Consider the following 288,358-nt stretch of genomic DNA (forward strand, 5'->3'; position numbering starts at 1 on the left):
GCTCCACGTCGCTTCCCAAAATACAGTTCTACTAAAAGTAACGTCACCCCATTCAAAGTGAATGGGCAGAAGCGTTTGGAAGCTGTAACGCACGCCACCGTGTGGACGGGCCGTCACAGTGGCTCTGCGCCAGAAACATCAACAAATAAATAAATAACTAAAAACATTCTGGAATATCACCCCTCCACTCCCATTAACATCCCTCAGCTAGCAGCTGCGCTATCTACAGATTCCGTGTTTGTTGACTATCTCCCGTCGGGGCTCTCCCAAGGCTTCAGGGTAGGGGTCCTCCCATCTCCCACAGTGACTTTCGTAGCAAGAAACTTACAGTCAGCCGCTAAAGAACCCAACATAGTTTCCCAGCTCATCGACAAAGAACTTCTCAAAGGATATATAATCTGTCCTTTTAGCTCCTCCCCCTTCTCAGTGTTCCGTTCAAATCCCATCGGAATAGCCACACGTAAATAAAAGGCTGATTTTCGATCTGTCCGCTCCCTGATCCGGCCCATTCTGCAGCGTCAATAGCATCATCCCTCCAGATCAGTTCTCCCTTCACCATGCCTCAGTGGATAATGCAATAAAGATGATCAAGTTCACAGGGCACGGAGCTCGGCTCTCCAAAGCGGACATTACCGATGCCTTCAAATCATCCCCATTCATCCGTCTCAGTGGAACTTGTTCGGTATTAAGTGGGAGTCCAAACTCTATCTTCGCGTTCGCCTGACCTTCGGGTGCAGAAGCAGCCCCTGCATCTTCAATTCCTTCTCGGAAGCGCTCTATTGGATCCTGCTGAACATCGTCAGAATCCCCTCCGTCCTTCACCTACCGGACGACTTCCTCCCCATAAACCCGCCACAGGACAGCTCAGGGATCTCACTGGCCAAGCTTAAACACTGCTTCAGGAGTGAGGTGTCCCTCTCTCCAAAGAGAAAACGTTAGGTCCCGTCACACGCTTAGAGTTCTTAGGCATCATCCTCGACTCCATAGACATGAAGGCGTCTCTCCCCTCAGACAAATCGCAGCGCATCCAGGACATCACCAAGTCATACTGCGAGCAACAAGTTATCACAAAACAACAGTCGCTCTCCCTTCTCGTACACCTCAACTTCGCCATGCACGTCATCCCCCAGGGGCGCTCGTTCATCTCCCGCCTCCTGGACGCAGCATCAGCGGTCGACAACCTCCATGACTGCGTTTTCTTAGACGAAGGCTGCCGCTCAGACCTTCGGTTCTGGTCCCTCCTGCTCGCCCACTGGAACGGGATTACTTTATTTTACGATGGCCTCGTGCGTTCCTCTGACTCAATGAGGTCTTCACGGATGCCGCCCATCCATGGGTTTTGGGGGGTTTCTTCCAGGGAGAGTGGTTCGCAGGGTCATGGCCCCGTCAATTTCTACCTCAAGCAAATTCTCACTAAATCCAGCCTATCACCCATATCATACCCGGGGAATTCCTTCAGGATAGGTGCAGCCACCTCTGCTGCTAATCAAGGTCTCTCTACCTCATCCCTACAACAACTAGGACGGTGGTCCTCCTCCGCCTTCACAACCTTCATTCGTCCGGACATCAGCGCCGTACGGGCTTCCCAAAGATCTCTCAGACCCTAACTATGGTAGTTATACATATAACTGGTGGTGGCTCAAACACATTCACAAGTATACATGTCTCACTAAGGTTCCCGATATTCAAAACTGCATTCCTGTCCTAATTCCGCGGGCCCCGCCCACCGGGAATAATGTCTCGTCTCACGCTGCAACCACATGTAACGGGCTTCATCTCCGGCACACAGGTATTTCATTCCCAGGCCTTGCTCAAACGTATCAGTGTAAAAATGTATTTCCTGCAGTCCGCGTGGACTCGGGCCACCGTACACTCCGGTGTCAGTTACAAAACAAAGGAAATAAAGAAAGAGTAAAGAAAAAAAAAAAATAATATATATATATATATATATATATATATAGCCTGCGAAGTCAGGCGTGGCGGAAGGCCACCGTACACTTCGGTGTCAGTTGCAAAACAAAGGAAAGAGAAAGAAAAAAATATATATATAGTCTGCGAAGTCAGGCGTGGCGGAAGGCCACCGTACACTTCGGTGTCGTAGCGGAAGGCTACCGTACACTTCGGTGTCGTGGACGTTGGGCTACCGTTACAAAACGAAACCGCTCGCTCCTCGGCGTAGTCAAGCCCTGCTGGCCAGGCATGCGACCCGCAGGTCGTTTTCAGGTAAGACCGGCACTGATTTTGGCAGTCAGAGTCTCAGCATGACCAGTAAGCTCCGGCAGTGATTCCGGCACAGTGTCGCTCATATACGTGTTAATCTATTATCTCTCCTTCCCAGATCACCAGTCACCCCACAAGGTAAGCAACTCAGTTCATCTCAGTATTCATACTTCACTGGTTTTGGGGATTTCATCGGAGCGGTGCTTTCTCTCCTGAATGATTATCCTGCAAACCGGGGCCTAATCGCCAAACACCATTACATTCTCCTGTTGTATTATCATGGCAATCATTTCATTCATATGACGTGTAAACAATAAATATGTAATTCTTACATCACGTCTCTCCGGTTTGAACTGCCATTTTAAAATAAAACAATATCTTTGCCAGTCTTAACAATGCGATAGAGAGCAACAGACAACATGAATAGACATTATTCCCTGTAGTGATATTTACTAGCAGTAAACCATATGAGCTGGTTCATATTGCTAGGCCTCGATCACAAGGGGATACTTTAATGTACTGTGTGTCTGTGTGTGACTTCATCGGCATTGATCTAATTAGGATTCAGGCAGTTAATGTGCAGAGGCCTGATGGTGTGTGATTGCCTGGGTCTAATGCGGCAGACTCTTGGGGAACATCAGCCCTCATGTCTACACACACTTAGAGAAAACAGCAATGGCAGAGAAGTATACAGCATTTCTGTATTTCGTGTCCTTTTTTTCTCCCCGCTCTTTTTGTCTTTCTTTACTCTGTTACTTTTCCAAAAACACTTATACCAAATTCATCTTATTCACACTCAGATACACACACCATCTAATGAAAAATGGCTTAAGTTAGTATTATTGATTTACAAAGCACTTCCTCTGCTTTCAGTTAGCTGTTGGCACTCCCAAGAGAGACAGAAAGGTCGAGATGCAATTTTAATATGCTTAATATATTGTATGGTGCCTTCGAGTATAGTGACACACACACACACACACACACACACACACACACTAATCTGCAGCAGTCCAATGTGTGTATGCATTAATGTTATTTTTAATGTTGTATGCTCTGAGCATGAAGTGATTTGTTTACTCCTTGGTTTCCTTCATGACAGATGAAGACACTTTGATGCCATCTGGTGTGGCATATTCAACATTTCTCATCTTAGCATACAGAGAAAAACTGGTAGGTTATTATGAGCACCATTAGCTACCAATACAGAAAAGAAAGAAAAAACAGCTAAGCTGACAGTTTGAAAAGGACAAAAGCCCCACAGCAGTCAGAACTTTCCACCGAGATAACTGTGGAAAAACAAAGGATTTAAAAGATTAATTTAGTAAATGATGCAGCAAGAAAGTTGAGATCCGTGGGAGGGAACAAAGAGCTTGTGAGCAAAGATTAGAGTCAGGGTCATAACATCCAAATCAAGTATTGAGTGATGATCTGAGCCAACGGAGGCGAAAACAATCTCTGCATTTACGCTAAAAACAAAAATGTTTTGACAGGAAACCAACAATTCCTACATGATATTTTGTGCTCTTCAATATCCGTATGTATTGATAAAAAGACACATTGATAGGAACGTTTCTGCTGTTGTGCCCATCCTTTTACATTCCTTTTTCATACATAAGTGCACACACCTAAAGTACATAAAATGCTGAGAAGATGTTCCTCCTACATTTCCTTGTCTCAAACTATTTAAAGAGGAACTTCATTTGACACACACCTTTTTCCTGCCAAACTTCCATGCTGGCAGTGCCAATGTGTTGCTGTTCTAATTAAGGCAAATTTCCTTTGGGGAATGGACGCTGAGGTCATAACACTGTCTGAGTGACAATAGATGAAAAATTGTACGGATGTCCCCCACAGAAGCACAAACACCTCTGCTTATTAATACAATTCCTGTGATTGCACATGGAGGGGGGTATTGTTTGCGTCTTCATAAGGTTTTTATGAGGTCTCATAATTGTGTGTGTGTCTGGTGTTGATATGAATGTCTGTATGGGTGTGTAAGAAGTTGCTGCTGTTATTAACATCTTTCTCTATTCAAGCAAGATGTAAAACAAACCGTAACAGCTGCATTAGGGAATTAACAACAACATATTTTCATATCACAGCCTCTGTAGACTGCCAGAGGAAACATCAACAAGAACATGTTGATCACAATTAAGAGAGACAGGAAATGGCTCCAAGGACCAGAAAGATACCCCCACTGAAATTGGATTCTTTAGTAAAACACGACAAATTGAAAGCCTCCACAGTGAATTTGTGTACTCTAAGTGAAGTGTAATGTGGCATCTAGCAAGATTTATTTTGGGTAAAACAAATTCCTCTGACCAACCTGAATCATTAAGTGTGTCTGCACCAGCGAAGAGCATCCCAACACTATTAAGTTGCAGTGGATTTTCCCTGTTAACTTAAAGATTAATTACGCTCACTACTTGAGCCTGTTTCCGCTTACTGCAAAAGGAAAAATATGTTCTCGGATAAATAAGGAAAGGGTTGTATTGGTGTTTTCAGAGTAGAATTCTGTGCCCCAACATGTGAATAGACAGAGCAAATGTGAAGCTTTTATACCTGTTTCTACTGTACATTTAGGAGTAAGTAGCAACTCAACGCTCTAATGATTTAGTCTGCAAGTGTCTATTAAACAACCAAAATAATGCACTTATGGTACCGAACAAAAGATAATAATGGATGAGTCAAGCAGCAAATAGAATGGAAGTAAAACAAGAGCAATATAAAAAGTACCTTCATCACATCAGGACACAAACAACACTGTTTCTAACATGATACATATCCACGGTACCTGATGTTTCACAACTTGTTCAGCATGTTTTAGTGTTGGCCTGCTAACAAGCCAGCATGTTGTACTGTGTTGCTTGTTATTGGGAATTAATAAACAAAAGGGCTTCACAACAGTCATGCTTTCCAGAATTGAATAACCGGGCTCTCTTTCTGCCCGTCTGTCTGACTAGCTGTCCTTCCACCAACTCCTCTGGAAATGAATCCTTCTAAGAACCCTTTTGTTTGTGCCACAGTTTATGGTTTGGGATCGTAGTCATTTATAGCACTCCGGCTGTGCGTCACCCAAACCGGGACGCTTTTAAACATAGCTGCTCAGAGAGATTAATCCGGTGGTGAGTAAAAGGAAAATGGATGAGGAGAATAGGCTAGCTAAGTGCCAGATAAGTGAAGTGTCCCTCTAAGGACCCCAGCTGTGAACCTGCCTGCATCCTGACGTGATTTATTTTGTGGAGGGATGATAATATAGTTTTAATATAGGTCAAGAAGACTCTGCGGTACAATTTGACAAATCCTTGCTAAAAACACAGAGATAGTAGCAAGGGAGAGAACCACTGTAAACAAAATTGAATTGAGGAAGTGGTGAGGATCCTTGCTTGACTGCATGTTTTCATGTTGTTCTTTATGTATTGATTTACCTTTGTTTATTACTGCCACCAAGTGTTTCATGTGTGTCCTCGTTGCTAGGTATGATACGTACAAACACTGGAATCCACTCTAAAGGCATCGATCCAGCAAAACTAGCATTCAAACTCTGCAGGTGCATTAAGGAGCCTGCAAATGACAATTGAAAACTTAAAAAAAAGCTCTACAGTAGCTGTCTTTATTACCAACAGAGCGATATTACATTTTTTATTTTTTACGGATGATTTATATTCCTCATTATTCGCCAGCCTGGTTTCCTGGTATTTCGTGTCAAACATATTTTAAATTTTTTTTGTGATATATCTGAGATAACTTTCTAATTGGTCCGTAGTAGTCTGCGCAGGAATTAGGTTGGGGAGGATGGGGCAAACACTGGACTTTCTGAAATGAGACCACTGTTTATGCCCTGTGATAAACAAACAGTCAAAATTGACTTTTCAAAATGTGTGTTCGTAACTTAAAAATTAAGTCACGTATTTTAAGCCAAACCTGAATATTTTTTTGAAACTTAAAGGGGACCTATCATGCAAAATGCACTTTTGTACATATTTTATACATGAATATGTGTCCCCGGTGTGTCAGGGAACTCACCAAGTGTCAGAAAACACAACCCTCTCTATTTTCCTCCATACCCAAATCTCTAAAAACGGGGCTGCAACGGATCTGATACAGACTGATACAGATTTGAAATTGTTCTGACGTCAGAAACGGGGTGCTCCGTCTATATGGGCAACTCTCTACCTATCAGGGGATTGAGAGGTTGCGTGGCATGGTAACAGCATGGTAACATGACACTCGTGCCTCGCCCCCCTCCTTTGCAGGGGGGCGTGGTCAGCTGCAGCTCATTTGCCACAGAATCAGCCCTTGTGAAGACAGGGCTGGAATAGAGCAAATATAGCGAAATGAGGCATGGCTAAAATGCATGATCTGTTTGGTATTTTGAAAAAAAAACTTCACAGACATGTTTTATATAGGTATGGCCCTACAATATATTATTCAAATATAGCATGATAGGTCCACTTTAACTATAATAGTCTTATTGCTTTGTTATTTTATTTACAACGTTTAACACCTGATTTAAACTGACTGTGATCCAGAAGATACACTGAACAAAAATATAAATGCAACACTTTTGTTTTTGCTCCCATTTTTCATGAGATGAACTCAAAGATCTAAAACATTTTCTATATACACAAAATAACCATTTCTCTCAAATATTGTTCACAAATCTGAAAAGATCTGTGATAGTGAGCACTTCTCCTTTGCCGAGATAATCCATCCCACCTCACAGGTGTGGCATATCAAGATGCTGATTAGACAGCATGATTATTGCACAGGTGTGCCTTAGAATGGCCACAATAAAAGGCCACTCTGAAACGTGCATTTTTGCTTTATTGGGGGGGTCTGAAAGCCAGTCAGTATCTGGTGTGACCACCATTTGCCTCACGCAGTGCAACACATCTCCTTCGCATAGAGTTGATCAGGTTGTTTTTTCTGGGATCGCAGACATCTTTTCAAGGCAAATGGAGTTTGCCTGAACAAGTCAGGAGTGAAATTGTTTATCTCTAACATATTCAACTGCCTGCGTCATCAATCTGTTCCCTCTGCCAAGGACAAGCGGCAAGAGGAATCAAAACACGAGAAAGACACAACACATCACGCAGAAAACCCTGAAGAATTATCACTGCACCCGCCTGAGGAATGTTCTGATTATGGGAGACATATGAGACACATGGAGGAGTCTCCACTGCCCCCACCCCCCCTTGTCAACGCCTTTGAGGATACTCCGTTCACCCTTTCACCCTCGCCCACCCTCCTGGAGATCGATGAACACACAAAGGAGATACAGAGGGTTGGCACCGATTCCTTCCTGGAGTTCAAAGACCAAACGAAGGCGATACGCAGGGCTGGCACCATGTCCTTTACCCCCGCTCCTCAACGACGCCCACCAAAATCACCGCGGAGACGCGCACCATCTCCCCCGTCCTCATCACCGCTGCCTACGTCAACCACCTCCCCCCCCTGGCAGCATGTCCTCTACCCCCGCACCATCTAGCCCGTCTCCATCACCGTGCCTACGTCGACCACCTCCCCTCCCTTCGAGGGGGCTTCTGCAGTCTCCGAAGCCTGATAAGGATGTGTGTGTGTACAAAACACAACAAACTCTTACTGATATGTGATGGGTCCAGGCTCCAGGGCGTATGGCACTCTCAACTCTTTCCAGGACATGTCGGGGCCCTGCCTGCCAGTAGCTTTGCCGATATCTGTGTTGATAGGTAATAGATTAAGAGCGGTGAATCATAGAAACAGGAAGCGCTCAAACGTTTGTGTGAGTGTATCTAATTTAGCAGTGATTCCATGTCAGCCACAGCTTGTTACAAAAAACATGACTGATAGTGTGTTTAACAAACTTAAACTAGCTTTATTAAATGTCAGGTCTTTGGCAGGAAAAACATTTTTAATCAATGATTTAATCACTGAGCACAATCTCGATTTTATGTTTTTAACAGAAACTTGGATTGAACAAAATAACAGTGCAGCTGTTCTTATCGAATCAACCCCTCCCAACTTTAGTTTTATGAGTCAGGAAAGAATGCATAAGAAAGGGGGTGGAGTTGCTATTCTGTTCAATGATTCCCTTCAATGCAGGAAGACATCGTATGGAAACTTTGATTCTTTTGAATATGTGGCCCTTCGGCTGAAATGCTCCTCTCGATCTCTGTTCCTAAATATCTATAGACCACCCAAATACTGTGCAAGCTTTTTTGATGACTTTACTGAACTGCTGTCTATAGTGTGTATTGACTTTGACCGTCTAGTCCAGGGGTGGCAAACTCATTTCAGTTAAGGGGCCACATACTGCCCACTTTGATCTAAAGTGGGCCGGACCAGTAAAATCATAGCATAATAACCCACAGGCCCTATAACGACAATATTTCTGTTTAAGTGCAAATAAGTAGGCTACAAGTACATTCGGAAAATGTCCACATGTAATGAGACGCAAAACGTTATGAACAAACTGACATTTATTAAGAAAAAACAAGTGCAATTTCAAGTGCTACACATATGTTCTTTACAACAGATCACAGTTTCCACCTGAACTGACTCACCACAAAATACAAATAAAAACGTGGGAGCTATTAAGTGAGGAGTTTGAGTTACCCCCCTTGCCTTGAAGATATAACATTTCTATATTTTAAAAAGAAGTTGGGCAGTGCCACATCAAATCAAACTATTGTTTGCCTAATGCAGCTGCTGATTGACATTATAATACACAATGTTCTATGACATAATAATATAACATGTTCAAATATTTCAGTAGGTTCTTATTTTCACGTCACTGATTAATTTGCTCCTGAAACTTGACATCTTTTAGCCCTCACAATGGCATCAATATCAGGCTTAAAATCCTGACTAGCAGCCAATTTAATGAGTTCATTCAGGCACTTGTGTGTGAGTCTTGAGCGCAGCTTTGTTTTAGTAATGTTCATTACAGAGAAAACCTGTTCACAAAGGTAGGTGGTCCCAAACATGCTCAAAACTTTTGCTGCCAGGGCTGTCAATTTGGGGTATCCTGGCAAAAGATACCGATAAAATGTGCCCAAGTCCGATGAGGCAAATTTGTCTTTTAAATCCTGATCACATTGTAAGTCGATTATCTCAAGTTGTATGTCGACGGGCAGATCCGCAGCCTTAACTGCAAATGGCGAGCGAAACACTGCAAACTCTGTCTCAAGCTCACCAAAGACCTGAAACCGCCGCTCAAACTCCCGCAGCAATTCCGTAATGTTGTCTTTGTACCGACTCATGTCAGCAGTAACTCCGGTCATATGCACATTTCTTAGATGAGGGAAATGAGCAGGGTCACCACTTGACAGCTGTGTCTCCCCACAAAGCCAGCTCAACTTAAATGCGCGTATGCTGTCATAATATTCTGTGACAACTTTTTTGCGACCTTGCATCGTTATATTCAGATTATTCAAGTGCTCTGAAATATCCACCATAAATGCAAGGTCCTGCAGCCATTCTGGGTTTTTTAATTCATGCACTGGCTTACCCTTTTTCTCCATGAACTGTCCAATTTCCTCGCGTAGATCAGAAAAACGCTTCAGCACGGCACCTCGGCTCAACCACCTTACTTCAGTGTGATATGGTAGGCTACAGGTGATGTCTTTATCACTGAGGAGGCTGTCGAACTGACGGTGATTCAGCCCTCTGGCTCGGATGAAATTAACAGTTTGGACAACCACTTTCATGACGTGATCCATTTTTAACGTCTTGCAACACAATGCCTCCTGGTGCAAAATACAGTGGAATGTCCAAAAACGATCTCCTCCATTTGCTGCTTGTACTTTCTCCCTGAATTTCGTGGCAACACCTGCTTTTTTCCCGATCATTGATGGTGCGCCGTCTGTAGCCAGACTGACAGCACGGGTCCAGTCCACTCCGACCCTGTCCAGTGCTTCAACGAGAGCGCTAAAAATGTCATCCGCTTTAGTGGTGTCTGTCATAGGAACCAACTCAAGGAACTCTTCGGTGACCGTCAAAGTCTCATCTACACCACGAATGAATATGGCCAGTTGAGCAACATCTGTAATGTCAGTGCTCTCATCGATTGCAACTGAAAATGCTACGAATGACTTGACTTTTATTTTTTTCTGGCTATCCAAATCTGCTGAAAGATCGGCAATCCTATCCTTCACTGTATTCCTCGTTAGACTAATGTTGGAAAAAGCCTGTCGCTTCTCAGGACACACGATTTCTGCAGCCTTCAGCATGCATGTTTTCACAAACTCACCCTCAGAGTATGGCTTTGAGGCTGATGCTATTTCGTTAGCAATGAGATAGCTGGCTTTCACGGCTGCGTCACTTATATCTCGGCTCCGGGTAAAAACGGCCTGTTGTTTCTTTAGACCTGATAGCAGGTCATTTATCTTTTCTTTTCTCCGTTGTCCTTGCAAGCAGTCGTATTTCTCTCCATGGTGAGTCTCATAATGGCGGCGAATATTATATTCTTTGGGCACAGCAACTTGCTGCGAACACACCAAGCATACAGGTTTTCCATTTACCTCTGTAAAAAAATAGGATGCGGTCCATTTTTCTTGGAAAACTCGGCACTCCGTGTCCACTTTTCTCTTTTTTGACAGAGACATTTGGGGATGAGAGTGTCAGAGGTTATTGACTGCAATCACTACTCTTACTCATCACTTTTTTTACAGTCTGGCTGCGCTCTCACTGGTACCGGTGCGGTAGTGCGCCCACTAGTGGAAGGATTCAAAATAGCAGTTTTTTTCCCCTCCTCTCATACAGTAGCCTACTTAGCAAAATCCTTCAGCTCCGTGGGCCAAGCTGGAATGCCTCCCGGGCCGGATCCGGCCCGCGGGCCGTATGTTTGCCACCCCTGGTCTAGTCATTGTTGGTGATTTTAACATCCATGTTGACAACCCCCAGGACAGAGGGGCTAAAGAACTGTTTTGTGTTCTTGATAGCTATGGACTGACTCAGCATGTGACGGAGCCCACGCACAATAAGGGGCACACTCTGGACTTAATTATCTCAAAAGGGTCTGAATATCTCTAAGGTTGTGGTGACTGATGTTGCACTCTCTGACCATTCCTGTGTTTTCTTTGAGAGCTCTATTTCTGTTCACAAAAATGTTCAAAAAGAGGTAACCACAAAGCGATATTTAACTGAAAATACTAGGGAAATGTTTACTCAGAATTTCTCTCCACACTTGCCCCTGCCAACATCTCAGTAAATGAGCTAGTAGATCATTTTAATTCAAAAATTAAAAATGTTATAGATGCCATTGCTCCAACTAGGTTAAAGGAAGTGTCTGTCAAGAAAATATCTCCATGGAGAAAGGCCATGACCGTGAAAACAGAAAAAAGAGAATGTCGAAAAGCTGAACGCAGGTGGCGAAAAACAAATCTCCAGGTTCACTTTGAAATCTATAAAGAGAGACTTGGCCTTTATAATTTGGAATTGAAAAACGCACGACAATCGTTCTTCTCTGACATCATTACCAAAAACAAAAACAACGCACGTGCCTTGTTTGCTACCGTCGACAGACTAACTAACCCCCCAGTGTCAGTAGCCTCTGAATTTCTATCCACCAGGGCGTGCAATGATTTTGCCTCCTTTTTCACTGACAAAATTCAGAAAATCAGACAAGCAGTCAGTGCCTCTGCATCAGGAACAGCAAATGTGTTGTCCCTATCTCCACTTAACATCAATTCAGACATCATGACACAATTCCATCAGATTAATGATAAAAACCTAGAGGACATTATTCAACTTCTGAAATCCTCCTCTTGCTGCCTTGATATTATTCCAACAGGATTTTTCAAAGATGTTTTGCCTTGCATGGCCTCAGATCTACTTCATATAGTAAACAAATCTCTTCACTCAGGTATTTTTCCACAGGCCCTGAAAACTGCAGTCATTAAACCGCTCTTAAAAAAGAATAATCTAGATGCTTCAGTAATGAACAATTACAGGCCCATATCAAACCTCCCATTTCTAGGTAAAATCATTGAAAAAGTTGTTTTTCAACAGTTGAGTAATTTCTTGCATTTAAATAACTGTTTTGATGTGTTCCAGTCAGGCTTTCGTCTAAACCACAGCACTGAGACTGCTCTTGTAAAGGTCTTTAATGACATCCACTTAAACACAGACAGTGGCAGAACTTCAGTGTTAGTATTATTAGATCTCAGTGCTGCGTTTGACACTGTTGACCACAGCATATTACTAGACCGACTGGAGAACTGGGTGGGACTTTCGGAAACAGTTCTGAATTGGTTTGAATCCTACTTAAAGGACAGAAACAACTTTGTTTCTATAGGTAAATACACATCTGAGTTGACAAATATGACGTGGGGTTCCTCAAGGCTCCATCTTGGAGCCTCTTCTCTTTAACATCTACATGCTACCACTGGCTCAGATAATGAAGAACAACAAAATAAGTTACCATAGCTATGCAGATGACACACACATTTACGTAACAATTTCACCAGGAGACTATGCTCCAATTCAAACACTGAGTAAGTGCATTGAACAAATCAATGACTGGATGTGTCAGAACTTTCTCCAATTAAACAAAGATAAAACTGAGGTAATGGTTTTTGGAGCCAAGGCAGAACGTATAAAAGTTAGCGCTGAGCTTCAGTGTGCAATGTTCAAAACAACAGATAAAGCCAGAAATCTAGGTGTAGTCATGGACTCTGACCTGAGTTTCAACAGTCACATTAAAACTGTTACTAAATCAGCCTACTATCACCTAAAGAATATATCTAGGATTAAAAGACTAATGTCACAGCAGGATTTGGAAAAACTTGTCCATGCTTTTATCTTCAGTAGACTCGACTACTGCAATGGTGTCTTCACAGGTCTCACTAAAAAATCTATTAGGAAGCTGCAGCTAATTCAGAACGCTGCTGCTCGAGTCCTCACTAACACTAAGAAAGTGGATCACATCACTCCAGTTCTGAAGTCTTTACACTGGCTTCCTGTGTGTCAAAGAATAGATTTCAAAATACTGCTGCTGGTTTATAAAGCACTGAATGGTTTAGGCCCAAAATACATTTCTGACCTCCTGCTAAATTATGAACCATCCAGATCTCTCAGGTCTTCAGGGACTGGTCAGCTTTCTGTCCCCTAGAGTCAGAACTAAACATGGTAAAGCAGCGTTCAGTTATTATGCTCCAAATATCTGGAACAAACTCCCAGAAACCTGCAGGTCCGCTACAACTCTGACTACTTTTAAATCCAGGCTGAAGACTTTTCTTTTTGTCGCTGCTTTTAATTGAACTATTCATATCTTAGACTGCACTGTAACTTTTATCCATGTACTTTTTTCTTTTAATGTTTAATTGACAGCACTGTAACTTTTATCCATGTATTTTTTCTTTTAATGTTTATTTTATTAGCTTTTCTTTTTAATGACTGATTTTAAATGCCATCTTCTTAATCTCTTTCATTTTTTGTAAAGCACTTTGAATTGCCTTGTGTTGAAAAGTGCTATATAAATAAACTTGCCTTGCCTTGTTGATTGTGGCCTGTGGAATGTTGGTCCACTCCTCTTCAATGGCTGTGCAAAGTTGCTGGATATTGGCCGGAACTGGAACACGCTGTCATATACGCCGATCCAGAGCATCCCAAACATGCTCAATGGGTGACATGTCCGGTGAGTATGCTGGCCATGCAAGAACTGGGATGTTTTCAGCCTCCAGGAATTGTGTACAGATCCTTGCAACATGGGGCCGTGCATTATCATGCTGCAACATGAGGTGATGGTCGTGGATGAATGGCACAACAATGGGCTTCAGGATCTCGTCACGGTATCTCTGTGCATTCACAATGCCATTAATAAAATGCACCTGTGTTCGTCGTCCATAACATACGCCTGCCCATACCATAACCCCACCACCACGGGCCACTCGATTCACAACATTGACATCAGAAAACCGCTCACCCACACGACGCCACACACGCTGTCTGCCATCTGCCCTGAACAGTGAAAACCGGGATTCATCCGTGAAGAGAACACCTCTCCAACGTGCCAGACGCTATCGAATGTGAGCATTTGCCCACTCAAGTCAGTTACGACGACGAACCGGAGTCAGGTCGAGACCCCGATGAGGACGACAAGCATGCAGATGAGCTTCCCTGAGACGGTTTCTGACAGTTTGTGCAGAAATTCTTTGGTTATGCAAACCGATTGTTGCAGCAGCTGTCCGAGTGGCTGGTCTCAGACGATCTTGGAGGTGAACATGCTGGATGTGGAGGTCCTGGGCTGGTGTGGTTACACGTGGTCTGCGGTTGTGAGGCCGGTTGGATGTACTGCCAAATTCTCTGAAACGCCTTTGGAGACAGCTTATGGTAGAGAAATGAACATTCAATTCACGGGCAACAGCTCTGGTGGACATTCCTGCTGTCAGCATGCCAATTGCACGCTCCCTCAAAACTTGCGACATCTGTGGCATTGTGCTGTGTGATAAAACTGAACATTTCAGAGTGGCCTTTTATTGTGGCCAGCCTAAGGCACACCTGTGCAATAATCATGCTGTCTAATCAGCATCTTGATATGCCACACCTGTGAGGTGGGATGGATTATCTCGGCAAAGGAGAAGTGCTCACTATCACAGATATTTTCAGATTTGTGAACAATATGAGAGAAATGGTTATTTTGTGTATATAGAAAATGTTTTAGATCTTTGAGTTCATCTCATGAAAAATGGGAGCAAAAACAAAAGTGTTGCATTTATATTTTTGTTCAGTGTAGATTTCCCTCTAAACGTAATTAAAGAAGCTGAATGGGAACATTGTAGGATTTGAACGAGACAAGGTTGCATTGCGAGTCACTTCACACTAACTCCTTGATGTCTGAAATGTGCAGGCACAGCCTTGACATGGTGTTTACAGAGCAACGGAAAACTAAGAGGCTTCCCTTCACTGAGATTTCCTTGTATTGACACTGGGACACCTCGATTCAACATCAAAGCACTTTGCAAAGTGCCCTTCAGCACTGAGTCAGCGTTTGTTCTGTTAGCTATGTTTAAGTAAACAGTGGCGCTTCTGCACATCTTAGGAAATACACTCATCTTATGATGCACACGTTTTGCACGCACACATGCATCAGCATACTGTGTGTGGGTGCATGTGTGCAGAATCTCATTCATGACAAACAAATAAGCAAGCATGCACATATACACAAAGTATAGACTGAACAATGCATATTTTTGGCATACTCAAATAAACCTCAGCATGGCACAACGTTTTACTATCTAAGAAAAGGCTTCGAGGCCATTGTACAAAATACAGTCCGGAGAGCAAATATTTAGTGGAACATTTCACAATTTGTAACAAAATAACCAGTTTGTGAGTCAATGTCAGAGAGGAAAAAAAGTTTTAAAGGTCATTTATTGTCATTAGCCACCATTGGGTTGCACAATAAAAAGCAGTCGTACTCTACTATTCTATACATGCTTTTCCTGTGGTCAGTCCTGTTGTTGGGTGAGCTTGAGCCTTATTTTCCTGTGACAGGACATTGGACATGAGTAGGCTGGGTAGATGAATAGCCTTGTATATATTTGCTGGGTTAACTTATAACCCTCTCTGCTCCTCTCCTTCTGGACCTGCCCTCAATGGCGTTTGGTCCGTTGGTCTCTGTGTGGTCAGAAGATGTTGTGGTGATCGTCTGCTGCCTTAAATCCAATCACTGTGCTCTGTCTCCAATGTTGATGAGTGTATCTCTGTCAAATACCATATGGCTCCAGTAAAAAAATACAACATATCAAACACAGATGTATGGAAGTTTGTGGAAGCTATCGGCTGCTGCATCTCCATTCACTGTTGTCGCCAAAGTCAAAAGAACAATTCAGATCTCCTACCTCTAGACCAGGATGTATCTATGGACACCAAAGCAAAAGTGAAGTATTACACAATTACTACACATACTCATCCCATCAAGTCTCTTATCAGACACACATACATCTCCCTCACTCTTCCCTGACTACCCCTCAATCAATCAACAGTAGGGGTGTAACGGTTCACAGAAGTCACGGTTCGGTTCGTACCTCGGTTTGGAGGTCATGGTTCGGTACGGTTCGGTACAACAAGAAAAAGCAAAAAAAAGTCCCAAATGCATAATTCCAGGTGTGTTGTTATTTATGTTTGAACAATAGTGCAAGTTTCAGTTTAAAAATAAAGAACTCTGACATTTTTGAATAATTAACTGTATTAAACAGTTAAAAATAAACCATACACAGTACACTCAGATGGCCCTATTATCTATAATGGCTGATGTCAAACAAAAAGGTTTCATCAAGCTGTAAAACTAAAAAGAATGTCTTGAAAATATGACATCATAAATAATAACAAAGTGTTTCAAGAGCGCATAGTCGTTGAAAAACATATGCCAAAAGCTTCCGTTATTTATTTTGGTCTCTCGGTCTATTGGCTTCTTAAAAACAGCGGGGATAAACTGTTGAACTGCTGTTGTCTTTTGCCGGTCTCCGGTGATTGGCAAATCTGGGTGATACCTTCTGATATGATTTAGCATGTTTGGCGTGTGTTACCATTAGCATACCGCACCGCTGTAGAACAACGCCGACACACCGTCCTCGTCCGATCCACCACTCGCACACTTAATCGTTATTGTAGTCCACAGGGAACCCGAAATGTTCCCACACAGCTGATTTAACAGAAGCTGGTGGGTTCTAGCTCCTGTGTGTTATCTGAAATCGCCATACTAACTTTTCTTCTTCTTGTATTTTGTTCGTTTTGTTGTTGTGTTTCTTCTTGTTCTTCATTTGTTGTTTAAGGGCGGCTGGCAAACAGCTTTTAGGCGCAATACCGCCCCCTGGATTATATATAGTGTAGTGCAGGGGTGGCCAACCAGTCAGAGGTTAAGAGCCACATTTTTTCTATGTTACTGCAAAGAGCCACATCAAACACACAGGCACTGATACCGCTTGTTTCCGTTTTTTTGTTTTCTGGAGACAAGATTTCAACCACGTCACTGATGCATTTTTGTGGCATTGGGATATATATTTTTTAAATCCTCTGGAGCAGAGAGAGGAGCTGTGGATTATGGTTATTGATTAATGCATCAGTGTTTCTTAGGGTCAAAAACACTAAATTCACAACTTAAAATGAAAGCGTTTAGTTTATTTAATAAAAGAGCACATGTTCAATGTGAAAAGTGACAGTAGTTATAGATTATTTGCAATTTGGTGCTATATATATATTTTTTTTTAAATTATATATATTTTTTAAACACCTTGAATTTCAGGGGGGGGCGCGGGGCTCCGTTGGCGGGGCGCAGCGCCCCTCCAAAACAATGGTAGGGGAAACACTGGATAGTGTTTAATCAACGATAGGTTTCCCCCCCTCAAAGGTGATTGGTTCCCTGCATCGCAGGTATTATTGTGATTGGCTCTTGGGCCACATCAAAATTAGACTTGCTGTCATCCTCTCATACTGACACCTGACACCACACATACACACCGGGAGCCGGGACGAAAGTAACACGGGACGAAAGTAACGGAGCGATTTTATCCGAGCCCAAACAACTTTGACCGGCCAAATTACGTTAATACTTAACAGACCTACTAAATATCAGGTTTAACTGTCAGGAGTAGCTAGTGTTGTCACGATACCAACATTTTGGTTTCGATACCAAGTCAAGAATTGCGATTCCGATTATTTTTCGATACTTTTCTTAAAAAACAGTCTTAAATGTAATTATTGTGCTTTATTTCACACCAGAACCATAACCATAACACAAACTTTTAAACAATGAGAACAATAAATTAAATAAATGACAAGATTTCCTATTAAATACAATTAATACATTTCTCACAGACAGGCCTCGTGGTGTCCGTAGGCTTGCCCTCACTGTCAGAGATATAGCTCAAATACTTCCAAATTTCGCTTCTGGCGTCTTTTTTGTCAACAAGCCGAGGCGCAGCGGCAGTTGCACTCCCACTTGCAACCATGCTTCTCGTTTTCTCACATGCTCTGGCAGCTAGCGCGTGCACGAGAGAGGGGAGGGACTTAGAGCGTGCTTGAGAGGGGCGGGACTGCAGGCACGGCTGCAGTGCAGGGAGTGGAAGCAGAGCGCTGAACACACACGGCTCTTATTAAAACGGCGCTTTCTCACCGGAGTACTTTCCCCCGTCATTCTTAAAGTACCGATACTAATGAAACGGAGGAATCGTAACATTTTTAACGGCAGGGTATCGCGGTACCTTTCAAGTATCGGTACACCGTGCAACACTAGTCAGGAGTCAGTGTCTCTCCCCCAAACTCACACATATACAATTCGATATGAACTGAAGAGCCGCATGAAACTAGGCAAAGAGCCGCATGCGGCTCGAGAGCCGCGGGTTGGCCACCCCTGGTGTAGTGGATACCAGAGGTGGGACCAAGGCTGCTTCTCAGGTCGATTAAATGAAATTCATTGCTTCCCTCACTTGCGTCGTTTCCCTGCGTTTAGTCCCTCCCACCAGGGAAGCATGGAGGGACGCAAGGAAACCACGAGAAGCAGGGAAATGAGTTTTAAGAGCAATGGGACGTCCTTTCCTCCGGAGCGTCACGTGAAGCGACGTCCGTTTGTGATGACGCTGCACAGCTGATCGTCCGACAGCAGCTCTGTCCCCGTTATTTCCACCCCCCCCCCCCCCCCCCCCCCCCCCCCCCCCCATTTACCCAGGGCCTAGTGCTTAGTTTTGGGCATGAAAATTCAGGAAACTCCCCTGAGTACGTTATTAAATATCTGAACTTTGGAGAGGAGTTGGGGGACACACGACACATCAAATAACATATACAGATCAAGACGAAGCTAGTGGAAGTACTCCTAGCGTGTGAAAATGTTTGTGAAAACGTGTGCAAAGTCTCCGAAAACGGAGCAGTGGCTGTGATGCTAGCTTTGCGGCTAGCTGTTAGTTGTTATCAGGGGCGGACTGGCCATCTGTAGAATCTGGAGAACCACAGAACGGCCGGTCGTCAAGCGGCGTTGACGGCCGGCACTTTAAAAAAAAAAAAGGTTTAACGTCATCATTTAAATTGCGCTGACAGCCGACAGAGGGCGACAGCGGCCGCTAATGCAGTTGTGTGGTTTTTATGTCAAATAATCACACACGAAGAAGAAAAAAGACCGGCCACATGAAGAGAAGGGATTAGACGCCACGGCAGACAGGGAGAATGAAAAAACATGGTTAAAAATCAAAGAAAACGAAAAGAAAAAGGTGGGGCCGAGAAGGCAAGAGAAAAAAAGGTGAAGTCACTCGCAGTTGAAGCATATAAATGTCGCAAATTGACAGACCTTTTTGGCAGCAGCGCTGCTACAAGCACTATCAGCAGCAGCAGCTTAGAACAAGTGCAAGATGATGAAGTTCATGATGAGGGCACGAGTTCAGATATACAGCCAGCCCTGCGTTCATGATGAGGGACAGAGTTGAGCTGCTGGAAGAACCAGCTCAACTGGCACATACAAGTGCAGAGCAAGAGCAAGAGGTGAGTGAGAATTATCCCTTGAACTCAGTGGCGTTTTCTCCTGGAGGCCAAGGGATGCCAGGCTTCCCCTGTTTTTTGTATTGAAGTTATAATATTAATAAATACATAAAAACACTTCGTTTAGTTTCGGTAATTATGCTGCCGGCCCGTCTCTCCCCCATTCTCAGAGTATTTTACAAAGAGTGAAACAGCGCCCATCTAGATGTTATGGTGAAACAGTAGATTGCACTCTGTTGTGAGAGGCCAGCCGAAATTGGCTTCCCTTGGTGAAAAAAAATGGAGGGATTGACCAATCAGATGAGGCTCACGTCATGCCTCACAATCCAACCAAATCGCATCAACTTCAGTTCATACTGTAACTGTCATCACTGCCCTTAAAAAGTAGCAAGCAACTGAAGCAAGTGCAATTATGGAGGGTGGAGTATTTCATCAAAAATAATTTTACTAAACTTCCGCTACAGCAGCAACTAAAAAGGAAATCTGATGACAGGCCAATGCCCAAACTGGAGCTGTGTACTGAGATGAAAAAAGGAGCGAATCGGACGTAAAACTTTAAATAATAAACAGCGGATTTCTAACATTTGACATTTCATGTGGCCGGACTGGGTCAGTTTCCAGGGCTGAATTGTAGTCCCAGTCCGCCCCTGGTTGTTATTGTTTGAAGTTGTTGCTATGTAAACAACATGACGGAGAAAAAAATAATATCTTCTACATATAATAACGGACAAAGTAAAGAATGAAGTGTAGGCTATGCCTGTTTGAAGTTGTTGCTAAGGAAACAACATGACGGAGAAAAAGTATAATCTTCTACATATAATAACGGACAAAGTAAAGAATGAAGTGTTAAACAATGTTTAAATGTTCGGAATTTGACCGTGATGGCCCTCTTGAGTTGCCGTAAAATATGACGAATATGACGGATGACGGATGCGACGGAAATACACCCGAACATATCTGGTAGCCCGAACATATCTGGTACTGACACCGGGAAGCCAATGCGGAAGTGCCACACACTGCAGTTCATATATTGGCCGATAGGCGATGTCTGCAGAAAGGAGCAATTTCCATAGACCCCCATGTTAAAATGCCCAATTTTACAGCAGAAAAAAACATGTTTCTACCCCTGGCTCCATACATTTTATTATCGATATAGTTAGATTCCACCTTCATGATTATGGATCTGTGAGTGAATTGTTTTCTAACGCGACCCTTTTATTTATATTAGGTCTTAAAGTTTGTGCATAAATTAGGGCGTGGTCACATTGAGTGACGGCTCTGTCAAGTGCCTGCCGCTGTTAGCTTCTTGTCTCTCTGCTAGCTGCTCCGTGAAGCTACAGGGACTCTGCCTGCTCAGTTTATCCAGGGAACACAACTTGAATTCCGGCCGTGGTTGTTTGTTCTTCATGCTTATATATCGGACTATTGTGACTATTTCACTTACCGCAAAACCGCATTCATACACCGTCTGTTTTAACCGCAGAGGTTAAAACAGACGGTGTATGAATGCGGTTTTGCGGTAAGTGAAATTCTAGTGCTTTATTTATGTGTTAATGATTTTTAATCAGCTACGTAATTAATGGTAAGGCTTGGGTTAGCATGTAAGCTAGTGGTAGCTACATCAGTGCTAACGATTGTAATCGTAGCCTCCAAGTTAAAATCATAGACTGTATATATAAAGGTTACAACGAAATAGACAAGTGTTAAGTGGGATAATACTGTTGAACAAACGGCTTCTGTTTGAGGTTGATAAAATAAGGTTACATCCTTGTAACTTAGAGATATTTTATTATGTAGGTAGAACTGTATGCATCTAAGGTTAATTTAAATTGGCTATGCTCAAGTATGTAGACAAGCTAATGTCGAAGTAGTGTATGTGAAATCAACCTCACAATAAGATGTGTGTATATTACAATTATTAATGTCATATTTCAAGATGATTACTTAGATATTACAATATGGTTGGTTGAGCTGGAGTTCATTATTGAGCTTACACGTTAACGTCACAGTCATCTGAAGAACGAACCCAAACCTTGTTGTTTTTATTAATTGTATTACCAAATGGGTATCAAATAAACAGTAAGCATTGGTAACACAACTTCCAAAGTTACAGTAAAATAAAAAGGCCCCTGACTCGGACAATACACAATCCAACATGTTCAACAGAAGATAATCAGTTATATTGTTTGTACACATGGTACTTTACATATATATATATCTGTTTGTTTAAGGTGTCCAGGTGATGCAGACAGGCTGGACCAGAGAGTGAGAGACAGAACTGGACTCCTCACAGCAGTGAACTTCAGCACAGGTACAAAGACTCTTTTTTCATACTGTACAAAGAATCAAGAAAGATATTGGTTTAAATAAATGAAGTATTGACTTGAATACACTGATATACATTCCATTAAACAATACTAAATACTAGATCACCTACACATCAGTTAAGTTGAGGGTTTTTTCCATGCAAAAAGTTACATTTAGATGATAACAAGCAATATGACTTTGTCAGCTTTCTAATTTAATGTATTGAAAGCAAAGATATTTAACACATAGTGAGAACTGCTACTATTTATCTCTCAATATTGTCTGAAAAAACGTGGTAAAAGTTATTCTTTCAGTGAGACAACAGAGCAAGCTTCTACAGTTGCACTACGTTTTGATAACAGTTCAATATTATTTTGATAATAACATATATTTCAATGTTGATGAACTTCATACTGTTCATTCATAATCTGATTGTCTTTGTAGCTCATTGTTGAAATAAAAAAAAAACATTACAATTACAAAATAATTATATCTACAGCCCCTAAACACACAAACACACCACTTTCATAAATAACACACTTGTTCTGCAATAATATGTTTTATGTTTCCTGTCATTTTTGTTAGGAAAGGACATGCCTGAAAGACAGGACATTTTCTCCTTCTCTGAGGGTCAAGAAGAACATCCAAGAGGAACATTAAAAGCTGATGTTATGAGATTTTAAGACCAGTACAGGACATTCACTAAGAAACTACTTTTATTGTAAAAACAGTCAGCTGATCGAATGCAGCTATTTCCACATCTACACTCCATCAGCTGATTATTTCTATTTGCCTCACTTTATGAGCTTCACAACATGTACCTTGTTTTGCAACGTCACAAATAAATGGGGCCAATCTTCAGTCAGATGTGAATGTGTAATCTAACATTTTCAGTAAGAATAATGGACGAAAGGAGTGCAAATACAAATACAATTTATTGAAATGTGAACCAAAAGTTAATCAAATGTTTTAAATAAAAAGCACATATGGACAGAAGGTGTAAACCTATTAAATGTATTAAACACATTTAGTCAAATAAAGTGACCGACTAGGCCTGTGCAGTTGGTATCAGCTTTGCGCAGCATGGGCTCCTTCATCAGCCCTGGTCCTCCTCGCAGAGGAAAGACCCTCAGTCCTCTCCAAACCAACAGACAGGACGTCCATCACACGGAGGTTTCTCCCTGAAGTCTCTGCAGCTCTCTGGACACCAGACTGTCTCAATCCGTCCACACTGAATATGAGATTGGGAAAATGAAAATAATAAATGCTTTAGACAATAAGAAACATAAAGTTGACTGTTGAGTTGCTCAGTTTTGTTAGATTGTCAATACTATTACTGTATAACTAATATCTCAGGTTAAGAGGCACATTCAAATAAAGATTGGTCTTTAAATACATTTTGTCTTTTGAATTGTTTGTCTAAAGTCAAGGATCTATAACTGGTACTTAGTTTTAATGATAGTCTGGTTATTATGCTGTTTGGAGGAGGCCTCACAGGTAAGAGCGCTAACTAGCTACCATCACATGTACCTTAGCTTGACTTAAATGTATTAAACGTATAGTTAAGTGATATCAAAATATAAATAACTAATGTCATGCAAACATATTAATATTTGCTTGATTCCAGTGTTGAATTTAGCACAATTGCATACAAACGTTAAGGGGTTTTAAGATTCTGAAGTATTATGCTAAAAGCTCAATAACTTAGATTATTATTTATAGTTTTGCTGAATAGTTCATGTCCGCTTACCTTAGAAACGTAAAATGCGACGGCAGCGTGCAGATGGGGAGCATGTTAGCTTAGCTTGGTAGCTTCAGCTAGCTCTGGAACTTTCAGCTCGGTGGCAGCAAGCCCCCAGGAAGTGCGCCGGACTCAGATGAAAATATTCGTGCTGGCCAAACGGCGGTACTACACTTCCGTTTGGTTGACAGGCCCGGAAACACTTTTTCCCATTGACTTACATGGGGAAAGAGTGGTCTGTAACTCGTTGGATAATTTTTTTAAACTAAATAAACTACCCAGTATGAACACTTGTATAGCCCTTATTAAAAACATTTGTTCCTCAAGTTGTAAAAATGTGCTAATAACGTTATTCTGAGAGTTATTTCCCTCTGCATTATGAACGCGCATCTAACCCACGGGACCGCGCCGCCCGGCACATTCATGTTACGTGTCCCGACCAATCAGAGCACACTGCTCACAGGGAGGGTGGGGGCTGGAGCTATGGAGAGGCGAAGTCACGCCCATCTACTTCCGGACCATGGGACCCCGGAAGCGAAAAATTTACATTGAATTCAATGGAGAGAGAACACGTATCTTTTGATCCCGTTTGAATTGTGCCACGAACTACACATATGATGTTTGTCAATCTTAAACAATCATTTCCATGTCAAAAAAGTCACATTTTGTCGTAAAACTGCTGAAATATAAGACTATGAAAAATACGCTACTACAAAGACTACAAATCCCAAATCCCATTCTGGGTCGCGTAAGTGATGTCACAGGCATGCTCGGTGATTTATAATAAGACTCGTAATTAAAGCGAAGAAGAAGAAGATCTCATAACTGATTTATTCCCTCCAATAAATTATAGATCGCTAAAAATAAATTCACTTTTACAAGATGCCTGTGTGCTTTGTACCAGGTTGTAGTCATAAAAGTGATCATACCACTTGCTCCTTCTATCGATTCCCGTCTGATGAAAGGACCAGGAGTCGCTGGATCAGACATATCAGGTAATATCATAGGTAATATACATGTTGTGCATGGAACATAGTCAAGTTAGCTACCTAGCTAGTAGCGACGAGTAGCGAGCACGTTAGTTAGCATTACATTACTTAGCCTTGTCATTTTTAGTAGCCTTACCATGAAGTTATTATTTTATTACATGAAGTAAACCAAAATGTTAAACAGTAACCAAACATGATGGTAAGTATTTCGTGAAACTTTTGAAGAGTAGCCTACTGCGCCCTCCACCGGGTGCTAAGGAAGCAGTTCAGGGAGAGTCGAAGGCAGGCATGGAGCTTTGCATGTCATTCTTCTGGACGTGTTTCATTGTGATGACAATCTGTTTGTTGGAAAGACAGTCGTTGTGTGCTTATTGAGAGAAAATTGTTAGAAGAGATAATTATTCAAAGTGTTGTTACTTTAAAGTGTTGTTACTGACCTTTTTCTCTTTTATTTTCTTTACCTCACCTGTAACTGCTGAGACCCTGAGGAACATGCACACTGACCTGCTCTGGCAACCTGATTTCCACTGTACGTAATAGTATTTGGTTATGATATATTATTTATATACATCAAAGGCACAATGCACCCCCCAGAGACACACATGTATTGAGTGTGATATTTTGCATAGGTCATGTGAAATCATCTTTACATACTAGAAAACTGTAGGAGCGGCAACTTGTTTTGAAATTGAATTTTTAATATCCGATAATAAAGTTGATCTGTTTTCTTTATTCTTCTCTCTTCCCAGCTCCATCACCATTCTCTGTTCCTGCAGGTCCTGCTTGCTAATCAATGCTCATATTTTTTTACACAATTACAAATAAAGTCATTGTATTGTATGACATGAAGTTGTGCTTCATTCGGAGTCAATAATAAATTCATTCTGCCTTCAACTGCGCAATGATTGTGGACTGCACTGACATCCATGTAGCTGCCCCCCAGTAAGATGAACCAAGCAAAGAGGGTCCCCATCATGCCCAAGGACATCCAGCTGGCCTGCCGCATCCGCGGAGAGAGGGCTTAGACTGACCTGAGACCAGCACACCCAAACACAACAGCTCTTTTAAGAGCCACATACATTTTCAAAGAGTTGCAATCCTACGTTATTATAATGATTAAACTGGTTCATGTATCACTTAGTTTACTGAACCGTGATGAATGAAAGTGAAATGAGTGAGGTAGTGGTTTACTGAAGTTACAAAGACATTAATATATGAGTAACAGGTCAGTGTAAACACAAGCTTCTGTCAATTATGGATCATTCAAACTATTTATATAAAAATATGTAATAAAGTTCTAAAACAAGTATTCGGTATATTCCTTGATAGCTTTTGGAGAAGGTTGTTTTTAAGTTTACTAAAATCTATCGTTTCAACTGTTTCACTTTATAAAAAGGGAACAGGTGAGTAAAGCATCATTGAGTTTCTTATTCTGTCAGTAAATTATCCAAATGAATGTTTTTCATTATTTTAGTCAACCCTAAACAAATTGATTGTACCTTTTAATGATGACCTTACATGGTCGGCAAAGTTAAATTAACTTCAGAAAATCAAATCTGTTCTGAGAAAAAACTAATAAATGTTTAAAGATAGGAACTTGCCATCCCACTGAAAAACAGTCCGTAGAGATTTAAAGGCGTAGTTGTAGTTCAGTCCAACGTTTCATTTGGATTCATTTGACAACAGTCAACTATTTTCATAAAGAATATATATATGTTTCAAAGTCAACTTTATTGTCAATCTTACTCAGTTTGAGAGATCAAAAAGACGTTTAAATACAATTATACAATTTACAGATATGTATACAAATATATATATATCCTATATACACCATCATGTATAATGATGGTGTATGATGTAGAAGGAAGTGTGGTAGATAACAAGTAAATATAGAGTTACATACAGATCCATGTTACAGCAAAAGATGGAATAACTAAGAAGCACGCAGTATAATAATAATTACATGCAACAATTAAATAACTGCTCAGCATCTCCACCACAATCCCAATCTGCTGTGTCCTGTTTTCCTCCCCTCTGCATAACACCCCATCACACATACGAAACACAACGCAGAGTCCGAGGGTGTTAAGAGTATGTTTATTGAAATGTCCTCCTCTCTACTGGCCAACACAGGGAGCATATGCTGGGTGTAGAATTGTTCCAGGAGGAGGAGATTTCCATGCCATGCAGGGTCTTTGGGGATGGGGATGATGATCGCCTCCTTCGTGGTCCACACAACAAAGTAGCAGAGACTCCGGTCTGTGATGTGCAGCTGCCCTTGGACCTGGTGCCAGTATGGGTGATTCTCCTTGAGAATATAGGACCCACCCTCCTCACGGAGACAGAAGGATGGTAACTGGACTGCCTCCGTGATGGTCATGTTCCTCTGGCTGTGTGGACACTTCACCTCCAGCAGGGCAGATGGCTGCACAAGTCCATCGGGTGATGCTCCCAGAACACCCGACTCACTCACAAAGAGACCAGACTCGATTCGAACACTGTCACTTGATAGGCCTCCACAAAAGCCTTCACCCCTTCGGCCTCGTTTACAACCCCCAGTTGACAGTTGGCGATGTCTCTGGCCAGTGGGTTGTATGTCTCCTCTCGCTGTTGGTAAAGTTGAGACACCGGCTGGACTACTTTGGAAGTGCCAGGCTTCCTCCACTGGCACTCAACATCTGTGGAGCTGATCTGCCACATGGAAAATATTGCCAATGCTGCAGCGTGGCTGCATTTGTACATCTCCTGTGCACAATCACAGACAGCGCTCTGCATCGCGCCATCGTCTCCCATGCAGATCTGTAAAAATAAAGTAAGTACCATTTGTTAGCATGCTATAATAGATTGAATGAGCAATAATACAAGGATGGTCCGGATCTGGGGGTGGGAGGGTTTATTTTTCCATAGTTTTGTCCTCTTGTCTGTTGTTATTGTTTGTTTTTCTGTATTTTTTGTAATTTGTGTTGTATTGGTTGTGATTGTACATTGTATTTTTCTAAATGTGTATGAATACATTTTTGAAAAACATTTGATCAACAATAAAAAAGGATTTGGTCAGGATCTAGACTCAGTGTGTAGTTTATTAATTAATCAATGCTCTCTACATTAGGAAAACACATACCGGTGTACCAGAGGGAGTCACACACAGCTGTGACTAGATAACCAAAATCCTTGAATCGACACACAGCAAATAAACTCAAATGACAACGAGAAAAAGGAGATCACACATACAGTATAGTCGATATAAAACTGGCCGCTTCAATCTGAAGAGCAACTAAAACAAAACACGGGAGTGTACCTTGTTCTTGTGAACACTAATGTTATCCACACAGAGACCACGAAGTTCTTAAGGAGAAAACTAGTTGCTAAAATAAACACGTTAGTGTACCTTGTTAGCTAATGTTAGCTAGCTGACATTAACGTTACACATTACACTCATATTACTCACCGAAACCTTGTAAAGCCGGTCCCGCATGCTGGCTCTTACAGAACCGACTAACTCCCCTTTCATATAGGTACAGCTCTCAACGTGCCCAGACTTGTAGTGATTTTCACCTCGTAAAATACTTTTATTCTCATTCTGAAAGAATGTGGTGAAATGTGCTAACGTGACGGCCATCTTTATGTTGGTGACGCGTATTGTGCGAGACGAGAGACCTGTAGTTCACGGAGCGGTTTCACACGAAAAAATATGTAACTTCACAGTTTTACGACACATTTTTATTTTTTTGACTTGCAAAATGTTCTTTTAAATTGACAAACATCATATGTGTCATTCGTGGCACAATTCAAACGGGATCAAAAGATAACCTTTCTCTCTCCATTGACTTCAATGTATAATTTTCCGCTTCCGGGGTCCCATGGAGGCTTTCGGAAGGGGAGGGACTTCGCCTCTCAACGAGCCGTTAAAGGCAGAGAGTGAAATTCAATGAATACACGTAGTTTACAGAGATGCTGTTTTATGGAAGCAAACAAGAGACAGAAGTATTTGAATTTTATTAGACACCGAATTTATAGCATTGAAAATAATTACTTTGAAAATCATGTATACGAATGTTTTTGCTCCGAATTTACCTATGTGAAATAAAAATGTAAAAATTCAAGTTAAAAAAATTCGAATGTTCAAATTCAGATCCCAAAAATTAAAGTGAAAAAAATTCGACGTCAAATATTTCGGTGTTTAAAATTCGATGTCAAATATTTCGGTGTATAAAATTCGACGTCAAAAATTGCGATGCAGCCTCATCCGGGCTACTCAGACAGGATAAGCAATCGAGTCAGAATGCAATCAAACCGACTTCTGGCCTATCAGAGCCAAGCGGCAAACCCCGGGACAGTGCGGTGAAGCCCAATGCTGCAAACTGTAGGCGATGGATGCAGATGGGAGCAATTCCCGTAGACCCTATGTTAAAATGTCCAACTTAACATCAGAAAATGAACATGTTTCTAGCCTGGATCCACAAAAACATATTCTGTATATAGTTAGATTCCCCCTTCATGACAACGGGACTGCTGCTCCTAGCTCCTTTGTCTCACTGTTAGCTCCGTGATGCTACAGCGGCTCAGCGCATGAGGAGAACACTACTTGAACTCGGCCGTGTTTGTTGTGTTGGTTCCTGGTGGACTATTCGTCATGCAAATATAGGATTTATCTGCGGTTGAAACAGACCGTCCATGAATGCAGTTTCTTCGGTAAGTCAACCCTGCGTACTTTATGTTATGTTACTGGTGTTTTTATTAAGCTAACGTTAATGAATGTTTAGAGTTGGGTTAGCATTTGAGCAATCGTAGCTCCATCTGTGCTAACGATGCTATGCGTAGCATCCAAGAGTGTAAAACATTAAGTGGGATGCTACTGTATACCAAAAGGCTTCTGTGCGAGGTTGCTAAAATAAGGTCATCCTTGTACGTTAGATAGTTAGTTTGCTAGTTAGGTTACTGTATGCATTGTTAAGGTTCATTTAAATTCGCTATGCTCTACTATAGCATAAAATAGACTAGCTAACGTCAACGTATTGTTGAAGAGAGGCTTAGTGTATATTAAATCAACCTCACAATGAAATGTGTGTATCTTTAAAATATGAACGTCACATTTCAAGATGGTCCAGAAATAACGCTCCCTTAGATATTATAATATGGTTTGTTGAACTGGAGTTAGTTATTGCAGCTAACCGCCTATCCGACCCAAACATTGTTGTTTTTAATATTATTACCAATGCCTCTTTTAATTGTATTATCATCACACTTGAGAAACAGCCTTATCGTGGATGTACAACGGAACATGTAACTTAATGCCTGCATTTAAGGACGATGAATAGCGTAGTCAATGCTTTAGTGACAAGGAAATTATGTTTAAATAGTAGATATGACGTTATCTGTGACTTCAGTGGAAATGAAGCTTATCCATTGCATTTGTTCAATAGGTTTGTGTCTTACCCTCACGTGTGTGATGCATATGAATATGGCATGAAAACAAATTAATTTGACTGACTCATGAAAACCTCATCCAAAGTAACAGTAAAATAAATAGGACCTACACAATAATGCTCAATCAAACTGATACAGTATAAGGACTGTGATATCCAGCAATTTCTTAAGTATAACAATAAGATTATGACCTGTTTTTAAAAGAAGATAAAAAGTAGTTTGCATGTAAAGAAGTCTGTAAGCCACGCATGTAACTTTACATCTGTTTGTTCAAAGTGTCCTCAAGGTGATGCAGACAGGCTGGACCAGAGGAGGAGAGACAGATCTGGACTCCTAACATCAGAGACCTTCAGCACGGATTCCAAGGTGCATATACCTTTTTCATACTTTACAAAGAATGCATAAAGTAATGACTCTAATACACTGATATACATGCCATTAAACATGACTGAATACTAGATCACCTACACATCAGTGATGTTGAGAGCACTTTCTTAGCTAAAGGTTACATTTAACCAAGCAACATCACTTTTTTGTTCAACTTTCACATTTCAATGTATTTAAGGCAAATATTATTGAACATAGTGAGAGCTGCGACCCTTTGTCTTTCAGTGAGACAACCGGACAGAGCAAGCTTCTACAGTTGCACTAAGTTTTGATAACAGTTAAATATTATTTGAATAATACATTTATTTCAATGTTGATGCATTTAGAACGGTTTATTCATAATCTGATTATCTTTGTAGTACACTGTTGGATTTAAAAAACACATTCAAATAAGAAAATCATTATATTTATGAACAAACAAACACACCTCTTTCTTAAATAACACACTTGCTCTGCAATAATATGTTTCTTGATATTTCTGTTAGGAAAGGACACGCCTGAGAGACAGGACTGCTTCACCATTTTCTCTTTCTCTGAGGGTCCAGAAGAACATCCAAGAGGGAAAGGAGAAGCTGATGTGATAAAAGTCAGCTGATCAAATGCATTTGCCTCACTTTATGAGCTTCACAATACTTGTGCCTTGTACCGCCGAGTTTGCAACGTCATAAATAAATGGTGCCAATCTTCAGTCAGATGTGAATGTGTAATTTAACATTTTCAGTAAGAATAACGGACAAAAGGAGTGCAAATACAATTTATTGAAATGTGAACTAAAAGTTATCAAGCATGAACCATCACCATTTAAAAAAAAAATAAAAACAAAATAATATACATAAGTTACACTCAATGTTAATCTGTTAATTGACAGGCCTGTGCAGGTGGTAACAGCTATGTCCAGCATGGGCTAAGTTCTGTAGGTGCAGCTGGTGCAGGTCCTCCTCCCTCAGGCCTGGTCCTCCTCACAGGGAAAGACCCTCAGCCCTCTCTGGCCAAACCAACAGACAGGACGTTCATAAAGCTGAGGTCTCCCCCAAAGTCTCTAATCATCCATTCTGTGAATATGAGAGGGGAACAAATAGTGTAATAGATGCGCTTTGGAGGATAAGAAATATAAAGTTAACTGTTGAGTTGCTCAGTTTTTTAGATTGACAGGGTTTAATAACACAAACAAAAGGAGAGAAATAAAGATTGGTCTTTCAATAAATTGTGTTGATTTTGTCTTTTGAATTGTTTGTCTGAAGTCAAGTAGCTAGAACTGTTACTTATAGTTTTAATGATACAGTCTGGTTATAATGCTTGGAGGAGGCATCACAGGTAAGAGCACCATTTGTTGTGTTCCATCCACAACAAATTGATGTGTATTTATTTATCTACTATTTCTTGAATCATTACTGTCAGTCCAAAACAAGAGATTTTGTTTTGGTAACATTTAAAAAAAACAAAAAAACATTATCTATTTTCCACTACACTATCTTGAATACTTTAGTTTTTACGTAACTACATTTATCTAACAGCTTTAACATTGTAAAGGTGTCACTTCGGACTCTGGGTAATTATGACAGCATGTCCTACTATTTTGAGACTTTGAACAAACCAGACCTTAATCTATTAATGTAGAAAATAGTCAGCACATTAAACCATTATGAAATTAATAATTAGTTAGCTCATTGTTCAAAATGAGCTCCAACTACAACAGTTAAGTCAACTCGTGCATCGGTCATACCAATAAATCAAATGATATCATATAATAGTATAACTTGTGTCTACTTTAAATGCTTTAACAACACTTTCCTAATTATACTAGCATACTTTTACTAAAGTAACATTGACATGTTTAAATGCAGGGCTTTTGTAAGAGTGTATTTCGTATAGTGTAGCATGGTCTACTTGACTTATCTAACCGAAGTGATCGTTACGTTACTTTGCAAACCGTCACCCCCCCCCCCCCCCACACACACACACGGTAACGTGATTCACTTCAATTAATGATAACTACGGAGCTTGCTAACAGCAAGGCACAAGGCTACTTCACTCATTTAGCTAGCTAATGTAAGATACAAATGCTGTCGAGCAAGTAAAATAAAGAGCACAAACTGACTACTTACCCGAGCGGCGAGCCCCGCTGTTCTCCGTCATTTTTCTCCCGGGTTGTTGTGATCACATGACTGACAAAGCCGTGCTCTGATAGGCCAGAAGTCGGTTTGATTGCATTAGGGCTCGATTGCTTATCCTGTCTGAGTAGCCCGGATGATGCTGCATCGCAATTTTGGACATCGAATTTTATACACCAAATTTTTTGACCTCGAATTTTTTTCACTTGAATTTTTGGGATCTGAATTTGAACATTCGAATTGTTTTCACTTGAATTTTTACATTTTTATTTCACATAGGTAAATTCGGAGCAAAAACATTCAGATACATGATTTTCAAAGTAATTATTTTCAATGCTATAAATTCGGTGTCTAATACAATTCAAATACTTCTGTCTCTTGTTTGCTTCCATACTGTTTGAGAAACCAATGTGAGTAGCGTTTATCTTTACCCATGGATGCACAATAAGAACGGATCCATATCGTCTTACTGCCATCCCACGGAGCTGTAATAATGGATATATTGCACATGTTTGCTGTAATTCATTATCATACTACATGGGCTGTATGATTAAATCTTGTACCGTAAATGTTGTATTAAATAAAGTTAATATTACCGACATTATTAACGTCCCTGTAGCTTCGTATTGCACTAAGAAGCTTATTGCACTGTATATAAATATATATATACAGTGCAATAATTATTTCATGCTAAATGAAGCTCTGTTGGATATCACTAGATCCTGTTACAGCGTAATATAAGTACATAACGATTGATGTGTACATTAGCATCATTACTAGCTAGCCGCTAGCTGCTAACTGCCGCCTCGTTCATATCAAATCCATGATAACAACAATCCATTACCATGCTGTCATGAACGCGCGGTGCTGTTACGTGTACGCAAATTGACGTGCTTGATGTGAACGAGCATTTTGGTTAAAGTTGCGCATGCTCTGAGTGCACATACGGGTACTTCTCAGGAATGCTGGGTAATCTGTGACGTTTCACTCTCTCAAAAGTTGGGCCATTTTATCATCATGTGCTAATGAGCAGCTCTCATAGGAATGAATGAGGCCCGCCTCCCACGCTGTATCCAGTTCTTATTATACATCCATGGGTGGCAGCAGGTCCCGCCTCGGCTCCGCCTCTTTACCCTTATTTGGAGCAGGCTGGAGAAGGCGGGAGTTGAACTCTGGCATCACTGTCGAGCCGTTAGTGTCCGACTCCGCCTACTAAGGGCTTCACGGCAACTCTGCAGAATCCTATGGGTGACGTCACGGACCCTACGTCCATTTATATATACAGTCTATGCTCTCATGTCAAGAAGCATGAGATCAGTGCATGCACTGCATCGTCCAATCAGTGAGCGATACACAGTAAGGGGGCGGGGCGAGTATCTGAGGATTTCATCGGAGGATGGTCTGGTGGTTCCTCAATTATCGCTCCTCCATTATCGCTCCTCGATCCTCCGGCAGAAATAAGAGCCATGGGACGGTACTCAAGATGGCGCAGGCAAATCAACTTCCGGTGAGACCGAGGACCGAGGAGCGAGGAAATGAAAATAGTCGACCTGAGAAGCAGCCCTGGTCATTGTTTTGCAAGTCCGAGTCAAGTCTCAAGTCTTTGCGCTCAAGTCCGAGTCAAGTCTCAAGTCTTTGCGCTCAAGTCCAAGTCGAGTCTCAAGTCAGGTTGGGCAAGTTCAAGTCAAGTCCAAGTCCTAAACTTTGACAAAACGAGTCATAAACAAGTCATTATGTGTTTTTCACCAAATGTAATGACATCGATCAACAGAATAATACTTAATAATCAAACTGCTCTTTATTAGTCAATTTTCTCTCTGCTGGTAAAGTAACGTGTGTTTTTATAATTTAAGAGGGATCAGTAAGGTAAGGCTACCGTGACGGTTTGATTCAGAAGAAGTTTAATGTATAAGATCCCTGATGTTGAGGTAACCAGAATGTTTATTTCCACTGTGTACAACATGTTATAAGGGAGCCACAATATATCTTTATGCAAGGGATAATGTGCAGCGAGGCGGTCTCTATAAAGAACACCTGCATCTAGATCCCTCTGCAGGTGGTACTTTAACTATATTTTGATGCTAATACTTTTGTACTTTTACTTGTAACATTTTGAATGCAGGACTTTTTATTGTACAGGGTTCCTGCAGGTTTCGCCAACTCAAATAACACATTTTTAAGACCACTTTGAATATAATTTAAGACCTATTTCACGGCAATAAAGTATGAAGGAAAATGTATATGAAAGAAGAAATACGTCCCATAATCACTTACAAAGTAAATGTATTCATGTTCAACATAAGAACAGTGACTGAACATAACAGCATAACAGTACAGAACTGTGTTAGCGTGTTAGACAAAAAGTGTGTATGTGTGTGTGTCTGTGTGCTTGAGTGTGTGTGTGTGTGTGTGTGTGTGTGTGTGTGTGTGTGTGTGTGTGTGTGTGTGTGTGTGTGTGTGTGTGTGTGTGTGTGTGTGTGTGTGTGTGTGTGTGTGTGTGTGTGTGTGTGTGTGTGTGTGTGTTAGGGCTGTGCAATTAATCATATTTTAATCGCAATTACGATTTTGGCCTGCCACAATTACGAAAACAACATCGGAAAAAACGATTATTTTGCTTTGGTAGGTTGTGACAGTGCACTACAACATATTTGATCTAATTAATTTTTTAGTAATGTATCATTTATTTAATACATTTTTGTATTGGTTTTTCAGTTGAATTATACGTTCAGGGTAATCAACAGTTAAAAAGATACTGTTCAAATTATTATTTGTTTTAAAGTTCAATAAAGTTCAATAAATTAGCTGCGGTATTTAGCGTCTACAGCACCTCCGCTTTTAGGGTTGACCTAGACCCAAACTTCGCCCGGAGGTCCCCCGGTGTTGTTGCGGGAGCTGTTGCACTAGCTAACGCTGCATTAGCTGCTGCTGCACTAGCTAACCCTACATTAGCTAACGCTACATTAGCCAAACAAACGCTAATTTCTTTTGCAAAAGGTGCAGCGGGCTTCAAACACGTTCCCTCCACTGGTTTCAACCAAGCACTAAATTAGATGTTTTCCAACCAAATACGGTTGAACTTACACTTCCCCATATTTATTTGTAAGTAGATTCGAAGATAGGCTACATCATGAGCTGAAGCTTGGTTGCTAGGTTACTAGCTGGGTGTTCTCCAATAAGGAGCCGGGGGAAACAAAGTTAGTGATTACTGGTTCCATGTTGATTTAATTCAATACAAATTGTTGGGGGGAACTGAAAGGCTATTACCGTACTGGTTACTTTGCAGCCCGGACATTTCCCTCAAAACACATTTAGACACTATCGCAACACAGAAGTACCTTTCAAATCCGATAATTTTTAAGACCTTCTGAATCATATTTAAGACCTTTTTAAGGCCTTAAATTCTGATTATCAAATGTAAGACTTTTTAAGACTTGTTAAGACCCCGCGGGAACCCTGATTGTAACTTTTTTTAATTGTCTGAACTTCTCCCACCTCTGTCAATAAATCCTGAGTGGTTACCAAAAAAAACCCCTGCTCTGAAGGTTATTTTCATTTTACAAATCCTGCACTCAGCTTTGCTTTCTCCAATATCATTGAAAAGCAGCCAGATGCTGCTTCTTTTTTCGGTTTTCGCTCATTTCTTGACTTTTTCCGACGCGCTTGCATTTAAATCCGGCTCCCCGTCTCCCCGTCGCTCTGTGCAGCTGGCCTGTACCACTACACATGCTGTGCCCCCACCCTTCTTTCACATAATGGTATGATCCTAGTGTGTCCTCGCATATGATTGGCCGCATGGTGGCCCAGCTAAATAAAGACCCGCCCCTGCCTGCAAGGATTCTCAACAAAAGTAGGAGTGGCTGAAGATTCTGCTTTCCCCGACGGGATTCTGCTCTTCCAACGGCAGCTCGCGATCGGCGTGTTGGAGACCTCTGAATTAAAGTATCAAGTCACCTCAAGTCAGAAGGCTCAAGTCCAAGTCAAGTCCAGAGTCATTGGTGTTCAAGTCCAAGTCGAGTCGCAAGTGTTTTGTGATGTTGTCAAGTCGAGTCTCAAGTCATCAAATTTGTGACTCGAGTCTGACTCGAGTCCAAGTCATGTGACTCGAGTCCACACCTCTGGTGGATACTGCCCTCAATGACAGACTTTTTTCCCACTCGTAAAAAAAAGGCGTATTCGTCGTGTGACTGCGTGTGCCGAACCGTGACGTCCGAACCGTGACGGTACGGGACGAATACGGATACCGTTACACCCCTAATCAACAGCACGCAGGTGATTGGCTCACATCTCTCTCATTCTGATTGTCTTGGTGATTTGCTCTAAGTGGACGTTCAGCCTCTGTAGCATTTATGAACGTGGGCGGATCAGACTTTCTCTGCCTGAAATTAAAGGTCTCTTCAGAGGACGGAAATCAGCTCATGGCCAGATGAAGCTGCAGAATGTGTTACTGTATAGAGAACATATGATTGAAGCAATGCTCATAAGCCTTTTAGTAAGCATTTTAATGCTTTAACATTTTTTGTATATAATCTGCTGCTGAGTTATATCCAGAGGTACATTTACTCAAGTAGTCAAAGCTTAGGTGCAAGACTTTTCATACATAAATAAACATAGTCTCTCCCATATGGTAATTACTCTCACACAGAGGGGAGAAACCAATGTTTGCACTCCAGCTTTATATTCTGAGATACCCACCTTTACCAGCCACAACACTTTCGTCAATCAGATCAGTATCAATACCTTCACTAGTGATAAACCATGCGACCAAATTTCTCTCAATTCCACTTGTATTTCCAACTCATCTCACACAGATGATGCGACTAACTGTGAAGGGAAGTCAGAGCTAAATACTTTTTGAAATCCCCAAAAACATTTTACGATCTGATGTTTTTTATCTTTCTTAACTGCTCTGCTTTTCTTATCGTCTTCGCTTTTTCTTATCACTGGGACTAAGACAGTATCAGTGTGACAATGAGACTTTATAGTATGTATCGACTATAAATCACACCAAATATGCAGCGAGAGTTGTTGCAGTCTTGACTGGAGATTGTAGATGATTGATATCCCTGTAGGGACTGTAAATATTGATGACTAATGTCATAAAGAGTGTGACCTCCTTAGTCAAACAAAGGAAGTTAACTTTGTGTCTCATTTGTGTAGCTGAAAGGCTTACTCTCAAAACAAATACATCAACACCAGCATTTGTATCCTTCTCAGAACTGCAATTAAAGTGCTTTCAAGTCTTAATCTTGCTCTTTAATCCAACATGGTTATTGTGCCTCCAGGAATTGTTTTTAATTTGTCTATTTATTGCTAGTAGCATCCACTACTAAACAATTAGTCAATTTCGATTTTCTGTGGCCTTTAACTGTTATTATATATCCACTATCTGCACTACTGGGACATTTTTATTCCTTGGCCATCATGGTCACAAATCCATGGACAGGAGAAAAATGTCATGGTTTTGGATTTATGTTTTCCACCTTTGTTTTGAAATGTTTTCCTCTTTGTATAATGTCTGGTCCCTCTCCCTGTGTTTTTCCTCCCTGTCATTAGTTTCCCTGGTGTGTCTAATTGTCTGAGTGTGTTCACCTGTTGCCCTTGTGTTTCTCCTCCCCTGCCCAGCTGTGTCTTGTCCTGTGATTACCCTTCTGTGTATTTAGTCTTGTCTTCCCCTGTGCTCCATGTCTGTTCGTCGTCATTTCATGTCCCTGTCACCCATGCTTGTCCGTGTATCCTGCCTGTTCCCGTCATAAGTTTGTTCCTGTCTGTCGTGCTCCCCGGTTTTGTTTCTGGTAATTAGTTTCTTGTTTTTTCCTGCCTTCGGCTTTTGTTAATAAAGCTCGCTTTTTGTTACCTTACCTTTTTTAGTCCTTTTTTAAACTTTTCCACACACCCTGACAAAAAAGAAAGAAAATAAATATCGGGCTTCACATAAAAGCTTCTCAGAAAAGCAAACCTTGAGGGAGACAGGAGTTTGAGGGCTCCTGGGGACATCTATCCTTTATAGAGCAGCAAGAAAGAAAACCCATATTCTATTTGCGTTGAATACTTTTTTGTACTGTTATACAGTTGAGCAACGAGAAGATAGGCCTTCACAATATAATAAAAAGCAATGTTTACATTTCACAAATCCTTGGTGGATTTCGAGTCATCATATGCTTCATGGATTATGATTGACATGAAGTGGACAGTTTTTTTGTTGGATGAAATTAGACATTACATTTAAGTTTTATATATGACAGTGATTCACTTAATTTGTCTATATACAAAGTTTGATTTGTGTTGCTTTAAATATTACACTTGTCTAGGTTTTATCCTCAAGGAGATTCCCCTGTCTCAATCTGAACATGCAACAACACAAACCTCCGGCCTCCAGGTCCCCACGACCCTGGACATCTGTGTCATTGAACCAAGCAATGCCCTTGTTTAACAGTTGCAATGACAAATAACTCCTTATACTGCATGAGTGCCATACAAAGAATAATTGGTTCTGGAAATGAATATGAAGTCTGATGGTGGCATAGATCTTTTTATATGATAATGACCTTGAAATACCCTGATTAAGCCATCATGCTCAAGTACCACATTCTGTGTGCCAATATATTTTAGTTGCTCTCTTTGGATGAATTTCATCTTGTGAGGGCAGCAAGGTGCACTTACGCCTGGAGGCCTGTAACAGAGTTGTTAGCGGCACTGCGCCTCTGTGCCACGGAGAGCTTCCTTGAAGTGCCAGGTGGTTCCCTGGATTTCAATGACTGCTCTGTTTCCACAGCTGCTGCAGCAGTCAAACAGTTGCTGGAGCTGGCCAACAATATCACCTTTCTTGGAGCAGCAGAGGAGAGACAGGACGTGGGTATCCTGTAGCCAACATTCATGCTAGACGGCACTCTGATTCCTGCTTTGCTCAGAGAAAATAAACTCTACAGCTGCCAGAGAATTTCACCATGATTACCCATGTTATTTATTTGGAGCCGTTAAGCCACCATCATGGCCGTATCTACCATTGAGGTCACCGAGGTCCGGACCTCGGTCATTTCGAGCTGTGTATATAACAAAACTTGTGAAATAATTGCACTAAACGAGGTTCTTTGTAGTACTTCCATTTACTGACGATGGGGGCGCTGCATAAGTACGTAGCCTCGATTAAAGCAAACAGAAGAAGACGACATGTATCAACAAACCACCGCAGACCGGACTTGTATCGGAGCAGCGGAGGAGTGATGAGGTATCTAGAGATCTGAGTCCAGCGGGCTGCTTGTGTTTCTGTTCCTCAGGACATCATATGACCAGCAGATCCTGTGTGAACGCTCTACGTTAGTCAGTGGACGTCCGACAACATGCACACTAACTTATATTGCAGATATAGGCTATACTTTGGTTTAAATTGCGTGAATAAACTAGCTAGAGAGCTAAAGTTAATTACATTCATCCAATGTCAGAAGGATTACCTTTTAACAAACGTTGTAATGCTTTTCTTTCATTTCAATTTGAGTAAAACATTGAAGATATAACATTGTATTGTTTTCTTTTTACACTGACTCAGATATAATGAAAAGACTACGTCAGTCGAAGCTCAGCTTTGGTACGGAAGAGACAGGACAGGCAGAGAGAAAGAGAGAGAGAGAAAGTGATGGAAGTCAGGGAGGACTGCAGGTACAGTCGGACAGAAGAATGTAGGCTTAATAACCCCATCTATCTATCTATACATCTATCTATCTATACATCTATAACAATAGTCTTTGGATAAAAGCGTCAGCTAAATGTAATGTAATGTCTTCATTTACAATAGGCATTTTTTTTAAACAACATACATCTATTGCAGTTATGATGTCATAATAACGGACAATTGTAAACACAATTTGATTACATCTTTGTTCTCTTTTGAGAATCAAACAAAACAGATTTAAATTAAAAAAAATAATGCAAACAAACAAGTGAAATGAACTAAACTGCTGAATTGCTTTTAATTCACTGGCAGGAGCGACAAGTGAGGAGGAGCAAAAAGTGAACAATGAGGGAGAGATTGAACAAAGAGAAAGAGTAGAGGACAGAGAGAGTAATGAACAGGAAGAAGACAGAGAGACTAAAGAAGATGGAAGAGAGGGTGCAGGTTATGGAAAGGAGAGAGACATGGAAAATGAATGTTGACAATGTTTTGTGATCATTTTAGCCTCTTCTGCATGTCCAGATCATTAATAGTAACAATCAACTGATTCTTATGATGTATTACACTTTCAAAAATAATTGATGCTGACATTGTCAGCCCACTGACATGGTTTGAAATCAATATATTATCCAATGTGTGACCCCCCACAGGACTTAAAAAGCACCTAACTAGATCATGAAAATCCCAAAAATCTCGGGGGGTATCCCCCGAACCCCCCTAGCATGTTTGGACCTCGGTATTTAGGAAATCCTGGATACGGCCCTGGCCACCATCACATGTTCTCTGTCGGGGCCAATTCTGAATTGGAGATCACATTTTTGGTGATGGCCAAATACATGGTGGTTAACCGCCCAAACCTTATTTCGTCATACATACTAAGAGGAGAGGTGGAGGTGGAGGATGGAAAGGAGCAACACATTTTCCGTATAGAGCTTTCTCATCGAGTCTTTCTACACCTGAACACCACATGCTGTGTGGTTGAGGTTGTGGCAGGATTTCTTCATTATGAGGCAATTAAAGCCCACATCAATATGTCAGAGGAGGATGTGTTTGTCAGAACACATGCAGAGAGGTTGAATTATAAACTCCGCCCCACTACCTGGACCTCCTTAGACTCCTAATGCTGTGAAGAACGACTGTTAGACCTTTTCATGGATCCATTATAAAAAACGAGTTTTATTGGCAGATTATATTGGCTTTATTCTGAGTTTACCCAGCATATGCTTTTATTTCAGTTTTTGCTATAACATTCCCCTTTGTAATCTCTATGGGCTATGAGCTGTAGCACACTTTAACTGTTTGAAGGCACAGGTTTTACTTTCAAAGCAACCTTATTAACAAATAAAAGATGCCTTTTTCTTCTAAAACTACTACTACAGTATAGAGCGAGGGCTTTCAAAGTGTATCACTTTGAAGAAAACGTCTACATATAATGTACGGGACATCTTTTTCTACTATTTGTGGATTTTAATTCAATACGAATATATCCTGAGGATTCATCCAGAATGTACATTGTGTGTACCATTTTGGTATGGTTAATTTTGACTTAATAATGGCTGAGAAAATAAAAACTGTAGCTTGAATGGCCTATCTTAAGATTCTTATTTAACCATGTTAAAATAAGAACATGGTGTATATTTCAATGTTGAATAAGCTACCAAATGGAAGTTGACAGCCACATTTAGTTAATAAACAAAATTAACATCTATTGCTGACTAAAATCTATGTTGAGTCTAAATTACTTTTTATTCAGGTTTTGAAATTAAGGATTCAGGAGCAATAATCCTCCTACAGAAGAAGTGAGCTTCTCAACCAAGGTTAAATAAATGATGTGACATAATTGACAACGAATTTTAAATACACACTCAGTGGAGTACAACATCAAAAGGAAAATAAAACACAACTTAAAGCATTAAGATCTTGTCTGTGTAAGTCCAAAGGGAATGAAAGTCCTCCGGCAAATGAAGAGACAGTGCCAAGCATGTCAAAGACACCGAAAACTTCAGCAGACAGAAAATACACATTGGGAGTATAGACAGCACTCTGAAAACTGCTACTAGAAGCATATGAAGGGAGTCTGGAGTTCAATGTTACTTTTGTGGCATAAGGTCTGCAGAATTCAGATTATTTCCTGTCTCTGTCTGAAAAACCTCCAGGGAGAGCAAGTGAAGAGGATGTAAGGTACTGGCTTTGTCTCTTAGGGAGGGACAACGTTCCAATATTTGAATATTATTTTCATAAAATCTGTCTTAACCCAAATCTTGCAAACAGAGGACAACATTCTGACATGATGTAAATGTTGTCAAGGTGTCGTTTAGACATTTTGTGAAAACAAGCTTAGCTAATTTGAATTGAATGTCTCGTTAACATTTTGTATGCAAATGGTTTCTGAGAATGTTAAACAACAAGAAAGAAAATGGGGTATTTTGTTCCCTTAATAAAGACTGTCAGGCGGCTGTGTACAAGACAGATAGAGTTAAAGCTGGAAGTCGAAAACAAGGAGAACACCAACAGATCTGGAGGCTGACATTTGGTGCGGTTGGACGATAAGATGGAGTAATTGTTTTCCAAACTCTCCGTTATACATGTCGACATGGATACAACGTAACGAGAGTTTTATTGAGAAGGAGTTTTCAAAAAGGTTTGTTTAAACAGTCTAAAACTACATTTGCTTGTGGACAAGAGGCCCAGATTCCACACAGTGACCACAGCCTGGTGACCGCAGATGTTGTCAACAGAAACCTTGAGAAGAGAGTTTAAGGGAGTGAAGGATTTTGTGCAGCAGTACAGAGACACAAGATATAAGCAAGATATCAGAAAGTGCTGTCCTGCTTTCACAGCTAACACTCTCGTCTCCACTAGCAAAGATGTTCACATCCACGATTCCTTTAACTCCTTTGAGATGTGGAAATAACACTGTGCAGAGAGATGTGAAATCTGATGTGTGCCGACAAAGGTTGCAGGAATCGGATGGATGATGTTTACGCAGAGTATCTGAACCTGCACGTCTGACTGTTGTTAGAAATTCCCCTCTGATGTCTCCACACTCTCTGAGATGCCGCATAAAGCCTGCAGGGAAAATATTGAGGATCTGAGTATACTTCTCTGGCTGTTTCTCACACCCACTGTGAGAGGTTGCTTCAAGTGAAGGAAGTTTAACTTATTTTCAGGTAAAGCATGTGTGCACTCGCTGTGGGGTTCAGACTCTCCTGCAGTTTACACAAAACATTGAATAAAATGAATGCTGCTTTTATTATCATTGTGAATAAATTCAATTATGAGTGGAGTGCACAGTTGGTCTGGAGGATTCTAATGATATGATTATAATAATCCTATTATAGAAAACATCTTCTTCAAAACCCTTACAATACAAACATGTCTCTGTGTAATTCATAAAGATGGCAAGTACAGACTACAGGAAGTAAAATAATCATAAAATGATGATGAAGTATGATTACAATGTCTGTGTTGTGATCTTTTTCTCCCCCTTTTCGTGTTAGCTGCTTATGTTAACATTTTACACTTATACATTCAGTGTTGACATTTAATAGGGGCATTTTAAATTCAGTAAATTCAAATGTACAGCAACCAGCTCTCCTGCTTTGTACTAAGGCAGAGGGACTACAGGGAATATTCTGTACAAATAAATGCCCTGAGGCTTTAAAGGTCCCATGTCATGCTTTTCCGGTTATTACCCGTCCCCTTGTGTGTTAGCTTTTTCTTCATGTAAACGGTCTGCAAAGTCACAAACCCTCAAAGTACACTCTGTAGCGAGTAAAACTCTAACACAGAAAATACCTGTCTAAGCTGCCCCAGAACGCCTCATTGGAGATTTATCTTTTTCCATTGTTTTCTTCCTGGGTACAGTGACGTGCCCATACCCAAATGGACCCATTGGTTAATGGACCAATCCGCGGACTTCCTCTCTCTCTCTCTCTCTCTCACTCACACACACACACACACACACACACACACACACACACACACACACACACACCACACACACACCACACACACACACACACACACCACACAACACACACACACACACACACACACACACACACACACACACACACAACACACACACACACACACACACACACACACGCACACAATCTTTACTCAGCTCCGCCGATTTCTCCTCCCTGAGACGGCGATGTAGCCATGTACTGCGGGTGTGTGTGTGTGAGTTCGGGCTGGTTTTGGGCTGGGTTTCGCCGTGTCTCGCTGTCTCACAGACGGCCACTGGGCTCATAGGGAGGGGGGGCAGGAGCTCCAACAAGCCGTTTAGGACAGAGAGTGAATACACATACTATACAGAGATGCTGTATGAGAAACCAATGTGAGTTTGGAAAATGCACAATATAAATCTATTTTAGTAGACCTCAACAATGGAATTATGATCAGTAGAAATGGCCATGTCATGGGACCTTTAATACATAAACTAGCTAAATAAACACTGTTAATTCATTTGAATTTATTAAGGTTTGAATCAACTATCAACTCGGTGCCTGAATCACTAAAGAGGCGGAATCACCTCAAAAGAATGTAAAGTTTGAAAATTATTAGCCAAGGTTAGCATAAACAACACTGTATGAGCCAGCACAGTTTTGTTGCAATTTGCTAATATTGTGCAACTTGTTTTCCCACTCAACATAAACACACTGAGTCTGACTTTAAGTTGTTGAAACAAACAAGTAATTTGTTTTTTCTGTAGAGGGCGGCCATGTTGGCTGCTTGTCAGGATAATTATAAATAAGTTCTAGTCCTTAGAATTGACCGAAGGTAAAATAACTAGGTAACATACTGCATACTGATGCTGACATGAATAATGTCAGCATAAAATAACACCCTATCCACTTTTAAGAGTGCGCTTAAGACCTTCCTTTTTGATAAAGCTTATAGTTATGGCTGATTAGATTCAGCCCTAAGTTTTGCTGATATAGGCTTAGTTTGTCGGGGGACATCTTACTTCTTCCTTCTCTCTGTCTATACCTGTGTACTCTCATGTTCTGATTAACCCAGCTTCCCCAAATTTCTTTCTTTTTGGTGTCTATATACGCCGGGATCCGGAGTCATGGATGATCCTGCGGTCCTGTGTCCTGCATCGCGAGCCCTGGATCTTGAGTCGTGGCTGTGGTCCTGGATCATAGGTCCTGCTGGATATCCTGGTGGATTAATCTTCCTATTATACACACATGCATTTCCAAACATTTGGACTACCTATGTTGTAAATGTATTATCTTTTCAATTTACACACGGCATCTATTGCACGTCTGTCCGTCCTGGGAGAGGGATCCCTCCTCTGTTGCTCTCCCTGAGGTTTCTCCCATTTTTCCCTTTAAACTGTGGGTTTTCTCCGGAAGTTTTTCCTTGTACGATGTGAGGGTCTAAGGACAGAGGGTGTCGTATTGTCATACTGATATTCTGTACAAACTGTGAAGACCACTGAGACAAATGTAACATTTGTGATATTGGGCTATATAAATAAACATTGATTGATTGATTGATTGATAATGCAAAACTTTTCCAAATCATTTATTTGTTCAGTTATACTGGATACTCACAATCATCTTGAGGGTTATCTCCTTGCAACCCATTAAATACATTTTGCATGATCCAGGGTGAAGTTTTTCACCATCTGCTGTTTTTATAGAAAAACGCTTGAGAACAGAAAAGCCTAACAAGATCTTACTGTTGTTTAAGGATCCTGTCAGCGTGGAGAGGGATCGCCTCTCTGGAAAAAACTAACAGTAATAAAATACTTACTCTAAATACGAGTTTTAACAGTACAAAAATAGAACTCAGAAAACGAGAAACCATAAACAACAGATTGGATTTCAGCCAAGCACAGGGCTCCAATTATCCCTTTAGTGTTCTTACAGTCAGACAAGTTTTTACTCCAGTATATACCTAAATGCCTTGGAGACTATATTGCGGTACGGTAAGTAAATACATATACATGGCTATCATTCATTCTGGCTTACTGTGTCCCCAAAGGCCGTTTGTTGCCTCCAAGCAATCTCATCATATCCATCTGTACTGTCAAGTAGGGATGTATAGCGTAGCTATTTGTGTCCCATCCTGTCAACAAAATCTTCAACGACCATCACACCTCTCCTGAGGTTTACATAACCACGCTTTTATACTAAGTTGAACTTTCAGTATGTAGTAGATGGATATGTACATGGCAAAACAAGGCTACTACAAGTTTGTGTATGTGTTTCCAGTCTGATTTTTCTGTCCACGTTGCCTTGGGCTGATCAAAGCTCCTTTCTGCTATGGAGGAGTCCCCGGGGTCAACGTATGCATAATAACATAAACACACAAACACACAGTCACACACCCTCTGACTCATAACAATCTCCTCTATAATTAAAACCCACGTCCATTTTTTTTCAGCAGCACAAACATGCTGCAGCATTTCATAAACCATAAATAACTACACAAAATAGGTCATAAAATGATATATTATACGCAAGGCAAGGCAATCTATTTGTATAGCACAATTCATACAGTGATGCAATTCAAAGTGCTTTACAGGATCAAACAGAGAAAACACAATACATTGAGAAGAAATACAAAACACACAAAATAATTAAAAGAAAGAAAACCATGTTTAACAGTTGGAAAATTAGAACATTTACATTTTAAAAGCCATGTTAAAAAGAAATGTTTTTAGACCTGATTTAAATGATTCTAAAGTGCTAGCCATTCTCAGATGTTCTGGGAGTTTGTTCCATGCATTAGGAGCATAGATGCATAAGGCTGCTTTCCCACGCTTTGATCTCACAAATGGAACAGTGAGCTGGCCTGCGCCTGAAGACCTAAGGGGTCTGCTGGGTTCGTACCGCTGAAGGAGGTCTTTGATATATTTGGGTCCTAGCCCGTTTAGAGCTTTATATGTGTGCAATAAAATCTTAAAGTCAATTCTCTCACTTACTGGAAGCCAATGCAGCGATCTCAGCACTGGAGTGATGCGATCTGTTTTCTTTGTCCGGGTTAAGATTCTGGCAGCAGCATTTTGAATTAGTTGGAGTTTACGGAGTGATTTTTTTGTGAGGCCTGTGAAGATACTGTTGCAGTAGTCAAGCTTGCTAAAGACAAATGCATGGACACGTTTTTCAAGGTCTTGCTTGGACATAAGGTCTTTAATACGCAAGATATTTTTTAGATGGTAGTAGGCTGATCTGTTGATTGCCCTGATGTGGCTGTTAAAATTGAGGTCAGAGTCTACAATTATACCTAAGTTTCTTGCTTGACTTTTCGGTTCGAGTAATAGTGATTCCAGGTGTGCAGAGACTTTAATTCTCTCTTCTTTGGTTCCAAAAACAATTACTTCGTTTTTTTGTGTGTTGAGCTGTAAGAAATTACGGCACATCCAGTCATGTATTTGTTTTAGACATGTGATCAATAAATCAGTAGGACCGTATTCATCTATGGAAAGTGATATGTAGATTTGGGTGTCATCCGTGTAATTATGATAAGAAATGTTGTTATTTCTAATTATTTGAGCAAGTGGCAGCATGTACAAATTGAATAGAAGGGGCCCGAGGATCGACCCCTGGGGAACTCCACATGTCATTTTGGTTCTGTCCGATGTACAGCTACCAATTGAAACAAAATACTCTCGGTTTTCAACATAGGATGTAAACCATTTTAGGACAGTGCCAGACAGACCTACCCATTTCTCTTTCTATTAAAATTTTGTGATCTACAGTGTCAAACGCCGCACTGAGGTCCAATAGAACTAAAACTGTGGATTTCCCACAGTCGGTATTACAATGAATGTCATTTAAAAAATCTTTAATAAAACCGTCTCTGTGCTATGACGAGACCTAAAACCAGATTGGAAGGTGTCTAAAATGTTATTGGAGGTCAAAAAACTGTTAAGTTGTAGGTAGACAACCTTTTCAATTATTTTGCTTAAAAAAGGTAAATTTGAAATTGGCCTGTAATTACTGATTATCAGTGTATCGAGGGTGTTCTTTTTTAGCAGTGGCTTGATAACTGCAGTTTTCAAGCCTTTGGGGAAGTCACCTGAATGGAGCAACATATACCCAATCTGCAGTACATCTGAGGCAATATAGCAATAGACACTTTAAAAAAAGTTTGTCGGAAGACTATCAAGATTACATGTAGTTGTTTTTAGATGGAATATAACGTCTTCAAGTGTTTTATGGCTGACTGGAACAAACTTTGACATGTTTGCTTCATTAATTATTTGTCCTTGCAACAGGAACATAGGGTCAAGACTCGGAATTGATGTCTTGCCTGATCTTTAAGATCTTTTCTGTAAATAATAAAGCAAACTCATTACATTTCTGAGTGGAGATTAGTTCAGGGGCTATTTCCATTCTGGGGTTAGTTAACCTATCAACAGTAGAAAATAATAAATGAGAGTTATTCATATTTTTGTTGATAAGATCAGAGAAAAAATATTGTCTAGCTGTATACATAATGTATTTATGTACATACATAAATACATTTTTCTCAATAAAGATGACAAAATAAACAAAATAACATGCTTTGAGCTTCTAAATCAAATGTAATTAAGAAGGAAAACATCCTAAAAGTGGGCCCTGTGTGTGACAATTACCTGAGCTTTATTTCTCTGGGTACAGTGAAGACGTAGCAGATGCTGAGTGTTCACGGTTTACTGGCCACACCTGCAGTGCACATACGGAGTGAGGTTGTGTGAGACAGACTGGTTTGTGTGGGATTGTTTTTTCACTTTCATAATTTCCCTGTCATTCAGTCGGCTATTTAAATCTCTTGTCATCTAATATCAAAGGATGCAGGTGACAGTAAATAATAAATAATAAAAACCCTCAAAGGCAAACAGAAATAAAGTAATTTATTGTACATAGTTGAAAACTATATATTTTACGACAAATAATATGTAAAAGTGGTGCTAACACCTTGTGTAAATGAATATAAATAGACAATGGGTATATCTAATAGAAACAATATTTTACAAGATCTACAATCAACATGTATATTTTCTACTTTCTTGTTTATTTCTTGTCTTGAATTTTTATTGTACAATGGCATGTCTTTTTATGCTGCTGCAACGCAAAGATTTCACAAATTGGGATCAATCAAGTACTATCTTATCTTATCAGGCAAATTGTCACGTTGTCCAGTAAGGATTTGAACCCAAGAGCAGGACAAATATACAACCAATAGAATTGGGAGGGATGAAACCCTCTTTTAATGGTCACACATGCAGAGCACACAGCACACACAGTGAAATGTGGCCTCTGCATTTAACCCATCCTAGTACCAGGAGCCTAGTACTAGGAGCAGTGGGCAGCTAGTGTACAGCACCCGGGGAGCGTCTGGTGCCTTGCTCAAGGGCACCACGGCAGGGCAGGAGGTGAACTGGGACCTCTCCAAGTAGCAGTCCACACTCCACATTTTAGGTCTGGTTGGGGACTTGAACCGGCGACCCTACAGCTCCCAGTCCAAGCCCCTACTGACTGAGCCACTGCCAATGTTCACAAGGTTCAGTTTAGTCAAGTCAGGGACAGGCAGGGTCAAAACCAGGAAATCCAGCAGTCAGGCAAACAAATCCAATAAAGGAGCAGGCAGCGTAGGGCTCAGAACCAGCTGATCCGTCAAACAGGCAAACAAATACAATCTGGAGGCAGGCAGAAAACTCAAATTCCAAAATCAGGCAGGGTCAAATCTGGGCAAAAGAAGTAACTAGCAAATATGTAAGGAAATCCTGGAGCACCTGGCAAAACACACAAGACATTCTCAAAGAGGGCAAGTGAGAGTGAGGTTGTATATACTGTTGAGCTAAAGACGGAATGAGTAGTAGGGGAGGGGAAGGGCTGGGGAGACCAGGTGAGAGGAGTGAGCTGATCGCAAGAGCCTGGAGGAAGGCAGGATCGGAAATGACAAGAGTTATATGCAAAACCAAAAACAACTATAAATGTGTCAAACTTGTGACACAAATTATATATAAAACATCTCTCACCCCCTAACTAAATATCCTCATTAGACCATTATTTTCTAGCAAGCAAGCTACAATAGGCTACTAGCTAACTGTAGAACATGTATGTCTGTTGAGACCAAAAGAGGAAAAGTAAAAAGAGAGAAACCCACAATAATATAAAAATTATCTAAGAATTTAGATAAGCAACATCCATACAGTTCGATGGACGAGTGTGTCAGGGCCTTAACAGCTAACGGCTAAGACTAACAGTTAACGGCTAGCAGCTAATGGCTAGCAGCTAATGGCTAACGACATCCATCTGTTAACATCCATCTGTTAACCCTTTTTTTTTGTGGTGCCAGTCTCATGGCATTTCGTGTTCACCAACACGATTTTAAAAGCAATGTATTTCTACTGGTAATGACGCTCATGGAAGCACGGCATTCGTTTGTGTCGGCTGCCCTTAAAAGGCAATGTGAGCGTCCATTCTCATTGGATAACGGAGAATTGTACACCCGGAAGTAAGTATTCCCCTTACTGTCGATTGATTTTACAGTGATATCTGCACTACTCATCGACTAAAAAACACCAGATTATCCTTGTTAATTACACAACATTGATTGGTTTAAATTGTGTGCAATGCTTTTGTATTTTCCCCCTTCGATTCGGAGAAACAAATATTTTTTCGGAGTAAAAGATGGCAGAAGACACTACCCTACCCAGAATCCGCAACTTCCAAGTTAACCGAATATGTTCCGTCTATGGCGGCTTTCAGAAAAATCTGAAAGCCGTCTGTCATTTTGACAAACTCAGAACAGCGCCAAAGTTTCCGCGCAGCGGGGCTCCAGTGAATTCCAGCTCTCGACACAGGTTCGGGAAAGCACCGTGAGCTTCTCGCTGTAGTATCCATGACTTCACCCATTTAGTGCGGTTTCTCCTAATTCTTCGCTTCCGCTTCTTGAGAGACTGTTGCTTGAGAATGTCTTCCACAAGTAACACTGCAATGGCTGATAGCTCCAGTGCCGCACGAAACATGTTTTAGATGGACGAGAGGGAAAATGGAACGCACAAGCTATTTGTTGTTGTTTATATCACGGTCTGTTCTTCTTCTCTGTCTTCCGGTTGTTGCCTCTTTTGAATGACGAATACACACTACCGCCGCCTGCTGGTAAGGTAAGTTATTGCCACTCACGCACTGAAGTCTTTGCGGTGTGTTCCCGTGCGACACATGGCCAAGACGCAGGAGAACACGGCCAGGCAACAGCCGACGTCAGCGTCGGCGAGTCCTCTGGTGACTGCTTGGTGTGTCAGGGCCTTTAGATTACGACCCATAGCCACGTTTTAAAGTGTAGCACCTCTAGTGGTCGTGTAAGAAACAACATGCTCCCGTTTATTCACAAATAACCCTCTCTGGAAAATCCTCAATTGTAGAATAGTTTGGCCATTAAAATGCTTTTTGATTAGATTTCTAGCGAGAAGTGTATTGTACTTTTAGAATCCACGTCCAGTGGATATGTAGGATCTATAGTTTGATAGATATTACGAAGATGATTTGAGGTCTCGCCAGGATAACGTGTATGCAGCTTCCATGTAAAGTTAGCGTGGGTGAAAACAGATTTTCCGGTCTCGAAGTTTTCATAATAAAACCGGATATATTCCCCTCACTGTCAAATGATTACACAGTGATATCTGCATTACTCATCCACTAAAAAACATCAGTTTATCCTTGTTAATTACACAATATTGATTGGTTTAAATTGTGTACAATGCTTTTGTGTTTTGAATCTTCGATTCAGAGAAACAAATAGTTTTTTAGGAGTTTAGACGCTACAGTTTCCGAAGACACTACACTACCCAGAATCCCCAGCTATCGTTTGGGACTACAAAACTGGAATTGGACGTGTCCAGCCCCCGGCTCCAGCCCCCCCCCCCCCCCTTATCTCTGTGACCCCTCCTGTTGTTCATTGATAAGCCTGAAACATGCACTTTTCAAGGTTCAGAGGCACATTTTGCAAATATGGCAGTAGCCATCGATCATCTTAAGATAAGATAAGATGAGATATACTTTATTGATCCCAAGTTGGGAAATGTTTTTTGTTACAGCAGCATACTACTTTGTTCTACTCCACTACTTTGCAGTTTCTGATTAATGATGTGACATATAAACAACCCTTAACTCAGACTTTAGTTACACCTGAGTCAAATTCAGGGAAGGTGATTGTCAAGTGCCAAAATAAACTATGCAATATATTGGACGTTAAGTATTTTGTCAGACTTCATATTTATCTGTGGATAACTCCAACGTTTTTTTCTTATTCAAAAGAAGACCTTAACTTAAAGTAATCTTTAATGTTTAAATAAAGCCTTATTAGTTTGTCTGTTTTGCACATACTCCTGTTAATATCTTTGGACGTCCTGCACTAAACTGTTTTATTGTAGAGATCACTACAGTATCTTCTTGATATTTTCAATTTTGTATGTAGGCTACTCTTAATATTTAAATGTTTTCATCAAATAAAACTTATTCAACAACAAAATTCAATAACGTGCTTTAACCACTAGGCGGCGCGGGTTAAAAAAACAGTGGTGTAGTTAATAAAACATAATAATATCAAACATAATATGACTATTAACTTTATTGTGAAATTAAAACAGAACGGTAAAGGAAAATACAGTGTCAGTCTCTCGATTTGAAGCTTATGCATTGTACCATGAACCTGTATAGACCTTGTAGAGTTATATTTGTATTTATTCATGTTAGCAAACTATGGATAAGCTTAAAATGGGAATAATTTGGGTAAAACTGTGAGCTGCATTTGGGGCCTGTTGACATGTGTTTTTGAGGACAAAGGAAGATGGGGGAAGGTGAGAGCATGTCCTGATTTGCATTCAACTTAGATCTAGCTGCAGTGTTTGTGATGTTAAGAGAGGTCCCTTGGGTTTCTCTGGTGCTTATCAATAGTAGCAGTTAAGTGAATACTGTTCAAACAATACCTGTGTTTGTGTTTTATATTGATTTCTCTGTTTTATCCTTTCATAAATGTAAGGACTACAAATGGCTATAAACATTCTGGGCTGGTTGGAGTAAACAGGGTTTTATGGCTCTGTGGGGGAGGTGTAGGTATGCAGGCCTTGAGACCTTTTGTTGTAAAGTGAGCCTGTTTGGTTTCCTGCTGCGTTTCCTGCTGCGTTGCGTCTCCCAATGAGATGACCTGAAAAGATGACCAGCTGACCTAACACCAAACCCCTCCTTCTTACTCTGGTATATATCCGGTGGATCCCTGGCGTTCGGCCTCTTCTTCACATGCTGCCCTCGGGTGAAAGTAGCTCTGCAGTATGCGGACTAGAGCAGGAGTAAGCCGGCATTACTCCTTAAGCATTGCAATATAACTGTAATATATCATGTTGTATTGTAATGATTGTATTGCATTGTCATATTGCCATTAAAGTAGATTATTGTTAACGGTTACTTTGTAGATATGGATTCCTTCCTGTATTATAACCAGCTTCATAGGAACGCGCGGAGATTTGAAAAGCGGACCAGTTATCCCTCCAAATATCTAACAACCTCTAACAGTCAACTGCATGAGGAGTTGGAAAGGTAATGAATGAATGAATGAATTAAAATGTCGAACTCGGACTTCATTTTAAGGACATTTCGGCCAGGGATGTAGAGCTATATTTGTTTAACCACCGGATTGGCAAAACAGGAGAGTGTGTGCACCAGTCTCCCTTGATCTATGTATTCATGTCTGTGACACTCACAGTATCTGCTGCCCACAGCTGTTTTATAGAAGGAAAACCTCCTTCACTTCATGAAATCTCTGCAGCACCAGGAGGCAACGGGAGGGTTAACTCAGCCTCTGAGAAGAGGAGCGTGCCGTGCCTTTCACGCACCGCCTTTCACGCACCGCCTTCTCTGTGTTTACCTTCAGAATCATTAGAAAGGCTAAGAGCGACCGCAGGCTGATGTGTTTTAACCACACACACACACACACACACACACACACACACACACACACACACACACACACACACACACACACACACACACACACACACACACACACACACACACACACACACACACACACACACACACACACACACACACACACACACACACACACACACACGATTTAAACGCAGACTTCTGTTCCTCCATGTTTCGTTGTTATCGTTTCACTGAGCGGACCCGCCCCTTTTCCCCCCAAACGCTCCCTTTTTTGGTCCATCTGCGGCGGTAATAGGTTTTGTGGGCTGTGATGATTCGGCTGTACCTTTAGTAATGAATATTAAATGTTCATTTGATCATTGGTTTTATTATGAAAACGTTGAGACCGGAAATACTGTTTTCAACCCGTAATTTTACATGGAGGCTGCCGCATACCTCAAATCATCTTCGTAATATCTATCAAACTATATATCCTACATATCGACTGGACGTGGATTCTAAAAGTACAATATACGCTTCTCGCTAGAAATCTAATCAAAAAGCGTTTTAATGGCCAAACTATCCTACAATTTAGGATTTTACAGAGAAGGTTATTTGTGAATAAACGACCATCTGTAACGTTTGCATTCAACGGGAGCAGGACATATTAAGCGCTTGAACAAACGACATATTTGGTCGTAATAATTGGGCCTGAACAATCGGTATATTTGGTCGTATGAGTTGTGAAGAGTTTATCGCCGGCCACTAGAGGGCAGCGTCTCACTGCTGTCGCTGACCGGATATGCCGTGCTCTGACCCGGTAGTGCCGAGCGGCCATTTTAGTTCGAACATTGTTCCTTCACTCCACCTCGAGTTGAGACGTTCATTCACTCATTCATGTAGGATTGTTTCCACTATTGTTTGGTGTGTCCATACTTTGTGTCGTTGTCTATATTTGTGTTGTGTTGGTGGTGACATGCATGGATGTCAGCTTATCTTGCTTTATTGCTATGTTTCAGGGTGTCGTCATCCTTGTCAATAAACTACCGAAACTGACATTGAGGAGTGTGTTTCTTCAAGTTGGAGGACTTGTTGGCGCTATTTAAAAAAAATGAACTCACATTTACAATATAACTGAAGTGAATCAGGCAGAAAACAATGAAGGAAATAAAACTCACGTTCAGCATGCTGAAGTGTGATCAGCACATCAACAAACGCTCTCTGTTAGCTGGGGAACTTTAGGTCTGACTTTGCGAAGACTTCAGTTTTCCTGTGAGCCCTGTAAGTATTTTTCTTCTTTCTGTTTTCTGTTATTGCCCGCTTGCTGTTTGGCATGTTTGCTTTCTTGTTATGTGATCTGGTCAGTGTTTGAAGTGACAGGCGTTCAAGGTTGATTCAGACATCAGACTGTGCGCGGTGGATGAATGAACACACTCTCACTCCCATCCTTTTCAAAGGACCCTCTTCATCTGCTCAGCCCCCCTGCTGAGCACCCTCACTGCATGGGCAGAGGGAGGCTCATGGCCAGCCTCTCTAATGGCTCCCACCGTCTTTCATCATCCTTTCTCTTTGTTTTCTGTCTTTATTTTTGTTTGAATGTAATTTCTTTCTTTAAAACAAGATAAGAGCAAAGAGCATTAGCAACATATTCTGCTTTAATCCTCACTGGTGACTAATCTGACCCTGCATTTCATTTTGAAATGCTTTTGTTGTGATGCTTGTCGACCTCAGAGGGCACATTTAACAAGCGTCAGGCATCCCTTTTCTCAGAGTGTGCTGTGACAAATAATAATACATTAAAACATTCGCTACAGTGATGACTTGTAGGAAAGAATGCGTGGAGTTTATTGCTTTCTGACATTTGGTCCCTTAATGTGTTGCCGGTTTAAAATTCTGTTTGTGTTTTTCATGAAATTATATAAAAAATAGTTGATGATTCAAACTAAACACAGATTTGAATGTCATATACACAGCTACAGTGCAGTTGTGCAATGAAAAACTTGGGTTACAGGTTCTTTAAACAATGCAATATAAATATGTACAAGACCTACCAAATTATTTTAATAAAATAAATAGTGCGAGCTGAGGAGTTAAGCAGCAACTGATGCTTCAACATCTTAAAATAAACCAAAGTTAATTACATTTGAATCAATTACAAATGATCTAATTGAACTGTTAGCAAACACTGATGGCTACAGAAAATGTCTTTCATGTAGACAGCTGAATAATAACTAAGCCAATGAAGTGAAAAATATATCTCACAGGAAATATGTTTGTCAAAATCTGCCGTCCTTCAGTTGACATAAAGGTTGGTGAAAAGTGTGGATGTGTGGCCACGCTAGCCTGTGACAAAGAGGTAACCAGACTTTTACTGCTTATATTGAAAGTTATATAATGTAGGTTTATCATTTTTTTATTAAAACAATTCTAAAATGTACATTAATGTGAAACAGAGAAGGCAAATACACATTATTATAGCCTGTTACAACTAAATGTAATTGTTTCTTCATAGTGGTGGTTTTCAAAGTGTTGATAGCTGTCCTGACCAGCAGGATATATAATTAGTTTATGTTTGCACCAACTTCTGTATTTATACAACTTTGTTTGGCTGCACTGTAAATAGTTACAGGTCGGTTTTCTGCTGTATTTGAAGTGTTAAATGTAATGTATTTCTGACAGACTAGCAGCTTTACTAACGTTTGCGGTATTGCAACTCGCTTGATAAATATCCACATACATTGCCAATTCAATCCAACCAGGACGGAAATTAAGCCAACTGTAAAAACAACTCGAAAGCCTCAAAGTATTCTGATACATGTACAGTATTTCTGTTACGTTGTGTTTTTTTTGAAAAATGAGACAATCCGAAGAGCATATTGGTGCAGTGTTCATAACTTGAGGTTGATACTACGGGAGTATCAGCATGGACTAGCATCTTGAGAAGTTATACTACCATTAGAACGCATTTTTTAATTCTGCAAATCGTGGCTTTACATGGTACGCCCATACCATAAAAAAGAGAATTCATGCTGGAGTCTTTCTTTTATACAGGTGAATTTAAACATTGGCATCATTTGTTGGCTTTAACTTTATCTGTGTTTGTTCCTTTTTAATACCATCTGAAGGTTTAACTCAAGCAAACATTTTAATTCACTTTATCCCTGCATGTACCTCATTGTGCCCGTGTCTTTCACTGTTGTTAAAAGACATCTCTTTGAATCACGCTTTTCCCTTTTTCACACTGCCTCTCACTCGCTCTCTCCCTCATTACCACCGCTCCTTGAGGGGATCCTTATCAGTTTTAGCCGGCCTCACCTCTGCCAGTTATGAAAGAGGTTTGAAGGAACGAGGGCAGACATAGAGATCGAGAGACGATGAAAGAAGAGTTGGAAAGAGGAGTGTAGAAAAAGCAAACAAAAGGTGAGGAGGAAACATCACTGAGGAGATAACAGTGGGAGTTGGCTGTATGGAAGGGGGGCGGAGGAACAACGATGGGGGAAAACACACACACACACTGCTCCATAGGTGTTATTTGCACAGCTCATTATTCCACTGAGCCACACAACCTATCCTGCTATTTAATACTTAAGGATGTACAGAATGGAAGAGAGAGGGGATAATGTAAGAAGGGGGGGGGGGAGGGATTTTCTCTCACCCACTCACCTGGGGCATAAGCCATTGATTTGAGTTATTTTTGAGTGGCTATTTTATTTACACACAACTTTATTTATTCAGACTCACGTTGGGGCTCAGGAGCAGTCAGCCAATTACCTATGCATTATTAATGAGGATGCTGTCGACCTCTCATGACTCCTCTCCTCCTCTTTTCTCCCTCTTCCATCATCCATCTTCGCCTACTTCATCCTTGTTCACTTTCCTCTTCTAATTCCCTCAAACCTTATATCGTTTTATTACCCTTATTTTTTGTCCATCCCTCCTCCCGTTTCTCTTCTCTCTTTTTGTCCCTCTTAATTTCTGTCAGGTTTTTAAGGTATTTTAATTGACAACAACAATGAATCACCTTTCTATTTAGATTTAGATCAAATGTGGATTTTCCCTTTGTTCTCAATCTCATAAAACACAGTTGCGCTTCATCTTGCTGGTCTCCCAACTCTGAACCTGGCTAATCTTCAGAGTTGGCACATTGGGGGAGGTTTCTTTTCAGGGAGACAGAAAGAGAAAGTAGCACATCTGAGGTGAACAGGAAACAGACTCTCCTCCATGCACCTTGATGTGAAAAACCCACAGGAGTTCTGACCACATTACTAAAGGCGCTGGATGTTGGCTTCATTAAAGAACCGCGCCACGAAACATGAGAGAGCACCACAAAGAGATGAGTGTTTTTATCTGTTAGCAATCTAACACTTAGAAACACACACATTCACCACTGACTTACAGACACAGTGGAGCATGTGTGATTATGTGTGTATATTTTTAAATGGCAACACACACACATGTTCACATAAACACACATTGTTGTATAATCACTGCACAGGCATGGCACAGTATGCTGAGGTACAAACCAGAGAAAGAGGTAATTAAAGCCACATGTCCAGTAGAAGCAACAATGTACAAACAAACAAACACAGTGCATGTCAGCAAAACTGTTGTGCCAATTGTTGGCGGACAAATTGGACCTCAGAGAGCCATTAGAAAAATGTCACACAAAACAGAAAAAGAGAAAATGTAAAGGAGAGAAAACAAAATTGAGTTTGGATTTTCATTGAAAGCCTGTGTGTGAGTTTTTAAAGGGCAAACTGTTCCTGAGAGATGTTATAATGAGTGTGAGTTTGTGTGTGCAGGCTACTGTGTCACACATTTGTTAATCTCCAGAAAAGAAGCGGCAGATCCTGACAAACACGTTTCCTGTGAGTAATATATTTATCATCTCCATCGGCTCAGTAATTATTCAGCTGTGTACATCAATCTGTTCCTGTACTGATTAATTATTGTTTAAGCAGCCTAAATAATATGCTTGGATTCAAATTCCTTTACAGCTGACAGGCAAAATAGGACCGATAATAAGCTCATTAATGCTGCTTTGTATAAACAGACGCACACAAAGCCTGGAAACACTGAACACAGACACATTCAAATATGACGAAGACACACATGTACAGTATGGACTTAGACTTAGGATAGAAACATATACAACTTCAAGTACTGGAAGTGGCACATGAGTAATTCCATTTTCCACTACTTTATACTTCTACTCCACCACAAATCGCTTCATGATTAAGAATTCTTTGCAACAACTACCCACATGTATTAAACAACAGCTACAACTTTAGATTTTCACAATTACACATTAATGCAATGGTAAAACTACATTAAATATCATATCAAGATTTAATTACAATAACCAGGACAATTCTGCCTATCTGCTTTTCTTTTCCACATGAGGGCAAACAATTTATTAGTGATATACACACACACACACACACACACACACACACACACACACACACACACACACACACACACACACACACACACACACACACACACACACACACACACACACACACACACACACACACACACACACACACACACACACACACACACAACACACACACACACACACACACACACACACACACACACACACACATTTTAGTTGGTTCAGATTTATTTATTCATTTTTTTTGTTATGAGGCACAGAAATATATCACAGTTATGCTTCTATCCATGTGAAGCATAACTGTGAAATCTGATAAAAAATAATAACAGGAAAAAAATGTGCATGTTTGTTCTTCCTCAAAGTAATTGTTTAGTGAGTCTTTGTCATGAATCAGATGTGCTGTTTTCATTGAAGGAGGCTTCATTAGGCGTCACCCTCAGTGATCAAGCTATTTTCTGTGGAAATGTTTCCCACTTTTCCTGTTCTGTTCCCATCCTTATAGTGACTGGTGAATATTACCATGTGATACTATGTGATAAAACTGATGCTGGATGATTTAAATTCCTTGGTAAAGCTGTCATTTTGTCACAGATATTGATTCATAAAAAGGCAGACAGACACTGACATTTAAATCCACCTATGGCACGTTGCTTTTGTTTGTTTACTTTGCCTTACTTGCTATGTGTTTTTTTTTTACATCTTTCCGTCTCGTTAGAGCATTCAGTTAAAAGGAGTCACTTATAAGAAAGTCTGCTGGAGTAGTAGCCTGAAGGCACTTTGAGGACCATTTAAACTCATGCTGTGCAGTGTATCTTCACACCATGCACACACTTACACATTCTGCGTCCGTTAGAAGCAAGTCAATAGGTTTGTGATGGGGGTTAAACAAGAAAAGGAAATGCAGCCGTTGGAAAAATTCCCCATCTGGCACCTCGGCGGCTATATGTAAAGTTTGAAAGTCACCCTGAGAGCGGATAAGAGTTTCAGAGAGAGAGAGCTGGAATACTCTGCGTTTATAGTCTCAAATGAATATCTGATGGTTGTAATAAAACTTTACTTATAGCCTTTAATGGTTCAGTTTCATGTGCCTGCATCTACAGAATCGCAAAGACACCGCTGCAGATACCGAGACCATAATCCTGGTCTCCTATGGATTACAAATGAAATGCAGCTAATTTCTATCCACTGTAGGAAGAGTGCGAGATTCATAGAGTGCAGTTGAAAGTAAAAGTATGCAGGTCATAGAGGTTCAGCACAAATATTTATTCAGTGGAGGCTTGTGTACAAATCCTGGAGCAACCTGAGAGTTTAAAAAAAAAAAAAATGTTTAACCTTGACAACAATCTTTCCAGAACTTTAAAGAAATATTTTGATAAATGTGCTTATTTTAATTCTTGCAGAGTCAACTTGCCTTGTAACTCAGTCAGGCATTTGTCATTTAAAAAATATTGGTTTGATACAGATCAACAAACAATACATAAGGAATGGATAAATTAAATTCAGAGGTGCTGGTGGTAGGTCATTTTTTATTGAGCCAGGCTTGCTGTTTACCTCAGCTTGAAGACTTTATGCTAAGCTAAGATAAACAAAGCTAACTGTCTCCTGCTCCATCTTCATAATGATAGATAACAGTTTTCTCATCTTCATAATCATACTCTCAAAAATAGTTTTTATATCTGTCTAAATGTTTTACTACTTTACATGTCCTACAACTTCTTTGCCATAAGGTATAGCGAGCAAGATATATGGCTAATGCAATATGTGCCTAGCATTTAATTCGCATGAATACATATCCCTTTATTTTGGCTGCAGCCTGCTCATATTTGCCGGGTTAATGGAGAGAAAGAAAGTGATTTTCTGCACAGGGCCTAAGTGCTTTTTTATGATCATTGTAAATATTTCACTCAAGAAGATGGATGAATTTCAGAAATGAAAAGTATTCATTGCAATTTGAATTGCCTCTGGTTTTAAATTGAAATCACAGAGCGCTGGTGAATGGGGTGACAATTATTTTCCCATGCTGGTGCAGGTCAATGAGGATTTGATGAATCTACTTTGGCATTCACACTTGTGATTTATTATTAATTTAATTCTACTTTAGGCACTGGGATTCAGACCAATAGCTTCTCTGTTTTTTTATCTAACACACAAACACACAGCACACACACCCGCGGCCGTAAATCCCTTGTTTTTCTCCTAATAAGAATGGTCTTTGATTACACAGGGGAAAAGTGGAGGTTTTTTAAACATGTGGTGAAAAGGGGCTTAGCATGGGGTCAATTATTCCAGCAGTTATTGTGAAATAGATTACTGTTAATGGTGCTGAACGTTATAAAGCTGCTGTTTTATCTTTACATTGGATTTTCCGTTTTTCCGCAATGCCACCAGATAGCCTGCTAAGAAAAACATTTAAAATCTTGAAAAGTAGTTCATACATCTGATTTGTTCCTCTGCCCCCTGTCCCTTGCTTTCTCACTTCTTATTGACAGCTTCAGCATGTGCAGGCTGTCCCCTCCATTTGAAAATAATAATTAAATCAAATATCTCTACCTACAGTTGGGTTAATGGAAATGGAGATTAATATGAATGGAGGATTCAGATTGGTGGGGGAGCATTAATAGAGGAACAACACCATGCAGCAATATAAAAAACCCAGTTCAACACTTTGATCTGTTCTTATTTTTTTATTTTATGATATTCCTTCCACCTTGAAGCCCAAAGGACTCTTTAACAATCTCATTGAGAGCTCTTAAGGCTTATTTATTGAAAAATAATCGTGTACCCTTTATTTTTGTCCTCTGTCCTCCTCGTCCTTTTTCTTTTGCGACAGGAGATGATTGCATTGACCGATGTTGGCTCGGACTTGGGGTTCAGTCTGATAAATTACTCTGTCCATCATTGGAGGATGGGAGGAAAAGCGAGGGAGATAACCCGGTTCTCCATCATCCTTTGTCCACGTGCAGAGAGGAGATTGGATATTGACCCGAGGGTTGGCTTCTCCAGTCCAAGATATTTGAAGACTCTGTCATAGAATGGCACTAAAATCCCTACACTGCATTTCTCTGCACACACACACGCTTCTTCAAGTGCATATTTGTTTATCATATTACCGGTCAACTTCATGTAAAAACTGGACCTGTAGTCGGGAGGAATGTTCGTTGGCATGGCGAATGGTAACCAGGCCTTGACCCCTGGTTGTTATGACACCAGGTATAATGGGAGCCCTGTTCCATGAAATCTTGCTGCCTTTTCTATCTCCAGCCAGTTAACAGCTGTTATAACAACTACAGTCATCCAAAATCCTCACTTACAACATGGTGGCTATTCGGGTCTACCTTTAGCTTTTCAATTCCATGCATGCCTGTTCCTCATTATCCCACATTTACTGTTTCATTGTCACAGCTCTACACCTGTTCTGGCCTGTGGGTGCCTTCCCTTTCACACCCCCTGTGTCTTATTCTTTTGTGTCTGTCCTTCACCTGTCCTGTCATTATAGACAGTCTCTGCACAGCGCCACCTGACCGCGACGGAAGTCCCTGCAGGGGCAAAGACGTCTGTATTTGGGGGAATATCCTGCACAGCTGAAGAGGAGGGGTTCCCGCTGGAGGCCGCACTCCCGCCGCAACACCGAGAAGGCTGGGAGGATGTGGTTGACCTCGGAGTCCACCACATCACACTGCACCTCCAACCTGAGCGGGGGAACAGAGGAGTCTGTATACATCTTTGAAAACAGTTCACTGGGTCTAATGACAATGAATGTTCTGGCTTGTTCTTAGAATTTAGAAAATGTGAGGGATAAAAGTTTTTCTTATTTGAGACAAGAAACAGGAAAGCGGAACTGGCAACACCTCAAAAGAAATGGAAGAATCAGACAGGAAGAGGAGAAATGTCATCACTTTCATCTCACTACAGATGCCGATTCAAAAGAGAAAGACAATATTTAGGAGAGAATTGACAATGTGTTTAGAAAAAAACTGCAAGGCAGGTGTGATATGTCAGTGTGAGAAAGATAACTTGTGTCAGAGAACAGACCTCAGCAACAAGGAGGAGTAACAGAACAAAAACAAAAGGAGAGAGGCACTGTAAAAAGAGACAGGCAGAAAATAAGTAAACACGAAAGATACTTGGAAGATGAAACGAACAAAGAAGGAGAGCCACATCTGAAGCAGTCAGTAGAAACATGTTTGGAGGAGAGACTGAAACTCCAGCAGGCTTTCTCTCAGAAAAACTTTAGTTTTGGTTCAACTGCCTCGAGCTGGTACAGTAAACTAAATAAACACCTTGTGAGATTCAGCCGCCCCTGTTCAAAGTGTCAACTATTATAAGAGAAGTTATCCATCCAGAAAAACAGAGTAGGCTTGGACTTTATTACTTTGTGTGGATGAAGAGTAAGCACCAGGAGTTTTTAAACACAGATATGTTGTTCTTTTGAGAACACTTGTGATGAGATGACATGCGATAATAATAATTGTGTGCGCAGAAGTCCAAAGACTGTGAGTGAGGAGATGTTACTGCATCAAATAGTATCAGGCATGATGTATTTTAGGGCCTGTGTCTAAATTGTGTCTGAAATCAAGCTCCTTTTTTCATTGTTTGCAATGAGGAGAGAGTGCATGCTGCTGCTTAACACAGCGTCTCTTTAAAAAACATACAGCGCTTTTATTTGAAAATCTCTCAGTGCTGTTGCATTTCTGCCAGAACGTGCAAGCAAGGACACGGGTCACATTGAACACATCTCTGTTTTGCCTCAGATATCTCTCTCAGGGTTAGTTGGTGTGTGGTGTAACAATCCTAAAATTAAATGCAGTGTCAATTAAAGAGTCAGTGATTGTAATGTTATGTCAAAAGTCTTTTTTTCCCTTGTTTCATGTCTTGAGCAATTGTCTTTTTTGATGTTGCGAATGGAATATAAATCTACTTGTTGGGACTAAAGGCACGGACACACCAGGCCGATTATCGGCGTCGGAGGACGTGAGGCCGACGATGAGCGTCGACACGCCCTACTCAGATTGGTGTGTCCCGCACCATCGGGTCTTTTCAGCCGGGCCGATGCCTTTTCGGCCCGGGCAGTCGGCCAAAGGCAGTCGGCAAAATAAATCACTCTGATTGGCTGTTCAGCTAGCGAATCAGTGCATGAGAAGCGAAACGGAAGTGAGGGACGCAAACAAACTATTAATAAGGCAAATCTGAGATTTCATTTAACTCCAGCTCTCGACACAGGTTCGGGAAAGCCCCATGAGTTTCTCGCTGTAGAGTGAAAATGGAACGCACACGCTATTTGTTGTTTGTTTATATCACGCAGCCTGTTCTTCTTCTCTCGGTTATCACGCAGTCTGTCTTCCGGTTGTTGCCTCTTTTGAATGACGAATACACACTATCGCCCCCTTCTGGTAAGGAGAGTTATTGCCACTCACGCATGCGCAGTTCATACGTGCTTATTGGCTGTCGGCTGAAGTCTTTGCGGTGTGTTCCAGTGTGACACATGGCCAAAACGCAGAGACGCGAGGCGACGCAACAGTCGGGGTCCGTCTGTGTCAGTTCTTTGTTGTCAGATTGGTGTGTCCGGGCCTTAAAGTCTCTACCAAAATTAGGTTGGATGGACTTCAGCCTGACTTACCTGCGCAGGGCCTCCTTGTTGTTGATGAAGCGGAAGTGAGCGGGCTCACAGATGAACCCCTCTGAACGGCACGTCTCTACACAGGACTGGCCCTCCTGAGACACGAGTAGCCGGAGGGAGCTGAGAGGGGGCCAGGCAGCGGGCGCCGTCACGTTGGAGGCCCAGCCGAGCGCTGTGGAGTTGGGCAGGGGCACAAACAGAGGTCCTGGGACCCTGCTGCCACCAGCAGACCCCGGTCTGGAGAGGTTGGTTGGAACAAAGGGAGGCTCGAGGGAACAGAAGTCCTGGAGGTGACAAACATTTTAACTTTAGTTAACGCAATTATGTTATTGTCAATCCAAAGTTGAGTTTTTAGTGGACCTGCCCAATTTAGAATATTTTGGGCTGTATGTGAGCCATCACTAAAACACCAAAAGAGGGCAAATGGTATTAAAAAGATGCACTTTAAAAGATGTCCACGTTTTAACTAATTTAGACTTTTGAAAAGCTATGTCTAAATTCTTAACTTATGAATTGTTGCATGAAGCAAGTACTGCAGATTTTGTCCCCATCACCTAGATTGAAAGCTCTTTAGGGATTTCTTTACTGCCAGTATTAATAAAAGGACAGTAACAAAAGAGTTTGTCTGGTTTCAGTTGCCATATTCATACCAAGCTGTTGTGACAATTGGAATAAAGTTTAACTCCTGTCAACTTATATGACAGCCAGTGCAAGTTCACTGAGCCACTGTCACTTCATAGGCGATGCCTGCACTGTGTTAACATGAACATTTTACCACAATACATATTTAATTTGTGAACAACATAAAAGCAAGGAAAGGGAAGGTATATTTAAACCCCCTTCAACAAAGGGCCAATTCAAAGAGTTCTACTGTACTGTTATCCAGCCTTAGCTACTAAAGCATGCCACCAATCAGTATTACTAATCAATAATTATGTGCTGACAAATACATTTTCATTAATGCGGTAAAAGTATGCGTAATATAAACAAAAAAAAGGTTAATTGCTGAATGTAATTTAGCTTGGCTCTCCTGTGTTTTGACATTATGAATGCTGAAATAGCAGTTTCCAAACCGGCTGCCAGTCGAGCAGACTAAGTTTGTTGAGAGGCACCCTGCTGTTTGTCTGACATCTAGTGTGGGATTATTAAAAAGTATTTCCTTCATCCCAGTCCTCCATCATCATCATCATTATGCTCACTCTTATGCTCTTTCTCCTTACTCATCCCTCCTCATTAGTGTCAGGAGATCTTCAGCTTTAGAGCTGCAGAGCAGATATGTGGTTTGAAATGAGAGTTAGCATGTAGATGAATCACAACACACACACTGGATGTTGAATGCACACAGTGATGAAATATTGAGCGGAGTGGGGAGTTGGTGAAATGAGTGTGTGTATGAGAGAGAGGGAGGACGACGGTAAAAGAGAGAATCTCTGAATGTGTGTGTTTCATTCAGCGCATTGTGTGTGTTTTACTTGATGTGGACAGAGCCTCACCTGATGCTGAATGTAGGCATGTACTCTCTCCAGCATCCCCTCACACGTGTACTCATAAGGCAGATACGGCTCAACCTGAAAATGGCACACAAGCACATTATTATTTCCATATTCTGCATATATCAAAATGTACTTCTTGCTGCTGCCACTTCATTGTTCATACTAATTGCAATAAATCGTCTCTTCTCCTTGTTGATTTCAGCAGATGAATGTTTCCATTGTCAGAATTCTGCGAGGCCTAATCACAGTGTGTCACTGCTTGGAAATTCATTAGGCTGTATTTGCATACCAATAGATCATCCCCTGCTGTGATGTGCCAGTTGTATAACTAAGCGCCATTTTTGATTGGCCTAATTAGAGATGAGCTTTGTATATACATAATATATATTCTTTTATGTTTCTGGCTGATACCAGTTCAATAAACACTGACAAACTGACTGCAACTATACTGGATGAATATAAAATGGGTCCAACCAGTGCTTGGATGATTACAAATTGAATTAGCTAAAAAACACTGGTTTATATAGTTGATATCCTGATTGGAAATCAGCCACACATGAAAATGTCAATTAAATCATGATTGACTTGAAAGGAGTTGTTACGAAAGTGTTACAAATTGAAAATACTTCACCCTAATTCAAAATACCTGCCTCTGTAAATGATACATGACTCTCTAAATTGCATTTGCAAACAGAAATCAAAGCAGCCTGATGTTTATCCATGTGTGAAATCAGACATGGCCCATTTCAACTGAAAATCCTTGAGAAGCAAGTATGGTATGATGCAATTTAAAAAAGTTACGAGCATTGCAAATCCGATCAAAGCCTTATATCAATCTACTTTGTGAGCTGACGCAACATTTAAACACGTGCACAGGAGGGACACAAACACAAGCAGAACAGATATCTATTTTAACAGAGTTCCTCCTTTTCTTTTCTATCACTTCTCTTGACTTTACAGGAACGGACATTTAATTAGCTTGTGAAAGACAGAAATGTTTCCAAAGCTAAAGAAATGTCTGTTTTCTCATACCATGTGGTCTACGTCTTTTCAATGCAAACACCAATTAAAATACAGCATGAAATCTTAGGTTGTAATTTGGCCAAATATATGTAAAGTACTCCAAATGAAAAAAAGACTGAAGGACAGAAACAGAGGCGGAAAGGAGGGAGGAAAGGGGATTACAAAAACAAGGGTTGAGAAAGAAGGAAGAAAGTGATGAAGGACGGATTTATTGGAACATGAGGACTTGTCAGCCAGCCAGAGATTGCTTTGTCCTGCATGACTGAACGTGATCCTCTACCACACACACACACACACACGCACACACACACACGCACACACACACACACACACACACACACACACACACACACACACACACACACACACACACACACACACACACACACACACACACACACACACACACACACACACACACACACACACACACACACACACACACACACACACACACACACACACACACACACACACACACACACACACCACAGTAACGGTTGGTAAGGCTCTGTGGGCTGATATGCCTGATTTGTGCAACTACATTGTCTCTCCAATTGTGCTTAGGGTTTGCATTTTGGTATATGCAGGAACAATATGATCTGACTGTGTCTCTGTGTGTGTGTGTGTGTGTGTGTGTGTGTGTGTGTGTGTGTGTATGTGTGCTGGGGCATTGTGCCTCCAGTGAAGGGTGAAGGGGTCTATCAGCTCCCTCTCAGTGGTCTGACAGTGCAGACGGAGACAGAGCAGTCAGCCGAGGCTGCTGAACTGTATCTTGTTCAACAACACAGACAAGACGTTCGGTGCAGTATCACTGCGTGGGCGAAGTGCCTGAGGCAATGCTTGCTATGCAATTAAAGCCATGTAAAGAACAGTGATCCTCTGCTTAATCTCTCATTCTAAATGTCAATTTCATTCACTTGTGCACCTGAAATCTATTATAAACATGCTTAGTTTTTAGATATAAAAGGATAAGTCTGTGTGTTCCAAACCGAACAGAAAAGGCATTTAGTCTCGGCGTCAAACTCCCTCTTTCTCTGTCTGTATGTTCATCTCTCCCTCTGTTCTTTTCCCATGTTATCCCACTTTATTGTGCATTCCGGAAAGATTACATCTGCCCAGTTAAATCTCTGTCTCACTCTTGCTAGTTCCTACTATCCTTATACTCTCTGTCTGCACACATCTCCTTGTGTTGAAGTTCAGCAATATCAGACTGCTATCTACATCCTGGTCACCCGGAAAGTTACACTGTGGCAAAGTATCAAAGTTTAAAAAATGCTTTATCAAACAACAAAACACATAGAAAACAGAACAAACATGTATGTACATTTAATCTCTAAGATTCATAATCGTGACTCAGATATAAAAAAAAAGAAGGTTTTTATAGTTTAACTTCACTTTTCATGCCAAAGTGTTTCCCATCAGGGACCAGATTGATTAGATCCCAGCTAGCCCCAGTATTCATGTTAAAATCAACTATGATTTAATGGGGAATCAGTGCATTACATCTCTTCACATTCACAAAGTAGACGACTGCCTAGATCAAAGGAGAAGCTGAATCCATAGGAAAGGCTTTTCAGTTTTAATTTCATGTCAGTGCCTGATGGCTTCGCTGCACCAGAGAGATGAAAGCGCTGGCATACAACACACACGTCTTGTTTTCTACGCCTGTGAATTACACTCGGTAAGAGTACCTGGGTCCTCATGATTTCCCTGATGGCAGAGTCGAACTCCAGCGAGTTGTTGTAGTCCACCGTCATGACGTGAGGTCTGCCGATGTACTGCTCTGCATACGGGTGCTGCGAGGACACCTACAAAACACAACAAGAGTATATTGCTTATACGTAACCTTCCCTTTCAGATAGAGGGTGCCCTCTTTATAATGTATCTTTTATTGCTCACTAAATGTATTAAATACAAATCTCAATGATCATTTTACAAATTGAAAAATATATATATTTTATATGAGTGTAGTTTGATACATTTAGAGCAGCGCTAACATATTAACTTATCATGGTCACATCTTGAAGAAGTTCTTCTCAGGGCTATAAAGAATACACTGGGCCAGAGAAATATACAGTACTGCAAAAATGCCTCCAAAGCTGTGTGCACAGTCATTGGGATCGCCATGTTCCACTTATCAAGCGCTAACATGTGCCGTCTGCACACAGCTTTTGCCAGTTCTTTTAAGAGTTTCACTGATTAACAAAGCTACTTGGCAACTTGGCTGGTAGTTAAAGCTGCAGTGGGCCAACATCTTCTCATCAGTGAGTAACAGTGGGGGAGTGATGAATATAATGAGCTTACCTCTCTAGATGTGGGCTTGCCTCTGAAAAACTCATGGTTGAGCGAGCTGTGAGGCGGCGTGAACTTGGGCTGCAGGAAGATGCAACCATTGGCTATTGCTTCAAGAGGGGCCGGGCCTTCGTAGGGGAAACCAAAGCCAATGAAGAGCTGGAAGAACAATCAGGAATGTTATTTTTGTAAAAACGTAATTCCCTTTAACATGTTTTTAGATCAGCATTGTAATGCGTTATGTGTGTAAATCACTCTCTGGATAAATGTGAGTGTATAGTAAAAGACAACATTGAAAATTGAAGCTGCAGAAAGTGACAGCAGAGAGATGTTGGTCTTATTTTCTTCGGTGCCTTGCCTTGGCCTTGCGCAGCAGTTGCTGCAGCTCGTGCTGGGGCAGCAGGCCGTGATTCTTCACAAAGGCCGGGACCTCCGGAGGTCTCTGGGTCTCATAGTACACTGTGCCGTGGACCTCCATGTAATTGTGGAGAATCTGCAGGAAACCATCTTTACCCTGCTGGGAGAGGAGGGGAGAAATACGGGTTTGTGAGCTCGAGGGTGAAGGGTGAAGAGAGGAGGTTGTATGGAGAACAATATTTTGGTATTGTACCATGTTTGCACAGTACAATGCAGTACAGAGTATCCATGTTTGTCTATAATTCCTTCACCTCCTGCAAATTGAGGCAACAGTCAAATCTCTCTTTCATGCCAAAAAAAGCGCATAAGAATACAATTGTGGCCTTACAGTTTCTCTCGATTGCTAACACACTAAAATGATACATAAAGCACAATTATTTTAACTGACACTCAAAGAGCAAAACATCGGCTCAAATCTCCAAAAACGTTTTCAGCTTTTCACACAATTTGCAAATCAACATGGCACTTTTTGCAAACCACTGCACACGTGTCTCCACGTAAGACACAGGAATCTGACATAAAGTCACGTGTTAGCTGGTTTTAAAACACTGATATTCAAAATGCCTCACACATGGACCAATAATCAAGAAACACGTTCCACCTGACCAAACACCTGATGGCATAATTGTTGGCGCATCAATCAGGATGTTAGCACTATAAAAGACCACAGGTGAGTACTTTCTTACAGTAACAATGGAAGAAAGTTGCAAGAGGAAGAGGAAGAGCTGGGCTGAGAGGGAGAGGAGGAGGAGGAGGAGGAGGAGGAGGAGGAGGAGGAGGAGGAGGAGGAGGAGGAGGAGGAGGAGGAGGAGGAGGAGGAGAGGAGGAAGAGGAAGAGGTGGGTGAGGAAGAGGTGGGTGAGAGTGAGAGTGGGAAGAATGAGAGGTAGAGGTAGAGGTGGAGGGAGAGGACGTGGACAAAGAAGAATACTCTCTAATGAAATGAAATGTTATCAACCATGGTTTGACGATGAGAGAGGCTGGACAGGGTTCAGCCTAATCTAAGCTGATTTACTGTTGCCTCTGTAATTCGGACACTTAGACTTGAAAACAGGTTAGTTACCAGTTTGTAGCTCTGCATAATTCATGATATATCAGTGCTTATATCTGTTGTGTGAAACGTATTGACTTCATTACTGTAATTGAATTGTTGGCATGTTGCATACTATAACTGTACAACAATCCTGCACAATGTACTGTGGTAAACTCACTTTTATGCAACACAGACACTGACCAACCACTATATCTTTGTTGTTTATCTGAAGGACTGAGGAAAAAGAGGTGGAAGGCTAAGGATGGGTTTTGGCAAACAATGCATCACACTTAGAGAGATCCGAAGCATAGTAGCTATGTGCTGAGATCATATATACAGTCTATGGCTGAGATGCTGCACAATGTTGTTTTTGAATAAAATATGATTTTGTTCAACAACTCATTTGTATTTCTTCATTAACTGTATTTCTGTAAACTCAAGCAATCTTTCTCTGCAGAACCCTCTCTGTACAGAGCACAGCCCATAACAGATGAAAGTGCTTTAGAGTATGCTCAGCAGTGTGTAGCTGGGTGGTCAAACCATCTAGTGTTATGAATGAAGTGTTATATTTGGTGCAAAAGTTTGCATTTGGAAAGTGTTTATGTAGTTTTGAGTGCAGTTCTTCATTTAGCAGGAGAAATTAGGGGTTTTGCACTTTGGGTGTGTGGTTTTGTGAATTGTGTTTAGTGTTCTGAGAAACTGAGCAATTAAAAAAAAAAACGTGTGTTAGCAATCGAGAAAAACTGTAATGGCTGCTGTGAATTGTAAATACACACTCGAATGATCCTGAATGATGTCTTATCCCTGAACCACTCCTACTATTATTTTTTCTCAATGTTTTTGATTCATAAGAGACGTATCGGATACACATTATATAGTTATACCCAACATATTCTATTAGCTAGTGAAAGGTCTCCTGCACGTGGGTTACAATTGACCGAGATGCAACATTTTGTTTAAAAGCCTTGGTATTAAATATATATATATAATCAATTTGTGTAATCAACAGCCTATTTAAAAATGTTCAATAAACTCCACTCAACAGATTGATATTTCATTTAGCAAGGCTTGTGTATTATTCATAAAAATGTGTGAGAGGAGAACCAGAGAGGCACACTGTCAAAGTCAAGGTTGAACATGATGATTTGAGAATAAACACGAACAGCATCAGTTAACAAACCGAACTGAATCATGTGAATGCAGCGTAACCCTGGGCCACAGTATTGACTGGGCTGTCTGCTGTTGAGCAGCTTACTATATCTCTGTACCATGGTGTTGCCCCCCCGCAGCAGTAATTGGAGGCTGTAGCGGTCGATAGCTTCCTCTGTGAGGATTTTCCCAGCCAATTAGGAGATTAGCTCAAGCGCTAAGTGCAGCAGACAACATGAATTCAAAGAAGGAGAAACATGGGTGTGGAAGAGTGCAGACTCCAGAGCCATCTCTCTCTCTCTCTCTCTCTCTCTCTTTTTTTTTCTCGATGTAGATAAAAGGAAACTGGACATCAATCAATCAATAAATCAATCAATCAATCAATCGGCAGAGTATGTCAGAAGAGTGCTTACTGTAAGTCTGCCTGCCAAACTTGTAGCTCTTTCATGCCACACTATGTTGTTTACAAAGTAGTACAGGCAGATTGACCACCCAAGATTAATTTAGGAAACAATGGGTCCATGATTCCAGACAAAGGTAGACAACATCTTATTTGTAACCAATCAGGAACAATGTTCTGAAATAATAGCTATAAACACGGAGGCTTCCATTTCATTTTTCTTTAGCTATGAATCCATTAGTTATGAATTCAATGCCTTGCATTTTGTGCTTGAGAAGAAGGAAGAAATAAGGAAGAGAAAATGCTGTATTCGCCAGATATATTCTGTTACAACCTACAACAGGAAACTTACATCCCTCATATGAAAGGCTTCCTTCTGACGAATAAGATGATGAAAAGAAAATTATGTTGTACTAAAACTCTTGAAGAGAGAATGATGTCCAGTTGAGTTTTCCTTGACATTCTGACAGTGAGTGACTTGTTTCTTTTGAATTGTCCTCAAGAGGAATATGTGGTGAAAGCACGAGTCTCTTACCTGAAGCTAATGAGCATCCATCCAGTTTCAGCACAAAAGAAAAGGAGACAGACAGAATGAAAGAAAGAAAGAAAGAGAATGTAAAATAAAATAAGATGAAAACATTTGCTTAAGAATATAACAATAGAGAAAACAAAGAAGATAGAGGAGCCATACATTATCTAATACTTTAAATGTTATGCCTTTTCCCCAGGCTTTTGTAGATCAAGTTATTCTACTTTCATAACCCCATCCCCCCAATCCTGTCTCTGTTCTTCTCTTTCACTATACTGTGAATAAATCCAGAAAATCGTACAGAGTACTGGCGGCGAACAACTTCAACATAATCATTTCAACAATGGAAGCACAATTATGCCGCCTTACAATATGCAGATGAACAAGCAGCATCTTTTGAGAGTAAAATTGTCAATTAAAGCTGTACAATTGTGTATATAGAGCAGCATGAAGCTGAGCTGTAATGGTGCAAACAGCGGCGGGGGGGGGGGGGGGGCGGTGCTAAATGCTGCCATTGGATTTTTCTGTTATCACTGCAGTCTATTGTGGGGAGTATTGTGTGTGAGTGAGTATGCTCAATGTAGAAAGAGACTGCTGCTGTTTGAGACATTCAGAAATATGTTAAAACGTTTCCATATATGTTAATGTTTTTTTTTAATGCATAAAGTATGTGTAAAACAACAATATGTGCATAAGTGTACATTTTCCAACATAAAATTACAATGTGTGATTTGTGTGTTCTGTTTATACACTGTTGCCCTCCAGGAAATTCATTTTCTTTATACATGGACTAATTTACATTAAACAGAGCTTTGTCGTCGGTACCTTCCACATGCTGGCCTCCTTCCCGTACACTACGGCCATGTTGTTGACTTTGTTCTGCTGGATGCTCTTCTTCTCCGTCTCGTTCAGCTCCTCCGAAACGAAGCCCATGAATGAGTTGTCTGGTGTGTGTGCTGAATGTGTGTATGTGTGTGAGAGCAGCAAGGCAGGATAGCAGTAGGAAGAGACAAAAGAGAGGAAGAAAAGTGTAATTGTTAGAGAGAGACAGTGAGGAAAGAGAGAAAAGCTCAATACATCCTTGTTTGCTTCAGTTCGATGACTAAGTCAGTGATTATCGACACTGTAAGCGTTATAAATATGGATTGTCATAAAGCCAGCTGCTGGTGGCTATATGAGGCTGAGATGGTTTGGCAGCACTAAGGTGTACTGAAATGATTCACTGACTTTCACTTTACATTATCATAATCAACTACAGCCATGAATGCAAAGCTTTTTAGAGCATCCTCACAATCTGGCATTCCTTTTGTTTGCTGTGTGCATTTTTATAGTTTGAATAAAAGCTTCTGCTGCACACTCACAAGAAGAAGCGTTAAGAAAGGGTGAGTGAGGGGTAATTGCTTAGTCCGTATGAAACGTGGGCATCTACAGGGGGATGACATATTGACTTGGCTGTTGTCGAGTCGTGAATATGAGAGCAGAAGAGAGTTAGGTAGTAATCGTTTCAGTCAGTGGCAGTGAGGAGTCAGACAACAACCAGGGCTTTGAAAACCGCAGATCAGATATATTGTGTAGCATGAAGCGGAAAAAGAAAAATAAACGTGCTAAAGAACAGATTCAGATTGAAGCTGTGGCGTTGCTGAAAATAGCTGCGTAAGAGACATTACTCCAAATTAATGTGAACATGCAGGCAGACCTGTCAAAGAAAGTGAAAACACTGTCAAACCTAATGACAGATCTGTATCTCTGTGTGTATGACAGTTCAGAGTTTTAACTTTCACGTTTTGAAGTACAACCAGGACGATTGGTTCTTACGGAACATGGTCATGTACTGCCTGGCGTTGAGGTTCCAGTAGCCCCAGTTGGTCCGGTAGCCGTGCAGCGTGGCGTACTCCTCATGATTATAGGCTGGCTCCGTCCCAAACGTGTCAATAACTCGGATATGACATCTGTAAAGACCACAAAACAAAACGTTAATATTTTCATGTGAATAATCATATGTAACAGAGTTATACTTACACATAATAATCTAACACAAGCAAAATATCACCAGTAATAAGCATTCAAAATGTCCTTTTATTTGCTTACAAATACATTGTAAAGTGCTAAAGTAAGATAGATAAAGTGATGCCAAAATATCATCAGATTTTTGCTGTTTATTTTGTATTGATATATATAGTATGAAAACCACATAAATAAAATTGATGTTTCTTCATCATGTGTACTTATATTTATATGATATATATTCTATTTACTCATTTCATGGTAAGTATTTGGGCCCTTTATCACTGTCTCGCTTTTCATGAAATGTGTTAATGCAATTTTAATAAAAAATCACAGCATGATAATTTATTTACTGAGCTTAGTGACCTTAGACAATTCTGAGCCCTGCGTCACTAAATGCTCCTGCCAGGTTACCGCAGATTATGCGCACAAGCTAAAAGCAATATGCAGGACAAACCTTGCACTTTCAACTGAGTAAATCTGGCCCAGTGCGGTATAAGTCGTTTATTTCCCAACTTTGACAACAGCCTTAATGACAGAAAACTAACAGCACAAAATATTAGCAATGTGTTTCAAACAATAACACAAAAAGATTACACATCTCTGCTAAGTGCAGTGTGGGAGGTTAGAAAAGAGAATGACAAGAATAAAAAAACATAGCCTTTGAGGTTTAGAGGTGGGAGTTGTGATAGGACACTGATAAGGGCTTACAGGTGAACACTTAGCAGCACAACACTAAAGCACTTAGGCTTTGCATCACACACACACACACACACACACACACACACACACACACACACACACACACACACACACACACACACACACACACACACACACACACACACACACACACACACACACACACACACACACACACACACACACACACACACACACACACACACACACACGCTCAATGCCCTTGTCTGTAACAGTGAGTGTGTTCAATCAAGCCAGTCTGATAGCTCAGTGGATTAACAGGAGCTAAAGGTGGCCGAGTCAATGATATATTTTCTACAGTACAATACTGTTGTGACTCGACAGTTATGTTAGGTCAAGTTATGTTTTTTACTCTAGTCTTGTGTTTTGATCTTGTCACTTCCTGTTTTTATTTTGAAAGTAATCCTTCCCTCTCATTCCAGATCCCACATTTCCTGCCCTTTGTGTGTTTCCCGCCCTTGGGATTGCTTGGCCCTGCCCTGATAGTTTTCACCTGTGCCCATCCTCCTCATCTATAAATAGCCCTTGTGTTTCTTTGTCCCATGTCAGTTCATTATGTTTCATGTCGTGAGAACCTGGGCATTTGACTCCTGGAAACTTTACTTTGAGAAATATACCTTTTCTCAAGTGAGTTTTGTTTTGAAGTACGACTTAGTTTTTGTTATTTAACTACTTTCTATTTTTGGACAACTGTCTCCGAGTCCTGCTTTTGGGTCCTGTGTCCTGTGTCTCAGTTCATAACAAATACACTATAGTGCTTAGATTTTGATTTGAGTTATAATCTGACAGCTATATAACAAAGCGTTGTCATTTCCTTGCTGTATCATAGCTTCACTGGAAATGTGTGGATGAGATGTCATGTTTTCTGCATTTACAGTATGGCACTTTTCCCCTCGAATGAGCAACGTCATCTTAACAGTGCTTCTTGCTAGAACTACTCTGCTAATGCATTGCCAATCTTGTGTCTTACCCACTTACAAACAAGATCAACATTACCTGCTCTCTAACCTTCAATATTGACAATTTCCTAGTAAAAGCAATCAGCTTTTCATTCAGGCATTCTGCACATAAATACAGGGGTCTCTGGGAGATAGTTAATATATTTTTCAGGTGATGGTTCTAATGAGGCTTTAATGTAGAAAACAACTTCCAATCTTGTTTACACTTTAAAGATATGTATATTAAAGACTGCAGAATCAAAGAGGCCAACCAATAGATTGACAGTAATATATATATCAGAAAAGAGATTATAAAAATGGGCCAATCTGCAGGACAGTCACAAGCATGCACTTATCTATGAAGCCTTGTTTAAAGGCACTAAGGATGATATTCTGTGAAAATGTTGCTGTGTCGTTGTCTACTTGAAAGGGTCAAAGAAAGCTGACGATGAATAATTAATAACAGATGTTAGTCTCACTTGTCTCTGCCCTGTCTCAAACCTGCACTATCACATATCGTCGGCTCAAAAATGGTGAAATGTTTCTGCCCACAGATAAGAGATCCCCGAAGTGAGGGGGAAAAAGACGGAGAGGAGGAAGAGGGTATAAGCGGAGGAGTAGCTGAGCTGAATATCTATCTGAAGATCAGAGTGTGAGGCTAATCTGAGTTAAACGTCTGCTCAGCAAGGCTCAGTCCTCCGGGGTGAAGGGAATATGGCACGCTGGTGTTTTGTCACCCACAGCTTCAGCTTCAGCTTTAGGGGAGTTAGACTAAACAAGAGCTGACTGGACAACAACAGACACTTACATTTTAAACAGTTTTTTAAACTATGCTTTACTCGGCTCAATGAGCAGGTAGCCTTTCAATCAATAGTTCTTTTTCTAGACAATCCCTGTCAGCGCAGCCTTCTTAAGATGCCCACATCAATATGCTACACCTACAAAGCAGTAGTGTAAGATGCAAGATATTCCTTTACTCCTGAGAGAAAGCTTTTTACTGCAGAGTTATGATTGATGGTGCCTCTGTCTCCCCCTCTTACATTTCCGCATGATAAAGGTAAGACCATTACACAGACTTTTTATACAAACAATTCCACTGCTATGCCCTCTTCCTGACACCCCTAATGTTTCTTGTCTGGATAACATGGAAGATGAAGTTAAGTTTCAAATGTTTGGATTTTATTTGGTTATTGTGTAATGTAATGAAGATACATAAATGGTCCTTTGTATGTACTTTATAATGCATATATAATAAATGTGAATTATTCCATAGAGTTTATATAATATTACATGTATGCAGTAGTATCAATATGCTAATGTTTTTATACATACACTGTTGACATAAATGATAAGTGTTCTTTATTTAAACTTGTTAATAGTTTGTTAAAGGGTGTTGTTAGTACTTTAATATTTGTGTGTATTTGTTTTGAGATACTAATAATTTGGTAATTTGACCAGCTTGAGTGGAATAATGCTCTAACTCCTGAACAATTGGATCAAACTATCGCCACAGTACTTCATCGTTGAATTCACAATTGTTGCAGCATTTCATATACATTCTGTGTTGATCTGTGTAGATGAGCGTTAACTGTTGTACCATCTCTGTGTCTCTCATTCTTAGAGTAAATTATTGTTGCATAGGGCAGCAAACCAAGCCCCAAGACATCAGTACCTGTGTTGTAGAGAATCTCACTTGGGAGAACTAATCCTAGCCAATAAAAGAAAAAAAATTGAGCAAGATGACAACTCTCCCATAATCAAAACAAACAACCAACTACTTAAAAAAGGAAAGGCTTAAAATGTGTATCGCCAAGGAGTCAGCAGTCTATTCGTTTGTCTTCATCGTTATTTTTGTCTATTGTTTTCAGGCCCCTGCCCCTCTCCGAACTGCCTCTATGAAAGCAGTAAATTCAGTAAACAGAGGAAATTAAACAACAAAGATATAGTGGTTGGTCAGTGTCTGTGTTGCATAAAGGTACGTTTACCACAGTACATTGTGCAGGATTGTTGTACAGTTATAGTATGCAACATGCCAACAATTCAATTAGAGTAATTAAGTAAATACGTTTCACACAACAGATATAAGCACCACTGATATATCATGAGTTATGCAGAGCTACAAACTGGTAACTAACCTGTTTTCAAGTCTAAGTGTCCGGATTACAGAGGCAACAGTAAACCGGCTTAGATTAGGCTGAACCCTGTCCAGCCTCTCTCATCGTCAAACCATGGTTGATAACATTTCATTTCATTAGAGAGTATTCTTCCTCCTCCTCTCCTCTTCCTCTTCCTCTTGCTTCCATGTTGGCTTATGGTTGCTGTAAGAAAGTACTCACCTGTGGTCTTTTCATAGTGCTAACATCCTGATTGATGAGCCAACAATTATGCTATCAGGTGTTTGGTCAGGTGGAACGTGTTTCTTGGTCATTGGTCCATGTGTGAGGCATTTTGAATATCAGTGTTTTAAACCAGCTAACACGTGACTTTATGTCAGATTCCTGTGTCTTACGTGGAGACACGTGTGCAGTGGTTTGCAAAAAGTGCCATGTTGATTTGCAAATTGTGTGAAAAGCTGAAAACGTGTTTAGAGTTTTGGAGATTTGAGCCCGATGTTTTGCTCTTTGTTAAAATAATTGTGCTTTATGTAGAATTTTAGTGTGTTAGCAATCGAGAAAAACTGTAAGACAATCTCCTATCAGCATCTTTAACAGCAGCACACTTGCAACCCTCACACTCACACAACCAGCACAACACACTGGACAGAGCAGCATCGAGTTGTCCATGCATAATAAATGAATGTGGATATCGGTGGGAACATAAAACTAAAGTAATTAAAGGAAGCTGAAGGGCCCCAAAGCTCAGAGCACTTGATTAATGATGCCTTTCAGCACACAGGGCTCAAGAAGACTGGCCTAACCTGATGAGGCGAGAGAGAGAGAGAGAGAGAGAGAGAGAGAGAGAGAGAGAGAGAGAGAGAGAGAGAGAGAGAGAGAGAGAGAGAGAGAGAGAGAGGAGAGGGGGGGAGCACGAGTTGATTAGATATGTCATTGTCCTAAACCTCAGGGGATGGGATAGTGGAATCGTTGGGTAAAGATAAATGGATGGAAAGCATTGGCACGAGTTCCTGTTAAAATAAACGCTACAACGTGGGGAAATCTAAAAAAAAGTGTTGTTTTACAGTAGAGCAATACAAACACAAGTGTATATCGTACGTCATACACCTGATTGTAAATACAAGTACATCTGCACCTGACCAAATAATCGAATATCCTGTGCATTTTTCTCAATACATTTAAAATCACTGAAGCACATCCTCTGTAAACCTCGTTCCGTCCCTACTGCTGAAATATTCAGATTATTCACTCACTGCGAGCTTCGTGGGCGAACAAAAGAGCGTCTCTCGCAAACACTAAAAGTCACATTCTGTTAGGGAAAGCAGAAATCAAGACTCTGCATGGTAATGCCGGAGTGGTAGGACTGCTGACATCAGCAAGCAATTAGGTGCAGACTGCTGGCGGACTGGCACCTTGTCTGTGGGAACTGTATCTGTGTGTGTGGTGTGTGTGTGTGTGTGTGTGTGTGTGTGTGTGTGTGTGTGTGTGTGTGTGAGTGAGAGAGAGACAAATCATGAGGAGGAAAGACACAGCAAAACAGGTTGTGTGTTGAGAAAATAGCTCTCCAGCCCACCCGTAATTCATTTCTCTCTCTCATAATTGGATTTTAAAAATACATGGAGCGGTCCTTTACATGTGGTGTCAGATTGACTGTTTTTTTGTTCCATTTCTCTTTTTATGATCTTTATTTTCTTTGTTGATGTCTTCTCTCCACACACTCTCACAGTTTTATCTCTTCCTCTCCTCATTTTACTCTCATATGGCTTCTGTTCTTTTATCTTTCAATGTTGCTTCTTTATGCTGGGAGCAAGAAGAAGAAGAAGTGCACAATGTCAATTGCTGAAACCACACACAGGGGTAGACAGAGATACCAATTTGCTGGACCAGTAAAGATGAGAGAGGGGCAAAGGGGGGTGTCTGCTCTTTTAAAAAAAGGGCTGCAGAGGACATGGCTCAGACTGGACTTTCAATCGTATGTGTTTCTGAGGCAACAAAATGGAATACCTCTCAAGATAATATGAAGGTGTATATTTGTGCTTTGCAGGGTTGTGCAGCTAATATCTTGATTTCTTATTATTTTTAACACACTATGACACTTTCAATTCTGTTTGGGGTAATACTTTACTGTTTTGTTGCCCCTGTCTCATGACTGTCGTGACCTATTTCTCAAGTTGTTCCATCTTTGTAGCAATGCCAAAAGCCATTAAGCACACTTTTGTAATAGCATAATACAACTTCTCAGACTGTTTCTTTCTCCCTAATCTTTTTTTCTTTCTCACCAGGCAGATGTCTCCTGTTTTTTTTTGTCTCCCTGTCTCTTATTCTTTCTGTGTTTAATCGCCACCCTGCTGCGGACAGTGAGCATACAAAACATCAGCAATGATAAGCTGCCGAAACTCAGTTTGATTAGAGAACGATCCTCAAACCAACTAATGTGCATGTGTCCCAATGTGCATGAATGTTAAGTTGTATATTTCTCATATGCCTACAAACTCGTGCTACTTGTGATAATTATATTGTTCCTGATGTGAAGAGTAATCGTGAATGACAGGAGGTGCGGTGCCAGTTTGTGCCGTTCCATTACATCAAAACATGCAAAATCATGTTTGACATATTGTGCATTTTGAGGTCTTTACTGGAAGGAGATGACATACACATATATGTACGCAGAAGTGTGTTAGTGCGTTAGTGCGACACATAGAGTGTGTGAATTTAAGCTGAATGAGTTACAGATATTTAGACGCCTTGTTACCAGCAATAGTTAATCCATAAACACATCCAATAAATGTACACACACACACACACACACACACACACACACACACACACACACACACACACACACACACACACACACACACACACACACACACACACACACACACACACACACACACACACACACACACACACACACACACACACACACACACACACACACACACACACACACACACACACACACACACACACACACAGTGAGATACTTGAATTCACACACACACAAAAACAATGCACATCCACTAACTTGTGTTTCTTGAGTGACAGCCCCATGTGTTGCTTCATCTGCTGCATGCCGTGGTAGTCGGTGTAGATGAGGTCAAAGGGCAGCGGGCCAGTGAGTGGGCAACTGCCTCGGCCTGGAGGCACACCGAGGAACCTGCAACACACACAAATAAAGTACAGAGTTTAGACAAGCGGAGAAAAAAGAGCAAGGTTTACTCCAAAAATACTCTCCAGCATATGGACTGCACTTCAGAGCATCCAAACATTCATTATAGACTTGGACAAAAAACAAATGAAAAACAATGAAAAGGAGAAGGGGAACACACAGCAGCTTGGAGTCAAAAGCATTCATCAACATTTTAAATGGAGAGGCTGAGTTTTTTCTTGTTAAATAAACTAAAAAAGGAAAGGTTTAACTTTATATCTCTGTTTATTATTCCCCCTCTACCACTGGAAGGATAGGACGTTTATTTTGGTTTCATTCGTGATTTTTCTATCAGTTCTGATTTTTTTTTCTTAGCAAGGTGATATATTTTGTATTATGTTTTTACATAATACTGGAAGTAACACGAGTACACTACTAGTCTTTTATTTCAGCCCTGGGCATCAGCCACAACTATGATAAAGAGTAGCAGAGTTCAGTTGAGCACACTGCAGATAATAAGCAAGGGAGGAAGCCTACAGTCCCCATTATCATCATGTAGTTATTAGGTAAAGGCCACCTTTGCTTTACTGTACTATAGATCATTATTATAACAAGGTCTCAGCAATAAATCTGTAAGGTCTAATGTGCAAGGGTTTTCTGGGAAGTTGAGATGTACGTAGTGATAAAATACTCATTGTGCTGCATATTTACGAGCTATAATAACTCAGCAATGAGCCTGTTCTTTCTTTCAGGTGCTCTCATACTTTGAAAAATATTGAGTGGGCTATGTTTTAGATGTACTTTTGTGTATACAATTCTACAGTGGGTTGACAATATTCTGATTATCTTTTGCAGCCAATTGCTTTCCAGCATTTTTTTGTGAGTCATCCTATACAGTACAAAACACTGACTTTCAGCATAAGCATTATCTAACCAAAATACAATGGCAGGCATGACATTTTGTATATTCAACTGGAGAAGAGATAGTGCAGATTTTCCATTTCCCATCAGCAGAAGAACTGAGAGATTATCACGAGCAGTTATAGCTGAGAGAGAAACAGCTCCAGATACAGAGAATACATAATAAAACATAAAACATAATCATCAGACATTCCTGTTTGAATGACAGTTCATTTCTAAGTGCAGACAACACAGCAGTGAGGTGTAATAAGAGGAAAAGTGGACAATACATTTTTCGCATAACCAGAAGAAAAATTGTTTAGAATATATGCCGCCCGGATGAAATAATAATAATGAATAATTCCTTACATTTATTATAGCGCTTTTCCAGATGCTCAAAGCGCTTTTTACAAATACACATTACACATATCATACATGCAATGGTCACTGTGGACAATACCCATAGGAGCAAGTTCAGGTGAAGTGTCTTGCCCAAGGACACAACGGCTTTACAGACGCAGCAGCGGCGGCGGGTTTCACCCCTTGATCTGATGATCATTTCACAGCGCACTGCGCCACACCGTCCATCTTCACGCCTCGAAGTCATCGAGGCGCTTTTACAAGTACACATTAGTATCATACATGTACTGTGGACATTACCCACAGGAGCAAATCCGGGTGAAGTGTCTTGCCCAAGGACACAACGGCCTGACGCAGTGGCGGCAGGAGCGGGTTTCGAACTGGAGTTCCCCAGCACCCCCCTTGATCTGATGATCAGATGCACAGACCACTGCGCCACCCGTCACAAATAAAAGCCCCTAACCCTGTAATGCTCGAGCGTCAAGCAACAGAGCAAAAACCCCAACCTAAATTAGACAAACAGACTGCAAATATGGCAGCATTATGCCATATCTACCTTCATACTGAACAGCCTCAGGTGGAATATAAAAATGAACTGTTGTAGTCACACTTGATACAGACCACCAGCATGCCATTAAGTGACTGCATGAAGTAACCCGACAAGGTGATGTGAAATAATGGAATACCCATCGCTGTTTACATCTCTGCTTGCTTTGGGAAAACGTTTCTTGTATCAGAGTCACAAATCTAATTCCCTGGAGTTAAGATACAAAAAATAAATAGTGTTTTCACTGAAAGTTAAATTGAAAGTGTGTTTGTTGATCAGATATAATCATGTGTGTAATGCTGAGTTCAATCGAGGTCAAGCTGGGGAGGCCTTTAGCAAAAATATAATTCAAACAAACTGGATGAAAAGAGCTGAACGCATAATGACCTGGCTGAAATAAACCAGCAGCAACAACAGGTGGTGAATGGAGAGAGAGAAAGACAGAGATAACTAAAACTGATGTGATGGTGTCTGTGTGTGTGCACTTATATATTCAAAAGCAGGCCATTGGATCTCACAACAGAGCAGATATACATCAAACACACACAGAGGCATACAGTTAAGCACATCACACACACACACACACACACACACACACACACACACACACACACACACACACACACACACACACACACACACACACACACACACTTGATGTACTGTGTCCAGTTTCACATCCTTGTTTGACTCAGTTTCAACGTATTGATCGACTGAGGGCCTCTCTGTTACCGTGCCGACATACCTGCTATTGGATATCTGACCTGTGAGTGGTCTTCTCGCTCTTACTTAGCTCTTATTTCTGTGACAGTTGAGGCCAAAGGCTAATGGAAACTGTAAAGCAATTCTTACCCCTGGTGAGTTTCATCCTGCTATGATAGTTTTACATTGGAGTCCTTATGGCTGCCCTGCTTGTCTAAAGGGTCGTTGGATTGAGCTGCTCTGCAGACAGCTGCTAACCACAACAACACAGCAGTAAACACACCATTTAAATTGTGGTAGTACTGTAAGCCTACAACTGCAGAGTCTTTTTTGTATACATATGAGCTTTTTAGCAGAGCCTTGGTAGCTGAGTGGTTACATGCTAGATAAAAACATTGGCCGTAAGATCGTCAAAAGGATAGGTTTCTATTTTCTTTTCTAATGTGGTATAAATGTAAGTGATGGGGGGCATACACAATGTATCTTGTTCTTGTGAGCCTATCTTATAAGTATATTCTCTGAAAAGTTTCCAACTTCCACGCCTCTGACATTTCAAACCACAGCGGTTTATAAATTCCCAACTGTAATGTAGCCTGCATCCAAGCATTATACAAGGTAGCTGACATTTGTGGTTCAAAGCCCCGTAACACATTATGAAATAGCATGATGGGATTTCAAGTGTGCACTCTGCCTGGAGTGCAGTGCCCCTTATTTGTCTAGTTTCCATTAGCGATACCATGCCTCTGTCCTCTTAGATAATGGAGAACTCCCATAGTTAAAGAGTCCATTCCATAAGGACCAATCACATTTTAGAGATGATAAGTGAAAGCAAGCTTCCGACAGTATTATTTGCTACAGAGGTTTTATATGAAAAATATGCCTTAGGTCCAACACCAGACCCAAGGAAGGTACACTGACGACACACAAAACTGACTTTTCTTTCTTTCAAATTTATTTATTTATTATAGAGCACTGAAGAAAAACACTTTTTCAGGTGCTTAAGAGATGTCACATCGTGGCCTGCTTTTTTGCACAATCATTTTCTACTGAAATATCTATGTGCTAGACTATTTCCTTTAAACTGAAAGCTAAAGGTCAAAGATGAACTCTGTGAAAATAAATAGAGAGGGAGTGAGGGACACTAAAGATAGAAGTATAAAAAGGAAGAAAAGTTCTAAGAAGAGAATAATGTACACCCTCTACACCTTGACCTCACATACTTCTTAATAACAAAACACCTTCAGTCGCATTTGTACATCAATGTAAGCTCAATGTATTCAATGAACATACTGTAGTCTCATTATTTTTGTATTTAACACTGTTTTAATTGTAATGTTTTCTGCTATTTAGGTCACAAAGATTTTTTTGACACCTTTTGCATAACGGAGATACCGAATTATTAGGAATATAATAATATAACAGATTTCCATATCAAGGGTTGTAGTGTCATAACAGAAAGATTTTGCTTGTTTTAACGACCACATCATATTCTGTCTTAAAAACAGCTTTGGTAATGTGACAAACAGGGTTTTTTGACTATGTTAATGCATTGATTTATCAGCAGCCTTGACAATGCTACAGTTTAACTCAATATTAGACACATACAGTAGGTCAGACATATTGTCAGCTTATCAATGCCCCAAGACTGAAACAAATCCAATAAGGAGAAGATGTAGAGCTTCGGGTTGGCTTTGTTACATCAATACCAGGCTGAATTAATTTTTCATACTAAATTAAATTAATATATATCCCCATGAATGCTTTGTATCACTAACATATACACTCAGCATTATTATGAAAGCTATCAGAAAAATCTGTAATTCACAATAGGCGCATTCACACTGCGGTACTTTTCCCACAAAGGTTCATGTGAACTTAGTTCATGTGAACTCTTTAGTTCGCATGAACTAAGTACAGATCGCGTTCACACTGGAAAAAGTCCCTGAGGGTGGATTAGGCAAATGAAGCCACTGACGTCACTTGTTCTTCTTCTGCTTTGGGTTTACTGGCAGGCCGCAAACCACTTCACGGCGTATACTGCCGCCCAAAGTCCCCGGCCGGAAGTCCCCGGAGTTAGGGACTGGCTTCAGTAGAAGCTGCTGGGGCTGCTTCTCAGGTCGACTATTTTCATTTCCTCGCTCCTCGGTCCTCGGTCTCACCGGAAGTTGATTTGCCTGCGCCATCTTGAGTACCGTCCCATGGCTCTTATTTCTGCCGGAGGACCGAGGATCGAGGAGCGATCATGGAGGAGCGATAACCGAGGAACCACCAGACCATCCTCCGATGAAATCCTCAGATACTCACCCCGCCCCCTTACTGTGTATCGCTCACTGATTGGACGAGGCAGTGCACTGATCTGATGCTTCTTGACATGAGAGCAGAGTGAAGAAAATACATGAACCTCACGGGAGTCACTCCTCAGTTTATACCGTGTTTTGTTTCAATTCATGTATCATTTAGTTACAAATATGTGATATATCTGAACAACAAAGTGGTCAAAAATCATTTAATTCATTTTTTGGAAACATTTTCATGATCGCTTTTTTCGTTTTACATTTTCATTTATTGTCATTTCCATTCAGTCAGTCATTAAGTGCTATTGAAATGTTAATTTACTACATATCCAAACAAACAAACAAAGTGTGCAATCCAATGAATGTTAATCTAACTGGGTTTTGATAGATAACATATCTATTTTTCTTCTCTCAATTATTTTATTTATATTGTGCACTCTAATCAACATTAATAAAACTATTGTTCGTTTATAAATTTTAAGAATGGCGTTTATTTTTTTTGAGAATTAGTTCTTATTTTATTTTATTTATTGGGGTCTACAATTGGGGTCTGGGGCCGGAGAATCGGAGCAGCGGGAGCGGTACTGCAGTCGCTTTACCGCACCGTTGTGACGAAAAGGGAGCTGAGCCAGAAGGCAAAGCTCTATGTCTACCGGGCCATTTTCGTTCCTACCCTCACCTATGGTCATGAAGGATGGGTCATGACCGAAAGAACGAGATCGCGGATACAAGCGGCCGAGATGGGTTTTCTCCGCAGGGTGGCTGGTGTCTCCCTTAGGGATAAGGTGAGAAGTTCGGTCATCAGGGAGGGACTCGGAGTTGAGCCGCTCCTCCTTCGCGTCGAAAGGAGCCAGTTGAGGTGGTTCGGGCACCTAGTTAGGATGCCACCTGGGCGCCTCCCTAGGGAGGTGTTCCAGGCACGTCCAGCTGGGAAGAGACCAAGGGGTAGACCTAAGACCAGGTGGAGGGATTATATCTCTTCGCTGGCCTGGGAGCGCCTTGGGATCCCCCAGTCAGAGCTGGTTGATGTCGCCAGGGAAAAGAAAGTTTGGGGCTCTCTGCTGGAACTGCTACCCCCGCGACCCGACCACGGATAAGCGGAAGAAGATGGATGGATGGATACTTAAAATGCTTAATCGAAGAACTGAACATTCAGTAGGCAAGAATCAAATACAGTTTCAGTTAAATGCCTACAGGACAGCATTAAGCACAATATAACATCAGGACATATATATTTAGTTGGATTTTAGCTCAACTTTAGGCCACACAGATGATATAGAGTCATCGCCCCATTGTGCGCACACACATTATACTGTACATATCATAACTTACTGTGAATGCATTAATGCTGACACACAGAAAATACCATACTATGAGGCTCAAAATAACAAACATACACAAACCTCGCACTCACTCGCAAGCACGCACACACGATGGCAGTCATCCCAGATACTGTACAATTCGAGTGCCATGCAGGGCCACAGAGGAGTTCAATTACCCAGGGTTCTCTTGTCTCCTAGCTGGCATGTAGTCAACGAGCCCTCAGAACACAAATATTTACATATACAGTATGTGTTCTGAGGGCTATACATATACAATTGTACCAGTATTGTCATATTCAATTCAATACATATTGAAAATAAAATAAACATATATATTCAATATGAAACTACCCTAAGCTCAGACAAATGGTCCGTGCAAGTATGTGAATGCAGATGCTTGAGCTACGAAATCACCTGTCACCTTCAAATCATAACACAATGCAAGCCTGTGCTGCAGTCACATGACCATGACGATGTTCACACGGAAACAGGACACAGTGTGTTACATCTCCTCCTTACACACTTCATATATCGGCAAAAACAGTTTTAATAACTTTCTTCTCTTTCAATAAATGAGCAATCAATACAATCTCAGTGAAATGCTGTATGTAAGTGTGCATTCTTTGTGTGTTTCATTGTGTGCATGTCTGTGTTACTGGTTTGTTGTTCTGCACATGGTTCTATAGCTATTCCACTCAATAGAAAATTACTCTATTGATCTCCTGAGGAGCAATTTAGCAGGCTGTTATGCAATGCGATACGGTGTATAGCTTGTGGAGAGATAATATCTGTCATTTTGCACATAGATCTATTACTATATATGTGTGTGTGGGGAAGGGTGTGTGTGTTTGTCTTGGTCAAGGTGTGCAGAAATGGAGACATCCTTTCTCACTTATGCCTGGTTTCTAGTGATTGTATGAGTTGATACATATAGGTCTGTTATGCCTCTTTGCCAGGTTTTGTGTGTGAGTGAGTGTGTGTGTGTGTGTGTGTGTGTGTGCGTGTGTTTGTTTGCAGTACACCAAAGTTGAAGGGCATCTCAATCAGTCTGTCAGCTAAAGTCATCCCCCCTGTCCTGGCTGACAGAGGGTCACGGGGTCATCGGTAACACGACAGTGAAAGCAGCTGAGACTAGCACTGCACAGAATGTGTGTGAATATGTGTGTGTTCTGCCATAAAATAAAGACATGAAAAAACATAGTGTGGGTAGCTTTGTATTGCATTAGCTAAGTTGTGTCTATGCACATATTTCTCAATTTATTTTATCAAAGGAAAAATTGCACTGGCACAACCATATATTTTTTGCACATCAATGTGATGAAAATGTTTTGACATCTAGAGCTAGGCACTTTATTTTAATCACATCTTTATTTTTACCCTTTTCTTTCCTGACTGAAGCAAGAATAAGCTCTTGACAGAACTTGCACAATCTGTTTTGCAGGACTTAAACAACATGGATAGATCATTTACAACTTCATATTATTGTCCTATTTTACAGGACTGAGATTAATCCTCATAAATATTATGCATACAAAATAAATATGTAAATCACTTCCATTTCCATATTCAAGAGCGGTCATCCTGGTGATGTGTTGAAGTCCTAAAATGTTCATCACAAGTTTTGTGGAGTATTGAGCTGTGATGATATGCTCAAAATTATATATGGTATTTATGTATTGAAATTATATTGTTTATAAAAATAATTAAATATACAGGTCCCTCACACCTGTATAGTTAGCCTGATTTGTTTCTCATCTCTGCTGCAATGGTGAGCACTTGGAGCAGCAACTGGTCCACCATTACGTTAAAAAGGATGTCTTCATCTTATCTGTGGTGACAGAAATGTGTGGGTTACATAGACGGTATAAATACTTGCATTTGTACCATGAGATCTCTTTGTCTCTCTTACTCCTGTGTTTGCTGTCCAGAAGCAACACTCAATTAGAAATATTTGAACCATGACGTGAATGTTTCTGGCACGCAATGAACGTCATTAGTGCCTTCACAGACCCCCAACCTGGTGTGGAGGGTATGGAGCCATAAAATAACAATATTGGGTTCAGTGGTCGATGACTGACAGCCATCTGCGATGGATGAAGGAATTGGCCCAACCCTACTACAAGCAATTTTTAAAGAAGAGCATTGCAAAAATATTGCAATATAAAATATCTTAGTCGTGAATGTCATCAAATATGTTACCTTGGTGTTGCATAAGGTAACATCAAAAGCTTTCTGCCTTGAAACTTAGTTTGAAACTTTATCACCGTGACATGATGATACAATTGTGCAACACCAGCTTGATCCTCTTATGTGTGGACCCTGGAGGAAGCTCTTGGCAGCGTAGTGCTTCCATTTTAGGAAGACGAGTCTATTTACATGTCAAGAAGTTGCCTCAGTTGTGTGACTGTATGTGTATGTGTGTGTGTGTGTTTGCGTGTGTGTGTAGTTAGCTTCAATTTAAAAGAAATCCCGCCAAAAACAGTAATAATGTTGTAAAACCAAAATGTTCCGCGCAATAAAGTAATACTTGGGCATACACAATCTCAAACACACATGCATTAACACACACAGACATGCACACAGACACACACATAATCAAACCCTCAAACAGCCATGTAATCATCCGTTTCCATATCCGCCTCTGATTACTCTCGGGATGGTAATCTGTGTGCGCGTAGGTAAAGTTTCTCTTACTTCACAGGCACAAACAAGCACACATACGTAGCAATCAACACAATCGTTAACCCAAAAAAACAATATGCACCAAAACACGTATTAATCTACGTCAGTGCTACAAGCAGCTGACAGGCACCAGTTATCAGCCAAGGCAGGGTGCACTAGATAAGGGAGCCGCAAGGCATTATAAACACCAATATACAGAAAGAGAGAGAGATAGATAGAGAGAGAAGGACAGTGCAGCAGAGGGAAGGCTGAATCAAAGATGAAAGAAGGAAAAGGAAAAAATCCAACAGTCCTGTCAGAGATAATAAAACTCTGAGATGAAGAAAGGGAGAATTAGTGAAGCAGGGGGAGGAGGAGAGAGAGAAAAATGGGGAAGCAAGGTGAAAGGAGAAATGACAAGTTAGCCGCAAGGGGCGGGCGTCAGAGAGAGAGAGAGAGAGAGAGAGGGCTTTAGGATGAAGTCATAATAAGTTGGAGAAAACACCTTCATGACCTCAAGTGTGGGATTTGGTTTTCGATTAAATGTGATTTTTCACATTCACACTGCTTCTACAACCCTTTGCTAACAAAGCCAGTTCCTGAATGGTCTCCCAAAACGTCAGACAGTCCTCCTTTTCTCCCTTTGTCAGCAACTTTAGAGCTATTCCTACTAAATCAAGAAGAATAGGAGTGGGCATTGGCTGTGACAGAAGAAGTTGAGGGAATTGAAAGCACACACACTGACCAAACACATGTGAAAAGGCACAGCACCCACACTGTATATCAAAATGCATATGGTCTGATATGGATGTGTAAATAGATACTTTGGCAGAGACACATATCAATTTGTTTTCACACATGGTGCATATCACATAAATCCACTTTGCAACCTGCCACCGACACTCAGGGGGGAACCAAACAGAAGGTGAGTGCCAGTCAAAGATACAGCAAGCAGATGCCTTTCAATCAAGTGAGGAGCGAACACACACATACAGTATGGATGAATGTGTAGGAATAAACACTCACAAATCATGCAAAGTCAAGTGGCTGTGCAGATGCAAGTGAAAAACCAACACTACCCCACACACGCACACACATTGGCACACACACAAAGCGTATTCGAGTGAACTCATTAGTATTACCCCGCTGACAGAGTGGAGTGCCAACTGAGAACTAATTTTCACCATGTGTTGTAGGCCATTGACCCTCTGAAGCTGCACCCAGCTGCTTGAATTTAGCTGGAGCACACACCTGAAATCTGACTTTCAAACCCACACTGGCTTTAGAGAAAAACTGTTTGCCAGTGGCAGTCAAACGACAGGAAATAGATCCGCCTCTCACCTGTGCCTCTCAAACTTGGTGAAATAAGCTGCTGTTGTTTCCCTAAAAATATTGTCCCTTATATGATTGGAGCAGTGACGCATAAGTAGTAACCATGTTAAGGAGGATATATTATGCCCATTTTCAGGTTCATATTTGGATTTTTAAGTTCAATTGGAGGTTTAGATGCTTGTTTATGTTTAATAAGGTATTTTATTCTCATACTGCCTGTGCTGCACTTCTTTTCACCCTCTGTCTGAAACCAGAGCCCAGTCTGGTATGGTTGTGTAACTGCCAGGCTCTTCTGTGATTGGTCAACTGCTTAGAGAAGTGTCAAGAATATTCTGTTCCTCAGCATGTCATGTACAATGTATACACAACCGCACAACCACACAATCATCACATAAGTTCAGCGATTTGAAACGTTATAGTTAACGGCCTCAATTCAACATAGCTCCAAGTAAAAGGCACCTTGTACATTTAAGTGGGTCATTTTCTGCTGGGCTGATTTAAGTCGGAAGTAATACTACTATGAAATTAAAAAGGTAAGTCTTGATTTTACTTGCAGTGGAAAAGCTGTGGAAAAGCTTTTTTATGCATTGATGTTACCGACTGCTAGATAATGGACATGGACATGAATATGGACAAGCGGAGCAGAAACACAAAGTAGTTTTTTTCATGAAGCAGAACATTCTGTTTGCAGTGTTTCACAAAAAGCACAGTCAGTGTGTTTTGTGACTGCATTTAAGGTCAGGTATTACGAAGAAACGTGCACAAACTGGAGATAGGGAGATAGAGAGAAAAAGAGGCTAAGGTTAGACAAAGTGGGAATCAAAGAAAAAGTAAAGGTGATAGAAACGACAGCAATCCATTTAGATTGAGTGAAATCAACCCCTTTCTTCGCTCAGCCTAATTTCAAGGCTGGCTGCACTAAAATGGCCCAAATTTCTTCTCAGAGAAGACACATAGATATCAGGTGTACTGACATCAGTTAAAGCCGGCTTTGACAGCCAGTTTCTTTGTGCGCCATTAGGAAGAGGAAACACTGACAGCATCATTGAGCAAAATGTTTTGGGTTCTCGCCTTGACTTTTAACAACTCCAGAGAGGTTTGTGAGGTACAGTATGAAGGCCCAGCTCCAAATGATGCTTGACTTTGCTCACATCAGCTGCACTTTCTTTCAATAAAAGTGGAGATAATAAGGGCTCTGATACAACCAACAAGCACTGTCAAGTTTGCTAAAGGAACATGTGGATAATAGGCTGTTTCTGACCCCAATTTCAGCCGTGCTTGGCCCAGATGTGATAAATTGGTGTCTCTTAGTTTAAATGGCATTTCAATTACTTTAGGTGTTAAAGATACTATTATAGATTTCAAAGGGTTGATGAAGAATAGAGATGATACTGACCAAGAACACAGATAAATCTGAAATAGCACCATGTACTGTATGTGATCTTCTACCGAGGGTTTAGTTTTACAATGCACATAATTGATGGTGTAACTATTGATATTTTCCTTTAATGCATGACTGCATGCTTCCCAACATCAGAATTGATGACTCTGTGCTTGCTCTGCAGGTGCTGCACACCAATTTATCAGCTGCGGTCTTGCACCATTGCACTGAGAACCAATTAAGATCCATTATGATGTTGATAATATGTCAAGCAAAGGACTCATTACTTCTCATAACATGAAAACAAATGTAGTTCTTTCAGCATCCCACTAAAGTATCTAAGTCGTTTAACCTTATATGCCATCCAACTCAGTTAATAATAACCTTGCCCATATAAATAATAGAATATAAACTATTCCTGATAAATCTCTTGGATAAAAAACCACATCCACTTTAAGGCTTATACAGTGATAGACAAATCAATTTTACAATTATTAGAAAAACCTTTTATCATTTACTATGGTGCATCACCCTTACAGTTTTATTAAAGGCCTTCCTTATTTGCAATTAGAATGCCTCAGTCCAGTATTATGTAATCCTTTTAAAGATTGGCCTCTAGCTTTTTGAAAGGAAATACAAAAAGATCATGTAATTGTTAACATTTGTTAATGAAAATCTAGCAAATCTTTCTATAAATCACAATTCAGCTGTGTAGGTGTCTTTTTTATCCGTTAACAATGATTGCTGTGTTGTCTGTCAGCCATAAGAACAACAAAAGCCTGGTTTACTGAAAAACTGTGGGAAGAAGGCTGTAATTGGTCATACAGACAGAGTGAAAAGCAAGATGTGTTACTACATGACATTACACATCCTCCAACGCCTCTTTGTCCTTTTCCTTATTTCCTTTTCTGTCTGCCTCTGGTAACTTCTTGTGAGAAAGAAAGCTAGTTGAGGGAAAGGAGATTGATGAATGGCTGATAGCATTGGTTTTACTGGAGCTCGGCTCAAAGTGTCCCCGGTGCTTGGAGTTCATTCAGGACTAAAACTCTCTTCTTCAGCTTCCATTTCCTAGAAAGAGAAGATTGAAAAGCCCTCAGCCTTGGGTCTGGAATGACTAAACACACATACTTCCTTGCAACATGCACTCACACTTCCCCTTGTACCTGTCAACTTTATTTTCACTCCTCACTTTGTTCAGCAAGAGCCAACTGTCTGAGGCCTACAGCTTGTAGAGGGCAGACCCCCCTTAGCTAGGGTTGCCAACCGTCCCGTATTAGCCGGGACGTCCCGTATTTGAGCCAAAAGTGGCGTGTCCCGTACAGGACTTTGTTTGTCCCGGATTCCCGTGTAAAGGGAAAAATAAAACATATTTTTCTGTTTGCGCGCAATGCAGTGTGTCTGGCTGCGTGCCTGTGTGTTTGTGTGCTGTATGCGAAGGGCATTAGGACCGCTCAGTTGACAGGGCAGGCACAATGCTCGCACGTGTGTGTGTGAGATTTTCTCCGGTGGGCCGCGGGCGCGGCATCATTGTTTGTGTGGCATGTCAGCCTGTTCAGTCGTGTGGGAAAATGAGCGCTGCCGGTGGAGGAGGTGATAATGAAAGAGGAGAAGAGAGAGAGGATGTGGTTCTGGGCCCTTCTAAAAAGAAAAGACTTGTGTCTTACAACAAACAGTGGAAGAAAAACACAGTTGGGTAAAGCCCGTGAGTGGAGATCTGTCTCGGGTCTTCTGCGTGTGTGTGTGTGTGTGTGTGTGTGTGTGTGTGTGTGTGTGTGTGTGAGAGAGAGTCAGTCAGCTGATTGATGGGGAAATGCTGGGAAAATGGTTGGTTGAAGGATAACATTAAGTCTAATAATGATGTACCGTGCATGTTCACATCATGTATACTTTGCATTACTTAATACAATTTTTCAAATATTTATTTTTTAACATTTTGGACAAAATAGCCAATTGTACATCGAGGTGCCCAGATGTCCCTAGTGCCCACCTATCCGATTTGAACATGCTGATGTACAATGTGATGTAGTAGCCTAATGCAGGTGTAAGACCATTGTGTTTGTATTGTGTTATAGGTATGCATAGTTTCCTATGCATTTTGAGGGTTTTGGGGGGGTTTGACCCCTCGAACCCTAGGGGGCTGGCTCCCCCAAAAGAATTAAATAACATAACCCTAACACCGAAATAAAGTAACTAAAAAAAGTAACTAAATCCGCCAGAAATCCGAAAATCTTCGCGCGCGTGTCCTGTTTTTCCATTTCTGGAAGTTGGCAACCCTACCCTTAGCCTATATTCAACAACTAGCTAGCTAACAACTATGCAAAAACACATTAAAAATAACTATTTATGGACTACGAGCGAGACAAAAGTGTTATTGTCTGGCATCATATGAAAACCACACTTAGGCAGTGGTAGCTATCAAAGTGATATCAAAGTAAAAGGTTTGGATTTTCGGCTGACGAACCTTTATTACGTACATACAAGTTTTAATAACACTTGACAAGATGTGATGTACCAGCAGACACAGACCCACTAATGTAACTATACCAAGTATTGTGCTAAATCAGCTTTAGAAACAGAAGCAGCAACTTGGCCTATTTGTTCCTAGTCCCAGTTGTGTCAGGCAGACCAATTAGAGGTAATGTCAGAGGGAGTTGTAAGTCAAGCAACACCAGTGAGTGATGAAAGACAAAGTCACCCATGGGCCACAACTGTTTTTACCCCTCAAACTTTAAATCTGAGACAAGGAAAGAAGGAAGTCATTACCAAGTGTTTGCTGGTGTTGTGTGAGGGTTTGTCTGTAAGGGGTTAGTAAGGGTAGGGTGATGAAATGCTGTAAAAATCTGCGAAGTTGCTAACAAGCACATTGATTTGAGCTTAGAGGGAAACAATGGAGACAAAGCGTGAGGGAGCAAGACTGATAGAAAAGGGAACAAATATGAGGAGCCACAAGGCAAGAGAGGAGGAGAGGAGAGAAACGTATCTGAGAGAAGATAGCAGTTGTTTCTGCTAACTTACACACTTTAAGCTGACAAAATGATTACAGACGGAGCGTACTACTAATTTGCACGCTCTAGATTTTAACAAAGAGACCAGTTGATGCTCTGCCAAAAACACACACACATATTTATATATATACGCTGTTTTTTCTGATTGATGTAATTGTTTAGCAGCTACACTTCATATATCAGTTTAGGATGTTCATACACTTCAGCAGCTTATCTCGAATAAAGAGACCAGGGACACACTGTTATGTTTTGCATGGGGCTTTTGTTGTTTTTGTGTTTTACTTGTGTGCTCCTTTTACCCCTCACTACTCTGTCTTTCTGTCTCTGCAGGGCTGGTGTGTGACAGGGGGGCGTGGCTGGTTACTCCTGGCTGCAGATGAGGCACACCTGTCCCCACTCACTTGATTACCTGCTCTTTAAGAGCCTGGCCCTCACCTCACTTCTCTGCCAGAGTATTTTCATGCTGTCCCGCGGTCCGGAGTGCCTTTCTGCAGCCTGGAGTCTTTTGCAGTTGTTTAAGGAGTTCTTTTTGAGTTTTGATCGGGAATGTTTTCCCGCAGCTTTGTTTTGAATTACTACGGCCAGCCAAGCTCCCTGTCGTCAGTACCTGCCTTGGATTACTTTGTGAAATAAACTCTTTGAAACTTTATTTTTGTTCAGTCTCTGTTTTGGGGTCCCAGTAGTATCTAACCGTCACAGAATACTCTGGCCAATATGGACCCCGCAGAGAATGAGAGACTCAGGGAAGCGTTTGCTGCTCAAGGGGCAATGATAGGGCAACATGACAGAGCTCTGCAGAAAGTTATGGAAGCGATTCGGGATTTAACCGCCGGTGTGACCAACATCGGAGGCCGTATGGAACAGGTCGCAGCACATCTCTCCACACTCCCGCTGACTGCCGATGCTCAAGCTACAGACCCTGCTCCTCCACCTCAAGCTGATCCGGAACGACAGCCCGGCAATCCTCATGAGCCCTTTATCCCCACACCCGTCAGGTATTCAGGAGATTTAGGGTATTGTAGTCAGTTCTTACACCAGTGTAGTCTTGTGTTTGAGCAACAGCCTTTCACTTATGCCACTGATAGAACTAGGGTTGCTTTCATCATGAGCCTACTGAGTGAGAAAGCAGCAGCATGGGCCCTTGCCATATCCAACAGCAACTCGCCTATTAGTCAGTCTCTGTCGTCTTTTACTGCAGAGATGCGTAGAGTGTTTGATCATCCAGTGAGGGGGAAGGAGGCTGGTAAAAGACTCCTTTCACTCCACCAGGGTTCAGGCTCAGTTGCTGATTTTGCTATTGATTTCCGCATTCTTGCAGCTGAGAGCGGTTGGGGAGACATGGCTTTGCTGGGAATTTTTTATAAAGGGCTTAATGATGAGTTAAAGGATGAACTAGCTGCTAGGGATGAAACCTACTCCTTAGAGGAGTTGATTTCTCTAGCGATACGACTAGATAACCGCCTCCGCGAGAGGCGTAGGGAGAGATCAGGAAAGCATAGTTCCACCTCCTTTCCCCCTCCGTCCAAGTTTCCTAGTCGGCCGGCATTCTCTGGACCTTCTCGCCATCCTCCTGACTCCGGGCCTCCCAGACCTTCTCCAGCTACCCAGGTCTCTCCCTTCTTTATGGAGGAGCCCATGCAGCTGGGAAGGATGACGCTTACTCCATCAGAACGTCAACGCCGTCTTCGTCAGAGACTCTGCTTCTACTGTGGCCAGGTTGGTCACGTCAGCGCCGGTTGTCCCTCTCTGCCAAAAGACATGGCTCATCAGCAACAGGGGGAGCACTGATGAGCCACACTTCTATCAACTCAGCCTCCTCCAACCGCATCCCAGTCAAAGGTACTATTTCCTGGTCTCAGAACTCTGTTCCGCTGCAGGTCTTGATTGATTCTGGTGCGGATGACAATTTCATTAACTCTGACTTTGTGATGCAGTCTAAACTCCCTTTTGAGCCTCTTCCAGAACCTAAGGATGTGTTTGCCTTAGATGGGAGACTCCTAGCCCAAGTCACTCACCGTACTGCTCCAGTTTCCCTCAAGATCTCTGGCAACCATCACGAGATAATCTCCCTGTACCTTATCCCCTCACCCATGTCGCCACTCGTTTTAGGTTTTCCGTGGTTGAAGCTCCATAACCCCCACATAGATTGGGCCAACTCATCTATCATTAACTGGAGTTTATTCTGTCACTCTCATTGCTTACACTCTGCTGTACCCCCCACAGTTACTAGAGCACCAGACCCCCTCAAACCCATTGATCTCACCTCTATACCCCCTGAATATCACAGTGTCAAGGAGGTTTTCAGCAAGGACCACGCACAATCCTTGCCGCCTCACCGGCCCTACGATTGTGCCATAGATTTGCTCCCTGGCACCCCCTTTCCGTCTAGTAAACTGTACAATATCTCTAGGCCAGAGAAGGAGGCCATGGAGAGTTACATCTCTGACTCACTCGCTGCTGGGCTTATTCGCCCCTCTTCATCGCCTATGGGCGCAGGTTTCTTTTGTGTGGACAAGAAGGATAAGACCCTACGCCCTTGCATAGACTACAGAGGGCTTAATGAGATCACAGTCAAGAACAAGTACCCCCTTCCACTCATAGACTCAGCCTTTGTTCCCCTTCATGAAGCCACCATCTTCACTAAGTTGGATCTTCGCAATGCGTACCACTTGGTGAGAATAAGGGAGGGGGATGAGTGGAAGACTGCATTCAATACTCCCAGGGGACATTTTGAGTATTTAGTAATGCCTTTTGGGTTAACGAACGCACCTGGGGTTTTTCAAGCTATGATTAATGATGTATTGCGTGACATGTTAAACAGGTTTGTTTTTGTGTACCTTGATGACATCCTTATCTTCTCTCGCACTCTTCAGGAGCATGTCCAGCATGTTAGGCTGGTACTGCAGAGACTTCTTGAGAACAGACTGTACGTTAAGGCAGAGAAGTGCGAGTTTCATGCCTCTTCTGTGAGTTTCCTGGGTTTTATCGTCGACAAGGGACAATTAAGGACTGACCCCGCCAAGGTCCAAGCAGTGACCGAGTGGCCCACTCCCTCTAACAGGAAGCAGTTCTAAAGGTTTCTGGGCTTTGCAAACTTTTATAGAAGGTTTATTCGGGACTATAGTAGGGTAGCAGTGCCTCTGACTAAACTCACCTCTGTCAAGTTGCCTTTTGAGTGGTCTCCTGCAGCTGAGGCAGCTTTTGTAAGACTGAAATGTTTGTTTTCCACTGCTCCTGTGCTCTCTCATTCTGATCCAGGGGTCCAGTTTGTGGTGGAGGTGGATGCCTCTGATTCTGGAGTGGGGGCAGTTTTATCCCAGCGTTCCCCCGCAGACCAGAAGCTCCACCCTTGTGCGTTCTTCTCTCGTCGGCTGACCCCTGCTGAGAGGAATTACGAAGTTGGTAATCGGGAGTTGCTGGCAGTGGTTCTGGCCCTTCAAGAATGGAGGCACTGGCTGGGAGGGAGCCAACCATCCTTTTATAGTATGGACGGACCATAAGAACTTGTCTTACCTTCGCTCTGCACGCAGGCTCAACTCACGCCAGGCTTGGTGGGCTCTCTTCCTGGGACGGTTCAACTTCACCTTGACCTACTGGCCTGGCTCCAGGAATGTGAAGGCCGACGCCTTGTCCCGGCAGTTCGCTTCCCCAGTGGAGGACTCAAGAGATGCAACCATTCTGCCATCTTCCTGTGTCGTGGGAGCAGCTAGATGGGAGATTGAAAGGGTGGTCCAGGAGGCCCAGGAGGACCATCCAGCGGCTCAGGATTGTCCACCAGACCGGTTGTTCGTTTCCCCCGATGTTAGATCTCCAGTGCTCCAGTGGGGACACACGTCCAAAGTTGCCTGCCATGCAGGTTTTCATCGGACCCTGGCCCTTATTCGACAACGCTTCTGGTGGCCCACTATGTCCGCAGACACAAAGGAGTATGTCTCAGCTTGTTCCGTCTGTGCCCGCAGCAAGGCCTCACATCAGGCCCCCGCTGGCCTTCTTCGCCCACTTCCCATTCCCCACCGGCCCTGGTCCCACATTGCGGTGGATTTTGTGACTGGTCTCCCACCATCAGACGGGAACGACACTATTCTGACCATCGTTGACCGTTTCTCTAAGGCTGTGCACTTCGTCCCCCTGCCTAAACTACCTTCTGCCCTCGAGACTGCCACTCTTCTCACCCAGCATGTTTTTAGGCTGCATGGTATCCCTCAGGATATTGTTTCTGACAGGGGTCCGCAGTTTTCCTCCCAAGTTTGGAAGGCCTTTTGTCAGGCATTGGGGGCGTCGGCCAGTTTGTCCTCTGGGTACCATCCCCAGACCAATGGCCAGACGGAGCGGGCAAATCAGGATCTAGGAACGGCTCTTTGTTGTGTTGCCTCTCGAAACCCAGCCTCATGGTCTCTTCATCTGCCATGGGTTGAGTACGCCCACAACTCCCTGGTGTGCTCTGCCACGGGTATGTCACCCTTTATGGCTTCCAACGGCTTCCAACCTCCCCTTTTCCCGGTTCAAGAGAGAGAGGTGGCAGTTCCCTCGGTACAGGGGCATCTTCGGCGAGCCCGCAGAGTCTGGCATGAAGCCCGGGCAGCTCTTACCTGCACCTCCGCCTGGAACCAGAGGTTGGCGGATCGTCATCGACGACCAGCTCCGGATTACCAACCGGGCCAGAAGGTTTGGCTTTCCTCCCGTGACATCCCCAACGGATTCTCGGAAACTCACTCCCAGATACATTGGACCTTATTAGATAGAACGGGTCATCAATCCTAGTGTGGTTAGGCTTAAGTTGCCTCTTGCCTTGAAGGTGCACCCCACTTTTCATGTGTCACTCCTTAAGAGAGTTTCCTGCAGCCCTCTTTGCCCTCCGACCAAACCCCCTCCACCCCCCCGGCTCATCGACAACCACCCGGCCTTCACTGTACGGAGGTTGTTGAAGGTTCGTAGGTGGGGCCGTGGATACCAGTATTTAGTGGATTGGGTGGGGTATGGGCCAGAGGAGCGACAATGGGTTTCTCGCTCGCTCATTTTGGACCCAAAACTCTTGAGAGACTTTTATGTCCGTTTCCCGGATAGTCCTGGTAGGCCGCCAGGAGGCGTCCGTTGAGGGGGGGTAATTTTATGTTTTGCATGGGGCTTTTGTTGTTTTTGTGTTTTACTTGTGTGCTCCTTTTACCCCTCACTACTCTGTCTTTCTGTCTCTGCAGGGCTGGTGTGTGACAGGGGGGCGTGGCTGGTTAATCCTGGCTGCAGATGAGGCACACCTGTCCCCACTCACTTGATTACCTGCTCTTTAAGAGCCTGGCCCTCACCTCACTTCTCTGCCAGAGTATTTTCATGCTGTCCCGCGGTCCGGAGTGCCTTTCTGCAGCCTGGAGTCTTTTGCAGTTGTTTAAGGAGTTCTTTTTGAGTTTTGATCGGGAATGTTTTCCCGCAGCTTTGTTTTGAATTACTATGGCCAGCCAAGCTCCCTGTCGTCAGTACCTGCCTTGGATTACTTTGTGAAATAAACTCTTTGAAACTTTATTTTTGTTCAGTCTCTGTTTTGGGGTCCCAGTAGTATCTAACCATCACACACACTCCCTTCATAACGAAAGGTTTGAAAGAGGATTTGTGTGCATGTGTCTGTGTCCTCGGGGTTTACTAAGGCAGCTAGTAGCCAGCCTGTGGGAGAGCAGGAGGTGAACCGAGGTCACCGACTCTAGTTTCTCTAGGCTACACATTAATGATGAGGGTGAGGGAGTCAGGTTGATGGGTTGGGATGAAGGTGGAGGAGGAGGAAACATGGACAAAATAACAAGACATTAATGGGGAGGGGGTTGTGATTTTTCATGGGAAAACAGAAACACCTCAGAACAAAAAAGAAGAACAAGACCAAAGACTTCAACAAACACCAACTCCCACAACCACCCACATATTCCCATTCACCTGTTTATTCTGCAGATTGCACAAGTTGTATTTCTCAGAGGAAATGCACACTTTCAAAGCTAGAGTTTGTCTAAGCCACACCATTAACTACAATTCTATTACATGTTTTACATCAGACTTTTGAAACACATAAACCATTTCACAAGGCCAGAACACGTTAAGCCAACTCATGTCGATAAACAGATCAAAGAGGGAGAGAGGAAATGTGACCAAAAGCAACTGGAGACAACTGCAAGGAAACAGAGAAGAGAAGGAAGAAAAAGATCAAAAGAATATGAAGAGGCCACAAAGAAAGCAGAATGCATGAACGCAAGACAGAGAGCAAAATACAGAGAAAAACAAGTGTGCAATTGAGAGAATCTGAGGACCAATCCAAATTGATAAGGCATTACGTAACCTCACTGATAGCTCTTTTTGCATTAATCTCTTGGGTTATGCAAGCCATTTTCACGAGCCAAATCACCAGATTTATAGCAATGAGCTTATGATGCAAACTAGCTTTAGCTCCTTCACATCAGTCCCTACTGCAGTGGTATATTCACACACACAGATTCACAGGAACACATGGCGGATTTTTCTTACAGTGAAACACTCCCTATCACAAAAAGATAGACTTACAAACCGGCTGATTTTTTTTTACATGAAATAATACATTTTAAATATATATTTATTTTGGTAACCCCTATTGAGAAAAAGTCACACAAGGATTTATTTTTTAAATAATCCAGATAATGACATAGTTAACTGCTGTTCCTTAAGATCCTGAAGGAGGTCAGGGGATTAGCATCTGGGGAAAGAGTGAGATTCCTTTTGTTATTTGATTGGTTGGCTTCAATAACGTCACTGGAAACAGAGGACAGGAAAATACTACTGGAGATGTTGAACTACAATTACTGAAATGACAATTTAGTTGGCAACGTAGAGAGGACGCACATACAAACACTTTTATAGGACAGATGAAACTTGAGGTGCAAAATATTTATGTACAGATGGTCTATAACAATTGTTATCTGTTAATAAAAGTGTTGTAAAAACAGATCTCGGCCTCTACAGACAATTGAACCTTTTTCTTCAGAGCACCGGTAGCAGTTGTTCAGAACAAAAGCACAAGTTGCTAAATGATTACAGCAACACATATGAGCAGTTTAACTGTAACCCATACCACGAGCAGCATTAACTATGAACAGAAATCAGTTGAGTTCAGAGACTCATGATAGACCAAATAAGAGAGGGACACATGGACTAACTACGGGATTGGAGTGAGTATTAGATTTTTGTTTTGGGTGAAACCTATCAATATCACTTTCAAGTGGGAGTTGTGGTCGTGCAGACCACAAGAGTGCTCCATGTGTCTGTCGAGTGCACACAGGCGTGCACTTTGGGGCCCTTGTAGTGTGACAAAAGGGTAAAATAAAAGGAATTCCATGTTTTTCAAAGGTAACTTTAGCAATCTCGTTGTGCCCTCAAATGTACTTGTTGAACAAAACAACACCAGAACTAAATCTCCTCGCGTTCTTAGTGGAGAATCATATTGAATGTGCCTCGCTGCTGTAGCCTCGTATCTGTCGAGTCACACTATTATCAGCACACGGTCACAAGGATAAAATACACTTTTCTTCTTTTCTCTTTCTTTACTGTATTCGAAGGGTTGATTGGCTTTAACTCTGTTTTTTCACCTCCACACACAAAAGGCCAGAAGTCAGATCTCCATGGCAACTGGGACTTTACCCTGGGATTGCAATAAGATTGTGAAACTTGCCAACCTTAAGTAGAAGAACAGTTGAGAGGATGTGCCGGAGACAGACACAGTGCACAGAAACAGAGCAGGAATTAAAATGGCAAGAGAACTGAGCTTGGGGGGAGGAGACTGGGAGTAATAACTTAAATGGGTTTTACAATCAGGACAAAATCAAGTAAAACAAAAAAAATTGACTCCAAGGAATAATATTATAATGGCAAAAGTCTAACTGCCCAAGCTGTTTGCCAAATATGCTCCTTTAGAACATTGCTTGTTTTCCATAACACTAGGAAAAAGCTAAGACTAAAATATACAAAACAGAACAAAAGTAGCAAATTAATCTTTGCACCAATTTGGATGAAGAAAGAAAGGAAACTCCAATGTGATAACCATTAATAAGATCTGATGAGTTTACCATTTGAGCAGTTTTAGACAGCAACTGAGATGATGTTTGATTAGAAAAATGTAAGTACACAAGTAGTCATAGAGAAGGGGCGCACACGTTGTTGTCTTAGCATAGTAAATTATCAGGCAGTTTCCAAAGGCATTAGTTGCACTTTGTTGTGTAGAGATGTCAGTTTCAGAAAGTTAATAATCGGACAGAGCCCCCCATAATCTAACATTATGGTGAGCAAATATCAAGACACCAACGATTGTGGGGAACATAAGAGATATAGGAGATGACAACAGAGTAGTTTTATATGTATAGTTGTATATGTATAGTATAGCATGTCAGCCAAAATGCATTACCAACTTTGTTCAACCGGAACGCTCTCTTTTATTGTCTAACTCAAGGCAAAGACCAAGGGAAATGAAAAGTGTGAGAACAAAAAAAACGACACACCAACCAAAAACGATTGGACACACTGCATAACCCCTCTCTCTGTTCAAATTACCAGGCAGTTTCGAAAGGCATTAATAATAATAATACATTATATTTATATAGCGCCTTTCAAGGAACCCAAGGTCGCTGTATATGGTGGACAAACAAAACAAACAGACAATCAAAGGGCAAACAAAAAATAAAGGAAGCCGGGGGACCAAGAAAGGGCTAGGGCCCGAAGGCCAGGGTGAACAGGTGTGTTTTTTAATGATGATTTGTTAGTTGCAATTTGTTGTGTAGAGACGTCAGTTTCAGAAAGTGAAGTTGATCAGACGGAGCCCCCCTTAATCCAACATGAGGAAGGTGAATGCTGTGTTTTCCCCCCGACTCTATAAGACCATGGGACCAGCAGTTCTGAGTATACAGGCCTCCTAATTCAGTCCAAACTATATAATTTACTTAAGTGACAGGATTGGGCCCAGAGGTGCTGACCATCCACCTTCACATTGACCGAGCAGCTCTCAGTGATCTGCACTGACTTTGTAATGTAGAGCAGGCAGGGCCCTGTCTTTACTCCTTCTCACACTAATACATCTCAGGGACCTTGCCAATCTAATTGGCACCAAATTCAGCTTCTTTTCCATCAAGCTGCTCAGATAGTGCACACTCAGCAGAGACGGGGAGATGCAAACATCTATATCAAATGACTGTGTGCTGTTGTGTGTGGGCAGGTGAATGGTGGAATTTCTGCTTTGTGCAGAAATGAAGGGCAGTGTAACATCCAAAACAAAGCATTTATCAGGAAGCCTTCAAAAAAAGAGAACATCTGATGCAAAGGGCCATTATTTACATATTTGAATAACACAATAAGTCCCCACCAGAGATGCTAACACAGCACTTCGTTTTTCTGCCCCTCTCCTCCCTAACCCTCCCCCACCGGCTTCTGCACTCACATGTTCTCATCACTCTTAGATATGGCACAAAAGGGAGATGATTAATAAAAGGTTTTCTGTAAAACCTTTACATTGAGTGGAGGCTAAAACACAATCACAAAAACACAAAACATAGTTTACCATTAGGTCTATTGTTGGTGTTATATATTTAAGTATAATGCATCCTGGCTCCCGATTAAATCAATAGAACATTTTTTCATACATGCTGGTTTATTAACATTCAAGGATATTGTCTGTGGGCCAGAGTTTCATTCAGTCTCCATTTTCTCTGCTCATGCATCTCTAGTGATCACTAAAGTCCATCCTGGTGAAAGTAGTACTGACTGGAAACAACAAATCAGGATGTATGTTATATACAGGAGACCAAATCCTCCCCTCAGTGGCCAATTACAGCTACATTCTGCTTCTTCCTCAGCAAACTAAAACTCTCAGATGTGGCCATAAAGGCAATGTAACACACATGCACACCAACACACAAGTTGGAGTTGTAGTTGTAGAATAGTAGAAGTTGGATGGACCCTGTGCACTTTTTGTTCAGTTTTGTCCTAATGCTGGTCAGTGTTGCCTTAAGAAAAGCAATATATGTGTGTCTAAATCTTTATATATACAGTCTATGGTCTAAATCTAAGTTTGGACTCAGCTTCCACTAAGCAGCCTTTTTTCTGTGTGTTTTTCTTGTACATTATTCGGGACAGGATGAACATTCGGGCAGTATGTCCACACACTTTTGGCGATACTGGGAACAATTGAGAGTATTACGGGAGGAGAACTAATATGTTTTGAGACATCATGGGTGTCCTGTAAGAGACCATTTTTGTTAAAAAATAAATCTGAACTGAAATAGAGCTGTAGTATACTTTGAAGTCACAAATGTCAGAAGTTCTGAAGGAATTATTCACCCAAAACAATGTAATAGCACATAGTTTATCTGTCAGAATGTCTATTTGGGAGCATCACACCAGCAGACATGACTTTGTACTTTGGTACAAAAATACATCAACATCAGCCATCTGTGTGGAAACATTTCTGATTTGCATCGGAGTGCTATTTTCAGTGAAATGTTGATTTTAAGCTGCGGAAGGTGTTGTCAACTATCGCCCGATACTTTACTGACAAAACGATGACTGCATTTGCTTGATGTGAATATGCAGAAAGCCAATGTGTGAGAGCACAGAGACCCAACATAACAATGCAACACATTGCTTTTTGTTGAGTGAATACCCTCTTTCTTTCACAAATAATGTTTTGCCCCTGTGTATTTCCCGTTGCCAAGTAAATCAATACTCATGCTTTTCAAATTGCGAGTTGTGTGTTTAGCGAAGTCAGAGGCAGAACAAATTGTGGATAAATATGTATTTGAAGCAGAACAAAGTATGTTGCAGATCAGTACGCCAGTAAAAGTTAGTTACATTGTATCTTCCATAAAGCATATTTCTTCCCACACAAATTCATTTGGTTGATGATTTGAAAATAGACCATTTAAAGTATTAAATGACTTTCTATACTATTTTAAATGTAAGGTTTTCTTAACATTATGGTGAGCAAATATCAAGACACCAAAGATTGTGGGGAACAGAAGAGATATAGGAGATGACAACACAGTAGTTTTATATTTATAGTATAACTCCATGACAGCCAGAATGCATTACCAACTTTGTTTAACCGGAACGCTCTCTTTTATTGTCTAACTCAAGGCAAAGACCAAGGGAAATGAAAGGTGTGAGAACAAAAAAATGACACACAAACCAAAAACGATTGGACACACTGCATAACCCCTCTCTCTGTTCAACTGTGGCAAACCAAGTGGAAAGATTGACATCAGCAGGCAAAGTTGATTCACTTTCTCTCATGTTTTTTAAGGACTAAGTCAGGATCCAAATGCATTTTGAAGGAAGATTAGACAGCTTTCCCAAGTAATCCACAGCTAAAAGTAATTGTTTCCTTCCATGTGGGCTATGTTGACAAAATAATTATTCACAGTGGTATTATGCTTCAGAGTCGCCCGGGCTATGAGACAGACCCATTTAAAAATGTGGGTCCCGAGACACCCAAGTGATACACCCGCAGTAAAAAACGATCCTGACATCCATTCCAAATCTGACAACTAAACTTAGCCTTGTGAGCGTCCCTTCAATCTGTACGCTCATTTATGAGGAATAAAGTCCCCCAAGATTTTCATACTCTCCCCTGCTCCCTGCAGAGGTGTTATACATCTACAAAATGAATTGTTTAGGCTGGGGGTCAATATAATACTTCTTCTGTGATTTGTGAGAGTTGTCTCAGGCGGTGCACAGTGTAAAGGAGTTCAGCGGGGTCTCTGATGACATCACTATATTGATCCATGCTCTATATCTGTGTCATCGCCGTGAGTAACGATGGCACGAAGACAGTCTATTGGTCCAGTCAAGGCTGGACATAGACTTGGCCCATCTACTGTGTGATTCAGTTGTATTCTCAAACTCAGAACTATTCATAAGTCTACTCCCTAAAATTATTCATCCATCTCCTGCCTGACAACCTGTGTGATTAATTCAGTCTCGGCCATGAAGTAGATATTGCATAGGCTGGACAGAACAAGCCTGAGGGATCTCGACGAACAGTGTTGATTTACATCCATCCACCAGTCAGTTTGTGTGTGGGTGGACCTGTGTGTGTGTGTGTGTGTGTGTGTGTGTGTGTGTGTGTGTGTGTGTGTGTGTTTTGGCTCTTTAGCTGTATCCGTCAGCAGAAACATGCAGGCGTGCTGATGCAGGGAATAAGAAACACACCAACGCAGTCACACTGACAGGAAGCCGTGGAGTGCGTCGATACAGGATCAATACGGCAACAAATAAATCAACAGGACCTTAAGGCCCTCGTACATAATCTAAAGTGGGAATTGGCTGTAATTAGAGCACAACACACGCTTTAAACATGTTGACTGCACTATGTAGGATTATAAGAGCACATTGAAAACACGAGGTTTCTTTTTCACAGCTTTTGAATCTCTACTAATAAGGAGATACATAAAACTGATAGGATGATATAAGTAAGAGTAATTGATACAGTTAATGAAACATTTAGATGTTAGAAATGGCCTTTTTTTTATTCAAGTACTCAAACTGTTTACGTATAGCTTTGACCCTGACAATCAATAACCCTATTTTCTTTTCAAAGCCAACGTGTTTCCTTGTCTGGATAATCCCTGTATCGACATATTGTTGCCAGCCCACTGGCTTCTCTTAAAGGAATAATTCACCAGCAAAATCATAATTGTATATCAGATCAACACCTGCATTGAGGAGATAAAGGCCTGGATGCGAGAAAACCTCCTGCAACTAAATAGCTCCAAAACAGAAGCTATTTTAGTTGGCACACCAAACCAGGTCCAGTCATCCCCCATAACCCACATTACCTTTTCTGGACAAAACATACCCCTCTCTCCCTAACCCTAACCCAGTTACCAACCTGGGTGTAAGATTTGACAGACATCTAACCTTTGACACCCACATCAAACACCTGTGCAAAACCTCCTTCTACCACCTCAGGAACATTGCAAAACTCCGTCCCACACTCTCCCAATCAGATGCTGAACAACTGGTCCATGCCTTCCTCTCCTCAAGGCTCGATTACTGCAACGCTCTCCTCATCGGGACTCCTAGCGGGAGCCTTCAGAAGCTCCAATATGTACAGAACAGTGCCGCTAGGATCCTGATGAGGGTGAGAAAATAAAACCACATCACACCCGTTCTTCATTCCCTCCACTGGCTTCCTGTCTCATTCAGGATCGAATACAAGATCGCACTACTGACCCATCAATGCATCCACGGGAACGCTCCTCCATACCTGAAGGAACTTCTCACATCTCAAACCTCCACATGCAATCTCCGCTCCACAACTAACCATCTGCTTCGCCCGCCGAGGACCAAACTCCGCACAATGGGGGATCGGGCTTTCTGTGCAGTTGCTCCTCGTCTGTGGAATTCCCTCCCAGACCACCTGAGGACTCCACAGACCACTGACACCTTCAAGAAAGGCTTACAAACCTTTCTTTTAAAAAAAGCTTTTGATTAAACTTTTGTTTATTTTGTTTGTTTTTATTATGCCTCCTGTAGCACCTTGGGATTGCTGTGAGCAATGAAAGGTGCTTTATAAATCGAATTTATTATTATTATTATTAGATACTAGTCCCCTGTAACCTTGAATTTTTAGAAGAAAACATCTACTTTTCATACAAGCACAGTGACTGATTGAAAATATTAGTAATGGATATACGGGTTAACAACAGCAAAACTGTATTACATCAGTTTATGAACTCACAGTATTCACAGAGACCAGCCAGAGAGTGTTTATGCCGAAGTTATTTCAATTGCAAAGTTTTACCAAAATGCATATGTTTTGCAAGTAGTGAGCATGCAGCTAGACAAAGGATCAAGGATTACACTGAACCAATTGTGTGAGATAAATTATAAATGCATGGTTTCATACAGTTCTGCTGTTCAAATCAGGCATCCATTTTCTTTATTTCATCAAGACTTCTCCATTGTTTGAATTCTTTGTTCACTAAAGAGCTTGCCAGGAAAACACTTTTCCTGTAATATAGTTAAAATTCAGTCGATGAGAAATGAGGATATTAAACATGCATAACAACCTGCTAAAAAACAATCTACCACTAACATGTCAAACAGCCAGCATTTGGTATCTTTAAAATACATAAACTCACCCCTGCAGCTCCTTGACAGACATGGAAATCTTGAGGTTGTGTCCCAAAACATGGAGGGCTGTGAGGATGTCAGCCCACTGGACCATCTCTCCCAGAGGACCCCCCTTCAGCACTTTGGGGCTGAAAACATCTCCAGACTCCTCTGTTAGGAAGCCTACGTGGACCAGTATCTGAAAGAGGACAGGAACACATTGTGTCAGAGTTAAATTAAATATAAGTCTGTGGAGGAGCTCAATAAAAAAAGCTCCACTTTAGAAGAATATATGTTGTAAAAAATGGCATAGGTATTAACTAAATATTCAATCAGTGCAGAAGCTTTGTTTTAATGACTGCTAATGATCTATCAGTCATTTGACATGACCTAAAATAATTAATAATTGTTGGATTTAATAACTATAATCACTGAGATCTTGGAATATAATTATATTGCTACCCTGGAGTATAATATGACAAAAAGACGAGGAGCCCCTTTTGAAGTAAAACCCAAGGTGAGTGCATCATGAATATGTTTTTGAATAAAAAACTTTTACATTTAATAAACCATTTACTCACATTGACAAGACTTCTTCCAATAAAATATAGTAATTATTAATGTCCAATTTTAGTAGTATTGTAACCTCAATTTTAAATCCTGTATAAAGTAGCAGCTCAAAAACGCATAGTTTAGATGCCAATATCCTGATGAACATATCCAACTATCAATAACTTTTTTTAACTGAGTATTTTTCTCTTCAACATCCAGCCATTGTACTTTTGTGTACCATAATATACGTCTACTAAAATAATATACTTTAGAGACAACACGTCTTGATGGAGCAGTACTTATTACACACATAATGCCCAATCTTGTGAAGTACATTTAATTTAATCTGATGATATCATACACACACATATTGAATGTGTGTCTACTGTAGTGTATAAAGTTAAGCTCCTTGAAAGTTAAGCTTCTGCAGTCCAAACTGTTTTAATGAGTTTGAGGATTAAAATCACCAGAATATCAGACTCTTCCAAAAGAAAATGATGGAAACTGAAAAATAATTCTCTAAAATCCCCAATGAATTGTCCCCTCATGCTCCAATGAAACAGCACACACATGTTTAAAATCCATCAATATGGACTCAACTCATCTCACATGCACCATATGCAGACATACAGATAACTGCTGTAACTAAGTCCTCTGCACCGGATTGGAACACCCCTTTTGTTTTGAAAACATCATACACCACATGTGTAGGAATCATCACAGTTAGTTTGTATTTTGCATTAACACAACTTTGCAGGATACAGTGGTGTCACGCATGTCCACCTAGCTGCTGTGTAATTAGTGCAACCCACCGAGAAATGAGCAACACGTTGTCTTTCACAGTGGATTCGAAACAGCCATGTCCAAACACTGCTCAGCTGAGTAATCCTGATTAGCTAACGCAGCATGAACACCTCCATGTAACACACATAACCGGCTTAGGGCCAACTGTGAGGAGTTTGCCAGAAAGTTTGGACATCGATTTCTTACTGTGTCTCTCTCTGCTTGTATGTAAGTGAGTGTGCATCCCGTTTTGTACTTTTGCAGCTTTGAACTGTTGAGGTAATGATTAAAAGCTTCCAAGAGCTTTTGAGAAGCCGCAGAGCACTCTCTTATATCCCTTTTCCCCTTTACATCATGACACATTAGCCACAATGCACTAATGTTTGAAGGTTTCCTGTCTGGATTAAAGAGAGAGAGAAAAACAAAGTGGATATCTGATATTTATTTATCAAATACAGATGTACATATATAAAGTCATGACAGGTTTTATAACTGTATACATCCAGTACAACTGCTCAAGTAATTTCACTAAAGTTAACATTTCCAAAATGTGTGTTAAACATTGGACAATGGAGTGTGTGCTACAGAGTCAAGCTCCAGTGAGACTCCAGCTGGCGTGAAAAATCCCCTGATTTAATAAGCCTGCTTTATTAACTTCTGCTTCATAAAAAAAGATAGCGAAGTGAAATTTAATTACAGTTTGGGTGGCAGATGGCAAGAGTGAGAATTCATGGCGCAATACGATTCACTGTCTTGGCTTGGTGGCTTCGGTGCTGCTGGTGAGTGTGTGTCACACAAACACTGGCAACAACGGGAACATGGAGACAGAGGGAGGCACATTTCATATACTGGCAGCAGCACAGTAACACTGCTAAAGAAGTCTGAGAAATATCACACACAGTGGCAGCGGAGCTAAATAACAGTAGATTGGATTCTATAAAACTGGCATCAGATGAAAAGTTAATATGGAGAGGTAACTGGGGTTTACAAAACCTGGCTACTTGCACCATTGATCAACTGCTGAGAGGGGATTCCACTTTCCCTGTAATAGCCAGTATTTATCTCTATTTGCAAGTGATAAATCCTCTGTATAGCAACTACATAGAAGTGGAGTTCAATGACACACATCAGAGCAGCGCTGCAGAAGTAACCTTTATATCACAGAGAAGGAATCAATAGAACGGAGAGGAGAGAGGAACTAGCGTGGGCGGGCTCGTACTGTGTTTTACTGTGCAGATTACCAGCACACATTCTCGCGGCCATGATCATCTCACATATTTTTTTACGCACTCCATTGAATATAAAGATGAACGTGTGGGAAATGCACACAGTGGGAAGTCGACAACAGAGAGAGCAACTCTGCAGCTGAAGCTGTGCTTCCTCATAAACTCCTGCATCACGGCCAGCTGCCTCCCTCAGGAATCTGATCACACACCAGAGACTGGAGCTCTTAATACAGTGGACTTATGGCTCTCCCAGATGCTGTGTGTCTGAGTGTGTGCTGATGGATTTTAAATTATGTTTGTTTTTGTTTGTTTGTCTGCATTTATTTCACACTGACATACATCACTGAACTCTGTGTGTGTGTTCACCATGAGCTTGGCGGATTCTCAAAAGGATCTGAAGGTAGATTCGATTGTTATCGCCCCATAGGAATTAAGCACAAAGACCTGCCAAACCCGCAGAGACAGACAGAGAGGCGTGATCAAAAAACACTCATGCTCAAATCTCTCCTTCACCTTTATGACGTCCTGTCTGCTGAAATGTGTAAGCTACCTTTAATACCACAAAGCAAGGTCTTTTCACAACATCGTCCCTAAATGTTTTTTTGTAATTCCATAACTGTGATGAGCTGTCGAAAAGGACATATATTGTCTTTCATGCTGTTAGGATTGCTTTATGTAATTTCCAGTAAAATCCTCGGAAAGACCTTGGTGCGCACTTCTGATAGCAGGAGAGTAGAAGTGTCTCTCGAGTAGTGTTAATTTCGTCAGCTATTTTTTAATTTAGTTTTAGTCTTAGTCCTGTGTTAAATTTCCTTTTTAGTTTTAGTCATATTTAGTCACCTTCATCCTGTTTTTATTTAGTCAAGTTTTAGTCGACTAAAAGTCTGAGCATTTTAGTCGACTAAAACAGTAACTATTTTAGTCAAGATTTAGTCGACTAAAAGTCTGAGCATTTTAGTCATATTTTAGTCAAAGAAAACTAATTATTTTAGTCTACTTTTTGTCAATAAAAACTGTTGAGGCTTTTTTAGTCATCAGATTATATAGAACATTTCAGTCAAACTAGTCTAGCCAAAACCAATAATTTGTCATTTTAGTATATATAAATAAATAAGATTATATCTTGTCCTTATTTGATGAAAAACACAGGTTGAATGATTAAGCAGCTTTGCAGAGAGTATCTGGTCAGGTTTGTGGTGTTTTTACCAGCTGTGTTATGGCCACATTGCTTCCCTTCTGATGAAACAATGCATTCGCTTTTTTTCTCCGCCTCATTGTAGCGCAAATGGGCCCAAATATCACATCGTTTCTTTCTCCCAAGCAGTGGTGGCTTTAGACTTTTTCGTTGTCAGTCATTTTGACGGACAGGATCGTAACATTTCCGTCATAATCCATTATTACCCGTCGAGTACACAATGTATCACTCACTCGCGCTGACGGGGGGTATTCGGTTAACGCGAGTGCGACCACTGCTCCCAAGCCCTGTTGTTGCCATTTTATTTTCTGTTGAATAAGGTTAGTTAGACCATGAGTTCGACCCGAGTCTTCCTGACAGTTCACAGTGTGCCGCTGCCCGGTGTAATTCAAATGTACCGCCGCGCGCAGCACAGACACACAGCTGCTGCCCTGCCGCAGCACCGGAAATGGAACTGCTGGGAGAAAAACTGACTATCAGAGATGTAACGTTATCTTTGATAATATTTCGTCTCCTCATTTTTCGTCAACGAAAGTAAAGAGAGATTTTTGCATAGTTTTTATTTAGTAAACTACATTTTCGTCTCGTCACTTTTCGTCAACGATATTGCATGATGATTTCGTTGCAGTTATTGTTTACTGCCGTCGGTGCCGTCTCGTCATCGTCTCGTTTTCGTCATGGAAAAAAAGGTCGTTGACGAACATATTTCGTCATAGTTTTAGTCAACGAAATTAACACTACTCTCGAGTGTGTGCCACCACTCCATTGCTCTGCACCACTCACCACTAACTGGTCAACGACAGAGGAATGCTAATGCTTGTCTCGGCATCTGTTAGCGCAAGGCTTCGCATGCATGTGTGTTTAGAGTGTGTGTGACCCCGTTCTGTCATGCACTGTGGCCCCTCTGAAGGTCGCAGCTGTCCAGGGGAAGTCCACGGGTGGCAACACAAGCTGGCACTGCCAACCATCACTACTCTACCCTTAAATGTCCTCAGACTTACTTTCCCCTTCATTATTTCTCCTCACGTTTTACCTCCTTGTTGTCCCATTTCTCCAACCGGCTTCCTCCCCCTCCTCTTTCTTCCTCACTTTTTCTTATCCCTGCCGTACTCTCGCCTCTTCACTCCCCACTTCACCTTCCATATCCCATTAGTCTCTACTCTGTCTGCACTTCATCAGTCAGAGGTCAATTAACTCTCAGGAGGGCAGACACAGGGAGAGGCGAATTAACAGTTTGGCGTATGCTGACAAACACACTAGATGTGAAAGCTCTACGCACACCAAGTAGGCACAGATGCGCACAAAGCCCCTTTCTTAGACATAAGCTAACTTCAGAATCACAACCTGTCCTGCAGCCGGTATACAGGATAAGGTCAGCGTCCTTGAATCTGTACTTTGCTCTCTTAAAAGCCTCTCCATTATCCCATGGCTTGGATGAATATGTCTCAGAATATTTTCATTTTGTATACAAAATATTCCATCAGCTACTTACAGTTCAAAAGCCTGAATGGGTTGACCCAGGGTTTCAATTGAGTTTCGTAACTTAAAAATAAAAGGTGAGTTCTCTAAAAAAGCATTACTGCTTTGAAAGTGCAACAAAGGGATTGCTATATTCTTTCTGAGCTGCACAATCACTGAGGAAAAAGACAGATTAATCGCTAACAAAAAAGATTGCCCTGAATATTGAGGGCAGGCGTCTGCTTCATGCCGTGCTGCACTGTGCACACACAATATCTCAAACATCCATCTTTCAAATATATTCGACTGAATAACTCGACTTCAGATTTACATTTTCTCAAAGTTTCACATTCCCTCTCATGCATCTTCCCATTTCCAATCTTTGTTTTATTTGCTGGGAAAGGAAAAGAATCATCTTGCTTTTTCTCTCCCTGTCGATTCTCCCTCCCCTCACATTTGCCTCTCTGCTCAGCTAATTTGTTCTTGAGTAAACATCCACTCTGCTTACAATCAAAGAGAAAGTCAAACAAGGAAACAGAACTGAATCAACAGAGCCCTGCTGGAATTGTAAAGACCTCACGCTCAAGCAGAATGTTACATTTGCTATTGGAAACTAAGGGATTTTGTCAAAGATGAAGGTTAGTCCACTGGAAAGCTGCAGTCAATACACATAATAGTGTTTTTATTCAATTCAATTCAATTCAAAACCTTTATTTATCCAGGTAAAATCCCATTGAGATCAATGATCTCTTTTTCAAGGGAGACCTGCCATAAAGGAGACCTTTATAAAGGTTAATTAAAACCATAGTGTTCTCCTTCTCAATGTTAAAGTCAGTGTATACTTTAGAGTTAAGAGAAAATGAATCCTCCTGTGTGGGAGGAAGGTAACCGTAGAAAATGTTACATTTGACTGGGTCATACTGAGATTTAATGTTGGGATCCTTCCTTTTGCTTGTATTACAATGACATCCAATTAGCAGTCATAAACAGACATTTTTATTTCCAAATCTAATTAGTGTGATAAACTGATAATGACAGCCAAGGCCAATTCTAACAAACACCAGGACATCTGCTGTTTGGATAGCTGCGGCACATATTAAGGCCTAAAGGCTGTTAAAGCAGCCATGGAGCCATGATAGAGGATAACAAATCCACCAGAGAACATCAATCTAAGTGACAGAGGACTATTTCTACCCCTGTTAACTTATTTTAGAGAGATATGGGGGCAAAAAGAGACATTTTGGGTAGAGGAAGCACCATATGTACTTAATGTGCTTTCTTTTCTTGGTTACGTATTCTTCTTTCTGTGTCTCTGTATGCACCACTTATACCAAAGCAAATTGCTCGTATGTGTAAACCTACTTGGTAGATAAAACTGAATCTGATTCTGATTACATTAACTCGTTTATTTATCGCTATTTTCATAACCAAACGATTATGAGTCTACACAGAGCAGGGTGCGAAGCGTAGTTAAATGTGTAGTATTTAAAGGCTACATAAGTCAAAGTAGCTTTCAAACGTCCAAAGTTTTGCTCACATTTTAACAGCACTCTAAGTTTTACTTTCTTAACCTATTTGTAATGAACTACCGGACATCCACAGGCATCTCGGCTTCCAGCCTTTTTTATACTTCATATCCATCAATCCTTTTCAAATCCATATTCCACAATACCATCCCCACTACCATCCATCGCCCTCTCCTTTCTACTCATATTCCATCCCTCTGGCATTCCATTCTTGGCATTTCATCATATTTCCAATCAAAATCATAATTTTTCACCTGCTCTCTCTTTCATTTTAGTGGTTACCAGCAGGAAGTAGCCATGTCCATTTTTTGCAGCTCCCGTGCCAACCACAATGAATTTTAACAATTTAACAGTACTGTGGTAATTCTTTATTTTAGAGAATACAGCTTTGTGAACTATCTATGAAAGGATACATAAACTGTTACACAGCTATTACAGAAGGAGAATGCAGACTGCAGCAATGGATGAAAATCATTACCTTCTCTATCATTTTAATCGTACCATAATTCAAATTGAGATCCCTCAAGAAGCTCCCGAACAAAGCTTTTATGCACAGCCACTTGAGCGGAAAACAGTGATGCCTATGCCTTGGATCTTTAAATCAAAATGCTTTTAGCTGATCTTAAGCCTACATTATACTGTAAGGTATTTATAAACCAGTTTGATCTTGTCCATACTCATAAGGTGATATTATCTGATACTGTAGGCTGTGTGTTAATACTTTTCAGTTTAATGGACCACCTTCCCCTGCATCTTTAAACTACAAATGTTTTTCAATAGTGCCTGTAACACTCTTAACACTATGCAAAGCTCTTTATCGCTTTGTTATGAAAAGGTATTTCTCAGATTCATTTTTGCATTTAGCTATGATACAAAAAGTTATTCACACTACCTGATCACAGTCAAGCGAACAAACACAAACATTCTCTATCATCAAACACGTTCGTCTTCTCCTCTTATTTCTTACCTTCTTCTGGTCCCTCCATCGTTGCTCCAGCTTGGCGTCCAGGCGGTTGGCGGCAGCGGCCCACTGCTGTGCAAGCCGGCGTATCCTCCGCTTCATGAAGCTGAGCGACTCTTTTCCTGCCCCGACCTGATCCAGCAGCACAGAGAGGTCTGTGCGGAAGGCAGCCTGGGAGGATAATGGATTAGAAATTAAATGCGAGATATAAAGAAAAGAGTTCATGAGACAGTAGGAAAAAATAGCAGTTTTGCCTTCCAGGTACTTGAATGCTGTTAAAACACACTGGACTGCAAAGCAATTAAAAGAGTCTGAGAAAACATGTTAAGGTAGCGTGGGTCATCTGTAGATTTAAGAACAACAGCTGCATAACCTGTATATGTTAATCTTGATTAAATATGTTTGTAATTCTGTATTCATTGCAAGTGGGGGGAAATGCTCTCAGTTAGAATGTTTTACAGAAAAATACTTTTACAATTTTATACAATATTTCCTCTGTCAACGCTAATACTTTTTTTCATTCTTCAAGAAAAACTGTGTCCTAAGAGAACCCTGTTAATTTTTCAATTTGTTTAACTGTTTTAAGGCTGGCTTTAGTTTCCCCTGTCAAAGAAAAGTTACAACCTTTTCTAACTAATGCTATAAACACTCCAGACTTCTCTCCTCTGAGAACAACCTTGGCTCAGTTTGTGTGCAGGCTACAGGAAGACTGTAATACACAGTTTGGTAATTTGGGTCACAGGATAAAATGATAGTATCAGTCTTCATGTATAGTGGCATTCTGCTTTGCTTCACTACAAGTGTACTGCTGCCACAAATAAAGTGTAAAAAGCAAGGTGAAAGCAAACACACAAAGACACTGCACACAAATCACTTTAAAAACAACTTTAAACATGTATGTTCCCAAACGGTAAAAGGCTGACCAAGCTGGGAACAATACCAAACACTAAAGCTAGTGTTAAGTCTGCAAGAAAACATTTTACTTTTCAATTTGGTGAACCTGTGAAATCAAAGCCTTTTATCGCCCAGGGGTCACCTTCGCCTGAACGTTTCCACTTTTATTGGTCTTTGATAAAAAGCTTTCAATATTAACTGTACTCTTAAGATTGGAGAATTGTTTTTGTTTATTTTTTAAAAGCCAGCAAGGAGAGTTGCATTTACATCAGAAATGTTGCTGCATTGAAGCTAGACAGCAAGAGAGATAGCTACTACAGCATACGATTAACATGATTTTTATCAACTGAGAATCCCTGATGGCATAATAACTGCACAGGAAAACTAAAGGAAGAAATGACCTAATGCCAAATTGGGTCGAGAAGAAGCATGCAATAAAGATGCGGCATTAGTTTGTTCATGCAAGGAATTAAATAATTACTGCTCCATGACCTCAAAGTGGATGTTGAGGTGAAGGGTGATAATGGGAGGATCAGGCCTGTTTTAATTAGTAGAGAATGAAGAGGGTCAGATGAAGGTTAACTATTATGTACACAGTAAATTTCTCTGAGTAAAATGTACTCAAATTGAAGAAAATGTTACTCTAAAAATATTACATTTGGTCCCAACCTATATAGAGTAAAATGTACTCTTTGTTCAGAGTGGTATTTTTAGAGTTAATTTTACTCTATTATGTGCTTACATTTGACTCTGCTTAATGGTTATTTACTCAATGTAGTGTATATTAAAAACAACTATACTGCCATTTTACTCATAATAGAAGGTCATTTTACTCCAAATAGAAGGTAATTTTACTCAGAATAGAATACATGAGCCATAATGATCTTTATATTAAAAAAGGTCAATAAACCAAAGTGCTTAAGGAACATGAGTGGGCGTGTGTGAAGCTGACAATTGAGCAGCCCGACCAAGCAAGGAGGCAGAGGCAGAGAGTTCAAATACAACCCGGTGTGGGCATTTATTCATCGCTGTGGTTCATGATACACAGCCTCAATATGACTGTCTCATGTGAACACAGTCACCAGCAACAAGGATCTCACACACACTAACAGGAAAACAGAACCTAAATACACACAGGACTAATCAAACCAACAAGACACAGGTGAGGAGGGAGGAGAAACACAGGGCACCAGGTGAACACAATCACCAGCAACAGACCGAGATCTACGGCTCCAGAGATTACATTACATTACATTACATTACATTGCATTTAGCTGACGCTTTTATCCAAAGCGACTTACAATAAGTACATTCGACCAGGAAGACACAACCTTGAAGAAAACAGAATCATATAAGTACATCAGGTTTCATAGAGCCAAACATTTCAAGTGCTACTCAACTGGCTTTAGGTAAGCCAGTCCTTTATTAGTATAAAAGTGCTCCGTTAATAGTTCTATCGCTCGAAGTGGAGTCGAAAGAGATGAGTTTTCAGTTTGCGCCGGAAGATGTGCAAGCTATCTGCCGTCCTGATGTCAATGGGGAGCTCATTCCACCATCTTGGAGCCAGGATAGCAAACCCACGTGTTTTCGCCGATGGGAACTTGGGTCCCCCTCGCAGCGAGGGCGCAACGAGTCGTTTGGCTGATGCAGAGCGTAGTGCACGCGCTGGGGTGTACAGTTTAACCATGTCCTGGATGTAGGAAGGGCCAGATCCATTCGCAGCATGGTAAGCAAGTACCAGTGTCTTGAAGTGGATTCTAGCAGTTACCGGAAGCCAGTGAAGGGAGCGGAGGAGCGGAGTGGTGTGGGAGAATTTACGAAGGTTGAAGACCAGACGAGCCGCTGCATTCTGGATGAGCTCCAGAGATCACCTCCGTTACAGCGTGGTCATGGTTTAACTCCAATAGAATTGACTCTGCATTTTTTATCGCACTCTAGAAGCTATGAGTAATAAATACACTCCAAAATGATTAAATATCACTATTTCAGAGCAAAATAGTAATTACTCTGGAAAAAATACTCACCAATATTTCCTGTGTAGTGATGGAGGCAGAGACTGCTGCTAAAATTGAAAGGCTTTTTTTTTTGTATAAAAGGACTGTTTAAATTATTCTCCCTCTTTTGATTGGAACTGCGGTCATGTGACTAACAACTTAAAGACCACCATTATTCACTCTCTTAATTGTGTGCCAGTGTTGTTATAAACCCTGTCTAAAACTGAACACACAAAGGCAACCATTTTGGACAAATAATAGATGATGAAATGTATTTTGATGATATTTTTCTTTGTTAAACACTGTTATTATAACACAATCATGTCCATTACAAGACTGAAGATTTGAGTTTGAAATGTTCTCAAAACATTAATTATTGAAGCAAGAAATTACCATTTAAGGTCACTGACTACTGAATAAATATTTAATTATGCGCTCACAGCGCTGAGAAGCCAGACAATAAAGGGTTACTTTGTAAGCAGAGCAATGCTCTACATGCTGGAAACATGTTTTATTCATGTCATGAGATAAGAATCATGATTTAACTTCACACTTTGGTTGGTCTACACAAGTACAACCTGTACTTTTTATCCAGAATGCACTGGAAATAAATCACAGTCAAAGCAGCTTCCACCAAAAATCTACAGTGGCCAAAAGGCATCATTAGTTTCATTGTTATTGAATATATGGCAGCTAAATTAGGAAAATGTGAACAGCATGAAATACAATAATCAGCTTTGGACCTCTTCCCTACCCTCACAGTATTTTACGAATTTCCAAGGTAACAATTTTCCTGATTCCCCATGAATTTGTACTACTGTGGTATTTCAATCTAACCTTGGTGAACTGAGCAAGCTTGGAAAGTCTGAGCTAGAAGGCGATATTTCTGTGTGCGGCTTTATTAGCAAACAAACTATGCAACTGGATTGTGTTCATGGGAGGCGTGTGAAGCAGTGGATAGAGCCTTGGTATTGGGATCAGGGGGTCACAGGTTCAAACCCCACTGCAGTCAGCATGTCGTTGTGTCCTTGGGCAAGACACTTCACCCCAAATTGCTCCTGTGGGGATTGTCCACAGTATTGAGTATGTAAGTCGCTTTGGATAAAAGCGTCTAACAAGTGACATGTAATGTAATGTGTTTATGTGGAGATAAGAAGCAGAAAACTTCATGGGGGCTTAACAAGAAAGGTAAGGTATCTGTAAAAGTAATGACTACAAATGGAGAGCCCAATATGCTGTTCATAGAGCAGGTACAAGCTCCCCGTCTTGGCAACATAATAATTAAAAGTCTAAATGCAGTTCGTATTAAAGGTGGGGTAGGTAAGTTTGAGAAACCGGCTTGAGATACACTTTTTGTTATATTCCATGGAATGCTCTTAACATCCCGATAGCAATGAATATCTTAAGTGCTTTGACAAAAAATCCATACAAAAATGTCATCTGTGGAAGCCATAGCGCTGTAAACGGCACGACCAATCATTTTAGCCGGCCCGGCTAAAGTAACTGGATGGCCTACCTGCCTGTCAGCCTTCCATCTGTGCACAAACTTATCTCGTGCCCTCATTGGTCATGAGCGCGTTCGTGTGTGTTGGAGGAGGGGCTCTGTAAGGAAGTGGCAGATTCTTTCCGGCTGTGTATTTTCAAATTCTAGCGCACTCGAGCTGGTTTCTCCAAAATTACCTACCCCACCTTTAACTTCTCTGAAAGTTATCATTCATGTAAATGATGATTGTACATATACGCACACCTTGGTGCAATTGTAGTTTATTAGCAGTTAATCGCAATTCAGCTTAAACAGATGAAATGTTATGTGAAAAAAAAAAGGTATGAATGTATTTTATGTGGATAAATTGTTATGCTATAAATTGTTATGCTATAATATATATAATATATAGATGAACTCAGACGATTGCTAAAAAACATCAGGTAGGATTTTCTGTGAAATGGCAAGATGGGTGGGAAGAGGGGGGGACCGGGTGGCATGGGAAAGGGATTCCCTATTTTTATTTTATTTTTTATTTCTTTGTCTTTTCTTTTTCTTTTTGTATTGTCTATATTGTCTATATCATTTGTATCTGTATAAGTCCCTTTTGTGAGGGCAAAAAAAACAAAACAACAACAATAAAAAGTTGGTCACAAAAAAAAAACTTCTCTGAAAGTTGCTACCACTGAGTATGTTTAAATTATGTAGTAGTTATACCGGAGTAGGCTTTGTGAGTGTAGTTCAGTTAAGTTTAAGTTTGAACGCAAGTAGTTGGTTTTGTAGTCTATGTAAGAAGTATTGTTAGTTGTTATTTTTTATTTTGTTAACTGTACACCCCTCAGTTAAGAAATAAGGCCACTTTCTGGTTAAAACTGTCATTTTGATTGGTTATCTATTTGAAAGAAATGCTAAATCAGTCCACAAAAAACTGCCATATTTGATCCTAAAAATCCTCAATAACCCCCCAAAAGACTCCCAAAAAAGCCTATCAGCTACTCTAGTATATGCTAATAATGCTACCTAACACAACTTAAGGTCATTGTGCAAATTACCCAACATACAGTATGCAGGTTGGGAACCATTTCACTCCTCTCACCTGTCTCTTGGGGGCCTTCGGCTGCACTACATACTGGGTGGGGGGGCTGCTCTGGTTCCTCCAGACCAGTGGGGGGCAGAACCACTCCACCTCGCTCAGGTAGACGAGGAAGGAGCAGTCGGAACCGTCCACACCGTAGAAGGCATAGCAAGGGTCCGATGTCCAACGAGCGCGCATCCACTGGATGGTAAACAGATAAACATGAATGAAATGCAATTGCAATTGACATTCACATACCATCAACACTTTAATTTAACTTCACATATTTGTATAGGGACAGTAATGTGCCATAAACCAATGCCACACACAACAACATTATTAGTGTCAACTAATTTATAATTCCTGAATGGGCCTTAGATGGGCATCGTTTTATAAAGGCATTAACATATTTATTATAAAACAGTGGTTCTAAAAAGGCAGGGCCATGCATGGATGATTTGCTCAATAAAAAAGGAACCAAACAAAGCAGACCCTTGCAGACCCAGACCCAAATGTAATGCCTCCCTCCAATGCTACAATTCTAGACATTTGAAGACAAATTTAGACCTTGAATATCAAAAACAAATGTAAGATGTTTTATGAATTTTAAGGATCTGCGAACACCCTGAAAGAACACTTTTATTTCTTTATTTAAAGAATATAACTCCTTATAACTCAATGACCACTTGTCTGATGGTCAGCAATAAAGCTGTCAAACAAAGGGAAATGTTTAAAAAAAACTGCTGTAGCATCATATTGAAGATGAAAATCACATATTGACACTTACATCTACTTTCCCAGGACACTCTGGAAAGTGGGGGTCTCTTGGTATTTCACACTGGCTTGACGTCCCATCTCTTACTACTGAAAACAGATAGTGAGTAAAATGTTACCTCAAGTTAAAAACATGCTTTGTTTGTTTGTAGGTTAGTCACAGGAAAGACTATTCCAATTTTAACTATGAGGCTAAATTATAAATCCACTTAGGTCTCTCATGAGAAAAAATATTCAGCTTTATTCACAATCACTGCTTTATTAGTCCAGGCTTGGCTAACTAAAGTCGTTGGCTTTAATGTGAATATTTATTCTCCAGTGGAAACAACTTCTCAGCAATCAACCAGTCCTATATTACCTATCAGCTCATTTAGCAGCATATGGTGCCTGTCAAAGCCTCTTAAAAAAGCAGGTTTTATTTATTTAAGCAAATCATTTGTACAAAGTGAGTGTAGACATGAACTTGTTTGACCCACAGGCTCACACCTCAGAACCGACAGGTAATAGTATCATTCACATTAACAGCTCTTCTCCAATCGGCCGTGGACTTTTTATGGCGATATTGGCTTCCTCCATCATCATTATCATTGCCATATGTGCCGCTGATGCACATAAATCCCTGTAGTTTCCCTCTCTGCTCTACTGCAGTGTACACTATTCACTTGGCCTGACACAGAAGCACAGTCCATCTTCCACTGCTGCGAACCGTCGTAGGGTTGCACTAGCAAGTGTGTCTGCTCACTTAGGCTACACTCACTGCATTAATTGCTCCACTGACTTAGTTAACTGCTTCTGAGGCAACATATTTGCCTTCTCTCTAGGTTCTGTCGGTTTCCATTTGCCCAATGAAAAAGAAACGTTTCTTCACATAAGTCTTCCCAGGGCTGCTCTCAATCGAATATAAACACACAGACTGAGACACACATTGCTTACAAATATGATTACATGAGCCGCTCTAGCATCAACTGGACATATGGTCAACTAACTCGATAAAGAAACGTAATAAAAATAAAAAGCCTTGTCAGTGCTTAAGGAGGAGGAAATCCTCAAATCTCTCTCTCCTGTCGTTGCCTGACCACGAGATAATAAACCACCGCCACTGAGCCGTATGATAATAAAAGTCTGCCGGCAGTGTTTAAATTCATCTGTGATTAGAGGAAAGAAGCAGTGTTTTCATTTTGGCGTGTGCCACGGTCCCTGCAGATGCAGTGGGGAAAAACAAAAGGAGATGTAATATCCATTTATTGTCATGTAAAGAGTTGGGCAATTACCCTCCAGAGAAAAAGTGAGAGAGCAATAAAGGAGAAAGAATCATAATAATGTGGGTATACTATGTGTGTGCAAGACATTCATAAGCTTAGTGTTATGTAGGTTTAATTAGAAATGTGCAAGAGAAAACAACAGCACTGATGATATATACAGAGATGACCACAATGTCCCTCATGCACAACAGTGCTTCCAAGATGAATCACATTTGTCTCCCTTACTCTCCTTAGAATACAATCATTCTGCTATCCATCTATAAACTTGTCCTGGTTTTAACTGATGTTCAGCTAGAAAAATGCTGCAAAGGCATCACTCTTAGATCTTGATGCTTTCAGATTTTGGGTTGATGTTTTTGATTACCTATTTATAACTTTACTGCTGCATTGTTTTTGTCTGGAGAGAAATGAAACTGTCACTTGTGTATTATGGCAAGATTTCGGAAGTGATTTGTGTCAGTGGAATATTTAACTAGACGATTTGTACAGTATCTCTTATTTTGTTGTAACAGCAGCAATTCAAGTTGTAATACACTGTAGAAGTCAACTTTGTATTTATTTCTTTAGACCTTAAGGAGCATTTTTGGGTTAAGTATGTGACAAGTGGACTTCAGGGGATGGGAATCACTCAGCCCTAAATGGTAAAGTCCCGTTTTTCCACCCCTGAGCAACAATGCTATTAAGTTTCCGATCTTTTTTCCTACAACTCCTGTAACAGCAGAATTGCTAGAACCCAGTTGTGCCAGGTTATTTTGTATCCTCCATTTGTCAGCAAGGTTATAGAAAAACAACTGGTCCAATTTGAAAAAACTCAAGGGTTTATCATGGGCCAATCTATTTTGGTGCAGATCTGAATCAACTGGGTTTCTGCTAACTCTGCTCTCAGAGTGCTATTTTTGATCGGTCATTGTCTTTGATATACATACCGTGCACTAAATGCTATATTGGGTGCCTGTTTTATTGTTTTTAAAACAATCATGAGTCACTTTACTAGAATCATCTGTCAATGAAATGTACACGTTTGAGTTGAGTGGATTTGATGAGATGTCTTGGTGTCACATGAGATCTTGTGATTTAATTGTGCTGGATATTTTTTGTATATGGCTGTGTATTGAGGGCTGATCCACAGCATGCGGAAGTCCCTTAGTATCGCAAAAAGGTCATATAATTATGTCTGATGCACTCATGACATATCTCGTTTTTTTTTACTTTATGCTTTCTATAACATATCTTATGTTTAGCTGAATGAAGGGGTAACGGAGTTTCACTTCAATCATGAGGATGATGATGATTGGTACTGTACCTCTTCCTTGCACCATGCTGTTCTGCAGTATCTGCTCTACCCTTGTGGCCATGTTGGAGACATTCTGGGCTATAGCTTGGATCCTCTCCACCAGGCCCGCTGGTTGGAACCTGCACACCCATTTAGCAACACACAAGAGTAAAGAGAAGATGAGATAAAAGCATGTGGAAATGAGAGTCCTTACACTTTTAGGACACAGTGACAACCACATTAAAGCAAAGTGCCTTGACCAAAAAAGCACAAATTCCCAAGATTTCATCACTTAATGTTCTTCTCCCGATGGTATCACCTCTCCCTAGTCATGCGCTAGTCTCCATCCTATTAAGTTATAGCCATTTTGAAGTTTAGTATCATTGTTGTTTTTACTCTTCTCAGTCTCAATCACCCCTCTCTCTTTCCTCTTCTGCTTCCACGGCTTCCCTTTTTACATCTCACAGAAGTTTTAGTGGGAGATGCAAATTGTTAGACACTTGGTTGGAGCGTGAAATAGAAAAAGACCTGCGCTGTTAATACCACTTCCTCTGTGGAGTGAGCAACTTCTAATTTACTTAATAAGATGAGGGGGAAATATGTGTGTGTGTTGGTTTGTTGTGTTAGTATGTGTTTGAATGCATTTGTGTCCTCTTTGTTGTTCTGCATATTTTCAAAGCATCTGACTGCATGATTGCACAACATGCAAGGTCAAGCCTGCGTGAGCACACATGCTCATACTGTTGTGCCGATTATGTCCATTTAAATGACTTGATTTTAGTGTGTGAATGTGGCTGTTTGTGCCTTGCTGTTTCTCTGTCTGTATTGTCCATTCAGCGCATGGTTTTAGCCCTCATTAAAGACAGAGGATTCAATGCAGCATAATAAAACATCCTCAGATGATATGTTCTGTGTGTGTGTGTGTGTGTGTGTGTGTGTGTGTGTGTGTGTGTGTGTGTGTGTGTGTAGATGAAGGAATGCAAGGCTGTTTAAACTAGCTAAATGCTAACAGTGGCTGGATGAAAACGAACAAAATGAATCATCCTACCAAGGGAATATTGCAAGGACATAAAGTGTGATTACAAATGTACGTTTGTAAGCAGCCATCAAAGTCACAGGCTGTCTCCAAGCTCCATTAACAACTTGTGTCGTATGCGTTGCTGAGTGTGTTTGGTTTGTGTCCTCCCACTAACATACTAGGAAGGGATAAACGAGGACATAGTTACACCGTATTGACTTTTGAAAAGTTGGATCATTCATAATTATCAGGACCGTTCTTTCACTACAATTGGGTTGAAAGAATAACTGTATTTTTAATGTTTGTTAGTCAGGATATTTATTGACACAAATCACAATGATCTGTGAACTGTTAAAATACACCAAAGGAAGAATACCCACAGTGTAAATACACCTTTGAAAAAAACACTTTATGTGATTGCGTCCTTAACATTATCTTAATAAAAGCATGTGATAAAACTCATGGCTTTTCTCTCATCCTTTTATTGCAGTTGAGGCAAATACAGCGTACACTTTAGTGAACATTATTACCTTTGATTGTCTTATAATGAGAGCCTATACTATATGAGGCTATACAAATATATTAAAACATAAATATTATCACATGGAGCATTTCACAGAAGTTCCCAGCTGTAGGATTACAGCTACCATGGCACCTATTTTATTAAAGCTGCAATGTATTTGGCCTGAAGGACAAAACCTGCTTGGTAAGCTGAGTAACCCCCGGTACAGTAAAGCTCTCTTTGGGGGGCTTCACTGTGACTGTGCAAATTGGCCTCTATAAGACTTGACCTTCTTATCTCACCTCCAACTTCTGCTACAATGTGAACTCATCCCGAGAGATGAGAACAGAGAGAAGGAGAAACGGAGAGTCATACAGTGCGATGTGAGGGAAGAGAAAAGGGATGAAAGGCTCAGAAGGAGAAGACTAGACAATGACATCCAAAGAGAAAGGGAACACTTCAAAATAACGCAGTGTGAGAGTCATGGAACAACTGGAATAAAAGCAGGCAGAAAATAAAGAGGAGGAGATCAACCTCCCACGGCAAACACACCAAGAGTACCCGGGGGACTTTTGTGTTAAGGAGGAATTAATAATAAAATAAAGAGATCCTCTGGTGGAAGCCAACAAAACAGCCTGACTGGAACATTAAACGATGATTATGATCAAAGAATACTAGGGTATACATATTTGATGGCCCACTGTTGAGCGCTACTGGCAATGAAGCTTCTTCTCTTTTGATGAATGTAGACAGTTTGCTGTTTTACAAATGAGGGGAACAAATCAGAAACGAGGGAGAGCAAAGAGAAGACAAAACGGGAGGAAAGTAACGGGGGAGAAGAACTGAGAAAGGAAATCCACTGACGGATGACGAGGAGAACATGAAAGTTTGGAGTTTCTAAGAATACATGTGTTTTCATGCTCTCCTTAATTCAGTCTCTCTCTCTATCTAATGAGATCATCATCTTAAGGGAAGCAGTTCAACAACATGTGCATGTGACCAAGGGTTGGCATGAGTGTTTGTTTGCCAGTGACTTATTACCCCCCATGGCGTGGTGTTAAAACATCACACTCCACTGCTTATTGTGAAACATACACGAATGCCACACACTCAATCACTCTGTTTTGTGTGTACAGTGGTACATTGTTTATTTCTCCCAATGATTTATACACAGAGCAACTGAAATCAGGAACGATGAAATAGAAGAATTGAGGCGTTTGCTTTGCTGACTACTTCTAGAAAAGCTGCAGTACGATATTGACTTGAATGCTGTGGAAAAGAAGGTCTCCTGGGATATAGGATGTTATTGATGAAGCTTCGATGGGTACTTAAGGGAGGGAAATAGGTAAAGCCGAAACAGAGCGGTGATCTTCGACCAGCATTCACCTAAGGCAAGACAAACCAATCTCCCCTCTCATCTGCTACACGCTAAAACATCAACTCTGCATCCTTTCCCCACCTTCGTTCCCTCCCTAGTTTTCTCTCCTCCCTCCCTCCCTCCCTCATTATATTCCCTCCGTTTTCTGCTCTAACGAGCGGCTGCCCCGTGGGCGAATCACAGGCTAGGGCCTCAGACATCCAGTCCTATTCGCCGCTACACGGGAGTGTGTCAGCACCAATGAAGCTCACTGGGAAATGAGACTCCCGCCCAGTGTGTGTGTGTGTGCGTGCGTGCGTGCGTGCATGCGTGCGTGCGTGCATGTGCGTGCATGTGTGTGTGTTTGTGTGTGTGTGTTTGTGTGCTCTTTCTTTGAGTGCATGCCCGACTGGCCAGGATTTGGGATATGTTTTTTATAAAGCTCTTTCTTCCAATTTGCTCTTTCCCCCGCTGGCTAAACTCACATCACTTATACTTAACTACATTTCTCCCACATCCTCGTGCGTTTTGTGTATATGTGCAAGAGAAAGAAAAAGATTAGAGAGTAAAAAGAGGACAGCGAGGAAGAAAGGAAGGGTGAACAGTAAAGGTGGAGAATGATGAAGAGACAGAATGATAGAGACAGGGAGAGAGGGGAAAAACGAAGAGTGACAGAATGAAAATCATTGGATTGAAGAGAGACTTAGGTCATCCCTGTCAGAGTGTGTGTGTGCGTGTGTGTGTGTGTGTGTCCATTAATCCCACAGGCTATGCCCTGGTTTAACACCAGACTGGTTTTAACAAGTGTAACCTCAAGTGAACTACTACATTGACACACAAGTGACACATTTAAAATCAACACACACTTGTTTAAGATGGTATTGTCCTTGTTCAGCGGTAAGCCATCAAAGGAACATCACCAGGCGGTGAAGTGTGTGTTTGTGTTGTTCATACCCACCAGTTTCTTTAGTCAATATCCTTTTCATTCTCCTTCCTGAATCAAAACGTTTACTATAGCTATTAAAACTGGTTCCACTGAAGATCAATTCGGTCCAAACTAAACAACAGTGCACTCAGAAAATACAATTGATTTCTTTTTTGTCCTGAATTTGATTTCAAATTTCATTTCACAGAGCATTTCGGCTTTCAAGAAGAACTTGTTTTACAATTGGACAAAGGAATGTGAACACTATGTATCAAAAGTCTACATGATAAATCTCTGAGCTCGGATGAAGTTTTCTGTTGCTCGCTGAATGACGTTTGGTCTCTGTGGGGACTTTAATGTTTATAACCCATGATGGCTTGCTTATACCAACACAATTTTAGACAAGCCGTCAGACGTGAGTCATGTTACACATTCTCAATTCCTGTTTTGAAAGTTTGATTTAAAAGTGGCACCAAAATAGTAGTGAAACGTGTCCTCAGGCTGAACTGAGGCTACACTGTATGTAGGGGTTTCAAGTTATTGTTTGGGGAAAATTACACATTTTATAAGAAAAAAATGCATTTGTCCATATTGTTTCTAGCTTAAGTCATTAAAAAATCATTTAAAACAAATGTAACTTATGGAATGTTATATTCTATATATTTATTTATAACAGTGTTTTACATTGCAAATGTGGGTGAGGCTGAATGCCAGTTGCTGGGATGAAGCCCGGGTCTTTACAGAGGAATGCTTTTTCCCCACTGCCACTCCCCCCCAACTTTAGTACAGTAATGCTATTTTGATGATTAACGCTATATTGCACCCCCACAAGACCCACTCTGCCAATAAAAGCAGAGCTATTCACTGGATTTCAGAATGTAATTGTAAGGTCAATGCAAACATTTTCAATTGACATCTTGAATTATTGTGATCATTAAAAGACTTGAACATTTGCAAATCACTAAATATATTTTATTTAAGAATACTATATTATGGCCCATATGATGCCATTATCATCATTACAGTATGTATTCATTTGGTCCTGTCATGTGTCACTAGGTTTTCAACAAAAAAAGAAACACTACATAATATATATTTTATTTTTAAAAGGCTCAGTAAATCCACTCCCTAAGGGGAAATCTGCTCATTATCCACTTTTAAAGAGTAATAGTCACACATCATTGATTTGTGCTCTTGTGTTTGACCCTAATTACACTCTGACCATAACCCCTCGATCCTCCCAAACTACTCCCTTCATGGCAATAACTAGATATTGATTTCTGCTACAGTAACACCATACCGTCCTACTTAGAGTCACTGACAATAGACACCTTCAGCAGGACACCTCTCCCCTGTCGTGCCCCTAAGAGTTGAACTGCTTCCCCCACATTAAACAGCCCATTACTAGACATTGATTGCAGTTAACACCAATGCCAGACCATATTAATCGTTCCATCCTTCCGCACTAGTGCCTCTGCACAGATCTGACTCTGAGTGCTTATTCAGGATCATTAAACAAGGTTCGAAGAAGTGAGGGGATTTCTGTCAGTGTGTATCGCATCACTCCTGCAGCACCACGTTTAGTCAGGCTGTTAGGAAATGAAAGGATTCAGAATGGAGAAAACATTAAAAAGGACAAATTGGATGTTTTGGTACTAAAGGGGACAGTGGAGCCGTTAGATAAAAGCAGTAGCAGCAAGGTCCTTCAAGACTTGTCTGTGTGCAGCAGCAGCGATTTTGAGGTAATAGGCAGCAATTTCAACGAGAGGAAAAAAATGATAGTGAAGATGAGAGTGAAATACAATAAAGCAAGGAGTATAAAGGAGGGGATATAGACGGTTGTAGCAACAGGAGAAAATAAAAGGTAATGTGGAGCAGAGTTCCCGTTAGAATATTTTTTCGCCGGTCAACATGTCCGTTAAAGTTTAAATCTTCCGGACAAAATGAGAAAAGTGCCAGTCAAAGGACTTCTTTGTTATTTATTGTGCTTTAAAACAAATTGATATGATTCAATATTAAACAAACTAATCATAGTAGATTAACTATTCAAAAGTGTTCAGTAATTTACAATAACACGGGAATAATAAACGGAGCGCTCTCTCCTTCTCCTGACAGCCCTTCAGTATCATGCAACTCGCGGATCAGTAATGAGTGACCCCCCGACAGTAAAACTAAACATATCTATAACTAGTTTAGGTAGATTGAGAGGTAATTAAAATAGCTACGTGTGATATTCTAACCTGAAGAGTGTGTTTTGTCCGCTCACCGCTGCATGTGATCATGCAGAGCTGCGTGTCGACTCGTCAGCAGCAGCTGATCTCTCTCTCCCGTCAGATTAGACTGGCGTTTATGTCCATATCGATCAGATCCAGCTAGTTCTAGCTAATGATATGACTACCTGCTTATTAAAAGACACCTAAACAATAAGCCTCGCTATGCAACCGGGTGAGGCCACAAAGTATAGCGCAGCATTATGCATTTGTTTCATAGACTGTATAAATGGACGTAGGGTCCGTGACGTCACCCATAGGATTCTGCAGAGTTGCCGTGAAGCCCTTAGTAGTAGTGATGGGAATTCCGGCTCTTCTTGGTGAGCCGGATCATTTGGCTCGGCTCACCAAGAAGAGCCGGCTCTTTCGGCTCCCAAACGGCTCTTCAGTTTACCACATATTATACCTTTTAATTAAATCAAATGTAGCCCTGTTTTGACTAATTATATGTGTACACATATATCACTTAAATTATTCAATACAACCTTTGTACTGAAGTATTCAAAAGTAAAAATTACATGTTTAATATAAATGATTTGCTGTGGCCAATTGTTTTCATTGCATTTACAGACCCGTGTAACTCTCCGATACCACCCAATGAATGCATTGACTTGCTTGTAGAACCACGCTACACAAAACAGATAGCAACACCTATAAACACTATTTAAAAAAAGGGGCTACTGTATCGACCTATATAAAAGATCCTGCATTTTAGCCATGCCTCATTTCGCTCTATTTGCTCTTTCCAGCGCTGTTTTTGCAAGGGGCTGATTCTGTGAGCTGCAGCTGACCACGCCCCCCTGCAGGAGAGGGGAGAGTGCTTTGAGATCAGCTGCTGGGCTGTCAGAAGAGGGGGAGAATCTCCGTCCTCCGTGTTTTATTCTTATCGAAGTAAGAAGAGAAGTAATGGGGCAGAAACCCTCCTTTTTACGCAGCGGCCCAGACATAGACATCAAACGGCGACACATATTCAGTTGCCAGTTACTTTGGCATTAGGGCAGGGATATCTATATACTTTCCAAGGTTTGCCATCATGAATTGTGCTACTTTTAAAGCAAGCAACGATGTTTTCAAATCTGTAATCAAAAAGCTCCTCAAAAACACTATCGAAGCAGTTCCTGCCGTTGCTACGTTAGTTCAAACAGTAACAACGGACTACTTTTCTTAGCGGATGCATGTCAATTTAAATCAATACATAAAACTATTTTTTAAATCAATAAAATCATTTTCTAAATCCATAAAAGCATTTAAATTAATATTGGGAGTCATGTCATTACTTTGTTGAGAATGTGGCCATGTAATAAGCGGGATAATGTGCACAGTGTACATTGCATAATGTGCCTTCAAGCCGATCTAGATCCCTCCGCAAAAAACAAAAAAAACCCGGCTCGTTCGCGGGCAAGAGCCGGCTCCCGTCGTTCACTTAAAAGCGTTCGCGACCGACACATCACTACTTAGTAGGCGGAGTCGGCCACTAACGGCTCGACAGTGACGCCAGCGTTCAACTCCCGCCTTCTCCAGCCTGCTCCAAATAAGGGCAAAGAGGCGGAGCCGAGGCGGGACATGCTGCCACCGAGCTGGAAGTTCCAGAGCTAGCTGAAGCTACCAAGCTAAGCTAACATGCTCCCCATCTGCACGCTGCCGTCGCATTTTACGTTTCTAAGGTAAGCGGACATGAAACTATTCAGCAAAACTATAAATAATAATCTAAGTTATTGAGCTTTTAGCATAATACTTCAGAATCTTAAAACCCCTTAACGTTTGTATGCAATTGTGCTAAATTCAACACTGGAATCAAGCAAATATTAATATGTTTGCATGACATTAGTTATTTATATTTTGATATCACTTAACTATACGTTTAATACATTTAAGTCAAGCTAAGGTACATGTGATGGTAGCTAGTTAGCACTCTTACCTGTGAGGCCTCCTCCAAACAGCATAATAACCAGACTATCATTAAAACTAAGTACCAGTTCTAGATCCTTGACTTTAGACAAACAATTCAAAAGACAAAATGTATTTAAAGACCAATCTTTATTTGAATGTGCCTCTTAACCTGAGATATTAGTTATACAGTAATATTATTGACAATCTAAAAAAACTGAGCAACTCAACAGTCAACTTTATGTTTCTTATTGTCTAAAGCATTTATTATTTTCATTTTCCCAATCTCATATTCAGTGTGGACGGATTGAGACAGCACTGCAACTCCCTCCTGGCTGGTCTACCTGCATTTGCCATCCGACCTCTGCAGCTCATCCAGAATGCAGCGGCTCGTCTGGTCTTCAACCTTCCTAAATTCTCCCACACCACTCCACTCCTCCGCTCCCTTCACTGGCTTCCGGTAACTGCTAGAATCCACTTCAAGACACAGGTACTTGCTTACCATGCTGCGAATGGATCTGGCCCTTCCTACATCCAGGACATGGTTAAACCGTACACCCCAGCGCGTGCACTGACGCTCTGCATCAGCCAAACGACTAGTTGCGCCCTCGCTGCGAGGGGGACCCAAGTTCCCATCGGCGAAAACACGTGGGTTTGCTGTCCTGGCTCCAAGATGGTGGAATGAGCTCCCCATTGACATCAGGACGGCAGATAGCTTGCACATCTTCCGGCGCAAACTGAAAACTCATCTCTTTCGACTCCACTTCGAGCGTTAGAACTATTAACGAAGCACTTTTATACTAATAAAGGACTGGCTTACCTAAAGCCAGTTGAGTAGCACTTGAAATGTTTGGCTCTATGAAACCTGATGTACTTATATGATTCTGTTTTCTTCAAGGTTGTGTCTTCCTGGTCGAATGTACTTATTGTAAGTCGCTTTGGATAAAAGCGTCAGCTAAATGCAATGTAATGTAATGTAATGTAATGGTGTCCAGAGAGCTGCAGAGACTTCAGGGAGAAACCTCCGTGTGATGGACGTCCTGTCTGTTGGTTTGGAGAGGACTGAGGGTCTTTCCTCTGCGAGGAGGACCAGGGCTGATGAAGGAGCCCATGCTGGGCAAAGCTGATACCAACTGCACAGGCCTAGTCGGTCACTTTATTTGACTAAATGTGTTTAATACATTTAATAGGTTTACACCTTCTGTCCATATGTGCTTTTTATTTAAAACATTTGATTAACTTTTGGTTCACATTTCAATAAATTGTATTTGTATTTGCACTCCTTTTGTCCATTATTCTTACTGAAAATGTTAGATTACACATTCACATCTGACTGAAGATTGGCCCCATTTATTTGTGACGTTGCAAAACAAGGTACATGTTGTGAAGCTCATAAAGTGAGGCAAATAGAAATAATCAGCTGATGGAGTGTAGATGTGGTAATAGCTGCATTCGATCAGCTGACTGTGTTTACAATAAAAGTAGTTTCTTAGTGAATGTCCTGTACTGGTCTTAAAATCTCATAACATCAGCTTTTAATGTTCCTCTTGGATGTTCTTCTTGACCCTCAGAGAAGGAGAAAATGTCCTGTCTTTCAGGCATGTCCTTTCCTAACAAAAATGACAGGAAACATAAAACATATTATTGCAGAACAAGTGTGTTATTTATGAAAGCAGTGTGCTTGTGTGTTTAGGGGCTGTAGATGTAATTATTTTGTAATTGTAATGTTTTTTTTTTATTTCAACAATGAGCTACAAAGACAATCAGATTATGAATGAACAGTATGAAGTTCATCAACATTGAAATATATGTTATTATCAAAATAATATTTAACTGTTATCAAAACGTAGTGCAACTGTAGAAGCTTGCTCTGTTGTCTCACTGAAAGAATAACTTTTACCACGTTTTTTACAGACAATATTGAGAGATAAATAGTAGCAGTTCTCACTATGTGTTACATATCTTTGCCTTCAAGACATTAAATTAGAAAGCTGACAAAGTCATATTGCTTGTTATCATCTAAATGTAACTTTTTGCATGGAAAAAACCCTCAACTTAACTGATGTGTAGGTGATCTAGTATTTAGTATTGTTTAATGGAATGTATATCAGTGTATTCAAGTCAATACTTCATTCATTTAAACCAATATCTTTCTTGATTCTTTGTACAGTATGAAAAAAGAGTCTTTGTACCTGTGCTGAAGTTCACTGCTGTGAGGAGTCCAGTTCTGTCTCTCACTCTCTGGTCCAGCCTGTCTGCATCACACCTGGACACCTTAAACAAACAGATATATATATATATATATATATATATATATATGTAAAGTACCATGTGTACAAACAATATAACTGATTCTCTTCTGTTGAACATGTTGGATTGTGTATTGTCCGAGTCAGGGCCCTTTTTATTTTACTGTAACTTTGGAAGTTGTGTTACCAATGCTTACTGTTTATTTGATACCCATTTGGTAATGCAATTAATAAAAACAACAAGGTTTGGGTTCGTTCTTCAGATGACTGTGACGTTAACGTGTAAGCTCAATAATGAACTCCAGCTCAACCAACCATATTGTAATATCTAAGTAATCATCTTGAAATATGACATTAATAATTGTAATATACACACATCTTATTGTGAGGTTGATTTCACATACACTACTTCGACATTAGCTTGTCTACATACTTGAGCATAGCCAATTTAAATTAACCTTAGATGCATACAGTTCTACCTACATAATAAAATATCTCTAAGTTACAAGGATGTAACCTTATTTTATCAACCTCAAACAGAAGCCGTTTGTTCAACAGTATTATCCCACTTAACACTTGTCTATTTCGTTGTAACCTTTATATATACAGTCTATGATTTTAACTTGGAGGCTACGATTACAATCGTTAGCACTGATGTAGCTACCACTAGCTTACATGCTAACCCAAGCCTTACCATTCATTACGTAGCTGATTAAAAATCATTAACACATAAATAAAGCACTAGAATTTCACTTACCGCAAAACCGCATTCATGCACCGTCTGTTTTAACCGCAGAGCGAGTCACAATAGTCCGATATATAAGCATGAAGAACAAACAACCACGGCCGGCTACAAGTTGTGTTCCCTGGATGAGCTGAGCAGGCAGAGTCCCTGTAGCTAGCTTCACGGAGCAGCTAGCAGAGAGACAAGAAGCTAACAGCGGCAGGCACTTGACAGAGCCGTCACTCAATGTGACCACGCCCTAATTTATGCACAAACTTTAAGACCTAATATAAATAAAAGGGTCGCGTTAGAAACAATTCACTCACAGATCCATAATCATGAAGGTGGAATCTAACTATATCGATAATAAAATGTATGGAGCCAGGGGTAGAAACATGTTTTTTTCTGCTGTAAAGTTGGGCATTTTAACATGGGGGTCTATGGAAATTGCTCCTTTCTGCAGCCATCGCCTATCGGCCAATATATGAACTGCAGTGTGTGGCACTTCCGTATTGGCTTCCCGGCTCTACCCCACAGTTTGCCGCTTGATTTGTTTACATGCCCACCGGAACCCCGAGGCATTACCAACAGATCAACGCACAATCAACACATACAGTACATCTCTCTCTCTCCACATTAAGTGTTAGACATTAGAATTGACTATTCTTGTCTGTCACATAAGTGGCGCAAATTGCGCAACTGATGCGTTATTGCGCTAAACGGAAATTATTTTGAACGGACACTTTGACCGGAGAGATTTAGATTTGCCGGTCTTCAGCATATTTTACCGGTCGTAGTCCGGTAATTACCGGCTAACGGGAACTCTGATGTGGAGTATGAATGATAAGGAGTGCTACATCTTAAATATGTTAGTATGTCATGTCATGCCAGAGAGAAATCTTACTAAACTCTACCAGCTGCTCTATGTTTATATACACCGAGGTGACCAAAGCACTCATGATACTGTTTAATACAAGCTGTAAAAGCTATACAAGTTTAATAGGCGGACATACAAGTGCTAACCATAGGTGCTAACACATGAATTAAAGTAGATGTGTAAATTATATATATATAATTGTTGGTGGTTTTACAGCAATGGATAAGCATAAACCATATGGCTGCTTTTTTTTAAACAAACAATTAGCGAAGGTGAACAAATATTTACCTTTAATTGTTATTGCACACGCCATAAATCTACTATGAGACATTTGAAGCCTTAAAGACTATGCGAAAGATTGCCCAATCACTTCACTATCACATATTTATTTTACATTTGGAAAAACATCAATGTGTTGTTAACAAATAAAGACCAATGAACTAAATGTGTCATGAGAACGGTACAAACTTCTGAAAAATCGCAGCCTTTTTTTTAGAGTACGGCAACTACCAAAGGTACAAGGTGCTCATGCAGACAGCGTCCCTTCATCCAGGTGACGATAACATACTTTAATTAGTTTCATTATATTAGGATGTGTTCAAATATAATCTTGCTTTTCTTGAGAAACTATGTGTGTTTTTGTTGAGAATCTCACTATAACAAGCCATATCTTGAGAGTACTGATTCATGTTATAACAATTGTGCTGTTTCCAAGACCTGTTATCACTGGCAGAGAAGTAAACTATAACATGTAAAGTCAGAGTACCTGTTGAGAGCCGAGCTGAGCTCATCCAGGCGCCGTGCGTCAGTGCTGGAGGTGTTGTTGAGTTTGGACAGGCTGTCCATCCTCTTCAGAATCACCTCCAGCATGTCACTGATCTTCCTCAGCACACCACGTGACTCCACGCCTCCCAGCACTGGTCGGAGAGACAGACATAGAGAGAGAGATGGCAGATGAATGAAAAGCTGGACGTTGTAGTACATTACACACTTGCACAACAGCATGCACATTAAGCCAAAGCCTGCAGCTCTTCTGGCTCACCACACTGTATTTTAATTTGGCTATGCTGCCGCTTTGGACAAATGTCTCTATGCACTTGACTGCATGCAAAACAAGAGCAAATTCCTGTCTGTTGTGTGCCAAAAGAATAAAAAGTCTTTATCTAGATTTGGGGAAACCTTGTACACTAACTTTCTTTGCATTGATTTGCAGTGTTTGACTCGATTAACACATGGGCAGTTCCTCTGGGAATTTGTAGCATGTTTAATATCTATTGAAAAAGCTCAAACTTCTCTTTATTGGGATTTCTATGTTGTAATACTTTTGGTCTATAACCTCAATGATAAATTAGGGCTGCAAAAGATACAGTACCATCCGTAGATCCACCAGTCTCTACCTAAACAACTTTGGCGCCTTTATTAAAAAAGAAATCCAAACACGTTCCCAAACATTTGTCGCCAAATTCAAATGGAAAATTCCACAAGCGCGGAGCCAGAGACGTTTGATTTGTTGCATCTGTTGTGGTTCAGCATGCTAATGCCACCACAATGATTAATAGATAAGACCGTCATTATTTATGTATTCTTGTAATCAAACAAGAATAAATAAAGACTTCAAAGGTTTTTATTTGTAAAAAAAATATGATTATTAAATTGTTATTAGCAGGCCCGGACAGGCCATCGGGAGCACCGGGAGGTTTCCCGATGGCCTGGCCTGCTAAGTGGCCTGCTGGCCTGAGGATTTTTTTAATGTATGTATTGTGAACGCAACGCTGCGCAAATGTGGGTCTGACTCTGCCTCACAGAGGGTGACTGGCTGTACATGATGTGGCCTGCCGACATGGCCACTTTCATACAGACCATACACTAATGCCCTCGATTGGTCTCTGTGTGTCATTCAAGCTCAGGAGGGTGTGTGTATGTGTGGCGCGAGCGAGAGAGAGAAAGCGCGCGCACCGGTTAAGTGTAGGCTATTGTTGTTGTTAGCATCTGGTGCTAGCTAGCTGCGCTAACGGATATAAGGAGCTGTTTCAACAACAAGGTGGAGGAGAGTCCTCTCCTGTCAGACTGAGAGACTGATAACTACAGCTCAGGTGAGGTAAAGGACTCTGCTGAGTGTTTAGATAGTTAACTTAGTTCTCAGTGGGTCTCACGGTTTGGTCACCATTCATGTAAACAGATATTTCCATTGGAGGGGGGAGTGATTAGTAAAATATAGATGAATAATAATAAAAAAACGTTAACTAGGTGAAAAAATGTAAGATAAACTTTAAAAACTTGTTGAGAGCTAAAACTAGTCTTTGCTGCTGCCTCAAAGAGGAGAAGGGGGAGACGGGGGAGACAGGAGAGGCTGATTCAGGAGCACAGACACACTCACAACTATAAATGAACCAAAAACAAATAAATAAACAAGTTTCAATGTTTTTTCATATTGGATATGGTATGTTATTGGTTATGGCCATGTTCTTATTTAAATGTATACAGTTCTGTTTCATATAGGTGTAGTCTCTCTCTTTATTTCCCCCTCAAAATGCACCAGATTGATGCATTTAAGTCCAACATTTAAAACAAAATCTTACTGGGGGAGAATGCCCCCGGACCCCCCTATAGGATTTGAGGTCCACCCCCACTTAAAATATGTTCACATGAATAGGTTCCTAAATAGATTTGCAATTTTTTTTAAATAGTAACCTATCTCCATATATTTATTTTTTGGTAGTAGATTTAGAGGGCTATCACTATGGGCAGCAACGCTGTAAATATTGACAAATAAATCCAGCAAAATGCCACAAAAAACTGGTAGTGGCCTGGCTGGGTGTATAATTCCCGGCCTGATTTACCCCCTAATCCCACCAGGAGCGTCTGCGCTGCGTTGCGCTGCGGCTGCGGCGTTTTTAGCGATCGCGGCCACTCTAGTCAATGGGTGCTATTCCACCAGACACGCTGCGCCGCGCCGCGGCTCGAAGCGTCCCAGAAGCTCCTCGCCGCAAGGAATTTCTAAAATATAGGATGAATCCTATTTTTGACGCGGCGCAGCGCGGCGCAGGCAGGAAGTGGAATGTTCATCCAACAACTGCGAGGCTGCACACAAGACGCTCCGCTTCCGCAACGTTTTGAAACGCGCCTGGTGGGTTAGGACGCAGGAGGAGGTCGCAGCGCAGACGCTCCTGGTGCGATTAGGGGGTTATTGTCCCAGTCCGGCCCTGGTTATTAGGGTTAGTTAAAGGTGGGGTAGGTAAGTTTGAGAAACCGGCTCGAGATACACTTTTTGTTATATTACATGGAATGCTCTTAACATCCGATAGCAATGAATGTCATATAAGTGCTTTGACAAAAAATCCATAAAAAAATGTCATCTGTGGAACCCGTAATGTAAAAAGCCGGCCCAGCTAAACGGATTGGATTGCCGCTTTGTCTGTCAGCCTTCCATCTCGTGCACGCACAAATGTATCTCGTGCCCTCATTGGGCGTGCCGTCATTGGGCGTGCCATCATTGGGCGTGCATTGCAGCAGTACTTCAATAACTCGCCAGCAACAGGCGGCCACTTTCACCAGTCTGCTGACGTCATGTGTGCGTTCATGTGTGTTGGAGGAGGTGCTCTGTAAGGAAATCTGAAGGAAGGGGCGGATTCTGTGTACTTTCAAATTTTAGTGCACTCGAGCCGGTATCTGAAACTTACCTACCCCACCTTTAAGGTACGTGTTTTCTTTTTTTATTGTAAACATTTTCATTCACTACCATTTTTATCTTGGTTTATGTGAGGGCCTTGGATGTCATATCTGCAATTTTTATATATTTATTTATTTTTATTTAACCTTTATTTAACCAGATAAAAAGCATTGAGATAAAATCTCCTTTGCAATGCTGACCTGGCCAAGAAGGCAGCAACGTTACACATAACACATAAGACAAACATATAAAATACAGAGAACATAACTAAGAAAACAAAAGACGAAAAAGCAGTCACTACATTGTGCACATTAGGACAGTAAGAAAGGTACACTACTTATTACTGCAAGAGCAGCTAGTGGTAAGGACCTCAGACAACTTCAACTTAAAACATGCTATTGAGACAAGTGCCGTCAGTTTGAGGCGTGATTGAAGGACCAAGGACCATAATAAAAAAGACTCCTTTTCCCAGCCTCAGTCCGCACAGCAGGAACCTGGAACCGTATCCAGGCACTGGATCTGAGGTTGTAAGAGTCACAAACTGGGGCAAATCTGGCACATATGTACAGTGGAAGCTTACCTAAAATGGCTTTATACATTAATAAAAACCAATGCTGCATCCTCCGCATACTAAGTGAGGACCATCCAGTTAGGCTATACAGTTTGCAATGATGAGTCCTATAGGGTACATTTGATATATATCGCAGTGCAGCATGGTAGAGTGGGTCAAGTTTGGCCAAAACAGTGGGACAGGCAAATCTATAAATGGTATCACCGTAGTCCAGCTGGGACAGGAATAAGCCAGAGACTAGTGTTAATTTCGTCAGCTATTTTTTTTATTTAGTTTTAGTCTTAGTCCTGTGTTACATTTTCTTTTTAGTTTTAGTCATATTTAGTCACCTTCATCCTGTTTTATTTAGTCAAGTTTTAGTCGACTAAAAGTCTGAGCATTTTAGTCTTATTTTAGTCGACTAAAACAGTAAACATTTTAGTCAAGATTTAGTCGACTAAAAGTCTGAGCATTTCTTATTTTAGTCAAAGAAAACTAATTATTTTAGTCTACTTTTTGTCAATGAAAACTGTTGAGTCTTTTTTAGTCATCAGATTATAGGCTATAGAACATTTCAGTCAAACTAGTCTAGCCAAAACCAATAATTTGTCATTTTAGTATATATAAATAAATAAGATTATATCTTGTCCTTATTTGATGAAAACCACAGGTTGAATGATTAAGAAGCTTTGCAGAGAGTATCTGCTCAGGTTTGTGGTGTTTTTACCTGTGTTATGGCCACATTGCTTCCCTTCTGATAAAACAATGCATTCGCTTTTTTTCTCCGCCTCATTGTAGCGAAAATGGGCCCAAATATCACATCGTTTCTTTCTCCCAAGCAGTGGTGGCTTTAGATTTTTTCGTTGTCAGTCATTTTGATGGACAGGATCGTAACATTTCCGTCATAATCCATTATTATCCGTCGAGTGCACAATGTATCAATCACTCGCGCTGACGGGGGGGTATTCGGTTAACGCGAGTGCGACCACTGCTCCCAAGCCCTGTTGTTGCCATTTTATTTTCTGTTAAATAAGGTTAGTTAGACCATGAGTTAGACCCGAGTCTTCCTGACAGTTCACAGTGTGCCGCTGCCCGATGTAATTCAAATCTACCGCCGCGCGCAGCACAGACACACAGCTGCTGCCCTGCCGCTCGGGTTGCCAACCGTCCCGTATTAGCCGGGACGTCCCGTATTTGAGCCAAAAGGGGCGTGTCCCGTACGGGACTTTGTTTGTCCCGGATTCCCGTGTAAAGGGAAAAATAAAACATATTTTTCTGTTTGCGCGCAATGCAGTGTGTCTGGCTGCGTGCCTTTGTGTTTGTGTGCTGTATGCGAAGGGCACTAGGACCGCTCAGTTGACAGGGCAGGCACAATGCTCGCACGTGTGTGTGTGAGATTTTCTCCGGTGGGCCGCGGGCGCGGCATCATTGTTTGTGTGGCATGTCAGCCTGTTCAGTCGTGTGGGAAAATGAGCGCTGCCGGTGGAGGAGGTGATGATGAAAGAGGAGAAGAGAGAGAGGATGTGGTTCTGGGCCCTGGCCCTTCTAAAAAGAAAAGACTTGTGTCTTACAACAAACAGTGGAAGAAAAACACAGTTGGGTAAAGCCCGTGAGTGGAGATCTGTCTCGGGTCTTCTGCGTGTGTGTGTGAGAGAGAGAGTCAGTCAGCTGATTGATGGGAAAATGGTTGGTTGAAGGATAACATTAAGTCTAATAATGATGTACCGTGCATGTTCACATCATGTATACTTTGCATTACTTAATACCATTTTTCAAATATTTATTTTGTAACATTTTGGACAAAATAGCCAATTGTACATCGAGTTGCCCAGATGTCCCTAGTGCCCACCTATCCGATTTGAACATGCTGATGTACAATGTGATGTAGTAGCCTAATGCAGGTGTAAGACCATTGTGTTTGTATTGTGTTATAGGTATGCATAGTTTTCTATGCATTTTGAGGGTTTTGGGGGGGTTTGACCCCTCGAACCCTAGGGGGCTGGCTCCCCCAAAAGAATTAAATAACCCTAAAACCGAAATAAAGTAACACAAAAAAGTAACTAAATCCGCCAGAAATCCGAAAATCTTCGCGCGCACGCGCGCGGGGGACACATACCTGTGTCCCATTTTTCCATTTCTGGAAGTTGGCAACCCTACCTTTCGCAGCACCGGAAATGGAACTGCTGGGAGAAAAACTGACTATCAGAGATGTAACGTTATCTTTGATAATATTTTGTCTCCTCATTTTTCGTCAATGAAAGTAAAGAGAGATTTTGGCATAGTTTTTATTTAGTAAACTACATTTTCGTCTCGTCACTTTTCGTCAACGATATTGCATGATGATTTCGTTACAGTTATTGTTTACTGCCGTCGGTGCCGTCTCGTCATCGTCTCGTTTTCGTCATGGAAAAAAAGGTCGTTGACGAACATATTTCGTCATAGTTTTAGTCAACGAAATTAACACTACCAGAGACCAACCTTTTACGGGATGAAGTTGAAAAACAACATTTAAGTCTGTAAAGGAGTCCATTACCAGCATGTAAGTGATAGACAGTCCCTTAAAAAAGACAATTTTGTGTCAGAAAAAGGACAAACCCTACCATAAAACCACTTAAACTTATGAACAGCTCCTCTTTACCCGAGCCAGTGAATAATTCCTCATCCTTGAGTCTAAAAGCCAGCAGTTTAATTATCTCTTTAACCTGTATATCTAAAGCTTGATCTCTCATTTCCTCTACCTATAGCACTGCACTCACTATTGTGTTGTGATCTCTTGTCATAAACTGGCTTTTTGTTCAGACCAGACACTCTGGTGTACGATGTCTGAATATGGGCTTACCTTTATATCCTTTGATACCCTTTGATATGAGAATAACTTCCACCAAGACTATGAGTTGTGAAAAGCCAGGACCTAATTACGTCGAGGCTATATATTTTGTCTTGTCTCTCTTTCGGTCTGTGTGATGGCCAATTTAATTATTTCAGCCAGCAGAGAAGGCTCTCTGTGGACAGAAAGGAGTATCTACTGTATGTACCACTGCCAGGGTCAGAGTGTCTGTGAATTCAGTCTTAATGGACTGTGAACGAGGCAGGCTACTGAAAGGTGGAGACAGAGATGAAAAGCTTTTATCGTGTAATGTCTTCGCAGAGTTTTACCATTTTAAGTGCTCGTAGAAAAAAGAAACAAGAGAATCTTGTGATACAATAATCACAGTTGAGAATAAGGAGAGAAAATAATGCCTCAAGTAGTTACTTTTAGAAAGAGTAATTTTCGGGAAGAGAAGTGTGCAGCTTATTATTTTTAGCCCACTTTTAGCACATAAACCATCTTAAAATCACAAAGCAGATGGAGCGAGAGCTTTTAAGAACCTAAGCGACTGAGGTTAATAAATAAACATCTTTGCTTATTTTCCGAATACTGAAGATTAAGAAATCTGATGACAATCATTTCCTTCATCCAGAAAAAAATCATAGATTAAAAACAGCCCAAACATCTTAAAAAAATGGCTTTAAACTGGATACAAACTCAATTTGCAGCTACAAAAGTGGATATACAATATACCGTCACCTTGATAAAAATAACTTTTTTTCATACCATTTGGGTTAATGTAAGTACATAAAAAACAAATATAACATAGGTTTGATTTTAGAAATATTAGTGTGGAAATGTTACATATTATATATTTAAGTTCAACCCATACAATCACATATGAAAATGCAAAGTAAAGAGGTATCTGTCCACTTGAATTTGATTCTGTTATTGAATCTTCAGTATCTAAACGTGGTGCAGTAAATGGTCTTAAGACATACAGATAGGGACATACTGTAAGAAACACAAAGGTCAAAGTTTATTCTTATAGCTACCCATCAGAGTATTTGGTAGGGCCTATGTTGACACTGCAAACACCTGGATTAGGCTGTCTGACCACTCTGTCAAGCCTCATGTCAGCAGTTTGACAGGCAATTACAGCCAATGGGCTCCGGTGCCTAACAGCTCTGGTGCAAGGTCATTGTCTGCCTCGATATCTTTCAACAGCCGCATCCCAAGTTCAGTGACTTATCTCCTCAGCGACAGATGTATTCGTCTCAGACTGACAGTGTCATGTCCTTTGGCTTTGATGGATCGCTGTGTCAGAGTTTGCCGGTGGGTCGCTCTGATGACATCTTTGTGATTGGCTGAAAATGGATAACTTCCACATTGAGGGTCAAGTAAACTGATGCTGAGAAATGTATGATTTATTATTGGGTTGAACAAATATGGGCTGATATTCAGGGATTCTTCCAGAAATCATACTGTAGTTCAGGCAAAGCCTCTAAAATAGCATTTGGATTGAACAAAGTACACATACTGTGGTTTATTTAGTTAAATTGGGTAAGGTTTCATATGGGTGATTGTCTTTGTACTTGTTTGTTAATAAATATCAGATATGTAGATAAGAAAACAAGTCATATAATCTTGCTGATGGTGATTAGCCACAGACAGTTTTGATATTCAGCAGTGCAGCAAAGGAGGCAAAATGGGGAGTCAAAAGTTAATGAATAGATCTTTCATATGCCCCAATGGTCTAATGTATCAAATGTAATTTCGAGTCAGGGGGCTAATTGTTCTCTGTGACTCCGTTTCTTGATGAATCTCACTCGCAGAAGCTGCATGGATCTCATGGACGGCTGCGGTAAACGAGGTCTGCCTTTAAAAAGCTGATTTCTGTTGCAATTTAATTGTGCACCACGATGAATGACACGCTGGAAAACGATGTAATGTGTTTGACATTGGTGACCAAATACCAAATTAAAAAAGGACAAGTGCCAATATTGCCAATAGCTTGCTTAAATTATACCATTAGCAAGAAAATGACTGCGGTTATCAGCGCTCATCAGATGAAACATCATTTAGATCTCACTGGTGTAATATATCCACAAGTGAAGGACACCGTGATCACAGCCGCTGTACGTAATCGACACGAGCAGAAAGAGGACCTACTCAAGCTTTAAGGGCATGACCTCAGCCACAACATAATAATAATTCCTTACATTTATTATAGCGCTTTTCCAGATGCTCAAAGCGCTTTACAAATACACATTACACATATCATACATGCAATGGTCATGTACTATGGACAATACCCACAGGAGCAAGTTCAGGTGAAGTGTCTTGCCCAAGGACACAACGGCTTTACAGATGCAGCAGCGGCGGGTTTCACCCCTTGATTTGATGATCATTGCACAGCGCACTGCGCCACACCGTCCATCTTCACGCCTCGAAGTCATCGAGGCGCTTTTACAAGTACACATTAGTATCATACATGTACTGTGGACAATACCCACAGGAGCAAATCTGGGTAAATCTGCCCAAGGACACAACGGCCTGACGCAGTGGCGGCAGGAGCGGGTTTCGAACTGGAGTTCCCCAGCACCCCCCTTGATCTGATGATCAGATGCACAGACCACTGCGCCACCCGTCTCAACATAGTCTCTATATGCATTACATTAATGCACACACTGTTCAAATACTGCTTACTGCACATATTCTTATTTCATAGTTTATATTCTATAATTCTTAATTGCAATCTATTTAGCTGTAAATTACTGCTCTATTTTATTGCTATTTAACTATATTTTATTACAGTGTCCTTAAAGATTTTTTGTTTCATATTAGATTTTTTGTTTTATATGGAGATTCTTTGTTTTCTATGTTATGTATGCACCACGACATCAAGTCAAATTCCTCGTATGTGTAATACTGGCAATAAACCCGTTTCTGATTCTGATTCTGATTGGTATGACTGACACACAGGCACTTGGAAAAAACTGATAACAGAAATACGCAAATCAATATTTAAAGAAAATAAGTAATGAGATAAGGTTGAATGAAGTACATGGAGAAGAGACAAGTAAAAACAAAGTAGGGACCACTTACTCCATCTGAGTATCTGATAGAGTATCTGGATAGTATCCGAAAGCTTAATGTTATCAGTCTTTCTCTGATCACAAATTATACGAAAACGTAAAACATTGGCAAAACACTGCAGCATAATTTGGCCATTACTTCGGCGATATATTGATAAGCTACAGCTGAGGACAATAATAGCAATCGAAAAAGCCTCAAATAGATAAAGAGCTTTAAAGGGATGCCAAAGTCATTTAGCTGCTCGTTGTGGCATGTTAAGTATTTTAATGTAGCGCAAAGCTTCTAAATATATTTGACTGGTCCTGAAGCAACACAATTAACTCAACACAAAGGAGCCACATGTAAAATAATTGAAACTAAAAGTGCTATCAAAAGGTTTCTGGCCTGCAGCATTAATTCATACTTAAATGTTTTGAAGGAAAGCTGAGAATAAGGGTCTCAAAAGTAGAGAAATATCAGAACATGGACACTTACTAAAGTTTATGGAAAACATAACAGATGATAGATCCATCCAGTTTCCTGGTGATAAACAGGTTTTAAAGGTCATCTATTATGCGAAATCCACTTTTTCATGTCTTTTGTAAAGAGATTCTGAAGGTTTCAGGAAAAAAGATTTGCTCACTTTTGGTCCTAATCCATTTATATAAAAACCTGTCTGAAAAGGAGCTGATCAGATTTTGGCCACTTTATGATTTGTTGGCTTGTGTAACCATTAGCCAATCACTAACAAAGGTAACTCCCCCCACCTTATCACCTGAATCTCCTCCTAGAGCACCATGTGTTCTTTTTAACCAAATATCTCTCAGAGGGGCGTGGGGAGGGGTTCCTTATTTTCATCTAAAGTAAAACAGAGAATCAGCACTTTTGAAACAGGGCTGAAACAGAGGGGATTATGGGATGCTGCAATGGGTGATCTGTTTGGTATTTGGAGCCAAACACTTCAGAGACATGTTTGTATATATCTGAGACCTATAATATATTGATGAAAAACAGTATAATAGGGGACCTTTAAAGTTAGCCTCCAATTTCCTTTAAGGCCCAAAGTACTTTTCCCTATGAGAGAAACGCTCTGTTCATCTTAGCTAAAGCAAATACAGCCTCAATGAATACACATTTTAAATTGCATTCGGAAAATTATACTTGCAAATATTGTGAGTAAGAGTGCTAGGTCACTTTCACTGTGACACAGTAGACACAGTAAAAGTTCCGGTTCAGAGCATATTTAAATTGTGATTTATACCAGCTGTTAATAGTGATGGAATTGCCCAAGGATTAAAATACAAAATGTAACAAGTTTGAGCAAAATACTGTAGCTATAGCATCTGACACAACAGACTGATGGATAGCACAGTACTCATTAGAAAACACTGTGATTGAGTTTTGCTTGATCAACACATGGATTTATTTGGTAAAAGCTGATTGATGTGTCACTTCCCTGCAGGCATGCTGTAATGGCAAATTTGATCTCAACACAATTATTAAATGGAAGATGGGAGAAAAGTGTAGACTTCAAATATGTACTTTAATAATGATTGTGCTGCAAGGTAATAACTATGCATGAAGGAATAATTATTCCAAGAGATCAAACACAGTTTTATTTTTGGCCTTGAGTTATGAATGTAGTTTTTGAAAGATACATGCAGACTTCAGATTCACACACACACACACACACACACACACACACACACACACACACACACACACACACACACACACACACACACACACACACACACACACACACACACACACACACACACACACACACACACACACACACACACACACACACACAACACACACACACACACACACACACACACACACACACACACACACACACACACACACACACACTGCCCTTCTTTAGCCACCATATTTGACTGAATATTTACTGTCACGGCACATCATATTTCTCCTGAGGACTAAAATGTGTGAAGCGTGAACAGAATCCTTGTTGGTGTCTCTAAACAGACAACTGAAAACTGAGAGGGGGTTGTTAGTGTACTGTGGGTATGTGTGTGTGTGTGTCTAAACAGAAAGTTGGCTCTTTGCACAATCATGACCATGGAAACAATTAACATTAATTGCGCAGGCAGATGCAGATCACTAATATGTCATGCAGCTAACTAAACATAATTTAATAAGTCATTGCATGTGTTTGTCTTTGTATACTGTGTTGTGATGAGTTCATGTATTAGCAATAGCTTGTCCTTCTGCTGAAAATCATTGTAATGGAAATGACAGCAAGGGTCACCCTATACAAAATAGGTTTGACTTCCATCCAGTTCCATCAAAAGAAGAGTAGAAAAGGATAGAAGACCTTTCACCAAGGCTGGGAACAGTATTTTTCTGTGTCAAATGCACCATCGCTAAAGTAAAGACATTTCACATCTCACACACAGTAGGGTCTCACACAAGAGCAGACAGTGCCTGCAGAAATGGTTGTACGGTATATATATAAGTACATCTATGACTAAGACATGTAATGTGTGTGCAGGGGGAATACAATGGATTCCACCATTACTGTTGAATGCAGGGCAGAAAATAGCTTCAAAGCAGTGGTTGGTTCTTTCCGAATAAAGTGTGATTCCCATAGGTGCCTGTGTGAGTATGTGTGTGTGTGTGTGTGTGTGTGTGTGCGTGTGTAGGTCTGTCAAAAGGACAGAGGGCACTCTAACAACTAAACTAAAACTGAATAAGACACACAAGTATTAAAGGTGAGGAAACTACAAATCAAGTACGGGGTTATCCGATATAGCATTTTTATAATAATAAAGTAAGATTTAGAAAAACTCTGAAAAAGGAATACATTAGTATTCACCTGTAGTGGAGTTATTGCACACACAAAAATAATTCCCTGTCTCCACATATCAAGCAGTTGAGCTCTGTCTTTGAAAGTGAAACTCTCTCGAAGCAAAGGGGTTTCTGACGGCCGTCCACACTACAGCTTGAAAAACGGTTTCCAACGCGTCTGCCCATTCACTTTGAATGGGGTGACGTCACTTTTCGCCGAACTGCATTGTGGGAAGCAGAGCGGAGCTTTCCTGGCGTTTCAGGCTGCAAAAGTTGAGCAATGTTCAACTTTTGAAGCTTCTGAAGCTTTCGGTGGAAGCGTCAGCCAATCAAATCATATGCCAGTACAAGCTCTAGCCAATAAAACCGCTGCTTGTGTGTCAGGGGCGGGAGATTCATGTGATTGGTTGTTGGTCGAGCTTCAGACACGCTCAGCTCCAAGCTTGTTTTGAAGCTGTAGTGTGGACGGGCCGTGAGACAGCTCTGAATCATAATCCTTCCTATGGTGCAGTCAGACAATCATTTGTGTGTGTGTGTGTGTGTGTGTGTGTGTGTGTGTGTAACGACATGCAAATCAGTCTATACGTTAGTCTGTTTAAGCAACATGCACATCTGTGTGCAGGAGGTATTGTGTGTGCCAGAACAGGATGTTTTTTTGATTGGCCGGGGGAGGGGGTGATTGCATATTCATGAGAACAAAATCATTTGTGGCTTGATGAATTCTGACAGAAGGGCCTGCTGGATAAGAGTTGACAGAGCTAAATTAACCGGAGACCAATGTCATTTTGTCAAAAGGAGCTTACAAAAATAAACACAAAACAATACTCAGAGCTACCAAGACAGGAACATCCACTCAAAATATAGTTCGAGTTAGATTCCATATTAAAGAAAAGCTAAACATTCTCTCTCTTGGTAGAATCTACCAAATTAAGACATGACGATTAAAAAGTGATTTACAAATGATTATCGGGGTGCTAATGTTGTTGTGCCCTAAGACGTGGGGCAAACGATTGCATGGAAGCAGAGTAGTGTGTTGAGAATTATGTAGATTTTACATTTAAAAAGGTCAAGTCAACTGATTTCATTACATGTTTTCAGGCTTTACAAATACAATTTCTACTAATTACAAAGAGTAATCAATTTAAGTTATATACATTTTGAAATACTACGAGTTACATAAATACATTTGGGAAGCTTAGGGTAGTTGTCTTTGTTATTTCACAGGAACATATCAATATCAAATTACGACAACAAAACACTTTGTGTGATTTCTCAACAAATCACACAAAATGCTTGACACAATTTAGCATAACCGTCCATTGGTACCAATTTCTAGTTTATTTTGTAATGTTTTGATTCCAAATGTTTGGTAGTTGTGATTGGATTCTGACTTCCTACATGAATCAATCCCTCCTCCCCTAAATGACGATATATAATGAGATGTTTCATCGTTGCTTAATAACTCTGTGGGCGCATAAATGTGTTGTTTGAGACCTTCGATATCAGTGAGTTTATTTTGAACGCAGAGCTTCCAGCTGTGGCTCAGAAAATGCTGCCTTATCCCCTCACTATATGTGGTTTTATGGTTTCCATTATTCACTATGAGCTTCAGGACTTGTTTGAGATGACATCATCACGGCTTTCTGGGCACAGTAACCTGCAGCTGATACACGCATACAAATGTACCTGATTATTGTTTAACTCAGCAAACTCCTCCATCTCCAGTCTATCTTTACCCTTAACTCCTCCCTAGACCTCTTCCTTCTTCTCCTTTGTCATACTCCTGAAGCCCTGTTCTTACTCCTTCACCTACTTTTTCATTACCCCCCCTCCCTGCCTCACCCTTCCTCCCATCTGCAGTAAAGAAAACAACACAATCACCAGTAAAAACTCCTCTCTCATCCCTCAGCAGAAGGACTTACAGGCAGACTGGTGCTTAATGCCCCACTGCCGCTCCAATCTCCAGCACATCTCCTCTCCTCATTTCCACACCCACATTGAATTAGTGTAAATGACATGCAGTTTAATTATTATGGCGCAGGAGCTCTACTGTTCATTAGCTAAAGAATGGCAAAGAGGAGAAGAGTGGGATGTGTTTTTTTAACAGCGCAATTGGAATGGAAGTAACGGTGTGAGCAGGGTTCAGGCAAATGGAAATGCAGCAACTGAAGCATGAAGGAAGTGAAATATTGTGTTGGAAATAAAGTAAACACAATGAATGCCAATGATCTAAAAGACTATTTGATAATATGCAAGACCACAAATGATGGGAGTGATCAATAAGCTGTTTTGTAACCGACAGAATAGAACCAGCTGGTGATGGTGGCAAAAAAACATTTGGCACCATCTTAATTCCTCTTCTTGGTTGAGCTTTTGAAAACGTTATTGTTCATCTGGTTTTGACATTTTACTCACCATTCATCCAGCGATGCCAAGGCAAATTGGATTTCATGAAGGGAGATGGGATAGATGAGAGGATATTGAAAGACACAAAGAAAGAAGACAGCTACAATGCCTATTAAAGCTGACAGCTTCTGTCACTTCTTTGAGTGCTTCTGTTTGGAAGTGATTGAGAATTGGATGAAAAAAGACTTGAGTATAACTCTAATCCAGCTCTTTGTGTCTCAACAGTTCAGCTTCAACCCTCTTCCTTCCCAAATTGTGTTCGCGGATAGCCTTTGTGCCGCTGCTGTTTTATATGATTTGCTCTTTTGTTTTGCAGATGTCACATTCAAGGGGACAAGATCTCGCTTTTTCTTTAAATGTGTCCACTCTTTGCCAATCTGCAATATCCTCACATATTCGTCCTCTGGGATTTTAGTCTCTGTCTTGAATGTTCTATGTTTTCAGATGTCGTCATATTCCTCACAGTTTACCTTATGATGATGACAGGAGATACAAAAGACTGTCCTCACTGAGCTGGCAGACACACAGAGCACTCGAGACAAACTAATAAAAACAATATTTGAATAGAGACCAAATTGCACATACACATATGCAAAGGCTGTTGACGAGTGCATTGTGGGTGTGTTTGTTTCTTCATGAAATGGTGATGAAATGGGGTGATAGCGTTTGCTGTCTCAATCCACAGTAGCAAATGGAATACAAAGCAAAGGATTTTTTTATCAGATGGCATTATGCCTCTTGGAATTAATAACTCTGAACTGAATGGTTATATTACCGACCTCCCTTATGATTGTAGACACTATGAGAACATAAAAACAAACTCCTCCTCATGCAACAACCCCAGAAGCTTGACAGACACAAGCCGTGGCCCTCATTACCATTTGCAGCACTCAAGCCGCTGTCTCTCAGAAAACGTTTCTCTGTTGACTTTCACTTCTTCAGCACAGCTCTGCGGTTCAGAGCGGACAGACACACAGCCGCGGGGCTCCTTCCACCACATCCACGTCGATGTGGGTTAGTGTGACAGAGCATTGTGTTCCACACCAAGACTGGCAGAGATGGAGAGGTTGAGTTTACAGTGTGTGGCTGTGTGTGTGCCACTGTTAGATGGGGGGTGTACAAGAATTTAGATGGGTAGTATGTGTGACGTGACCTTTTTCACTGTTCTGTGTGACTGAGTGTGCTTACTCGGCTACAATGTGTTCACAAATGTGTGTGTGGGGCTGTGTGTGTGTGTGTGTGTGTGTGTGTGTGTGTGTGTGTGTGTGTGTGTGTGTGTGTGCCTTATGATGGTATCAGAAAGGAATTTCCTGCACATACAAGCCCCAGTGGAGGGTGTGGTTACCTTACTTATGGGATGAGATATAGAGATAGGAAAAATGTCCATCTATTTATTTTAGTTACGTTTGATTACTTAAAAAATTACTTCGGCTGATGTAAGGTGTCCCCTAAGATTGTAATAATGCAGGTTTTTCTCAAGCCAATTGAGCTTCAATTATATTGGTGTCAATGTGAAGGGAGCAGTCTGGCTACTTGATTTGTCCTTTTAAGGAGACATGTATTGCTTTGTTTGTGCATAGTTAAACATAAAAGCTGTATGTGAGCAGCTTTTTTGGATTGTACTATGCAACAGTCTTCTCAATATAGCTAAAAACAAAAAAGGCATACAAATTGCATTTGTACAGGTCAATACTTGATTAAGGCAACTGTTTTGGTTCTGATGACGTCAGGTCACTCATATATTCTTTGTTTTTTTTATACTGATTGTGTGTGATCGCTTGATAATCACACGGCCTTGTGCATAATATAGATCTATAGCAGTGTTTCTCAAACTTTTTCATACCAAGGACCACTTAACCAATAAAAAAACACTCGCGGACCACCTAACTCGACAAATATCCAAAAACACATCGTTTTTTACAAATCGCCTGAAAATTGTACAAACAAGTGGCAACATGTGTGATGAAGGTGTTTATCTGGGTTATATCATGCAATTGAAAGTGAAACTTAAGCTCGCTCCATTGCGGAGATATTCCCGCGAGAGTGCGGAAAACTTTAATTAATAAAAAATTTGAAATTTTACCAATATACTCACGGACCACTAGGGGGCGCTCACGGACCACCAGTGGTCCGCGGACCACACTTTGAGAAGCACTGAAAGTAAAATAGTAAATATGGATAATCCTAAAATGTGTGATTTTACTTGATTGGCTATTTATAAAGTTGAAAAAGCTGTAGTGCTGGTAGTTATGTCTTGTTCATTTCATATCTAAGTTACATTAATTACATAGATAGTTTTGGTCATATACTATACAGTAAATAGATTTGCTATGTTATAATGGACAGACATTTTTTGGGGATATTTGGACATAATATTCAGGTTCCTGAAAATCCAAATATGTGAATATTATGCTTCCTAATGAAATGGGAAGTTTGTTAATATAAAAAGATACTCCTGCTTTGAACAAGCCGAGTCAAGCCCTTGGCAGGAATTGTGTGTGCTGAACCTCCTTTGCCTTTCCATTATATTTCAGTACATCACTTGAAGGCCTCCTATCAAACAACATCACAATGAAACATGGTTGGGTTTCAGCCCTAAGGGAAGGATAAGAGAAACATTTGAGAGTAGGAGGAGGACAGCAATATAACGGGTTAAAATCAAGTGGATTTCAGCAGTCATACATTGGTTTTCGAGAAATAACAAGATACATGCCAGAGGCAAGTGTCACATTTGGTGTCATCCACCAGAACACATTCTGAATTGTAAAATTGGTATTAATGGGACCTTTCCTATAGTGCTGTGAGTTGTTACTGTATACTATGTGTTTTGGCAACTACAACAATTACAGTCAGAACATGCCAGAGGCCAGTGTCTACTAAAGCAAATATTCTTAATTTGAAATATTCAGTTTATAAAAAAAAGAGACAGACTTGGAAAATGTATATTCTGTTGAGAAAAGAAAAAAGGAATGCCGCTGGTTCGTCTGCCTGGGCGCTTGAAGGCAGTTGATCAGAATACAGTTCTTATAATTAGGACATGGAGTCATGGACATAACGCTTTAAAAAATGATATTACAAACCTATGTGTTTTTTGGATGGAAGGTTTAAATGGATTATTTGTAATAAAAACATCCTCATCACTTCATTATTTTTCCATTACCTGTTATAGTACTGTACATCAGGTACTGAAATTATTTGGATATACCGATCAATCTTGCTGTCCTTTTTCCCTCAATCTCTTTCATGTGCAAACAGATACTTTACCCTTCTGGCTTGTCTCACTTCCTATTGTCCTAAATCTTATCCAATAGTCTCTTTGTTTCTCTCTCTGGACCTTTAAGTATGTGTCTCTATAATTCAGCCCTTAGCAGATATATTAGCATGTGTCAAGGCTTTGCTCAGTGCAGAGAGCTTTGGCAGAGGAAACTCTCAATGGCACACTTCAGCACCCTGGCACGTTCACTTCTCCCATTATTTACTCCGACTCACAGGTAATGAAGCACAGGACCGATGACACCATGTGAGAGAGAGCGAAGACATACCACTCTTGGAGCCAGAATGGACATCTGGCCCTCTGATACTGGGAGGATGAGTTGTAAACTAGGAATATACAAATGTTTACACTAAAAAAGAACAGCTGGTCTTGGGGCAGTTTAGGTGAACAGTTCAAAAGGTGTTCATGTGGAGGCATTAAGCCAAAGGCAAACAAACTGCAGCTTGTGTTTCACAGAGCCAAAACCTTTTGGAACGACACATCTGTTGCCTCTATTGTGGAAGTTGACTGCACATGTTTTATTTTTTCATGTAAAGTTAGATTCATTCAGACTAAGAACAAAAAATGTTTTTCTTTGTGGCCAGCATGCATCGTCTTGTGCAAGAGCAGCTTTTGCAAAGCTCTAAACAGCTATAAACAGATATTCTGGAAAAGTCAACAATGCTTTTTGAGAGTGGAAACTTCCAAACTTTCAGTCGCTGTTAAAATGTTAAAAGGCACCCCCCCTCCCCCATGAATATGAGTAAAGTAGCAAGCGATGGGAATTGTTTGAACGTTCAGGAAACACAGCAGCGAGCTTACCTCAACGCTGCACTAAATTATGAAACACTGTTATTTTTGATTTTATGTATGACTGATTTTCCACCTTTTTGCGACAAAGCTTGAACATACTCTAGCAAAGTCTCGTATAATGAATTATAGATTGGTGTTTGTTGATATCTGTCCTTAAAAGTTTTGACAACATTAAAATCTGTTAGGTATGGTGCATTAAATAAATAGCCAAATATGATGTGGAAGCAATAATAAAAAAAACAAAGAACAAAAGCATTGAGCCCCATCAAATGTATAAAATAACGAATATGTTATAATCTAAAGCATAAACCAAAGAGTAATATCTGGACATGTATTGTTTAATGTAATCATACAGTGATGAAATCATACATTTGTATAGAAGATGTAGCCCTGTAGCCCAGCCCTACTCCAGCTTTATTTTCCCCTTGAACTTAATTGGATTAATATAGAGTTAGAAATGTTTCTGACAACTGGTAAGAAACAGGGTCATTGCATTGAGGCTCTGAATGAATATATAAGAATGATTTATTTAAAGAAAACCAACATTGGCTGCCCTGCCTGCCTGCTCTGCCCAACACAATCCCCCCCCCCCCCCCCACACACACACACACACACACACACACACACACACACACACACACACACACACACACACACACACACACACACACACACACACACACACACACACACACACACACACACACACACACACACACACACACACACACACACACACATACACACACACACACACACACACACACACACACATCTACAAATACATAAACTAAAGCTCAGACTCTGATCTGTCTCCCTCCCAGCTTAATCTGACAGCCGAGTCAGCTTAAATAAGCTTCTGTTTGCATCTGAGGCTTGGCGCTCTCTGCCTAATTGCATTATCTTTCAGCTCTACCTGAGACAACACTGTGTTTTATTCTGCTGACGCTGACGCAGAGATGAGATGTTGGTTATTTTAGAGCGGGTTCCGGAACAAAGTGTGCGCTGTGTCAACAACATTTCTGGCAACTTAAGGTTGATGATGTGCATGCCACGCTCACATTCACAAAAAGAAACAACTGGCAAATCATAACGCACTGCATGCAACAACACACTCACTAAATCCCACAGGATGGCTTATCTATTATTTACTTATTCCCCTGTGCTGAGGATGATGTTCATATGAAAAATGTATAATAGCAACTACACAATTCCAAGCATGTTTGTGTTGTTCATATGTGTGTGATTGCAAAAGCTGATAAATATATAATTTTCATTACAGTTCTTTGTGTGTGGCATATTTTATATGTTTTGTGTGCTTGTATGTTTACTCAAATATATGCGAAAGTGAGTTTCTCTTAAACTCCTTTTTGTAAGTGTGCTTGCATGAGTGCTGTTACAAGCAAAGACTGACCCACTTTCAGTGCCTTTTAATCTCATTCCTCTACAGCAGCCTGCCACCAGTAACAATGCCAATATCTATTTGAAGAAGAGCCATCATAAAAAAGTGCTTTAACTTAAGTTAGTGTGATATTACTCTCATATCAGTCATTGCCGCTCCTTAACAGTGCACTCTCATTTATTTTGTAATCATTTTTAATGTTGTTTTCAATGCCCTTCAGGGGTTTTCCTCCTCACCTTGCAGCAGTGATGTAGATATGTACCTCGGTGTGGTCGTACACTGTGACATCACTGTTAGGTGGGGTCCCAGATGCAACAGACTTTACTGTGTTTGAGGCTGATACCGATATAGTGCTCACTGCGCAGTGTTACACTTATCAGCAGTATGAATATGATATGTCAGTAATAAATGGGTGTGGCTTTGATCCCAAAATGTTGATGCTGGATATAAAATGAACACTGTGCCCTTGAGAAATTGGAGAAGAATACATACTTTATTAATCCTTAACGGGGGAAATTGCATAAATGTGACAAAACAGTTGTATTACTGCCATTGAAAAGAGACTACTTATTCCTCCCACGGCACACCTTTGTCCAACAAATGATGAAAGGTTGTCACTTTGACACGCACAACACAGCTAAATCTAAACAGATTTTGTCTGGTCGTTGACAGCAGTGACACTGATTGGTCTAGTAATGATAGTACAGTATTGATTTGTTCAGCTGCAGACAGCAGACATTTCATTTAAAATGGTAGTGACACTGGTCCACTTTCTGCCAGCATTTTTCTTCACAAACGGACACAAGAAGTAAGACCTAAGTAAGGGAAAACGCACGAGACAAACTAATGGTAAAAACCTGGGTCCGTGATAACCGGACAGAGGAGTTTATGTTATAGAAAACTTGCTGAAACATGGCAGCAACAGACATCTAACTGCTCCTACGGTAAATCGGGAGCAGACAAATGTAACGTGCATGCATGTTATGGCAGATGGCAGCAGAGGCAGAACAATATATACATTTATAATGTAGTGAGGACTTGAGTATACTTACAGGAATAAAACAATGGTCACCCTGGATGGGGGGTGGGTTAAGGATGAACAGATCTATAATTTACAAAGGCTAAACAATCTCACAGGATCGTGGGAAGCTAAAAGCTCTACAACAGGGTGCATTTTAAATGTAGATGTAAATTACATTTAATTGCTGTTAAAAAAGATTCTAGATGTGAATGCAGCATGGATTTTATTTGCAGAAAGCTGTGCTGAGGGGCATGAGGCAATTTTCTTCATCGACTTGCTAAACTGTCTGAGCTCAGCTGCTTCAAGAGATTGTGGGTATAGTTAGCTGCGTGTGTGTTTATGTCTGCATGAGAGAGAGAGAGAGGGTGGGGGTTGGTGCATTTACAGAAGCAATAGCATATGTTCGGGAATGACCAGACCAGTGATTCATATGTGCAAGTAATCTACAGCATGAACTAATGGGTTTATAGGTATTCCCAAGTTCCTTGACTACAGAATGCTGAGTCGGACACATTTCATTTTTTCTCAGAATGATGAGAGCCACAGAGACTGACGACGCCTTGAGCGGGGCCATTAAGAAAATGAGAGCGATCAATCAAAACGGATTAATCCAACTTGATCTCCCAGAGGCAAACAAAGATATTTAAATCTGGAACAACACACACACACCCACACACCCACACACACACACACACCCACACACCCTCCTGTGCTCCCACAAACATTACGATGCATGGATGAAAAGTAATTTACAGACTGAAAAGCTATAATTAGCAAATATAAAACGTTGTAAGTGTTTTACGTTGTGCTGCTATACTGTATGACTGCAACTCAACTTGTACTTAAGGAGAACATCAATAAACTCACTTTTGTTTGTAAATCCCAGGAAAGCCACTGTGCTCCACCATGTCGATTGTAAGATGAGAGTTTCTGACAAGGAAAAGTGGGTGCGCTTGTTAAAGCCATTTCCTTTCAAACGGGATGCATTTCTCAGCAGAAAAATCTACTGAATGTTACATGACAGAAACAAAGAATGAGAGATTTGGGAAAACCTTTTAGAAATTGCCTTCTTTCTGTTGTGCTTCAGCATGTCTTTTATTTACTGAGAAACGGATGGTCCCTATCATCCGAGCTGACATGTAATGCCATTTTAACTTTCCCAGAGAGAGGAAGAGCCCAAGGCTTGGTGGTGCAGCTCACACTCCACCAGATCAGCTCAGTAAGCTGCGAGGAAGATGCCTGAGTGAAAGAAACCTGTCAACAGGCAGGCGGCATGTCTAGGAACATATTTTAAGTGCTTGTTATCATTCAATATATGGCAATTAAAAATAGTGTGTGATGAATACAAGTATTTACTGTGTCACAACACCCAGGAACAAGGAGGTAACACAGTAATAATTCAAATGTGTTTCGCAAGCTACAGATGTGAACATTTTTAAAGTCCTTGTTGATTTTTCTCGATATACATAACTGTTTAAAGTTTGGAATCACTTGCCAGAATGCTAAAAGGTCTACTGCAATGTATGGAGTGATGTCTTGTACATCGAAATTGGCCAATAAGACCAAGAGCAACCCAGAAACTGGGTCACGGTTAAGAATAAGAATTGAGAAAATCACTTATTGATAGAATTAGTAAAACAATCTGAAAGCTGATTTAAATTGTAACACGTTTTGGTGTCAGGTGCTCAATAATGCCTTGTCAACCGTTACGAGAGCTACAAAATACAAAGCACATGTTTGTGTACATGATCACCTACAACATATTTACGAAAGCTACACATTAGAAAAAGAAGGTTGGTTTAGTGTTGGTTCTATCTTTTTAATTTAACCACCTATGAGAGGACAAAGAAAAAGGCTTCCCAAAAATGTTTCAGATGAACTGCAATCTAATTGAAACGCAGTGTTTAGCGGCCGATTATGCAAAAAGGCCACTTAGTCTATGAAGCAAATTTGAGTATTGACTTGTGTACGTTTAAGAAATCCAAATACCTTGCTCGTTCCATTCAAGTGATTTATTAGTAAGTTCAATGGATCAGCTGAAGGCCCACTACCGACTTGCAAGGTATTTAAATAAATAAACAAACAAATCCAACAGGCGTACGGATGTGTGCGGTCAAAAACCTTTTCCGACTTCCTCTCTAGACTTCCTGCTGAGCGCCCTACATTCTACTTTCTATAAATAATAACAAAACATAAAACTGGAGCAGTCCATAAGCTAAACAAAACTTTACAAAAACGGTATAATTATAATTAATAGTTATTCAGTTCACTTGAGTTAACTTTAAAGAATATTCAATTGGCTCACCAAACCATAATTAATTACCATAAAATAATGTGCCTAAATGGCTCCTACACAGTGTATTAGTACATTTACATTATTTCGAATTAGGGTAACATACAAGAGATTAGGGCTGCTCAATGAATCGTATTTATTACGATTATGGCTTGCAACGATAACGAAAACAACGTAATCGAAATAAAACGGTTATTTTTTTATTTTTTTTCTCTTTTTTTTTTTATTATTGGTTTTTCAGTTGAGTTATACGTAAAGTTCAGGGTAATCAACTGTTAAAAACATACTGTTCACATTTTTTTTCTCCAATAAATTGATGTTTTCAAAGTAAATGGATAATCGTTTTTAATAATCGTGATATCAATTATTGACCCAAATAATCGAGATTATTATTATTATTATTTTTTAAAAACCTTTATTTAACCAGATTGGTCCCATTGAGATCATAGATCTCTTTTTCAAGGGAGACCTGCAGCATATAGGTTCCACATGAAACATAAAACAATAAAGGACATCATACATTATATTTACAGGATACAATTATTATATATGATTATGATTTTTGCCATAATCGAGCAGCCCTACAAGAGATAGGTATTATTATCCATAAGTGGAACCAATGAAAAGGGACTTTAGTGCTGAATTATGCCTCTTCTCCTACTTCAACTAGTGGCCAAAGATTTATTTAAAAAAAACACATGACTTCATCTCATAGGGGTTCAAACATAAATCCATTATGTGACACATGCGCTAATAAGCAAACCATTAGAGAGAGCGTTTGTGTTTGTGTGAGAACCGACCGGCGGCAAACACCAACAGCTTCCTGACATTATCCCACTCGTTTGTGGCTGTGTGTGTTTGAGTTATGTGGCAGAGAAAAGAGAAGGGAGGGGAAAAAGATATGGAGTGAGGTTGACCGTTATTTCAACTGACTGCGTGACGAGTGGGCAAAAGACAGTGTTTATGCATTTGTGTTTTCAGCACACGCATCCTAATTTAGCTTTGCACCCATGTGTATCCCCACTCTCAAAATGAAAACATCTCAATTGCCGTAGACTGAGTTTCCTCTCCTAAACTCTCAGCAATCACTCTCCCTTCTTTCGCCTAAGCACAGATAGTTCATCTCCCAAGGTTCTGCAAAGAGTCTTCCCTCACACACAAACACACACCTAGATGAGGTTAGGTCCACCTGTCTATTGCAGAGAGAGACTCACTTGAGGGTATTTTTCCCTGGTCAAACTGCCTCTCCCATCCTCTGTTATTACCTGTCAAAGGGAGCTGTTTCATGTGTCTATCTTGCGGGAATGGGTGGGTTATGTAGGGTAGAAAATATAGTGTGAGTGTGTGAGTATAAGAGAAGGATATAGTGGTCAGTGTGTACTATACAGTATATCCTCACGGCTGTCTTAGTGGAAAGCACTTTGGGTTGCTGTTTGGTTTGTTTTTATAATGTAGGTACTCTAGGTTGTATGTATGGAAGTATACTATTTATCTTTATATACTTTATATCACATACATATTGACAAATCCCAATCACTTACATGTGACAAAGAGCTCTCGAGAACAGAAGTGGCATTTCATCAAAAATACCACAAGAAGCATCCAACAATTAAACTGACTGTCATGATATTTATCAGCACGCACTTGGGTTGCAAATAATGTGTTCATATGTGACACACTTGAAATGTCGAGTATGTGTTGTATGTGTTTGTTTAATCATGTGGTGTTTTTACATTTAAAGGTATTGTGTTGTTTCCAGTAAAACTGATGTAGCTGTTTTTTCTACATTTCTTATTAACAAATTGATGCTGTTTTGAAGTTGAAGGGCTGGTAAATGTGGAACCATGGAGGTAATTACTCTTAACTGCACTGATTGTGTCCCTGTGAGTCAAAATTGAAAACCTGCTAACAAACATTTACTGCTCTGAAACTAGAAGCCAGATGATGAGACAACCAGAGGGAGAAAGGGAAGGGGCATATTGACATGGATGAAAAGAGAGCAGCAGTGTCAATGCAACAAACCATGCAAACATAACAGGAATGTTTCGCCCTGAAACAAACAAGCAGCGCAGAGTTAACTCTCATTAGAGGGATATCTCTCAGCCATTGTTTTCTCCACTATCTTCACTGCATCTCTGCTGCCTATAGAGACGTGTCACTTTCTCCTCCCAGCGTTTCCTGAAATAGCACCAGTGCCCTCATAGGCATTGTGCTGCAACAGTACATAAGCAGCACGTCCAACAAAGCCCTTCAGTACAGTAAATAATATACATATATGGTATATGGGACTTACTGTGCCAGCACACAACAATCAGTGTGTTGGTAAAATAATGTATTCATGGTAGCTTCTACATGCTTTCTAAGCTTAGTTCTGCTCTCTATCTATTTTTACCGGGAGCAGTTTTAGTTTTGTATTTCATACAATTAGAGTGTGGCCTGCCTCGTGTCAATGTATAAGTCACCTGTCACTAATCCCTAGAATCTAGAGGCACACTTTTTCTTAAAGTGCACCTATCATGCTATTTTAAGGCATATATTATGGGTCTGAGATATATACAAATATATAAAAACATGTCTATGATGTGTTTTGCTCAAAATATAAACAGATCATGCCTTTTAGACATCCTGTTATTCCAGCCCTGTTAGAGAAATGCGGATTCTGGGTCCTTAGCTTGAAAAAAATAAAAAGAGGAGGCGGAGCTAATGCCTGATGAGAATTCTACCGGAGATAAAGTTAAATTCTGCTGTGATAAAACGCCATCCTGTTCTAAACCACATCAAGGATTATTTCTGTAACAGTATGGAGCTCAAATACTTTTTCTCTTGCGGGTTTATCACAAGGTGAGTTCCTTTTTTTATTCCCTGCTTTTTAAACACATGTGCTCTTCAGTACAGGTTAGCTTTGAGAGTTAGCGAGGCTTGCTAATGTAAACATTGTCCAGTCTCCTTCATGAGAGAAACAAGGCCTGGGCAAAGGCTAGGAAATCAGGCTCAGAGGAAATTGGCTGCATTTTAGGCAGCTAAGAAATAGCTTCACTTCTCATATCAAAAGTGCTAAATCAAAGTACTATCTGTCAGTAACTACAAATAATCTGAATAATCCTGGAAAATTTTGGAAAGCCATTAAATCGTTATCCACTGGCGATATCCGTAATGAGCTACCTCTGTGCATTACCACAGCATCTGGCACTATATCGGACAGGGCTACTATGCTAAATTGCTTTAATGAGCATTTTGTGTCCTGTGGTTCTCTATTTGATTCTGTCACTAACTCTGCTTCTGTGAACACTACAGTATGTGACTCTGAAAAACGTGTGTTGGAAAACACTTTTAGTTTTACCCCTTTTACTGTTGATGTTGTTCGTGAAGCTTTAACCAAGTTAGATCCTAAGAAACCGGCTGGCCCGGACAACGTAGAACCTTTCTTTTTAAAGATAGCTGCAGATTTTATTGCTCCACCTCTCACTACTCTTTTTAACCTCTCCCTCAGCACTAACACAATTCCAAAATTGTGGAAGTCAGCGTATGTCCTGCCTTTGCTAAAAGGAGGGGAGGCCACCTTATTAAATAACTATAGGCCAATCTCTAAGTTGTCAGTTCTGGCGAAGGTGCTCAAACGCCTAGTGAGTGAACAAGTAAAGGTGTTTTTATGTACAAATGACATCCTGTCTAAACATCAGTCAGGCTTCAGAAAGCAACATAGCACCATCACTGCCACAATGAAAGTGGTGAATGATATTACGAGTATTTTAGATAATAAGCAGAGTTGTGCAGCTCTATTTATTGACCTTTCAAAAGCGTTTGACACCGTCGATCATCACATTTTAAAGCAGAGGCTAGCCAGTATAGGCATGTCCAGCCATGCAGCAGGGTGGTTTGTAAACTACCTCTCTGAAAGGTCCCAATGTGTTCATTTTGATGGGCTGTCTTCTGAGTGGTTGAACATTGCTAATGGTGTTCCTCAAGGTTCTGTTTTAGGTCCACTTTTATTCTCCATCTACATCAACCAGTCGATCGCGATCGACCGGTCGATCGCGGGGAGATTCCCAGTCGATCGCGAGATGTGTCTAAAAATAGAACAACAATATTCTGTTTTATCGTTAATGTCCTATAACATAATCTTCCTGTGCCAGAATAATGCACTTGAACGCATCAAAGCTTTGTGATTGGCCGGCGTGACCCCATGTGTCGGGGCGTGGCTGGTGGGCAGTGGGCACTATTTTGCTGTCAACAGGAGTGACAGTCCGCACACACACAAGACCACAATTATGGCAGAAGCAAAAAAGCCCAAAATATATCATTTTCACTCCGAGTGGGAGGACGATTATTTTTGTATCTATTCCAATTCAAAGTCCATCTGTCTCATCTGCAATGCGAGCGTGGCTTTATCGAAGAAGGATAATTTAGGAGCGGCATTTCAAAACAGTGCACAAACGCTACGAGACGGAATTCCCTCCTAATTCTGCCCTACGCTCCCAAAAGGGGAGGGACCTGAAAGTACAGCTAAATGCACAGCAGTCCATTTTCACCAGGCCCAACAACAAGAGCAAGTACCAAGTACCATAGCATCTTATCGTGTCAGTCACGTTCTTGCGAAACACATGAAGTCTTTCAAAGACGGCGAAGTTGTGTAAGAAGCATTCCTGGAGGCTGCCGACGTGCTTTTTGGGGACAGTAAAAATAATAGTAGCATTTCAACAGGTTTTTGATATAATAAAAACTCAAGTTAGATACCGTTATTAATCAGCTGTAAGTTTTAGTTTGTTTGAACTTCCATCCATCCATCCATCCATCTTCTCCCGCTTATCCGTGGTCGGGTCGCGGGGGTAGCAGTTCCAGCAGAGAGCCCCAAACTTTCTTTTCCCTGGCGACATCAACCAGCTCTGACTGGGGGATCCCAAGGCGCTCCCAGGCCAGCGAAGAGATATAATCCCTCCACCTGGTCCTAGGTCTACCCCTTGGTCTCTTCCCAGCTGGACGTGCCTGGAACACCTCCCTAGGGAGGCGCCCAGGTGGCATCCTAACTAGGTGCCCGAACCACCTCAACTGGCTCCTTTCGACGCGAAGGAGGAGCGGCTCAACTCCGAGTCCCTCCCTGATGACCGAACTTCTCACCTTACCCCTAAGGGAGACACCAGCCACCCTGCTGAGAAAACCCATCTCGGCCGCTTGTATCCGCGATCTCGTTCTTTCGGTCATGACCCATCCTTCATGACCATAGGTGAGGGTAGGAACGAAAATGGCCCGGAAGACAGAGAGCTTTGCCTTCTGGCTCAGCTCCCTTTTCGTCACAACGGTGCGGTAAAGCGACTGCAGTACCGCTCCCGCTGCTCCGATTCTCCGGCCCATCTCACGCTCCATTGTTCCCTCACTCGAGAACAAGACCCCGAGATACTTGAACTCCTTCACTTGGGGTAAGGACTCATTCCCTACTTGGAGTGGACAGTCCATCGGTTTCCTGCTGAGAACCATGGCCTCAGATTTGGAGGTGCTGATCCTCATCCCAGCCGCTTCACACTCGGTTGCGAACCGATCCAGTGAGTGCTGAAGGTCGCAGACCGATGAAGCCATTAGAACCACATCATCTGCAAAAAGCAGTGGTGCAATCCTTAGTCCACCGAACTGCAGACCCCCTCCCCCATGACTACGCCTCGAAATCCGATCCATGTATATTACAAACAGGATTGGTGACAAAGCGCAGCCCTGGCGGAGGCCAACCCTCACCGGAAATGGGTCCGACTTACTGCCGAGGACCCGGACACAGCTCTCGCTAGCGAGAGCTGTTGTTTGAACTTATTCATTATAATTATTGTACAAAATGGTATAAGAATGCAAACTTAAATTGATTATAGTCTATTATCAGTTTAGGTTAAAGGTGGGGTAGGTAAGTTTCAGAAACCGGCTCGAGTGCACTAAAATTTGAAAGTACACAGCCGAAAAGAATCCGCCCCTTCCTTCAGACTTCCTTACAGAGCACCTCCTCCAACACACATGAACGCACACATGACGTCAGCAGACTGGTGAAAGTGGCCGCCTGTTGCTGGCGAGTCATTGAAGTACTGCTGCAATGCACGTCCAATGACGGCACGCCCAATGAGGGCACGAGATACATTTGTGCGTGCACGAGATGGAAGGCTGACAGACAAGGCGGCAATCCAATCCGTTTAGCCGGCCCGGCTAAACGGATTGGTTGTACTTTTTACAGTATTACGGCTTCCACAGATGAATTTTTTTTATGGATTTTTTGTCAAAGCACTTCAGATATTCATTGCTATCGGGTTGTTAAGAGCATTCCAGGGAATATAACAAAAAGTGTATCTGGAGCCGGTTTCTCAAACTTACCTACCCCACCTTTAAGAAACTAGTGTTGCTTGCATCCTATTTTAAAGGCATTTATTTTTATACTCTACTAAAATGCAACAAAAAAAGGGTTTGATTCTATTAATTTTGTCTTTTTTATTGCACTTTGGCAGCAGATTCCTGTGTAGCTTCAGATCTGAGTTGTCTTATTACTAAGCCTAATTTATACTTTTGTAGCAACACTATTTTTATATAATGGCAAAGAAAGGGTTCAGTGTCTTTTCTTTTTTTCCTGTGTCATATGTGGCAGCACTGTTTAATGTTTCTTGAAAACATTACCCACTGTAGTATGTGACGTGTGAATAAACTCCAACTCTGTATCAACAACACTGTTGTGTAACTTCAGTTAAGTACTTGTATGTGTGTAGATTAGAAAGAGGTAAGATAAAGGATCTGCAGTATTTTATGAAGTATTAACCGTACAAAGGTCAGTTTTATACAAGTAGAAGTGTGTATTTACCTGGTAGTAGGCTGTCAGTAATGGCTACGCCTCTCTATTTGGACTGGTAGATCTCGGCAGACTGGCAACTTTAAAAGTAGCTCTCGGTTAAAAAAAGGTTGGGCACCCCTGATCTACATCAACAGTTTAGGTGAAAATGTGGATGAAGCTACTTTACATTTTTATGCGGATGATACCGTGTTGTACTGTGCAGGTACCTCGATTAAGGAGGCTGGTGTTAAATTACAGGCTGTTTTTAACATTATTCAGACTCAGCTCTCTGAACTAAAGCTTCTTTTAAATGTTGAGAAAACCAAGGTAATGCTCTTTTCTAAAGCTAAAAAGACACCAGAGCCTGTTTTAGATATTGTAACTACGCAAGGAATAAAACTTGAAGTGGTTACCTGTTACAAATACCTTGGTATCTGGCTTGATGATTGTCTCACTTTTAAACTTCATGTCAATAACCTGCTTAAAAAGCTGAGGGTTAGGCTAGGTTTCTTCTACAGGAACAAGTCCTGTTTCTCGCTTGAGGCCAGGAAAAGGCTAGTCACTGTGTCCTTTTTACCTGTGCTGGACTATGGTGATTTGATGTATATGAATGCACCTGCCAATTGCCTGGTCAAGTTAGATGCTGCGTATCACAGCGCACTGAGATTTGTGACAAACTGTAAAGCATTAACCCATCACTGTACCCTGTATGCAAGGGCTGGTTTGCTTTCACTAACTGTACGGAGGCTCAGTCACTGGTACATTTTTATATACAAAGCCATGTTAGGGAAACTTCCATCTTATATCTGCTCCCTGATCTCACGGAAAATTGTAAGTGGCTACTGCCTGAGATCGAATGCTGTGGTTTTATTAAATGTGCCAACTGCTAGGACTGTCTTAGGGAAGACAGCTTTTAGATGCGCAGCTCCTCTGTCTTGGAATAGTCTGCAAATTAAATGGAAACTGAACAATCTGGTGCCACTAAATGTTTTTAAAGCTTGGTTGGATGCTAGTCAATCGGAAGCTATTGGTACCTGTTTATGTGGATAATTATGTAAATGATGCTGTATGATGTCCTTTTGTTGTTCTATTTATGTTTTTATGTTTCATGTGGAACTACTTGAGCAGGTCTCCCTTGGAAAAGAGATCAATGATCTCAATGGGATTTATCTGTATAAATAAAGGTTTGAAATGAAATGAAATGAAAACAAAGACGAGATTACATCCAAAACACGTCAGGCATTGTTTCTGATAGCAACTTTCTGTGGGTCCTCCACCAATTTGATGTCATATCGGCAGCAAATCTGTATCCGCTCGTTGTACCTCCGTTTTTTAAAGATTTGGGTACGGAGGAAAAGAGAAAGGGTTTTATTTTCTGACGCTGCATGAGTTCCCCGACGCACCGGGGACACATATTTATGTATAAAAGACATCAAAAAGAGCATTTTGCATGATAGGTCCCCTTTAAGGTGTGTCTTCTTTTGACAAAGAGAATGAGTCCACTTCTTGTTTGAGTTTGTTTACCTCATTTAGCATTTTCTAAATATAAATTGTCAGATATACCTGAATTATTCATACAACTTGCCATAAAAACCAAGACCATGATTTAAGGTTGGATTACTCATTTTATTGCATTATTTAACTAACCATTTAACTTTCATTGTTTCCTGTTATTTCCAAAAACTTGATTTCAATGTTTTGTATTAGGAGAAACCTTGAGGGCTTATCTGATGAAAAAAAAACGGATTTCTTCTTCTTTTAACAGATAATATACACAGACATACAGAGTGGAGGCCCTGAAGGCTATAATGTCATGACAATTGTCTCACTTGTGTTTTGAATACTGTAGATTATAATATTAGATAAAAGCTTTGTCCATAATTTGTCCATGTCAGAACATTACATTTTTGCCAGTCTTGTCTTTTTATTAACTGGCGCATAGACACACACTCACATGAGACTGGATTTCAAATCATGTCCTAAACTGATAGCTGTCTGATAACAGACTGAAATGAAGCATCATTATTTAGGGTCAAATATGTCACTTTGAGTATTAAAAAAGTTAAGAAACCTTTATTCATCACCTTTTCATCACTCTTTGTCAAAGAAATGAATTCCCCTGCAATGCAGTGATCATTACTGTCGCTTTTCAGACAAAGGCAGAAGTGTCTTTCTTGGGCTGTGTCGAAGACCTGTCCAACTGAATTCAACATAGGCACACGTGTGATAGTGGTAAACAAAAAAGGGGGGAGAAAGCCACAGCTGACAGTCCGGCAGTGGCTCAGTCAGTAGACTTGGACTGTGAGCCGTAGGGTTGCCGGTTCAAGTCCCCGACCAGACCTAAAAATGGAGTGTGGACTGCTACTTGGAGAGGTCCCAGTTCACCTCCTGCCCTGCCGTGGTGCCTTTGAGCAAGACACCGGACACCCCCCTTCCCCCCTCACTCCCATTGCTCCCCGAGCGCTGTACAATAGCTGCCCACTGCTCCTAGTACTAGACTCCTGGTACTAGGATGGGTTAAAAGCAGTGGCCACATTTCACTGTGTGTGCTGTGCATGTGTGACCATTAAAGAGGGTTTCATCCCTACCAATATTATTATTATATTATTATTATTAAAATGTGTCTGTCTAACACCTGGCATTTCTGAAGGGTAGAAATGAAAGACAAAGAAAAGCAAGAGGAGAGGTGTGGTGAGAGGAAGGACATAATCTCAAGTCAAGCCTGGTGTGCTTTTACGACCTTATCAGCCAACACCAGTAAAGAGACCAGACAAACACAACTGCCTTTTATTTGTCAACACAGACAATAAAAAACTGTCAAGCAGAAAAAGCCATGGCATTGTGAACACCGTTAGTGTATATCTGCAGAAAGGAAGCAGAAGCATGCTCGAGTATGACACTATCAGGACCTGAGGAAATAACCAGCTTATGGCAGAGGAAACGATGAGCTAGCGACCTGTAGACAAAGCCTGATGCAGGCTGGGTAATTGAGACAGCATATTGCTGCCGAGTAACCTTCCCAGAGACATAACCATAATATAATGTGCACTGGAGAATTTCTCATTTACGGCAGGGTAATAGCACTTAGGTTGGAACAATGGCCCTTTCTAGTTGGAAATTGGATAGGCTTTCTCATTAATATGTATTGGTGTCGGGAATGGGCTAAGGATGGAATAACACGGGAATGGTCTGAAGTTTGCACAGAGGGCAAACAAAGTTAGGGAGGAGAGTTATAAATGTGATTAGCACAGTGTAGGTGAAATGAATACGGTTAACAGGCTGTATATGTGGTTGGGTAAGATATAGAGCTACTGTGAAAAATGTATGCAACTAGTTTTTAAACACATAATGTCACAATTAAGTGCTTTGGCAACAGGACTAAGGAATCTAACTAATTAAAAAGCGCAAAGGAATTGTTTGTGATGCCCTCCCACAAATGGAGCATAGTGTCACTTCGGGCAGAGCATCCAAGTTGCACGAGCTGATTCATCTGATGTTTTATTCATGCTTTATCAGCGGTGGCTAATTCAACAGCTGCTTAGCTAGGGGCTGACCAATTATAACCTTGTCATGTCAACACCATTGACATGACAATGTCCTCCAATCACCAGCCCACCTCCCTGGTGCAAGGCTTGTATATTGTATGAGTCGAAAAATATACCCATCTGAAAGATTATTATTATTATACTATGGCCAACCAAACTGTTAAATATGCATGGGTTTTTATGAAGCCTGACAACAAATACAGCCTAACATGATTCACCAACTCCTACCAAATGTATCCCTTTGTCCCTGAAACGAAATCATCCGTACACATTCTACTAACGTTGCTCACCTTACCACCCTTGGACTAATCAAAACCTCATGGTATAGTTTTCAATAGTTTTTATGCTTTTTTAATTATTCTTTACTTAACTTCATCTACAGTATGGATAGTAATCTAAAAACTGCTCCTCTTTCAAAATAAATAAACCAACATTAGTTGGCAAAAATGGTACTAATTAGTTAACATGGTTTCCTGTGCTGTCTGTGACGGAAGAGTCACCATTTAATATCCCACTTACAATAACCTTATCTCAAGACATACTATCATTTGAACCTACCTTAGATCCCAAAAGTAAATGTTAGGTAGCTGGTAAATAGACTAATGTAAAGTGAGAGTTTTCCTTATAGCTTTTATTTAGAATTTTGAGATTCTCATATCTTTCTATACTTGTGAGGACACACTTAAGAACACAATAGTCTTGGCCTTTTTGTTTATGTCTATGATGCTGTCGCCTGGCAGCTTTAGACTATTCTCAGGAATTGTCAATGTAATACCCAGCTTTTTTTTTCTTTCTTGTACGCCATGTAAAGGTTTCGGGTACCTACTTACTGTATATTGTGTATGTCTTCGCTTTATTGTAACTAAAGGAACAATTCAAAATACACTCAGTACACTCATCCAGGCAGACAGACACTCCCAACTCATTTGACATTTTTTGGCACCAAGTTGAATGCGATATCCAGAGAGAATCACAAACCCATAACCACCTCCCCCCTCCCCCCACACACACACAAAAACCAACCCACCACCTCCTCCTAAACACACACACAGTCCATACAAGCTCCCAAGGCTATGAGTGCACTGGTAAAGTGTACTCGCCCCCCCCCCCCCCCCCCGCCGACTGATTCCCTTGCTGCACCTAGCATCGGCGACATGCAGAAGATTGTCATACCAGATTTGTTCGACATGAAGCGATGGCAAGGAAACATAACTGCAGGGGTTATGTGAGAGAGATGAACATCCAGGGTGAAAAAAACATGAAAGGGGACCACAGAGCGGGGGTGTCTGGTGGGCTCAATCGGTACCAGCTAATGCATACAGATGGACTTTTTCCCCCCACACATTATAATAACCAAATAAACTTGAGCTGTAATTACTTAGTGTTTCTCTCCATTGAGGTCTTCTTAGGACACAAGTGGAAATGTCTTTTGGGAATGTGACACATTGGCATGAGTCCTTCTCTGACTGACAGCGGGGAAACTTTAAGACGAACATCACAGAGCTGAGTTTAATGCGAGTCAAACAACCATTAGTCTCGGCCTCCGCTTGGATCTGAGCACAGCGGCATTTCCAAACAGAGCGCTCTCCTCGCGGTGATTAGAAGTCTTCCATTTTATAAATCAGAGCCTTTGATTGACAGTATTCTCAAGCAGTTTGTCATTAAAACTCGAGAGCTGAGGGAGATCTGCAGAATGTTAAACTGAGGCAAGAATATAAAATCATATTCTCTTTCCCAGCAGGGATCCGCCTAGACAGTGAGAAGGCCCCCAGTCTTTCAGCTAGAACAAACACTAGAAAGAATATGCTCGGGTGAAGGGACTGTCATGGGTCCTTGTTAATGTAATACACTGCAGAGTATAAACAAGCTCCATAGGGAAGGCCTTTGATCAAGCCAACATCTCCCTTATGCCTGATGTATTTAAATCTAGTGAAAATAAATCGAGTTATGTACCTTTTTATCCCGCTTTTTCATCTTTCTCTTTTGAGAGAAAAGCAACCTCTAGAAATCTCATTCTCCTGCTTGATCACAGATGCACACACAAACATTCAATCTCTATTCTACTTCCACCTCCATCATCCACTTTCTCATTTTCACTATTGAGCCACTACCTCTCCATCTCCGGCACACAGCTCTTGATGAGTTTGTGAGTCACTGAAGAGAGACGAGGATTGGAGCGACAACACAGAACTCCGCGCCTCCAGTGGAAGCTGATAATCCATGGAAGCGAGAGGTGGTGACGAAATTCGGCTAATACCCAAACAATTGCGATCAGCGCAATTCCCACTAAGGTGACAAAGCCGTACACACATTTGGCTGGTATTGTGTACAAACAGCGAGCTAATACCGGTGTACAAATGACTGAGGTAAGATGCAAGATGAAATCCTGTGAATTTGTTTCTTTATACAGAAAAGCATCTCGTTTACTTGTGTTCCTGGTGGTATTGCTGTCAACACATCACACATAATTATTAGGCTGAGATGACAGATGCTGACATCGCCAGACATACTCATCTCTTGAGATAGAAAGCCCTGTTATATAACAAAATCAAGACACATATTTAAAAGAAAATTGGACAGTAGTGACTTAAGGATTAGTATTGGCTATTAGGGCCTTTGCTGTTATGGTTATTTAATCTGTAAGGGTTAAAATACTCATTTTAGCTAACATTGTCACTGTTGTGTGAAAGCCTCAAAATCCATTAAATAAACACACCTTTACCTTTACCTGCCATAAAGACATTCCTTTTAGAGGTCATGTTTGACAGAGAGCCGAAGGCAAATAACGAAACAAAACAAAAGGCTTTGTTTTAACTTGGGGATATAGCTTCAAAAGATACATGATTTATGGCATTTAGAAAAATAACATTTTACAGTAGACAATGCCAAGATAAGAGAACTGCTCATGAGGCTTTACAATGTCACACTAGTTACTGTAAGTATTGTGAACATACTTAATAACAAGTACCCCATTTCAGTTAAGGAAAATACATTTCTAAATCAACTCACTTATACAATGCTACTGTTGCCATCCCCAAATATAGCGTTAGGTTTACAGACTGCTTTGACAAGTTTGGAGGCCTCAATCCAGAGATTTTAAGTAGATAAGCTTAAAACAATGACATTACAGTTCGGGCTGCGTTGCTACCACTCTGAATTTTAATCCATTGCCTAGATATTTGAGGGAGCAAGCATCCATCACTGTTAGCCTTCATGAACAGGAAATAGTCTATTCTTTACTTACAACACAAATTAGGAGAGAGCATGTTTCTGCTAGCACAAGTGTTCATGGTTCGGGACAAAGGCATGCAGAGAGAGCAACTAACAATATTTTTTCTACAGCTAAATTAAATCTCAAGCCCCAACTTGTACTTTGCTACACACCTGTAATTATGTAAATTGTAGTTAAAAGTATGGGTATTCTGATTCAAAAACAATATTTTTAAATTAGAGTTAAATACAGCAAGAGTTGTTAATATCTAGCTGCTCCCTAACAAGAAATCTGAAATGTTTCGGTATCTGCTCGATGCAACACAACCAGTGTGATGATAAGTCTAATTGTGCTTGTGGAAAAATGTTCTCCCTTTATTACCAAAGTCTTCAAGCCAAATAAAAATGACCAAAGCCTGTAGTGTAGATGCCTGTAGTGTAGACGGGGCGTAAGTCCCCACCAGAGGTTGCGCTAGACTTTTTCGCTGCCCGTCATTTTGACGGACAGGATCGTAAAACTTCCGTCAAAATCCCGGAATTACCCGTCGGCCTTTACACAATTCTGAAGGGGGGGGGGAGTATGCTCGTGAACTGTCAACGGGGGACGACGACGACAGTTCACATGCGCCGTGTTTTGCATGGCTGCTGCACCTCGCGGGAGCGTGCACAGCGTAAGCCAAAACTCACAGACATTTCAATGATTTGTACGGCACAGTTAGGTTTGGAAACGGTATGATTTCCTTTTTGGAGGGCATGCATAACACGGCATAACACCGGAGCCTCGCTGCGAGGAAACTTTGGCGCTGTTCCGAGTTTGTTCTAATCTGTCAAAATGACCGACTGCTTTCAGATTTGTCCGTCATAGATGGAAAATATTCGGTTAACGCGACCTCTGGTCCCCACAGAAAGTGTTAAAATACCAGAAGCAGAACATTTTTAATAGGAGCATTTTTTTATACATGGAAGTCTACCAGAAATGACTTGTAGTTAATGAAACACCAAGCTGGAACTGTGTGTGTGTGTGTGTGTGTGTGTGTGTGTGTGTGTGTGTGTGTGTGTGTGTGTGTGTGTGTGTGTGTGTGTGTGTGTGTGTGTGTGTGTGTGTGTGTGTGTGTGTGTGTGGACGTGTGTGGACTGCAGGCTTAATGAAAGGGCCAGTTGTTTTTGTAGCGGGGCTGATTTGCAGAGAGCAGATGGATCGCTCTCTCTGGTCTCAATCTTGTCCCACATTGCTGCTGTCGCCCCATTTAACAGCCAATTTCCTGCCAGCTCATCACAAACACACATACACACACAAGCAGGGGAAAAGCTGCAAAAACAGTCTGAGGTAGTAGACCACAGAGATGTACATAAAGGGAGAAAGAGGGTGAAACAGAGGGGGCATACGCAAGCATATGTAGAGAGGAACACTGTAGATTACCGACATACGGGGATCGTTTCTGCATAGACAAGCACAAAAGTATTTAGACACACGAAGGGATACACACACACACGGACACACACGGACACACACACACACACACACACACACACACACACACACACACACACACACACACACACACACACACACACCACACACACACACACACACACACACACACAAAGTAAAGTCCTATGGGGAAGCACGGTGGACACGATACAGTTTTTAATGAGCTTGCACCAGATGTCTTCCCAGGCTGCATTGCATGACTAGTTGATTAATCAACTGAATTTTACTAAAACACACAGCCACACACACTAATCCTAATTTATCACACAAACACAGTAATCTCAATGGATCACAAACACAGTAATCCCATAGGACCACAAACCCCATTATCTAGCGCACACACACACACACACACACACACACACACACACACACACACACACACACACACACACACACACACACACACACACACACACACACACACACACACACACACACACACACACACACACACACACACACACTGCGCCTGGTTTTATAATAACCCTCTGCGTCTATGCCTTCGGTTACGTCTGATATATTCTGTTTCCATTGATTCATCTTTCTCAATGACAGATTACAGCACATAATCACGCACGCCATCACCTAACTGATACACACCAGTAGATATGGCTTATTTTACTCGTTCTCACACCCAGGCAAACTGACACATGGAATGTTTCAGCTACGGTTGTGCATACACACATGCTTCACACATGGGGAGAAGCCCTCAGAACATAGGATTTCTTATTTTAACCGCAGCAGTAAGAAGTGGTCGGCCTCCACAGAATGACCCCTGACTTTTAATCTTCGCATCTTGTACAGCAGGAAAAAAAATGTCTGCCTTGCCACTGGCAGTCAGCCTTCACTCCGGGTCATGTCATATCGCTGGCTGGCCGATGTGTTAATGATATTTCCCTGGTGAGATATGGCTTTGTGAGTCGCAGGCTTCAGTGGCCATGCAACACACGTACAGCAACCAATGTGCAGAGAGGAAATTCATTGTTGTTGGGGTTACATCTTTAGACAAATGAACACTGTGACAAGCATTTTAAGATTACTGTGTGATGCTTCACCCCCAGGTAATCTTATGTATTCATGTTGCTCTCAGTTCACATTTGCATGCAACCTCACGATTCTAACCTCACTTGCTCTGCTCTTATGTGCACATTATCATATCTTAATATGCACACTGTTCAGCCCTAAAGGCCCTGTCACACTGTCCCGAAATTGACACCCGATGGACACACGATAAAGGAAATGTTCAAATTCGGCTGTGATCGTAGCAACATCGGGCCATTCGTGAGGGCATCTAAGCCATCGTATGACCGCCGGTGGAGTTTCTCAGGCTCCGGCAGCAACTTCGTGAGCGGCAACTTCGTAAGGCACTCGTGAGGGCATCTTGTCAAATCGTGTCATTTTCGTGTTATCATCGGTGCATTCACCCTCACTCTGATCGGGGCGAATGCCCGATGGCACCGATGATAACAAGATGCCCTCACGATGGCCTTACGAAGGGCAAAATTGACACACGAATTCAACACGAAAATTAACCTTCGCAAGGTCCTTCGGCAATTTTTTGGCATGCCAAAGATTTTGCCACCGCTCACGAAGTTGCTGCCGGAGCCTGAGAAACTCCACCGGCGGTCATACGATGGCTTAAGATGCCCTCACGAATGGCCCGATGTTGCTACGATCACAGCCGAATTTGAACATTTCCTTTATCGTGTGTCCATCGGGTTGTTTTATTGCACAACAAAATCATGTAAATATATTATGTAAATAACCCAATTTGTGTTCTGTGAAACTAAAAAGGATATAATATATTATTTTGAAGGACAGTTGACAGGAAGTTGTTGTTGTTATGGAAACAACATTACGGAGAAAACGTAATATTTTCTACATATAACGACGGATAAAGTAAAGAACAAAGTCTGAAGATATCAGTACAGTATCATAGTACTGTAACATAATTGTTTTTGGTACTTTCATTGCAGTTGTATGTCTTAAATGTAATGTAAATGTTGCCTTCGTGTGTGGTTCGGGGCCATCATCGTGCGAAATTCACAATTCCATATTCGTGTGTCCATCGGGTGTCAATTTCGGGACAGTGTGACAGGGCCTTTAAGGAAGTTATTATTTTTCACTTAAGTGCAGGAGCGAGACAAGATTTCACCCCTAAGCAATTTGCAGCATAGTTGTGTTTTTCTTACACTTCTTTGATTGGGTTCAGTAGGATTCGTACCAAAACAAATACAGTAGCCTTTTTTAACGTGCCATCAAAAAACAAAGACATATAATTCCATAAAGAGGTGGACCCTGACCCCACTAGACCCTGATCTAAAAGACACAATAACACCAGTAGGTAAACAAAACAAAAACACACATTATCATAGGAAGCTCAACAGCACCTTGTTGTTAGCTTATACTCCTTAGAACCTAAGAACTAAATTTGCCACACTTCACCCCTCCACTAGTTTAGGCGTGTCTATTGCTTTTTGTTTGAGTTCTCCCAACCCTCTTCTGTCTCAATACAGGTACCACAGAGGGATGATGAATCTGAAGCTCAGCGTGACTTGCCCCCATGTCAGTCTCACACTCCACGGGTTTCTCAACGCCTCCAGACCCATCATCGATCCCCATTCGACCCTTGGATCATCCCCTCGTATTCAACTTCCTTTCATCCCTCTAAGTCAAACTCTAGTCAAACCTTCACAACCCCATGTGTTTGTTGGTAATCATTATATTGTTCTTCCCAGTGGCTTATGTTCCTCATTCAACTCAACCACTGACTGAAGACAGTCTCGGGAAAATGTAGTGAAATTCAATGAGTCATCGCACTGTAATTGTCCACTTGTGGCTACACCAAAAGCTATATAGGCTTGCTTTATTGCACTTCCATATGATGGAGAGTCCTATAGACAATCCAGAGAGGGCTGAGGGAGCTGTAAAATGTATTTTAGGCTGGATTTGTTTATCGTTCTTTGAAAGTTATCGGAGATGAGTGCAAGAAAAAGGAGTGATTTTAGCTGTCAGTCTATCACCATTAAGTGGATTAATTATGTTGTAAAGTATGCTAAATGTGTCTTTCTGTCAAGGACTGGCAGTTTAGTAAACAACATTTCATCCATCATAAAGTATATTCATGTATATTTGTATAGGTTTTATGCACACAGCTGCAGCACACTGTAGTGGCCATCAGTGCAGAATCCCTGAGAGAAGAGAGGTAGAAACCCACAGATATAATATAAGCCAAGCACCATGCTGTAACTTCTGGGGATCAGACCCATAACTTCTAAGCTACTGGCTCCCACCATATTAATATATCTTTACACAGATGTGGATTTATTTCTCAGCTCCGACATCTGTAGAAAATGCAGTTTTTTGTTCTACGGTTATATGAATGAAATTCATCGGTCGAATTGGTCCTACAATGTAATCCATGCCCCAACCTACTATTCCAAGCAATTTTATGTTTCCAGTGACAGGTGGTGCAGCTTTGACAAAGTGACAAAAAAGACAGTGGAGTGCCAGCAGGGCCATGGAGAGTTATAGCACAGCAATATGCAGAGACATTACAGCATTTCAACTCAGTGAAGGAACTGTTTACACACAAACACACACACACATACACTCTCTCACACACACAGCACATGTCAGTACCTTCTGTGCGGATGGTGAAGGGGGAGTCCCCCAGTCTCTTGGCTGAGAATTGCCCCCCCAGAGAGGTCATTAGAAAGCACACGCTGAAGAAGCCTATTCCCACCACGAATATCCTGCAACACAGGGGAGGAGAGAATAAGTGAAAAGGGAGTTGAGCTAGGTAGACATATTTATAGGGAAGGGAAGGTAAATAGATGCTTTGGGTGAGTAGTTGGGGAAGATGAAGATAGTGAAAGGGGGGCATAGTGAGATATTGGAGGCAGAAAATAAGTGAATAAAAAGTGAGAGGCATAAAAAACAAAGGAAATAATGTAGGCAGATGAAGAAGCCGACAATTATAGAAGACAGGTTTGCAGTAGAGAATGATCGGCAGTCAGACAAAAAGAGGGAGGGAAAAATAGCAAAGCTAAGGGGTTGAGAAAAATGTGAGAGAGAGCAGAAGAGACAAGTCAAGAAAGCACATCCAGAAGGCAGTGCATAAATAGAGCAGTGATCACACGTGAAAAGTATAAACTTGAAGCTAAAGGGCATTTTTAGCATTTAAGTGCGCTGATGTGATCAGTTGGCATATATCTAATACAACTGGCAAATTAAGGGTGAGCAGTTTGTCCCTAAGTGCGGATGAAATGGGTGTGTAATATCAGAGGTGCACAGAGGGGAAGGGAAGAAGAGGCAAGGAGGCGACAAAGACAGCCAATAACATTTGGCTATTTAAGGTGAGAATAAAGATAGCCTCAATGCTGACTAAAGTCTCCGAACACAACATCTGCTCCCACTCCTGCCTCATTCTGGAATACACAAAATAAGATCAACAAAAATGTGCTATTCCTATGCAGTATGAGGCTATAGATACGTTACATTTTGGATATTGTCATTTTGTAAGATGATGTTTAATGTTTTCCTGCTAAAAGAAACAGACACAGCATGTGCATTGAAAGAGAAATTGGTTGCTGCCATAGTTTATCCTGTCCATGTAAGCTTTTTTATGTTTTAATGTAAGTGATGGGGGCAAGAAGCCAAAGTCCTCTGTTTGACTAAAGCTAATATACAGCTTTAGCAGCCTGAGTTAGCAAAGTGGGTATCTTCACAGCAAGTATGGGCAGCAGCACAAACCACTTCAGACACTAATAACAGTTGCAATATACTGTAGGCTACATGTGGGTCATCCATCAGGATGTTGGCTCCAATCTGTAGTGGAGATCTTGCTTAGAAACATAAACTTCTTCTTTAGCACACTTTGTGGCTTGGATCCTAGTTTGAAATGCTGCTGTGCTTTAGAAGCATAGAATAAGACTCAGTGTGGATCCTCCATGGTTCAACAGCCGTGAGAGAAGGAAATATTTCACTTAAAAGTGTTGAAAATCAGGTCTTTTGTATCTGTGTAAATCCTACCCTAGTTAAGCTACTCGTTTCACTGTATACGAATCAAAGGTTATCTTATGATGCCAAGACTCTTTGGGGAACCAGAGAGGCAGAGCTGTCTGTGATTCTCATCCACTGGACAAAATAGCAGCCATCCTTCAGGACTAACAAGTCTCACTTTGAAATGCTTGCTGCTCTGCTGCTAACCCCCACAAGAGAACATTCTTGCAAGATTAAGTGGTGCAGCACAAAGGCAGATGTATGTGACAAAGAGTGGCTAACACTCCAGTATCTATGCTATACATTTCAGCAGCTGAAGCAGTTTTCCTAAAAGTCCTCATCATGTACATTAGTTTAAGTGAATACATTGAAATCTTTCAGGAAATGTATAGAGATTATATAACAATCAAGCAGTTACATACTGTAGTATACAGCATATGGCTAATGTATCTCAAACCAACGTGATACAAAAGCAGGAAGAAATGTTACTTTGCTGATAAAATACTGACAATCACTTTTATAATTTAAGGCTAACCTTGAACAGGTAACCTTCCCATCTTAACTTCTGCATCAGAGGTCTAAAAATGTAATTTTAACATCACAAATGAATAAATAATGCATAGCTGTTACTTTCTCTTCAAAGCCAGGCGAGAGCTTTTTGCTCAAGTGCACGACCCAGCGTGAAATCTGACGGCACGTCCTGGAATGGTAAGTAGCTCGAAGCTCCAGTCACACAAAGTTCTAAACCAAACCTCTTCATATTGATGAGGCCATAAGGAATGGGCTCCTATCAACAGCAAGCAAGAATGGCCATTTAAAAGTACATTTTCTGGATTGATCTGATTGACCTATGGGATCAACACGATGTTGGATAATCTATTAAGAATAGAGCGTGGTGCTTTGGCAAGCTCCCTGGTTGACTTTATTTTCCAAGACAGAGCTGATGTGTCATGTATGACGCCTACTTCAGTGGCTTTAAGGACAGAAAGTGAGATCCAGCTCTTTGAGAGGAAACTTTTGTACAGCTCAAGAACGCATTGACAGCGAATAACAATCATCATTAAGGCTCTCATCTAATGTGTTGCATCAAACATGATTACGGCTGCACATTAATTTCACTTCAACTGGTCATTTATCGTCATGTTGCATATAAAGATTACATTTTGAGCTGTAGTTTGATCAGCATTGATTACACTTGTAACAAGACAACGGTAATGTATTTTTAAATAGGCCACATTGTGAAATGTAAACTCCCAAATTCTGATTATCGACTTCCTCTGCTGGTAGCGTAAACTGATTAATGCGAGATAACAATCTTCAAAGTGAAGTGTAAGCATTTTCATTGATTTACACTGAAAATATGATATGTTATATTCAGATGGTCGCGTTAACCGAATATTGTTATCTTTTCCGTCTATGACGGATTTTTTTAACAATGATGGACAAATCTGAAAGCAGTCCGTCATTTTGACAGATTAGAACAAACTCAGAACAGCGCCAAAGTTTCCCCGCAGCGAGGCTCCGGTGTTATGCCGTGTTATGCATGCCCTCCCAAAAGGAAATCATACCGTTTCCAAACCTAACTGTGCCGTACAAATCATTGAAATCTCTGTGAGTTTTGGCTTTACGCTGTGCACGCTCCCGCGAGGTGCAGCAGCCATGCATAACACGGCGCATGTGAACTGCCCCCCCCCCCTCGTCAGAGTTGTGTCAAGGCCGACGGGTAATTCTGGATTTTGACGGAAGATTTACGATCCTGTCCGTCAAAATGACGGGCAGCGAAAAAGTCTAGCGCAACCTCTGGTTATATTCCTACTGTATTTATAATAAAGTCCCAGCATCTACGCAGCTGGCGTGCTCATTCACTATAGCTTCTCATTTACTTCTCTCTCCCAAGGTACTGTAATATTATGAACGAATCAAACATTACCCCCATCTGTTCTGGGCATATTGCTCAAATGAATTAGAATAGCTCAATCACTGTCGGAGGACCACAGAGCAGCATTACATTAACTGATGTGAATCCTATCCAAACTATTATTAAAATGAAGGGATTATTTGTCATGAATATGATTCCATGATCTCAGGATACTTTATACCTGCATGGATTATATACTTATTACACTACCAGGTCCGCAAGCCAAGTAAGTGAAAGCTGAGAATCAGAGTCTCTGACCTCATTTAAGACAAGTGTTTATACATTTAGCCTACTCTTATTATTTGTTTTTCATTGAGTGTCCTGTCTTAAAGGTCCCATGTCATGCTTTTATGGTTATTACCCGTCCCCTTGTGTGTTATGTAGCTTTTTCTGCATGTAAAGGGTCTGCAAAGTCACAAACCCTCAAAGTACACCCTGTAGCGAGTAAAACTCTAACACAGAAAATACCTGTCTATGCTGCCCCAGAACGCCTCGTTGGAGATTTGTCTTTTTCCATTGTTTTCTTCCTGGGTACAGTGACGTAAACGGGCATAGTGACGTAACGGCTCCACGGATTGGTCCATTTCACACACACACACACACACACACTCACTCAGCCTTATCTTTTCTCAGCTGCAGCTCCGCAGATTTCTAAGCCTGAACTCAGCCTGAGACAGCGAGACACTGCGAAACTCAGCCTGAGCACACACACACACACTCACAGTTCAGGTGAGTTTTGCGGTGTCTCGCTGTCTCGCAGACCCCACGCAGCAACCAGGAAAGGACCCCAGTAATCCTCACACTGTGCGCAGCAGCGAGCCCCGCAACGTCCCGCCAACACGGCACCCAGACCCCACGCAGCATTCTCATCTGTTTGTCATTGCTGGTGTCATTTTCTGGTTGCTAACGCCATTGTAACACATAATCACTGATGTTCCGCTGTAACGGTGGTAGACCTGTGGTAGACTCATCAGAACAGAGTGGGCGAGCTGACCAATCAGAGCACACTGGGCTCATAGGGAGGGGGGGCAGGAGCTCCAACAAGCTGTTTAGGACAGAGAGTGAATACACATACTATACAGAGATACTGTATGAGAAACCAATGTGATTTTGGAACATTGCACAATGTAAATCTATTCTAGTAGAAATGAACAATGGAATTATGATCGGTAGAATTGACCATGACATGGGACCTTTAATAAAGTCAAGAAAACTCCCAATGACAAGTTTGAATATATAAAGGGGTTACACAGAGGACGTGAAGAAAAATGTGCTGATTTTACAGTATACCATAACATTTTCTAATACACTTTATTTATGATCTCAGTTATCTAAGGGTTAATAATCCTGTGTGTGTTTCAGCAGCAATGACTGTAAGCAAAAAAGAGATTGATGGAAAGAGAAAGGAGAGCATTTGTTTGATATTAAGCTCATGTGGGTAAGCAGAAACTGCCCTGATGTTGTCCTAGAGCGATCGTTTCCTCTCTTATCATTGAACTGTTTTCCAAACTGGCGTTAGGTGGGTGATATGAGAGGATTAGGCCCGGATCCTGCCTGACGACTCTTTAATTAACAGGCTTAAAGTAAATGCTCTGCTCCCTATAATTGGATCAGAAGGAGATATCTGCTATCAGCTAATTGGCTTCCTCACACGTATAGACTTATCAGGTTTTGCCTCCAGGTACATGTAGATGATTTTGAGGCAAGAGGAGTTGTGCCAGGCGTGGTGTGGTTGTTAGTTTAGCTGTTTTCCAATAAACTTTTCCTGGCAAGTGAACTAGCCAAAACTCAACCTAAAATAGTCCTCTTGCCTCGTAACCAGAACATACTTACGTATTTGTATGGCTTCTAAAAGCTGTCTACTGGTGCTGCAGTGATGTAAGATGCATATTTAGCTCAAGTCTGCCAAGCAACTTTGTCTCTCCCACTGGTTTCTGGCATTTTGTATCCAATAAAAGGCAAACGTGTAAACAAAACGTTTCATAACTATTCGTTTCAAACTATTCATTCATAGTTAAACTATAAACTAATTTATGGGCTGGATATCTTTTTTTCTGAATTAAGATGACACACACACACACACACACACACACACACACACACACACACACACACACACACACACACACACACACACACACATAACATGAGACAAGCTCTCATGTGTTGTCAGGGCTTCCTCACAAAGCTGCCTCATTAAGAGTGTGTGAATAAAAGGCTTGATCTACAGTGAAGACAGCATCAGGTGAGGTAATTCGGTGCAGCATGAGCGTAACCATCATGCTTCATCAGTGCTTAAACCCACTACAGATTGTTTAGAACATCTAACAGTATTGGCACGTGGAAAGTGGGTAAGATACATGATGGTATCCACTTTTGTATTGAAAGTTGTTGCTGCTTTTAATCTCCAGCTAGTAGAATGAAGTGTAATTAAATAGAGGGATTGATTTGGGATTCGTCACAGTATTGAGTATGTAAGTCGCTTTGGATAAAAGCGTCTAACAAGTAACATGTAATGTAATTTAAACACTGCCAATAGTGTACACTTATCAGGGAATTAAATAAACGCAGGTTGGCAGGGCATTGACTGCAAAGTGTTTAAGTGTAAACATATGTAACAGATTCCTCCATACAGTATATCTAGCAAACAAAGCCCATCCACACAGAGATAATGGATTTATACATGCAGTGAGAAAATAAGTTAGAGCTCGGCTCACTGCTAGCACATGCTTTTTTATTATAGCTTTTTATGATTTATAGCTGCGTGTTGTTCCCATCCATGTGAATCTTAATCATCTAGTGGAGAAACACCTGGTGTGTGCATATGTGTGTGCTTAGGTGAGCAGTGACACATACACACACCTTGGCTCCACATAATGTAGATACACATGCAATGGTAGTGCATGTGGGCATTGAGAACCCACATGTTAATCAACGACAATGCTAGAGGCTAATTTGGAAACTGGGTAATGGAAAACGTCATCGGCTCTTTGTCTCTTACCTGAACGGTTTGAACGTCACTAGACATCTTCTGACCATTATTTTACCGTCGGTGCTTCCAGTAATCATTTCCCAAAACAAGCGACCCCTGACATTGCTGCTAACCTCCCAACCTGGGACTTGACGTGGCAACACATGTTATCTGCGTCCCATCCAGCGGTGCACAGCGGCAGGTTACGGGGTTATTTTTGAACAAAAACGGCACCAATAAGTGATTCTATATCCCTTCAGCGGAAATGGTGGAAAGTTTGAGTCACTGAGTCTCCTTTCCCGAGTGTGAAAATGTCATTTAAAGCGTAATTCCGTCGTCAGGCAAACACGATACATTTGAGGTAAAGTCGCAGCAGGTTGTGTCGACCGATGGAGTAATATCCGATGTGAGTTATTTACAAAAAAATAGAGCTGTTGTTGTTACTGTCAAACATGTGGATAAAGTGTGTTTCGTTTGATATCTACGTTGTCTCTGATTTCACGGAGGAGAGAGCTAGCTTCATGGACGTTTTAACTTCACGGTGAAGCCAGAACGAGTGTGGCAAGGCAGCCGTGTTGCATCGCACTCATTCAATGTTCAAGAGGCAAATTAGATTCAGTGGAATCCTACACATCCGGTTGGTCTTTTCAAAATAATAGCACATTAGATCATTTGATCATTTCTAACAATGGTAAAAATAAAGTAAATAAACAAAAATAAGCAACTAATATAATGTATTTATGAATGACTTTTATTCTTTCATCCTACCATACACCATTAAACAAAAGAGAATAAAAACTATAAAGACCAATAAAACCTTTAATAGAGAAAAAACTATTTTATTTATGTTTATCTAATATGGAAAGGACGAATTCAAATGTATAGTTCAAAAAGTGTAACGTATATCATTTGCTTTCTGACCTGGTCATCCTGTTGCCAGGATCTTTTTTTTTTTTTTTTACTGTATCCCAATTGTGTATATGATATTCTGAAAAATAATTGGCAAATTGTTCAACCAAACATGCGTAAACAGGCCCACTGATTTAAGAAATTAGCAATGTCAATGTTTTAATGGCACAATTAACCCGGAAGCCTGAACTATTTATTTGTGCGAATATATTTTGACATTTTATTTGGGAGGCATAACCACACGATATCCTGTACTATTGTGGCTTCCTCTTTGTGACTTGATGGTGGTCCAGCGGCACATAGAGGGACAGACCTGGACCGTCTGAAGCTTTCTCATTCGCCTCTGTATGGCGCCATCTATGACTTAAACTTGTTACGAAATGCACTCAAGAAACATCATGCTTTTATGTTCCTGTAAAAGAAAGGCATTTGCAAGCTTTAATCTATGCAGCCTATGAAAGTACTCTTACTTAGTAGGGCTGTGAAGTGCTTTGGGAACTAGTTATTGCACACTAGGATCAATAGGTTAATGCGTGAATTTGGTGGTTACTAATAGACAACATGGGATGCTCTGTGTTGAGCATCGCAGATGTTCATTTCAGCACCACGGACAGCGAATGTGATCAGGATACAACAGCGACACCCAGCGGCAGGTAGTGTTACTGCAGCAGGTGTCCCAGCAGCATTTGTAGTAATACTGTGTATGTAAAACTTAAGAAAAAAACAGTTGTCACTTAAAATGACACCCACACAGTAAACCACTTATGGCACCACAAAGCATTGACCCAAACACATGTGCACAGCCCGAAGCCACAACTTAAAATCATAATATTTGTACAGTAAAATTATTTGCAGTCAGTTTTGTCGTGGCATATAATTATACAGACTTTGTGGCCAGCGGAGCGTTGGAGCAGAAATGGAGGCAGAAGGGGGGTCTCTGCAGGGGACGAGACTGAAGATGACAGTGAAATCTCTTCATGCTTCACTTGCCATGGTACATGCAGATTTGACTGACAGCCCACCGCCCATGCAGGGTGTCCCTCTCTGCGGGTTGTGGGAATACGTTTGCACTATCAGCGGGTATCCACAGGGCAAACATGGGATTTTTACACCTTTTGTTTGTTTTGTGTGTGTGTGTGTGTGTGTGTGTGTGTGTGTGTGTGTGTGTGTGTGTGTGTGTGTGTGTGTGTGTGTGTATTTTAGTGAGATAAGTGGATTAACACACACACATAAAGGCATACTGGTCTATGTGCACACAAAGTGGTAAAAATCACTGAAGTTTAAAAAGCATTTTGTCACAGAATACTCAAAGGTGCATGGCTTCACCTTCTTCAGACTCCTACAAAGCAAATAAAGATATCCACCCTGGCTCAATTTTAATGAATCATTTATAAAACGTTGCCCTGTCTGAATGAAGTACGGATTCAAAAAAAGAAGCAAAAGCTGCCGACTGCAGCAGTGAATGGTATTATTGTATTTGTAAAAGAGGTAATAAGTCAAATTCTAGAGTGGAGAAAGTGCTGCAGGCTCTGTCACAGCTTTAATGTTCGGCTTTTTGCCTTTGCTGGTCCAGTCCTCCTTCCCCTCAGTTGGTTACGTTCTGTCTGCAGCACGTGTCACTATTCCTAATGAGCTGTCTACCTTGAAACAGCATCTAGCCCGAGGCTGTGCTAACCAGCATCTGTAAAGCCACCACGGGCACAGGAGAAGCAGACGACCTGTAATAAAAACAAGAGGCAGTCCTGATTATTATGGTGTGTTTGTCACGTCTTTTGTGATGTGCATCTGGTGTTTCTTGTGCTTCGCCTTGTTGTTGATTTATTGAACTTTTTCACACAGCTCATTAGTGGTGTAAATATACCCTCAAATGGACTGAGGATTATAAAGTCAGGCTAGCGGATGAATGCATAACTACACTCATTACATTTTTACAGTATTTGTTTACACACTTTGCACATTGTACATTTAGTAGTATATAGTGGAAAGTAATATGCTATGTTGCCGTGCCCTGTAAAGCCAAATAACTGTATTTTAATGTAATGAATATGCAATATATTATTTGGTTTAAGATGAACCATTAAAATGGCATGGTACCCATTCATTCCATCAAGCATTACACCTCGACAGATGATTGTAATTTATTGAATCAATACTTTAGGGATTTGCTATTCGTCAGGTAATCAATATGGTATTTTGGGAAATGTGGACAAAATATATTAGCAGCCAAAGACCCATCAATAGGCTCTTTCAGAAGGAATCTAACACAAGATATAAGGACCTTGCTGACCGTACAAGATGGTAGGACACTATGAAAACATTATCGCAGAGTTTTTCAATGCTATGTCAGTGTGATTGGGTTTTAAAAAACTAAACTGATAATATCCAGATTGAATATAATTCTCAACAATAATTTTCTAAGCATTTTCTAAAAGAATAAACCCATATACAGGATACAAGCGGCCGAGATGGGTTTTCTCCGCAGGGTGACTGGTGTCTCCCTTAGGGATAAGGTGAGAAGTTCGGTCATCAGGGAGGGACTCGGAGTTGAGCCGCTCCTCCTTCGCGTCGAAAGGAGCCAGTTGAGGTGGTTCGGGCACCTAGTTAGGATGCCACCTGGGCTCCTCCCTAGGGAGGTGTTCCAGGCACGTCCAGCTGGGAAGAGACCAAGGGGTAGACCTAGGACCAGGTGGAGGGATTATATCTCTTCGCTGGCCTGGGAGCGCCTTGGGATCCCCCAGTCAGAGCTGGTTGATGTCGCCAGGGAAAATAAAGTTTGGGGCTCTCTGCTGGAACTGCTACCCCCGCGACCCGACCACGGATAAGCGGAAGAAGATGGATGGATGGATGGATACACCCATATAAAAATATATAACTTAATTCCAAAAGACACAGATTGCCAATGTTGGACAACAGCAAATGCAACAACCATAGGGAATATTATACAAGGGAATTGTAAATGATGAAGACAAACACTGAAAGAGACAGAGCAAGGGAGAGAAAGACCAAGAGACAGCCCTTCTTACATATGGTATGCTTTTTACATTTTCTTAGATAATGGAGGACTAAACTACACATAGAGCACCATCTATCAGCAGACTGGGACAAAGTGAGGCGAGAAAACAACGACATTTGTTTCAGCTAGTTCACAATAACTTCTTTTATCCACCCCACAAAGTTGTTATCAGATTTCTGCTGCAACAAACTCTCTTAGCAAGAGTAATGCCTTTGAAATGAACAGCAAACCAGTGTGTCACGTGGCGGGAGTTAGTCGCTGGGTGTATTTCACTGGAGGCAAAGTGAGAAAGCCATATCAAATCCATCTTGTTGGAAATTTAAAAAAAACTAAACATTTAATGGAAATGCTTTTAATGAAATTGAGAAGGCATTACCCTAATACGTAAAATAAATCTTTTTGGAGAGTCTGGATTTAAAGAACGCTAGACTTTTTCTAAGTGATTTTGTTCATTTATAAATTGATCTTTAAAAAAACCGAGCAGCCCATGATGCCATGATATATTATGGCTGTAAGAGCAGACCAGCTCTCAAGCTTTAATGTCCCAAGAACTATGTGTGCATCACTGATGTCTTTTTCTCACTGATCTTCTTCAATGGCAGGATTCTTCAACGCCACGTAATGCTTTTCCTTTGTTTGACAACATACACTTACACTGATTATGCTGCAGGCTGATAACCCGGACAGCTGGTAGCCTGGTCTTCTTATAGACTGCTTTTAAAGACCAGACAGTCGAAACAGGCATGCACTGGATGATTGCTACTCATAATCTCATAGTGTGGATAGCATAGCCGCAGCCCAGAGGATTATCCCAAGCATGTTGGTGTTCACATGTTAAATTATCTAAACAAATTGGGATTTGGAAAGAGGGAGCGACAACAATCTGAAAATGGGATAATGACAGATCTTAACGTGTAGAGAGAAAATAAATCATAACAGTTTGATGAGCGATTATAAAACTAATCAAGGCTCGACAGTCTTATGTTTGACAAACTTGCCCTCGATTAATCGCAATCTTCCCACTAGCCTCATTTGCAGAAATACAATAATAGCAAATGCTTCCTGCAGAAAAATATGAAAATGTTCATCATATTCCGAAGCTCATTGTTTAAGGAGGTCGATAGTTGTTTCAGGTTTGAATATCTATATATCATAATTACAATAAATGTGTCCACTTGAAAGGGAAATAATGATTAGTACTGTATATACTGACAGAGAATTGCAACTACATGTTATTTAATTTATACGAAAAAACCTTGATACTGTGTTATTAAAAAATAACCTTTTACCCAATGACATTGCACCTAATACTGAGTATGCCTGAATGATGCCGTTACAGACTTGTTATGTGTCTGGAAAAGGCCAATGATCCTGTTTTGTGAGCCGATGGATTTGCTGTTTATCGGGACAGCAGCATAAATTGATTTTCTGCTTCTGAACTCAGCAAAGGTTCAAACCACTTCCTCATTTCCAAATGCATCTTCTTGGAACAAAGGGAGGGAAGAGTTAGCTGGACCAAATGTAATTCTAATAGAGTGATTTATGCTAGTCATTAGAAAGGTATATTGCTGTCACAAGAGGAGTCGAGATGAGGACAAAGATCAGGATACAAACTCTGATCACGTATAGACAAAGCGCAAATCAGTTTCATGTGGCAGGAAATCTGATTTAATTTTCTCTGGCAGTGAAGAGAAACTGCAGAAAAAAAGCTTTAAAAAAAGTTTGTCGCAGCTCTTAAGCGTTGACAAAATGAAAAGATACATTAAGGGAAGTCATTAAAGGATTTTAACAAACAATTACGAATAACACAGGCCCATTCCCATTTATTTTAATCTGCTGAATCACACTTAAGAAATATGGGTTCACATTTCAAACCTATTTCACTAATGGCCACAGCCAAATGAACAATGTAAAAAGTGATGTTTTCATCAACGGACAAAAGTCAACAGCAGGTTTCTTATATAATATGTGATAATATGTCAGTGTTTTATGTGCAGCGTGTTCCACACATTACTACATGCACATTAGATACAATTTGTATTGTTATTGGCCACTCAATGGGGGGTGCACACACAGTGTACTCTGCAAATATTTTCTGCAAAAAGGGCCACAATCAACATTTAAAAATCTTCTCTCCTACAACCAGAAATGTCACATTGCAGTGGGAAACTCCTGTGCTTCTGTAATACATCTAATACAAACCCACACTAATACAGGGTCTACTTCTGCTACAGGTTTGACTTCAACCACTTTCTGCTGAACAGAATGTAATCAGGAAACAGAGGAAATTAGACCAGGCAATGCAATAAGCCTCACCTTGTTAATTAAGACCCACTCAGTTTTTGTCTTAAACTTGCTCTTTTCAACTCCCAAACAAAGACAGGCTAATTGGGAGTCACAGAAAACAAACACAAAACAATCTATTTCATCTGGAATGTAATTGGAAACAGAGCCTGGAGTTAATTACTAATCGTTAATCATCACATTCACCTACTGCTACTTTTAATGTTATTCATTCCACCCTCTATTTACATTTTATATATATGAAACCTCCGTTTGCATGTGAAGAAGGAGTGATAGAGACTAAACAGATCAGATGAAATGGAGTGATGACAGAATCAATGGAGAAAGGGAGAATATACACATTGAGAGAACATAACAATAAGGGAGATTGATTTATCAGTAATGAAAGAGGGGAATGGCTTGGTGGAGTGATTTGTCCCAGTCACATCGGTGTTGATAGCTGGACGTTCCGGGAGGTTGAAAGGCGATAGAGTATTGTGATGCTGATTGACAGCACAGGTCGACACAAGAAAGACCATTTGCATTTTCAATACATTCGAGATTGACTTCATTTTCCTCTGGGGTTTGACACACACACTCACACGCGCACTAGCACACACACACAGACACACACACACACACACACACACACACACACACACACACACACACACACACACACACACACACACACACACACACACACACACACACACACACACACACACACACACACACACACACACACACACACACACATACACAGACAAACACACACACACACACACACACATAAACACACACGCACACTAGCACACGCACACAGACAGACTTATTTGACAGCCAGCAGCTCTCAGCCTGAATGCAGCAGTCATCTGAGTGTGACATCACTGATCAACACCCTAGGCGAATGGCCTGTGACTGACAGACCTACCGTCCCACTCGGTGACAGCTGGGCATGGAATATACAGAGAAGACAAGCTCCTGAAAGCATCTTCCCAGAGAGAGAATAGAGTTGATCCCTGCGTTGTGATCCAAACAGAGATTCTCTCTGCGGCTTACTGTCTCACAAAACACAGCGGGCAGCCAACAGCCAGAGAGGATGACTCCACTGTGCACAAAGGCAGGCCCAACACCAAATGGTTTCCCACGTTTAGTGAGGAAGAACTGTGGATGTGCAGCACTAAACCCTGACTTCAACCTCATCAAACAGATTTGGGCTGAACTGGAAGGCCTCTGTGAACACCAAGTCCCTATCGCCTAACATCAGTGGCCGATTTTACTGATGCTTTTGTGGCTGAATGCGAAAAAACTGCTGGAGCATTGATTCCAAAATGTTTTCTGAAGTTACTGCGTCCCTTTCAGTGTATCAAAAAAGATCTATTGAATCATAAAAACAAGCTGCATTGAAAATGTTTTAAATGCCAATACTTATAATGCACTCATTCTGAAAAAGTGACTTTTTGTTGAACCTCTCTGGTTAAATGTCTTGGCTGCCCTCCGTTTGGGCTGAATCCTTAACTTTTTCTCGCACTGGGATTAAAACATCTACGTCCCACAGCAAGTAAACCCTGAAGCCTCTCGCCTGGAGGGCCTACTTGCTACTGTTCTCACCACCTCTGGGGCAACAGCTCAGCACATTTACTAAGCAAACTATGATCCCCCGTGACATGTGCGTGTAATTTGGTGCCCTGCCATTTTGGTCTAAGACAAGAGTGCAGGAGAGGACAGTCCTGGAAAGACAGACAATACATGAAGTGAGGAAATCAAACCGGACAACAGAGAATGACCGGTCACATCCTCTTGGATCTGAATTCAGATTGACCTCTTATCAGTCCGCCTTTTTAAACTCTGATTATGAATTATCTCTGAGGTGTCTATCTATTTGGTGTCTCACTGGTTTCCCAAAAAAGTAATAGACACAAACTTAGATTTGACAAACACATAAAATAGGACAGCACCATCCACTGGTGTGCCTTTAGATTCACTGAGGTCTCTGCCTTTAGGTGGCAAATGGAGAAAAGAGGAGTGAGCTCATCCACTATCCACCTTATGACAGCAAAAAAACAGACCTGGGTTAAATCAATAAAGGCTTATAAAGGTTGCTGTAGTGCTGTGGGTACAACACTATGACTGTTCTGAATTAATCAGAGTGAGGTAATGCAAAAGGCAGAGCAATTGAAAGCTGGATAACCAAACAAACTGGCCTGTTTTGAGATAAGACTAACATCGATATATAGGATTATATTAATTTAGCAGTTTCTCAAGAAGCGGTCAGATGAGGTCTATGAGGTAGGAGGCACACAAGAAACCACTATCATCTCCGGTGAATTGGGGATGCCCACGTACCAATTTCCCCAGTAATTCAACCTGGACCGTGTGCTGTATGTGACCAGCTCTGCACAACGCTGTACACCCAATATCTAACTGTCTACAAGGGGAGTGACAGTGTCCTAAATAGGACAAATGGTGCGAGGGCTCTGAGAAGGCAGTGATGTGTCAAACCCTGCCATGGTTGGTAAGAGGTTGCAGAGTCGGAGTGATTAAAGCAATGAATCAACCAGAGGGGAGGTCTCGGCTGCCGGCGTCATCTCACATGCAAGCTGGCAAATCGAGGAGCTCATAAGCAGCAACAGCAATTCTTCACTTAAACTAGAGAACAAAAGTGTGTGTGTCTGGGAGGGGGAGATGTTTAAATGTAGACACATTGCTTTTCACTCCACTGTTTATACAGCGCTGTGTAAGGGAGGTGTGTGGCGCAGTGGATTAGTGTGTTGGTTTTCAGGTCAGGGCGGCACAGGTTCAAACCCCACTGCAGTCAGCATGTCGTGGTGTCCCTGTCACGATCACAGGTACAGATCAGAACCCAATAGCACGACTCAGATACAACCAGTGTATAGCAATGTTCAGTTTATTCAGGTCAGGGACAGGCAGGGTCAAAACCAGGAAATCCATCAGACAGGCAACCAAAACCAGACAGGGAGCAGGCAGGAACTCGAGATCCGTAAACAGGCAGGCAGGGATCAAAAACCGGGCAGGACAAAAATCTAGGCTAGAGCACAACACTCACTGGAGAGCTTGGCGGAAACGACAAGACAATCTGGCAAAGGACACGTGATAGTGAGGTGGTATAAATACTGTGGAGTGATGAGGGAATGAGTAACAGGTGAGGGGAAGGGCTGGGGAGACCAGGTGAGGGAAGTGAGCTGATTACAAGGGCCTGGAGGAAGGCGGGATCTGAAATGACAGGAGAGTTTAGATGAGCCACCAAACAAACAATAATATAAGTGTCTAACTTGTGACAGTCCCTGGGCAAGACACTTCACCCCAAATTGCTCCTGTGGGGATTGCCCACAGTATTGAGTATGTAAGTTGCTTTGGATAAAAGCGTCTAACAAGTAACATGTAATGTAATATAAATGTGTCCATTCTCGTTCTTCGCCAGCAGAAACAAGACTCATAAATCTAGACAGTGCATGAGTACGGAGGGCCACAATCACTTTGTTATGTTGTGAGCAAATTAGTTCAGGTGTGGAACAAAGTGAGACTCGGGGAGGTCTATGCTTAACACAGCAAGATCGAGTCCAGATTTCATTCTTCTAAACAAAAACGTGACAAATAATGTTTTTATCGCCTGAATCAAGAATAAATCCAGACTTTATAGCATATATAATTGCGAACACACCTCCTTCTTTACATTTGAAACTGTAGAGAATGAGAGCAGGCTTTAAGCTAAATGCTAGTGCCGGTATGCTAGCCCAAATTAATATTCCTTTGCTGACCGATATTGACCCTCCAAGTCTGGCAATAAAAAGTTGGGCAACAAAGTCAAATAGAATAAAATGTCCAAACTTAAACAAAAAACACACCAAAATAAAACTTATTTTAAAACTACGACACCATTAGAAATAATTTACAAACAAAAGGAACATTAGAAAGAAAGAAAGAAAAGTGACAGCATAAAGAAAAACAAACAAAGGCAGCACAGCTCACCGTGGCTCTGCTGCCACACTGACAGACAGAGACAATCCATCATTGTTCTTCATTTCACGCCTCTGCTTACATCGTTTATCCTATTCAAGCGAGGCGTCAATGACAATATTTAGCAATATGAACTGTGATTGATGACGACACCCACAGTCTGCCACAATAACTATTCTCTCCAACAACACGATAATTACGTGTGCTTTAATTGACAGAACCGAAAACAAAGCTGTCCCACAGCTGTTCTCTGACACATGGGAAACTACAGGAAGGATAAAGGTCCTGGAAGAGCCAAGAGTGTCAACATCTAAAATCTATAGGTGTTGTTAATATACTGTACTCCCTCAATGCAAGTGGGAATGGGAACATATCATAAAGAAACGTACGACGTAGCACTTAGATAGTTTAACTTATTTGAAACCAATGCCATGGATTATTGATTCCTAATGAACTTGCAGGATTTTAGCTAGTTTTAGTTTGTTTCTTCTTGGCGGAAAGCACTAATTGTAAATCACTCTGGATGAAATGAAAGATGGACAATTCAATGAAATGACACCTAAATGTAACCTTTTTTAGTTTTTTCTTGAGATTATTGTTTTAAAAGTTGAAGTCATTCTATATTTCAAAATGCTCCATTTTCCACCACTCAAAAGTACTTTTTCAAAACTACAGTAGTCAAAACTACTTCACTCATTTGCTGTTAAACTCAGCCACAGTGATTAGATTAGCCAGGGCGAGTTTCTTGGGTAAATGTCTGACGTAAACGATGTCAGACTCAAATAAATAAATATGAAAGGGATATAGGATATATGTTCCAGACCACCTGCAGATAACACCTGATCCCAAGCTAAGTTGGCCTATTAGTCCGAATCCAAGATGAGAACCTACAAGGAGATGAAATACTTCTTGATAAAAGCAGGCAATCTCAAACTGAGCAGACAGCTGAGTCTTTGTTGATTTATAGCTCAGAATTCAAATCTTACCAAAGCTAAGAGAGAGTTTATGAGATCTAATGTGGGTGTCTCAGTATTATACCGTTTGACTCTCCAACTGACTCAGCAGGAGAGGGATGAAATCATTAGCTCAAACGGATCATTTGGAGGAAATGGTAGTCACGTATCATTTCACGTTCTGGCATGGTACTGCAGAGCCGTGGGCGTCCGTCAGTTTGACAGGTTTATCTTGACGATGAGTCCAGAGAGGGAGGATCAGAGAGGCTAAGGCAAAGTCCATCTCATTTCAGCAGCACATCTTAGTGTTCATGGAACTCAGATTTAAAATAAAAATAACTAAGTGGCTTGGAAGTACACGTAGCCTGTGGAAAAAAGTTTATTAATTGCGTACTGATCATCCCAATGACAATTTAAAAAAACAACAAATTAAACTGATTTGGGAATTTGTTTCCCTTTGGGTCGAATTGTGTGTATTATTTTTAGTGGCGAGGAGTAGCCTGATAACATGTTATGAACTTGGTTACACAAGGATAAGGACTCAAATGCACGACCCGGGAGCCAAAGGTAAAGTACAATTAAGATACTTTATTTGCACAAAAAAGGTAACAAAAGAAGATCACTCTTAAGAGATGACAAAAAAGGTTTGAGCAAGGCAAAACAGAAAATCACTCGAGCTGAAGAGCATAGCTCTGTCATGGGGACAGGACAAGACGAACTGACGCTGAACGCTGGGAGACTGGGGAATTTAAACACTCAACAACAAGACACAGGTGAACACAATCAGGGGCGGGGCTGATACTGATGAGGGCGGGAGAACACATGAGGAAAGGGAGTCAAGGGACCTGAAATGAGACGTGACAAAAACAAAACAGGAAGTGAAAAACAATACAAAATAAACATGAAACATGATTGACTAGCACTTTTGACGGTGCACAACATAACAGGGACGAAGAGGAAGATGAGCTGAAGGATTGATGGAAACCAGAGCTGATGGGTAAAGCCTTGAAATGACAGATTTACACACCTCATTTCCCTTTCATAATAAGAGTTGTTGGTGTTTCACCTTGGACAGTATTCATTTGTGTGTCGTTAAATCAGTTAGCAGTGGTATGACTCTTCAACATCTTCACATGCTCAATGCTTTTTATTTTGAGTTATAAAATCCAGAGCCATCATTGTACAACAACTGTTTTTAAATTGTTTTTTTTTTTTATGACACGTCAAGAACAAGTTCATTGTTATTTTATCAGGAGCTACATTAAGCAATTATATTATATCCAGTGTGAAAGCGTGCATTAAAGTATAATACAATTGTAAAAATTTAGGAGTAAGTGGATGGGCTTTAATTCTAAAACATTATGTATCTACTGTATGTACATGACAATAAAGGGTACAATATACATCCTGTTTTTAAATGTGTTTTTCTAGAAGTACAACCTTGAGGCAATGTAAATATAAAAAATCAGTTGTAATCAATACAATGCACCAATCACAGGCGATATGAAAGGGAATGGATAACCCTGGATTTCACAAATGTATTCAGTCATCGAGTTTACAGTTGAAACCCTGGCTCTGAAGCTCATCCTAAGGGAGGGCCCCTGTCAACATTGATAGATCACTGGGGGGCCACCCATCAAAAGGTGACATTGACAAGTTGAAACAGCTTTTTCTTGTTTTTCACTGAGATGAAGGAACATTTGAGTTTATTGACATTATTTTTTTAAGTATTGTTGTAGGAGAAAGCATCCTGCTTTCACTGTTCAGTATTTTTGGTCCGTTGGTGTTGGTTGGCTGTAAATCAGAAACATTGAAGGAGACAGAAATACATCTATTGTGATTCTATTTCTAGAGACATGCAGTGCCTAGACAACCTAGATATGCCAATACTTGATCTAGAACAGAATCACCGGCAGACTTTGGCCTTAATATCTCTCCTGGCCGATATATTGAGCACAGAGGTTGATGTTTTGTTACCTGGGTTGTTTTATGAGATGAAAAGTAAATGTTCTTCTCTCAGTTTTGTACATCTCATATGCTTAGGGAAAGAAGTACCCACTGTACTGTAACAGAAACGTATTTTACTCACGGACTTACTTTAATAATATCCCTGTGTGATTCTAACTTGCTAATGTTCATCTCTATTTAATAGCTTTCAAATGTTTGCTAAGCTTGTGAAATGTCCTTATTACAGTTGGTTGCAATGTTGTTAGTTACAATCTGTGTGCATCTAGTATGACTAACTTCTGTTGAACTGAGAACATCCTGATACTGCCTCTCTAACTTCCAGAAGGCTCCTTTCATTATCACCAAGTTTGACCCTCCCTTCCTCCTCTCTCTGTGTTTAAAGCATCAGGACTCAAACCACCGGACTCAGAGACAGTTTTATCCACAGGCCATAAGACTACTTAATTCCTGAGCTTGCACTATTTGTATTGTTGTTGTTTTTTTTCAAATGTGTTTTATGTCTTGTAATTGCATTGCTGAGGAACCTGTGACCTAAGTTGTTCATTCATTACATAGATATTTGTATATGATATGACAATAAACCTTTGATCTTTAAAAAAAATTATCCAACACAATCTCTATTCTGCGTGTTTTCCCCCTGCAGACAATACTCTCTCTGTATGACTGAATTAACTTTTTTGCGAAAAATAAAATAGACAAAGACAGCTGAATGGTTTGATTCTATATCCACATTTGATAAATAAAAACGCCATCATAGGACCTGGACGTAATGTTGTCACACAAAGTCTCCCATGCTGCTCTTAGTTCTGGTTCAGAAATACTCACTATCCACACACTGAAGCTTTCAAAAACACTTGTGCAATAGGCTTACAATGCCTTTTTGTGTGAACATTTAAAAGTGAAGAAAAACCACCTGCTGCCTTATAAAGCTTGTCTCTTGGCTCACAGTTATCCTTTTCCCTCTGGCTGCTAGTTTCTCTTGCATCTCGAGGGAGGATTGGCTCTCCTATATTGGCATACAAAATAAAAAGTCAATAGCCTTTCATACTGACACATTATTCTGTCTAAAATACTCTCAACGATCCTGGAGGCAGTGTCAGTGTGTGACCATTTCAGACACACTAATCAATAGCTCTGTCATTACTAACACAGTCAATTGAGACCAATTATGCAATCTATTTTGACAGGTGAGGAATGTCTGTTATCACTCATGCTAAACTTTCTTCATTATGACATGTATAAAGCAGTGTTGTAGTCAAGTCACCAATTCACGAGTCCAAGTCACTCTCGAGTCACCACTCTTCGAGTCCGAGTCCAAGTCCGAGTCACCAAGGGAGAGTCGTAGTCAAGTCCGAGTCATCATTACCTGTGTTCGAGTCCTAGTCCAAGTCCGAGTCACCGAAGAAGAGTCCAAGTCAAGTCCGAGTCACAAGTCTTCATGTATTAATCTTCGTGGATATAGGTGTTGAAATGTAGCTGCTCCTCTACATTGCTTTTATCCTGTCATGTTACACTAATCTGTCTATTGAACTGATGTGAAGCGAGTTTGGCTACAATTCTTGTAATAGGTGCTATACAAATATAAAGCTTATTATTAATATTATTATTATTATTATTATTATATATAAATAAACTATATTTAAAATGAGTTACCTTTTAGGGAAGTGATTATATTTGTATGCCAATATTTTCCTATGGTAAAGTTTTCGTTTTGCACTTTTATTTTGATAGTAATAAGATCGGGACTCTTATTTTGAAGGAACTTTTACCAGTTAAATCGGTTTACTGATAAAGATTTAGCCCCAGAAAGCACATGGCTACTTAGCATGCAAAATGACGTCATTCTGCATGTTAAGTAGCCATGTGCTTTCGTGTTATGGCTGCATCTTTATTTATTGATTAGATCACATTACTCTGATGATAGTTTTCAAGACAGCCATGTCTGAACTCGATCCTTAGAGTAATGTGTGACGGAGCCTTCTCTTCAATATTGTTTCCACATAACGAGCATTTTGCTCTGCTCTTTTCCAATGTGGAAGCAGAATGTGTGAAAGCATACAGCAGGATGCAGGATGTGTCTCTAGACATCTTTAGACTGAATAGCGTTGCCCAGTAGTGAACTCGCCTCGCAGGTGCACACGCCAGGATAGAGGACATCAGACTCCAGAGAAAATTAGCTCGAGTCCGAGTCTGAGTCCAAGTCGGAGCGTCAATGTACAAGTCGAGTTCGAGTCATCGTGGGGGGGAACATTCACGAGTCCGAGTCCAAGTCAGCTTACGCGATAATTCACGAGTCCGAGTCCAAGTCATTGTGCGCGAGAATTCACGAGTCCAAGTCCGAGTCGCGTCATACTCCATCTCTGGTATAAAGTATGATTGAGTAATTTGAACGGTTTTGATGCATGCAAAGATGGGCACAAATACATTCAAAAGCATCATGTGACAAATTCCAAATACATGCTCATCAAATTGATAAGAATTACATCCTCAATTCTGATATGAGAATGGTATGGTCTGGTATGTCCATCCATCCATCTTCTCCCGTTTATCTGTGGTCGGGTCGCGGGGGTGGCAGTTCCAGCAGAGAGCCCCAAACTTTCTTTTCCCTGGCCACATCAACCAGCTCTGACTGGAGGATCCCAAGGTGCTCCCAGGCCAGCGAAGAGATATAATCCCTCCACCTGGTCCTAGGTCTACCCTTTGGTCTCTTCCCAGCTGGACATGCCTGGAACACCTCCCTAGGGAGGCGCCCAGGTGGCATTCTTACTAGGTGCCCGAACCACCTCAACTGGCTCATTTCGACGCGAAGGAGGAGCGGTTCAACTCTGAGTCCCTCCCGGATGACTGAACTTCTCACCTTATCCCTAAGGGAGACACCAGCCACCCTGCGGAGAAAACCTATCTCGACCGCTTGTATCCGCGATCTCGTTCTTTCTGTCATGACCCATCCTTCATGACCATAGGTGAGGGTAGGAACGAAAATGGCCCGGTAGACAGAGAGCTTTGCCTTCTGGCTAAGCTGTCTTTTTGTCATAACGGTGCGGTAAAGCGACTGCAGTACTGCTCCCGCTGCTCCGATTCTCCGGCCCATCTCACGCTCCATTGTTCCCTCACTCGAGAACAAGACCCCGAGATACTTTAACTCCTTCACTTGGGGTAAGGACTCATTCCCTACTTGGCACTCCAAGTAGGGAATGAGTCCTTACCCCAAGTGGACAGTCCATCGGTTTCCTGCTGAGAACCATGGCCTCAGATTTGGAGGTACTGATCCTCATCCCAGCCGCTTCACACTCGGTTGCGAACCGATCCAGTGAGTGCTGAAGGTTGCAGACCGATGAAGCCATTAGAACCACATCCTCTGCAAAAAGTAATGGTGCACAGTGCATGACATTAAGGATTTTGGGAGATGGCCCTGTGGGCCATCTAAGCTAATTTACAGATGGCCCTGAGCCCAATAGAGATTGCCCTGAAAAATGCGCGCGGACGAAATGGCACGAAGGGTTTGGGGGGCCTCCGTCCCCCTAGAAAATTTAGATTTTTGCAGGTCTTTGATGCTGTCTGGTGCATTCTCTAGACTGAATTATAAGATGAACCACCACAATATTGTATTGTACAATTTCAATTTTATTCTTCATTTCACTTGTTTGTTTGTATTTGCTCGCTTGCATGCCCTGCATAGCTATAAGAAACACTTAAGTTGTTGGTCAAGACACTTTCCATCTGATGAAGGCAAATGCCTTCCCAGATGTAAAAAAGTAGAACACATTACATGCTGTGACTTGAATGACAAGATGGCTTACAAGATGGCTGATGGTGTGTGTTATGGCTCGGTAGCTCCCGATTCAAACCACCGGCCTCGACTAAAACCTACAATATATAAGACTGTTGACGGCCTAGTTATTGTAGAGGATGAGTTACTCAACTTCCTGGCGGTTAAAATTAAAACTATGACCCAGGACGAGCTAGTCCTTGTAGCCTCTAACACCTTCGATTCCGAATGGATCGAGACTTCTAAAAAGACGTTGTTTGAACTCTGTCCTGAAACCAAGCAGCGGTGTGTGGCCTTTAAAGGCAACCAGAAGGATGCAAACAATATTAAAAGCTGCCTAAAAGTGCTAAATGAATGCGGTGAAAACATCCCCCGTTTTGTCTCCCACTACCTGGATGAGCTGCCGCCTGTTACGTTTAACAACCTGGATGTGTCCAACCTGCTGAGCAAGATGGAGCGACTGCACAGCGAGGTTTGCGCATTAAGACACGTAGTGGAAGTTCAGGCAGATATCGGTGAGGACCTGCGTGCTGTGGCTGCGACCATGGACAGCAGAGTTGCTGCCGTAGAACGCCAGTTGGAGCCGAGTCATGGTGGAGGACTGGCTGTACCAAGTGACGCTGAAACTACCTGTGGGAGCGCTCAGGGTGATGGTGCGGTGTTGGTGAAGGATGCGAGCCCCCCCGGCTCTTCTACTGATGTAGTACATCCCAACTGTGTTGACCCGCTCGCTGCGTCAGGGACCGTGAGTGCCTGTGTGAGCCCTGGAGGAACTGCGGTAAATTCGCAGGTATGGAGTCAAGTTGTGAAACAGGGCCGAGGTCGGAGGAATAGGGCCGAGGGCCAGTCTGCCTTATCTAAACAGCTTGTTGGGAAACCTGAACGGAGGATGCCTAAGCCTATTGTTGGCACTGCTGCACAAGGGAATATCAAAGTGATCCGTACGAAGTTGGTGAGTCTTTTTGCTACCAAATTCTCGCCAGACCTTGATGCTGAGACACTGTCCGAATATCTAACTGAACAACTCGGCCGTGATGTTAACTGTCACCGTATTGACACTGCAAGCAGCAGATATAGCTCGTTTAAAGTGTGTGCTGAGTGCAATGAAGTTGCGGAGATGTTTAACCCAGAACTCTGGCCTGAAGGCTCAGTTGTGAGAAGATACTATGAACCACGTAAAGCGGAGGTGATAGGGGCTAGCAGAGCTAGACCTTTTGCTGGTGCGAGGGTACTGAATGGGGCTACGGCTGAGCTGCTTAGCTAAACGTTATGCGGGTTGGATCATTTAACTGTCGCGGGCTGCGCCTGGGCAACAGCGCTGCTGATAGGATCCGACGTGTAGTGGTGGACAACTTGCTACAAAAATGTGACATTTTATGCTTGCAAGAAACTTTCTTACCAAAGCAGGACTTGGGAAAGTTGAACTCTCTTAATGACAATTTTCACGGGGCTGGTGAGTCCACTACGGACCTATCTCTGGGAATAGTGAGAGGAAGGATAGCAGGGGGCGTGGCTATCCTGTGGCACAAAAAGCTGGACACTGTCATTAATGTCATCAGGCTTGAAGTTGACTGGTGTATTGCTGTACAGATCAAAATGAATAACAAGGAGTTTAGCATTCTCAATGTATATACACCATATGATGGTTGGTAATGTTGTGAAGAGTGACACAGTGGGAATTACAGCTAGAGGTTTATCGAGCAATTGCACAGCTAGCTGATAATAAAGCATGCGGCTCTGACCGAATCACTGCAGAGCACCTTAAACTGGCAAGCCCGAAGGTTGCAGTTCTTCTTGCCATTTGTTTTACCGGCCTCATGACTCATGGTATGTTGCCAGACTCCATGTTGACTGTTACTTTGGTGCCTGTCATTAAGGACAAAGCGGGCAAGGTAGGGAGCTTGGATAACTATAGACCAATTGCTCTAGCCACTGTGTTATCCAAAGTCTTGGAAAGAATTTTGTTAGATAGACTATGTTCCTATTTATGTACCTCAGATAACCAGTTTGGCTTCAAGGCTAAGCATGGTACTGAGCTATGCATCTATGCTTTGAAGGAAATAGTAGAAACATATAGAAGACAGAATTCCACTGTTCTGATTGGTTTCATTGATGCCTCTAAGGCTTTTGACCGAGTTAACCACCATAAACTGTTTTTAAAATTGAGACAAAGGGGTGTGCCTAACAGTATAATTAGGATCCTGGCTTATTGGTATGCCAACCAGAGCATGCGGATCAAATGGGGGAATGCAGTCTCTGCGCCATTTGGTGTTGGTAATGGAGTCCGCCAGGGGGGGCTCCTCTCACCATGCCTTTTTAATATCTATATGAATGATCTATCAGATGATTTAAGTGTCTGTAAAACAGGGTGTGTGATTGGTAATGTGATTGTAAACCATCTTATGTATGCCGATGATCTGGCTATTGTTTCTCCTAGCAGTGCTGGTTTTCAACAGTTGCTAAATGTTTGTTCTGATTACGGAGTCCAATTTGACGTTAAATACAATGCTAAGAAGAGCGCTGTAATGATCTGCAGAGCAAAAGGGGATAAGAACCTTTGTTTTCCAACATTCTACCTGTCAGGGCAGGTGCTGTCTGTTTGCTGTAACACTAAGTATCTGGGACACATCATCACAGATGAAATGGCTGATGATGATGACATGTATAGACAGCGGCGTGTCTTATATATGCAAGCCAACATGTTGGCTAGAAAACTCTCTTGGTGTTCAGATAAGGTTAAGGTGAACCTCTTTAGAGCTTATTGCACTCCTCTCTATACTGCCCCCTTGTGGGTCAAGTATAAGAAGGCAAGCCTCAAGAAGCTCCAGGTTGCATATAATGACTGTTTGCGTATACTGCTTAGAAAACCAAGGTGGTGCAGTGCAAGTGAAATGTTCTGTAATGCACGAGTCAACACGTTCCATGCTCTTTTGAGAAATCGAATGTACAAATTCATCTGTCGATTGAATGTTTCTCATAACTCTGTCATTATGCTGCTTTCAAATCCGTGTTTCAGTGCTGTACGATACCAGTCACCTCTGTGGAAACATTGGTATAACTGCCTTTTTTAATTTATATTTGAGTGTTGTATGTTTTTGTAATAATGGACCAAGAGTCTCTTTAAATAAAAGATGATGATGATGAGTTATAACTGCCAAAACAAACATTATTTACACTAGTATGGCCCCTGTTAAAAATGTTTGTAATGTTATCTACTGTAAGTTGGTCGAACGAATGCCTCCTCATCCGGAAGCTGACCGAGCAGACCCGAGCAGCAGTCGAGAGGAGCCGAGCGCATCCGCGAAGCACACAAAATGGCGACGTCATAGTTCCCATTAGCCGGCAAATCTAAACCTCTCCGGTCAAAATGTCCGGTCAAAATAATTTCCCTTTAGCGCAATACCGCTTCAGTTGCGCCACTTATGTGACAGACAAAAGAGTATGTGACAGACGAGAATAGTCAATTCTAATGTCTAACACTTAATGTGGAGAAAGAGATGTCCTGTGTGGGTTGATTGTGCGTTGATCTGTTGGTAATGCCTCGGGGTTCCGGTGGGCATGTAAACAAATACATAATGCTGCGCTATACTTTGTGGCCTCACCCAGTTGCAGAGCGACACTTATTGTGTAGGTGTCTTTTAATAAACAGGTAGTCATATCATTAGCTAGAACTAGCTGAATCTGATCGATATGGACATAAACGTGAGTCTAATCTGACGGGAGAGAGAGATCAGCTGAGCAGGCTGACGAGTGGACACGCAGCTCTGCATGATCACATGCAGGGGTGAGCGGACAAAACACACACACTTCAGGTTAGAATATCACACGTAGCTATTTTAATTACCTCTCAAACTACCTAAACTAGTTATAGATATGTTTAGTTTTACTGTCGGGTCACTCATTACTGGATCCGCGAGCTGCATGATACTGGCACAATAGATTGCCCGATCGGGCAACCAGCAGGTGAGGCTTCATTGCCCGAGCTAAATACTAGATGGCCCCGGGCCATCGGGCAGTCCTTAATGTCGAGCCCTGGTGCAATCCTTAGTCCACCGAACTGCAGGGGGCCAACCCTCACCGGAAATGGGTCCGACTTACTGCAGAGGACCCGGACACAGCTCTCGCTTTGCGAGTACAGAGATTGGATGGCCCTGAGTAGAGACCCCCTCACTCCATACTCCCGCACCACCTCCCAGAGTAACTCCCTGGGAACTCTGTCATACAACTTCTCCAAGTCTACAAAACACATGGAGACCGGATAAGCATACTCTCAGGACACCTCCAGGATCCTTGCGAGAGTAAAAAGCTGATCCGTCGTTCCACGACCAGGACGGAATCCGCATTGTTCCTCCTCAATCTGAGGTTCGACAATCGGCCTGACCCTCCTTTCGAGTACCTTAGAGTAAACTTTCCCGGGGAGGCTGAGTAGTGTGATGCCTCTGTAATTGGCACACACCCTCTGATCCCCCTTTTTGAAAAGGGGAACCACCACCCCCGTCTGCCACTCCGTCGGTACTGTTTCTGACTTCCACGCAACGTTGATGAGACGTGTCAACCATGACAGTCCCTCAACACCCAGAGCCTTCAGCATTTCTGGGCCGATCTCATCCACCCCCGCGGCTTTGCCACTGTGGAGTTGTTTGACGACCTCAGTGACCTCCCCCCGGGAGATTGGTGTTGATCCCCCGTCATACTCTGCCTCTAACATAGAGGGCAGAGTTGTCGGATTCAGGAGTTCCTCAAAGTGTTCCTTCCAACGCCCTACACTCCATCAGTTGAGGTCAACAACGTCCCATCCTTACTGTACACAGCTTGGATGGTTCCCTGCTTCCCCCTCCTGAGGTGTCGGACAGTTTTCCAGAACAACTTTGGTGCTGCCCAAAAGTCCTTTTACATGTCTTCTCCGAACTTCTCCCACACCCGCTGCCTTGCCTCGGCCACGGCCACGGCTGCCCTGTCGGTACCTTGCAACTTCCTCGGGAGTCCCCCGGGGTAACAAATCCCTGAAGGCCTCCTTCTTCAGTCGGACGGCTTCCCTGACCACCGGTGTCCACCAGGAGGTTCGAGGGTTACTGCCCCTTGAGGCACCTAAGACCTTGAGACCACAGCTCCCCGCCGCGGCTTCGGCAATAGAGGCTTCGAACACCGACCACTCTGGTTCAATGTCCCCAACCTCCACAGGAATGCCCGAAAAGCTCCGCCGGAAGTGTGAGTTGAAGGCCTCCTGAACTTGGGCCTCCTCCAGACGTTCCCAGTTCACCCGAACTACACGTTTGGGCTTACCAGGTCTATCCAGAGGCTTCCCTCGACCCAACTCTCCACGAGATGGTGATCAGTTGACAACTCCGCCCCTCTCTTTACCCGAGTGTCCAAAACATACGGCCTCAGGTCCGATGATACGATAACGAAATTGATCATAGACCTTCTGCCTGGTGCTCTGGTACCACGTACACTTATGAGCATCCTTATGTTCGAACATGGTGTTTGTTAATGCCAATCCATGACTAGCACAAAAGTCCAGTAACAAACCACCACTCCGGTTCAGATCAGGGGGGCCGTTCCTCCCAATCACGCCCCTCCAAGTGTCTCCATCATTGCCCACATGTGCGTTGAAGTCTCCCAGCAAGATTAAAGAGTCCCCTTCAGGAGCCCCATACAGGACCTTTTCCAGGGTCTCCAAGAAGGCCGTATACTCTGAACTGCTGTTTGGTGCATAAGCACACACAACAGTCAGAGTTTTCCCCCCCATAACCCGCAGGCGTAGGGAGGCGACCCTCTCGTCCACTGGGGTAAACTTCAACAACGAAGCACCCAACCGGGGACTTGTGAGTATCCCCACACCCGCCCGGCGCCTCACACCTTGAGCAACTCCGGAGAAGAATAGAGTCCAACCCCTATCCAGAAGTAAGGTTCCAGACCCGACGCTGTGCGTAGAGGTGAGCCCAACCAGATCCAACTGGTAACGCTCCACCTCCCGCACAAGCTCCGGCTCCTTCCCCCCCAGAGAGGTGACGTTCCACATCCCCAAAGCCAGCTTCTGTCGCCCGGGTCTGATCCGTTGAGATCCTCTGCTTTCACTGCTAACCTTCTGGCAGCGCACCCGACACCATCGCTGTTTCCCGTAGGTGGTGGGCCCGCGGGACGGAGAAGCGGAGGTGTTGCCCACGTTGCCTTTTTGGGCTGTGCCCGGCCAGGCTCCGTGGCAAGCCCGGCCACCAGACGCTCGCCGACGAGTCCTCCTTCTGGGCCTGGCTCCAGAAGGGGCTTTCTCCGGGCCGGGTATCCTCATTTCCTGTGTCGTCTTTCATGAGGTCTTTTGTGAGGTCTTTTGAACCAATCTTAGTCTGGCCCCTTGCCTGGGACCAATTTGCCATGGGAGACCCTACCAGGAACACAAGGTTCCAGACAACACAGCCCCCAGGTTCATCAGGCCACACAAACCTCTCTACCACGGTAAGGTGCTGGTTCTTCAGAGAGGTTGGTCTGGTATGTGTCCAATTAAAATACAAGTAATTTGAAAATAAAAAAATAAAATGTCCTACTTAATAAGGAAAGGGTGGTTTCTGTCCGTCAAAGCGACCATTGACTGAACTGGCTGAACACCCAACTAAAAAAACAACGTTGGAAACAGTAAGTCCAGGGTGGAAACTAGCTCTTTCAGATGAAAATGAAAATGAACATTTAGCAGATGCCTCTTTCAACAGCAATAAATAAAAGTGCAGTGGAGTAGTTACTTTTCATGTTACCAATTGAATGAGTGCAAAATAGACAAAAATAGTAATATTAGCAACGTATGATCCAGAACAAACTAGTATAATAGAAAGAGAACAAGAAACAACGTTTTAACAGCTTTCCCGTTGCTTAAACAATGACAATTTAATGAAATGGTCACTTTTAATGGTTACATATAAACCTCTTTTATACTTCTATTATCATTCTTTTGACCCATGGACTATGAAGGTGAACAAAGTTAATTGAGGTGAATTGAAGTAAAGTGTGCTACTGTACCTCCTTTTGGATGGAAAGTATTTGAAAGTGTGTTGCCAGAAAGACATCAGTCATCCCCCACTTCTACAGACCATGTGTTTGTCACCTTCAGCAGATTAGCAGAGGAGAAGAGTGATACACAAAGAGTGAAGCCGTCGACTTGCACGATGTCACCGTGCACTGTCTGCCCACTCCTCGTTCCCTCTCTGTTCGAACTCCCATCAACCATTCACACTTAATGGCTCTAGTATTTCAGACAATTTAAGGCCGCTCTCCAACAGAAAGGACTGTGCAATCAAGCGTGGCGGAGAGCTAATTGATGTCCGCTGACACCATTAGCAATACAAACTGCCATCAGGCTGATAGTCAGTCGTATAATAAGAAGCTGAGGGCCGGGGAAGAGAGATAGCTGATGATGAACAACACAACACACTGATTTCTTTCTCACATGTCAGACCACGTCTCCTTTAACAAGCCCAAAGAGAGAAGGTGGAAACAGCTTAGGACTGAACTGCATAAATACATTAAATGAGGTTAAATTGTTAACATAGGTTCAGGAGCATGGCCACGCCTAAAACTCCGCCTCGAACCACGGCCACCCCTATTTATATCCGGCAAAACTTCCGGCCACTGCTTGTCTCCATCCTCCCAGATCATCCCTTCACCCCCCTCATATCATTCACATGTTACTTCAATAAACGTACAAACATCACACTGTTGTGGCGTGGTTCCTGATAGTGAACACACTGTTGTGAGGAACACTGGTGCACTACTCTGCAACAAACTGGGAAGAGAGCAAAATCATTTGTATCTACAAAGGTCATTAAATACCATGGCCCGCTAGTTTCAGTCACGCACTGGCCTTTATCTCTGTGGCCTTCGCTAATACACCATGACTGTTGCCTTTGCTAAGGACTAAAGGGAGTATCTTGTCGAAAATGGGCTTAGTTTTGGACTTTCAAAGACAGAGAGAGAGCATGTTAGCACTCTAAATATGTATTGAAAATTCTAACAATGCATTATAGTTGGTCAAAACCCTTTTTTTGGCAGTAACCCACAGTGGAACTAAACTGCCCAGCCCTTGAGGTGCTAACAATATTAAACCATTAAACTACCCCCAGCCGGTCTCAAGAAGCCCCACAGAAAGAACCTAAACAGGCCAGTAACATGCTGATCTATGGCATCGTCTGCACCATTGTGCTTTGGATTTGATTTGGATGCGACTATCTTTATTTCCCCGGGGCTGCACTGCTATCAGGGTGAGGCGAGGAGGTGAGCCATCTTGCTGAATAGAAATGCTCAAATTGATGTGCAGTATGTGAGAGACTAGCCCCTGGGACCAATACTGGCTAATGGCTATCTGATTGACTGGGAAAGGAGAGGAAGAGAGGCGAGGAAGTGAAGACGGGGAGCGCAGGAAGGTGACAAGCCTGTCTGTCTGTTTGTATTTCTGAGTACTCGAATATAATACCATGCAGAGCTGATTAAGCATTCCTATCAGTCTTTTGTGTATACATGTGTGAGTGTGTGTGTAAGATCTGTGTCTCCCTAGCCTTTCAGCATGTGGATCTAATGAAGGCTGCTTACAGTATAATGAGAGATGTGGTCAGATAATGGAGGAGGTAATTACTCCAGTGCCGACAGCCACTGGTTAGGAATTACATTATTGATCGGCCAGATGCAGCGGCATGACAGACCAGCAAGGGTAGGAAAAATATAGGGAACGAGAACAATCAACTCCTAAAATAAACAGCTCGTCGGCCTGGCTTCCAATCAAGGCTGAGGTACGAGGCACACACAGGTGAGTGCAGTGTGTGCTGAAACGCGCGTAAACACACTCCAGCTAAGTTACTTTACTTGGCTGGGAAAACCGGCAGTGATGTGATAGTGTAGCGATCCAAGCGCTTTAACTGAGGAGGGAGATTTTAGGGCCGCTAAGCCTGGCAAATGTTAGTCTCTAAATGCAGTTCTATCATCATGACTAAAAGTTAAGATATGTAATCCACGTCTGTACACCTAATTAAATATGCTCTTGGTTTCATTTGAACAACTACACCTAATACACTGCCCCAAGCTGCAATCTGTAGTCAGCACATGCAATACTTATGAAAATACTTCATAACCAACTGTATCTGCACTTACAGTATTGTTGGCTGAAACTGCAGAGTTCCCTCAATAGACACGTACCGGTTAAAGCTTTAAAAACGATTCAGCAGACCAAACTAGCTCATTTTATGTGTAAGAATCCGGAAACACTAAAAACGTTTACATGTTTATAGATGTTCTCTTTTACTGCAGAATAGTTAAAGCCTAAACTGTTTGTTAGTGGGGGGGCTTACAACCTGTTGCAGTGACGTGCGGTGAGGTTCATGGCTGGTGAGGCACTGACTCTTTCAGTCAGATTTACAAATATTATATTTTGACCTTAATCGAAATGTTCGATTATTTTCAAAAGCTTTTTTAGTCTGATGCTTCGATTCATTTTAAACAGACCGTTCAACAAAAGGATACCCACAATCTAAATATTGGATTGTTCTTTCTTAGTAAGATCCCATGTTCATTACAATTGTGGTCTTACCTTGACTGGAAGATGAAGTCCATGCTATCCTTCTGGACAACAATCTCCATTACTTTTTTGTAAAAGTCCTCCTTATCTTCCTCTAGTTTCAAAAGTCTAGTTTGTTGTTTGTCGACCGTCTCTGCGTAGAATAACAGTAGCAACAAGAACCTGTGGGCTCACGTGCGCCCCCTTCAGTGCGGCAGAGGTTATGGCTGCCTCTCCTGGTGCTTTTTTCATTGCCGTTGTATGATGAGACCAGCGGGCCTAAATATCATATATACGTGAAATAAGTTATTTAGAGACTATGGATGGCGAGGATAAATGTAATAAAGGGATCTACAAACATTACATTGGTGACATACAGTGAGATGGTGCAGGCATGCGCTTAGGGCCCGCTTTCCAGCCAGTTTCTGTGGGGTGACCGTGACGCATTCTCAGGTGAGGCAGAGCTCATCTGTGCCTCACCTCACCACACAGTAACTGGCTTGAGCGCGCTCACAAAATAAGTGCCCGCGCTACATTAGTGCCCGCGCTCCAGCCAGTTACTGTGGGCTTACGTGAGGCAGAGCTAGTCCCTGCCTCACTCCTCATCGCTCCCATGTAGGAGTTGTAGCGGAGCTCGGCCAATTTGCTGATTTTGACTATAAAAAGCGATTGGAATCATACAGAAATCACACTTACAACACAGATCAGTGGAGACATGTTATTATTATTACTATTTAGTTTTTCTTTAGTTGTTTTTCCGTTACATTGGAGTGTGGCAGGTGAGGCTCTGCCTGCACGTCGCTGACCTGTTGGTATCATAGTAAAGCTAACGGCCTGTCATAACTTGTATTGTCATTACATAATACAAGTACTTGTAACGAAACAGTTTCTCTGCATTTGACCCAGTGTTAGGAGCAGTTATACAGCACTTAACGTATATAGCATGTCAGCAGTAGACAGTGAACTCAAAGACATGCAGCACACACAGCAGACACATTATAAGGTACACACAACATGCATTATCTTGGCACACAAGCATTCATCCCCAGCATCAATCGATACATTACAGCAGCTTGTAAGACATTTAGGATCCACCCCATTTCTGTGACCTGCTTTTATCAGAGGGTCTCCTTACTTTAGCAAAGCATTGGAATGTGACACTGGATATATCAGCCTACTATCAACATAATTAAGGTATTTATTTACCTACAAACATTTTCACCACAAACGCTCACTAGTCTGCTACACAGAATTGATGATCCAACATAAATATTCCATTCAGAAAGCAAATAAGGAGGGACCAAGGGGCTGGGGGCGATTGTTAAATGCCACAGGGACTAGCACACTGTGTCAAGGAGAGACTCTGAGGCATGAACTCAATTGCACGACACAGATAGTGTTCTCAAAAAATAAAGACTTTACTGGAATTTTGCACAGTAATCAAAACAAGGAAAAATATACTCTTTCGAGGAAAACTAGCAAGTGATCAATGAGGTAGATCCGTGGGAAGTCCGTGAGGTAATCAGGAACGTGGGTCATAGTAAGACAACGAACTGACAATGAACAGGAGGAAGCTACCACAATATATACACAGGTAAAGGGGACACAGGTGGAAACAATCAGGGCGGGGAAAACAATCAAGGACGCAGGAGACAGAAGGGGGCGGGGAGCGTGGAGGCCTGAAATGAGAGGGATGATTAATTAAGGGAATAAACATAAAGCACAGGGCAAAGGGACATGACAAAACTAACATAAAGAATACACTTTCACTATTAGTTTCCTAGACATGACACACTGCAGGTAATTATGGACCCAGGTCTGCCCGTTAGCTAGCTGCAGTGTTGGTACATAATGTGTATGTCAGTTTGTATGTGTGGCAGTATGTATAAGGGCTTTGTGTGTGTGTGTGTGTGTGTGTGTGTGTGTGTGTGTGTGTGTGTGTGTGTGTGTGTGTGTGTGTGTGTGTGTGTGTGTGTGTGTGTGTGTGTGTGTGTGGCTTTTCATTAAAAACAGAGAGCCTGGCAGACCGCTGCTTTAACGTACGTCCCCAGAGGCGGCCTTTTTTCCACAAGCTCAACGCAATCAATTTGCCAACCTGGAATGGAGAGAGATGGATGTGAAATGGGTGGACTGAAGGATGGATGCTAACAGGGCGGGTGAGACAGACAGGGACTGAACCATGGCAAACAGGATTAATGACAGAAAACTCCACTTGTAGAAATCCCTTCACTTTTGCCAGGAAGCCTTTTGTGGGCAACAGGGGAGCGTGGAGGAAAGTTAGAGGAGCTGGAGAATAGAGGAAGGATGAGTACTGACGGATGACACCAAAAGTGACCTCTTTCTGTTCGCCCACCATCACTAAAGTTATGTCACTCAGTGTGTCTAGTGTCGGACAGCCACTTGTAGTAAAAGCTCACACAATTATTTTGTATGAGTCTCATAAACCCCTATGTTAAATGAATATGTTTAATCGCAAACCTTACTGATAGAAAAGATACATCTCTTTTTTAATGTGCAAGGTTTTTGACCGTGTTAATCTGCATTGGCTGTTCCGGTAAGTTCAAATCAGCTACTGTAAAGCATTAGTGTAGCTCTCTTCCTAAACACACCGTATAGCAGATTGTGGCAAAATGTTATTGACAGAAGCCCATTAAAACCTCATTACATTCCCAGCCATACAGTAACAGCAGCACATTGCGGCCAAGTAAATTATGCTTTAGCTTGCTGTTGTGGTTACAGGCCTAATGGAAAATCATAAAATCCTTTCAGCCCTGGGAGGATTGTAAAGTGATGGCGAGTGTCGGCTTATCACAATTCATACTCAACCCTTGCGATAAAGCATGCTATGGGACTGGAAATGCACCAATGTTGTGTCAAAATGTTGTAAAAATTAAGAAAATGGTTTTGATTTTGTAAGTAATATTTTAGTTCTGCTCAGAATTTGATCACCCTCTTGTTGCATACCAATGTTGAGGTCTCAATGAAAACATCAATCAGCAATAGAAATAAAAATCTCTCAAAATCTGTTATGTCATAAAATAGTGTATTCATATTTTACATGAGAGCTATAGAAAGAGAGAAAACCATTGATTTGTGAGTAGCATAAAGTGGTGTCTCACATGACTTCTTCAGAAACTCCAGTTTCGCTGTGACAGCCGCGATTGGCTGGCAAGTGTTAGGGTTGAGGAGGGGTGCAGACTATAATTTGGGTTAACACCACTCCACCAGTAAACTCTTGGTAAGATGCTAACTAAGATAAATATAAATAAGTAAAACATCTGCAGCTGACAGGCCTACTGAAAAGACTAAACCTAGTGAAGCCCCCTCTTGACCCGGCCCATGAGGGGGTGAGCCCTCTGGTGGATAAGGATTAACATGTCTGCAGTAAATAAACTAGGATTTAATACAAAATGGCTTGGATTTGGAAATCCCTGTTTTAATTTCCCAGGCACCCAGCTGGAAAAACTTGGTGGTCGACGGCGTAGTATTACAGTTTTCTTTTAAAGGTCCCCTATTATACTGTTTTCATCAATATATTATAGGTCTCAGATATATACAAAACATGTCTCTGAAGTGTTTGGCTCCAAATACCAAACAGATCATTGCAGCATCCTATAATCCACAAGTGCTGATTCTCTGTCTGTTACTTTAGATGAAAATAAGGAGCCACTCCCCCCGCCCCTCTGCAAGATATTTGGTAAAAAAAAACACACTGGTGCTCAAGGAGAAGATTCAGGTGATAAGGTGGGGGGGGGGTTACCTTGGTTGGTGATTGGCTAATGGTTACACAAGCCAAAAAATCGTTATGACATCATAAAGTGGCCAACATCTGATCAGCTCATTTCCAGACAGGTTTTTATATAAATGGATCAGGACAAAAAGAGAGTGAATCTCTTTACACAGAGGGCACACATGTGCATGTATAAAATACATGAAAAAGTGGATTTTGCACAATAGGTGACCTTTAATAGAGTGCGTGAAATTCAGAGCATCTTGTATGTGTGAAGGTGGCATGTACACAGATGATAATTCAGCTATTGTGTAAGAGTGACTGTTTTTCTTTTTGTTAGGCGCACCGCACTGTCCACGTTATTGTTTCTAATGTAACTTCATGTTTTATGAATAACAGCATGTGGGGGCAAGGCTGATTGGCAAATTAGAGGGTTTAAGGACATCCATTTCTGTCTTGTGACTCCCTATAACAAAAAATGTAGAGAAAAAAAATCTAACATTTAAGAAACATTTTAAATGAGTATTTTTTTTACGTTCAAATGTTTCCCACTTTACTATCCTGTTTTTTCCATTTGGTTTAGAGCAGTGGTTCTCAAACTTCTTCTGTCAGGCCCCCTCTTTGGAGAAAAAAAAAAGTCGGGCCCCCCCAACACAAGTCAGGCTCAGTGGCGGCGCCAGAGATTTATTTTGGGGGTGCTGTGGGGTAGCTTGATGTTTCATAGAGGGTGCTCAAACATTTAGGGTTTCCCATGTACCGGTCGTTACAGTGGAATTTTCTACTGCAACAATCCCCACGCAAACACAACGTACTGTTACAATGAAGGCTTGATAATCAGCTCACGGCATATAGGTGTTAGCAGGGGTAAAGTGCTATTTTTATAGGTGGTGTGTGGACCTAACCTCCTCTAGGGGGGTCCGGGGGGATGCTCCCCTGGGAAGATTTATTTTTAAATATTGAAGTTAAATGCATCAATCTGGTGCACTTTGAGAGCAACATGAAGAGATCTATGGATACATCTCTCAACACCCATATGAAACACAACTGTAAACAGATTTACTTTTTCTTTATGGATATTTTACAAATCACTCCCCTTTTAAACTCTATTCTTGTTTTACTGTCATATAGTATTTCATACCTGTTTTTCATTTATTCTCTTATTTTTTTATAACTATAATGATCATATAAACGTGTGCCTCAGAAATAATTGTTTACATTAATGGTGACCAAAAGGTTTGAGACCTGAGATAATACTGAGAGAGTCCTTTAGCTCACTGAGTCTCTCAGTCTGACAGGAGAGGACTCTCCTCCACTTTGTTGTTGAAAAAAGTCCTTATATCCGTTAGCGTAGCTCGATAGCACCAGAAGCTAACAACAACGATCTCCGGTACCGGTGCGCTCTCTCTCGCTCGCGCACACAAAATGGCTCGTTCCACACACACACAGAGCCGAGCTTTAATGAAACACAGAGACCCAGACGTAATAGTACTGTACTGTATCATATTATTTTCGAATCAGTAATTTTTCAAATAATGATTTCCTTTTTCTTTTATCTTTTTTTTTTTTTTTTAATAACCATTTTTCCTCCTGGTCTCTCTTTTATACATGAATATGTGTCCCTGGTGTGTCAGGGAACTCACCAAGTGTCAGAAAACACAACCCTCTCTATTTTCCTCCATACCCAAATCTCTAAAAAAGGGGCTGCAACGGATCTGATACAGACTGATCCAGATTTGAACACTGTCCTGACATCAGGACGGTGGCGCGACGGCTATTGGTCAATTCTCCACCTATCAGGGGAATGAGAGGTTGGGCCACGGCCGACCATTGCTGCTCGAAAGCGCTGGAGACGCTGTAGTACATATGCCAGGCCTGTAAGTGGCGCTGTAGTCTGCCACAAAAGCAGCGAAGAAGACTTCCCTTGCATGGTTGCCATGGTTGCCCTTCTGTTTATTCTCCGCTGTGGCTCTTTTTCTCCCTCCCCGAGGCAAGCGTTTGCGCCTCCTGCTTTAAAACAAATGAATAATGACTCTATATAATCATATGTAAGGGATAATGTGGAGCGACACGGTCATTATGGGGAACATAACACAGACAGGCTGATCGCCCGAAGCGGAGGGATCTAGATCGGCATGAAGGTGTTCTTTGCACATTATTATTATTCTGCACATTATCCCGCTTATTACATGGCCACATTCTCAACAAAGTAACAACATGATTCCCAATATTAATTGAAATGCTTTTATGGATTTAGAAAATTATTTTATTGATTTACAAAATAGTTGTATGTATTGATTTAAATTGACATGCATCCGCTAAGAAAAATAGTCCGTTGTTACTGTTTGAACTAACGTAGCAACGGCAGGAACTGCTTCAATAGTGTTTTTGAGGAGCTTTTTGATTACAGATTTGAAAACATCGTTGCTTGCTTTAAAAGTAGCACAATTCATTATGTCAAACCTTGGAAAGTATCTAGATATCCCTGCCCTAATGCCAAAGTAACTGCCAACTCCGCTCTCCTGCAGGGGGGCGTGGTCAGTTGCAGCTCACAGAATCAGCCCCCTGCAAAAACAAAAACAGGGCTGGAAAGAGCAAATAGAGTGAAATGAGGCATGGCTAAAATGCAGGATCTGTTTGTTATTTTGAATTTTTTTATATATTTATATACTTTATATAGGTATACCCTACAATACATGTTTCAAATATAGCATGATAGTTCCACTTTAAATACCAAAGCTTAAACATTCTCAAAACAGCTTCCATTTCACTTTCATTCACAGGACATAACATATGTAGGAACACGCTTGCTGAGTACAAAAGGATACGGCTGAACAAGAGGAAACAGCAAGCTACAGACATTCTTTAGCTGTAGACTAAGGAAGGAAGAGCACTGTGCTTGACACCAGAGAATGTATCACTAAACAGCACTTAAGACAGGAAGTCAAGATTATACAGAGACAATAGTTTTTACATAAGGAAGTAACTCAGCAGTCTGCATCATTGATGTTGCAGATGTAAGTGCGATGCAGCAGTGATCGTGGGAGTGAGATAACAAACAGTGCAGGAGAGATAAGGCATTACAAATTAGTCATCATTCAACAAACGTCAGGGCGAAAAGGCAAGAGGTAAGAGGAAAACTGCTTTTTGTAATTAGCAGGCTGTAACAGTTCCTTTTATTCCTTTAATGTTTGTTTGTGTGTGTGTGTGTGTGTGTGTGTGTGTGTGTGTGTGTGTGTGTGTGTGTGTGTGTGTGTGTGTGTGTGTGTGTGGGTGTGTGTGTGTGTGTGTGTGTGTGTGTGTGTGTGTGTGTTGTGTGTGTGTGTGTGTGTGTGTGGTGTGTGAGCTGACAGCAACAGCAGCTTGTTTAGCCTGGGAGGTCCCGATCACCTTTTTTTGCTCCCGATCTGATTCCGATCATTTGATTTTGACAATCTGCCGATACCGATTTTTCCCGATCCGATCTTTATGCAATGCATTAAGAGAGAAAAAAGGAAAAAAGCATTGAAGTTGTAAGGTTATGAAGGTTATTTTTTTAATTTAAATGACACTACCCAACTACCCATTCTATCCAACATGGATATAGCTTCTTTTTTTCACAGCAGCATTGGATCAAAACAAAATAAAGCTTATCAGTGGTCCACCACAAAATAACCATGTAAACAAATTGAGTGCAGATAGTGCAGTAACAAAACAAAAATAACTCTACTGGAAAGAGGTAGCTTGACTAGCTTCACAAGTTCACATTCAGTCACAAATAATAAAATAAAATAAAAATGTGGCTTAGTGCAGAATTCTAGCCTTAAGACTAACTAGTCTAGTATTAATGCAATGAACAACAGCAGCTTAACATAACATGAATAAACAAAGCATTATTTTTCCATCTTACTGAAGTAACACAATTCAATAGTAATCAGCAGCGAAACACGTGTATTTCGGTGTATTCACGGCATTCATTTTGTTATTCAACAGTATTGTTGTTTTATAGTTATTTGTTAATGTAACCCAATTTGTGTTCTTTGAAATTGAAACGGATATCGCATTGTGTGTGTTACTTTCGTTGCAGTTGTATGTCTTAAGTGTAATTTGGCTTGGCTTCCTATTTATGGACATGCTTTTATTTTGAAGGAGAGGTAGCGCTGTTGACAGGAAGTTGTTGTTGCTTTGGAAACAACGTGACGGAGAAAAGTAATATCTACATATAAAGGCGGAGAAAGTAAACGATAACGTTTATGGTTAAGTGTTAGCACCCCCGAACAAGCTCTTACGTTTATATTGGAGATTTCAATAAATTCAATTTGAAAAAAAACCGGGGAAAAAACAAACAAAACGAATATCCGAATAACGAAATTGAAACCCGAATAGTACTCTGAGTCCAACGAACGAATATTCGGATATTCGGGTACAGCCCTAGTGTACTTGTCGTGTTGTTTGTTTCTCAGGTGGCGTATTAGATTGGTCGTGTTGAACGTAGCTCTGTTCTTTCCACCACGCGGAACCTCCGCCTTGCAAACATTGCATCTGGCTGTTACACTGCCTTCGCTTTCAATTTTATAATACTTCCAAACTCCTGACATTTTCTCTGTCCCGAGTCACCAGCTGAACGTAGCCTCTCGTTGGCTTACTGCTACTATTAGACACTGCGCCCACTCTGTTGCCAGATTTGAGAGAAATAAGCAACCAGGTCTATGAAAACAAGCCCAAAAGAAGCAACACATACATGATGTTGTGTAATTTTAAACCAAAACTAAGGCCTCAGGATGACTTTAAGACGTGAACATGGTCATTTTTGTTTTGTAACATTAAATACAAATTATTAATAAAAAAAAATAAAAAAATAAATCTCGATTCCGATCTTTTGAAAATTACGTGATTGGCTCCGATCCCCGATCACGTGATCGGATCGGGACATCTCTAGCCTGAACGAAATACAGGAGAAGTCTTTCAACAATGGGAGACAAGCTTTCCTCGTGACTTGTGCTGGCTAACTGTTATCAAGCCCTGAAGCCTTATGAGAGGACTTTCTTAACTGGATTAAAGTGACACTTCTGATGAGTTTGTTTTTGGCAACATTGCAATGAAGCTACTCCCTTGACACCAGCGTAATATGGCAGACTCGTCCTAAATTGACTGCCTCAGCATCGCACACTTTCCAGCTATAAATGTAATTTTAAAGTTGTACTTCTTCCAAGCATGGTCCTATGTCCTCCAAAGAGTAATCAACAATAGTTTTAGGAAAGGAAGCTGGTGGAAGCTCTCTCTGGCAGAATGACAAGTTTCTTAGGAAATAATAATTTCCCTTAAGAAATTGTTTTATTGTGAAAACAGGAAGCACTTCTGTAAACTTGGAATATGATATTAGCCATGCACTTTCTTATTATCCTTCCTCCTCTCCCTCCTCTGAAATGTCAACAACATTGTTCCTCATTCAAGCTTTGTTCCAGAGGAAATGTGTGCAGACATGGTGAGACTGGAAAGGGAGTATAACACCATTGGTTACGTTTAATAATTACGTTTAATAATTATTCGTATGATTATATCTTTTTAGGAAAATAATCATGTACCAGTAGATTGCTGATAAAATATATACAAAGTCACATAATTTAAATGTGTGCTCTGAGATCCACCTTTTTCAAGTAATTTTTAAATTAACTTTACACTCTACATGTTCCGCACGATCAAATAATAAAAAAAGCTGATTGTTTGGACATTTAGGTTAAGCTAAAACAATATGTGAATGCAAGATTTACATTATTAATGTATAACTACTTTAGTTAATATGGGGAATTTCCTGAGAAAACTATTTTAGTTACTAGCCACATAACAAATAAGGCTGTTAATAATAATAATAATAATAATAATAATACATGGGACTTTTATAGCGCTTTTCATGAAACTCAAAGACTTTACTTTTTTTTCAGTTTTTTGTAGCAGCTTCCCAGAAAGAATATCCATAGCTGCTAAATGCGCCACTATTTTCACCACACACATGTACCTTTTAAACTTACCGTTCGTCAGTTATTTATCTGCGGTGCCACATACTGTACTTAAACAACATAGGTGTTGCCCAAAGGAAAAGGTATAAGTGTCAGTGACCTATTACCTAATGATCTTTCCTGTCTTTGTTCACTGATATACACTGATATAATGTTTCTTTGTCTGATTTGATGCCTTTCTGGCATTTCCTTAGACAGCCCTGCAGCCATTATCTTAGTGATTTAAGGTGGATGATTTGACAGGCAGCCTTTGGCCATCCCTCTTCTCTACTCGTATTGATTTCAATCATCTCGAATAGAGCTACATTCAGGGCAAACTGGGCTCAGACTGCGGCTGTCAGAGAAAAATGTAAAAAAGTCATTTTAAGGCATGCTTTGATGTTTAAAATAAGTGTTAATATAAAGAGTGCATACACTTCTGGCATTTGGTGAAAATAATTCCCGTCCAATGTAGGATGTGAGGCTCCCTTCTTTGATGTGACAGTTACGACTGGAAACCACTACACTCCCTTGCCACAATAAGTTTCCTGGAACAATGGTAGCTGGAAATGCATACATGTGTGTGTGTGTGTGTGTGTGTGTGTGTGTGTGTGTGTGTGTGTGTGTGTGTGTGTGTGTGTGTGTGTACCTAACAATACCTAACACTTTCAATGCTCAAAGTATTGATGTTTGCCCTTGTGTTTTTACGGGTTGGTGACCTTTGATGGAAAGATAATGGATGACACTTCCTAAGGCTTAGCGCTTTCTCCCACCAGGGGAAGGATCCCAAGTCATAGAGGTGTGAAAGCAAGGCCCTTTTCATCAGGAGTCAAACAACTCATTTGATGCACTATCACTAATGGACAGGGCTATCATTTATAAAGGATAATGCCTTTAAAAGGAACATCAGTGGAGGCTAATGATCTGACCGGCACTCTGTTAGAAGCAATCCTTTTGTTGGACGATATTAAGAATCATAGCTTTATGAGGTGCTTTCACTGATGTATGGTAGGCTTATTAAAGTAAGGTTGAAGGCTGAAAATATTCAAGAACTCTATTTGTCACAGGTACATTTACTATGAAAATGCATACAACAGTTGAATGCAAATACAGAAGGTCCCATTTGGGGTTTACTCCCCAACTTCAGCAACTTCCTGTCTTAACACGCAGAGCATGGCTTGTGTATCAGCTCTTCTGTTGAATATAAATACACCCCGGACCCATCTGGGATGATCCTCTCCCCTGTGAATTCCCACCGTTGCAAAAGTCAAAACATACACATAGATACTTCCTGCTTCCCCTCCCTCTAATCATGTCTTTCACTTCCTCACGCACATAATTATTAATCAGAAATCAGCATGCATGCAGGGTCCTCACCAAGTATGTTCACAGTAGACACACCCTCTTTGCTCTCATCACTGCTAGATTAGGGTCCCTAGCACCCTGTAAACAAAAGCATGAATCACTTGCAATACTCCTCAACTGCCTGACTGACATTCATGGATCACAGCTCCACTAAATCACAGTGGGTGAGTGCCCAGGGAGGCTAGAAGGCTAATAGAAACGGTCCATTAATACGAGAGGCCATTCCTTTACGTATAGTCAGAGATGATTGGAAGAAGCAGCCATATGGAAGGTGAAAACAACCATAAGACACGTTAGATAATTATAGTCAAGTCAATTTTGTTTATATAGCCCAATGTCCTATTTGCCTTTAATCTGCCAGGGGAGCACTTGTCTCCCCCCTTCTAGCATTGAGAGTAATTACCATATAGGAGAAACCATAGCCACAAAGTAGCAGCTACTGTATGAGTACTATCCCTCTCTGGAGTGAATGCTCATTATAAAAAAATAGGGATTTACAGCTTTCATTAAAAAAATATCAGAGCAATAATACTATAGCACCAAACGAAAATTAGCTATATAAAGATTTAGAGGAGCAATGGCATCCTGAGCAGAGAGGTGAAGTCACACTCCCGCTGTGTGTGTTGTAATCCAAGCTTCCCTTTTATTTTATTTGCATGCATGTGAGTGCCTCCCTTAGAAACTGTAGGTTGTACACCTCAAAATGAACTAAAAGAGAAAGGATCCCTCCCCCAGGAAGGACAAATATGCAATCATTGTGTGTTCAGAATAAAACAATATAAGCAGCGGGTAGAGCACCCTTGTGATTCAATATACACTTGAGAGGAAGAACACTTTCACTTTGGATGATCCCCATTTGCAATCCAATATCCAGCTGGCCTGCTTAAGACCATACAGTATCTTTTTCAGGAAGCCAAGAACACCTTTTTGACCGTTTTGTTTTGGTAAAAAGAGGTGTAACCATCATAGGGTGTAACTGGAACCAGAACAATTGAAAGGGCTGCTGAAAATCTAATACTGGGGGACAATTTGAGGGAGCATGAAGAGGGATGGCACCCCGCTGGTTAACACAACAATTCAGTCAATCAGCCTTAACAACACAAGGTTGAAGGAAATGTATTTCTTCCCCTCCATTGTGAAGATCTTTACACATGCGTATGTGTAGATGCCTCTGGACCAGGGGTGTCAAAACTCAATTACATCGCAGGCCACATTCGCATAAAGGTTGCACTCAAAGGGCCGGTTGTAACTATATAAATATATAATATATATATATATAAAATAAAGTATTATATTACATTATTGCCTCTGAATTGGATTATTATCGGATAGGATAATAACTTCGTAATTAACTACATCTGAAAAGCAGAAGTCCAGGGCAAATAATTGCAAGTCTCTTCAGTGCGCATGTCACAAAACGAGATGCATTGTGGGACATGTAGTTTATGGGCAACCTGCTTCTGTAAAGTGGCATGTAACCGTATAATAAACGTATTATATTCTTTGCAAGCTCTTGCCACATAAAATGAAGTCACGGGCCGGATTTGGCCTTGAGTTTGAGACATCTGCTCTGGACTGAACAGCAGAACTTATTTATTTTTTGTATGCCAATGTTAGGAGCAGGGAATGACGCTATTGCCGTCAGCATATGGAGTATTACATGTCTTTTGCACTGTTGTTGTTTCAGTGTTGTAAAGGTGTTTTTTTGTATTGAAGCCGTGTTGTAAAGTTCAGGAATTGTTTTTGTCTCAACTACTATCGAATGGACTACCATGCTAATTGGAGGCCATTTTGTAAACTTTGGTAATACCCGGACCTTTCATCATGTACCGTCATTATCAGATCAAGATTATATTTAATCCAAAACTTGCTTTACCTGCAACATGATTGTTCATGTTTACATCATCCTTATGAAAACCGCATCTCACACACATATTTTTTCTAACATGTTAAATCCTTCTGATACAATTTGTCAAAGTTTTGACAATGCACTCTGGCCAATTATTACAGTTACCTAACCATGCCTGTTAGATGGCCCTTACAGAGGCCCTATATTGAATTCAGATTGATGTTACTGTATGGATCCTTCTCTTTTAACATATTACTTTGTCTGTGATAATGTTGCATCAGAGAAACAGACTCACATTGTCAAATTCAAGTCGAGGCACTGAAGCGTTATGAAAAGAGAAGCATTATAAGCCCTTGGACATCTGTACAGTCTTATAATTAAATGAAGAATAATTGCTCTTTCAGACAGGAATGAGGGATGAAATGCATAGAGACCTTTGTGCGCCTCCACTGTAATCACCATAAACATTTGCTTTTTATAATCGAGGCAAATATATCCACTTTTTCTGGCAGTGAAAGAAGTCTATAAGCCCTTCGGTGTGAAGTGGTTGTCTAAGTGTTAATCACATAGGGGGTCTAATTTTTCACTGAGGCAGTTTGAACCACATTTAATCTTCCTATCATAAAACACCTTGCTAGAATCTCATCTGGGATTTGAGCCAAAATGAAGGATATGTTTGGGCCCAGTAATGCTGCAATAACACATCAGCTACTGCAAAGTGCAAGCAAACAGAAGAGGCTTATCCTCTGCGTTAGCAATCATTGGCGTCAAGTTTGAGCACGGCTCTACATTCTCTAAGAAGGTAGGCCAGCTACCCTGTATGCTGTGAGCCAGATCAGCTTCTGATTCTGCAAAAACATGCCTCTGATCTCCTCGGAGCTGGTTCCTCAGTGATAAACTCTGTTAAACATAAATGTGTCCTGCATCAAAGCTGCTGACAACACCACCGGGCTTACAGGAGGCATGGGATGTGTGTGGTGTCCAAACATTGTATTTCACCCATTTGAAGTCCAAACAAAAGATAACAAGGATCCCTGAGATGTTCATTTCTGTAGAGATTAGAGAGAATTATGACTCGGATAAATCTGATTATGCAGGACAAAATAATGTTGAGCTGGTCAAGAGCAACAGCCTGAATTTGCTGAATCCATGAATCACATGCAGGGATAGTGACGTTCCGGACAGGGTTAATAACTGCACTGTGGTACCTTTCAAAGGCTTATGATATCAAATGTGTCAAAACAACATTATGTCAACACATACGTAGTGAAGGAGGAGGTCATACATCCTGTCATGTTATGATATTTTTCGAGGGTGGAACTGAATAATTGCCAATGCAACCTCTTGTTAACCTGATGGATTACATTTCATATTTGAGTTTAGTTATTTGCGGGGATAGACATTATTTAACATCTGAGATTAATAGTCATTTTGATGGAGGGATTTTACCTTAGTGTCCCATATTTTACATTTAAAATGGATGGGTTGCATATTTCTGCCAGTTCAAAGCAAGCAGTGATGCTAAAGCAGTAATGTTATTTTAATGGTAAATATTAGAACATAATACAACAGTGTGATGTGTTTTGGTCTAACTATGTTCACTTTACACAATTTGAAGACCCTGTCCTGTTACAGACAATGATGTGAAGTCTTTCTGTTGAAAGTGGTTCTCCAGTTTAGTATCGACAGGAGTTATGTTCATGTTGGTTGTGTCCTTGATGCAAGGAGGGCAGAAAGTAAGGATGCAGAAGGTGTGTTGATGGATGTGCATGTAAGGTATTTCCCAAACCTAAATCATATATTTTATTTGTTTTACATTAACAATAGTGTTATTGCTTTCCATAATTGCAATATTTCTATAACCTTAAATAAATACTTAGCTTAGTTATACAAGTTACAAGTACAATGCTAAATTGGTTATCAGCTATGTTGATATGGCAATAAAGTATTGAATCTAACTTGACTCAAAACTGTCAAAAACCAGAAACAGTTTAGTTTCTTCCTTGTCAAAATATGTCACCCACATTACCCACAATTCAACTCAATAGCCTTTGGATTAGTCCGAGATTATTAATGTAGCCCTAAACCCACGAGCAGGTACACACACCTACCTCTTAATAATAATAATAATAATAATAATACTAATATTTCACACCCCAGATTATTTAATTTAAAAATATTTCTTAAAGATTTTTGTCCTTAACTTAGATCAACCCCCTCTGCAGCCCAAAAAGCCTTTAGGAAACTTTTCACAAACAGCTTTGTTGTGTACAATTGTCAGTATCATCATGATGGTTTTCTCTCTAGTCTTAACTCCCTCAACGTCCTCTTCCTGCCAGCTGCAGCAGGCAGCTGCTCTACAATCAAGATGATTCAATTGCATTTTTTGGAGCCTCTAAAAGGCTGTAGATCACAGTGAGATTGATGTATCATAGGGCCACAGATGGCAAAGCACAATTCTCCTTAATGTCTCAATGTTCACATGTAGCTGCAGCTTTCACTGACCACATAAGGGTAATTCTAGTTCAGTGTAGTGCAGCTTTATGTAAATCAATATAATGACTGGCCATTTCCAACAGTGTTATTGAAGCCTTTCAGACATGTTAAAAGGACTGACCTTTAAAATCATCTGATCCTAAATAGTGAACCAATTATCTGCATTCATGGTTTAAAAATGCCAAGACAGTTTTCATTGATCTGATGGGCTTTGTGGATTTTCCCGCTGATACATGTTATAATGTTGATGAATTGCTCGTTAAAGTGGAGTGTCAAAAGCAGAGAACTATAGAGCTGACCAACAATCACCAATTAACCTTTCCTGCCTACTCTACATTTCTTTTTGGTCCGTCAGTTGTCAGCACTAGCTGTTTTTTTCATTGAAAGGTCATTTGTGAGAGCATAATGAATCAATCATGATACGACCTCGTCTTTTTTCCATTTGTAAGGCAAGGCAAGGCAAGGCAAGTTTATTTATATAGCACTTTTCAACACAAGGCAATTCAAAGTGCTTTACAAAAAATGAAAGAGATTAAGAAAATGGCATTTAAAATCAGTCATTAAAAAGAAAAGCTAATAAAATAAACATTAAAAGAAAAAATACATGGATAAAAGTTACAGTGCAATTAAACATTAAAAGAAAAAAGTACATGGATAAAAGTTACAGTGCAGTCTAAGATATGAATAGTTCAATTAAAAGCAGCGACAAAAAGAAAAGTCTTCAGCCTGGATTTAAAAGTAGTCAGAGTTGTAGCGGACCTGCAGGTTTCTGGGAGTTTGTTCCAGATATTTGGAGCATAATAACTGAACGCTGCTTTACCATGTTTAGTTCTGACTCTGGGGACAGAAAGCTGACCAGTCCCTGAAGACCTGAGAGATCTGGATGGTTCATAATTTAGCAGGAGGTCAGAAATGTATTTTGGGCCTAAACCATTCAGTGCTTTATAAACCAGCAGCAGTATTTTGAAATCTATTCTTTGACACACAGGAAGCCAGTGTAAAGACTTCAGAACTGGAGTGATGTGATCCACTTTCTTAGTGTTAGTGAGGACTCGAGCAGCAGCGTTCTGAATTAGCTGCAGCTTCCTAATAGATTTTTTAGTGAGACCTGTGAAGACACCATTGCAGTAGTCGAGTCTACTGAAGATAAAAGCATGGACAAGTTTTTCCAAATCCTGCTGTGACATTAGTCTTTTAATCCTAGATATATTCTTTAGGTGATAGTAGGCTGATTTAGTAACTGTTTTAATGTGACTGTTGAAACTCAGGTCAGAGTCCATGACTACACCTAGATTTCTGGCTTATCTGTTGTTTTGAACATTGCACACTGAAGCTCAGCGCTAACTTTTATACGTTCTGCCTTGGCTCCAAAAACCATTACCTCAGTTTTATCTTTGTTTAATTGGAGAAAGTTCTGACACATCCAGTCATTGATTTGTTCAATGCACTTACTCAGTGTTTGAATTGGAGCATAGTCTCCTGGTGAAATTGTTACGTAAATTTGTGTGTCATCTGCATAGCTATGGTAACTTATTTTGTTGTTCTTCATTATCTGAGCCAGTGGTAGCATGTAGATGTTAAAGAGAAGAGGCCCCAAGATGGAGCCTTGAGGAACCCCACATGTCATATTTGTCAACTCAGATGTGTATTTACCTATAGAAACAAAGTTGTTTCTGTCCTTTAAGTAGGATTCAAACCAATTCAGAACTGTTTCCGAAAGTCCCACCCAGTTTTCCAGTCGGTCTAGTAATATGCTGTGGTCAACAGTGTCAAACGCAGCACTGAGATCTAATAATACTAACACTGAAGTTCTGCCACTGTCTGTGTTTAAGTGGATGTCATTAAAGACCTTTACAAGAGCAGTCTCAGTGCTGTGGTTTGGACGAAAGCCTGACTGGAACACATCGAAACAGTTATTTAAATGCAAGAAATTACTCAACTGTTGAAAAACAACTTTTTCAATGATTTTACCTAGAAATGGGAGGTTTGATATGGGCCTGTAATTGTTCATTACTGAAGCATCTAGATTATTCTTTTTTAAGAGCGGTTTAATGACTGCAGTTTTCAGGGCCTGTGGAAAAATACCTGAGTGAAGAGATTTGTTTACTATATGAAGTAGATCTGAGGCCATGCAAGGCAAAACATCTTTGAAAAATCCTGTTGGAATAATATCAAGGCAGCAAGAGGAGGATTTCAGAAGTTGAATAATGTCCTCTAGGTTTTTATCATTAATCTGATGGAATTGTGTCATGATGTCTGAATTGATGTTAAGTGGAGATAGGGACAACACATTTGCTGTTCCTGATGCAGAGGCACTGACTGCTTGTCTGATTTTCTGAATTTTGTCAGTGAAAAAGGAGGCAAAATCATTGCACGCCCTGGTGGATAGAAATTCAGAGGCTACTGACACTGGGGGGTTAGTTAGTCTGTCGACGGTAGCAAAACAAGGCACGTGCGTTGTTTTTGTTTTTGGTAATGATGTCAGAGAAGAACGATTGTCGTGCGTTTTTCAATTCCAAATTATAAAGGCCAAGTCTCTCTTTATAGATTTCAAAGTGAACCTGGAGATTTGTTTTTCGCCACCTGCGTTCAGCTTTTCGACATTCTCTTTTTTCTGTTTTCACGGTCATGGCCTTTCTCCATGGAGATATTTTCTTGTCAGACACTTCCTTTACCTTAGTTGGAGCAATGGCATCTATAACATTTTTAATTTTTGAATTAAAATGATCTACTAGCTCATTTACTGAGATGTTGGCAGGGGCAAGTGTGGAAGAGAAATTCTGAGTAAACATTTCCCTAGTATTTTCAGTTAAACATCGCTTTGTGGTTACCTCTTTTTGAACATTTTTGTGAACAGAAATAGAGCTCTCAAAGAAAACACAGGAATGGTCAGAGAGTGCAACATCAGTCACCACAACCTTAGAGATATTCAGACCCTTTGAGATAATTAAGTCCAGAGTGTGCCCCTTATTGTGCGTGGGCTCCGTCACATGCTGAGTCAGTCCATAGCTATCAAGAACACAAAACAGTTCTTTAGCCCCTCTGTCCTGGGGGTTGTCAACATGGATGTTAAAATCACCAACAATGACTAGACGGTCAAAGTCAATACACACTATAGACAGCAGTTCAGTAAAGTCATCAAAAAAGCTTGCACAGTATTTGGGTGGTCTATAGATATTTAGGAACAGAGCTCGAGAGGAGCATTTCAGCCGAAGGGCCACATATTCAAAAGAATCAAAGTTTCCATACGATGTCTTCCTGCATTGAAGGGAATCATTGAACAGAATAGCAACTCCACCCCCTTTCTTATGCATTCTTTCCTGACTCATAAAACTGAAGTTGGGAGGGGTTGATTCGATAAGAACAGCTGCACTGTTATTTTGTTCAATCCAAGTTTCTGTTAAAAACATAAAATCGAGATTGTGCTCAGTGATTAAATCATTGATTAAAAATGTTTTTCCTGCCAAAGACCTGACATTTAATAAAGCTAGTTTAAGTTTGTTAAACACACTATCAGTCATGTTTTTTGTAACAAGCTGTGGCTGACATGGAATCACTGCTAAATTAGATACACTCACACAAACGTTTGAGCGCTTCCTGTTTCTATGATTCACCGCTCTTAATCTATTACCTATCAACACAGATATCGGCAAAGCTACTGGCAGGCAGGGCCCCGACATGTCCTGGAAAGAGTTGAGAGTGCCATACGCCCTTGAGCCTGGACCCATCACATATCAGTAAGAGTTTGTTGTGTTTTGTACACACACATCCTTATCAGGCTTCGGAGACTGCAGAAGCCCCCTCGAAGGGAGGGGAGGTGGTCGACGTAGGCACGGTGATGGAGACGGGCTAGATGGTGCGGGGGTAGAGGACATGCTGTCAGGGGGGGGGAGGTGGTTGACGTAGGCGCGGTGATGAGGACGGGGGAGATGGTGCGCGTCTCCGCGGTGATTTTGGTGGGCGTCGTTGAGGAGCGCGGGTAAAAGACATGGTGCCAGCCCTGCGTATCGCCTTCGTTTGGTCTTTGAACTCCAGGAAGGAATCGGTGCCAACCCTCTGTATCTCCTTTGTGTGTTCATCGATCTCCAGGAGGGTGGGCGAGGGTGAAAGGGTGAACGGAGTATCCTCAAAGGCGTTGACAGGGAGGGGAGGCAGTGGAGATTCCTCCATGTGTCTCATATGTCTCCCATAATCAGAACATTCCTCAGGCGGGTGCAGTGATAATTCTTCAGGGTTTTCTGCGTGATGTGTTGTGTCTTTCTCGTGTTTTGATTCCTCTTGCCGCTTGTCCTTGGCAGAGGGAACAGATTGATGACGCAGGCAGTTGAATATGTTAGAGATAAACAATTTCACTCCTGACTTGTTCAGGCAAACTCCATTTGCCTTGAAAAGATGTCTGCGATCCCAGAAAAAGTTAAAATTGTCAATAAAATGAACAGAATGGTCAGTACAGGCCGTTGAAAGCCAGGTGTTCAGTGCAAACAATCTGCTGAATCTCTCCACTCCTCTTCTGACTGGCGGTAGAGGGCCACTGATGAACACCTCTGCATTTAGAGAGCTGGCAGTTTCCAACAAACATTTAAAGTCTTCTTTCAGCACTTCTGACTGTTGTTTCACAACATCATTTGTTCCAATGTGTAGTACCACATTCTTCACAGTCAGATGTTCAGCCCCAATATGCAGGATCTTCTCAGCCAAGTCAGAGACCACATCCTTGGGAAAACAGAGTACTTTGGTGTTGTTCTTATTACACAGACCTTTTACATCTCTTACAGCAGAGTCACCCACAATCAGAGTTTCAGGCCCAGTCGTTAGCTTTCCCTCTAGCCTTTTACTTTTAGAGTAGCTATTGGTCCTTACCCTGCTGCGTGAAGAGGACAGGTTATCCAGGTCATCAGATCTCCGGTTCTCGGTCAGCGGAGCGTATCTGTTCTGGATTGGCACACTTGGTGGTTTAGGAGGATTGTTTGTAATTCTCCCTTTAGCAGCTGTCCACTGCTGTTTCCTAGTATGAATAGGGGTTGAAGAGGCGCTCTTCCTGGGTGATAACAATGCAGGCCAGCCGGTCGCATCACAGATTTCGGAGCTCTGGGCTCTGCCTGTTATCCGTCCTCCCAAATCCCATGGAAGTGATTTACTCTTAGGCTTTGCACCCAGAGAGTTCCAGGGAGGACTATCACTTGTAGATTATTACCCGGTACACAGCCCTCCTGTTCCTTGGAATCCTTGTAGCTTCTAACTAGCTGTGAGTTAGCATACCCTTCTCCATTACTTTGCAACACTGGTAAAGTCGTGTCATTCCCACGACATAGTCCATTCACTTCCACGTTAACTTCCAACCGTTGCATTTTCATTTCCAACACAGCCATCTTCTGTATAAGTTTCTGGAAGTCATCTGTAGAGAACGGAGGCATTTTGCTACCAACTAGCTTAAGCTAAATAGCAGTAGCCTACCAGGCTTTAGCTGTTGCTAGGCCACGCTATTGTAAGACTGACGTCGTCGTAAAAATGTTGAAATATGGCTGAAACCCTCCGTCTATTTACGAAGATGAACTGTCCCAGTGATAAGTTAATGTCCAGGAGCCGCTGCTCGAAGTTTTCAGAGAATAAGAATAGGAAAATCAGCATAAAAAGTAAGCAGAGGCAAGAGCAAGCAGAAAAGCGTCTGCACTGTAAGAAAGATAAGGCAAGCTGCCTTAATTACTGCTAATTGTAAGGAATTAAATAATATTATATCAACATAAATAGCCTATCCTCAGTTATACAATTTGATCACCATTTTATTATTCATACCTTATGTGCAAGACTCAGACAAACTTCAGCTGATGACATTAGCCTGGACCAGAATCTATCCATTCTATTATATTTACATCATATATTTTGTTTGAAATTATCTTTCTGTTTAATAAATTCTTCTAATTTAATACAAGGATTGTCCTCGATTAAAGACATTCTTCGTAATAACACTGAAACGGTTAGTTAATATAATCGACATTGATGTAAAACATTGTTGCTAGACAAAGGTTTTCACAATTTTGTTTTGTTAGAGGTTCCATGAAGTGAGTCATCAATTATAAAAAAAAAGAAAGCATAACAACATAAATCACTACCTCATACCCTTTTGCTTTTAAACTAGCGTTTGGGATGAAAGACAGCAAAGATGCCAGGGTCTGTGCCAGATAAAACGCTGACAGACGCCAAACATCTTTCTTACTCTTCCTAATAAATTATTGGTGTTGGATTATACAACAGTGCATCCTCTGTATCAGATTTCTTATCTTCACAGGATCCTAAAATCGTGTACAATACTTGTACTCTTTATTAAAATACTTCCCTCAAACCCAGCTCATCCTGTTTCTGTGTACTCGTGTTGTATCCTGCAACAATCCTTCCAGTGGACCTCAACTCAGTGATTGCAGACTTTATTGGTGGACATTTGGTCGGGTGGTGTGGTTATGAGCACAGCAAAGCTTCCAGATCAGCTCATAAATGTGATGAATGATTGTCTGTGTGAGGAACATGTCCTTCAAGTTTTAGGGCTCCAACAGAGGGCACAGGCAGAGAGGGAGTTATATCATGGTGTGCAAGGTTATTAGTGTAAAGCAGTCTGGAGTTAAGTCTCCTATGTAAACTAGAATTACAGACATCTCAATCCATCTGTGAGTTATCATAAAGTTAGGGGATAATATTCTCTACTTTGAGAAGCTGATCTTAGGTTTAAGTGTTAGTTTTAAATGATTGTCACTGTCAGCATATGTGTGTCTGCGTATGTCGGTGTAAGGATGTGTCTGTCACCGTGACAGTCCCAGGTGTTTTTCCTCCTGCAGCTTAAAAGTTTTCAGAATACAGCATCTTCAAACGTTTGCTAATGATCTCACATATGTTGGTTGAAATGAATATGTACATGAGAATGTACACAGATTGTGCTGGATTGTCAAGTAAAGAACTAAAATGGCTTCTCTTCATTGCTGTGGGAAGTGCAAGATGGGCACAGTTTGTACTATAGTGGGACAATTATTGAACCAAGCTTTGGTAACAGTTTGAACTTGTTTCCAATCAATTGATATTCTTCTTTAGCATTTTGCGTATATTATGGAACTGTGTGTTAGTGTCATTACAAATCAGGTAGCTTGACAAACTATCTTTGGAACTACATATAACTTCTTGAAAAAAACCTAAATCGTTGTAAATTGTTTAGGGCATATAAACAAATCTTTGAAGACAGATTAAATGTGGATGACTTTGCTTTATAAAGACTCTATAGCCGAACAAAATGACTTGCTTTGGTGCATGTTAAATTCATTATCTTTGCCTTTGATAATCAGTCACATGCACATGCATGTTTCTCCGCACATTTTCTTTAATGTGATGTCTCTTTTGCTATCAAATCGATAGCATGCATAGACTATATAAATGATAAATGAATTGCATTTATATAGCTCTTTTTTGCTCTAAGTGACCACTCAAAATGAAGCCTTCACCCATTCACACACATACAGATCTCATACAATGGTAGCAGAGCTTGCTATATAAGGTGCCTTAAACATTCACAAGCACACTTCGACATGAAGACGGTGGCTACTAAGGCTGAGTTAGTGTTTAGTGTGGATAGGATGCTTTTTCCTTGCTCCTACTTAAAAGATGCATCATTTTAGCTTTCAGTATTCTACATTTTCATCTTGCTTCAATGTTGACCATATACCTTAAAAAATATGGGAAACAGGAAGCCAGATGAAGCTCTCTTTTCTTCAGAGATTGAAACATTACGAATAAAATAAAAATAAAATAGATCTATGACTTTAGGAGCATACAGAATATTTCACTCTGATAGGCATGTCCCTAGTGCAGGTAAACATAGTAAAAAACAACCTCTGAGTATTTGATCCCACCCTAAATCTAGAAAATTATTAACTTTTTCACAAAGCGAACCTCATCTTAAAGGAAAGTCCCAAATGCCACACCTTCTGTTATAACGCCAACGTTGGTTTGCTATGTTCAAAGCAGACAAATCATGTTTTCACGACATGTATGAACTCAGTGAGACGGAAATGAGAGAGGAATGAGAGTGCTGTGTTTTTCCACTCCCTTCTAACTTTTGTTCCTCAAAAATACACTACAGCTAAAACCTGTTATTACTGTCTGGCAGAGATCCACTGAGACGCTTCTGTGACTGTTTTGTAAAATTGGCTCAATTTGATTTGAGTGGCTGCAATTCACTTGCTACCTTGCGGCCACTCCAACAAACTCAATTGAACTGCTTTTCTTCTTCAAGTTTAAACAAATTATTTACAAATGATTTCTTCTTGCCTTTTGTCCACTTTCATTTCATTTCAAACCTTTATTTATACAGATGAATCCCATTGAGATCATTGATCTCTTTTTCAAGGGAGACCTGCTCAAAGACTTTGTGCCTTACATCTCACAAAAGAGGACAGGGGGGCATTAATTGCATCTTGCCATGGCATGTTCTGGATGTCACCAGTCACCACTAATGGCTGTAATAAGTACTCTAACCATGCCACTGATGGCTGAAATCAGCATTCAAAAGATGCTGAAAAGAGAGAGCACGTAGAGAGCCTGAAAGGGTAAGAGTATAATCTGGATTAATGCTTATTGAGGATGTGTTTAATTAACCTGCATTAACAAGATTTACTCTATCTACAACCATTAGAACTGTTCTCCGAGGTGTGAGTGGAAGACAAATGAATACACTGAAATTGGTGAACGAAGAGAACAGTTCAAGTCAGTTGAAGATGTGGTAGAAAATTGGAGAAAACAAAAGGCTAATAACCTGAGCCAGAAAATACTGTGTTGAACTGAGAACAAAGATGGTTTTCAAAGTGCTATCACTTATGTGCTTATGATTCATAGTCCTGTCTTCTGGTCCAGATCCCCCGTGAATACTGCACTATATATACACTACACCAATTATGCGAGACGTTATTGCTTAATAAAGTGCTCATAAATCATAGTTTAAGGTATAAGCAAAGAAAGTAGTTTTAGATTTGCTAGTTTTTGGCAATATGACAAAAAGAGCTTATTAGTACATTTGGTGAAATACTAAAAAGGTCAAATAAGTTATCTCAGCACTGACTCAGCTATCAAACTACATCAGGAGTAGTAACTTAAAACATGTTAGTGTCTTGTCAAAATGTCAGGTCAAGTTGAGTTTTATATCCAGTATCATAGTTATACAATAGCAAAGGTTCCCAACCCAGCTCAAACAACCAAATCCATGTTCAAGCATACAATGACATTTTGAAATAGTTTGCAAATCCTTTTGTTTTTCTCAGGACATGGCTTATAATTGTAACTGCTTATTATTTTTTCTGTTGTCTGTGATTAAACAGCGAAAACAGAAAACAACTAAAAGTGCATACTGTTTGAAGGAGATCCGATTAGCAAGTTAGTATTGTGCCAGTATTTTACCTTTATGATAGTAGTAGCAATGATTAACCCAAAGCCAATATAGACTTTGATATGGGTACAACAATACAAATTATGTTCCTTGTTTCTATCAGTTGACCAAATCTAGTTATCTCATAAGGTAATTAATAATTATATTTCAGCTACAGCTGATACGACCTGCATTCCCAGTTATGTTTTGAGGGAAACATATTTTCACTTGTAAACACACGGTTAATAACCTAAAAGGAAACAAAGCAAAACAAAAACCCCACAAAACAAAAACCCCACAAAACTACTTAGTTAGGGTTAGGATCAATGTAATGGTTAAGCTTGAATAAATAACATTTGTACAGTTATTTTAGGTACAGACATACATTTAAAAAAGTCAACATTGGCTCTAGGTCTAACCCGAGACAGGAACAGCAGCTTCCTTTTGGAAGATCCTGTGTTAGATTTCCCCCCTCACTCACTTGACATTCATACTTTGACTTCCCACATGAGCAGACTGCAACAGACTTTGATTATAAAGGTGTTTGTTATACGCCAAAAACAAACGTTATCTTGGAGAAGATATGTTTCCATCTGAACATAAATAACAAGCAAATGTAGTTTCATTATACAGGAATTTATGTATAGCTTTTTTTAATGTCCATAACTTATTTTTACTGACTTTAAACAACATTTATTTTTGTTTCAACAAAATGAAGCATTGAGGCTCCAGTTCAGTTACCACTAATGTTGCAGGTTGCTTTTTGAATGGAAACTTTTAGAGTTAAGTGTCAGCACAATTTAGATTCATTAAATCTCGGTGAGGCTGAGAGTTAGAGGATTTGGATGGGGGTTTACCAGCTAAAGTCCTAAAAAAAGAATTATATCCACTGGAATTATGAGTGCTACTTAGTAGCATGTTGAAGACTCTGATGCAATGGAGGATCACCAGCTTATGAAATGCACAAGTTTACATTTATGTAGTTTAAAGACCTCACGACTTTGGTGCTTTTTAATTTATGTTATTTTATATTGATGGTTATAAGAATATTGACCAGTGTTTACAATCACTGAAACATCTTCTTCTTAAGTCACAAGTGATTCATCTATCAGAAGTGAAATCCAGGAAAGGTCACATAAATCCTCTTTAACTGTGCGGGACAATCTTTCAATCCATAAAAAAAAAGATTTGTAATCCTTTAACTTCATGAATCACCAGACTCGAACATGTGAAGTTTTCCACTTCTAGCCACGTTAAAATGACCAGATAAATCACCATAGCAACAGGTCCAAAGTATGATTGAAACACAACTGGCCAAACTTGAGCTTGGAATTACCATCAAACTTTATTTACCAATTACCGGACGTCTTCAGCAGTTTAGACCTACTGCTAATCATGTTAAAGCACCAGATAGAACTCAGCGTTATGGATAATCGGGTCCCTACAGCAATTAAGTACAGGATAAAACTTGACATCCGTGTTACTAAGCCGCAATGCAGCCATCAGGGAAGTCCTGATACTTTAGCACCATGGATTCCTCTCTAATGTGCATCACTGAATTGAAGTATGACATACATGTATATCAACCAGTGTGCACACAAAGCAAAAGACAGATTGCAGACAGGTCAGTGATGGAATCAAAGCTATTGGAATTACCTTTCCTGATAGGCATAAGCAACATCTCCTTCAGAGGAGCTTGTTGGTTTGTTATTTTTGTTTGTTATTTTTGTGCATAAACATGATTCGACATTTTTTTGTCATGGGTACACGTTTGTGGCTGTCTTGGTGAGTAACAGCTTTGCTGGGGCTTTACCGGGTCATTGGGTAAGTGATTAAAACACCTTTCGTGGCATGCATGAAGACTAGGGTGAGACAAGATAGTTAGTATTGGGTAGGCAGTTGGCTAGGGGATTAAAAAAAATTAATGAAATAAAATCCTTTAAGTGGTGCACCAGGTTCAAGGGAGTTTGTATAATGTAATGGCTACATTGACGGATTTTGTTAAGTGTCCCAGTGTGGAACTGCTGGAAAAATGTACTAAAGACCAACTGTTAAAAATTGCAGAGCATTTTGAGGTAGACGTTCCAAAGCAGGGTCGTAAAGACAACATATGCAGCTTTCACACCAGCGCTTTTCCCTTTCTAGCTCCGAGCGGGAGCTTTTCTGGTTCAGCTCCGGTTTCCCTTTTCTGCTCCCGCTCTGTTCACACCGCCCAGAGCTGCCGCTGCTGCGTCATGACGTCACCGTTTACTTGCCTGCTTCATAAAATCCAAACCGCGCGGATATCCCTCACATCGACAACAACAACAATGGCCGATTGTATTGAAGCGCTCTTCGCTTTGGTTATCCTCTTACGAAACGAAATGGAAGGCATCGGACGACTTTACAAGGGACGACTTTACTTGGAACTTTACAAACATCACATGTGAAATGCAAGACTTCTTTGTGGTCTTCAGCATCTACTTCAACGACGAATCTGCCCCTGCCCCCGCCTCGACGTAAGAGAGACGTAAGCGACGCCTCTTAGCTCCGAAGCTCTTGCCTCTAGACCGACAATTTTTTGGAGCTGGAAGTGAACCGGATTCCGGAGCTAAGAGGCGGTGCCTCTGCGGTGTGAACAAGAAAAAACGGTACTTTTCAGGCTCCAGCTCCGAGCCGGAGCTGAAAACGCGTTGGTGTGAAAGGGGCATTAGTGACTACGTTACAGACCCAGTTGGTACTGCAAGAAGTTCTGCCAGCAGTGGCTGTCGATGATGGTTCCGAGGATGAGTTGGCTGAGAAGGCAGCTATAAATCCAGAGCGGCAGAGAAGTGCAGGTTTTTCTTTGTTTGACTTTGGTGAAATGACAGTACCAACAAGACAGTGAACGTAAGGAACGAGCAAGTGCTCGTGAGGACCGGGCTAGAGCTTGTGAACAGGAAACTGAGATGGAGCGTTTAAGGTTAACTACAGTGGTGCGGGAAGCTGAATTGCAACAAGAGCGTTACAAGTTGGACCTCATCCAAGAGGGTAAGCTTTCTTCTGGGGTGTCCCCAGCACCTTTTTATGTAGCTTATAACTTGAGGTTGTTACCGAAATTCGAGAAGACTGTAGATTCTTTTTTTGGTCTTTTTGAGCGACTTAGCCAAAGACGACAGTGGTCTGATTCGGAGAAAACATTGCTATTACAGTGTGTGTTAACTGGTAGGGCTCAAGAAGCATTTTCTGCATTAAGTATGGCTGACAGTGAAGATTACTTAAGGGTAAAGACTGCAGTGCTAAAAGCTTATGAGTTGGTGCTTGAGGCCTACCGTCAGCAGTTCAGGAAGCTAAGGAAGTCAGAAGGACAGACCTATGTGGAACTTGTTCGGGAGCTGACGATGACATTTAATCGACGGGTCACGGCTTCCGAAGAAGTAAATCTTAATGATTTGAGGGAACTGTTCCTTCTTGAACAATTCAAAGATCCTTCCAGAACGCGTTGCAACGTACCTGAATGAACATAAGGTTAAAAATGTAACGGACACCGGGGTGTTAGCTGATGAATACAAGTTAAAACACAAGTTTCATTCAGGGGAGAGATTTGACTGGGGGAGCAGAAATAACTGGTCTGGTGACCCCAGAGGTAAAGTAGATCTAATTACTTGCCACTTTTGTTTGGATAAAGGTCAATGCCCAGTACTTGCAAAAACCAAGGGACTCCCAAATGTTCAGTTTCCCAGGCCTGTTGCCCTTGCAGTTTTTCCCCATAAGGTTGCTAGGGATGAGGCTATAGCGGTTAAACTCCATACTACCCCGCAACCAGTTGCTGCTGCAGTTTCTAACTACGGACCAGCCCTGCAAGAGGTTAAGCCTCGCCCCTCCCAGTTGGCAGATGAAATTGATCCAGGGTATGCCCCTTTCATACGTGAGGGTTATGTGTCTTTGCAAGGAAGTGAACAAAAATTCCTTCTTAAGAAACTGAGACACAGGTGCTATCGATTCGTACATAACTGAGGGTGTTCTTTCATTTTCCTCAGTAACTGACACTGGAAGTTGTGTATTATTCAAGGGAATGGGGATGCAGTTGTCTGCTCCAAAGCATCGGTTGGTGTTGTCCTGTGATTTACGGCATAGTGAGGTTGCCATGGGAGTCCGGCCATCTTTGCCTGTTCCGGGAGTGGCAGTCATCCTCTGTAATGATTTGGCTGGCGGCAGAGTGTGGCCTGATGTGACTCTTTCACCAGGGGTGTCCTCTAAGCCAGTGAGGGGCGAGCTTGCTGACCCTGAGAAGAATTTGACAAAGGTGGTTCCAGCTTGTGCAGTAACATGAGCCCAGACCTATAAAGCACAAGAGCAAAAAGTCATTTCTGAGAATGTTGTGTTTGCGCTACCTGTTGTTTCATTGTCTGTCTCTCGTAGTGAATTGGTGCAGCAGCAGCAGGAGTATCCAACTTTGCAGGAGCTTTTGTCCCAGGTTTGCCACGTTGAGGAAATCATCAGTGCAGCCCATGGGTATATCTTACAAGAGGGGGTGTATGACAGGAAAACCGAGAACCGCACTTTTAGCCCTGGGGATCCAGTGCTGGCCTTGTTGCCTTTAGTTGCTTCCCCTTTTCAGGTAAAATTTGCGGGACCCTACTCTGTGGTGCTACAGGTTTCAGATCAGAATTATGTCATCTCCACGCCAGATAGGAAGAGGTCCACCCAGTTGTGCCACCAGTGGCGGCGCCAGGGTATGGCTGGGGTAGGCTACAGCCATACCAAGAAATGGCTTAGCTACACCATGAAAAATGTTGTTAAAGTAAGCAAAATAAAGTCAGTAAAAAAGAGTAAATTGCACAGACAGCAGTTAGTAAGATTGATTTCAGCAGCCACTTGTCTGGAAATACCGAAGACCAGAAACGGTTTTGAAAACTTTTGTCACGTAGTGATCGTCTTCTCAATAAAACATCTTTGATAATGTCTTCTGGCCAATCAGAATCACGATAACGGCGTGGTGTTGTTGCAGGAAGTCCCGACGGAGAATACTTTTGCGGTAGTACATCTCTATACATCGATACAACATTACGTGTTGATAGAAATCAACACGTAATGAAATAAGACCCACGGTTTGATGATTGATAGGTGTGTGGGCTGTCTTTCATTTTGACACACAGAACAATGGGGGCTATCCACCCTTATCCACAATGTAAAGTAATTCACACAGCCTCTTCCCTCTTCTCTCTGTGAGGAGCAGCAGGTTCAGCTGATTGTGTGTTATTGGTGAGTAAATAACAGTGTTATTTTGAAAAGAATAACAAATTAGAAGGAAAAAAAGATTTAAAAAAATACAGATCTCAGTATCCTGAGGCTCTGAGCCCCATTTATTTTCCTCACAGACGGAAACAAAAGTCCGAAATTATACGATTTAAAATAAAAGCAATAATTGTGGCTTGATATTGAGTGAGAACATGTTTTTATGAACCACACAGCTTCCGGTCTTCCACGACCCGACCGGAGAAAAAGACGTGCTGCAGGCACGAAACACATACCAGTAGAAATACATTGCTTTTAAAATCGTGCTGTGCAACACGAAAAAAAGGGGAAAATCGTGTTGGTGAACACGAATCAATAGATTAAAAATCGTGTTGGTGAACACGAAATGCCATGAGACTGGGTTGAACATAGAACATACAGGCATGAAAGCGTTGACACTATCCTGATCAATACTGAGTGGCTGATGATGGCTGTTAATACAATAGACCTGACAAAACTACAAGGGCAGGATCAACAGCTCCAGGAAATGTAATGGGGAAGTTCAGAGGATGATGAATGCACAGGGTCAGCTGATGTTTTGAAGAAGAAAAAACACCACAATGGTGTCAAGTGTTACAAGGGCTAGATTGTTGATTCATGATTAACTTTATGACAAAATCAGCATTGACAATTGTTGGTTGTAATGATCTCATAAAAACACACAGACCTGCAGCAAGGGTAAAGGTCTATACCGATGCTCTTATTGTTGCTGTGTAAATAATGACTGCAGTCTTGAAGAGTTAAGCAGTGCGACATTTTAGTGCTGAAAGATTGGGAAACATATCTGACTTTGTCTCCTTTTATGTATATTGTATGTTGCACTTTTGCCGGGCATGGGACTTTAGATAATAACTGCCAATAACCACGCTGTATATATTGTGAATCTTATAGAACAGTCCAACTCACAATGGATAGTTGTTGAAGTTCTGAAATCCATAAAGCAACCAGATATATTGTACATTTTATTCCAAATCTTCTTCTATTTCAAAAACCTGCCGCCTTTATTTCTCTCAGTGCAAGACTGTCGCTCACCAGTAACGGTCAGAGATTTCGTTTTTTGCAGGGGTCATCTGTATAGTGTCCTCATTGAATCAGAATGTAATGCTCCATTAATGCATGCTGTGCTGATGTTTAACACCGATGCCAAGATGCTGCTCCCATATGGAGAGAGAAATAAGAGAATTGAACATGGTAATTTCAGCTCATTAATCACATCCAGTGCCTTCTAATTGGGATGTAAGCTATGCACATAATTTAACCTGACAAAATGTAAATGAGTCTGGAACCTCTCTGATTATTGATTGCCAAGGGACGTTATGAACGGTCCCAAGACCCCATTGGATAAACCTACAGCCAATTACAACATGAGCTGAGTGAGCAGTTCTACAGGTTGCACAAATGTGCTGTAATGGTTTATGATATGTCCGTGAACGAGATAGAAGTTTAATCATTTACCATCCGGTTCATTCAATACTGATGTAAAAGGTCTTTAACAATAGGTTCCACATCAGCTGCGGCCATCTTGGTTGTTTAAAAAATAGCTGAACAATGCTTCTGTTTACAGTCATCGTCTCAGACTTTTTTATAATAAATAAACTATTTTGATTGGCCTGCCAGATTTCGAATTGTTGAAAATGTGTTTCAAGCAGACGGGGACAGACGCATCTGCCAGGCCAAATAAAACATGAGCTCACATAAGTCTGGTTCCCAGGCAAGATTTCTGCATCTCGGTGCATTCAAATTTGCATGTGTTGAACACTCTAAAAACGAATTCCGGCGACCTTTCACCTCCACTTAATTAAATGCATGGTTGCAAGATAAAAATGTGAGTTAATTGATTTAGATAAACATTTTAAGTTGCAAACATTAATTTATAAGTTGTGTTGACGTAATAATGTTGGTAATTACATCAACTTAATATTGTGTGTAATTTGAACTCTGATTTCTGCGTTAATTGACTTAAAACAAAATTCAAGTTGTAGTAAGCAATCAATCAATAAATCAATTGGCTTGATAACTTAATTGTTCTACACCTTGAGTTATGGATTTCAAGTCCACCCCCACTTAACATGCCGGGACAAGTTCCGACAGTTAAGACAAATAGAAATATACAAAGGACATTTTAAGGTGAGTGTCATCTTTTGTCATTAAAATACAGTAGATAGCCTTGTAGTTGCACTGTATAGGCAAATTGCTGTTTGACCAAAATAAGCAGCCTTTGAACTGTGAATAGTTCTGTGAGAGGATACAAAGTAGTAGAGGCTACTGTGAGAGTAAAAATACTTTGGTTACGTTGTGATGTCGCTTTTTATTAAAAAAGAATCTCGGTGAAGCAGACCAAGGACATGCTTCTTGAGGTAGGATCGTTATTTAGAGTTATCATTGAAATGCAAGTTGTTGGCAGTCACCCATTCAGAATATATTCACTTAGGTCATTTCTCTTTTTTTCCTTTTTCAAAAATAGCACAATACAATTGAAGTACGCAGAGAACTATAGCCATCCGCTGCCTTGTCGTGTACCTTGGAGAAAAGGAAGAGGACCTTTTCAAGGAGTTTAGCGACGTAATTAAAAATCTTGAAATAACATCAAATCCATGGGCACAGGACAAAAGCACTGCTCTCTGTCAGTTACATTTCGAAGCATATTGCACTTTTGGCCACACCCCAATCAATAATATCTTAGCAACGTTCAGCATGGATAGGTGTTGACAGCAATGGCATGGGAAAAGGATTGTGTACAAAGTGGCTTCTGCTCTTCACTTAACCAGTTCAAATATTGTATGGAACCTGCAAAAAAGATGAGAAGATACACTAAAACTTGCACGGTTGTGATTGACAAAATCTGTCCACATGCATTTAAACACTAGGCAAAGTACTAAAAACCACCTCTGTGTGTCTTCAGGACCACATTGCCATGAGGACACACACATGCAGACTCAATAGGTGAAAACAATACCAGCGTTGCTTTAGCAGCTGGTAATAATGGCTCTGAATTAGCTAAGAGTGACAGTTTAAAAAGTATGCAATTACCTAATTCATTATCTCTTATGCGCTAACCTATTATTGAATGTGCTTCAAAAGGACATGAATATAGCCTTCATCAGTGACCAGTCCACCCCAGGATCTGACCATACGATGGCAACCATCGTGGTCGAGGGAAACAAATGAATGAGCAAGCATTCTGCGTTAAATGTGTTCATACTGTTTGAGATAATGACTGTCGGCAGTGTAACCATCTTTGTTACATCTTTTGTCAAATTGATGTGTGTGATCTGCAGATTGGTGGCCATTGAGAGTTTGTTTCTGTAGTTTTACAAAAACTTTACAGATTGTACATATTTGGCACTGGTTTTAAATATGCAAAGGCCTCTAACTTCGTTGTGATGGCAGCATTTATTTGCTGTGTCCCCATGTCCCATGGTAATATGGCTAATGTGTTTATTTATTATTTGTGTGGCAATTTAAATGTGTTATTTATCTTTTTTTTCAAGATTTAAATGAAGCTCAGCGCAAGTTATTTCAGGAAGACTGGGTGTATATACATTCACTCCGCAGCTGCATATAATCAGCTCATCACAGGCGTTCTCTTTAACCTATTACATTTCACCTCATTCTCCAGCAGCCAATCAACATGCTGCAGCCAAACTATAAAATGGTTCTCCTCTCTCCTGCAGTCAGCTGTGATTTCAGGTGTCCATGCACCTTATCATATGGCATGTGTCAATAAATGTTCAAACAAAATGAATTCTCTCCTGATTGAAACATCATGTGTTGAAATAAACAACTGCAGTTCAAAATAAAAAGTGAATTGCCTAACATTTTTGTTGTGGAATCAATTGATTTCTTTCTTTAAAAGGCAAAAACATGAAAAAGCTAAGAAGAAAAACTATTGAATACAATATATTTGGAGTAACTTAATTTATAAATGGTTGTCAACTTCAAAACTTGTGTTCACAATGATGGTAATTAAGTACATACAACTTAAAATTCCTTTTAAATCATACGGTAAAACAAGTTGGAACAACTTAATTTTTGAGTAATCAACTTCAAAACTTGTGTTTATGCTACCAATTATTAAGTAAGTGGTAATTAAAAACACCTCTGATTGTAGAGGAAAAGCCTTCTCTCCTAACTCAAATAACTTTGTTGCTTTAAGACAATTTCATTAGAAGTTGTCTTAACTCAATAAACATTGATGCAAACGGTTGCGTTGATTTTCTTTGTTGAGCCAAGGCATTTGTTTTTAGAGTGTTGTATCCTCTCACAGAACTATTCACAGTTCAAAGGCTGCTAATTTTGCTCAAACAGCAATTTGCCTATACAGTGCAACTACAAGGCTATCTACTGTATTTTAATGACAAAAGATGACACTCACCTTAAAATGTCCTTTGTATATTTCTATTTGTCTTAACTGTCGGAACTTGTCCAGGCATGTTAAGTGGGAGTGGACTTGAAATCCTTAACTCAAGGTGTAGAACAATTAAGTTATCAAGCCAATTGCATTACTTACTACAACTTGAATTTAGTTTGAAGTCAATTAACGCAGAAATCAGAGTTTAAATTACACACAATATTAAGTCGATGTAATTACCAACATTATTACGTCAACACAACTTATAAATTAATGTTTGCAACTTAAAATGTTTATCTAAATCAATTAATTCAAATGTGTATCTTGCAACCATGCATCTAATTAAGTGGTGGTAAAAGGTCCCCTGAATGACTTTTTAGAGTGTATACTCAGCAGTTTTGTTTTCAATAACCCTCGCTAGGGTCTCTACGACCAGCAGTATCTTCCTTCACATCCAATTCTTGCTACTGTTGTGCCTAAAAATAACCACAGTGGAAAGTAGATGGGATCAATTTATCCCTCATTGTTTTGATTGGATCAAAATGTTATATACCAAAACAATTTTTTTACAAAACATTGATTCTCTTTTTTGCTGTAAAACACTTCTGAAATCCCGCCTATTGTAAGTCTCTAAGATCTCTTTGGCAGGCTCTGCTCCCCGTCTCCAGTAATCAATTAGTTAAATTACTAGCAGTTGCTTAATATCTGTGTTCTGGACACCGCTGTCTAATTATCACTTTTACTGTAGTTGTCCGAAAAGGGCTACGGAAAATCAACGCTTATTATGACTAGAGCATTTGTTTGTAAAATACATTTGAGACATCACTTCACAATTGAAATAAATAAATAATTTATTTTGTATTGCATTTCCAAAGTTGTGACTCAATATCCTAATCCAAAAAGAAACTTGTATCTTGTATTCCCCTCAGTTTCCCCACTGGTAAAGCAGTGTCAAAACAGAAACTCTAGCATCCTTTGTGAAGTCTAGCTGAAATACAGATACTCTAGAGCAGTGGTTCCCAAACGGTGTGCCGCCAGGGCCTATAGCACTGGTGTGCCGTGAGGCAAGTCCGGGTGTGCCGTGGGATTTTGTGACAACCATACGTTATTATTGCAATATACAACTACACACAAATAATTATTTTTTATTTACTATATCAGTACTTTGTAGGTTTATATGTACGTAATCTGCGCGACTTGTGCGTCCACATCTCCACGTGCAGTGCTGCATAAACATGGCTGAGTCAGCGATAACTTTCGAAGGGTGGAGGTATGCCCATTATTTTGAGTTCGTCCGAAGAATAGACAGGAATGTGACGGTGAGGTGCAAACTGTGTCCAGGCCAGAAGCTGTTATCCACTGCTAGAAACACCACGTCAAACCTCAACAAGCACCTGCAAAGAACACATGCTAAGGTGAAGCTAACGCACACGCTATTTGTTGTTTGTTTATATCACGTAGTCTGTTCTTCTTCTCTGTCTTCCGGTTGTTGCCAGTTTTGAATGACAAATACACACTACCGCCGCCTGCTGGTAAGGAAAGTTATTGCCACTCACGCATGCGCAGTTCGTACGTGCTCGGCGAGTAAAGTAACGAGTTACTTTATGTAGATAGTAACGAAGTAGTGTAATATATTACTTTTTTTTTAAAAGTAATATGTAATATATATTTACATTTTTTAGTAACGACCCCATCTCTGGAGTTGGCATTCTCTACTCTGATTTACATGAAGAACAACAGGAGGTCACGGCTCTCTGTTGAACAGGACTTGCGAATGGCCCTCTCCTCAGTGCCACCAAGGATTTAAAAAATCTGCGCGTCCCGACAGGCACATGTATCTCACTAATTTGTAAATCAGCAAAAATATTTACAATAGCACATGTTTCAATGCTGATTGCTGAAATGTTACATTTATAATTTGTAGTTCAGGACCATGCAATGCAGCTTCCTTGCATTGACAGTTCTCTGTGCTGAATTTCTGCTGAGTTTCCTTTGCCTCATTTTTAATTTTGTGACCTGTCTGGTTTAAATGAGTGTGTCGCTGCTTTGATGAAGCCTAATTTGATAAAGTTTCAAATTAATTTCTGAAATATTTCGTTAATAAATATTTTATGAGTAATATAGTTGTCTTTGTCACATTTTATTTGGCATTAGTAAATAATTATGCACATTTACAGATATTTTACATGATATGAGTGATAACACGTGTTATATGGGCTATTTTGCACGATAGGTGTGCCTTGAGATTTTTACTTGTCCTTTGGTGTGCCTTGGGCACAAAAAGTTTGGGAACCACTGCTCTAGTCTAGAGATGGAAAGTATAGCAGAGGACATTGTCAAAGTTGATTGTGTGCCTTGCAATGAAGGAATATGTCAATCAAGAGTAAATTGTTCTCCTGAACTTCCCCACTCAATCTATCAAGACCCGAGCAGTTGTGTAGAAGTCCAAGGCTTAAGGCACGGGCCGGCGCATATCGCTCAAAGGAATCCCTGGCCATATGAATCTTTGACCCTCGGAGATAGAGAGGCAGAACGTGTCTGCTCCCTTAGGATAGGTCTTAAGACAGGGGTAGGAAGAGAAAAGTAAGGAACAGAGGAAGAGAGGCACAACGTGTCTACGTAAATGCACTCTCCTAAAATAGTTTGAGGGAAAGGGGTGAAGAAATACAAAGTGAGAACCTGAAATGAAAAGGCACCACATTGCGTAAATGCTTCCCCTTAGAATAGGGTGGAAATGTATGAGAAGGGGACAGGGACACAAGTGAAGAGGGACAACGTGTCTACATCAATGCACTCCCCAAAGGGATAGAAAGTAGGTAGAGAGGCACAACGGTCTAGATTAACCTGGACCCTATTTTCACATGTTGTGTCTCTAAGTGACTAATGGTAACCTCATATTTTTCTAAATCGGTCCAGTATTGGGCAAGAAAGCAGATGGCAGCTGCAATATGGGTGACAACATTATAAAAAGTACCCTACAGAGAAGTGTGTCTTGTTCGGAAATCCTGCTTTTCGCATCCACGTGATCTTTTCCTGGAATTTGCAAGTGATAATAATTTAAGAAATGGGGTTACATAATCCTTTGATGAACACATATATAGTGATATGTTATAGATGTCAAAATTGAATGAATCAAGACCTTTCTCCAAAATACAGCCTTGTAGCTTGGTAATATCCTCTGAATTTTCCAAAACGAAACTCTGGTGTGGTTCACCAACAGAAACTGATTCCTATAAGTGTGGCCCAACAGCGAAACATTGTCTATAGAGTCAATTAAGAGGAAACATAAAGAGTAAAACAAATTAGGGCAAATAACTAAATACAACTGCAACACTGCTTGATTTTTGATGTGTTTATAATAAGCTTAGTTTTACAGAAGAGTGTGTTACTGACATTTATCTCACGCTTCCATGCTTACATGACGGCTTCCAATAAAATGACTAATGAATTTACAAAAGGACACAACATGGTCCTTATATGAGTGAGGGGGATTATTTGGAACTTAAGTCAGGGCCTTTTGCCCTTGGCTATTTGCAAGGAGATTGGTCAGTATCAAAGAGTCATGGTGACATCATGGGAACATCTATGAGAGTTGAATTCAGTAAAACGAGTTGCTGCAACACATCAAAGAGGATCTTACAAGTCTCTCCTTGTTGCAGCTTTATTTGATTTATGAACAGGCCTTCACTCTGTGTTTCTTTCACTTTCTCTGACACACACACTCTCCAGCACACTCCCTCCGAAGAGATAAGCCTTCCCGGTCGTTTCTCTTTATAATACTGTAATCATTAACATTCTGCACTTAGGAACAAGTCTCAAGGACGATACTCATGCTCGTAAGGAATCACAGACTACTTGGGAAAAGCTGAGGAGAAGCACAAATCATCCTGAGGTCAGTTCCAGACTTTCATATGTTTTCAAAATACCAGTCTACTAAAATCAAGTTTCAACTTGCCTGCAGAATAACGTGCAGTGTGTATACACTTTGCTCTCTTTGTTACAGTAGAATGCAAAAGAGACAATGGAGTACACCGCATTGCATACTCTTCTCTGGCTTTTAAATGCATTTACTCTAACAACACAAGGTATGTAAAGTGTTTTTTGAAGTTTAAACTCATTTGTGCAGAACCAATACTCATCGTAGGTCAAAAATGATTATGGTTATACAGAAGGAAAACTATCTCTGGCTCTTCTCTCTAAAAGTTTAGATAACAAGCAGTTTTTAGTTCCCAAAAGTAGCTGGAATTGTGCTGATGACAATGCTGAACAAACATGAAGCTTTTGTTCTTCTGTATTTCCGTATAATATTTGTATCTTTGTCTCCAGAGTTGGTGAAACTTAATGTGAGTCCCAAGATTACTGCGGAGTGCGGCAAACAGGTTACCCTAAACTGCGACGTGTCCTCATCTCCAAATGGACTATCAATCAAACACATGGCGTGGATCCAAAACCAAACTTCTCTATGTTCAGTGGACGAGGAAGGAAAAATCAAACACTACAGCAGAACTGACTTCCATTGTGAGTACAAACATGGACAACTGTCCCTCATCTTTAAAAGAGTGCGGCCACTGGAGAGCGGAAACTCAAAGCCTTACACCTGCAAACTACAATCCAACCGTGGAGCTTCCAATGCAAAAACAATCGTGGTGGTACAAGGTCAGTGTCAACAATGTGTTTACATTCAGTGTGACTCACCCAGTTGGGTTGTGTGTATCCTTGTGGACTAACATGTGTTAAATGCATGTCCTGCTTCTTTATACAAATATTTTTAAAGCGTATTTGTTATATATTTTCAATTCTGTATTGTTAACATTCGTTTTACTAAATAATAGTCTTCTTCCTAACAGCCTTTGTTGGCTTATTGTTGCTTGCTTTGGAAAGGGGAGACCTGCTCATAAATAACAGCTCAATAGAGATAACAGTTATAGTAATAATATACATTTGAGTTATTTGAGTATATATTTTTTCTGCAATCTTTTCTTCTACTCTCCAATACATTTATTTGAAAACATCAGTAACTAATATCATGTGTTAGTCTAGATCAAATATTTTTTTCTACCACTTTTTCTCATTTTGTAATAGGTGACTTGATAAATAAATATATGCAGAGGAGAATATAGTTTTTGCATATACAGTATATACATTTTTTAAATGTAGCATGTGTGACCATGACTGGCAGTCTGGTTGCAAATGGGGCAAATCAAAGTAAGCAAGATTAGAAAAAAATATACATTTAAATGTACAAGACAATGATGTTTAAGTCAAGGCAAGTTTATTTATATAGCACCTTTCAACACAAGGCAATTCAAGGTACTTTACAAAAATGAAAGACATTTAGACAAAGGCATTTAAAAACAGTCATTAAAAAAAAAAAAAAAAGATAATAAAAGAAACATTAAAATAAAAATACATGAAAAGGTTACAGTGCAGTTTAAGATATGAATAGTTCAATTAAAAGCAGCGGCAAAAAGATGAGTCTTCAGCCTGGATTTAAAAGTAGTAAGAGTTGTAGTGGACCTGCAGGTTTCTGGGAGTTTGTTCCAGATATTTGGAGCATAATAATAAGAAGGATTACATATTAGGATGAATTTAAATGTTATCTTTGAATATCGTTTATGTTTGGATTTTGACATTTATGGTGGTTTGCTTTTGAGAACTGTGGAGCAGGGTAGCCAATTGCCCTTTATAGATTAGCTGCTTAATTACTGGACTGTAGGTCTCTGCACTGTAACATTTGAGTACATTCAATTTCCAACACTGCTCCCTTGTGATTGGTATAGATTTTATTATGGAAATCGGTGAGTACTATGTCTTGAAGTGCATTTTAAAAGTGAATTTAGATGCTCTTCTTATGGTCTTCCCCTCAGAGTGTTGTTGGTCCTTTGAGGGTGTTTGGAATGAGGGCCATCCCACCTGCACCTTCAGACATGTCTACCCGGACGGAGATGTGCACTGGTTTCACGGCTCCCACAATCTCTCAGATGGCTCTGTGAAGCAACACACTACGAAACAGGTGGACAACGGTTGGCTGACTATCCATAGTTACCTGGAGCACAATCTTTCAGGTGTTCCCTACAACTGTTCCTTGAAGAGCACAGCATCTGGTAGATACATTGCTAGTTCTTTGGTTGAGAATCCTGACCTGCATAAGCAGAGAGTCAGAGCACAGGTTCATACAACTCGAGCCAGGAACGGAGTTGGATCACAGCGACCTATGTGGACATTTTTCTTTGTTTTAATTTCACTTGCTCTCACACTGAATTAATGGATTTGCCAAAGTAAATCCACACAATGGAGTTGGGTAAGATATTAGGGGTAAAGTGATTAACATTGATTAGTAACAAAGAGGTATTAAAATGTGTGCATTTCTAAAAATCCAGGAAATAAGCGTTCTAAGTTGGTCCAAAGATATATGATTCTACTTTTCAGCTCTTCAAAAAATACCTTTGTTGTTTTGTTTTGAGTCACGCATGAGTGAGCAGCAGTTACTGGTTTCATCACACACACACTCACACTTCAGATGTTTAAAAAGTCCTTCTGGCTACTACTTAAGTTCAGCCTGAAGATATACACCCTATGGCCACAGATTAGAATGTATTTATTTCTGAGAGAGTGAGATGAAAATGTCAGTTGAAATCTCGGCTGCCCACTATGTCTCAACGGGATGATTGTCCATCTATGGCTGCTGTGGGAATGCACACTTTCTGCAAGAGAAAAAAAAGTATCTGTCAATCGCGAATAAAATGCAGACCTCAAAAGATGAGCTCTGCTGTGAATTCCCCTTCAGACACACAGAAGCATTGTGTGTGAAATATCAAGAAGCCAGACACAGGAAATCTCCCTCATGCAATGTCTCTGACTCTGTTGTGTGGGTGGATGCTGCCCTCTGGTGAATTATGATGAGTGCAAGATATGGCAAATAACTGTTTCAGGTTTATTGGGAGACTACTGAATCTTCTGAGCCCCACTCCTGACAAACTCTTCAGTTTTATTGGACCGGTTGCAGCAAATTAAGAGATTAATATCGGACACCTGGGCAATCAGAATCAAATCTGTGTAGCTAAAAATCACTGAGTGATGAAATGCATTTTTGCAATTTGGGTGAACCAAATCTTTAAGATGGATTTTTTAAAAAGGGATTGCTTTACAGTATTTAAGTATATGTGAACATGCAGTGACAGATAGAGCCTAGGTTGTCAGGGTTGCATTTGGGTTTTAAATCTGATCAGCATCGAGTGTCCTGAGTGCAGCAGAAGAGTAAGAGAACGGATACCAATCTTTTCTCCTGGTCTCCATCTCCACTCAGCCCTGTGTCTTTGCAGGTATAGGTTAAAGCCGGAGGACCCACCCAGCTCTGAGGCTAAAACCCTGCATTGTTAACACCTCAATGCCCCACTTCAGAGAAGGCATGTGAGAGGCTTTTAAAGTCAGAATGACTCTCTGCGAATGGTGACACAGGGGCACGTTGAACCTTTAGTAAGACGCTGCTCAGCTGAGAGCAAACTGGGTGATTGACAACAAGGTTAACCTGACAATTCAATTGCACATGGATAGACACACATGAACACACCCTGGTCACCCTAGGGACCTGGTCAAACCAAATGTGGGACAAGGAGTATGTTTGTGTGGGACAATGTGGGACACCCTCTTAACATTCTATGGAATGTCTCCATAGAATGGGATGTCTATTTTTGAGCGACACGTTTCTTGTGAGAATCGCATTCTCGGTGTCTTTTTACGTCGTATTCACCGCCATGTGAAATTGAAAAATTACTCTTGCAAAGATTGCAAAAAACTCTCTGAGAGTCGCCCTGCACTGGCTTCACCCACGGGTAACGGCCCGTCCACACTACAGCTTCGACAGCTTCAAAAACGGTTTCCAACGCTTCTGCCCATTCACTTTGAATGGGGTGACGTCACTTTTCGCAGAACTGCATTGTGGGAAGCAGAGCGGAGCTTTCCTGGCGTTTCAGGCTGCAAAAGTTGAGCAATGTTCAACTTTTGAAGCTTCTGAAGCTTTCGGTGGAAGCGTCAGCCAATCAAATCATATGCCAGTACAAGCTCTAGCCAATCAAACCGCTGCTTGTGTGTCAGGGGCGGGAGATTCATGTGATTGGTTGTTGGTCGAGCTTCAGACACGCCGAGCTCCAAGCTTTTTTTGAAGCTGTAGTGTGGACGGGCCGTACGTGTCTTCCCAGTCTTTGTTGTATGTGCATCTTCTTTTCTTCTTAGCTGTAGTTTCAGTTTCCTCCATTTTCCATAACCTGCTGCCTCGCCTGCGTTATTGACTGACTTTCGTTGTTGTTGTTTGGCGGGGGCCGTGGGGGGGTGTGTGTGAGTGAGTTACTCTCATTGGTCAACACTTGACCAGCACCCGCCGTGTGTTACAGTTTGATTGACAGCAAACACACCCCCGTGATGATAGCCTTCCCTGCTTTCTCAACAGCCATTGGATAAATCTGATTTTAAAGAAAAGCGTTTTAGCCAATCAAAATGAAATATGCGGGACATCGTCTCGTCTCGTCTGCGGGATGTACCAAAAGTCGTGAAAATGCTGTGCAGTCCTGCGCAAAGCGCAACATCTGGTCACCCTAACACACTCACATTAATAGTTTTGACTAACACTGCCTCTGACAATCTTATTTTTATAAAAATATTATCTTTAACTAATTAATTATACTGTTACCAAATATTGCACTGCAAAATCAAAGCTACTTGTTAAATAAACACAACGAATAATGTTTCCACAGACTAAGTGGTGACTACTTAGAGAAAAAAAAAACATTACAAAATGAATGTATTTGTTTTTTCCTGTATAGATAAAAGGGAAGATTGGATGTATATTTTCGATTCACAACATTATGTATGTATGCCTGTATGTATTTCTTGATTTACTGTGGCTTGATTGTACCGTAATGTAGGCAGAACGCCACAACATCAGTCTTTCGAAAGATTTAGAAATAAAATCATGACAATGAAGCTATAACAATAATAACAATAAAACCTTTGAATCTATACATGTGTTCTTTCTCGTATTTCTTTAATGTCTCAAAATACATTTACAGCAATAACATTCCTAAAACCAATGCACCTCAAAAGAAAAGCATGCAAACAATTCTTGTGATATGAAAATGCGATGGTAGATTCAAAATGTAGGTTCTATTTTGTATCTTATTCAAAGATGACAAGAGGTCCATTAAGTGCTCAGAAAACACAGAGGATGAAGAGAATCATGAGATGTAATGGTTGTGTGTTGTGGCAGTACAATTATATTTCCTCTCCACATCAGAGCATCTTGATTATGAAGTCTCTGTATTTGTAGCATACACTTCTCACCACAAGAGGGAACAAGTTACACACTCAACAGCCTTCCTCTGAACAAATAGTGGTTACTCACTGATGTTTAATGTTGATCCTTGACTGCATGGTTCAAAGGGGCCAAATGAGTAATGAGTGAACTCGGAGAACCTTTTCACTGCTCAATATGCTTTGCCACATACAAAGGTTGATGTTAAAACTGTATGTTAAATTACTTCTAGACTAATATGTCGTACATTTCAAAAATGTATTAAACACATTCAGCTGTGACTTTGCTTCTCAGTGCCAAATCGTTTTGTGGTTGGATTTCTTGTTTCCTCTTAGCATAACTGCTGCATGTCGGTGGTGTATTAGCCCCAGCAGGATGTTCTCTGTTACAGCAGAAGCAGGGCTTGTTTCTGCAGGTGGCCCTTCTGCCTTGTTACATCATCTCTCAATGTTTGAAGTTTACTTCACCTGCGAGCTCCTCATCTGGGCAAAGTACACAGTGGGGGGTGTTGGGTGTATTCACTGAGATGTGTGTAAACAGGGGCTTCAGGTCAAGTTCCCATGGTAACTGAGAGGTGTCTCGCTGTGTGCCCCTGGCTTGGTCTGTGTGTGTGTGTGTGTGTGTGTGTGTGTGTGTGTGTGTGTGGCCAATTATCCCAGCGGGCTGTTATCTGCTCTCAAAGAGGTTTACATTATGACCCTGACAGCCCGGTGACCATTGGTCAGGTGAGCAACCACAGAGGGTTTCACCATACACAAGAGCATATGGGGGGTGCACAGATAAAAATAAACAAGATAAGAAACTGACCTACCAAAAAACACGGCAGGATGGATAGATGGGAAAAGGAGGGAGCGAGAAGACAGCGGGATGGAGGAATGGAAAGAGGAGATACAAGCCAGATTCTGTCAACAGAGCAGACTAATGTGAAGCACTGATAGCCTGTTACCTAATGTTACGGTAAATGGGAGTTGGCTTGGGAATAATTGCCCAAAGAGCTGATCTGCACGAGGTTCAGTGTTGTTAGTGACACACATAGCCCAGTTCCTTTAGACAGCCATGTGTTTTCCTTCTGACTACGCAGTTACAATTTCTATAGAAATCCCTTCTAATCATGCAGATTTTGCTCACACAGACTTTACACACATTTGTTTAAATGCTTAAACTGTACCTTTACGATGCAATACAGCATTACAATACTGTAAAAAAAAATTCAAGTACATGTTTGCATTTGATTTTTTCAACACAAGTATTGTCGACAAAATGTTATTAAAGAATCTAAACTACTATTTTGCAGTGTGTTATTATTTGTTATGTGGTTCATGTTGGGAAAGTGGGGAGGCTAGTGGGGAGGACGACACATGTCTTTCAACACAAACTTTAATTGACTTTCACATCTGAGAAGTCTGTAAATCTAAAATAGAACATCATATTTTATTATATGTTTTTAGTTTGAAACCTTCAATAGCTTTGATTTGTTGTCAAGAGTAAAAAGTACAATATTTCCTGAAATGTAGTAGTATGCTATAACCTTAAAAATTGTATTTAAGTCCAGTATTGAGTACATGTACTACAGTATGTGTATAGATCACAGCTACAGAGAGAGGGCATTGGTGGCTCAAACACTGATTGAACTATAATGTCTGTGTTCACTCATCCGTTCACCACTTCATCCATCCTCCGCACCATAAACATTATCTAGCAGATCGGAGAGCATCAGGGACTCAAACATTTCCAATGTTTCTGCCAAGACTGAATTCATTTCAATGCTGTCTTGTATTTCTACACGAGGACAACCTCCATGTGTGTACATTCAGTGTTACTCCAGACTCCTGAAAGCTGCTACTGCTGCTGTACAGAGATCAATACATGAATAGAGCAGCAGGAATACTTAGTGCTACACTGAGAGGAGAGGCTACTTGAAAGGTCACAACAGGAGAAAAATAAGTGTTGAAAGGCATGAAGAACATTAAAGATCTATGTACACTGTTATATGTTCCAATGCTGATGCGCAAAGCAGCAGCAGTCTGGTAGACAGCTAGAATATGGAAATATTTTATAGATAAAAACACAAATAATTAAATATCTTTATAAATTATATATATAAATATATGAGGCTATTTATAAATAAATGGAAATAGAAGTGTATACATTTTATTTAAAATAATTGTTTTCAAAGACATCTTTGAGGGGAATTATATTTGATTGATTCCACCTAACTAAGGGGAATTTACTAATAAATGCATTGGCTTTCCATCTTAGAAAGCCTCATGGCAAACACGGGGTAAAGTCATAATAAGATACCAAGATGTTTACAGTTAATGCTGAGATGCTTAAATGAACACTATGATTGTAAGTCTTACTTCCAGGTGTTTAAAAAAGGTGCATGAAATTAAGTATGGGCTGTCAGTGTTGCCACTTATTTGACAAACTAAGCTTGGAAGCTGTGTGAATGTGTCCTGGTGAGTCTCTCCATCTGCACCACTTTTGATCCCTGGATACGTAAGGCCATGTGTGATAGAACATGATTCTTGTCCATGTTCCTTCCAGTTAGCTGAATGGAAAGCTGCATGGTGAAAGATAACCACTGACTGAAAGCCTGAAATAAAGAACGACCATTTCCCAACGGCTCAAAATGTAGCTCTGTTGCAACAGATAGCGTTAAACTGATGTGTTCCGCGAAATCATACATTTAACCTTCCAGTCATTGTTCTTTCAAAGGACATTTCCCGCATAGCTTGTGCAGACACACAGCTCACAGATAGCAGCCAGCATGTTTGTTTAGTTGTGTGTGTGTGTTGTAAAGGGAGAATGTTGTGTAACTGCATGCACTGCTAGCCTCGCTTGCCCTGGGTTTTAACACAGTTATAATCCTCACCTCTCAAATCAAGCTTCATTAACATAATGACTTCACCAAAATATAATTGACCAGTCTTGAGTTTCATAATGTATCAAAAATACACCTGATTATACCAGGTCCAAATGGAGCCTATAAGAGAGATGTCAATCAAGCTCACACTGTGCTGGTAAGAGGTCAATCGGCCAAAAGAAGTGAATGCACCTGTGTGGGTGTAGCACAGCTGCATCACTTATTATGTATGATTAGACCTCCTACCATGGCTGTGTATGACCACTCCAAGAGATTGAAAACGCTACTGACTCGAAACCATGTAGCATGGATTTAAGACACAGCTAAGAGCTCTGTATGCTGGATGACTGGTGAAAAACACAAAGGCATCTTTATTAACATTTCAAGATACACCTCTACTTTTCTGCTGTGTCATTTTTGATGTGAGGGAGAATTTAGTTTAAAGTAAGAGTCTTGCACATGATGTTACATTGCTGTTTGAGTATTTGGATTTGCTGTTCAGAGTACTAATGTATTTTTAAAAAAATACCTTTTCCCTGTCTCACAGAGTGACATAAGACAATTTACCTACAACTACGCTGAATAACAGTCATGTCTTATCCAATGTAAGTTAATGGGAAAATGTTTTTTTGGCACCATGGCATGTGCGTAATCATTTTATTGACTGAGATGATTACTTGTTACGAGAAAGCATCACAATTAGCACACAAATTACAACATGATAACATATAGGCCCAACTCGTGCCAAATGTGAAACAGTCAAGAAAATATAGTGTGTATGTATATTTCAATTCGGTAAGGACGTGCCCGCACCGACAATCTGGAATAAAAAAATACAAATATTTGTATATATATATATATTTGTATTTAGTTATTCCTCAGGATTATGAGAAACAGTATTTCGGTCTCGAAATTGTTTGACTTGAATCTAGTTTTGACCTGTTTGCAACTCTGAAGAATTACTACTTAACAATTCTCAGCAACACAGAATCAATATTTCATTAAACTTCATCAAGCTAAGAACTTTTCACTGTCATATACCCAAAAAACTACCAAGTTTGAAGAAGTAGCCTGCAAGAGAACTGACTGACTGTGAGCTAAATCAAGCGCTTTTGAGAATGGATCCATAAAAGCTTAATTTTCTTCAGCTTTTACATAACCATCTCTGATCGATAGCAATCACCTCCATATCTCGCATCAATGGGCTGCTGATGAGCTCACGCCACAAAAGTAATCTCCGTCTGTTCTCCATGAATATTACATTTCCAGTTTTCTGCTTTTCATCTCGGAGACAAAAGGACATTTTTCTTGGTAATTTGTGCTCATTCTTGACATCTCTCTTCAATATACAGGTCTCATCGCCCATCATCCATTCTCTGCATGAATGGAGGGGTCAAAACCCTCAAGCCAGAACCGGTGTGGGAATGACATGGTTAAGTGTGCTCAGAGAATAACACCCAAATGTTTCCTCTTTACTCTCAGCCCCCTGTAGATTTACAATATGTTCCACTGCTTCAGTTTCCTGCCTCTGTTTGTGTGTGTCTGTGATATTGTGTAACATGGTGATTTATGTACCACCTGGTAACCCTGACCACCAAACTGGCAAACACCATTTCATCTTCACTTATTCTAGTACTTGCTTGAATGCTATGGGAGCATGCCTGGCTCTTTTGTAATAATGAAAAGACTGCACGATCCATTAAGTCTGAGTGCTGTATACTCTAGTATTCCAAGTACAACAGATGTGACCAAGGGCCTAGGAGGAAGGAGAGGTAGAGTAGTTGGTGACTTGGCTAATGAGAAGATCGTGATTAGGGTGAGAAAAAAGGGTACTGTTATAAGAGTGAGAAACCCTCTCCTCAGACACAGGCTTTTGTATGATGTGCATTTTTATGAACAGTCTGCATCCTAGCCACCTTTGAGATGCCAACTGCGCCTCATGTCCAACAAGAAGGGGTCAATGCGGAGTCTAAAGGGTACGTGTGTGACATTTAATAGTTGATTTGATTACAACATTTCCACAATAAACTCCCTCAATGTCGTCAAATGTGTACTTTCTAAGTAGCAGTATCCTGTATTGTTATGGGTTGTTGTTGCTGTCTGCGTTGCCACAGGGGCAAACACTGGTGTGAGCCGTCCTGTCAGAGGTACCTACAGTCAGTGAGACACCTGTCCTCTGTGGGCACGCCTCCTCATCATCTGCTGAAAGAGTGTTATCCACAGCTGGAGATATCTTCACTTTTCCCAGGGAAAGGCAACATGTTAATTTTTGTTTAGACATACAATTGATAAACTAAGAATTGATTATGTGTTTTGGAGGATGGGCTGGAATCTTTTCACATTGTTTCCTTTCATTTCTTTAATGTATTATTTATGTATTCTTTTGCAAGCATTTATGGAGAGTAGTATTGTTAAGAGTATCAATAAATACCATAATTGATAAGCAGTATTGGTAATGCTAAAATTCTAGAACTAGATGACACAATAAAGTGACTACGAACACGGACAACATGTCTAAGTAAAGCAGAATAAAGTTTGGTGCAGCAAACCCAAAATGTAATATCCGCATAAGAGCATGCAGCGTCGCAGGAGGTATTCAAAGTCAACTTTATCGTATTAAACTTAATCTTCATATCTAAGATCATCTTAGTATGACAGAGCCAATTTAAAGGTTGAGTTGTACTGATCTGCTATTTTTCACAACAGAAAAAAGTTCCACTTTCCATCTGGTGTATGACTCACGGTGTACAAGTTGAAGAGCTAGTAGGAGAAAGGCTTTTATAGAAGTTTACAGGCAGTTTCCCACACAATCACTTCTTGTTTTGACATGTTGTTGAGCATAATGAGGTATATCTGTATTTGCAAGTAATTAATTCCTGTGTTGTGCTTTGATAGGATTTCTGTAAATCACCTCATTAGTGAAAGATGGAGGTTATGGAACATGTCTAATCATCCTTATTTAAAGGTTTAACATTTATATTCTCTGATAGAAGTGGTAAATTAATCGGAAACAAAATAAACATTACTTTCAAAACAAATGTTTCTTCAATTGTTTATGTTGTCATAAATATTGCATTGTGGTCCTTTTAATCACGATTTCTATAGAACTGTGAGGTTTGCCATTGTTCCATGACCAATATGTATAATTGTAATGGGACTGGATTTTAGGATTCATTTCTTTTTCATCAATAACCACGATTCCTGTCTTTCTGAATATTCAACTGAATGTTATCCCCATTTCAAGAATTTGCAGTAAAGAGCAGGAAACCAGCAAATGTGTTAATAACATGTTGATTGTAAACACTGTGATGTGAAGGGGATTTTACAAATTACACACTCAGAAAGCCTCATTAAGTCCCTGTGAAGTGAAATAACACATGGTGTTCACACATTTGATATTCTTGACAAGTAATGAGAAAAAAGATGGAAAATAACCTGGGAAGAAAAGAAAACCGGACGGAAGATAAAAATGTTCTTTAGACGCCAAAAAAGTAGCGCATGCATGCACTTGCATATGGCACGTGCAAGGGTACAAGCAGAAAGGTAAGCATTCAAGTGGTCACAGAAAAAAACACCGGACAGTGTGTTTCTGTTGACATTGCTTCAGGAAGGAGGAAATATTTGCAATGTGGAATCTTACACCCCAAGCACATGTGTGTGTGCCTGTCATGTGCTTGGGGTGTAAGATTACGTATAATCAGCCATTTTATCCACCAATTCTGTCACTGCAAATACTACAAGGCCAGTTTCTCGTTCAGCTCATGACACAAGATATATCCGTCCCATCTGTTTTTTAAAGATAAATCTCCAACTAAATAGGTAATTGAGCAGAGTAATCAGATTTGGAGCATTTTGATCAAATTCACATCGAGTAATCATGAGGCAAAGCTTCACATTAGACACTCATACATACAATAAGATACACACAACTGTAGCCAAACTGTATATGGGCAAATATGAATATGTCTCATACAAGAATTTGTACACATTAAACTGTAGTTTGGGTAGTATTGTATTTAGTATCGCATAACAGTAGTTTAAGAAAAACATATTTCAATTCACAATACTTCAAGTCATATTGGTATATAAGATTATTGGAAAACGAAAAAAAAGTCTTCTGATTTTAAATGAGATTGCAGATAAACTGCTCGGTAAATTAAATGCTGTGACAAAATACAGTTATAGCTAAAAGTCTCAGGTGCATAAAAAGGTACTTAGGCAGAGAAAAAAAAGCCAAATGTCACCATAACCCTCTGTAACAACAAAAACTCAACAAACCAAAGGGACATGCCCGGCTAGAGACTGTGCTGCAAAAGGGTAAATGAGGCTGAAGAGGTTATCCTGACCTCCCTCCAAGTAGAAGTATTTGAGTCGTGATCAGTCAGGCCTGCTTTACTTTTCAGAAGCCCTGCAGTGCTCTCCAGATGGATTAAGAATTCAGAACTATTGGTCATCCTCTCACACATGCACAGATAAACATACACATACCAATGATGAAGGGACACTGCTGTCATAACCCTCACTCATTTTGATGTATTTAGAATCCCCAGTCATAAGAGGTTTGCTGGTTGTTCGACCGTCAATATCTCTGCATCATTGACGTTTAAGGACATGCAGACTGACAATGAAAAGGGAAGTTTGAGTGTTTACGCTTCTGTTTTCGTCTATTCTTGTTTCCCACATTTGGTGACACTTTCCTTAAAAAGTAAACTTGTATAAATGTATCTGAGTGTTTTTCTGCTAAAAACGTATATGAAAATAATGTCGAGTAATAGGGTCATTTTAACTTTAACATGGCAGATAACATGATTGTGTTGTAGATTTCTGTGCTACCACAGTTTCTGTTAATGTTTCCGTAACCAGGAGGTAAACTGATAACATATGGTATATTATCCTTCCTCTCTTAAGTTGTGAATAGCAGGTTTACAGCGATAGCATGTACTGTTCTGGGTACATGCACTACTGCAGAAAAAATGCACTAGTTGGACAGGATAATCCTTCAGAAAAAGGAAAGAGCCCGCTAGTTTGCTTTTCTTCTACCACAACTGAAATATTGGAAATAAACTGGAGAGACGACATGTCACAAGCAGTAACATCAAACAATGTACAAAACACAAATTGTCACTTACTGGCCTAGGGTTTTTAAGATTTATACAAGAACAAAATGTTTGCAGGATCATCTGGTGGTATAAGATACCTACTATTGCCCAATTATTCAAACCCAATTGGAAGGATCAAGCAAAAAAGCATGGGTTTACATGGTGAAGTTTAAACAGTTTTTTTGAATTTCAAAAATGTGCCAAATTGGGATCGATAAAGTACATCTTATCTTAAAATGGTGTTTTGTTGTTTGAATACCAGAGCAAAATGTACTAATTCCAAACTATTTAGAATATTGATTTCCCTTATTCCACTTCCATATTTATTAATATCAGTGTTTCCCCTAAGTTTACTGCTTTGGGGGGGTGCTGCCTGAGCGGCGTGGGGGTGGCATTGGGATATTTCTTTTTTAACTCCTCTGGAGCAGAGAGAGGAGCTGTGGATTATTGTTATTGATTAATGCATCAGTGTTTCTTGGGGTCAAAACCACTAAATTAGTTTATTTAATAAAAGAGCACATGTTCAATGTGAACAGTGACAGTAGATATAGATTAGTTGCCATTTGGTGCTATATATATAAAAAAAATAACATATATTTTTTTTTAAACACCTTGAATTTCAGGGGGGGCGTGGGGCTCCGTTGGCGGGGTGCAGCGCGCCCCCAAGACAATGGTAGGGGAAACACTGAATATGCTGTTATAACTGGCATGGGAGGAGAGAGGATACTGTATGGGAAGTCAATCGTGCTTAGCTGAAGCCAGAGAGACCTAATTAGATTTATTTTGATGTCTTCAACTTCCTGTCTGCCAAAAACTCAAAACGATCAGGGTAGCAGGGTATAGAAAATAAATAAACTAAAAAAATACTAAAAGATGGGAGTCAATGTGAAATAGCTCAATGCATGCCACATTTAAAATAAAACACATGCAAGTAGATACAAGCAAAGACTGTAAATATAAAACAAAACACATGCAAATTAAGAAACACATTGCAAGTAGCAACCACAACCACTACTAATGGAAGCAGTCTCTAGGTGACACTTAAAGGTGCAGTGTTATCCTTTTGCTTATTATTAGACTGTTTATTGACATGACAGTCAGCTAAGTCCTTGACTTCCACTGGTACCATGTAAACCAGTGCTAGCTGTTCCATGGTCGGGTCGTCGGCGACTAAACCGGCTCCCCCACCTCGCCTCGGCCTTGTGTGGAGGGTGATGGAGACACCCAGCAGGACTAAATACAAAACCTGTCAAAGGGCGGATGAGCTCCTCGTGAGCCAACGGCCATCTCCTGCAGCCAATGCTGGCGCCAACGTATTGACCTCTGTCTTTCCTTGGAGTCCTGCCAGCGGAGGCCAAGTGTGGTTCCTGCAGCTTGGGCAACGCTGGAGCCCTCATTCCCGCCGGGGCAAGTGCAATGGAGAGGACACTTAATCGCGACATCGTAAAGGCGCCGGGGCAACAACACAGCAGAGCGACAGTCTACGGGTTCTAAGCTCCAGTCAGATTGCCGTAAGACGGAGCGCCACGGGTCCTCTGCATCGGTGGGAGGGGTCATCGTGCCCCAATGGTCATCTACCACCCGTCTCAAGCCAGGCAGCCCCTGGCCACATCTGCATTGCTTCGATGGGGTGGTCGTAGCAGGGGTGGTCGTAGCAAGCATGGACGTTAAAATCTCACCTACCAATCAAAGAAAAACTCTAAACCGTTCATATTTACATCTCCGGCTGGGAAGCTGGAATGTTCGTACCATGTGTCCGGGATTCACTGCGGATCCAGACTGCAACGTACAAAGACAAGGCACAACGCGCAAAACAGCACTGATCGACCGGGAGCTGGCCAAGCTTGCAGTCGGCGTCGCCGCGCTACAGGAAACCAGATTAGCCAAGTCTGGTTCTATCAAAGAGCAAAACTACACTTTCTCTCTGTTGTGATGCATCATGCATTCAACGATCACGTGGACGGCGTTTTCCTGCACACACGGTCAGATGGGAAGCAAAGGTACGGAAGGTGCTAGTTTGTGAGCTCTTATTTGTGGACGACGCAGCTCTGCTGTCTCACAGCGCAGCTGGTCTACATCGCCTGATGGACAGATTCAGTGCAGCATGCTCTGAATTTGCACTGATCATCAGCATCAAAAAGACAGTTGTTATGCACTAAGCGGGAAGCGCAGCGTCGCCGGTAATGGTGAACGAGCATGTGCTGGAGACTGCTGACCAGTTCACGTGTCTTGGTTCAATAATCAGCAGTGACCTGTCGTTAGATAAGGAGATCCAGACTCGTATCGGCAAAGCCGCAACGTCTTTCAGTCGTTTGCGCTCAAGGGCCTGGAGCAACAAAATTGACATAGTCTGACCGAATATTATCCAATAGATGCCATTTTAATGAAAAACTAAAATGCCAACCTGGTGAGGCTTGAGGTTAAATCAATGGATCACCAAAGTCAGTAGGCTTCAACCTCAAGGACATTGAATGTATGTACAAAATGACATGGTTAGTTATTTAAGTTTTGACCAACAATATTGTAACAGACCTACTGACCGTTATTAAGGGCTTTTTCACCGAGGCAGTTCTAGGGACGATATGATGCAGGAGCCTGTTGAGATCGGGCAGCAACTATTTGCCAGACCAGCACGAAGAACAGTTTACCTCACAGGCTCACTTCAGAGGAGGGATTAACGAAAGCAACAACAATTCTTTTTCGAGCACAAAGAAGAGAAGAGAGTCGATGGAGCAGAGTAGAAAGTTGGAGAAGGTGTGCTTGCAATTCAATCTCGCTAAATTAGCCTAAGAGCAACATGAGCACAGCTACGACACAGCAAGGAACTTGATTGAAATTCATTTGGTGGAAAAGGAGTAATTGTCACCCAAAAAACCCCGCTGTTAGTGTGTATAAATTAAAATGCATTGCAATTATAACTGACTCATACCATACGTTTAATCCTTTATCTCAGAACCCTTATATGTTTGCCGTAAAGACTTTCATTATTTATATTTTAAGCCTTTCGTCACATACTTATATATTTAACACAGGTGCATTAGAACTTTGACTCACCTTTACATTACAGTTAAGCTATAGACACTATAATATTTCTATTTTACAATGACTCAATTATGAAATAACTGCTATAGTTTCACATTCTGAGGTAAAGGCAATTCCTGACAGAAAGCCAAATAACTGAGAAAACGTATGATCCAAAGAAAAATAATTACAATACAAGATAAAAGACTATTAAAAAGGCACTGACAGCACAGAGATTAGGCTGACATGTCCTTATGCATTATATTTATGTGATGTTGTTTATGCTATCTGATCCTAGTGCAAAAACCAGAGCAAATTGTTTTTCTACCATTTCTAGCCAGGTGTGCTGCTTTTCCCTTCTTTAATGTATACTTGTCAGTTTAAAAGGCTAGTACAAGGTTTCCATGGCAACTGATAACTGTAACAGGTATCATCTAAAGTGGTGGAGACAGAAATAGAGAGAAGAATGAGAAAGAGGACAAAAAAAAACAAGGGAGCGCTGATTGCTGCCCAAAACCACATAATTTGTGGGAAAAAAAACACACTATATAATCATGAAAATGGCCGAAATGAGAATAAATACACAATTGCTCTAGCATCAATCTCCCTTTCACACAGCAAACATGGTTAAAGCAGTTCTCCCCTGTGTTTCTGTATTTATTTGGTCCTTGTATATGTGTGATCGACAGCAGTTCCTTGCAGCAGTGATCATCCGTAATTCATACTGGTCCTCTCACACACATACATTCTCCTTTTACATATATATATTTTCACTCATACATTCTCCTTTTACATACATATATTTTCCCGTCAGTCAATCAAATACTTATTTCACTTCAGGGTGATAGCAGGAGACCCCATCTAGTCAATCAGAGAAAATCAGGACAATCTGATGTACAGTTTAACAATAAAAGACCTTTGAAGTCTCATATACTGTATGAGCTATCGTCCTTCTGTTTGTATCCAACAGTTAAAATGTTCGAATTACATTGAACCAGAATTGTCCCCCTTTTTTCTTTAACAGTGAAGAAAATTGGATATGTTAATGATATATTGACCGCAAAACTCAAAATGTCCCCGGTTTTAATTTTGAAAATCTGGTCACCTTACATTAGACCATTTAGTAAGGTAAAAAACTAAAAGCAAAAACGCCTCTCAGACGCTCTTCCGTTTACTTGTTTAATAAAGAAAAACAAATGGTCCGAAGATACACGGATTCATCTCCCTCCTGAAGTTCTGAACATGAGCCCGCCCCACTCGACCTTTAAGAGTGAAAATATATGTATGTAAAAGGAGAATGTATGTGTGAGAGGACCAGTATGAATTACGGCCTGTACGGCCCCTCATACCTCCATATAACCATTCATTGCAGTGTATAATAGAGGTGAACTTTAAGAGAAGGCTTTTAGTTTATCTTCAAGCCATGCAATTCTACAAGATCAACCAAGCAGATAATTTTTTCGGCATACAAGGGACACAGGGGCGGATCTAGAAACATATTCATGGGGTGGCCAGAGGGTGGCAGGAGATTTTGAGGGGTGGCATCCCCTGGCAGAAGTATATGCTGATTTAATCGCAGTCATATCAATCAATGTTAACTTGGAAAGCCACAATATTAATATTTTAACTCAATAACATTAGGTGACATTATTGTGGCACATCAGTAAAGCCTTAAATATAAATATATAAGGTGGCAGACATAATTTACTTAATTTTAACTGAACAATAACTGAATGATTTTGTTTCACTCTTAGACCAGCAGGGGTACCAAATCTATGCAGACTGCTGCAATAAGTACATTAATTAACTGTCTCATCGATGTGTGTTTGAATTAATATGATAATATTAACAATCATATTATTCCTATCAGCTGTCAATCCCTGTTATGATTCACATTCATTTGTTATTGAATAAACTAGATTTTTTGGAGAAGTTAATGATGAATGTTCCTCAAGATGCTTGCTCAACCTCCTTCAAATTTGAAAGACAAGTAATTATATCATGCATCACAATTCAAAACATTCAAAAGAACAGTTCAGCGCATTAACATATACATTGCTCGCTGCAGTTATTATCCAGTGGAAAGTCATTGTGCCCAAGTTAAATCAAAGTGGTTACTTTTTTTGGCTGGGCAGTGTACTTTTACGTGTTATTTGACTTTCTCAGGACTTAAAACGGTTTTTTGGGGGCAGACCCCCACAAAGAAAAATATATATATATACACACACATACAAGGTCATCATCTTAATAGTTGTTTATGCTCATCGAGTCATCCGTGAGCAGAGCATCAAGTTGGCATGCCTATTACAGCTGAATGGTAGTTGCGCGATTACCATGTTGTTCAGCAAAACGCCTCACAAACTGATTAAGATCAACAGCTTTAGCGCGTTTTGATTCAATGCTGAGTACAGCCAAACTTGACAGTCTCTTCTCTGTCATTGTAGACCGCAAATACCTCATTCCTTTCGTCTGCTTGGGACCGAATGCTTCTCGTTTTGCGCCGTCCTCCCGTTCAAATTAAATCACCGCCAATCATATTTCCAAGCTCGCGCCAGGGCCGGGGGAGGGGTTACAAGACTTGCGTCTTGTGCTGCATTCACTTGCACTCGGACATTAGAGATTTTCTCTCATAAATGTCCGATGAGCCACAACTTTTATTTCAAAACAAAGATGCCAACTGGGGTGGCAAGGCTATTTTTTAGGGTGGCAGTTGCCCCCCCATGCCACCCCGGTAGATCTGAAATCAGTTGTTTTCATTGAGCAAGATGTATGGGAATAAGGGAGGATTGCATTAAACCGTGGTCATACCGTGTTTTTGTATCTAATTGGAAGCCTTTTTCCATCTTACCTGACCCCATTATGATGTCTGTCCTGCATGCTGCTTCATATCACATGGGTTATTTAGTATGCAAGACAAACTTTAACCAATTGCCTTACAGCTTCATCCGTAACACACATAGGGCTTTTAGCTGAAGGAGCTCTGGGTCATTTGTTAGAAAATACATGATAAGTGATTGCAATCAACAAAAAGTGATCAGTGAAAATCCTCATCTTGCTTAAGCTGAAGCATTAACAATTAACAATTAAAGTAAAGTAATTAATGAGTATCTGGGTGGATTTGGGCTTTTGACAGAGTTAAATACGTTTAACATGCAGAATGCAGCTTTGGCTACCTGCACCACAGATTCTCTAAATACAAATGCACACACAGTTGCACACACGGCAGCTACAGTTAAATGAATTAGCTTGAAAGCAGGCTACAACATTTTAAATATGCATATACAGCCATGCCATCAATTTAAATCAGAAGGGGATTTTCATTTTCACCAGAGCTGAGGATGCACATTGTCTCAGTAACACAACAATCAACCAGATATAATTCACAATAAAGCAACAGGTCATCATAAATCAATAAGTCATGGTGTAACAGTGGGGGTGTTGTTATTGTGGTTGTATAAAGGGGCAAGGTAACTGTATAATGTGTAAGTGGGTTAGTGGGAATGTGTGTGTAGTACAAACCTCGGAGTGATGTGTTTGTGTTTCTAATCCAAGGTCCTGAGTGGGTTTGGAGTCGTGAGATCGTCATGGAGACCACTGGTGGCTCCACAGTGGAGGCAGCTGAACAGCCATCAACATCCCACCTGTCAATTAAATAGGCAGTCAGTCATTAAGCTGTCTGTACCTCTCTTCCACTTCTTTGCTACACCTACTGTACCAGGACTGGGCAGATAAAGAGAAAAGTGGTAGTGCAGCAATCACGACAGAGGCAGTGTTCAAGTCCAAAAAAGAGGCTTTATTGCTGTTAAACTAAAAAATACCTTTAACTATACAAAGGCTAACGTAGCCGGGCCGCTAACCGACTTACCAGCTTACAAAATGTTTCCTCACGCTGGGAGTCTCCTGTTCCCTCCATGTGCCACCCACAACTGAGCAACTCCGGGTGCTTTGTCTCCCTTGAGGGAGTGATTAGCACCAGGTTTGAGGTCTCCACAACTGCTCCCAATACTGTTAATTGGAAGCGGGTGGAGCCACCTATTGGGAATGTAGGTGCCTCCCACTACTCTGCCTCTCAGTCCCTTACACACCCCCCCTCCTTCAGTTCTGGCCGAGGAGAGGTGACCATGGTCCACAGGGCATCTCTACGGGACAGGGCATCTGCATTCCCATGCTTGGCTCCGGCTCTGTGGATGATAGAGAAGTTAAACTCTTGTAGTGAGACAAACCACCTTCCTACTTTAGCGTTTGTGTCTTTTTTATTTGCCATCCAGATCAGTGGGGCATGATCAGTTACCAGAGTGAAGTGACGTCCCAAGAGGTAATACCGGAGGCGCTCAAGCGCCCATTTTATTGCTAGGCCTTCTTTCTCCACAGTAGCATACCCTTGTTCCCTTGCCTTCAGCTTCCGGCTGATGTACATGACGGGGTGTTCCTCACCGTGAACCTCCTGGGATAGTACTGCTCCTATGCCCACCTCTGACGCATCTGTCTGCACAATCATCCCCCGGCTGAAGTCTGGGGTCACCAACAGATCACCAACCGTGCGCAGAGAGCCCTCTGGCAGGTAGGACTGTCGTCGCCTTACCTCTTCTGGTTCCCATCACGGTTCTCGTGCCCGTCTAGTCCGCGATTCTTCCCCACTGACTTTCGGCCCCACTCGGTGTCTGGTCGTGTGGACTTAAGCAGGTCCGCTGTGACCATGTGGCTCTCCACTACATTAACCAACTCATCCAGACTGGCTGGATTCTGCTGGCTTGCCATTTTCTTGGTCTCATAGGGCAGAGACCGAATATATTTGTCCATCATTATCCTCTCTAAAACACTCAACTTTTCAGGGTTGCATGTCAGCCAGGCTCTGGTTACCCGGCCTAGGTCATACACCTGGGCCCTGGCTGACAACTCTGGCTTGTATTTCCAGTCATGGAACCGCTGGGCTCTTGCTGCTAAGCTGTAGCCATACCTCGCCAGGATTTCCCTCTTCAAGACGACGTAATCCTTTGCTTGGTCAGGAGCAGTGGCGAGCCTTGACTTGTATACCTAGGCCCTCTGACCCCCCTTCCCTCGAAAAAAAAGAAGAGATATTACGTCACAGCGTATACTTCAGCGGAATATCAAAACAGCGGCCCGGGGTGCAAAACGCATCAATGACAGCGACCCTCTACCACACAAAACAACACAATTTATATAAACACCTATCATGACAGGCTCCCTTACTTACAGCCAAGTAACAATTGCAAATGAATTAAGTCGGCACGGCGGCCCACATTGAAAATGACTTAGGCCTACCTTTGATGATCAAATCACTTAAACACAAAGTCCATCCTCCTGTCCTTTTGGATGAAGCACTTGATGGCGGGTCATGCAGCTGATCCTTTGCCACTCCAGTTTATCATTGTAACTCAATCTTGAAAATGACTCGGTTAATAATTTCGCAACGATGTCATCACTATCACTGAAGTGAGCCATCATGAACGAATTTATGCTAATTATAAATCTATCGATCATAAATCTATCGTTTAGATTTATGATTCAAAGATAATAAAAGTAGGGTAGACATGTGGATATTATCCGGCTGAACAAAACGTGCATTTATCTAACAGGTTCGTTTTCCACAGACCTTATTTCGAGCTATTTTCCAAAATCCTATGGAGAAATGCCATTTATTCCTGTCGAGGGAATCCGAGCGAAGCTTACTTCCGGGTTATAGGACGCGTCACTGCACCACTTGCATAGACCAGAGCCATATAATAGAAGAGTTATGACATCTCCGTTCACTCCAATGGACCACTTTTTTACAGCAATGGCGGATCGTGGAGCCTTTCAATCGTTCCCCGGAAGTTAGCGCCAAGGCTAGCAGAGCTGTGGAGTTGCAGCATATTAGACTGTTCGTGACGGACTTTTAAAGGTAAGAAGAAGTTTAAAGATTTATATTGCAGATATTATCAGTACATCTGATTCAATTGAACATGTGTATTAAAGGATGTCAGTGGATTATCCCTAAATTAGTAGATTTAGGGAACGTTTACAGATAACAGATCAAGCTAGGATACCGAAGCAAGTTAGCAACACACGTTGAACAGCCTTTTAATTGTAAATTCCGTTCTCTTAATGTCTATTTGGTCCAACGTTGTTGAATTAGAGAAGAGGGGCTTCTAAACGGGATTGTATGCGGGGGTGGAGGGAGTTAAATATTAGATAAATATAACTTTGGTGCGTGTAAGAGTGAGTGTTTTTAGCAGAGCCATATTGTGTCCTTGTGATTATGTTGATTATTACCTGTGTGTATAATGTTGCAGCTCAGCTGATTTTGGATTGATGGCAAAGGGAGAGGAACTTAAGTGAGAGTGAACACACAAGGTAAGTTTAATACTACTGTTTTATATAAGTAAGCATACTAAACATGTATTATATCACTGTATTATATAAGTAATCTTGTTAGTAACCTACTGTATGGCAGGTGGAGGGGCAGTGATGTTACAGGTGGAGGAGCAAAACTGCAAGACTGCAAACTCACAAGACAGAGAAATCAAAGTTTGTTCTCCAGAGAAGAGGTTGATTTCACTTCAATTTTTTCATATTTTCTAAAGATGTGGAAATGGCACAAAAAAAAACTTGAGAGCTGTAACCAAGACAACTGTAACAACATGAGTAGAGAGCCACCAAGGTTTTTCAAGTCCCTCTCTTACTCCATTTTGCCAACCCAAACTTCCAGGTACATGACGGGACACCTTGCTTGTTTGTGTTGTTTGCGCTCCTCTGGCAGGTGGAGGGCAGTGATCCCTTCCCTTCTTCCCTCAATCTTTGAGACTAATGTAAGTAGAAGACATGGCACTGTAAATGTTCGAACATTTAAAATAGTATACCACTTAAAAATAAGAAATATTACTTTTGTTACTAAGAGTTCATACTTATTATACCTGTGTCACCGTTCACACTATCGCTGTGATCATGAGCTATGGGCTTTGTAGATACAGGTCCCGGGGTGAATCGTGGTGTCTCTTTTTGACCACAGGGCGATGCACGAAGATGGTGGGTATAGCCTCTGCTCTCAGCCTAGTCTTGCCCTTTTTTGTCTTGACAAACTGGTCTGCATCAAAATGTGCCTGCGGAGTGACTTGAGGTTACTTCACACACAGAACAACTCAGTTTTGTCTGCCCACATACATATTCCATAGTGGTTGAATACACAGTATTAGGAAACACTTTATACTTACTGGACATGTTATACTCATTACATACTGTATATACAATATGACCAAGAATGTGAGACAACTTTATAGAAATTCATATCACATCTGTTACTGATGCCATTTGTCATACTTTGTTAAACTCACAAATAATAAAGTTCCATAACTTCAGTTGGGAACAAAGACCACACCTTATCTCCCCAAGGCAATTTCCCATCCAATAGGTGTGCTATATAGGTGTGTATAACCCTTTCTCCTGTCTGTTTATCCCTCTTTCAGCACAAGAACCAGAGGGGGATTCAATGGAGCCTGAATACCTGCACTGAGACCCTCACCCTGCACCCTGAGTCTCAACTCTCAGTGTTTTTCAAGCCTTTCCCTGTTTTTTGTATTAAACAAAACATTAAGCTTTCCCAATGGTGTGGTTTTCGTTTTGTGAAAAAGTGCAAATGCAGTGTTTGTATATAAATCACATATTTTTTTGCTGTTGGTCGTGAAATTGCTCCTGCTTCCTCCGCTCTGTGTCAGTGGGGAAGCCGTACATTCGTACTCCTTTCTCTGAGCGATTTGAGCATCCCCAGGCAGCACAGCAAACCATGGTGGCGACTAGGAGGCAGCACAGCAAACCAGGACAACACGGAGGAAAAGGCACAGACAAACTGCATGATATGCTATTCAATGTTTATTGAATTCTATGTATTTGCAATGGATGTTCCTAAAACAACACATTTAACATCATCATCATGCTGCTGCTGCTAGTCCTTTGATAGTCACCTGTCGGTCTCCTGTCCTTTCTGAAAGCCATAAAGATGACATTAGTCATTTAGATAACTTGTGTCCTCAATTACCATGGTTACTGAAACTACCATGAATTTAAGAAAATGGTAGACATTAATCTAATCTGAATTTTAAAGCATTACTTTAGATCCCCTCCCTCTAAATATATCAATAAACATTAGAAAGTGATGCTCCTGACTACCATACAAGTTTAAGAAGATAATATTGGTTTTAAAGAATTCAAAGGTATAAATAAACAGCAACAGGCTCTTTAACCAAGGCACTGTTAGCCTAACATGTAAACTAGTTGTTCACACTAATCCTAATATTATCACTTAATATTAGCAAATTCTATTTTATTTTTTAAAACATATTGATGTAAATACATACACATATCGATTTGTTGTATAAATATTGCAAATCAAAACCTTTATTCACTAATAATTACCAAAAATCGTAGTTCTATCTCCTGTTATCAATGCATTCACATTGCCCGGCCATGAACTTCCGGGGAACGATCCTCGTCTACATGAACCACGTGACGATAACCGTTTTTGGACTTCCGTTGTCGTAACTCTTCTATTATATGGCTCTGGCATAGACCTCACAGCGGGCGGAATTTGTCATAAAGTCCGCGAAAATAAAGCCCGCCCATTTAGAGGGAAGATATGATTGGTCAATTGTACTGTCATTTGACATTACCCTCTCGTTGAGTTACTATAGCTGGCCCTCTGTGAATGTAGAGAGGGACCAACAAGCTCTCCCGTCTTCACATAACTCGCAGAGACGGCATTTAACCCTTCACAATCTAACAGAAACTGAACAGGCAGATTCGAAGGATTTATTTCTTTGGAAATATTATTTTAAATACAATTAAATCAAGTTATTTTGGTAAAACTAATGAAAAATGTAACAACATAAAAAAAAAATATTTTAAAAACAATGTTTTTTTCTTAATGTTTTCAAATATTATTTTTTAGAATATCTTAGGCCCTCACAGAGGGCCTAGAGGGCCCTGACGGCTCGCCAATGGTCAGGAGGGAGGTCGAAGTAAGCTTGCTGTGCCAGGCCCAGGAGGAATGGTCCAACCAGATCAGCCCAGGAGTCCCTTGGCCAGCCCTCTCTTTCAGCAGTGCGCTCAAAGGCTGATAAGTAGGCCTCTATCTCATCACTCTCCGTCATTTTGGGGATGAATCGACCTGGGTTAGGCTGCACGGTTGCTTCCCTCTGGATAGGAGAGGCTGCTGTTAGGCATTTTTGGACCTCCACATGGAGAAGCGCATTCTGTTTCTGCTGCTCCTGTATCATCTGCCGTTGCAGAGTCTGCTGCTCAGTAGAAATACGCACCAACTCCCGTTAGTACATCCTCCATCTTGAAAACGAAAACATTTTTTCTGACTGCAACACCCCCACTAGAATCCTTATGCCCACATTCTCCACCAGTGTAACAGGACTGGGCAGATAAAGAGAAAAGTGGTAGTGCAGCAATCACGACAGAGGCAGTGTTCAAGTCCAAAAAAGAGGCTTTATTGCTGTTAAACTCAAAAATACCTTTAACTATACAAAGGCTAACGTAGCCGGGCCGCTAACTAGTGATGTGATGTATTGCGCCGAGGCTTCGGAGCGTGTGTCGAGTAATCCCCGAAGCTTTTTGTGAAGCATGTATCGAGGCTTGTATCGTTTTGGGCCAGTGACGTCATCGATGACAAACGAAGCCTCGCTGCCTGTCGATACCACGTGACTGCTTCAGGAAGCCATTCAGATCCGGTGAACCGTTCTTATTATACATCCATGGTTGAACCACAACGCTCATAATACCCATGGATGTATAACAAGAACCATATTACCCCTCCTGTACCCGGGCCCGGTGATACGATGGAATCAAAAGAGCTCAGACCCTCACTAGAGGTCGGAACATGTCATAAGTATAAATAGATACAAGCATACATAAATGTAGGAATAAAAACATCAATAAAAACATGAATAAATACAGGAATACATATCTTGCAGTGTTTTCAGGGAGCTTTAGTGTGTGTGCTGTGGCTCAGCTGGAAAACAGTTGACTCGTGACTGCAAGGTCCCTAGTTCAACGACTGAACAATACGTCTTTTTTGTTGTTTATAAAAGCTACAGCTAAATGAGATAATGTAGTTAATGAATGTATTCTTTGATATGGTTTAGCCTTTCTCAGGCTACAACATGGTTAAGTTTATGAATATTATTAAGGAATACAAATCCCTCTTTGCAATGTGTACCAGCCTCCTTAGGCTTTTCAATCACAATCATTAAACTGGAATAAATACAATATTGTTAACATGAAAATATGATTTAATGTTCGTTGTTTAGAGGTATTCTAAGGCTTTACTCATTGGGAACTCGGTATGAGAGAGAGCACACTGTTGAGATGTCCAATCTGCCTGTTTTACACACTTTGACCAACAGGGGGGTTTGTGTTCAAATGAAGCCCATGATGAAGCCTCATGAGATGAACCCTTTTGCGAACCAATTGGCTGGAAAACTTCAAAGCTTCATAATGCTTCATCTCGTCATCTCGCCATCACTACCGCTAACCGACTTACCAGCTTACAAAATGTTTTCTCACGCTGGGAGTCTCCTGCTCCCTCCATGTGCCACCCACAACTGAGCAACTCTGGGTGCTTTGTCTCCCTTGAGGGAGTGATTAGCACCAGGTGTGAGGTCTCCACACCTGCTCCCAATACTGTTAATTGGAAACGGGTGGAGCCACCTATTGGGAATGTAGGTGCCTTCCACTTCTCTGCCTCTCAGTCCCTTACACTGCAAACATAATACACAGAGGATCAAATACTGTAGTGCATAGTTTACATTACCATGATTCTTTTGTTAACTTTTTAAGTTGAACTTTAGCATGACTGATCACAGAGTGAAATGTTCATGAAAGTTTCAAGCGATGATGGGCTATTGTTGTCTCATGAATATTGGCTATAGCTGTGACACTAGATGGTATTAACATAACGTCATGACTGTTCTGGACAAACAGGAAGAACTGCCGCCGAAACTGAATATGTGACGTGGATCATAAATATATCAGCAATTAAACAACATCTTCAATTTCTCTTCACACAATACGTCTCCTTGCAGTATCAATACTAATTCGGCTGACTTTTATATTTGATCCAATTGGTAGATAGGCTATATTTACACCATAACGGTGCACAGCTGATAGACAGGGACACCTAGTGGTTAAAGCACGCTATTGAATTTCATTATTTTTATTATTAGATATTAATAGGAGACACAGACAGACAAACTAATAAGTCTTTATTTAAACATTAAAGAATACTTTAGGTTAAGGTCTTCTTTTGAATAAGAAAAAAGCTTTGGGGGTATCTACAGATAAATATTAAGCCTGACAAAGTACTAATATATTGCTTTCCTGCAATGTTAACTACTGTATGTTTAAGCACTTATTTTAACTGATATTATACATATTTATTATACTCTTATAAGATGTATGTAGATAGTATAAGAAATGTGCAGAATACCACAGTTTAATGGTGGAGTGTTACGGACTCTGTTTTCTATCTGCTCAGTCATCTGTCTGTGAGTGTTTTCAGTGGTGCGTGTGACATGTAAATGAGCTGTGCGGTAGCCCTGACATCATTGGCTGCCCATTTCCTGGTCCGCCTCCTGAAGATTGTGATGGGAGCATGCCGGGCCCGACGCGCTCCAATCACAGCGCACAGCCGGCGCACACCTGCTGCAGATGACTACAAAGCCTGAGGACAACTACCACTCTGGAGGCTCTGTGTTGTGAGACAGACGCCTCTAGCCTCTTGCTGTGCTTACTCGTTGGATAACAAGGATAATTGTGTCTCATTGTTGAGTAATTAACAGTGTGTGGTTTAGAAAATAATACAAAATTAGAAGGAAAAAACTATGAAATATACAGATTTCAGTTTTCTGAGCCCCTACTCTCCCCCTAACTGACGGCAACAAAAGTCCGACATTATTCAATTAAAATAAAGAAGTAAACACAATAAGTGTGGCTTGCTATTGAGTTAGAAAAAGGTTGATAAACGCTGTGAGAATGGATCTGCGGAGTATTTTGCCGCGATCCCAACTCGTCTATTACCAACGTTCAGGGAGCTCTATGCAAGTCAATGGGACTCCCTGATAGTTGAAACTCGACGCTAAAGGCCCCCCCTTGCGTTGGAAAATGACGACAGGGACCCTGACATAACGTCAACATAGGCCGAGTTGGGTGTGAGAATGTGTTGCATAAACACCATATCCCAACGTGCATTGCGGCTAAAACATCCAATCACCGAGCTGAGGATCTTGCCTACGTCTGTTTCCGGCATTTTTATGACGGATGTATTTTGTTATACACACATTCCTTCACATTTTAATTATAATCTACATTAAAGTATTTCGTGAGGCCTTCTAATCAGTGGCGTTTTCTCCTGGAGGCCAAGGGAAGCCAGGCTTCCCCTGTTTTTTCGGATTGTAGTTATAATTTTAATAAATAAAAACACTTAGTTTAGTTTCGGAAATTCTTTGTTGTGTGTTGCTGCCGCCTGCCGGCCCGTCTCTCCCCCATTCCATTCCCCATTCTCATTGAGTATTTTACAAAGAGTGAAACAGCGCCTCTCTAGATGTTATGGTGAAACAGTAGATTGCACTCACTGTTGCGAGAGGAGGCCAGCCGAAATTGGCTTCCCTTGGTGAAAAAAAATGGAGGGATTGACCAATCAGACAAGGCTCACGTCATGCCCCTGCCAACCTGTGATTAGTCAGGGCCATGCCAAGGGAAGCCAGAGGCGGCTGGCTTCCCTTGCCTTACAATCCAATCAAATCGCATCAATTTATTGTTGCAGTGAAGCGTCCTAAAACCCGGAAGTAAGCTGCGCTCGGTTTCCCTCGACAAAAAAGCAATGGGATTTCTCCATAGGATTTTGGAAAATAGCTCGAAATAAGGTCAGTGGAAAACAAACCTGTTTGATAAATGCACGTTTTGTTCAGTCGGATAATATCCACATGTCTACCCTACTTTTATAATTTTCGAATCATAAATCTAATCGATATAAGATAGATAGCGTCACTGCACCACTCTCACCGCCGGTAGAAAGTAGCAAGCAACTGAAGCAAGTGCAATTATGGAGGGTGGAGATTTGGAGTATTTAATCAAAAATAATTGTACTAAACTTCCGCTACAGCAGCAACAACAAATAAAATCTGATGACAGGCCAATGCCCAAACTGGAGCTGTGTACAGAGAGGAAAAAAGGAGCGAATCGGACGTAAGACGTTAAAGGTCTCCTGATTTAGTTTGTGAATGAATGCTTATTAGAGTTTCGGCTGGAGAGTGCGTGCCGACCTGTCGGTTAGATAACAGGTGTGTGTAAGTCCTGCATCTGTATGATACAAATGTGTGTAAATTTGATACCGGGTGCTGTAATCACTCATCTGGTTACGTTATTGCATTGACCACCACACCCCCGACCCAAAAGAAAGGACGTATTATTGTCTTCCCCTATTTTTTTCCCCACGCCACGCTACTGCTTCTAATATGTTTTTAAATATAACTAGGGTTGTAGTTGAAGAGTTTGTAAATTAACATGAACCCAAGCTGTTGCCTGGCAACGCAATTGCACAACGTCACGTCCGTTAATTCCACAACCACACACATGGATCAACATCGATTTAATACATTAATGTAGCCTTTGTTTCTGCTAAAAGAGGTGTCAACCAGCTGGGGCAACAAGAAAATCGGCTTAATCGAGTGTGAAATAAATAATTATTATATTAATATTGACAATAACAACCGACCGTCGGGGTAGAGCATTTGCTTGGCATTTCCGGGTATTTCTCCACTGGTTGGGCCATGTTAACAATACCGTGTAACTGTCACGTTTGAAGAGACGAAATCGTGACATCTTCACATCTCCCAGCATGGTAAATCGTCACATGTTCAGGTCTTGCCGTGATACCGGGTTGGAATAAACGGCAATAAACAGGGAATTTTCTAAATTGGCTCTTCATAGGGAACATAAATAAAGTTGTGGAAAGTATATTTTAGGATAAGTTTGACTAAAACAAACAGATGCCATTCAAGTACACTTGAATATCCATGCCATTCCTCAATCACATGCACATAGCACACTGCTTACTGCATGGCTTTTGAGACCACACCCCCTACAGGCACTGTGCATTCCTCCATCACATGCACAGATGATTTCTAGAAGACTGGACCACACTTTTGAGCCCAAAGCACATTTTTGAATGAGTGGGGTTGGGGGGATGAGTAATATGTAACTCAACATTCATGTTTTTGTTCTTCAATGAAACAAATGATTGTTCAATAAAATAATTAAAACTTGTTCTGTTCTACTTACAAATAAATCTGTTGAAATGTCATGTTTTTTTAATTTTATAATTTTGCATGGATGATTTCTTGTGACAAAACAAAATGTTTATATTTATGCTTGGATATAATACAATTTGAGTACATTACCCTCAATTCCCAGTCAGTTCTCAGTTAGTTCCCATTAAATCCCATTATTCCCATGGAAAGTTTCCAATATGGAATATTTCCAAAATTCCCCAGTTTAACTTCCCATGGAAATTTACCGGAGACTTACCGGAAATGTTCCGCCCCTTTGCAACCCTATGTCTTACTGGCTTATTTAAAGAGATACATGTTTGTTTTACTCCAATTTTTGTACATGTTGCAAGAAGTTGGATTTCCCCTCTTGCCATGCAGTCCGAATTATGGGGACGCCAGTTTAAGTTTAGCGTGCAACGGAAGAACGTACATCATAGCACATGAAGTAGCTATTCCTGCGTGATCTCGCAACTCTCGCGATGTTGCAAGGTAATGTGATTTGAGACTGAAGTTGTATGTAGGAGCAGGCATTTTATAATTGTGAAAATTCACAATACTAACATGCATTCTATAATTAAGGCAGGAAATAAAAAGGGGCTTCAGCAGTCTGAATTAGAAAATCAAATAAGGTATATATTCCAGAGTTTCAGTCTTTTTACAATAACATTTTAAAACATGTTTTTTTTATGATTTATCATCTTTTTAAATTTAAACTCTGCGTCTTTGCATTTGTTTTTCACGTCTGTTCCTGAATGAGTGGTAGGTAATCAATTATACATAAAAAACTGCTACGGGCAATATCTCCACAAAGATAGTTCTGAATTGAAGAATATTGCTCTAAAATGATTACCATAAATGAATTGTAGATTGAAAGCACACCCGAAAGAGGGAAATCCTTTTCTCATAGAACAACCCCGGTGAAACAAATACAATGAAATGTATGAATGTCTGTATGTGAATAAGTAGTCAAAAGCCTGGAAATGCCATGGAAACCAATCACTGCTCGCTGGGGCTCATTTATCTGCCTGGAAGATGAGATGGAGAAGGGAGGTGGGGGGTTGGTGGGAATAAGAAGTATGATACAAAGTGAGGGGGATGCACACATGAGTTAATGTGATAGGAAATATAGAGACATTTATGGCAGTGAGAGAATGAATGGGATCAATTTTCCCTCTGCTTCAGTCCACTTACATTTCGAAAACACATCTCACTATCAGATGTGAATTTTCTAATTAGTTTTGTACTAGGGAGGATTTAATCATACTCTGTGTTTACACAAGCAGTTTTTTTCTCATACGTTGAGACCGTTTCCAGGCATCCTGTATGGAGAACAGACAGGTTCAGCTGTGGCATGAGGGATAGCTTTATCAATAATTGAAAGCTTTATTCATGATATCGCAACTGGATTATGGATTTCTGAACCAAACACGCTGCAATAAAAATATGATCATAATTCAACCTTTTCCACTATACAGTAGATCTTCTGCTTTCCTTATCACTACATATCAATGACTTTAAATGGGCATATTTATTGCTGCTTTTATCAATATTTTCATGAAGATATTGAACAAAATAAATGTGTTCCTAAGATTAAAGGGGTTGCTTGCAGTGACAAATGATTTAAGACTGATTCAAGCTTGTGGCAAGCTCAATAAAACCCAGATATATTTATCAGAAGCTAATATTTTGACTCAGATGGCCAGAAAGTAATCTCAACTCAAGTAGGATGATAATGTTAATCTGATAATGCTTCATTGAACACACCATTACCATTTTTGACATTATAAATTACATTAATGCGTTACTGCATTTCCATATAGCTTACGCATAAATTACATTTGCTATTATTTACCCTTTAAATGAAATTCCTCAATCCCAAGAAAAACCCTTGGAGAGCTACATACATAGAAAAAGAATCACATCAATTTCACACATACTGTAGACCTCCATTTTCATTCCTAAGGCAGAAAAAGGCAATTCCAGAGCCAGCCTCCCATCAAGAGGAGTAACCATTCATTTGAAAGAGGGTGAATGCATAATATGCTGTGAATTGTCACATGCACTTGATTGCTTCTTTTCATCTTTGAGGCCAATTGAGGGACAGAAAAGCTTATTTTTTATCCCACTTCAGTTCAGGAGACAGAATCGAGGTGGCATGATGTAATGCAGCGCTTTGTTTTGGCAGGTAGGTAGAAGCTCCCATGTGGCAGACGACCGACTAACAATGCACTTCAACAGACTGTAATAACCTTAGAGATGGAGCTCAGAGGGCAGAATGGAGCTGTCAAATAATTTCTCCTTCCTCCCCATCTTTGAAAAGTGGAGATAAGAGTAATCAGGCCTGTGATAACACATTTTGTGTGTGCGTGTGTGTGTGTGTGTGTGTGTGTGTGTGTGTGTGTCTGTGTGTGTGTGTATATTTCAGTGAGCAAGGTGTACGGAGGCCCTGCAGGGGGAGGGGTTGTTGTTGTCAAGGACAACACTATGCACTATCATGCTGATGGGAAGCTTGCTGCTGTCAGACATTCAGAAAAGCAAAAGCATTTATGACATTTACTTCCATGTGATGTGATTCAAAACAACGTTTTCTACTGCATTATTTTAAGCACTGCTGTGCATTCAAATATAATCTGTACAGGTTGTTTCTTAAATCTAAAGCCCTAAATCTAGATTGTAAATGTTCAGAGGAACCATTTAAAAAATATATATAATTCATAGATGACTCATTTGTGTAAGCACAGGCTTGTGTAAAGATTAACAGATTACAAATAGAAATCCGAAAGACCAAACATTTAGCAGTTTTGTTCCATCTCTTTTAGAGACAGATGACTTGTGAATGTTTTCTTCACTCTGGTATGATTTCAATACAATATATTATTTCCAAAACACCTAGTACTAAAAACCTGAATTTTTCTGCGAGCATTCACACCCCCATAGATGTTTTATGTACTAACGCTTTTTCTAAAAATAAAAAATAAACACAAAGGCAAACAAACCATTCCTGGGTCATTTATAATTTGATTTCCCATCCCAACATTTGCCTAATGAAATATTTATCGAATGGATGCACTTAGAATAATAGGCAGCATGCCCTGTGTGCTTCAGATCCCACAGACAGTAACAACAACATCCCTCTGGCTGACTCTCAGCTGTGTGCTTTATACATCAAAGCATTTCATCAAAAATAGTTTTTAACAGCCTCTTACCACCGTTGTTGACCTCTTTCGCTAATGATGACTCAGTGGGTTTGCCTGGGCATTGATTTGAAATGTATTTCATAGCTCCTACTGTTTTGGAAGTGCATCTATTTCAGACGGAAATACTGTGTTTGAGAAATGCCCTCAAAATGAAAACAAGAGAAGGGAGATGTAACTCAGTTGTTTCAGTTCTACTCTTTGTTCTACAAGCCATGTTGCAAATTATGTGATGCAGTCACAAAATCAATGTATACATAATATTCAAGTTATGGGTTTGATTGAAATAAAATGACTCTAAAAACGTACTCACTGTAAATCACTTGTACTTGCCTCATAGGTAACATTCTGAACTGAGAAATCCACTGAGTACAAATTATCAAAGGAGAACAATAATAATAATACTTTTTTTTAAATCTCTCTGTCACAAGCTTAGTTTTGTGTTTAGTTTCCTATTTTATTTGTATATGTATTCGCTCCTGGTTTTTTCCGTCCTGTGTTTCCCCTCCAGTTCACCTGCTGCCCCTGTGTTTCACCTCCCCTCTCCAGCTGTGTCTTGTCTTGTGATTACTCTTGTGTGTATTTAGTCTTGCTTTCCCTAGTGTTTTTCGTTGGGTCGTCGTCTCTGTGTTTGTTCCTGGCAGTTGTTTCCTTGATCCTTTCTCGTGTTCCCATTTGTGGATATTTGTTATCAGCTTTTTGAAATAAAGCTCGCTTTTTGTTAAGAACACTTGATTCCTTATTTTTTACTGCTCTTGGGTCCGCATTCTTGCCAAACCGTGACACCTGTTCTTTATGAGATGAAAACATAATCAATGTAACAAAACTAATTTGTGTATTTGGCATATTATGCATGCTATGACCTTTCATCATCAGATCAAGGGGCGTTGGTGAACGCCAGTTCGAAACCCGCTTCGGTCGCCACTGAGTCAGGCCGTTGTGTCCTTGAGCAAGACACTTCACCCTAATTTGCTCCTGTGGGTATTGTCCACAGTAATAACTGTTACATGTCTAATATGTGTAATGTGTAATTGTAAAGCACTTTGAGTGCCTTGAAAAGCGCACTAATAAAAAATGTAATGAATTATTATTCAATTACACATCCAGCATTTGATATCCAAGATTTAATATTAGCGACACCACCGACAGTCTATACAAATTGTACTGCATTAACCATCTCATTTTTAACTTTGTCCATTTGGTGTCGGGATGGTTGTGTAGCTACAGTGCCGTGGGTCTTTGTATTATTGGGACTTGAGCCTGGAATATTTCCCATACCTCCAAAAAATGCACACACAGCCAGTTAAATGCAGTGAGTGTTTTAACGGAAAATTA

At 40.9% G+C, this 288,358-nt stretch overlaps 2 protein-coding genes across 8 annotated transcripts; one reads left to right on the forward strand and one right to left on the reverse strand.

Annotated features, from left to right (window-relative positions):
• Window positions 1-62,252: 62,252 nt before the first annotated feature.
• LOC117538066 (alpha-1,6-mannosylglycoprotein 6-beta-N-acetylglucosaminyltransferase B-like) lies at window positions 62,253-188,959 on the reverse strand. 6 transcript variants are annotated; one of them, XM_034203589.1, is made up of 19 exons: window positions 188,416-188,959; window positions 182,135-182,247; window positions 162,027-162,089; window positions 140,107-140,257; window positions 127,562-127,671; window positions 125,010-125,086; window positions 124,244-124,423; window positions 118,783-118,947; window positions 111,105-111,274; window positions 82,346-82,477; window positions 75,354-75,487; window positions 74,364-74,494; window positions 73,545-73,550; window positions 70,370-70,525; window positions 70,024-70,170; window positions 69,411-69,527; window positions 66,694-66,768; window positions 65,201-65,484; window positions 62,253-63,272 (listed from the first exon to the last, which is right to left on the reverse strand). In XM_034203589.1, exons 1-19 carry the CDS (start codon window positions 188,481-188,483, stop codon window positions 63,074-63,076), a joined length of 2,478 nt encoding a protein of 825 aa, XP_034059480.1. In that variant the 5' UTR covers window positions 188,484-188,959; the 3' UTR covers window positions 62,253-63,073. The 6 variants fall into 6 exon arrangements, with proteins under 6 accessions (XP_034059480.1, XP_034059479.1, XP_034059484.1 ...); XM_034203588.1 differs by having other exon boundaries at window positions 70,370-70,528; XM_034203593.1 differs by lacking the exon at window positions 162,027-162,089 and having other exon boundaries at window positions 125,010-125,083.
• A 32,565-nt stretch (window positions 188,960-221,524) lies between these two features.
• On the forward strand, window positions 221,525-257,135 carry LOC117538020. 2 transcript variants are annotated; one of them, XM_034203514.1, is made up of 5 exons: window positions 221,525-221,648; window positions 253,016-253,101; window positions 253,213-253,294; window positions 253,536-253,865; window positions 255,077-257,135. In XM_034203514.1, exons 3-5 carry the CDS (start codon window positions 253,231-253,233, stop codon window positions 255,472-255,474), a joined length of 792 nt encoding a protein of 263 aa, XP_034059405.1. In that variant the 5' UTR covers window positions 221,525-221,648; window positions 253,016-253,101; window positions 253,213-253,230; the 3' UTR covers window positions 255,475-257,135. The 2 variants fall into 2 exon arrangements, with proteins under 2 accessions (XP_034059405.1, XP_034059406.1); XM_034203515.1 differs by having other exon boundaries at window positions 221,537-221,648; window positions 253,216-253,294.
• Window positions 257,136-288,358: the final 31,223 nt, after the last annotated feature.

This window comes from Gymnodraco acuticeps, unplaced genomic scaffold (assembly GCF_902827175.1).
Source record: "Gymnodraco acuticeps unplaced genomic scaffold, fGymAcu1.1, whole genome shotgun sequence".
NCBI classification, from domain to species: Eukaryota; Metazoa; Chordata; class Actinopteri; order Perciformes; family Bathydraconidae; genus Gymnodraco; species Gymnodraco acuticeps.

Coding starts and splice junctions, on each gene's coding strand:
- LOC117538066 (XM_034203588.1), bottom strand. CDS start 188,483: ATGATTACTGGAAGCACCGACGGTAAAATAATGGTCAGAAGATGTCTA. Junction 182,248..188,415: donor GTGACGTTCAAACCGTTCAG/GTAAGAGACAAA, acceptor CCTGTGTTGCAG/GATATTCGTGGTGGGAATAG. Junction 124,424..125,009: donor AGTGTCCTGGGAAAGTAGAT/GTAAGTGTCAAT, acceptor TTTACCATCCAG/TGGATGCGCGCTCGTTGGAC.
- LOC117538020 (XM_034203514.1), top strand. CDS start 253,231: ATGGAGTACACCGCATTGCATACTCTTCTCTGGCTTTTAAATGCATTT. Junction 253,295..253,535: donor ATTTACTCTAACAACACAAG/GTATGTAAAGTG, acceptor CTTTGTCTCCAG/AGTTGGTGAAACTTAATGTG. Junction 253,866..255,076: donor AACAATCGTGGTGGTACAAG/GTCAGTGTCAAC, acceptor TCTTCCCCTCAG/AGTGTTGTTGGTCCTTTGAG.